General features: G+C 46.6%; 1 protein-coding gene and 1 long non-coding RNA gene across 4 annotated transcripts; both read right to left on the bottom strand.

Moving 5' to 3' along the window:
* Positions 1-45,247: 45,247 nt before the first annotated feature.
* stxbp4 (syntaxin binding protein 4) lies at positions 45,248-194,918 on the bottom strand. 3 transcript variants are annotated; one of them, XR_013574566.1, is made up of 23 exons: positions 188,342-188,457; positions 182,240-182,313; positions 180,256-180,351; positions 177,729-177,798; positions 175,076-175,150; positions 163,765-163,850; positions 161,663-161,792; positions 160,819-160,951; positions 154,021-154,127; positions 152,546-152,774; positions 151,443-151,521; positions 146,215-146,312; positions 134,298-134,394; positions 130,907-131,031; positions 128,765-128,854; positions 116,315-116,380; positions 104,021-104,197; positions 102,368-102,484; positions 100,804-100,853; positions 96,539-96,687; positions 72,326-72,383; positions 47,891-48,515; positions 45,248-47,475 (listed from the first exon to the last, which is right to left on the bottom strand). XR_013574566.1 is itself a non-coding variant. In XM_078535805.1 (23 exons), the coding sequence occupies exons 2-23, from the start codon at positions 191,782-191,784 to the stop codon at positions 48,401-48,403; spliced, it is 2,244 nt and encodes a 747-aa protein (XP_078391931.1). In that variant the 5' UTR covers positions 191,785-191,826; positions 194,827-194,918; the 3' UTR covers positions 47,705-48,400. The 3 variants fall into 3 exon arrangements, 2 of the variants coding, with proteins under 2 accessions (XP_078391931.1, XP_078391930.1); XM_078535805.1 differs by lacking the exons at positions 45,248-47,475; positions 188,342-188,457 and adding exons at positions 191,762-191,826; positions 194,827-194,918 and having other exon boundaries at positions 47,705-48,515; XM_078535804.1 differs by lacking the exon at positions 45,248-47,475 and having other exon boundaries at positions 47,705-48,515.
* Positions 194,919-202,033: 7,115 nt separating this feature from the next.
* On the bottom strand, positions 202,034-208,849 carry LOC144674467 (uncharacterized). The gene is made up of 3 exons (XR_013574565.1): positions 208,756-208,849; positions 207,058-207,153; positions 202,034-203,916 (listed from the first exon to the last, which is right to left on the bottom strand). It is a non-coding gene; the product is annotated as an uncharacterized LOC144674467 (long non-coding RNA).
* Between the last annotated feature and the right edge of the window lie 239 nt (positions 208,850-209,088).

The following is a 209,088-nucleotide window of genomic DNA, read 5'->3' as shown; positions in this document are numbered from 1 at the left end:
CCCCCCTCTCCCTCCTCCTCCCCTCTCTCTTCCCTCTGTTTCCCTCTGTCTCCCCCTCCCTCCCCCCTCTCCCTCCTCCCCTCTCCCTCTCCCTCTCTCTCCCCCTCTCCCTCGCCCCCCCAGTATGAGCCCGTTTACCTTCTTCCTCTCGCAGCGGCAGTTTCACTGGGTTTTCCAGGAGAGATTTCAGAACTCCGTGTGTTGGAGGCAGAAAACGGGAATTTAAAGAGATCGGCCGGGACATTTTTATATATAGAGATATATATATATAAAAAAAACCTTATCCAGAATGCACGAAATAAAATGTATTTTTAAAAAAAAAAATAATGAAAAGGTTCAATAAAACTGCAAACGGAAAGAAAATAAACAGGAGGTATATAAAAGTGCTGAGTCTCCGAGGTTGACTCAATCTGATGGTTTCTTCAATCCGCTTCCATTCGCTCCCCTCCCACCCTGTCCCCCCCCAAAAAATAAACCTGACGTCAAGGATCTGGGAGAATAATATTTTGCTCTTCTCTCCCTCTGTACTAATCGTCTCTGCCAGCCAGTGAGCACATTGACGCCTTCTCTCTCTCTCTCTCTCTCTTTCTTTCTCTTTCTCTCTCTCTCTCTGTCACTCTGGGACTGCAGGGGATCTGAAGCCAAGTCATATGAAGAAGGCGGAGTTGACCCACTTTTGGCCAATCGCCTTTGCAATGTTTGCTGTAAACTTCTTAACCCTCCCCTTCTGCTCCAGCTCACATTGGTTATCATGTGCAGATCCCTTGTCTGTTTGCACCACTTCCAAAAAAGAAAACTGCTTAAAACACACATACAAAAAGCAGATTTTATTTGCCAAACAAAAAAAGAGAGGAGAAAAATATATCCCCGAGAGACAGACAGGTTCCCTCGCACGTAAACCGGGTTCGATTTCATCCTTGTGAAACCAACCAGCCTCTGAGTAAATTAAATCACAGTCTTTTTCTGACTGTCACACTTTAAAAAAATATTTCGCATTTGGGCTGATTTTAAAAGTCTGCAACACAGACAAAAAACAGCGAGAGGGTTTCAGGTATTTCCAGATGAGGAACCGTCAGGATTGCACCTGGCCTCAGTACCTTTTGGGGCTAGTGGGGGGCTGGGGGGTGGGGGGGTGGAGGAGGAAGTCCATGAGGGTCTCTTCCTCCCCCGCCAATCCCGGCACCCTTACACCTGTACAGACAGGTGAGGTGAGGACAGAGCCAGGCTGAAACATGATGTTGTTTCCCCACCCCACCCCTATAAAGCACCCTGCCCACAATCAGTGTCCAAGACACCAACTTGAGGAACTACCTTTGGAATTGTATACCTCAGCAAGGAGTTCATGCCTTCAGGAAAACAGGGGAGGAGGCCAGTATTTTAAAACGACGGGTTATTTTAGGATGGTATTTGAGTTTGGGTGTCTGGCTGTATGGGTGTGATGAGTTTTGTGTCTGTGCTTTTGTCACCTGTTTACTCAGCTCAGGTGTGCATCTGTGGGCAGGTGACAGGGACCAGCCTCAGGTGCTTTCCCCATTGGGAAAACTCAGAGGGAGGTGGGGCCCAGAGTTCTGGTGTGCATCTCCGAGTGGTTTCTGTGGAAGGGTGGCCCAACAAGCTGGGGGAATTAGAGTGAAAAATTCCATCAGAGAATCAGGCTTAATTTAAAAATCACGGCTTCGGGATTCTAGTGACCTACCATCTTCTACATATTCTCTGCTGGGATGTCTCAATTCTGGGTATCTGAGATTTTAATCGCTCCACCTTTGGTAGCCTTGCCTTCAGTTGCCTGGGTCCTAAGCTCTGGAATTTCCTCCTCCACCCCCTCTGCTTCTTTCTCCTCCTCCAAGATACCTTTAAAATTTACCTTTTTGACCAACTTTAAGTCACCTAATCCAAATGGCTCAGTGCAAAATTTTGTCCGATAAAGTCCCTGTGAAGCATTTTGCAACATCTTACTATATTTAAGGCTCTATATAAATGAAAGCTGTTGCTGATAGACATGTTGAGAGAGTGAAGTTGAAAAACAAGGCACGTAAAGGGACAGAAGATTCACTGTGAAATGAGAGGCCATTCAGTCCATCAAACTCATCCTACCATTGAAAACTCTGGTTTCCCATCACAGCTTCTGATTCCGCAATGATTTGAGTTTCTGCCCCCTCCCTTACCTGAAGGCCATGCCAGATAAAGATCACTCTTTTTGTAAAGAAGTGCTTCCTGGCAGCAGTCTTAATACTTACCCTTCAGCATATTCCCTTTGTTTTACAGTCACAGCTTCTCTCGTGCTCAGAATTAACCTTTTTCGGTTCACATAATATCTTATACATCTCCGCGAGCTACCCTCTCATTGTTTTATTTCAATGTGGGTAAGAGTCTCATCTCTTCTAACCTTTTCCTGTAAGTCAGTCTTACAGGGGTCAACCTTAAGGCCCTTCTATCCACCAGTTCCACAGATCAGATATATCCTTTGTGCTGAGTTGACCAGAACAAAGCACAGTGTCCCAGCCAATATTGATCCCTCACCTTATCTAGCCATTATCTCAATGCTGTTTCTGTGACATTGCTCAGCTCAAACTGGCTGCCACATTTTCTACATTACGACAGTGACTACACTTCACAAGTACTTAATTGTCTGTGAGGCACTTAGGGGCATTCTGTCTCTTCTTTCAGTGTTTGAGGTGTAGTTGGCTAGAGTTGGATGCAGCTTCAGAATGATACTCTTATTGATTTGGTGAAATGATTGCTCCATTTGGCTACGTGGTGAGTGTTCTGTCAATCCCTCATCTCTCTCCTGATGGTTCAACATCATTCACTGACTAATTATGCCCATGGTTTTTCTTCCAAAGTAAGACTTGCATCTTTCTGTCATTCAGTTACATTTTTCTGTGGTTTTGCCCACTTGTAAATGTTGTCTTTGGCCTCCTGTAATTTCTTAGCTGCCCTGCATATTAACTTATGCCTTCTTTCCCCTACCCTCTGGAATTTAATATAATTTGCAGTTTTAAATCCCGGAGCTGGGTTTTTATTTGCCAATGGGGGCAGGAATGGTTGTGGGTCCAATTTGAAAATTGCATTGCTGGAGGGTGGTACTGGATCCCACTGTCTCCAGAAACATAATTTTGAAGGGGCCCAGAGGAGGGAGGGAATAGGAAACCAGCTCGTCGCCAATTAACGGTCTCTTAAGTTCCTTAAGGAGGTTGTTAAGGCAGCCATCCAGGGCAGAATGGGGTTTTCAATAATTTTTCTGGACAAAGCTGAACAGTCTGGTACATGTTAGTCCCCAATATGGCTGCTGCCTTCCTTTCCAATATGGCGCCAGGCTGACAGCTCCCACCTCCTCTAGGCGCTTGGCACCTCTCACTGAGTACTGGGCTCACCTGCTACCCAATCAGCCCACTTACATTTAAAAATAGCCTAGCGAGTGTGACACACTTCAGGTGTGGTGTCGGGACCCAGAATTCATTAAGATATCAGGTCCCTGATCCTGCTTTGGAAACGCAGTTCCAAGTCTTTAATGAAAGCAGGAACTCTGCATAATGCAGCAAATTTAACAACTGTGGGACATCCCGAAGCGCTTTATATACTTTTGAAGTGTAGTCACTGTTGTGATAGAGGGAATGTAACTGTCCATTTGCACAGAGCAAACTCCCACAAACAGCAATGTGATAATTATCAGGTAATCTCTTTTAGTGGTGTTGGTTGAGGGATAAATGTTGGATTACATAGGATATTTGGAACAGAAACAAGGCAATTGTCCCAACTAGTCCATACCGATGTTTCTGCTACACTCGCACCTCCTCCCATCTTTCCTCATCTAAATCTACTATCATAACCTTCTATTTCCTTCCCCTTCATTTGCTTTTCTAGCTTCCCCTTAAATGTATCTCTACTATTTGCTTCAATCATTCCCCGCGGTAGCAAATTCCACATTCTCACCACTCTGTGGGTAAAGAAGTTTCTCCTGAATTCCCTATTGGATTTCTAGGTAACTATCTTATATTGACGGCCTCTAGTTATGTTCTTCCCCAAGAGGAAACATTCTCTCTGTATCCACTCTATCAAAACCTCTCATCATTTTAAGGAATTTGTTAGGTCACCCCTCAGCCTGTTCATTCAAGAGAAAAGAGACCCAGCCTGTTAATCCTTTCCATTTACCAGAACACCAGCATTAACTTCCTACGTCTTCTTAAAAAGTGTCCTGGGATCTTACAAATTCACCCAAGGGGGCAGATAGGGCCTCAACTTAACATCCCATCCAAAACACGGCACCTCGGTACAAGGACCAGGGTTGAAGGTTTTGGGAAAGAGTTACAAGGGATATGTGAGGAAGAAAGTTTTTTTTTAACGCAGCGAGTGTCAATAATCTGGAACTCACTGCCTACCAGGATAGTGAAAGCAGGGACGATCTATGATTTCAAAAGGATATTGCATACGCACTTTGAGGAAATAAATTTACAGGGGCTGTGGGGGCAAAGCGGGGGAATGGAACTGAATGGAACAGAGAGCTGGCATGGACTCGACAGGCCAAATGGTCTCCTTCTGTGCCGTACATAAATATAAGATGTTGTTGTAATGACTATGACTCAATGACTTGCTGACAGCGCAGGTACTGGGAGTGTTGGCCTAGATTATTCACTCATGTCTTTTGAGTGGTGGAGAACCTTTTAACTCGGAAGCGAGAATGTTACATACTGAGCTGCATGACTGGCAGCAAGTTTACTGTTTCTAATATTTCATGTAGATTAGAAGCTGCAGAGATCCCGACTCTGATTGCTGGGGCACAGTATTCAGTCGGGTAGGAGCAATTGGCTGCAAATTTGCTTTTTTTCGCAAGCAAGTAAATTTAAAATGCAAATTTGCATCCTTGTACAGCAATGCTTACTTTTTAAAATCCTTTCACGGGATGTGGGTGTCGCTGGCTGGGCCAGCATTTATTGCCCATCCCTAATTGCCCTTGAGAAGGTGGTGGTGAGCTGCCTTCTTGAACCGCTGCAGTCCATGTGGTGTAGGTACATCCACTGTGCTGTTAGGGAGGGAGTTCCAGGATTTTGACCAAGCGACAGTGAAGGAACGGTGATATATTTCCAAGTCAGGATGGTGAGTGACTTGGAGGGGAACTTCCAGGTTCCCATGTGTCTGTTGCCTTTGTCCTTCTAGATGGTAGAGGTTGTGGGTTTGGAAGGTTCTGTTGAAGGAGCCTCAGTGAATTCCTACAGTGCATCTTGTAGATGGTACACACTGCTGCTACTGTGCATCGGTGGTGGAGGGAGTGAATGTTTGTGGATATAGTGCCAATCAAGCGGACTGCTTTTTACTAGATGGTATTGAGCTTCTTAAATGTTGTGGGAGCTGCACTCATCCAGGCAAGTGGGGATTATTCCATCACACTCCTGACTTGTGCCTTGTAGATGGTGGACAGGCTTTGGGAAGTCAGGAGGTGAGTTACTCGCCACAGGATTCCCAGCCTCTGACCTGCTCTTGTAGCCACAGTATTTATATGGTTAGTCCAGTTCAGTTTCTGGTCAATGGTAACTCCCAGGATGTTGATTGTGGGGGATTCAGCGATGTCAATGTCATTGAATGTCAAGGGGCGATGGTTAGATTCTCTTTTGTTGGAGATGGTCATTGTCTGGTACATCTGTGGTGCAAATGTTATTTGCCATTTGTCAGCCCAAGCCTGGATATTGTCCAGGTCTTGCTGCATATGGACATGGACTGCTTCAGTAACTGAGCAGTTGCGAATGGTGCTGAACATTGTGCAATTATCAGTGAACATCCCCACTTCTGACCTTATGTTGTAAGGAAGGTCACTGATGAAGCAGCAGAAGATGGCTGGGCCTAGGACACTACCCTGAGGAACTCCTGCAGTGATGTCCTGGAACTGAGATGACTGACCTCCAACAACCACAACCATCTTTCTTTCTGCTAGATATGACTCCAACCAGTGGAGAGTTTTCCCCTGATTCCCATTGACTCCAGTATTGCTTGGGCTCCTTGATGCCACACTTGGTCAAATGCTGCCTTGATGTCAAGGACAGTCACTCTCACCTCACCTCGGGAGTTCAGCTCTTTTGCCCATTTTTGGAGCAAGGCTGTAATGGGGTCAGGAGCTGAGGAGCCCTGGTGGACCCCAAACTAAGCGTCAGTGAGCAGGTTATTGCTGAGTAAGAGCTGCTTGATAATACTGTCCATGACACCTTCCATCACTTTGCTGATGATCGAGAGTAGACTGATGGGGCGGTAATTGGTTAGGTTGGATTTGTTCTGCTTTTTGTGGACAGGAGTACCTGGGCAATTTTCCACATAGCTGGGTAGATGCCAGTGTTATAGCTAGACTGGATCAGCTTGGCTAGGGGCGCGGCAAGTTCTGGAGCACAAGTCTTCAGTACTATTGCCAGAATATTTCAGGGCCCATAGTCTTTGCAGTATCCAGTGCCTTCAGCCGTTTCTTGATATCACCTGGAGTGAATTGAATTGGCTGAAAACTGGCATCTGTGAAGCTGGGGACCTCTGGAGGAGGCTGAGATGGATCATCCACTCGGCACTTCTGGCTGAAGATTGTTGCGAATGCTTCAGCCTTATCTTTTGCACTGATGTGCTGGGCTTCTCCATCATTGAGGATGGGGATATTTGTGGAGCCTCCTCCTCCAGTGAGTTGTTTAATTGTCCACCGCCATTCACAACTGGATGTGGCTGAACTGCAGAGCTTATATCTGATCCGTTGGTTGTGGGATCGCTTAGCTCTGTCTATCACTTGCTGCTTATGCTGTTTGACATGCAAGTAGTCCTGTGTTGTAGCTTCACCAAGTTGGCACCTCATTTTTAGTTATGCCTGGTGCTGCTCCTGGCATGCCCTCCTGCACTCTTCATTGAACCAGGGTTGATCCCCGGCTTGATGGTAATGATAGAGTGGAGGGATATGCCGGGCCATGAGGTTACGGACTGTGGTTGTACGTGATCCTGCTTCTATTCCTCATTGCAAAGGTTTTAACAAGTTGAATTCCTCAGTCTGGAGGTTTGGGGTTGTTGCTTGCACAGCTATTTGTGGATGAATCCTAAATCCATGCCCATTTCATGCCTGCAGGAGTATCAACTAATTACGACAGGTCTTAGAGTTGATCAACTGCATCGGATTCTGAAATGTCATCTATTTTGCATGCAATGACTTACTAAAGGGGGATACTGAAAGGACCTGCGATCATGCCAAAAATAATCATTTTAGAAAGTTAAGAATTTAGTACCAACAAGATCACCTGTGTCCATCATTTAAGGAAACATATAGAGTGAACATCTGTAACTGCTTGAGGAGTGCATTGTTCCAGTAGTATGGAAATAAGAAACATTTCATGAAAAGTTGCAGGTCCAGATTGGATCAACATCATGCCGAAGTAGTACTGAGTTCAGCCTTTGGGGGAAGCACTGAGTTCAACCAGAGGGAGATTCAGTGAGTGGTAACAGCCAATGGAAGAAATAATGACTACACCCAGTGCAGAATGGGGTGGAAAAGGAGCGGCTTTCACAAGGTAAAGGGTGTTGTGAAATAAGTGCATTTTTCAGCCCCCCCTCACCCCCACACACACACCGCACCCCCCCCCACCACATAGAAAAGTTTAGTGATTTTATTTTAAACTGAAATTTCCATCATTTACAGACAGTAGAATTTAGGATTAGATTGAGATTGTTGTAAGGGGTTAGGTTCAGGAGCAGGTTGTGGGTTTGGTTTAGCGTGAGGCTCAGTTAGGTTCAGAGTTAGATGAAGGGTTCGATTTAGGGATAAATCGGTTTTAGGATTGGATTGAGGGTTGGGATCATAATTAATTAAAACTAAAGACAAGAGGGAGACAGTGGCATGGTGATAATGTCACAGGGCTAGTAATCCGGAGCCCAGGCTAATGCCCCGGTGATGTGGATTCAATTCAACTTTGGCAGCAGGTGGGATTGAAACTCGATGGTAAAAATCTGAAAGTGAGTCTCAGTAATGGTGACCGTGAAACTATCATTGATTGTTGTAAAAACCCATCTGGTTCACTGGCCCAATAGGAAGGAAATCTGCCATCCTCACCTCCACAGTGATGTGGTTGACTCTTAACTGCCCTCTGAAATGGCCAAGCAAGCCACTCCCTTCAAGGGCAATTGGGGATGGGCAACAAATGCCGGCCCTACCAGCCCAGAGACTCCCACATCCAAAGAAAGAATAAATAAAAAAGAAGCAAACAGTATTATCCTTTCTCAAAGCGGGGCCCATGAGAATCTCCCAGGATCGTTTCATGGCTTGGAAGATTCAAATCCTGCACGTTTTGATCCTTCAAAGTTTGTCTTCTTATAATAGGGATGATAATGTGGGAAATAAGCATTGCTGCAAGGCTGATATTTATTGCCCCTCCCTGTAGTGCTTTGAGAGGGATGGGAAGCCTTCTGCTTTAATCAGTTGTTTGCTAGCCCGTTTCAGAGGGCAGTTAGGAAACAATCACCTGATTACTGGAGTCACATACAGGCCAGAGGATGAAATGCTCCCTCCCCTAACAGATATAAGAGAGCCTGTTGGGTTTTTGTGATAATTTGACACTTGTGCAATGCCATTAGTTGTAAAATGCTTTGGGACATCCAGAGGTTGTGAAAGGCGCTATATAATGCAAGTTCTTTGTTTTAGTAGTCAGCAGAGTTTTGCATCAGTTCTGATGTTTGCTGTTGCCACCAGTGTCCCCTACTCAGCCCATCTGAATCTGGTTCTACACAGACGGCGACTGAAGCCAAAAGGACTTTATCGAATGGGGATAAATAACAATTGCAGGAACACAGGGGAGATATAGAAGTTCAGATCGTGAGATAGAGAGGAAAGGTTTAAACAGGCAGAAAGAACTTCAGAAGATAGAGAGCAAAATAGGCTCAGAGACAGGAAGGACAAAAAAGAGAGATGTTTAGACAGAGAGAAGTTCAACCAAAAGGAGAGGTCAGACACACAGTTAAAAGGAAGTTTGAATAATCAGGGATGGGGAGAAAGAGACATAACAATGATAGATCACTCAGCCTTGAAAGAGAAGGTTAAGAGAAGAGAACTGCAGATGCACACGAAACAGAAGATTAATTTTTGTTATTTATGGTCACAGATGAAAATGTCATATGAGTGAGCTGCCCATGCTTAAAAAAAAACATGAAAATAAAATAAATCAGCTCCAGAGTTTCAGGATTTTGCTGCAGCAAAGTTTAATAGCAGCTCCTCTTGTCGGTACATTTAATATGCTACCACTTCTCCAGCTAATGCCCACTGTTCTCTCTCTCAATCAATTCCTTATCTGTAGTAATTATGGTTTTATTTAGTGTGCATTGTACCTTTAAGAATAATACTGGTTAAGGAAGATCACATGACCTGTAGTAACCAATAGGAGAGCAGTGTGGGCTACCTCAACAGTCAGTGTGGAGATAGAGTTGGAGTTGGAAGCACATGTGTAGTTGCTGCTGAGTACATTGTAAATAAACTTAATTTTTTCCACCCAAGAAGTGTCTGCAGATCAACTCCATCACTATTAGCACAACTTGGCCATCTTACAACATTATCCCTCTTCAGTGCTGGGGGAGCACTGCACCGTTGGGGGGAAACCATCTTCCAGATGAGATGTTAAACCAAGGCCCCATCTGCCTGCTCGGGTGGATATAAATGATCCCATGGCACTATTTTTGAAGAAGAGCAGAGGAGTTATCCCCAATGGAAAACACAGATTATCTGCTGATTTCACATTGCTGTTTGTGGGAGTTTGCTGAGTGTATATCGCCTGCCGCATTCCCTGCATTACAACAGTGACTACACTTCAAAAGTACTTCATTGGCTGTAAAGCGCTTTGAGCTGTCCAATGCTCCTGAAAAGTGCTATATTAATGCAAGTCTTCCTCTTTTTAATACCTGGACCTATACCTTTCTAAAAGCTTATCATGCAGAGCTTTCTTGAAAGATTTCGGGAAGGCTCATTTGGCATAACTCATAAAGTTTTCCAGTGTTCACCTGGAACTTCACTTCCCCAGAAAATTCAAGGAAGGATCTCTTCTCCTGAAATCACGGTGACTGGCACTTATAAACATCACGTTTGTTCCTGAAGAACGATGCCAATGTTTTGCCAATCATTGATGTAGAATTGTTGGCTGTTTGAGTTTTGTTGCCATTTTGTATTCATTCAGGAGATGTGGGCCTCACTGGTGAGGTCAGCATTTATTGCCCATTCCTAACAGCCCTTTGAGAGGTTGTGATGAGCTGCTTTCCTCACAAATGAGTGGCTTGTTAGATCATTTTAGATGGTAGTTAAGAGTCAACCACCTCATGGTGAATCTGGAGTCAGATACTGTATAGGCCAGACCGGGTAAGGGTGACAGAGTTCCTTTTCTAAAGGACGCTAGTGAACCGGATGGGTTTTTATGACAATCTGGTAGTATCATGGTTGCCATTACTGAGACTACCTTTTTATTCCAGATTTTTTCATTAATTGAATTTAAATTACCTGCTGCCATGATTTGAACTCCTGATTTCCAATTCATTAATTCAAGCCTCTGGATTACTATAGTCTAGTAACAGAATTCTAAAAATAGCTTCTGTCCAAGCCAGTGACACCTTCCCCGTACTCACCAAATCTCTCCTAAAAACTTGCAGCACTTTGTAGGTTTAATTTCTACATCAGAGACAGAAAAGAGCTCAGAGAGCACAACTGTGGCTCAGTAGATAGAACTCTTTCCTGTGTTACAAGTTTATAGGTTCAATCCCCAAACCAATGACTTGAGTACAAAATGTAGCCTGATACCTTCCAGAGACCAGGTGCTGTCTTTCAGAGGGGACATTAAAACAAGTCCCAGCACGTCCTCTCAGGTGGATGCACTATTTTGAAGGAGAACATGGCAGTTCTCCACAGTGCTCTAGCCAATATTTATCCCCCATCGCCAACATCACTAAAACAGATCATCACATTGTTGTTTGTGGGACCCTGCTGTGGGCAAATCAGCTGTCATGTTTCTTGCATTACAACAGTGACAGCATTGCACTGGCTATGAAGTGTTTTTGGGTATCCTAAGGTCATGGGAAGTGCTACATAAATGCAATCAATTAACCTTTTCTATAAAATGCTCATCCCAGACAATTTATTGCTTTTGATCTTTTAAGGCCTGTGTAGGGCTTCATTGCAAATGGCTTCAAATTCATTTGTTCAGTTGTAGATCCCCTGGGATGCCTGTTATCGTATCAGTGCCTCCTCTATATTCTACACGCTGCAAGTCTCACCCCAGGATGAGAGCACGTCATCGAGGCTGGTGCTCCACTGCAGTACTGAGGGAGTGCGGTACTGTCAGAAGTCTCATCTTCCAAGAGAGGTGTGGCCCTATCCACCTCTTCAGATGGATGTGAAAAATCCCACAGCAATATTGGAAGAAGAGTTCCCGGTGTCCTGGAGTCAATATTCCTTCATTAACAAATAGATTAACTGATCATTCTGTATCACATTGTCCATGGTTTGACTGGCTGCAAAGTGAATGCATGAGTATGTGGTGAGGATGTGAAAAGTATTAAGCAAATGCAAGTTCTTTCTTTCTTAATTCTAGAAATAAATCATTTAGGATTTTAAGCACTTTTAGTTCACCATCAGTTTTGCCATTATTTACATCCTTAGGGAATCTCTGATGTCCTTTGATAAGCCTTTTGCTGATACTTTCTGTTGTGTTTGGCATCTACAGACCTGCTTAGATCCAGTTCCCTCTTTGTCCTTCTTCCTATCTTTTTTCCATCATTCTACGAGAAGATTGTGTTATCTTTTTTCCTCTACAGGATGAAGTGTTCGTTTTTTTCATTTAGATTGTTTAATCAGACAATGACAGGCCAAATGACCTCCTTCTGTGCAGTAACCAGTCTACGGTTCTATATTCTATTATGGTTCTTGCTAATTGTATTTAGTCTGTTTGCCCATTTATCTTTGAGGTTTAAGCGTCAGCACCTCCTACTCAATCTGTCTTACCTCATTTCCGGAAAATGCTCAGTTTAAAGTTGTATACTTTTTTGCCATGACAGGTCAAGATGTGAGTTATACCTCTGATAGAATTTCTTAATGTACTGAGTTAGATAAGGGTCAAGCATTCCAATTACCAGCTCAGCCTCTAGACTGCATGGACATGCCTAGTGTATTTTGGATGGTAAAATGGAGGATTAGACATGTTCAGACACCAGAAATCAAAAGACTCTCTCTTCCTCAGATATATATGTCTATATAATCTATCTTTCCTTCCTTCTCTCTTTATCTACCTCACTCTTTCATATCTCTCATGTTCTCTCTCTCAATATACTATGTACATGTTTATCTCTTTTTCCATTTATCTCTTTAGCTTTCTTTATCTCACTATCTTGCCCTTTATATTTTCCCCTCCCTCTTTACCTCTCTTTGTGTTAATATCACTCTGCCTTTCTCTGTATATGTGTCTCTCTCTGTGTGCTGTTGAGAGAAGGAAATTGAGAAGATGACTCTGAGATTCTTAAAATTAATTCAGGTCCTGACTGGTTTGTTGAAGGGAACGGACTGAGAAACAATTTAAAAGCGTGTGTGGTAGGTCCATGCATGTCACATTGCAAATGTTGCTGAGTCTCCTCTGTAACTCAGTGACTCACTGAAGATATTCATAAGAAATTGTGTTGCTTATTTCAAGAGTATGGTACAATATTGAGACAGGGACAGATGTAAACAGACCTTGCTGGTCTGAACGGAATCAAACTCTTACAATTGAGTTTTTCCGATTTCTTCGGGAATATTTTAGGGTTTAAAAGATATAGACAAAGGTGTGAGGTTGCCTAAATGCACACATTTCAACCACTGATTTCCAGTCAGAAATCTCCCAGCGCGGTATCACCTGTAAAGATTCAACACTTTAATATTACCCTGACTGCTCAGTGGATCTAAAGGTCAGTTTGATGGGGACAGTGTAGAGGGAGCTTTACTCTGTATCTAACCCCGTGCTGTACCTGTCCTGGGAGTGTTTGATGGGGACAGTGTAGAGGAGCTTTACTCTGTATCTAACCCCGTGCTGTACCTGTCCTGGGAGTGTTTGATGGGGACAGTGTAGAGGGAGCTTTACTCTGTATCTAACCCCGTGCTGTACCTGCCCTGGGAGTGTTTGATGGGGACAGTGTAGAGGAGCTTTACTCTGTATCTAAACCCGTGCTGTACCTGCCCTGGGAGTGTTTGATGGGGACAGTGTAGAGGAGCTTTATTCTGTATCTAACCCCGTGCTGTACCTGCCCTGGGAGTGTTTGATGGGGACAGTGTAGAGGAGCTTTACTCTGTATCTAACCCCGTGCTGTACCTGCCCTGGGAATGTTTGATGGGGACAGTGTAGAGGAGCTTTACTCTGTATCTAACCCCGTGCTGTACCTGTCCTGGGAGTGTTTGATGGGGACAGTGTAGAGGGAGCTTTACTCTGTATCTAACCCCGTGCTGTACCTGTCCTGGGAGTGTTTGATGGGAATTGTGTAGAGGGAGCTTTACTCTGTATCTAACCCCATGCTGTACCTGTCCTGGGAGTGTTTGATGGGGACAGTGTAGAGGGAGCTTTACTCTGTATCTAACCCCGTGCTGTACCTGTCCTGGGAGTGTTTGATGGGGACAGTGTAGAGGGAGCTTTACTCTGTATCTAACCCCGTGCTGTACCTGTCCTGGGAGTGTTTGATGGGGACAGTGTAGAGGGAGCTTTACTCTGTATCTAACCCCGTGCTGTACCTGTCCTGGGAGTGTTTGATGGGGACAGTGTAGAGGGAGCTTTACTCTGTATCTAACCCTATGCTGTATCTTCTCTGGGAATGGCTACTTCTGATGCAGATTGTTTACAATGTATAGTGTTCCATCCCCTGCAGAAATGACCTCAATTTGATGGGCAGGAAGTCCATTAAAATGAGTGGAATCATAAGTGAACAGAGAGTTTGGACCAATCAGGGAAGATTGAACAGGCTGGGGCTTCTTTTTCTGGAAAAGAGCTTGAGGGACGATCTGATAAATGCCTTCAAGATTATTGAAAGGGTTCGATTGGGCTGATGCACAGAAGGTGTTTCCAGTTTATGAGCAAGTCTGGAACTCGGGGGCCATAAATGTAAGGTATTCACTAACAAATCCAACAGGAAATTCAGGAGAAACTTCACTGCTCAGAGAATGGATAGAATGTAGAACTTGCTGCCAAAGGCAGTAGTCGAGGTGACCAGCAGAGATGCATTTAAGGAAGAAGCTGGGGGGAGAAGAGAGTAGAAGGAAATGCAGGTGGGGCACGATGGAGAGGGTTGGGAGGAGGCTCCTGCAGCACAAACACCCGGACAGTCCAGCTGGGCCAGATTTGTGCTGTGAATACTGTGGAATACTTTGTGTAAAAAAAAAAATGTGGAGGGAACTTAACAGAGGACAGGAGTCCCTTAAGAAAATGAGAGTGTAAACAAGAACGTGACAAGCCACCCTGAGTGAAGTTCGAGGGCTGAATCTTACCGGTTATGTGGTTTCCCTTTCGTGGAAGACTGCTCTTTGATGTTCCACACTGTGATTTAGTTACAGAATGTGAGCCCCTGCCTGCTGTCAAGAGGCCAAGTCCAGGAATAGATTTGGCCTGAGTTTGTGTGTTGCCTGACAGGAGCTGCCTTTAGTATCCTGATGAAAATTCCACGTTTTCCAGTCTTTTCTCCTCTTCATTAACATACAGCTGGACCGTTAAATGAAACATGAGGTTGATTGGAAAAAGCAGACGGCTGGAACATTTAAGGAGATATTAGGACAAATGACCAAAAATTTGGTCAGCCAAAGAGGTAGATTTTAAGGAGTGGCTTAATGGACATGAGAGAGCTAGAGGTGGAGAAGTTTAGGGAGGGGGTTCCAGAGCTTAGGGCCCAGGCAGCCTAAGGCAAGGCCACCAAAGGTGGGGCAATTAAAATCGGGGATGTGGAAGAGGCCAGAATTGGAACAGCGCAGGTATTTTGGAGAGTTGTAAGGCTGGAGGAGGTTGCAGAGATCGGAAGGGGGAAGTTATGGAGGGATGAGAATTTTAAAATTGAGCCATTGCTGGACTGGGAGCCAAGGAACATATACCTGGGGGTAAATGTGCACAGTCCATGTTCAAATACAGCAAGACCTGGACAATATTCAGGCTGGGCTGACAAGTGGCCAGTAAAATTCACGCCACACAAGGGCCAGGCAATGACCATCTCCAACCAGAGAGAATCCAACCATTGCCCCTTGACATTCAATGGCATTCAAAGGCACCTACCTCATTCAAAGGCACTCAGTGCCTGATCAAAGGATCCAACATCGGGGAGGGGGTGGCCTTCTGAGAACCACCCTCTTGCCCTTGCTTCTGACTGGTCTCTCCACCCTTCCCCTACAATCCCCACCTGTGACATCCTCTCGCCATCACTCATTTCTGCCTGGGTCCATGGTGATCCCAGGCCTCTGGTTGGTGCAGCAGCAACTGCCACCCTGGTGGTGCTACCAATCAATGAAGAGCTACCGGCCTCTGATTGGCTGGTAGCTCCCAGGTTGGGGCGGGGGTGGGGTTGTGCGGGACTTCTACCCGCGGGGTCCTTGATCCCAGGGAAGGCTTGTCGCTGCCCAGTTAAGTGCCTGACTGACATTGAATGTGGTGGGCCTTCCCCAAAGGAGACCATGTGGGGCTCCTGCCAGTTCGTGAGCAAGCGGGCGAGACCCCTGCCACCTCCTTTAAATACTGCCTATTGTGTCAAATTTGGGGCACCGCATCTAGGTAGAACATGAAGGGTTTAGGGAGGCTGAGGTAAAGATTTACAAGAATGGTTGCAGGGATGAGGGACTGTAGTTAGTTATGTGGATAAATTGGAGAAGATGATATTGTTGTCCTTATGAGAAGAGAAGGCTGAGAGGAGATTTGATAAGTGTTCAAAATCTTGAGGGGCCTGGACAGAGTAGATGAAGTGGAACTTCCCATTAATGGAAGGGTCTAAAACCAGAGGACACTGATTTAAGGTGAAAGGCAAAGGAACCAATAGTGACATGAAGAAAAACTTATTTACACAGCGAGCGGTTAGGATCTGGAGTGCACTACCTGAACATGTGGTGGAGGCAGGTTCAATCGTGGCTTTCAAAAGGGAATTGGATAAACACCCGAAGAGAAAAGAAATACAGGACAGTGGGGAAAACGCGGGGTGTGGGACTAGCTAAGTTATTCGTGGGGAGAGCCAGCATGAACATTACGAGCTGAATGGCCTCCCTCTGTGCTGTAACCATTCTGTGATTCTTGTCAAACCCAGAGGCATGGATGATGGTTTCAACAGCAGATGGAATTCGAGGAAGGGAAATCATCGAAGAAGCAGATGGATGCTGTGGTGGGAGTAACTGTGGAGCCTTTCTGGATGGATAAACCAACACGGTTTGAACAACCAACCATTTTATGAACCAAAGGCAGCTAAAGCAGATTAACCAGTTATCAGCTGATTGCTGTTCTTGGAATCTCGCTGTTGTACAATTTGTTTGTTTATTGCGATTTATTTGTTAGGCATTGTAAAGTGTTGGTTAAATCTGAGCTTTCACACTATAATACCTGTACCCCTATCCTGAACTAAAAAGCAATTCCATAAGGAGATATAAAAAAAAAAGCAGGATGAATGTTTCTCTGAGGTAACTGAGTTGATTCGAATCTCTCTGGTGTCGATTGTAAATTCTGAGGTGGGATACAAGCCTTTGGGGTCGGCTGATTATTTTCTCCTGTTGCGATTGTCGGCTCATTGTCCAATCAGCCTCACCGGCTGAGTGATCGCTATTAAAAGGTACTTACCCCTCCCGTTCACTGGATGCGCTGGTTATTTATGTTGACCCAGATGTAAGATTAATCATTGCAAGAGCCGGCCGAGTGGAACTTCAATGATCATTTTATTTTTATTTTTATTTTTGTTTGCAGCTCTTCGAAGCTGAGGAACAGGACAGAACAGAACTGCGAGGCTCAGACCGGAACAACCAGTGCTCAGAGACAGAGTGAAATGTGGGGAATCAGGACGGTGGGGTGTTGGGAATCAGGACGGTGGGGTGTTGGGAATCAGGACGGTGGGGTGTTGGGCCTCAGCTGTGTTCTTTCCGACAACCTCGTCCATTTCCCAGTGTTCCATTGGCATTTCACTCGGCTGCAGGAAGCCTTCGACCCGCCTGAATTTAAATCCCAGTTTCCTGGTTTTCTTCTCAAATTTATGGATCCCAGTTTCCGCCTTCCTTCCATGTTCTTCTTTCAATTGTTATTTGGCCCCGTTGTGAATCGTGTGATAACTCTTTGTGGAAATACGTCTGTGCAAGCCTTCGGGGGGGGGAGGTGGTGCTGTAGTGGTAATATCACTGGACTAGAATCCAGAGGCCCGGGCTAATCCCCTGGGGACATTCTCTCCGGGTTCACATCACACTGCGGCAGCTGGTGGAATTTAAGTTCGATTCATAAATCTGGAGTTATAAAGCCAGCCTCGGTATTGGGGACAATGGCAGCTATAATCATTTGTTGTGAAAACCTATCTGGTTCACTAATGCCCTTTAGGGAAGGAAATCTGCCGTCCTTATTTGGCCTGGTCTGGCCTACATGGGACTCCAGACCCACAGCGATGAGGCTGACTCTCAACTGCCCTCTGAAATGGCCTAGCAAGCCACTCAGTCCAAGGGCAATTAGGGATGGGCAACAAATGCTGGCTCACATCCCAGGAAAGAATAAAGCAAAAAGAAAAGTACTAGCACTGCGCTAACTGGCACCTCCCAAACCCATGGCTTTCACCATCTTGAAGGACAAAGGCAGGAGGGGAGGAGATGTCACCTCCAAATTCCCCGTCAAGTCACATTCCATCCCAAGTTGGGCATAGAATGGCCATTCCTTCATGGTCACTGAAACACCCTACATCGTGGCATTGTGGGCGCACTTTCCCCACACAGACTGCAGCCGCTCAGAAGAACAATGACCATCACACTCTCAAGGGCATCTGAGGACGGGCAATAAATGTCCACCCATATCCCCAGAAAGAATTAAAAAAAGACTCCGGCTTCATGGAGGATAAAACGAGGTCAGTGACATATTCTCAGGATTCGAACCACACATTCACAACTCTGAAATATTGGAAGATGAGGAGGCGATTCAGCCCCTCAAGTCTGTAGAGCCATTTGAATCTGATCTTGGAGGAGCTGTATCTTAACCTCATCTACCCACCTTGGCACCTTGTGCTGAATCTTTATATTGTAGGCGTGCCCGAGACTCCACTCCACCCCGCATCGTGCTCCCACAGGACCGGGTGTCACACACAGGGTTACAGGCAGACACTCAAACACTTTGTCGGAGATTGTATGGCTGAGAGCAACAAAGTGGGGTTACTGTGAGCCAACATCCCTCATGCAAATTCCCTTCTGAGCTGCCGCGGGTTCCGGCTTCTTCTTCTGCAGTTTATCTTGAGAGGTAAAGTCAATTTATAAATGATTGAAGTTTCAACACAGAAAGCAGCCGTTTAGTTTATTATCCCTATGCCGGACTGGTCCACCCCAGAATGCCTATCACTACCTCAGGATGTCCCTGATTTTAATTACCCCCCAGTAGGAGGCCGTGCCTTCAGCTGCCTCTGCCCTAAGCTTTGGAATTCCCTCCCTAAAACTCTCAGCCTCTCCCTCCTCCTTTAAGGTGTTTCCTAGAACCTGCCCCTTTAATCAAGTTTTTTGTCATTTTTCCTAATATCTCCTTACATGTCTTGATAATGCTCCTGTGCAGCACCTTAGGGTATCTTACTATGTTAAAGGCACTATACAAGTGCAAGTTGTTGTCATTGTAATGCCTGTTGTAATTAAGCAAAGGCAGCAGTCAGAATGCACAGACGATTCCAACAACAATGTGATAATGACTGTGGGTAAACTAGTCTCTGAGTGATGTTGGTCGAGGGATAAATATTAACCAGGGCTCTCTTGCTCTTCTTTGAAGTAATGATGTGAAATCTTTTACATCCAGCTGAGGCGGCACACAGATCGTCAGTTTTATGTCTTATTTGAAAGACGGCACCTTCAACAGAGTAGCAGTGCTGCAGTGGGAGTGTATGCCTAGGTTAAGGCTCAAGTCCTGTGGGGTGAGGTTGAACCCGCAACCTTCTGACTCAGAAGCTGGAGGGCTCCCCACTGAAGGATAATTGGGGTTTAAACAGTTTATTCCCTCTTTAAGTGTTGTGGTTCACTCACCTTTCATAGCCACTTGTATATCCTGTATTCCAACAGCCCGTTGTTTGAAAATATTTTGCTCTAACCCTTCCCACAGCTGCAGCCTATTCTCCCAACCTGTTCCAGATTGTGCGATGGCCCCAGGAGCTGATCCGTTCTCTATTCCGCTCATTTCCCAGTCTCTGCGGCAGGGGAGTTGACTAGTGAGATGTAAATGAGGCCCAAGAGTTAAGACAGCGCCCGGGGGTTCAATTCCACAGCGGCGGCTGTGTTTCACTACACACCAAGGTACCCCAAAAGGCCCAATAGTGTCTCCCCTCTTCCTGGTGGAGAGACGCACTTACCCCATTTACAGGGACTATCCTGGCAGCTGCTTTGCCCTGTACCCAGTGGATTTGGTACTGAAAGTGATGTCACGCTATCTCGGATGCATTTCGCCAAAGAAAAGGGGAGGTCATGTGGAGAGGTGGAGTTGGGGGGCAGTCAGGGGTGAATCATGAAGTGTAAACTTACCAGAATTCCCCCAAACTCCTGGTTCAAAAACATTTCAGCAGAGAGACCTATTGGAGGAAACTAATTATTCATTTCCCTTCCAGTTTGCCACCTTGTATTCCCCCAGGGGGGGTGGGGCACTGGCTCTATACCAGTGCTGGTATCTGGGTACTTTGTCCAATTGGCCATTCATCATGAGTGAAGCCAAGGTGTTGTTCAAGTAACAGGTGTATCATAACCAAATTTGATGCTGTGCTCACCCAAGCTCCAGTTTTAGCCAGTCTGACCGGGCGGGTTTTGGGGTATACAGGGGCAGGCTGGGCTCAGGTGCACATTTTATACCCCCACCCCCCTCACCCGTTGAAGTCAAAGGAGTGAAACATTGTCCCTCGGTCAAAGTCCTGGCACAGCAGCATACCACATAGATTGCAGTGGTTCAAAAAGGCAGTTCACCACCACCTTCTCAAGGATGGTTAAGAAAACTCTCTCACTTGCCATCAGGCCTATTGGAAGGATTTACAGGCTAATAATCAGCCCCATAATCGCAGCTTCTGTGGCCAGACTTGAAGCTAGAACTCAGGGCTCAGAGGGAGGGACACTATTATTGTGCCACAACACCTCCACTTCAGGGACAATTAAGGATGGACAATAATGGCTAGCCTTGATAACAAGGCCCACATCCAATTAACAAATTAAAAGACTACCGGGCATTGATCTAAAACCCATCCCCGGTTAATGAGCCAGAAGGCAAACCCTGTACAACAATCTGCGGGGGAAACCCCTCACTGGCTTTCCTTCTCCTTCCATCCAACCTTCTGCTTCCCAACCCTGTCGATGCCGAGGTTAATGGAGGGATTCTCAACCCCACCTCCCCCTCCACTCCACCACGGTTGACACTGGAGCTGTGAGGTTAAGGACCGTACGGAGCTGGGAAAAAATCACAGCAGCCAGCGCGAGACATTGATTTCTAAAATCCTATCATAGTGGAGTCACATCCATCAGCAGAGAGTGTAGCCCAGGAGACGTAAGGTTATTGTTATCTGAATTTATGAGAGTGTAAATAACTGAGTCTCCAAGAATGCAGCTGTACAAGGCTGGATAGGTTGAGCAGTAGCTCCTGCCAGTTCTGGGCTAATATCCTAGTCCCTATATTTTTCTGAGTTTGGTCTAGACTTTTATTAATAACAGATTTTCAATCCTTTGATTTTTTTTTCAAAAAATTTTGTTTTGAACCCGGGCAGAATATCATTGCCAATATCGAGGGTTTGTTTGTTCCTCCGAATATTCTCCAGCCGTCCTCCTAACAGTGCCTACAACCTTCACCCAGCACCACGTGGCACCACACCTCACCTGGCACCTCACCTGGCACCTCATCTCACCTGGCACCTCACCTGGCACCTCACCTCACCTGGCACCTCGTGGTACCTCACCTCACCTGGCACCTCGTGGTACCTCACCTCAGCTGGCATCTTGTGTTACCTCACCTCACCTGGCACCTTGTGGTACCTCACCTCACCTGGCACCTCGTGGTACCTCACCTCACCTGGCACCTCACCTCACCTGGCATCTCGTGGTACCTCACCTCACCTGGCACCTCGTGGTACCTCACCTCAGCTGGCATCTTGTGTTACCTCACCTCACCTGGCACCTCGTGGTACCTCACCTCACCTGGCACCTCGTGGTACCTCACCTCACCTGGCACCTCACCTCACCTGGCATCTCGTGGTACCTCACCTCACCTGGCACCTCGTGGTACCTCACCTCAGCTGGCATCTTGTGTTACCTCACCTCACCTGGCACCTCGTGGTATCTCACCTCACCTGGCATCTCGTGTTACCTCACCTAACCTGGCACCTCGTGGTACCTCACCTCAGCTGGCATCTTGTGTTACCTCACCTCACCTGGCACCTCGTGGTACCTCGCCTCACCTGGCATCTCGTGTTACCTCACCTCACCTGGTACCTCGTGGTACCTCACCTCAGCTGGCATCTTGTGTTACCTCACCTCACCTGGCACCTCGTGGTACCTCGCCTCACCTGGCATCTCGTGTTACCTCACCTCACCTGGTACCTCGTGGTACCTCACCTCAGCTGGCATCTTGTGTTACCTCACCTCACCTGGCACCTCGTGGTATCTCACCTCAGCTGGCATCTTGTGGTACCTCACCTCACCTGGCACCTCACCTGGCACCTTGTGGTACCTCACCTCACCTGGCACCTTGTGGCACCTCACATCACCTGGCACCTCACCTGGCACCTCGTGATACCTCACCTCACCTGGCATCTCGTGGTACCTCACCTCACCTGGCACCTCGTGGTACCTCACCTCACCTGGCACCTCGTGGTACCTCACCTCAGCTGGCATCTTGTGGTACCTCACCTCACCTGGCACCTTGTGGTACCTCACTTCACCTGGCACCTCATGGTACCTCACCTCACCTGGCACCTCGTGGTACCTCACCTCACACCTCGTGGTACCTCACCTCAGCTGGCATCTCGTGGTACCTCACCTCACCTGGCACCTCGTGGTATCTCACCTCACCTGGCACCTCGTGGTACCTCACCTCAGCTGGCATCTTGTGGTAATCCACCTCACCTGGCACCTTGTGGTACCTCACCTCACCTGGCACCTCACCTGGCACCTTGTGGCACCTCACCTCACCTGGCACCTCACCTGGCACCTCATGGTACCTCACTTCACCTGGCACCTCTTGGTACCCCACCTCACCTCACCTGGCATCTCGTGTTACCTCACCTCACCTCACCTGGCACCTCGTGGTACCCCACCTCACCTCACCTGGCACCTCGTGGTACCTCACCTCATCTGCTGCAAGGAACCAAACTCTAAAGGAGCTTGGACCAGCGTTGGAGATTCGACACCACAGTTTCAACACCGGCCCACCTGCCTCCTGAGAGGGGCCTCCAGCTGGACTTTTCCCTAATGACCTTCTGCAGCCTATTTAACCATGGGAGCCACCTCGATTCAGTCGGTGCTCCGAATCTGTGAGTGCACACGCCTCCCTGTCAGTGAGGAGGGCTCTCGTAGGTTCTTTCTCATATGGAGGGGCACTGGGATCTTGGCTGTCCTGGTCCCGGGCGAAATGCACCAAGTTGTTGCCCTCGCAAAAAGTGGCATCCGTGACCTCGTGGATGCATTTGTGGGTGGAGGCTAGAGAGATCCCTCAGAGGTCACCTGCGGAGCTCTGAAAAGCGCCACTGGTGTAGAAATTGAGCACCGTGGTCACTTTCACAGCCACTGGCAGAGGATGCCCTCCATGTCCCCGTGGTGCCAAATCCTGCAGCAGGTGGTAGACGTGACTGACCAGTTCCCTAGACATGTGCAGTCTTCGGCGACACTGGTTCATGGTCATTCGCAGGAATGTAAAGTGGTGTCTATAAACCCTGGCTGTGGTTAGGTGCTGACCAGTGACAGCTTGCTGTGGCTCTTCGGCGGTGTGAGCGGGAGCCCCAGCTGCCCCTTCCCCCTGAGGTTGCTGCTCCTGCCTCAGCGCAGCCAGGAGCCTCAGTCACTCTCTCCTCATCATCTTCACTCTCTGTCGGCCATCAGGTATACAGCTAGTTCACCAGGCTCCATGATCCTGATGTACTCCTCCTGCAGGATGAAAGAGAGAGACCTGTAGGTTACCTTGGGTACACTGAGAACCTCTCTTGGTTAAGTTTGAAGGCCCCTTAACGCATCCCGGAGAGTGCTGGCCAGCACTTGGATGGCCAGAGTTTAGTGAGCTGTATGGCTGCCCGAAACCCCACCCACCTCCGCCCCATTCCACCCAACCGATTGGCGGCAGCTTTGCCCATTGGACTGCAGGCTGTGCTCTCAGCTCAGGCACAGGCATTCTCCTAACCCGCACTGCAAGGTTGCCCTGTTAGCTTCAGCCATGATGGATACTGGTCTAAGCCGGGATGCTGACATTGCCAAGGGGCTGTGAACACCTCCAGCAGTGACTGCCCCATGGCCAGATTTAGCCAGGAGATTGTACAATGTGTGCAGTCGTCCAGCTGTTCTACTGTCCACTAAAATGCTCAGGACTTTGCAGTCTGTGCCGGGGGTGGGGGTGAGGGGGTGGGGGTGAAAATCTTTGGAGCACTTGGTGACACTTTGGTGTCTCTACATTGCTTGAGTGGGCAGATAAGCTAGAGACCCGACTCCAATCATATCAATGTGGCTGTACCTGAACTGCCTCAGCTGCAGAGGGATGGTCACTTTACACAAGGTGGCCCTAATGCCTGGCCACTCCCCTCCCCCATCCTAGCCCCCACCCCAAATGCATATGGGCAATATTCAACAGCTGGGCTGCCTTTAACCCCGACCCACCCCACAGGTCACCTCAATGGCTGGGCTGCCCTTAACCCCGACCCCTCAACGCCCCTCAAAGCTTAAAGTCCATCAGGTGACCCTGGCGAGTGCTGCACAGTGTTACTATGTGCTCATGTACTCACCTCTGAGTTAAGTGCAGGCCACCAAGTGCAGGCCTTTTCTGTTGTGTTCTTTCCCGCCGACGTGGACAGTCCAGTGGGGGTGGGGGGAACGACTCTGGTGGGCTGGCCTGATGATGATATGCTGCTGTATTACAATGAGGTTCCTGGCGTCCGATGGAGGGAAGACGCTGCCCACCATCGGCAGGCTGAGTGGACAATCACGTTTCACACCAGAATGGCGCCATTCTGTTCGCTCACGGCGCCAGTCATGCCCAATGCCAGCGGGCATGGAAAACCCCGCCCTATTTCTGTGGTATGTTTCCAATTTGCATCAGATCTGCAATGAGCTAGCTGATTGGCAGAGCAGGCCCGAGGGGCTGAATGGCCTCTTCCTGCTCCTACGTGTCCACTCTGCTCAATGAATGGAGCACATATTTCAGGATTCATTCAGGTTCATTCTGGCTTCTGTTTCAGTGATGAATTAAATGCAGTAACCTGACATTTTTCTCTCTGCCATCGCTGGATCTGCTGGACATTTCCAGGATCTCATTTCTGTACGTTAGGCCCTGGATTTCTTCAAACTTACTACCACCGAAACTTGGCAGGAATTCCACCTGCACCCACAGGGCGAATGGACTGGCAGAAGTTCCAAGGAAACTCGATGCTCGTCTGGCCAGTTACTCCAATGTAATATTCCTCAAAGACTTTCTCTCCCCAAGACACCCCCTGCGATTTGTCCTGCTCTCCTCTCAAGAGAAAGACTTTTTCAGTAACAATCAACTCCACTACAGTGTCCTGATTGTAGGCATCACTGGCAAGGTTGGCATATATCGCTCATCCCTAGTTGCCCCATAAGAAGGGGAGGTGGGCGTTTCTCTGGAACCTCTGCAGTCTATGTGGTGAAGGTGCTTCCATGGTCAGTAATGAGTTCCAGGATTTTGATCCAGCAGTGATGAAGGAGTGCCTGATATGTGCCCAAATCAGGTTGAGACGTGACTTGGAGGGGAACATAGAGGCGACGATGGTCCCATGCACCTGCAGCCCTTGTCCTTCTAGGTGGTGGAGGTTACGAGTTTGAGTGGTGCTATCAAAGGAGCCTTGTTCAGTTGCAGCAATGCATCAGTGTAGGTAGTATATAATTCTATTGACCAAATCACCTCTTTAACCAAGATTTTGGTCACCCCTCCTTTCCCTTGCATTTCTCTCCTATCACACATTTATGAAGCATTTCTTGGGACATTTCTGCATATAAAATATTTAAATAGAAGTGTTTTTTTCCCTTTTCACCACCTGCCGGTCTCCCAGTTGTTCTCCTGCTAGCTCGTCTTCTCCCATGGACTCTGTCTGTTCAGGTGCAGTCTCAGGACTGAGTGTTGGGATGTGACAGCTTGCTCAGCTGCCTTTTCCCTTCGCCTTCTCCTTGCCTTCCTTTCTCATGGGGTCAGCACCAGGTTTCTTGGTGGTGGGAGGGCAGTTGGTCTCCTTTGAGCTGGTTCCATTCACCGCTCTTTCCTTCTGTGCTACCTTGACCTTTGCTGCTCCCTGTGCATTGCTGAGGCTGCATTTTGGGCAGGCCTTGTATGGACAGCTGGCCTAGGCACACAGGTCGCTGTTCTTACCCTCCCTGCAGCCTGGCTTGCAGTTCCTGCAAAAGCTGGGAGGAGGGTGAAGGATGGTTCCATCCATTTCCAATGTCACCTTAACCTGCCACTTACTGGTCCAGATGTCAAACAGATCGTGGACTTCGCTGCTGACACCAGGCACCTTGACGTGCCAGGAGAGGAACACAGCCAGGTCCGGGACATGGACATGAGAGCTACACAAACTGATGGTCACAAGGCGGTTCTGTTGTGACGGCCGCACGAGGAGCGATTCCACAGAGAGGGTCAACCGTGACATCTCTTTTCCTTTCTCCTTAAACGACCGCAGCAACTTCATGGATCCTGTGACATTTTTGAATTTGGCTGCAAAATATCGGTTGCTGGGGAAATCCTGCAGGAGATCTTCATGGCTCAAAATCCACACCAGTCGAATAGGATCCTCTTATTGAGAAGCTGTGTGACCTTGTATTCAGTCCATGGGTGTACCTTCTTCTGACTTCTTCACTGTCACCCTGATCGTGTTACACCCCCCGGCTTGGAGCTCAGGTGTTGATTGCAGCTAAAACTGAGTGTTGACCCTTCACTATATTGGAGTTAATAAGCCTGAGCCAGTACGATGATTGACCAATCACTGGAGAGAGCTTAAACAGTGATGGGCATTGGGCTGAAGCCAGCATTGAGATCCACAAGGGAAAAAACTAAAAGATTCTCAATTTGGACCAATGAATGCCATTCTTAAACCTAACCAAGAGGCTGAAGTGTTATTTGATCGATTTCTCTTTCAAGCTCTACACTGTCAGGCATCAGATCCCAGCAGGGGCCCAGAATCCAATTCTCTCTCCTTCCTTCTCTTTACCAATGCAATGGGCAATGCTGATTGGTTTGGGACTCTGCCTGGGCACTCAGAACTCTCTAGATCTTGTTATTATTCATCTCCTTCATGTTTAGTCCTGTTTTTTGTTTTATGATATGTGCTGCAGTTAATTCAATGCTGCCCATTCTAATTCACTGTTTGTGTTTCTAGGCAACTGCTCAGGCAGTTGCCTGTGACCTGCTTGCTCATTTCTGTCTTCACCCCCATCAGTGATTTCTCTGCTCTCATCCTATTCTGAGAACAGATCCAAAATGACTGTAAAATATGCCTCCCTCTCACATGACCCAAAGGACACTTTGAGGAGGCGGTGCCTCATATATTTTTCCCTGTCCTCTCCTGAAACACTGACTCACACTGTAACACTTGCTGTCAAGGGGTATGGGTATGGCTAGATCTCAATGTGCAGGTGGAGGTACAATGTAAATAGGTTAGACTTCATCAGTGGATAACTCTCCCCGCTCGGAGTCAAAAGGTTTTAGGTTCAAGACCCACTCTAGAGACTTGTCTATAAAACCTAAGCTGTCACTCCAGCGTAGTACCGGGAGTGACACATTGTTGGCGGTGCTGTTTTTCAGACAAGATGTGAAGCAAGTTCCTGTCTGCCCTCTCAGGTAGACTTTAAAGACCCCATGACATTATTTCAAAGAAAAGCAAGTGAATACTCCCTGATGTCCCAGCCAACATTTATCACTGAAACAAATTTTCTGGCCATAATCACGTAGTTGTTTGTGGGAGCTTGCTGTACACAAATTTGCTGCCGCATTTCCCTACATTACAGCAGTGACTACACTTCAAAAAGTATTTGATTGTTGGTAAAGTGCTTTGGGACGTCCTGAGGTCACGAGGGTGTGATATAAATGCAAACTCATTCTTTTAAAGTTCCTGGATTTGCAAAGTTTGAAGGTTTTGCCCAACCCAACAGCCTTTCAGACACGTTAAACGAGGAAGAATGGAGTTGGGGAGCTGTCCGATTCATGCCTGGTTATAATGCATGACCCTCCTTCCCCCTCCCACCTTCAGTCTGTATCTAGGATTAGACAGTGTGTTGATGAAGACATTCAGAACAGGAAGGTTCCCCGGGGCTAGAACATGCTTCAGTTTTCATTCTGGATTTCTGTTGATTTTTATTTGTTCTCAGTGCTGGGCAGGCCAGTGTTTCTGTCCTATCCACAGTGCTCTGCTTTCTTCTTGACAATGGCAAATGATTTGATACAACTGAGTGGTTTGCTAGACTATTCCGGGTAAGGACAATGGGTCTCCTTCCCTCAAGAATATCAGTCAACCAGGTGGTTTTTGCAGCAATCCGACAGATTCATGGGGTACTGAGGTCAGATTTTTATTTCCGGGTTAGTTATGCTGAATTCAAATTCACAAACCACCCACTGTGAGATTTGAACTCACAGCCTGTTAGACTTGGTCTAGGCCGCTCTGGATTACAGATCCAGTGGCATCACCAGTGCGCTACTGTTCCCCACGACATAGCTATTTCCGGAAAGGCCAGCATTTATTTCCCATCCCTAAGTGCTCCCTGGAAAGGTAACGGCGGTGTGCCTTACTCTCGGGCTCCCACAGCGCTGTGAACTCGGACGTTCCAGGAAGTTGACCCAGTGACAGTGGAGGGATAGCGATATCGTTCCAATTCAGGAAGGAGTATGGCCCGGAGGGGAACTCGCAGCTGGGGGTTCCCATGCGCTTGCTGCTCCTGTTCTTCTCGGTGGTGGAGGTTACGAGTTTGGGCCATGCAGCCGATGAAACTCAGGTGAGTTGCTGCAGTGCATTTGTAGATAGAAAGAGCTGCAGTCGATCCCGATCAGGAAATCTCCTGCTCGGTGATTTATTTTCCTGATTAAAAAGGCTCAGCATGCTTTATAAGCAATTTTAATTGTTAATTTGGTTTGATTCCTCAGTCATTATTGTCCTGATGCCTCAGTTGTTAACTGTGGTGCCCCATGTGTCATCGAGTCACAGCACAGTAATGCCCTGGCCTCAGTTCATTCTCTTGATTGACATGAAAACCAGAGACTGGCTCTAGGGACCTTCCTGTTCTGAATGGCTTCGTTAACACACTGTCTAATCCTAGATACAGACTGAAGGGGGGGAGGAGGGGGAAGGACGGAGATGCATCACAACAATCCTAATCCTGAGCTCACACGTTGAAAAATTAATAGTGACAGAATGTGGGCAGAAATAGACAAGACCCATTTCGGAGAGAACTGGGCTCTGCCACTTAAATCTAGAGAGCGGTGGAAGAATACTTGAGGGAGAGGAAAATAAATGCAGGTTAAAACACTTCAGCAGTGATAATGTGATTTTGAGAGTGTTTTGTGTGTGTGGGTAGAGAAGGCTTGTGTGTAAAGCTCTCTCACTCTACACTACTGACAGTTCTGGACGCCTCCATGTTTGCTGCCATTTTCAGCGAGGAACCCTGCAGTTTGGAATTAAAGGGACAGCGTCCTTACACCGGGAGACGAGCAAACCTTTCTCTTCCTAGAAATCAGCGGATTAACCGGAAGTTTCCCCGCGTCTGAGTTTCTGGTGGGGAGCCTCCCTCACCGGTGGCCCTGGTGAGCAGGATTTGGTGGGTGTCCTGGCTGTGATTGACCAATAGGTGGAGCCGGTGGCACAGTTGCCCTGGATCGTGTCAAACACTTGCCACGGTTGCCGTGGTGATAACCATGCCCTGCTCTTTGGGTGGTGGTGAGTTACGGTTCACTCAGGGAGTGCAGGTTGCTGTGGCAACACGCACGTTGCACTCTGGAGCTATGGATAGCAATGGTCGAGGCTCCAACATTCTTCCCCTCACGTGGCTGACCACAAAGGTCACCCACTCTTCCCACCCGCCATTGGTGTGTGTTGGGAGGATTCGCAGGTTGAAACTCAACCTGTTTGGCCGTTTGTGCATTACGGACACGCCTTCCTTGGCCATCAAGTCCCGTAGCGGGAATCACACTCGGAGCTACTGACCCAGAGGCAGGGTTACTACTCACTGCACCACAGGACCTCCGTACTGCTCCTTTACCCCATCCAAATAAAATAGAAATACCACTTTCTAAATGAAGAACCAGTCCCCCACCCCTCTCCATTAAACTAAAGAAGAGTGCCTGGTAGACTATGTTTGTTCATTCAAAGCCTCTCCCCAGTGTCCAATAGGCTGTAATCCAGGGAATGTGGCAGCCAGTTGGTTCCCAGCAAAGATTCCACTAACAACAATGTGATAATGACCAGATAGTCTGACTCAGGGATAGATATTGGTCCAGGGCACTGGGGAGAACTCCCCGGCTCTTCTTCAAAGTTGAGTGATGGTGGGATCTCCTGCGACCACCTGAGAGAGCAGACCTGACCCCCCCCCGTTTAACGTCTCAACCAAAAGACAGCACCACTGGCAGTGCGGCACTCCCTTTGTACTGCACTGGAAGTGACAGCCTGAATTAGATGCTCAGGTGGGAGGAGGACACAGTGACCACAGATTTAAGGTAATTTGCCAAAAGAACGAGAGGTAACATGAGGATTCTTTTTTTCTGCAGTTGGTTGTTGGGGTTTGGAATGCATCACCTGAAAGGGCAGTGGAAGCGGATTCAATAATGACTTTCAAAAGGGAATTGGATAAATACTTAAAAAGAAATGCTGATCTAACGCGGAAAGAGCAGACAAGTGGGACTAACTGGACACCCTTCAAAGAGCCAGCACAGGCTTGATGGGCCGAAGGACCTCCTTCTGTGTGTTTTTGTAACATTCTATCATTCTAAATCCCTGGAATGGGACTAAAACCCAAGACTTTCTGATTCAGAGGCTAGAGCCAAGGCTGATACTTGTATTTAATATCACAATCCAGTGAAATGTAGAGGTTTCGATCTGAACCTCTTCACAGAGCCCCTGGCCCTGCAGAGACAGGCACAGTGCAGCCTTACTGTGTCTCTATGGGCAGCATGTGTACCTCTGAGTCACAAGGTTCTGGGCAGACAGTGCCTTGCTGTAATGTCCCATCGAATGACAGTGCAGTATTCCCTCAGCACTGCCAGGCTTGATTTCAATGCTCATGTCCTGGAGTGGGTCTCAGGTGAACATAAAAGATCCTGCGGTGATATCTTCGAGAAGCGCACCGAAATTGAAACCATGCGCAAATCATCCCAAAACTATCCCGAATCAAAGTGGGAAGAGGTATTTGCTGAGTTTGAACTCCTCTTTTCCCAACTATCCTACCACAAAGCAGCATCCACTGAGGACGCTGAATCCTTGAAAGTGCTCCTAGCTGATCTACTGCACATATAGTACAGGATGCCAAACAACCCGCCTGACTTTCATATGCAATACCAATGCCTTACAGTGTTGTGAGGCCTTAAAAGCAACCTGGGCATACACATCAGTAAACCTGACAAATGGACAGGAATAGTCATCCTTAACAAGCATGACCAAATCAACAAAATCCACGTCATTCTTAACGACGGGTCCAAATTTGTACTCATTGCACCTGCCGCTCAACATGATTGGACAGCCTTGCTTGAAAGCTAAAAAAAACGCTTGTTGGACTTGTGTAAGAGCAATGAGTGACCGTGTGATATATATCAGAGGGTTCGTCCTCATGGCTTGCTGCGCCCACGTATTTACGGGCTGCCCAAGACACACAAAAGTGATGTCCCTCTACACCCTATCTTACCCATGACCGGTTCTGCACAACGTGAATTGGCCAAATGGTTGGGCCAATTGTTACAACCAGTTTTGAGCAAGTTTTCCAGATACAAGGTGAAGGATTCCTTCACATTTGCGAAGACCATACAGGACTTGCATATCGATAGCAATGCTGTGTCCATGTGCTCATTTGACATTGCTAGCCTATTCACCAATGTCCCACTTAAGGAAGCCATAGATATTTGCGCTGCGGCACTATAACATGGTGATCTAGACCCACCACCATTGTGTGAATCAGTATTCATTAAACTTATGAACTCGGCAACTCACACAGATGAGTTCATTTTCATGACACTATGTATGCCCAATGAGATGGTGTTGCCATGGGATCCCCTCTAGGCCCAGCTCTCGCAAATATCTTTGTTGGGTTCCATGAAAAACGTGTCTTCGATGAAATGACACCTAAACTCCTACCCCTCGCATATTTACGATATGTGGATGAGATGTTTGTTATGTTTAAATCCACAGCTGCATGTAAGAATTTCCTTACATGTCTGAATGGGCTCCATCCTGTGCTCAAATTCACCTTTGAAATGGGGCAGTCAAATTAACTCCCCTTCCTTGATGTACCAGTTGAGAAATCTGTCAGGGGGTTCTCTACCACGGTCTACCACAAACCTACCTTCATTGGTCAATAAATGCATTGGGCCTCTTACAGTTCCACATGCTACAAGATTGGCCTTATCGTCAATCTTCTAAATAGGGCCCGAGCCATTTGTTCACCATGTAAGCTTGATGCTGAAATAGGGGCATCAAAGGCGTCCTGCAGGATAATGGCTACCCTGATCAGATCATTTCACACTGTATATCACACAAACTCATGAACAGGCCTAAGGCCGTCACTTTCAGCCCTGAAAAGTGCCCAGTCTACCTCAGATTACCCAGGAAGGGCAAAGTATCTCAAAAATTTGAGCAATGGGTGAAGCTAGCTGTTTCACGCTGCTACTATGCAGTAGCAACACGAGTGGTATTCACCATTAACAGGATGCTGCGTCAAGCTAAGCAGACATTCTGCCTATCACACAAATGAGTAATGTGGTGTATGAATTTCAGTGTCAGTGTGATGTTAGGTATGTAGACTGTAGTTCCAAAGACTGGCGGATCATATCAAACAGCATGTCCCTTCCGCTGTTGGCAATGGGCAGGGTATAGACTGTACCCAACCAGCCTGTGCTCAAAACACAGTGTCCAACGTTAGATCTGATTCTGCGATTGGACAACATTTGCTAAATAATCCTCACTGAGCTAAGAATTCCGCTGACAACGAATTTACGATTGTCAGTCGGACTCACAATGTGGTGCTTTTGCGTGTACTGGAAGCTACATATATTAATACACGGGGCCCTGTTCTTTGCAGACAGAAAGAACATGTACACACATTACCTGTTTCAGCTAAACAAAATAAATGACAGCCACTTGCTGACTCATTCCTCAGGGTAATGCCTTGACCAATCAGAGTCAAGCTACCTGGTTTAAATTTCAAACAATGCTTGGCAGTTAACTGTTAGACACCATCACCTGATGCATCCTCCATGGCAATGCCTCTACCAATTAACGTCCACTTGCCAACCAATCAGCACTATCTTCTCATACAGTGTAAATTGTTGTTTTCTCCTTGTATTTTTTATTCATTCATAGGACATGGGCACCACTGGCCAGCATTTATTGCCCATCCCTAATTGCCTTTGTCAGAGAGCATTTAAGAGTCAACCACATTGCTGTGGGTCTGGAGTCACATTTAGGCCAGACCCAGTAATGACAGCAGATTTCCTTTCCTAAACAGGCAACAATGGTTTCATGGTCATCATTAGACTTTTAATTTCAGATTTTTATTGAATTCAAATTCCACCACCTGCCATGGCAGGATTTGAACCCTGGTCCCCAGAGAGCTTTACCCTGGGTCTCTGGATTACTAGTCCAGCGACAATACCACTACGCCATCGCCTCCCCCTGAATTGATATTCTTGCAAAAGTGTCCTGATGAGTGCAAGACGAAAAACTTCGACATGTCTCTTTTTTCAGCCAAACTCAGGAAATATTCTTCCTGGCTTTATATTTACCCTCTTTGGGCTGTGCCTAGAACTTGTTCTTTTAACCTGTTTTAGCACTTGCTTCTGAAGCCAGTGCAGCCAGCAGTAACCTGCTGTGTGAAGCTACCAGCTAGTGAAAGGGTTTGGTTAATGAGCTGGGAACAGGATGGTTGTAAAGGCTGTAATTCCTGCCATTCTGCAGCTTTGGTGGAATCTCAGGAAACCGTGAACCTTTTGTTTTAACATCCCACCGGGTTTATACGAACATGGCCCCAGGTTAGATTCTAAGGCTCATTTGCTCCCTTGATTAACACTGACTTTAGATCTAAATCCAAGGATTATTGTGCCACTTCTCTGCCATATAAACACATCAAAAAGAATTCCAAATGGCTGGGAGTCAAACCAGATTAGCTGCACCATTTGTACAGGATAGGAACAGACGTTTGGTTTAATCTTCCTTTCAATCGGCTACTCCAGCTAAAAGCTATCAGAAATAAATTTAGGACAATTAGATTTTACTGATAATGCTGTCCGAATCTCCCGTCCGTTTAACAACAACTTGTATGTATGTAGCGCCTTTAAAATAGTAAAATATTCCAAGGCATTTCACAGGAGTGTTATCAAAGAAAGTTTGATGCTGATATATCAGGACAAGTGATAAAAACTTGGACAAAGAGGTGGGTTTTAATGAGTTCTTAAAGGAGGAATAAAAGGAAGAGAGGCAGAAAGCAATTCCAGAACTTTGCGCCCAGACAGTTAGCTGAAGGCGTGTTGCGTACACTGAGGGTGTAGTGACAGAAATAGGGAATGAGGAGAGAGGTCAGACATGTCGTAGAGCGGTAGGACTTGAGGAGGTGACAGAGGTAGGAAGGTCAGGGCCATGGGAGGCTTTGATAACAAGGATGAACATTTTGAAATTAAGGTGCCTTCAGACTGGGGGACATTGTAGATCAGTGAGCACAAGGGTGATGGGCGAATGGGGCTTGATGCAAGTCAGGATAGGGGCTGCAGAGTTTTAGTTGAGCTCAAGGTTACGGAGGGTGAAAGACAGGAGGCTGGCCAGTCTGACAACGCCTCTATTTCAAAATGCTCATCCTTGTGATCATATCTTATCATGGCCTCACTCTCCTGACTATCTCTGCAAGCTCTTCCATGTGGTCTGACCTGTTGTGCGTGACTGATTTTCATCGCTCCACCATCGGCAGTCACGCCTTCGGCCGCCGAGAAGAGCATTGAAATAGTCAAGGATGGAGGTAACAAAGCCTGGCTGAGGATTCCTGCAGCAGGTGAGCTAAGGAGAGGCGGCTTTGGTGATGGAGCAGATATGCAGTTGGAAGCTTAACCTGGGGTCAGATGGGATGGCAAGGTTACAAACAGTTTGGTTCAGCCTGAGTCGGTTTCCAGAGAGATGGCTGGAGTCAGTGACTAGGGATGGAGTTTGTGGCAGGAACCAAAGGCTTTGGTCTTCCCAATATTTAATTTGAGGAAATTTCAGCTCATCCAACACTGGGTGTTGTGACAGATCAGAGGCAATGAAGGCGTCCATAGCGATAGTGTTTAGTGCAGTGTGTCATCAACATACATGTGGAACCTGATATCTTTTCAGATGATGACATGGTATTTAGATGTGAGTAGTTTTGAGGCACCAGGGTGGGAAGGTTATGTCATAAGGAGCTGACAATCACCTCACCTTCTGCCAATGTTGGAAAGCATTCATAACACTGGCTGGAGCAGGTTTAGTGCAGCGGTTATATTACTGAACTTGCAAACCTGCGATCTGGACTCATAATCCAGCATTTCAATTCAGTTAAATTCAGACCGATTCTTCCTTCTCTTACACTGACAGCTGTGTCCTTTGCTACTTGGTCAGCAGTGTGAGGTGATGCATTTTGGAAGGACTAACACAGCAAGGGAATACACAATGAATGGTAGGACCCTGGGAAGTACAGAGGATCAGAGGGATCTTGGTGTACATGTCCATAGATCCTAGAAGGCAGCAGCACAAGGTCGATAAGGTGATTAATGAAGGCATGTGGGATATTTGCTTTTATTAGCCGAGGTATAGAATATAAGAGCAGGGAGGTTATGTTGGAGCTGTATAAAATGCTAGTTAGGCCACAGCTGGAGCACTGTGTGCAGTTCTGGTCACCACACTATAGGAAGGATGTGATTGCACTGGAGAGGGTGCAGAGGAGATTCACCAGGATGTTGCCTGGGCTGGAGCGTTTCAGCTATGAAGAGAGACTGGATAGGCTAGGGTTGTTTTCCTTAGAGCCAAGAAGGCTGGGGGGGGAAACCTTATAGAGGTATACAAAATTATGAGGGGCATAGATAGGAAGAAACTTTTTCCTTAGCGGAGATGTCAATAACCAGGGGACATAGGCTTAAGGTAAGGGGCAGGGGGTTTGGAGGGGATTTGAGGAAAAATTCTTTCACCCAGAGGGTGGTTGGAATCTGGAACACACTGACTGAGGGGGTGGTAGAGGCAGGAACCCTCACAACATTTAAGAAGTATTTGGATGAGCACTTGAAACATCGTAGCATACAGGGCTAAGGTCCAAGTGCTGGAAAATGGGATTAGAATAGATAGGAGCTTGATGGGCAGCATGGACACAATGGGCCGAAGGGCTTGTTTCTGTGCTGTATAACTCTATCACTCCAGGAGTAGTGGTGATACTGAGCCACTGTTTATGATGGACATTGAAATCTCCCAGCCAGAGTACATTCTGTGCCCCCACTCTCCTCAGTGCCTCTTCCAAGGGCTGGTAGGTGGTAATCAGCAGGAAGTTTCCTTGCCCATGTTGGACCAGATGCCATGAGACTTGATGACACTCATAATCTATGTTGAAAATATCCAGGGAAGGTCCCTGCCAAATATATGCCTCTGGTGAACAAAACAAACCCAAGGATGGTGATGGTGGATTGGAACATTAGCTGGTATGTATGATTCTGTGAGTATGACTATGTCAGGCTATTACTTAACTAGTCTGGGACAGCTCTTCCAATTTTGGTTCAAGCCCCCAGATATCAACGAAAAAGATTTTCCAGGATCAACTGGTTGAGGTATTCCTCTATCATGTCTGAATCCAATGGCTTGGTCGATGCCAGGTGATCTGTCTAGTTTTATTATTAATGTACTTTGTTGGAGGATTTTGGTACAATTAAGTAGCTTGCTAGGTCATTTCAGAGGGCAGTTAAGAGCCAACCACATTACTGTGGGCCTGGAGTCACATACAGGACAGACCGGGTGAGAACAGCACGTTTCATTCCCGATAGGTCATGAGTGAACCAAATAGTTCCTTATGAAAATCTGATCGCTTCATGGTCACATGGTCCAGACAGTATTGGCAGGAGTGACCACTGCACAGTCCTGTATAGACTAAGGACAGGCTCCATCGTGTTGTGTGACACAGCCAGCATGCTAAATGAGATAGATTCTGAACGGACTAAGCAGCTCAAAATTGGCATTCCATAGGTGGGGCTGTGGGTCATCAGCAGCAGCAGAATCATGTTACACATTCTATAACATCTTCACCCTGCATCTTCTTCACTCTACCATTACCGTCAAGTCAGGGGATCAATCTCGGTTCAGTGAAGATTGCAGAACAACATGTCAGGAACAACACCCAGCATAGCTGAAAATCAGATGTCAACTTGGTGAAGCTACAACACATGCTAAATATGCATGCTAAACAGCCGAAGCAGCATGTGACAGACAGAGCTAAGCGATTCCACAGCTAACAGATCAGATCTAAGCTCTGCCACATCCAGTCATGGTGGTGAACATTTAAACAACTCACTGGAGGAGGAGGCTCCACAAATATCCCCATCCTCAATGATGGGGGAGCCCAGCACATCAGTGCAAAAGACAAGGCTGAAGCATTTGTAACCATCTTCAGCTAGAAGTGCCAGCATCACAGATACCAGTCTTCAGTCAGTTTGACTCACTCCATCTGATATCAAAATATGATTGAACACACTGGATATAACAAAGGCTATGAGCCCTGACAATATTCCAGCAACAGTACTGAAGACTTGTGCTCCAGAACTTGCCGCGCCCCTAGCCAAGCTGTTCCAGTACAGCTACAGCACTGACATCTACCCGGCTATGTGGGAAATTGCCCAGGTATGTCCTGTCCACAAAAAGCAGGACAAATCCAACCCAACCAATTACCGCCTCATCAGTCTACTCTCGATCATCAGCAAAGTGATGGAAGATGTTGTCATCAGTGCTATCAAGTGGCACTTACTCAGCAATAACCTACTCACTGATAGGTTCCACCAGAGCTACTCAACTCTTGACTTCATTACAGCCTTCATCCAAACATGGACAAAACAGCTGAACTCCAGAGGTGAGGTGAGAGTGACAGCCCTTGACACCTAGGCAGCATTTGACCGAGTGTGGCATTAAGGATCCCTTGCAAAACTGGAATCAATGGGAATCGGGCGGAAAACTCTCCACTGGTTGGAGTCATACCCAGCACAAAGGAAGATAGTTGTGGTTGTTGGAGGTCAATCATCTCAGTCCCAGGACATTGCTGCAGGAGTTCCTCAGGGTAGTGTCCTCAACCCAACCATCTTCAGCTGCTTCATCAATGACCTTCCATCCATCATAAGGTCAGAAGTGGGGATGTTCACTGATGATTGCACAATGTTCAGCACCATTCGCGACTCCTCAGAAACTGAAGCAGTCCATGTTCATATGCAGCAAGACCTGGACAACATTCAGTTTTAAGCTGATAAGTGGCAAATAACATTCGTGCCACACAAATGCCAGACAATGACCATCTCCAACAAACACCCTCTCCTTCACATTCAATGGCATTACCATCACTGCATTCCCTACCATTAACATGCCAAGAGTTACCATTGACTGCAAACTTAATTGGACTAGCCTTAGAAATACTATGGCTACAAGAGCAGGACAGAGGCTGGGAATTCTTGGAGAATGACTCACCTCCAGACTCCCCAAATTCTGTCCACCATCTACAAAGTACAAGTCAGGAGTGTGATGGAACATTTTCCACTTGCCTGGATGAGTGCAGCTCCCACAACACTTAAAGGAAGTCAACACCATCCAGGACAAAGCAGCCCGCTTGATTGGCACCCCATCTACAACATCCACTCCCTCCACCACTGACACACAGTAGCAGCAGTGTGTACCATCCACAAGATACACTCCAACAACTCACCAAGGCTCCTTTGATAGCCTCGCCCGAACTCCCAACCCTTACATAAGACCATAAGGCCATAAGACATAGGAGCAGAAATTAGGCCATTTGGCCCATCGAGTCTGCTCCACCATTCAATCACGGCTGATAAGTTTCTCACCCCCATTCTCCCGCCTTCTCCCCGTAACCTTTGATCCCCTTACCAATCAAGAACCTATCTATCTCCGTCTTAAATACACTCAATGACCTGGCCTCCACAGCCTTCTGTGGCAATGAATTCCATAGATTCACCACTCTCTGGCTTAAAAAAGTTTCTCCTCATTTCTATTCTAAAAGGTCTTCCCTCAGGTCCCAGTCTAGAAGGACAAGGGCAGCAGATAGATGGGAACACCACCTCCTGCAATATCCCCTCCAAGTCACACACCATCCTGACTTGGAAATATATCGGCCGTTCCTTCACTGTCGCTGGGTCAAAATCCTGGAACTCCCTCCCTAACAGCGCTGTGGGTGTACCTACACCACATGGACTGCAGCGGTTCAAGGAGGCAGCTCACCTCCACCTTCTCAAGGGGCAACTAGGGAAGGACAATAAATGCTGCCTTGCCACCGACATTCACATCGCATGAATGAATATAAGAAAAATTCCCTGTGTGGGTCAGTATTACACCAGGGGGTGGATTTTATGGGTGGGGTGGATTATCCACACCTGCCCCCACCCCGAACGAAAAGTCGGTTGGGACCTTGCTGACCTGAAATCCGATTGCCCCGCAGTGATAATCCGCTAGGGGTGACTTTAATTGGGTCAGAGTGGAACTTACGCCCGTCAGGTACAGCAGGTCTCCAGCCAACCTGATTGGCCGGCAACTCTGTAGTCCCAGCAGCGCCAGAAGAGAGTAGTGGCCACTGCTGGGACTGCAGCCAGCCCCAGCAAAGAGGAGCAATGTCTCCCAGACTTCTGGGGATTTTGGGTGGATACGGTAGGGAGACTCCAGCGAGGGGGAGGAGTGTGGGCTGTGGGCTCAGATTAGAGAGGCCTGGGGGAGGGGGAGGCGGAGGGGGAGGGACAAAAGTGGGCTGCTACCTTGGGGGGGTGCCTTTGATGGGCACAGGGGACACCCCCTCCTCGAGAAGGTACCCCCTTTTCTGCTTGCCTGGAGCCTGGGCAGAGACAGCGGCCACCACATTCTCCCACAGTCCAAAACGTTATGGCCAGGGTGGGATGAAGCCCTTAAGTGAACAGTTAACTGACGGCCTGGGGGAGGTGGGCTGGGAGTCATCTTTGGATTTTGTAGGAAGGTAGTGGACTGGTAACCTGCTTTATTATAACCCCTGTCTTCAAATACACCAGCAGGAGGCCATAAAATTCACTCCTAGGGCCCGTGTGAGTCAGTGTTACACTGGGGCCTGTGTGAGTTACACTGGGGTCTGTGTGAGTCAGTGTTACACTGGGGTCCGTGTGAGTCAGTGTTACACTGGGGCCCGTGTGAGTCAGTGTTACACTGGGGTCCGTGTGAGTCAGTGTTACACTGGGGTCTGTGTGAGTCAGTGTTACACTGGGGTCTGTGTGAGTCAGTGTTACACTGGGGTCTGTGTGAGTCAGTGTTACACTGGGGTCTGTGTGTGTCAGTGTTACACTGGGGTCTGTGTGAGTCACTGTTACACTGGGGTCTGTGTCAGTCAGTGTTACACTGGGGTCTGTGTGAGTCAGTGTTACACTGGGGTCTGTGTGAGTCACTGTTACACTGGGGTCTGTGTGTGTCAGTGTTACACTGGGGTCTGTGTGTGTCAGTGTTACACTGGGGTCTGTGTGAGTTCAGTGTTACACTGGGGTCTGTGTGTGTCAGTGTTACACTGGGGTCTGTGTGAGTTACACTGGGGTCTGTGTGTGTCAGTGTTACACTGGGGCCTGTGTGAGTCAGTGTTACACTGGGGTCTGTGTGAGTCAGTGTTACACTGGGGCCTGTGTGAGTCAGTGTTACACTGGGGTCTGTGTGAGTCAGTGTTACACTGGGGTCTGTGTGAGTCAGTGTTACACTGGGGTCTGTGTGTGTCAGTGTTACACTGGGGTCTGTGTGAGTTCAGTGTTACACTGGGGTCTGTGTGTGTCAGTGTTACACTGGGGTCTGTGTGTGTCAGTGTTACACTGGGGTCTGCGTGAGTCAGTGTTACACTGGGGTCCGTGTGAGTCAGTGTTACACTGGGGTCCGTGTGAGTCAGTGTTACACTGGGGTCCGTGTGAGTCAGTGTTACACTGGGGTCTGTGTGAGTCAGTGTTACACTGGGGCCCGTGTGAGTCAGTGTTACACTGGGGTCCGTGTGAGTCAGTGTTACACTGGGGTCCGTGTGAGTCAGTGTTACACTGGGGTCCGTGTGAGTCAGTGTTACACTGGGGTCCGTGTGAGTCAGTGTTACACTGGGGTCCGTGTGAGTCAGTGTTACACTGGGGTCCGTGTGAGTCAGTGTTACACTGGGGTCTGTGTGAGTCAGTGTTACACTGGGGCCCGTGTGAGTCAGTGTTACACTGGGGTCCGTGTGAGTCAGTGTTACACTGGGGTCCGTGTGAGTCAGTGTTACACTGGGGTCCGTGTGAGTCAGTGTTACACTGGGGTCCGTGTGAGTCAGTGTTACACTGGGGTCCGTGTGAGTCAGTGTTACACTGGGGCCCGTGTGAGTCAGTGTTACACTGGGGTCTGTGTGAGTCAGTGTTACACTGGGGTCCGTGTGAGTCAGTGTTACACTGGGGTCTGTGTGAGTCAGTGTTACACTGGGGCCTGTGTCAGTCAGTGTTACACTGGGGTCCGTGTGAGTCAGTGTTACACTGGGGTCTGTGTGTGTCAGTGTTACACCGGGGTCTGCGTGAGTGTGTGAGTCAGTGTTACACTGGGGCCCGTGTGAGTCAGTGTTACACTGGGGTCTGTGTGAGTCAGTGTTACACTGGGGTCCGTGTGAGTCAGTGTTACACTGGGGCCCGTGTGAGTCAGTGTTACACTGGGGTCCGTGTGAGTCAGTGTTACACTGGGGTCTGTGTGAGTCAGTGTTACACTGGGGTCTGTGTGAGTCAGTGTTACACTGGGGTCTGTGTGAGTCAGTGTTACACTGGGGTCTGTGTGTGTCAGTGTTACACTGGGGTCTGTGTGAGTCACTGTTACACTGGGGTCTGTGTCAGTCAGTGTTACACTGGGGTCTGTGTGAGTCAGTGTTACACTGGGGTCTGTGTGAGTCACTGTTACACTGGGGTCTGTGTGTGTCAGTGTTACACTGGGGTCTGTGTGTGTCAGTGTTACACTGGGGTCTGTGTGAGTTCAGTGTTACACTGGGGTCTGTGTGTGTCAGTGTTACACTGGGGTCTGTGTGAGTTACACTGGGGTCTGTGTGTGTCAGTGTTACACTGGGGCCTGTGTGAGTCAGTGTTACACTGGGGTCTGTGTGAGTCAGTGTTACACTGGGGCCTGTGTGAGTCAGTGTTACACTGGGGTCTGTGTGAGTCAGTGTTACACTGGGGTCTGTGTGAGTCAGTGTTACACTGGGGTCTGTGTGTGTCAGTGTTACACTGGGGTCTGTGTGAGTTCAGTGTTACACTGGGGTCTGTGTGTGTCAGTGTTACACTGGGGTCTGTGTGTGTCAGTGTTACACTGGGGTCTGCGTGAGTCAGTGTTACACTGGGGTCTGTGTGAGTCAGTGTTACACTGGGGTCTGTGTGAGTTCAGTGTTACACTGGGGTCTGTGTGTGTCAGTGTTACACTGGGGTCTGTGTGTGTCAGTGTTACACTGGGGTCTGTGTGAGTCAGTGTTACACTGGGGTCTGTGTGAGTTCAGTGTTACACTGGGGTCTGTGTGAGTCAGTGTTACACTGGGGTCTGTGTGAGTTCAGTGTTACACTGGGGTCTGTGTGTGTCAGTGTTACACTGGGGTCTGTGTGTGTCAGTGTTACACTGGGGTCTGTGTGTGTCAGTGTCACACTGGGGTCTGCGTGAGTCAGTGTTACACTGGGGTCTGTGTCAGTCAGTGTTACACTGGGGCCTGTGTGAGTCAGTGTTACACTGGGGTCTGTGTGAGTCAGTGTTACACTGTGGTCTGTGTGAGTCAGTGTTACACTGGGGTCTGTGTGAGTCAGTGTTACACTGGGGTCTGTGTGAGTCACTGTTACACCGGGGTCTGTGTGAGTCAGTGTTACACCGGGGCCTGTGTGAGTCAGTGTTACACCGGGGTCTGTGTGAGTCAGTGTTACACCGGGGTCTGTGTGAGTCAGTGTTACACTGGGGCCTGTGTGAGTCAGTGTTACACTGGGGTCCGTGTGAGTCAGTGTTACACTGGGGTCCGTGTGAGTCAGTGTTACACTGGGGTCCGTGTGAGTCAGTGTTACACTGGGGTCCGTGTGAGTCAGTGTTACACTGGGGTCCGTGTGAGTCAGTGTTACACTGGGGTCCGTGTGAGTCAGTGTTACACTGGGGTCCGTGTGAGTCAGTGTTACACTGGGGTCTGTGTGAGTCAGTGTTACACTGGGGTCTGTGTGAGTTACACTGGGGTCTGTGTGAGTCAGTGTTACACTGGGGCCTGTGTGAGTCAGTGTTACACCGGGGTCTGTGTGAGTCAGTGTTACACTGGGGCCTGTGTGAGTCAGTGTTACACTGGGGTCTGTGTGAGTCAGTGTTACACTGGGGTCTGTGTGTGTCAGTGTTACACTGGGGTCTGTGTGTGTCAGTGTTACACTGGGGTCTGTGTGAGTCAGTGTTACACTGGGGTCTGTGTGAGTTCAGTGTTACACTGGGGTCTGTGTGTGTCAGTGTTACACTGGGGTCTGTGTGAGTCAGTGTTACACTGGGGTCTGTGTGTGTCAGTGTTACACCGGGGCCTGTGTGAGTCAGTGTTACACTGGGGTCTGTGTGAGTCAGTGTTACACTGGGGTCTGTGTGTGTCAGTGTTACACCGGGGCCTGTGTGAGTCAGTGTTACACCGGGGCCTGTGTGGGCCAATAATAAAATGTCCGAAGATGCTTCACAGGAGCGTTATATAAAATTCAACGCCAAATCACAGAAGGAGATGTTAGGTCAGGTGACCAAATGCTTGGAGAGAGAGGGAGATTTTGGAGTGTCTCAAAGGAGAGAGTGAGTAAACAAGTGGACGGGTTTAGCTAGGGAGTTCCAGAGCTGAGGGCCCTCTAGGCAGCTGAAGGTGCTGTTGCCACTGGTGGAGCGAAACCAGAAAATCTACCCTAAAGGTTAATCAAACAGTTATGAAGTTATTCTGGGATTTGGGTTGAAGTAAATGAAAGCAGGGGCAGGCAAGGAGGCTGCTGTGCTGTTGTTTGATATTGCGTCCATCATGTCTACAGCTGCTGAGGGTGGAATTGTGCTGGGGTTCAATTGCTCGAGCGATTCTGCAGGGTGGGCCCTTGGAGCTTTGCCCAGGGAAGTGTTCCGGTTTTTTACATGGGGTGGAGGGTGAAGGGCTGACAATGTCGGGTCACGTTCAGAGCTGCTTGGAATGCTGTTCGCTTCCTCATGAGGTTGCCTTGTTTGCACAGCTTCCTTTGTATGTTGAGGAGTGACTCTATCTCACCGGGTGCCTGTTCTGATACTGGTTAACAGTGTAACAGCGGTGAAGGAGTGTCTTTGGTGACACTGCAAACACCTCAGACCCTGCTCCTCACTGATTGACACATTCACTGGCAACAGAGGGAACCCATCACTTTAACAGAGTGAACATAAGGTTGATAGTGCAAAGGGATCACACTTTCAATGCTCAGGTTTGTGCTCAGTTTGCAGAGGGGCACTTGAGGGGAGCAATGCTAAAATTGGCTTCAGTGCCTTGTAGTAAGGATGGGAAGATCAGGCCAGGGGTTCCTGCACTAATCCTGACCCAATGACATCTGCTGAAAAGTGGGCGGTGTTTATGCTGGGTGAGGCTGGGATGGCTCACTTAGTTGAATAGCGTGTCAAAACTCATTGGTATGCAGCTCCCCCCTTTCATCTGGATGGTTTCCTTTGCTATGAAGGTGAGGAGCTTGGAGCCGCTCTCTCTTTTTGAAAGGTAGTTGGCTTTAACTCTCTGTCAGATGCACAAATGCCACTGATGAGTGTAGCTGAAATGAGCCACTGGAAATGTCAGTCCGTTTGAAAAGGGCAGAAATGCCCTGTTACAGACTCAACAGCAGACACTCAGCTATTACCTTCACATCACAATTCAAACATCAAGGTCTTGCAGACTACATCTGGCTCAGAGAAAGAAGATGCTTTTATACAGCATCTTTCAGGACCTTTCAAGACGTTGCAATGCATTTTACAATCAAGGAGGTATTTTTTGAAACAAAAACAGAAAATGCTGGAAAAACTCAGCAGGTCCAACAGCATCTATGGAGAAAAAAAAAACAGAGTTAACTTTTCAAGTCCTTAAGACTCTTCTTCACACACTTTTGAAGTGTGGTCATTATTGTAGGGAATGTGCCAGCCAATTAGTGTACAGCAAGCTCCACAAACAGCAATATAGTAATGTCCAGATTATCTGTTTTAGTGATGTTGTTTGAAAGATAAATATTGGCCGGGACATTGCAGGGAGCTCACCAGCTCTTCACATAGGGATCTCCTATATCCTCCAGTAAAGGGGGACAGGGCTTCACTTTATTGGCTCATCCAAGAAGACAATCCCTCCAATAGTGCAGCACTCCTTCAGTACTGTTCGGGTTGGGATGGGGGGTCGCATGAGGCTGGATCTCCAAAAATCGATATCACACAGGATGAATTTTATTGTGCACCCATCTCCAAAAAGTACTTCACACTCCACAAACAGAATTATTTCTTTTATTAGGGATTAGATAGGGAGGGTTTGAGAAAAAGAGTCCATTAAGGTATACATTTGGAGGAAAGGAACATTTTTCTTCCATTACCAGTATCAAACACTCCCAGGGCAGGTACAGAATGATTTAGAATTGATATAAAATACAGCTCCCTTTAACACTTGTCAAGTCCCGAGACAGGTACAGCACGGGGTTAGATACAGAGTAAAGCTCCCTCTACACTGTCCCCATCAAACACTCCCAGGACAGGTACAGCACGGGGTTAGATACAGAGTAAAGCTCCCTCTACACTGTCCCCATCAAACACTCCCACGACAGGTACAGCACGGGGTTAGATACAGAGTAAAGCTCCCTCTACACTGTCCCCATCAAACACTCCCAGGACAGGTACAGCTCGGGGTTAGATACAGAGTAAAGCTCCCTCTACACTGTCCCCATCAAACACTCCCAGGACAGGTACAGCACGGGGTTAGATACAGAGTAAAGCTCCCTCTACACAGTCCCCATCAAACACTCCCAGGACAGGTACAGCACGGGGTTAGAGACAGAGTAAAGCTTTCTCTACACTGTCCCCATCAAACACTCCCAGGACAGGTACAGCACGGGGTTAGACACAGAGTAAAGCTCCCTCTACACTGACCCCATCAAACACTCCCAGGGCAGGTACAGCACGGGGTTAGATACAGAGTAAAGCTCCCTCTACACTGTCCCCATCAAACACTCCCAGGACAGGTACAGCACGGGGTTAGATACAGAGTAAAACTTTCTCTACACTGTCCCCATCAAACACTCCCAGGACAGGTACAGCACGGGGTTAGATACAGAGTAAAGCTTTCCCTACACTGTCCCCATCAAACACTCCCAGGACAGGTACAGCACGGGGTTAGATACAGAGTAAAGCTCCCTCTACATTGTACCCATCAAACACTCCCAGGGCAGGTAAGCACGGGGTTAGATACAGAGTAAAGCTCCCTCTACACTGTCCCCATCAAACACTCCCAGGGCAGGTACAGCACAGGGTTAGATACAGATTAAATCCCCCTCTACACTGTCCCTGTCAAACACTCCCAGGACAGGTACAGCACGAGGTTAGATACAGAGTAAAGCTCCCTCTACACTGTCCCCATCAAAGATTCACAGGGTAGGTACAGCATGGGATTATATACAGAGTAAAGCTCCCTCTACACTATCCCCATCAAACACTCCCAGGACAGGTACAGCACGGGGTTAGATACAGAGTAAAGCTCCCTCTACACTGTCCCCATCAAACACTCACAGGGCAGGTACAGCACGGCATTATATACAGAGTAAAGCTCCCTCTACACTGTCCCCATCAAACACTCCCAGGACAGGTACAGCACGGGGTTAGATACAGAGTAAAGCTCCCTCTACACTGTCCCCATCAAACACTCACAGGGCAGGTACAGCACGGCATTATATACAGAGTAAAGCTCCCTCTACACTGTCCCCATCAAACACTCCCAGGGCAGGTACAGCAAGAGGTTAGATACAGAGTAAAGCACCCTGTACACTGTCGTATCAAACACTCCCAGGGCAGGTACAGCATGGGGTTGGATACAGAGTAAAGCTCCCTCTACACTATCCCATCAAACACTCACAGGGCAGGTACAGCACGGGGTTATATACAGAGTAAAGCTTCCTCTGCACAGCCCCCATCAAACACTCACAGGACAGGTACAGCACGGGGTTAGATACAGAGTAAAGCTCCCTCTACTCTGTTCCCATCAAACACTCCCAGGGCAGGTACAGCATGGGGTTGGATACAGAGTAAAGCTCCCTCTACACTATCCCATCAAACACTCACAGGGCAGGTACAGCACGGGGTTATATACAGAGTAAAGCTTCCTCTGCACAGCCCCCATCAAACACTCACAGGACAGGTACAGCACGGGGTTAGATACAGAGTAAAGCTCCCTCTACTCTGTTCCCATCAAACACTTCCAGGGCAGGTACAGCACGGGGTTAGATACAGAGTAAAGCTCCCTCTACGCTGTTCCCATCAAACATTCCCAGGACAGGTACAGCACGGGGTTAGATATAGAGTAAAGCTCCCTCTACACCGTCCCCATCAAACACTCCCAGGACAGGTACAGCACGGGGTTAGATACAGAGTAAAGCTCGTTCTACACCGTGCCCATCAAACACTCCCAGGGCAGGTACAGCACGGGGTTAGATACAGAGTAAAGCTCCCTCTACACTGTCCCCATCAAACACTTCCAGGGCAGGTACAGCACGAGGTTAGATACAGAGTAAAGCTCCCTCTACGCTGTTCCCATCAAACATTCCCAGGACAGGTACAGCACGGGGTTAGATATAGAGTAAAGCTCCCTCTACACCGTCCCCATCAAACACTCCCAGGACAGGTACAGCACGGGGTTAGATACAGAGTAAAGCTCGTTCTACACCGTCCCCATCAAACACTCCCAGGACAGGTACAGCACGGGGTTAGATACAGAGTAAAGCTCCCTCTACACTGTCCCCATCAAACATTCCCAGGACAGGTACAGCACGGGGTTAGATACAGAGTAAAGCTCCCTCTACACTGTCCCCATCAAACACTCCCAGGACAGGTACAGCACGGGGTTAGATACAGAGTAAAGCTCCCTCTACACTGTCCCCATCAAACACTCCCAGGACAGGTACAGCATGGGGTTAGATGACTGTCCCAGTTAAATGCCTTATTTTTAACTGTAGAAGGAACCCTGCTGCAACATTGCTACATTATCCAGATTTGAACAGCACTGGTTTGGACATTAGGAGCTAAAAAATGTAATGCAAGGTAATGGGCAAATTTTATTCTTGCATTATGGAGTTGTGTCAATGAGAAACTGGGCTGTGGCTGCACAAACTCACTTATCGCAGTCTCATTACTGGCCTGAATTAGAACTGAACTCGTGGTGTCAGATCAGCATTCTAACCAATAGCAGTAGATGCCCAATAATTCGAGCCCTATTTTGCTTATAAAAGACTGAAAACATCGACAGCATTTTTCAGTTGATGCTCTTTGAGGAATTTTGAGGAACAGGACCTTGCTGGTGGGTGGTGAGTTGCTGGGGTCAGTTTTGGTGAAACAATCGATTCTCATTCTCGCCGTCTGTGTTCTCAGAGCCTCCTTGTCTCTGTCAGCTGCGGAATTCTGGAAGGTCTTGAGGATCAGCATTGCCGCTTCTCTCTCCATAAGGCAGGCTCAATGCACTGGTCACAGGGTGGATCCATGAGGTCATCTGAGTCACATGGCTGAAGAAAGGAAGATCAGAAACTCCGTGCACTTTCTACTTTCACAACAATGTTCAAAATGATAACATAAATCAGGAATGTACATTGCACCGAGCCATGGATCCACAGGACTAGGAGCAAGGAATCAATACGACACCAGAACAGGCATCTGTAATGCACACTGGGGCCAGGGACCTATTGGACACAGTGGGAGCCAAGCACAGAGGGAACTGGGGATGGACAAGGCGCAGAGATAGTCAGGAACTGACAGGACAGAGTGTTTTAGAAATCAATGGGACAGAGAGACAGCTAGGTATCTATTAGAGAGAGAGAGAGAGAGCCAGGGATTGACTGGGCAGTGAGACGGAGCCAGGGATCAAATGGGCAGAGAGAGGAAGCCCGGGATTGATTGGCCACATGGTATTAACAGCTGGGGGAGTACATTTCACCCAGATAATTGAAGCTCTAAAGTCACATCTCTGCAATAACCAATTGGTTCTTAAATAATCTATGCCTCCACTATCCTAGTGAAACTGATAGGTTTACAGGAAACCTTTGAAAGCAGGGAGGGGGAATTGATGAGAGACACTGAGGGACAGAGTTCCAGAGACCAGGTAGCTGATGATGATGGATCAGAGATTAAGAAAATTACTGGCTCCAGAGAATTGAGAACTCTCCATGGTGATGTACAGTCGGACGAGTTAGCGGAGTGGTGGGGCGGGCACAGAGCGAGAGGGCAAATTGATTAGAAAGAAGATTTCAAAAGAGCTGACTACATTCACAAGCTTGTCAAAACATGTTCATTTTGTTACACACATGTATAAAAATAAAACACAACGTAATTAATGTTGGGGGATGGGGAATGAAGCATTTTCAGGAATCTGAAATGTCGGCATGTCTTTTTTTGTTGCAGGTACTGACAGGTATCATGGGAGCTAATTCCCCAAAATGGATGTGGGGATTGAGATTAATCCATTCCACGTGATTAACCCATACCTCTTCACTGCGCTGCAGGCAACACATTCATTTCAAGCTGCCTATTGTTTTACATGATTTCTGTGTGCAACCAGCTGTCCCTGCCTAGACTGTTCATTGGCTGGACATGAGCAGGGGCTGTGATGACAAGTGGTTAGCACTATTTAAAAGGAGCCTGCGCCTCTTAAAGATGAGGTGCATTGTGGCTGCAAGGAACGATGGGAATTTTTTGAGAAGTGAACCAAGGTTATTTTTATTTGAGGCTGAACGTGCGAAAGAGCAAACACCAAGGTCTCCAGACAACTCATTAGAGGTCTTCGTGCAAGACCCTGAGAGAAAGAGAGACATCCTGTATCCTCATGAGATGGGCAGGAGACCCTTGAGATAGATGCTCAGGGGGTAGTAGGAAGAAGTAGCAGCAGGAGTCAGTGCCAGGTGTGTTGCTCCAAGAACATGGATTCAGTGCAGAAAAAAATTTGATGATCTGACACGAGTTGCCAAGGTAAGTGAGTTTATCTTCAAATACCATATCCTACTAACTGAACCACTAACCTCATCCACTGCTCAATTCACTACGCACTCATCACCCACCTAACAACAATCACTATCAGCACTTCCTCCCACCCTCACTTAGCACTGCTACAAGCCTTACACCCACAACTATTCAACCATGTCAGCCACATCCAATGCTATCCTTGTCCTGTTTTGAGGTTGCAGTTGTGGCTGTAGCAGCTGGCAGATTTCTGTCTCAATCTCTTTTGTGAAGTCAGGACTTCTCAAGCATTGGACCCCACGAAAGCTGAGGTGCAAGAATTGTTCTCTGAAGATCTTTGGCTGATATGGTCTCCTGGCAGATGGTTATGCTCTGTGTGACCTCTCTTCATTCTCCCAAATGTATTATTATGAACAATGTATAATTTAAAGTTTAATTTTTATATATATATTTATGTGCTAAGAAAGATAAAAATGGTTTCAGTTTCACTTAGGTTTTATTTATGAACCTTGGTGCCTGGGTATCTGAATAGACTTGTCATTGAAAGGTTTCAGATCTTTTGGGTTTGTTTGTATATAGACAGTTTTAATGAGGTTTGAAAGAGATGGGTTAAAAGGTAATGGATGTTCAGTGGTTTGGGAAACAAAAAAAAGTTGAAAAAGCTTTACTGTTTCTTAGCGATAGTGATCCAGTGACAGAGACAGAAAAAAGACAGGAGTGGAGAGAGAGAGAGAAAGAGAGTTCAGTGCGTGCGTGTTGGAGAGAGAAGACAGGGATTTGAAGTCCTCTGAGAAGAAAAGCTGCTGCAAGGCTAGTGGGACAATAGTTAACTGAATAACCAGGTATGGGACTCAGTAAAGTGGTCAGTTTAGTGGAGGTGCTATTGGAAGACTGAGTTTGGGAAACTAATTTTTCTGCTCTGCAGTTGAAGAAACAGTGAATTTAGAGTGTGGTTTTTAGGTGTCTTGGGGAGCGATGCGAGTTGGGTAAGAAGCATCAAGTGAATGCTCAGGAATTCACCAGAAGAAAAATGTTTGCAACTGTGCCAGTCCCAAGTGAGAAGCCTTTGTGTCGAGTTAGTGGTAACTCTTCACTGGTTTATGTGTCTGTAAAGATATTGCTGAGGTAAAAGAATAGTAAGAATTTGAATCATCTTTTTGAGTTTTAATTGAGATCTTTCCAATCTTTTTGTCTGGTGCAATACAGTTCACTTATCTTGTTTTAATAAATATTTTATTCTTTGTATTAAAAGTTCATCAGCAGACTCCTATGAATTTGTTCAGTAACTTATCTCCACGGTTTCTAAAAAGATAGTTAAGGTCTTTTGTTTATTTGTTCATGGGATGTGGGCGTCGCTGGCTAGGCCAGCATGTATTGCCCATTCCTAATTGCCCTTGAGAAGGTGGCTGTGATCTATCAACCCAGGTTTCACTCTGGGGTCTGACTTGTCCTGTATTAACAGCAACTGGGATCGTAACAATGCTCATTCCCAGAGGAAGTCCAGCAGGCTTGGGTTGTCATGGACATTCCAGAGGGGAATCTACAGTTGTCAGTGCAGTGTTCCCATGCAAATAGAGTCATTGAATTTATAGAACAGAAGGTACCTGTGTCATCTGATTTGGCCTACTGTACCTTTGAAGGAGCTATCCAATTGGATCCACTCCCTGCTTGTTCCCATAGCCCTGCAAGTTTCTGCTTTTCAATTATTCATCCAGTTCCCTTTTGAAAGTAATTATACAAGCTATGTCTACCACCTTTTCAGCTGGTGCATTCCAGGTTATAACAAATCGAAAACATTTTCCGTATTTTCTCCTGGATCTTTTGCCAATCACCTAAATCTGTTGTCTCTGGTTATCTGCCCTTCTGCCAATGGAAGTAGTTTCTCCTTATTTACTCTATCAAAACCCTTCATGATTTTGAACACCTCTATTAAATCTCCCCTTAACCTCCTCTGCTCTAAGGAGAACAATACCAGCTTCTCCAGTCTCTCTACATTAACTAAGTCCCGCAGCCCTTGTATCATTCTGGTAAATCTCCTCTGCACCCTCTCCAAGTCTGTGGCGTCCTCCCCAAAGGGTAGTGCCCAGAATTGGACACAACGGGCAGAATTTTAACACCCCAAAATGGCGGGTTTATGTCAGACGGGTGGTAAATTGTTGACAGTGTGAATCCCAACCCTAACCTGTCCCCTTTTAGATTTAAAAGGGGTGTCATGAAGCTATTAATGTATGCAATATTATGGGAAATTAGTTTTTTTAAATAGAGGTTTAGTCTGTGGGTGTGTCTGTGTGTGTTTTAACTGGATTAAAGCCAGCTAGTCTGGGTGCTTTGACATAAAGTAGTTCTGAGATGTAAACAGAGAGGTAGAGGTACATTTTCATTTTATTGAATAGACAATTCAAAGACTGGGGGTGAAATTTTGCACTGAGCTAGGAGTGACCAAGCAATATGTTTATATTACTAATAACAATGGTACTATGAAAGGGGTTTTATTGTCAGAAGAGGTGGAGTTCAAAGGGCCTGGTGATACAATGAGAATTTACATTCAAAGAGAAGTGCTGGGTATAACAGAAGGGAGTTTTGTGTGTGCAGGGCAGAGGCAATGTAACATCAAAGCAGCTGTAAGCCTACAACTGTCTGCAAAGGAATCAAAGTGAAAGGAAGCTCATTTTCAATTTGTAAGGTGAAAATGCTTTGCCTGATGTCTGCTTAAAGTCTACGGGTTGTTGTTGCCCTAGTGGAGATTAGTTTGGGAATTTGTTAAAAAGTTATGATAGGAATAATTTGTAGCCATGTGGATATGTTTAACTTGTGTAAATTAATAAATGTCTCATGTAGTTTGATATAAAAACCTCTCGAGAACTGGTGGTCTGATTCCTGAATTTAGAGCTGCATCTCAAACATACCACTTAAAAAAGGTCTAACAGGATCTGTGGAGAGAAAAACAGAGCTAACGTTTTAAGACCGTCTGACTCTTCTTCAGAACTATATGGACGTGAGACGCTAACTCTGTTTTTCTCTCCACAGATGCTGTTAAACCTGCTGAGATTTTCCAGCACTTTCTGTTTATGTTTCAGATTTCCAGCATCTGCAGTATTTTGCTTTTATACCACTTGAAAATATAGGTTATGATAGTTGTTAAACATTTCCCTCTGGGATTTTAAATAACAGCCTTTACCAACTGCTGTGTCATAGCAGAGGTGGGCGGTCAATCCGCTCCCAGAGCCAATTTAAATATTATAATGAAGCTGCACGCCTTATTTTTATTCACCATTTGCAATTCGACCCTTGCTGGCAGAGTTTCCGTATTTTGGGAACCCCACCTGAGGGTCTGCTGGATCAGGAAGTAAGGGCTTTTCCACTTGCCAGCTGGATCCAGAATTCCGGCCTTGCCAACCCTCCACAATCGGACACTCTCCCAACCTTCCAATCTCCCCACTAGGCCTTCCCCTCCCCCGCTTCTCTGATACCCTGCCCCCTCCCCACACCGAGACTCCGGGGATCAGATCCTCCTGTGCTGCACCTCACCCCCACCCCAGATCGCCCTCCCCTCCCACCACTGAGTACAACTGCCTCCCGCCCTGGGTTGGGGCATGAATCTGGCTCTGTGTCCTCCTCCAGACCACGTCCTGCCTGACTGGAAGTCAAGCCTGTCAGTTAGGCCGGCTTCTGGTTGGTGATGTCGCACACACACTGCGGAGTTAAAAATCGACATTGTGCAGTGGAACTCCAACTTCTGGGTTTCCCATGCTCTACTAGACACTCCCCAACTCCAAATGGGTTTATGGGTTTATAAAGGTAAAATTCCACCCCGCACCGCACCCCCCCACCACCCAGCCTTAAGAAGTTATTTATCAAGGTCCATCAGAACTTATTTGCTTTCATACTCTATGACTCAATTTATCAACTGATAAGACTGCCATCTTTACTGATTTATGTATGTCAATATTAAGGTCTCTCTGTTCCTTTGCCCCTTTAATGTGTCTATATTTGTAATTGGAGGCTGTTTAATCACAAAACAAGGCGAGAATTTTTGCCTAATGTCCTGGTCACAAATAAACGTCAAATGACCAAAATAGTTTTTTTTATTAAATTCAAAGGATCTTTTGTCTGAAGAGAATATTTGTCCCGACTACAAGAAAATATTGATTCAAAACTTGAGTCAAATCAGAAGTTCTGTCAGTGCCTTGTGATGAACATTATAGAGAGGGCACTGCAACAGGGGGAGGGGACATGCAGCTCTCTCAATGCACAAGAGCCTCACTGCCAGCTGGAGTGTGCTCACACTGAATTACTGGGGGAGAGTGGATTAGACATTGCATTGGTTTTGAGAGTCTGTTATATTAGTGACATGTTTATTGTTCAATTTTAATTCTATACAGAAAAGATGTGGTGAAGGAAATAAGTCAGCTTGTTACAGTAAGAAACATGGAATATACCACAGTGTTACAGTGAGGGGTGTGGGATATATCAGAGTGTTACAGTGAGGGGTGTGGGATATATCAGAGTGTTACAGTGAGGGGTGTGGGGTATATCAGAGTGTTACAGTGAGGGGTGTGGGATATATCAGAGTGTTACAGTGAGGGGTGCGGGATATATCAGAGTGTTACAGTGAGGGGTGTGGGGTACATCAGAGTGTTACAGTGAGGGGTGTGGGATATATCAGAGTGTTACAGTGAGGTGTGTGGGGTATATCAGAGTGTTACAGTGAGGGGTGTGGGGTATATCAGAGTGTTACAGTGAGGGGTGTGGGATATATCAGAGTGTTACAGTGAGGGGTGTGGGGTATATCAGAGTGTTACAGTGAGGGGTGTGGGGTATATCAGAGTGTTACAGTGAGGAGTGTGGGGTATATCAGAGTGTTACAGTGAGGGGTGTGGGGTATATCACAGTGTTACAGTGAGGGGTGTGGGGTATATCAGAGTGTTACAGTGAGGGGTGTGGGATATATCAGAGTGTTACAGTGAGGGGTGTGGGGTATATCAGAGTGTTACAGTGATGGGTGTGGGGTATATCAGAGTGTTACAGTGAGGGGTGTGGGATATATCAGAGTGTTACAGTGAGGGGTGTGGGATATATCAGAGTGTTATAGTGAGGGGTGTGGGGTATATCAGAGTGTTACAGTGAGGGGTGTGGGGTATATCAGAGTGTTACAGTGAGGAGTGTGGGGTATATCAGAGTGTTACAGTGAGGGGTGTGGGGTATATCAGAATGTTACAGTGAGGGGTGTGGGGTATATCAGAGTGTTACAGTGAGGGGTGTGGGGTGTATCAGAGTGTTACAGTGAGGAGTGTGGGATATATCAGACAATGTTACAGTGAGGGATGTGGAATATATCAGAGAATGTTACAGTGAGGGATGTGGGAAATATCACAGAATGTTACATTGAGGGGTGTGGGATATATCAGAGAATGTTACAGTGAGAAGTGTGGGGTATATCAGAGTGTTACAGTGAGGGGTGTGGGGTATATCAGAGTGTTACAGTGAGGGGTGTGGGATATATCAGAAAATGTTACAGTGAGGAGTGTGGGGTATATCAGAGTGTTACAGTGAGGAGTATGGGGTATATCAGAGTGTTACAGTGAGGGGTGTGGGATATATCAGAGTGTTACAGTGAGGAGTGTGGGATATATCAGAGAATGTTACACTGAGGAGTGTGGGGTATATCAGAGAATGTTACACTGAGGAGTGTGGGGTATATCAGAGAATGTTACAGTGAGGGGTGTGGGATATATCAGAGAATATTACAGTGAGGGGTGTGGGATATATCAGAGAATGTTACAGTGAGGAGTGTGGGATATATCACAGAATGTTACATTGAGGGGTGTGGGATATATCAGAGAATGTTACAGTGAGGAGTGTGGGATATATCAGAGAATGTTACAGTGAGGAGTGTGGGGTATATCAGAATGTTACAGTGAGGGGTGTGGGGTATATCAGAGTGTTACAGTGAGGGGTGTGGGGTATATCAGAGTGTTACAGTGAGGAGTGTGGGGTATATCAGAGTGTTACAGTGAGGGGTGTGGGATATATCAGAGAATGTTACACTGAGGAGTGTGGGGTATATCAGAGAATGTTACAGTGAGGGGTGTGGGATATATCAGAGTGTTACAGTGAGGGGTGTGGGGTATATCAGAGTGTTACAGTGAGGGGTGTGGGGTATATCAGAGTGTTACAGTGAGGAGTGTGGGATATATCAGAGTGTTGCATTGAGGGGTGTGGGATATATCAGAGAATGTTACAGTGAGGAGTGTGGGGTATATCAGAGTGTTACAGTGAGGAGTGTGGGGTATATCAGAGAATGTTACAGTGAGGAGTGTGGGGTATATCTGAGAATGTTACAGTGAGGGATGTGGGATATATCAGAGTGTTACAGTGAGGGGTGTGGGATATATCAGAGAATATTACAGTGAGGAGTGTGGGGTATATCTGAGAATGTTACAGTGAGGGATGTGGGATATATCAGAGTGTTACAGTGAGGGGTGTGGGATATATCAGAGAATATTACAGTGAGGAGTGTGGGGTATATCAGAGAATGTTACAGTGAGGAGTGTGGGGTATATCTGAGAATGTTACAGTGAGGGATGTGGGATATATCAGAATGTTACAGTGAGGGGTGTGGGGTATATCAGAGAATATTACAGTGAGGAGTGTGGGGTATATCAGAGAATGTTACAGTGAGGGGTGTGTGATATATCAGAGAATGTTACAGTGAGGGGTGTGGGATATATCAGAGTGTTACAGTGAGGGGTGTGGGATATATCAGAGAATGTTACAATGAGGGGTGTGGGATATATCACAGAATGTTACAGTGAGGGGTGTGGGATATATCAGAGAATGTTACAGTGAGGGGTGTGGGATATATCAGAGAATGTTACAGTGAGGAGTGTGGGGTATATCAGAGAATGTTACAGTGAGGGGTGTGGGATATATCAGAGAATGTTACAGTGAGGGGTGTGGGATATATCAGAGAATGTTACAGTGAGGGGTGTGGAATATATCAGAGAATGTTACAGTGAGGGATGTGGGATATATCAGAGAATGTTACAGTGAGGGGTGTGGGATATATCAGAGTGTTACAGTGAGGGGTGTGGGATATATCAGAGTGATACAGTGAGGGGTGTGGGATATATCAGAGTGTTACAGTGAGGGGTGTGGGGTATATCAGAGAATGTTACAGTGAGAGGTGTGGGATATATCAGAGTGTTACAGTGAGGGGTGTGGGGTATATCAGAGAATGTTACAGTGAGGGGTGTGGGATATATCAGAGAATGTTACAGTGAGGGGTGTGGGATATATCACAGAATGTTACAGTGAGGGGTGTGGGATATATCAGAGAATGTTACAGTGAGGGGTGTGGGATATATCACAGAATGTTACAGTGAGGGGTGTGGGATATATCAGAGAATGTTACAGTGAGGGGTGTGGGATATATCAGAGAATGTTACAGTGAGGGGTGTGGGATATATCAGAGTGATACAGTGAGGGGTGTGGGATATATCAGAGTGTTACAGTGAGGGGTGTGGGGTATATCAGAGAATGTTACAGTGAGAGGTGTGGGATATATCAGAGTGTTACAGTGAGGGATGTGGGATATATCAGAGAATGTTACGGTGAGGGGTGTGGGATATATCAGAGTGTTACAGTGAGGGGTGTGGGATATATCAGAGTGATACAGTGAGGGGTGTGGGATATATCAGAGTGTTACAGTGAGGGGTGTGGGGTATATCAGAGAATGTTACAGTGAGAGGTGTGGGATATATCAGAGTGTTACGGTGAGGGGTGTGGGGTATATCAGAGAATGTTACAGTGAGGGGTGTGGGATATATCAGTGTTACAGTGAGGGGTGTGGGATATATCAGTGTGTTACAGTGAGGGGTGTGGGATATATCAGAGAGAATGTTACAGTGAAGAGTGTGGGATATATCAGAGATTGTTACCATGAGGGGTGTGTGATATGTCTGTGACTGATATATTTTTTCCTTTTCTTAATGGCTATTTTTCATGTTTGATCTTAGGCAGTTAATATCAGCAGGCTATTCGCCTATGGAGGTTGTCATAACTGAGCCTGTTCCTGTTCTGCTATATTTTTTTTATTATTCGTTCATAGGATGTGGGTGTTGCTGACTAGACCAGCATTTCTAGACCAGCATTTACTACCCATCCCTATTTGCCCTTGTTCAGAGAGCATTTTAAGAGTCAACCACATTGTTGTGGGTCTGGAGTCACATGCAGGCCAGACCAGGTAAGGACAGCAGATTTCCTCCCCTAAAGGATATTAGTGAACCAGATGGGCTTTTATGACAATCGACAATTCCAGATTTTTATTGAATTCAAATTTCACCATCTGCCATGGCGAGATTCAAATCCCAATCCCCAGAGCATTATGCTGGGTCTCTGGAATCCCAGTCCAGTGACAGTACCGCTACGCTCATCCACATGTACACAACCATGTGCAGACGAGGGTCACTGGAGACTGATTGGAGTAGAATCTGGCCGTCACAATGCAGATGTTACACCACTCACTACGCAAACCAGAGAACGTTCAGTGTGGCACCTGTCACTGAAATGCTCCATAACAAGGCCCCTCAGTCCCCACTGTTACACAGGCGGAGAGAGACATGACAGCTCACTGACAGATCCCCTCCAGACACGCAATGAAAAATCAAAACCAGAATCCATCCTGCGTGACATTACACGGTCACCCTGTTTTGTCACGGTTCTTCAAAACAGGAAATTCATGAGCGCCCAAAATAAACACAAACACAGACACAGACGGTGTCCCTGAACTTCAGATGCAACAGCTGCATACAGCAAGCATTTATCCACCTTACTTTGCTGCTTTTCCCCAACGGAAAGAAATTCATAATCTTTTTTCAATGTAATCTGCTGCATTTCTTTTCACTGGAGCCTGACTTGTGACGATGGATTTGCCTTCCTGTGTGTGAGTGACATCCTGCTCGAGTGGGTGGGACGGGGAGTGGGGGTGCTCTCAGTGTCAATGGGTCTGTGTTTCACTCAATACTCTCACTAACAAAATCCATACATTTTACATCCTAATACACCAAGCCAATTCACAGGAGCATTGTCAAATAAAATCCGACACTGAGCCACAGAAAGAGATATTAGGACAGATGACAATAAAGATGACAAAATTGCCATTGCTGAGACGTGGTTACAGGGTGACCAGGACTGGGAACTGAATAATCAAAGATATTTGTCATTTAGGAAGGAAAGACAGAGGGGAAAAGGAGGCGGGGCAGCGCTGTTAATAAGGGATGAGATTAGTACATTGGTGAGAGAGGACCTTAGACTGAAGGATCAAGATGTAGAATCAGTTTGGATGGAGCTAAGAAACAGCAAGGGGCAGTAAACATTGGTGGGAGTTATTTACAGGCCGCCAAACTGTAGTGGTAATGTTGGGAACGGTATAAATCAGGAAAGTAGAGCTGTAAGTAACGTGGGTAACACAGTAATAATGGGCGAATTCAATTTACATCTGGACTGGGGAAATCTAATCAGCACTAATGCTGAGGAAGATGAATTCCTCGAATGTGTACGAGATGGGTTTCTGGTGCAGCATGTTGAGGAACCAACTAGGGATCAGGCTATTTTAGATTTAGTATTACGTAATGAAAAAGGGCTAATTAATAACCTTGCTATAAAGGAGCCATTAGGAAATAGTGAGCATAATATGATAGAGATTGACATTAAGTTTGAAAATGCTATAGTTCATTCTGAAACAGGGTCCTAAATCTGAACAAACAAAATTATGAAGGTATGAGCGGCAAGTTGGCTATGGTGGATTGGGAGAATACATTTAAAGATTTAACGGTAGACAGGCAATGGCTAGTATTTAAAGAAGTATTACATGGTCTACAATAAATATACATTCCTCTAAGACACAGGAACCCAACAAAAAAGGTGAATCAACTGTGGCTAACAAAAGGAGCTAAAGATTGCAGTAGATCAAAAGAAGTGGCTTATAAGGATGGCAGAAAAAATGGTAAACCCGAGGATTGGGAGCAAGTCAGAATCCAGCAAAGCAGGACCCAGAAACTGAGAAAGAAAGGGAAAAGAGAATATGGATACAAGCGAGCGAGTGACATTAAAGTCGGACTTTAAATGTCACTTTAGGTACGTGAAAAGGAAAAGATTAGCAAGGACCAATGTGGGTCGACTAAAGGTGGAGACAGGAGAATTTATAATAGAGAATAGGGAAATGGCGGAGGAACTAAACAATTACATTGGGTGGAATTTTCCATGCCCACTGGTGTCGGGTGTGATTGGTGCTGTGAGCGGACAATGTGGTGCAATCGGTTTTACAACGGCAGGAAACCAGTTCTCGATCGTCCGTTCAGCCCGCCAAAGGAGGGCCGCGTTTCCAGCCATTGGACATTGGGAACCTCATTGTAATACATCAGCATATCATTATCAAGCCAGCCCACTGGAATCATTCCCCCACCTGCTGGATCATCCGTCCACGTCAGCAGGAAAGCATGCCGACGTGTTTCACAACAGCACATAAGCAACGTGCACTTGGAGGCCTGAACTTTGAAGGGAACTCGGGTGAGTACACAGTAACATTGTGCAGCGCTCACCAGGGTCGCCTGTTGGACTCCAAGCTTGAGGGGCGCAAGAGGGTTGGGATTAAGGGCAGTTGTGCTCCTGAGGTGACTTTTGAGGGGAGGGCAAGCACAGCCCAGCCCTTGAGGTGATGTGAGGGGGGGGGCCGGACACTCTCGGAATCACCTGGATGGATGGGCCCGGAGTGTGGACCTGCTGATCCTCCTCCCTATGGGTGCCAGGTTGACTCTCCGAGGAGCTGGGGTAGCCGGAGTGAGATCGAGCTGCCCAGCACCCCTTTCGCATACACACTGCTGGGGGCCAACTATGGCATCAGCGACGGAGCAGAGCCTGCACAGCAGTGCAGGAGTGACGTCCTGGGCCAATGTCTCCATGCCGGCCGCCATCCTACCAGTGTTGACCTCGGTGCGTTGGCATGAGGCGCTATCACTTTAGAGTGAAGGTGGACAGACTCCTCGTGCAGCGGACATCCCTTCCTGATCTTCCCGAACTTTCCCGTGCAGCTCCAGCAACTGTGACATAACAGAGTCCAGAGACTTGTCATCTGACTTGGACTCAGCAAAATTCTGGCCTCCAGCAATCCTCTGAGTGCCAGAAACCTGGGAAGTCCCTGCCTCCGCCTGCTGTGGATAGGACAGTGTAATGTGCTCACCAGATTGTAATCCCTGGGGCTATTCTAAAGCTAGGTTCCACTGAGGTGTGTGTCTCTGCGCTGGTGGGGGGTGTGGGTGAACGCTGTGATGGGACTTCAGGGAGGGTGCCTCCAGATTCCTCTTCAGAGATTTCTTCGGGGCTTGATTGGAGGCCCTGGGTTGTGGACTCCATTGGCTGTTTGGCAGATGTGCCTGAGAAAGCAAGGGGAGATAATTAGTGCATGGCAGTGGCCTGTGAAACAGGACACATCACTCACAGCATGGTGTCTGATGGATGTTGCACTGTTGGATCCTCACTTGGTAGAGCAGCGCCGACCTCACCGTCAGCACAGGAACGGTCCAGATCCTCGCCGGCCAGCTGGATGGCTCTGTTTCAAAGCCTGTGAGGATCTTGATTTTGGGCATTCCGCCACTGGTCTGCGACCTCTCCCTCTTGTTGTGAGCCAGCTTGTCCTACATGAATAGACAAGGAGAAAGTGTAAGCAGGATGCCTGCCAGGCCAGATGATAAGTATGCCTGGCCTGTGTGGGTGGTAAGTGGTCCCATGGATGGGAAGAGGACAATGACAATAAGTGTTAGAGAGTGAATGGTTATGTCCCTTGAACTGGTAGTAAGTGAGGGCCCTGTGGCTGTGTGCTGGGTTTGTGAGTGTGTGAGTTGAGAGTGATGAGAAGAGTGACTTACCCTGGTGGAACGGAGCAGATCATTCATCCCCTCGTGGCACTGGGTGGCTGTCCACTTTTCAAGGGCATTGGTGCTGACCACCACCTCCCAAACCGGGTTAGTGCTTTTGCTGTCCATCCTGTGGCCAGAGCAGGGGTAGAGGACATCCCGACGGGCCTCCACGGCATCAAAAAAGGCACTCAAGGGATGTGTCGCTGAACCTGGAGGCTGCAGTCTTCAGGGCCATGTCTTCTGTGCAGCAGGGGTGGTCTGGAAGCACTGAGGTGTGTACTTGTGGCTAGACTTTAAATATGGCACCTGGCGTGATACAGCGGTGGGGTGATGGTGGGCGGGCGAATGACAGCCCACCCACCATGGAAACAGCATATTTCCCGGGGATACATAAATACCATGGCAGGTTTGGGACAATACGGCATGAAAACTGCCATCATGGCCGGCGGGTGGGACTGAAAGAAATTACTATTAATAATGAAGTAGTACTCAAAAATTTAATTGGATTAAAGATTGATAAATCCCTTGGACCTGATGATCTACATCCCAGAGTTTTGAAGGAGGTGGTTACAGAGACTGTGAATATCTTTCAAAATTCTAGATTCTGGAAAGGTTCCTGCAGACTGGAATGTAGCAAATTTAACCCCAATATTTAAGAAGGGAGGGAGAGATGTTAGTTTGATGTCAGTAGTAGGGGAAATGTTAGAATCTATTATAAAGGATGTGATAACTGGGCACTTGAAAAATAATATGATTGGGCAGAGTCAACATGGATTTACGAAGGGGCAATCATGTTTGATAAACCTTATGGAGGTTTTTGAGAATGTTACTTGTAGCATAGATAAAGGAGAACCAGTGGATGTGGTGCATTTGGATTTGGATTTTCAGAAGGCTTTTGATAAGTTCCCATACAGGAGATTAGTAAACAAAATTAGAGCAATTGGGATTGGGGGTAATATACTGCTATGGATTGAGAATTGGTTAACAGATAGAAAGCAGAGAGTAGGAATAAACGGGCCATTCTCAGGCTGGCAGGCTGTTACTAGTGGGATAATGCAAGGATCAGTGCTTGAGCCACAACTGTTCACAATCTATATAACTGATTCAGACGTGGGGACCAAATGTAACATTTCCAAACTTGCTGATGAAACAAACTAGGTGGGAATGTGAGTTGTGAGGAGGCTTCAAGGGGATTTGGACAGGCTAAGTGAGTGGGTAAGAACATGGCAAATGGAATATAATGTGGATAAGTGTGAAGTTATCCACTTTGGTAGAAAAAACAGAAAGGCAGAGTATTTCTTAAATGGTGAGAGGTTGGGAAGTGCTGATGCCCAAGGTGACCTGGGTGTCCTTGTTCATGAGTCACTGAAAGTTAGCAGGCAGGTGCACCAAGAAACTAGGAAGGCGAATGGTATATTGGACTTCATCACAAGGGGATTTGAGTACAGGAATAAATGTCTTGCTGTAACTGTATAGTGTCTTGGTGAGACTGTATCTGGAGTATTGTGTACAGTTTTGGTCTCTTTATCTAAGGAAGGATATACTTGTAATAGAGGGAGTGCAATGGAGGGTCACCAGACTAATCCCTGGAATGGTGGGGTTACCTTATGAGGATAGACGGAGGAAACTGGGCCTGTATTTTGAAGAATGAGGGGTGATCTCATTGAAACTTGCAGAATTTTTACAGGGGTGACAGGGTAGATGTGGATAGGATGTTTCCCCTGGCTGGTGAATCTAGAACCAGGCCACACAGTCTCAGAATAAAGGGCAGGCCATTTAAGACTGAGATGAGGAGGGATTTCTTCACTTAGAGGGTGGTGACTCTTTGGAATTCTCTACCCCAGAGAGCTGTGGAAGCTCAATCATTCAGCATGTTCAAGACAGAAATCAATAGATTTCTGCATACTAATGACATCATTGGGATATAGGGATAGTGGGGAAAAATGGCATAAGAGATGTTAGATGATCAGCCATGATATGTTAGAATGGCGGAGTGGGCTCAATGGGCCGAATAACCTACTCCTGCTTCTATTTCCTATGTTCCTAAATCTCGGCAAAGAGGTAGGTTTTAACAAGTGTCTTAAAGGAGAGAAAGGGAGAGAGGTTTAGAGAGGAATTCCAGCACTTAGGCCTAGGAAGCTGAAGGCTCAATCGTAATGGTGGAGCAACTAAAAAGGCCAGAATTGGAGGACACAGCTATTGCTTAGGGTTGTAGGACCGGAGGAGGTTACAGAGATGGGGAGGGCTGAGGCCATGGAGGGATTTGAACACGCTTTTTAAAGTTTAATATTTGAGGTGTTGTTGCACTGGGAGCCAATGTATGTCAGCAAACACAGGGCAGATGGGTGAATGGGATTGGGTGTGACTTAAGAGTACAGTTTTAGATGAGCTGAAGAATATGGAGGGGTGTAAATGGGACGCTGGCCAGAAGTGCGTTGCAATAGATAAGTCCGGAGGTAGCAAAAGCAGGAAGGTTTCAGCAGCAGATGAGCTCAGGAGGGATAGGGTAAGGCAAAGCTATGGAGATGGAAGTAGGGAATTAGAAACTCAGCTCAGGGTCAAATTGGGCCCCAAGGTTACGAATAGTCTGATTCAGCCTTAGATATTGGCGATGGAGAGAGTTGGAGTTGGATAGAAAGTTTTGATGGGGAACAAAGACAATGGCTTTGGTCTTTGCAATGTTTAATTGGCAAAAATGTCTTCTCATGCAGTCCTGAATGTTGGACAAGCAGCACAGCAAATCAGAGGTAATGAAAGGGTTGATGAGGCCCTGGACTCTGTCCCAGTGGATCAATGGATCTATCCTGGCTGTAATGGAGCTTAGGTTTAATCCTTGGCTTGTGCCATTACTGATCTCAGTCAGGGTGGTGACGAGGGCACTACAGTAAAATATAACATCCCCACCAATTTGTGGGAAGCTCTTGCTCAGGATCATCCAAACTGGAGAAGCATCCGTGAAGGTCCAGCCATTTTGAATGTCTCTAACAGGCCCAAATGGAGGCCAAGCACAAACAGCGGAAAGAACGTACCAAAATCCAAATATCCCACCCAGCCGCCTCATCAACCACTACCTGCCCCGCCTGTGGCAGTGCGTGTGACCCAGCTTTGGACTTTTTAGTTGCCTCAATACCCACAACCCCAGAGTGGAAGAAATTCATCCTTGGTCCTGAGGGGCTGCCTAAGAAGCAGAGGAAGAAGAAGAAAAGGGAGAAGAAAAGGAAGGAGAAAAGGAAGGAGAAGAGGAGGAAGAGCACCCCTGAAATGTGACCTGGGGAAGATCCAACTGAGAAAAATGGACAAAAAAGTAACTTGAAAAAGCAAGGAAATTTGGTCTCAGAAAGCAGGCTCCACTGTTCTAGAGTTTCCCAGTTGTTAACTGAACATGTGTGGGACTGGAACATTCCTCTCCGTTACTATTTCTTTTTCTGTCTGCGGTTGGACTCTTGGCCTCTCCTGCCGGGTGAATTTTCCGATGATTTCGAATGTTTTCCTTCACACACACTGTGTTGAATGGGAGGAGTGATGTACAGAGTAGTGCTGATAGCCAGAAAACTGCCTGCTGCATTCATCTCTATGCACCAGTAAGAATACAAGACCCACCTCTTCAGTTCCCTCCCTCCCTCTCTCTTTTTTCCTTCCTCCTTCTCTAACCCTACAGGCAATGCTCTCTTGTCTCCCAGAGGCTGTACATGCACCTCGTCATCTCTCTGGTGTTCCTAGAATGGGCTGTTCACCTAGGTCAATGCTCAATAAAAATTGCTGACAAGCCACAGGTGGCATAGTTTTAGCCCACATGCAGCAATTATAGCCAAAAAGAACAACTTCAGGCAAAAGAATTTGTCTTTTTACTTAACCCACATCTACCACCATTCAATAACCAAGGGAGTAAAGCAATCAAGAGCACACGCTCTTTGGATTACCTCTTGTTTTATCAACAAACACGCAAAAAAAGGTTACCGTTCACACGAGCACACCGTGCAAACATAAACATTGAGATTACAGGCACAAGGATCAGTGTCAATTCTACATAAAGGTAATTAGCCACATCTAGATTCATAAGGAGCCAAGTGTGGCTTGTAACTAATATACTGTGCAGCACTGGCCCAGGCAGCACTCAGACACACTGTCACTTGTCTAAGGAGGGGAGGGGAGGGGAAGCTAAGTGGGGATCCTTTGGCGTTCGCTTGACACCATGATGTTAGAGCAGTGGTGTAACTCTTTTTAGAGTCAAAACAATTAACTAAATTAACAATAACAAGGGATAAATCAAGCACAGCCCCTAATTCAGGTCAGCTGTAAAACCAAGGACAAAGTTTAAAGGAAACTTACAAACATTAAACCAAAATGTGATTAAAGGGGTCAACAAAACACCCCAGTCCCCGCGGCGCCCACCGGGCACGGAAGGCCTCGATGGTGCAGAGCAGTGGTGTAGTGGGACTGGAGTTGGGGGCATAATGATCGAACTCATAGAAACTTACAGCACAGGAGGCCATTCCGCCCATCATGACTGTGCTGGCTCATTGAAAGAGCTATCCAATTAGATCACTTCCCACCAAACCCCACTCTTTCCCCAGTGTTCTGTAAAATTCTGCTTTTTCAAATATTTATCTAATTTCCTTTTGGAAGTTATAATTAATCTGCTTCCAGCGCCCTGTCAGGCAGTGCATTCCTTCACAACAACTTGCTGCGTAAAAATATTTCTCCTCGTCTTCCCATCTGTCCTTGTCGCCAATTATTTTTAATCTGTGTTCTCTGATTATCAACAATCCTTCCAGGTGGAAGCAGTTTCTGTTCATTTACTCATTCGATGCCCCTCATAATTTTGAATAACTCCATTAATCTCACCTTAACCTTCTTTGCTTCAATGAGAACAATCCAACCGTCTCCAGTCTCTCCACATGTCCTCAGTCCCTTGTCCTCAGTACTAGTCTGATAAATCTCCTCTGCACCTTCTCCAAGACCCCCTCATCCTAATTTGGGGGAGGCGGCGGCATTAGTGGTATTGTCACTGGGCTAGTAATCCAGAGACCCAGAGTAATGCTCTTAGGGACCAGGGTTTGAATCCTGGCAGGGCAGATGGTGGATTGAAAGTTTAATGATGGACCATGAAACCATGTTCGTATAAACCCGGTGGGATGTTAAAACAAAAGGTTCACGGTTTCCTGAGATTCCACCAAAGCTGCAGAATGGCAGGAATTACAGCCTTTACAACCATCCTGTTCCCAGCTCATTAACCAAACCCTTTCACCAGCTGGTAGCTTCACACAGCAGGTTACTGCTGGCTGCACTAGCTTCAGAAGCAAGTGCTAAAACAAGTTAAAAGAACAAGTTCTAGGCACAGCCCAAAGAGGGTAAATATAAAGCCAGGAAGAATATTTCTTGATTTTGCTGAAAAAAGAGACATGTCGAAGTTTTTCATCTTGCACTCATCAGGACACTTTTGCAAGATTACCAATTCAGGGGGAGGCGATGGCGTAGTGGTATTGTCACTGGACTAGTAATCCAGAGACCCAGGGTAAAGCTCTGGGTTCAAATGGGTGGAATTTGAATTAGATAAAAATCTGAAATTAAAAGTCTAATGATGACTATGAAACCATTGTCGATTGTTGTAAAAACCCATCTGGTTCACTAATGTCCTTTTAGGGAAGGAAATCTGCCATCCTTACCTGTTCTGGCCTGAATGTGACTCCAGACCCACAGCAATTTGGTTGACTCTTACAAAATGCCTTCTGAACAAGGGCAGTTAGGGATGGGCAATAAGTGCTGGCCTAGCCAGCGATGTCCACATCCCATGAATGAATAAAAAAAAATTGCTCTGACTGTCATCTGCATTTTCTTGAGCCACCTGAACTTCACTATTAGTAAAGCGTGCTGAGGGGAAATGCAGTTTTACCCTTTTTTGTTGCCATTAAAAAACGATTAGTTTTGTGGATGGGGTCATTGTATAACTTAGCTGCAGCTACTGACAGCTTAAAGCCCTTGAAGTATGTCTTAATCTGCCATTGCTGCAACTACGTTTTCATATACCTTAGGATTTCCCCCGTAATGTAAAAGAGAAAAAGACTTACGCAACCTCAAGGTGTCCCAAAGCACTTTACATCCAATGAAGTACTTTTGTAGTGTCGTCACTGTTGCAATCTAGGTAGCACACCAGCCAATTTATGCACAGCAAGATCCCAAAATACCAAATGACCAGATATTGTTTTAATGTTGTTGACTGAGGTATAAATAATGGCCTCAGGACACCAGCCATTCTTCGAAATAGACCCATGGGATCTTTGACATCTACCTGAGGGGGCAGATAGGCCCTTGGTCATTTGAAAGAGTGTACCTACGCCTGTGCAGCACCCCCTCAGTACTGACACTTGGGAGTGTTAGCCTAGATTGTTGTGCTCGAGACTCTGCAGTGAGACTTGAACCCACAACCTACCGACGAAGCAGCCAGAGTGTTACCCATGGAGCCCCGGCTGTGATAGTTGTACATGATGGAATGTTGAGTGCACCTGCAGTTTGAGTTATAACATATCTCTGTCCCACTACATTTACAGTGTATTTATTTTCATGGGTCAAAGGCCTGTAATCTGGGTCTCAGTTGTCAACGTCTGATAGCTTCCAAGGTTGAATTAGTCAGTTATAAAACTGGAGGACTGTCCTTGAAGCTGGTTTTAGTAACTCCATTGCAGCTGCTGGCACCTCAGTCACGTGGCACCAAACTCGCAGTAACTTGATACAGCACCTAGCAGTTCATCTGACACACTGAGTTGGCTTCCACTTGGCCCAGATGGTAAGTTAATCAGCTCCTGACAGTTCAGTAACTCAATCAAAACAAGAAGGACTCTTGCTGGGCCCAGCGGGTAACCAACGCAGCTACTGCCAGCCAGGCACTATCCAGATGGGCCCCCTCGAGCCCTGGCTGTAACTCAGTGTAACACCTACAATCAGGGATGTAACTGGGGCTTTAGGTTGGGGAGGATACCAAAGAGGAAAGGAAGAACATCAGGTACGAAGTTAAATAAATCGCTGGGAACTACTCTGTGCCTGCGCATTGTCGGGAATACCTCACAGCCAGACCGAAGCAGTTGCTCATTGTGCGATTTATTGGTAGTTTTGTTGTGGACCTCAGATCCCATTCAGCCAATTTATTTATTCTGTCCAAATATGTAAAGAATAATTACTTTTATATTCCATATTTTGATAGAATACATAGAGAGAAAGTCAGTGTTCAGATTTAAGATATTAAGTAATTAAAACAGAGGGGCGATGAGGAGAATTCTCTTTATGTAGCGAGTTGTTGTGATCTGGAATGTTCTGCCTGAAAAGGTGATGGAAGCAGACTCAATAATAATTTTCAAAAGGAGGGTTGAATAAATACTTGTAAAGGAAAAATATTGCAGTGCTATGGGGAAAGAGCAGGGGAGCTGGGGTTAATTGAATAGCATTTTCAAAGAGGTGCCACAGACACAATGGGCTGAATGGCCTCATTCAGTACTGTACAATTTTATATTTCTAATGGTTAAGTGTTTTCACTGAAAGTCGTCATTTTCTGGCATTGAATGATCTGCACTTTCCCTTCTTTCACATTTCAATAATTTCTTTTAACAATTTCCCCAGCATTGTTTGTTTTAAATAGTTTAATCTGATTTTCTGCTCTTTCTGTTCCATACTCTGACTGGCAATATGGATAGGCAGGCAACCACAACCTTGCTTCATCTGTCCCCCATATTCTCATTTCCTCCATTATCTCTTTCTCTCCCCACTTTTTTTTCTCTCTCTTTCTCTCCACACTTTCTCTTCCTTCTCTTCTTCCTTTCTCTCTCGTTTTAACTCTCAATCAACAAGCGGCAGCACAGGTAACTTGGTCACATATCTCGCTGTTATTTGTGGGACCTTGGCCTTCAGATTTAGAAGCTGGGTAGTATGGGTCCTCTGGCCCAATTTTGCTCCTGAATAATTTTGGAAAATTACAGTCTCCACTGTAATCTCCACTGCTTCCTCCCCAGCTTCCCTCAGATGTAAATCATCAGGTCCTGGTGATTTGACCAACTTATGTTTGAGGAAGCTCTTTGGTACAAGGCAGTCCACTTGATCAACATCCATGCCCAGGCCTTGAAACTCAATATCCGTCCCCCTTCGCCTCTCTGACTGCAGTAAGTACTATCTACAGGATGCACTGATGCAACTCACCAAGCTTACTTCAATGGCACCTCCCGGCTCCACAGACTCCACCATTGAGAAGGATAAAAGCAGCAACATTGTGGGAACACGTTGGACTTCCCCTCTCAATCACAAAGCCACCCTGACTTAGAAATGTATCATCAACCCGAGGTCAAGTCCCTGGAATTCCCCAACCGGCACTTCCATGGGATCACCATTAACACAAGGACTGCAGCTGCCTCAAGAAGGCAGCCTCCCACCAACTTGTCAGTCCCAACAATGGATGGGGCAACAAACGTGGCCTTGCCATCACCATCCGCACCATGAGAACAAGTAAATAAAAAGTACAATCTCTCTCTGTAATATCCTCCAACAACTATTCTCCACCCACTCTGTGCAATCTAAATACCCACCTCCTCTGAGACAAAGTATTTATTTTGTGTCTTTGCCACTCCTTCCCTCATTCACTGCAGCAATCCTTCCTTATCCTCTTATTATTAATATGGCCTTTATGATTTCCACAACGTTTTTCATAGCCTTTCTGTAGTTCTCCTGTATATTCCTCATGTTTGTCCTGATTTATTTTATGAATATCTGCAATACCCTGGCACTAACCAGGATATTAACGAGCACCCTGGCACTAACCAGGATATTAACGAGCACCCTGGCACTAACCAGGATATTAACGAGCACCCTGACATTAACCAGGATATTAACGAGCACCCTGGCACTAACCAGGGTATTACCGAGCACCCAGGCACTAACCAGGTTGTTACCAAGCACCTTGGAATTAACCAGGGTATGATCAAGCACCCTGGCACTAACCAGGATGTTACCGAGCACCTGGCACTAACCAGGGTATTACCGACCGCCCTGGCGCTAACCAGGGTATTACCGAGCACCCTGGCATTAACCAGGGTATTACCGAGCACCCTGGCATTAACCAGGGTATTACCGAGCACCCTGGCGCTAACCAGGGTATTACCGAGCACCCTGGCACTAACCAGGGTATTACCGAGCACCCTGGCACTAACCAGGGTATTACCGAGCACCCTGGCACTAACCAGGGTGTTACTGAGCACCCTGGCACTAACCAGGGTGTTACCGAGCACCCTGGCATTAACCAGGGTGTTACCGAGCACCCTGACACTAACCAGGGTGTTACCGAGCAGGCCTGGTTCTTCCTTCTTTCCTTCCCAAGAATCCACAGTTTAGCTATAGCAGTCTTTCCAAGGCTAGGAGTTTGGTCTGGAGGTGGAACAGACTGGGAATCAAGATTGGAAGCAGAGGTCTGGAGCCAGGTCAGGTGGCAGCAGAGTTATAGGCTGCTTGAGATCATCCAAAGCCTTGCTGCCCGTACCCTAACTCACAGCAAGTCTCATCACAATCTGTGCTCATTGACCTACACTTGCTCCCTATCTGGCAACACCTCAATGTAAAAATTCTCATCCTCATGTTTAAATTCCTTGAGGGCCTCACCCCTCCCTATACCCACAACCTCTGCTAACTCTACAACCCTCCGAGGTTTCTGCGCTCCTCCAATCCTGGCCTCTTGCACATTGCCGACTTCAGTTGGTTCACTGTTGGCGGCTGTGCCTGGGCCCTAAGCTCTGGAATTTCCTACCTAAACCTGTCCACCTCTCTGCCTCTCCCAGGTCTAATAAGATGCTCCTTAATATATTGAGTGGGCAATGGTGTGATATATAGAGGATTGGGCAATGGTGTGATATATAGAGGAGGGAGTAAAGGTGTGATATATAGAGGAGAGGGTAATGGTGTAATATATAGAGGGGGTAATGGTGTGATATATAGAGGAGAGGGTAATGGTGTAATATATAGAGGAGGGGGTAATGGTGTGATATATAGAGGAGTGGGCAATGGTGTGATATATAGAGGAGAGGGTAATGGTGTATTATATAGAGGAGGGAGTAAAGGTGTGGTATATAGAGGAGGAGGTATGGTATTAATGTCCTAATATCTTCTTACGTGACTTGGTATCAAATAATACTTGATAATACTTGTATCAAGCATCTTGGGATGTGGTACTAAGCTAAAGGTGTTGTATTAATGCAAGAATCACCTAACATCTGGCTGGCACCTCCTAGCTGGAGTATGGCAGGGTTTAGAGAGGCTGTAATGTAAATTCAGTTCTTACCTATCCATGGCTCAGCACAAATGAACTTCAAACAAATCACACTGCTTTGCACTGGCATTTCTGTTACATTGCATTCCACAGTGTTACCTATTCATAGCTAATTGTTGCAGCTTGCCCACACACACTCTGAAGCACTTACTTGATAAAATATTTAATCCCATCTGCTGTGTAAGCTTCTTCCCATCCGTAGGGCAGACCTGTAGTGAGAAGGAAGAGTAATCATTCGCTGGGTACTCAGTGGAAGACATCACCAACAATGGCATTTCATCTGTTTAACAGGAGATCTTCCAGAGACCATTGCCACAGAATAAAATCAAATTTCTACGAGATTTGAAGGGTAACTCTGGTGGTGAAGTGATATACAGCAGGGGACAATAGTGTGATATATAGAGTGGACAATGGTGTGATACATAAAGGAGGGGGCAAAAGTGTGATATATAGAAGGGGTAATGGTGTGATATACAGAGGAGGGGGTAATGGTGTGATATACAGAGGAGGGGGTAATGGTGTGATATACAGAGGAAGGGGTAATGGTATGATATATAGAGGAGGGGGTAATGGTGTGATATATAGAGGGGGTAATGGTGTGGTATATAAAGGGGGCAATAGTGTGATATATAGAGGGGTTAATGGAGTGATATGCAGAGGAAGGGGTAATGGTATGATATGTAAAGGAGTGGGCAGTAGTGTGATATATAGAGGAGGGGGTAATGTGTGATATAAAAAGGAGGGGCAATAGTGTGATATATAAAGGAGTGGGCAGTAGTGTGATATATAGAGGGGTTAATGGAGTGATATGCAGAGGAAGGGGTAATGGTATGATATGTAAAGGAGTGGGCAGTAGTGTGATATATAGAGGAGGGGGTAATGTGTGATATATAAAGGAGGGGCAATAGTGTGATATATAAAGGAGTGGGCAGTAGTGTGATATATAGAGGGGTTAATGGTGTGATATGCAGAGGAGGGGGTAATGGTGTGATATAGAGAGGAAGGGGTAATGGTGTGATATATAGAGGAGGGGGTAATGATGTGATATATAGAGGAGGGGGTAATGATGTGATATATAGAGGAAGGGTTAATGGTATTGTCAGGGGGCTAACATCTCACACTCCATATTTTTTATAAAATATCCTCATGGCTAATTTCTAAAATTTTAGAAACTGGACAATGACTTCATAAAATAGCTGAAGCTATGTCTATCTGTGACTCTGAACAAAAGTGGCTATTTGGCAGTATCGAAGAAATTTGTACCTCGCTATCTCTGAAGAGACCCCAATGACCTCCAGTGGGCTGCAGAGATGAAATTGAAAGGGAACTAAACTGAGGCCATCTACATTTCATAAGCCAGGCCTGGCCAACTGGAGCCCAGTGGTCTGCTAGGACAAAGGACCCTGCAACCTCCCTTTAAGACTGAATGGTTGGAACAGTAACAGTGTCTCAGGGTCCCGGCCAAAGGGCTACCTGCCCTTTGTCAAAGCCAAAGTGGAAAGGTGGGAGTCATGTGACGTGTCCCGTATCTGGTGAAACCAGTAAGATTGCCCTGTGGAGCTGCAAAGCTCGGTCTGCCATCTTTCCTTCCAGCTAGCAGCAGCGCAGAAAAGGGGCTTTCTCCAGGTTTGAATGCCTCGCCCCCATCTACACTATTTCAAGTGGAACCTCTATACCATCGCCCACAAGGTGGATTCATTTCTGTGTGCCTATCTCATCACAAAGTCAGCTCTACTGAAAAAGTCAATTATCCAGCATCAGTTTCAGCCCTCCGACCTCTGTGAAGGAATACACCATTGGACTTGGATTCTGGGCTCTGGACTCATGTGAAACAAGAATTATTTTCTCTGTGGTCTTTGCTCGGTAAACCTTTCTTTCTCTATCCCTCATTTATTGTATGAATGCACAGGGGATATGTTGCAACCCTCCTCCCACGTTTGAGTGAGTGCAAATAAACGAACCCTATTTTGAGTTTGCTGTGGGAAACTGGGATAGAAAGTGGATCATACCAACACTGAGAGGTTGGGAAATACCCCACCGCTTATAAAGGGGGAAAAGCAAGTCACAAACACCTTTCTAGTTACGAATGGGTGATGAGAGGAGAAATCGGGGCTATTTAAATTACCCCCCCCCCGGCTTCCTGTCTGTTACAGTGTGATATACAAAGGAGGAGGCAATGAATGGTGTAATGTCATCAAAATCAGGCCTCATGCCCCACTTGCAATAAACCGAAGAGCTGCGCCCATTAATTAAGCTTCCTGATAAAATACTCCAGTCAGGACCTGATCAATCAGCAGCTACAAGTCCATTGCCAGCCTGACGGTAACTATGGTCGAGGTGGGGTATTAGGGATAGACTTCTGCTCCTCCCAGCTCCATAGAAATTAAACTATTAGAGAATTTTATTCACTCTTTTTGAACCACCTCCAACCTCCCCTTTAAGGAGCACTGGTACGGGGCTCATGAATGAGCATGCAGTGTGGTTTTGGCTCCCTTTGCTAATTAATTTTGATCAAGAGCCTATAACTGGTGTCTTGGAATGTTTTCCAAGGGTAAAGGGGCTATATAAATGCAGGCTGCTGCTGCAAGGACCCCAATTTGCATATGCAGATACCTAATATCTGTTTCAGACAAGTGCCTGGGGGCTACAAGATGCCGGTTTCTAACTGGACGACAGACAGGCTTCTAGCTGCAATCGGATGTAGAAGATCATAACTGGCTATTTGCCTCCCCCGCCCTCCCCAGCATTCATGTAATGGCCACCACATCACCCCCATGAAGGGAAGGAGAACAATGTTGAAATCCCCCCTTCCACCTTTGTCATTTCCAGCGATGGTTTGTCCTGCTCTATAGAAGGAAATGTTCAACATGAACAGTAATTAAAATCTAGAGTAAAACATCATTAACAGGCATTTCAGGGGGGGGTTGGTGGTTTAGGATCTGATTGACAATAACACAGTCCGACAGAAAAATCTTCTGTGATATTTGCAGAATTAGTCCATTAACAGGAAGGGCACTGAAACAAACTGTTAAATGTCAGAAGCTGCAGGAAGCCCCAAGCAGTAAAACAACTAAGCCAAAACTGACAGAAAGCTGGAAGGGCTGACATCAGGTCAATGTGGCTCTCAACCAGCACCATAAGAGGCCAGCATTGGATCTGTTCCCACGTCAAACATTTAACTTTACCCAACATTATTTTCACACTGGTTTTCTCACCTTGCTCCTCATCCACATTTAACTCTGTAACTGCCTCCAGCCTACAATCCTCCGGCCTGCAGAGAATTCCAGAGCTAAGGGCCCCAGCCAGCTGATAACCCCGAGCTGTACCTGTCCTGGGAGTGTTTAATGGGGACAGTGTAGAGGGAGCTTTACTCTGTATCTAACCCCATGCTGTACCTGTCCTGGGAGTGTTTGATGGGGACAGTGTAGAGGGAGCTTTACTCTGTATCTAACCTCATGCTGTACCTGTCCTGGGAGTGTTTGATGGGGACAGTGTAGTGGGAGCTTTACTCTGTATCTAACCCCGTGCTGTACCTGTCCTGGGAGTGTTTGATGGGGACAGTGTAGAGGGAGCTCTACTCTGTATCTAACCCCGTGCTGTACCTGTCCTGGGAGTGTTTGATGGGGACAGTGTAGAGGGAGCTTTACTCTGTATCTAACCCCGTGCTGTACCTGTCGTGGGAGTGTTTGATGGGGACAGTGTAGAGGGAGCTTTACTCTGTATCTAACCCCGTGCTGTACCTGTCCTGGGAGTGTTTGATGGGGACAGTGTAGAGGGAGCTTTACTCTGTATCTAACCCCGTGCTGTACCTGCCCTGGGAGTGTTTGATGGCGACAGTGTAGAGGGAGCTTTACTCTGTATCTAACCCTGAGCTGTACCTGCCCTGGGAGTGTTTGATGGGGACAGTGTCAGTGGGAGCTTTACTCTGTATCTAACCCCGTGCTGTACCTGTCCTGGGTGTGTTTGATGGGACAGTGCAGAGGGAGCTTTACTCTGCATCTAACCCCGTGCTGTACCTGTCCTGGGAGTGTTTGATGGGGACAGAACAGAGGGAGCTTTACTCTGTGTCTAACCCCATGCTGTACCTGTCCTGGGAGTGTTAGTTGGGGACAGTGTAGAGGGAGCTTTACTCTTTATCCAACCCTGTGCTGTTTCTGCCTTGCAAGTGTTTGATGGGGACAATGTAGAGGGAGCTTTTTCAATTTATCTAACCCCATGCTGTACTTGCTTTGGGAGTACTTGATGAGACACTGTAGAGGGAGCTTTACTCTGTATCTAACCCCGAGCTGTACCTGCCCTGGGAGTGTTTGATGGGAATTGTGTAGAGGGAGCTTTACTCTGTATCTAACCCCGAGCTGTCCCTGCCCTGGGAGTGTTTGATGGGAATTGTGTAGAGGGAGCTTTACTCTGTATCTAACCCCGAGCTGTACCTGCCCTGGCAGTGTTTGATGGGGACAATGTAGAGGGAGCTTTTTCAATTGATCTAACCCTGTGCTGTACCTGCTTTGGGAGTGTTTGATGGGGCAGTGTAGAGGGAGCTTTACTCTGTATCGAACCCTGTGCTGTACCTGTGCTGCGACTGTTTGACAGGACAGTGTCAATGGAACTATAGTCTGCATCTAACCTGTATTCCATTTAACCATGATGTGCTTAACAATTATGCAACAGGTACAAAAGTGAAAGGCATTCTCAGCGTTGACATCCCAGACCTTGAATATAAATATCATTCTCAAATCCCCCAGTGTAACTGATACACATGACATGTAATGTCAGAGAGGAAAAGCTGGTTCATCTACGCTGTCCAAAGCCAAGAATGATCCTCATGCATCACAGTTAATACACTCCCTACCCATTAGGTGCTGTTTAATCTCCTGAGAGAGCTGACAAAACAGATGAAAAAACCCAAGGCCAATGGAAATCTGATTCTGCAGAGAGTCTTATTCCAAATGACAGTCACTGAAAAAAGGTTAAAGAGAGGGAGGACTGAATGCAGTATAAATTGGCCACATAATCCAGCATAAAGACAGTATTGTGAGTGTTTCTTGGTTGCCAGATCATCTTAACCTCACTTTTTTTTTATCCATTCATGGGATGGGGGTGTCATTGGCTAGTTCAGCATTTATTGCCCACTTGTTCAGAGGACATTTAAGAGGCAACCACATTACTGTGGGTATGGAGTCACATGTAGACCAGACCAGGTGAGGACGGTAGATTTCCTTAGTGAACCAGATGGGTTTTTACAACAATCGACAATGGTTTCATGGTCATCACCAGACTTTTTTATTGAATTCAGATTTCACCATCTGCCATGGTGGGATTTGAACTGGGCTCCCCAGAGCACTCCCCTGGGTCTCTGGAATACCAGTCCAGTGACAATACCACCACAGTGACAATACCACCACAGTGACAATACCACCACAGTGACAATACCGCCACAGTGACAATACCACCACAGTGACAATACCGCCACAGTGACAATACCACCACAGTGACAATACCGCCACAGTGACAATACCAGTCCAGTGACAATACCGCCACAGTAACAATACCACCACAGTGACAATACCGCCACAGTGACAATACCACCACAGTGACAATACCGCCACAGTGACAATACCAGTCCAGTGACAATACCGCCACAGTAACAATACCACCACAGTAACAATACCACCACAGTGACAATACCGCCACAGTAACAATACCGCCACAGTGACAATACCAGTCCAGTGACAATACCGCCACAGTGACAATACCAGTCCAGTGACAATACCGCCACAGTAACAATACCACCACAGTGACAATACCGCCACAGTGACAATACCGCCACAGTGACAATACCAGTCCAGTGACAATACCGCCACAGTAACAATACCACCACAGTAACAATACCACCACAGTAACAATACCGCCACAGTGACAATACCGCCACAGTAACAATACCACCACAGTGACAATACCACGATGCCACTGCCTCACCCACTAAGAGTGAAAGGCAAGGTGCTCTTCCTGTTACTCCCAGAGACGCCAAGCTACGATGTTTTCTGAGTTATTGTGCGGAGAGAATTTGCAAGAGATGCCTGTATGGCAAATAACAGAGATTGGCTCAGTCTGCTCAATAGTCTGCAGGCTCCAGTGGTTGGTGAGGTAGCAGGGGTGGAGGAGCTGAAGGGAGGTAACAACCTAAACAGAGTTCAACATGAAAGTGCCAGGAGTTATTATTCCATGGCTGTTGTTGGGTCACTGGTTTCACTCTCTCTGATCTGAGGGACAAGCTTGGTGGTCAGCTCATGGGCACTGGAATGTTGTTTTTTCACACACCCTTGTTCTCCTCTTATAAAGGCACTGACTGTTTGCTGTGGTACAGCATCACAGGACTTACCACAGCCTCAGAGCCTGTCCTCAGCCATTTTCACAGAATCACAGAATTGTTACAGTGCAGAAAGAGGCCATTCTGCCCATTGTGTCTGCACCGGCTCTCCAAACGAGCATTTCACATAGTGCCATTTTCCTGCCTTCTCCCCGTAATCCTGTACATTGTTTCTTTTCAAATAACAGTCTAGTACAGTACTGGTCTCCTTATTTAAAGAAAGATGTAAATGCGTTAGATGCAGTTCAGAGAAGGTTTACTGGACTAATACCAGGAATGGGTGGGTTGTCTTATGAGGAAAGGCTGGACAGGCTAGGCTTGTATCCACTGGAGTTTAGAAGAGTAAGAGGTGACTTAATTGAAACCTTTAAGATCCTGAGGGGTCTTGACAGGGTGGATGTGGAGAGGATGTTTCCTCCTGTGGGAGAATCTAGAACTAGGGGTCACTGTTTAAAAATAAGGGGTCGCTCATTTAAGATGGAGATGAGGAGATATTTTTCTTTCAGAGGGTTCTGAATCTTTGGAAATCTCTTCCTCAAAAGACAGTGGAAGCAGAGTCTTTTGAATATTTTAAAGGCAGAGCTAGATAGATTCTTGATTAACAAGGGGGTGAAAGGTTATTGGGCGTAGGCAGGAATGTGGGGTTGAGGTTACGTTATCAGCCATGATCTTATTGAATGGCAGAGCGGGCTTGAGGGGCCGAGTGGCCTACTCCTGCTGCTAATTTGTATGTTCGTATGTTCCCTTTTGAATACCTTGAATGAATCTGCCTCCACCACATTCTCAGGCAGCACATCCTGACCTTACCCAATTGTTGCATGAAAATGTTTTTGCTCTTTTGCCAATTACTTTAAATCTCTGCCCTCTCGTTCGCGTCCTTTTGAACTTCTACACAGTTTGCAATGCTTCCAAGTTTCGTATCATCTGCAAATTTTGAAATTTGTGCCCTGTACACCAAGGTCTAGGTCATTATCAGGGAGAACAAGGGTCTCAACACTGACCCCTGGGAAACTCCACTGCAAACATCCATTAACCACTGCTACGTTTCCTGTCGCTCAGCCAATTTTGTATCCATGTTGCTACTGTCCCTTTTATTCCATGAGCTATGACCTTTCTCATATGTCCGTTGTGCAGCACTGTGTCAAACACCTTTTGGAAGTCCATGTACACCACGTCAACACTGGTCCTGGAACTCTATCAACTTTAAGTACAGAGAGCCTATCCAATTTATCCTTATCAATTTTAAATCCTTCTAGTATATTAATTATCTCCTCTTTCACCACGGCCTGGGTCAAGCATCTTCTTCCTTGGTAAAGACAGATGCAAAGTGTTCATTTAACACCTCAGCTATTACCCCTGCCTTCATGCGTAAATCCCCTTTTTGGTCCCTAATTGACCCCACTCCTCCTTCTAACATGTTTTTACTATTTATGTGCCTATAGAAGACTTTGGGGTTATATTTTATGTTCGCTGCCAGTCTCTTTTCATACTCTCTCTTTGCTTCTCTTGTTTGCTTTTCAACTTCCCCTCTGAACCTTCTATATTCAGTCTTGTTCTCAGTTGTATTATCCACCCAACAGCTGTACTGAGCATGCTTTTTCTTCTTCATCTCATTCTATCTCTTTTGTCATTCAGTGAGCTCTGGAATTATTTGCCCTACCTTTCCCCTCTAAGGAAATATACCTTGACTGTACCCGAACAACTCTTCTTTGAAGATAGCCCATCGTTCAGCTACTGCTTTTCCAACCAACATTTGACTCCAATTTATTCAGACCAGATCCGTTCTTACCTCACTGGCTTTCCCCCAGTTAATTATCCTTACTCTAGATTGTTCTTTGTACTTTTCCATAGTCAGCCTAAGCCTCATAAAAATCATACAATGATCACTGTTCCCTAAATGTTCTCCTACTGACACTTGTTCCACTTGGCCTCCTGACTCCCAAGAACCAGATGTAGCAGTGTCTCCCTGTCTCATTGGGCAGGAAACATACTGCTGTAGAAAAATTTTCCTGAACACAATCTAGGAAGTCCTGCCCTTTACACTGCTACTATCCCAGTCTATATTTGGGTAATTAAAGTTCTCCATTATAGCTACTCTATAATTCTTGCACCTCTCTGTAATTTCCATGCAAATTTGTTCTTCTACATCCTTTCCACTAGTTGATGGCCTATAGACTACACACATTTTCATATGCATTTCATAACAGCAACATTTCGCATTTATATAGCACTTTAATGTAGTAAAGGCATTGTAAGGTGTTTCGCCAGGAGTGTAACCAGACAAAATTTGACATGTAAACCATGTATGGACAGCTGACAGAAAGCTTGGTCAAAGAGGTAGGTTTTAAGGACAGAGAGAAGTGGAGTGGGGCGCAGGTATTAGGGAGAGAATTCCAGAGCCTAAGGCACATAGGTCGTAATGGTGAGGGATGTCAGGGTGAATTCACAAAAGGCCAGTCATGAACAAAAGGAGAGCTTGAGGGAGTGCTTGTAGGGATAGAAAAGGTTGTAGAGGGGTGAAGCTATGGAGGGATTTAAACACAAGGCTGAGAACTTTTAAATTGGAGACTTCAGGGAACTAGAAGCCAATGTGTAGGTCAGTGAGGGATGGATAGGAATTGGTGCAGGATCGGGTAGAGGCATCAGAGCTTTGGATGAGTTGTGGTTCAGATAGTATGAAGGATGGGAAGCTACATGCAAGGGATCTAGACACAAGGGAAGGTGGAGACAAGGAAACTGGAATACTGGAGGAGAGAAGAGGCTTGGATGAGCGTTTCAACAACAGGTGAGCTGAAGCAGCAGTGGAGGAGGGCAATGTTATGGAGTAGACAGTCTTTGTCATGAAGAGGGTATGGGGCTAGAAACACATCTTGGTGTCAATTAGGATGTCTGGTTACAAACAGCCTAGAGAGGACATGGAATTGATGACAAGGATACTGAATTTGTGATGGGAGCTGAAGACGAATGTTCTGTTTTTCTGAAAATTTTTACCGGAGGAATTGCCACTCATCCAAGATGAGATGCTAGACAAGCAGTCCATCCACCAACTGAGGAGGCTGAGAGGTTGAGAGAGGTGATGGAGTTGTACGAATGGGTGTTGCCAGCATACACATGGAAGCTGACCCTATGTCTGGGGATGATGTTGCCAAGGTTGGGAAGAGAATCCATTGTTAAAGATTCTTTGGCTACAATCAGCATAGCTGAGAGTGTAAATAAATGAGGGTAATTCCACTGAGCTGGACAACAGTGAGGAATGGTATTGTCAACTGTGTCAAGGGCTGCAAGCGTTCATGAGATTAAGAGAGATAGTGCACCACAATCACAGGGGACATCATTCTTTTACTTAGTTATGATTGTTTCATTGCTGTGTTGGGCAGAAATCTGATTGGAGAGGTTCAAACAGGGAGCTGCGGGAAAGATGGGAATGGATCTGGGAGGCAACAACATGTTTAAAGATATTGGCGAGGGAAGTGAGATTGGGGGATAGCTGCAAAGGGTAGAGGGGTCAAGGCTGGGGATCTTGAGTGGGGGTGGGGTGATGGTGATGGTTTTGTAAGGAAAAGAGTACAGTACCTGAGCCAAGAAAACCATCTATAATGTTGTGGTGTTCTAATATCCAAGGAGATTTACCAGAATGGTATCGGGGATGAGGGACATAGAGAGATTAGAGAAATTGGGAATGTTCTCCTTATAGCAGAGAGGTTTAAGGGGTGATTTAATTGAGTTATGCAAAGTTATGAGAGGTTTTGATAGACTGGATAGAGAGAAACTATTTCCACTGTCAGTAACCAGGGAACACAGACTTAAGATAATTAAGATAATTAGCAAAAGAACCGGGGATGACATGAGAATGTATTTTACACAGGGAGTTATGATCTGGAATACACTGCCTGAAAAGATGGTGGAAGCAAGTTCAATAGTAACATTCAAAAGGGAATTGGATGAATACTCAAAAAGAAGAACATTGCAGGGCTATGGGGAAAGAGTCTGGGGCTTCAGGAGTGGGTCTAATTGAATAACTCTGTCAAAGGGCTAACAGGGGCACAATGGGCAGAATGGTCTCCTATGCTGTATCGTTTTATGAAATTCATTTTACATCATAATCCTTGTCTGGATTCACGCTCAGATCTATAGGATGAAAGATTAGAGCCAACCCACTGCGTCGCTGTCAGGAACAGGACTTCCTGTAAATCTCTGGTGCCCTCTCAGTGGGTGATTCTTTAATGCTGTGAAGTCTGTGTCAACACCTTTTGTCTTCTCCATTTCTATTCTGCAGAGACCCCGCTGAGTCTGACGTGTGCAGTAAGTAATAGGAGGTACGACTGGATTTAGTGTTCCAGTATGAAAGTTCACATTAGTGGCATTCACACCAGGGAGTAATCTACCCAAGGATTATGTGTAGCACAGTAATCTGCTGCAACATTTCCTTAAAAAGCATTATGTAACACACAGACAACTCTGGTAGAGCACCACTCTGTACAATCATAACTTAATAGCTGTTACTTTTAAATAGAAAAGAATAATTACATGAGTAATACCCAAGAGGCTGGAGCAAGATAAGAGAGGTTTGCTTTTAATTAAAAGCAAGCAGTATCAAACGTGAAGCCATTTTAAAATCTAAAACGATAGTTTCCCTACAAAAATGAAACCCCATCACTGTAAGGCTGACCCTTACAACAGTGCTGGCCAGTCGGTGTCTGACTGAGTGCCTGCTGGTGCAATCATATTTGTTGTGCTAGAGTCAAACCCCACAATAGGCAATAGGAACTACTCTGAGGTTAGGGGACAGTACATGATAAACAGAGTGTGCATGAGAACGCAGAGTTGGACTGGAACCAGTTGAAGTCACAGAGCTCAACAATAAAGACGAGGCTCCCCTCTGCCACCACTTTACTGCCAAATCCTGGCTCCCGCAATTGCTCCATGGATAAACAGGCTGGTACATAAAGAAAGAGAGGCTTGCATTTAATTTGTGCCTTTCACAACCTCAGGATGTCTCAAGGTGCTTTACAGCCAATGAAGTATAGTCACTGTTGTAACATGGCTGCAAATTTGAGCACAGCAAGATCTCACAAATAGCAATATGGTAAGTTGATCACCTGCTTTTAGGTGTTGTTTCAGGGATAAATATTGACCAGGACACCGGGTAGAACTCACCTGTTCTTTGAAATAATGCTGTAGGAACTTTTATCTCCACCTGACAGGGCACACAGGGCCCTGGTCTAGCAGGCCAGAAGGGTCCCCAGTTTGATTGGTTGTTTGTGCTGAGTTAGCTCATCTCAGCCAGGGTGCCAAGTGGGGAACTACTACTGATGTCAGTCCTCCTGGGCTAGAGAGGGATAAAAATCAGCCTAAGTCTGATCCAGATCCAGTGGCTCCTCTTAAGGAGTACACACAGGGTTGGGTGGGAGTGGAAATCAGCCTTGGCTTGTGATGTTCTCTATAATAGGATGTTTCACTGATATTCACCATCCTGGTTCAATCATGGAGAATGGACGGTGGAACATCACCTCAGCAGGAGTGTTTCACTATGGATGCATCATAGCCAAGTTTGCTGCTATCATTCCCTAACATCTGTACACAGCTACTCCCAGTACCCAGCACAATGCAGTGATCAGGACTGGAATGTTGGCTGGTTTCCACTGAGCCACTGGCGAAACCCAAGTCCATCTACAAGATGCACTACAGCAATTCACCAAGGCTTCTTAGGCAGCACCTCCCAAACCTGCAGCCACTACCACCTAGAAGGACAAGGGCAGCAGATAGATGGGAACACCACCACCTGCAAGTTCCCCTCCAAGTCACCCACCATCCTAACTTGGAAATACATCGCCGTTCCTTCACTGTTGCTGGGTCAAATCTTGGAACTCTCTTCCTAACAGCACCGTGGATGTCTCTATACCACATGCATAAAATCAGCTGAACAAGAAGGTGGCTCACCACCACTTTCTCAAGGGCAATTAGGGATGGGTGGCCATGCTGGCCTCGCCAGCGACACCCACAGCCTAAGAATGAACTTTTTAAAAATTGTAATTTCAGATCCCATCAAAATTTTAGCACTTCGAGGCTTTTACTATAAGTAATGCAACAGCAAGAACAGGCTACGAAATGTAGTCATCGTCTTTACAGCACAGAAGGAGGCCATTCAGCTCATCGAGTCCATGCCAACTCTCTGCAGAGCAATGCAGTCAATCCCACATCCCGCTCTTTCCTCTATCCACATAGCCCTGCAAGTTCATTTCCCGCAAGTGCCTGTCCAATTTCCTTTTGAAATCATTGTCTCAACTTCCGCCACTCTCGTAGGCAGCCAGTTGCAGGTCATCACTTGTAATTTCCATAAGGCATGTGGTCAGCTTCAGGCGTATAATTATCCTACCACAGGATAGCCTCAAGTTCCTGGGTGTTCTTAATCAAATATGTGGAGAATAGAAATTAGATCCTGTTGTTGCATCGCTTTTTTTGAAAGGAAGACTGATTGATATTTATAACATGCCTCTCATGAACTCAGGATACCCCCAAGTAATTTACAGCCAGTGAAGTACTTTTGAAATATTGTAATGTGGGAATGTAATGTAGGCAGCATAACACAAGGAAAGCTTGAGTTTGATCTGCCAACTGCTGAGAGTCCAACTGTCTGAGTTAAAAACTGGACCAGTCCCAGTGCACCAATGGTTGACTCCTCACAGGTACCCCTGGCAGTTAACTGTGTGCAGGAGACAGTGTTCCAGGGACTGTTCAGTCTCAGGAAGAGTTCCAAATGGGGGAGCAGTGCTTCACTGATTGTCTGGAGGAGACAGTCTCACAGGCGGTAGTAGTAGTGCAGGGGACTTCACAGAAACTGGGAGAGTGTGCCGGGGACTGGGCAATGTATGGTATTTCACCTGTGCAATTGTGTGCAGAAATTTTGAATTTATACAGGAAGTGTGCAGCTGCAGCAGCTCCTGAGTTCCTGGCAAGAAACGTGGTCTGCTGTAAGCACCAGCAATTCTTGTTGTGTTGCTTATTGCCATGTAGGGAGTGAGCCCAATCATACTCTGATGTTGCACAAGGTGTGCATTTATATGCAAGAAAGCAAATACTTCACATTTAATCTTCACTCCCTCATTCTAATAATTAATGACTATTCCGATTACAGTGTCCTCTCTGCATTCAAAGCTTGGTTAAGGACAGACAGTAAGAGACCCTCACAATATGAAAGGAAGCTAAAAGAAGAAGTTGCGTCTTTCACAAGTGCAATCACTTGTATTGTAGGAAACATAGCAGGCAATTAGTGCACTGCAAGCTCTCACAAACTGTAATGTGATAATGGCCAGACCATCTGTTTTAGGTATTGGTTGAGGATAAATATTGGCCCCTAGACAATGAACAGAATTCCCATGATCTTCTTTGAAAATTTAGCTCTTTGACAGGGCAGAGGGGACATTCATTTAAAAGCTGATTTGAAAGGCAGCAACTCAAACAATCCAGCTTTCCCTCAGTACTGACCCTCCGACAGTGCAGCACTCCCTCAGTACTGACCCTCCAACAGTGCAGTACTCCCTCAGTACTGACCCTCTGACAGTGCAGCACTCCCTCAGTACAATCCCTCTGATAGTGCAGCACTCCCTCAGTACCAACCGTCCGACAGTGCAGCACTCCCTCAGTACTGACCCTCTGACAGTGCAGCACTCCCTCAGTACCAACCCTCCGACAGTGCAGAACTCCCTCAGTACTGTCCCTCTGAAAGTGCAGCACTCCCTCAGAACTGACCTTCTGAAAGTGCAGCACTCCCTCACTACCAAACCTCTGACAGTGCAGCACTCCCTCACTACCAAACCTCTGACAGTGCAGCACGCCCTCAGTACTGACCCTCTGACAGTGCAGCACTCCCTCAGTACTGACCCTCTGACAGTGCAGCATTCCCTCAGTACTGACCCTCCGACAGTGCGGCACTCCCTCAGTACTGACCCTCCGACAGTGCAGCACTCCCTCAGTACTGACCCTCTGACAGTGCAGCACTCCCTCAGTACTGACCCTCTGACAGTGCAGCATTCCCTCAGTACTGACCCTCTGACAGTGCAGCATTCCCGCAGTACTGACCCTCTGACAGTGCAGCATTCCCTCAGTACTGACTCTCTGACAGTGCAGCATTCCCTCAGTACTGACCCTCCGACAGTGCAGCACTCCCTCAGTACCAACCCACTGACAGTGCAGCACTCCCTCAGAACTGACCCTCCGACAATGTAGCACTCCCTCAGTTCCATGATTACTGTGATAAATTTTGAACACAGCTAGGGGCAGGCAATCGGACAGGAAGCTGATTAAAGCGTACTGATTGAAGTGGTCGTTGCCAATTCTCGGCTGGAACAAGCTCAGCACCAGCCAATATTATTTAGTGACAGGGCAAAACTGCTGTGACATCAGCTCATTGCTCCAGTGATCCATCTAACACAGTCTACAGCCATGGTCTCAACCTCTACATCTCGCAGCCTCAGGAATGGCTACACAGGAGAGTGCTGACCAGGGCTGGGATCTACACAGGAGAGTGCTGACCGGGGCTGGGGGCTACAGAGGAGAGTGTTGACCAGGGCTGGGGGCTACAGAGGAGAGTGCTGACCGGGGCTGGGATCTACACAGGAGAGTCCTGACTGGGGCTGGGGTCTACTCAGGAGAGTGCTGACCAGGGCTGGGATCCACACAGGAGAGTGCTGACCGGGGCTGGGATCTACACAGGAGAGTGCTGACCGGGGCTGGGATCTACACAGGAGAGTGCTGACCGGGGCTGGGATCTACACAGGAGAGTGCTGACCGGGGCTGGGATCTACACAGGAGAGTGCTGACCGGGGCTGGGATCTACACAGGAGAGTGCTGACCGGGGCTGGGATCTACTCAGGACAGTGCTGACCGGGGCTGGGATCTACAGAGGAGAGTGCTGACCGGTGCTGGGATCTACACAGGAGAGTGCTGACCGGGGCTGGGATCTACTCAGGACAGTGCTGACCGGGGCTGGGATCTACACAGGAGAGTGCTGACCAGGGCTGGGATCTACACAGGAGAGTGCTGACCGGGGCTGGGATCTACACAGGAGAGTGCTGACCGGGGCTGGGATCTACTCAGGAGAGTGCTGACCGGGGCTGGGATCTACTCAGGAGAGTGCTGACCGGTGCTGGGATCTACACAGGAGAGTGCTGACCAGGGCTGGGATCTACACAGGAGAGTGCCGACCAGGGCTGGGATCTACACAGGAGAGTGCTGACCGGGGCTGGGATCTACACAGGAGAGTGCTGACCAGGGCTGGGATCTACACAGGAGAGTGCTGACCGAGGCTGGGATCTACACAGGAGAGTGCTGACCGGGGCTGGGATCTACACAGGAGAGTGCTGACCGGGGCTGGGGTCTACACAGGAGAGTGCTGACTGATTTGCAGAGGGGCTTACAAGGGTATGTCCTTTCCACAAAGTTGGGAGGGGCACAGATGCAGGTGGGGAATAGGTGGATGGAGAACAGGGTTGGGGCGGACTGCTGTTGGATCACTCACATCTCCTATTGGTTGGCATTGGTAGCGAGTGACTTAACAGTCAATAGTGTGAGGTTGGGCAAGAGTGACAGATAAAGAAAATTCAGGGAATATAAAAATAACAGATCTGTTTTTAGTTTGCAGATGGCACATTTTACCGATGGTTAAACGGGATGTTTTTTAGGTTTGTCTATCAGGGGAGTGAGTAGTCTACTCCCTGTTTCTCCTCCTGGTTTACAGGCTGAGTCTCCATGTTGTCACCTCAGTCTGCATGCCATTATACCCTGTGTATCACTGAGACACAGCAGGAGTTACACAGTATGCTGTTCCTGTAGTGCATGCCTGGGCTGTCTGCACATCATTAGCTCACTGTCCTTGGCAACTGCCATGGATTTTTTTTTTCAAAGACGCAAACACGGCCTGAACACGCTCTGTGGCACACTCTGCAATTAACCCTTTGCCGGAAATCAGTTCAGTCTGACCCCACAAGGGACAGTGAATCAGATAACATCTCACAGCCAATTCACCTCCTGTCCTGCAGACCACAACAGCTACTTGCATTTATATAGCACCTTTAACATTGTAAAATGTCCCAAAGTTTCACAGACAAACTTTGACAAAGGAGCAGAGAGAAGGAGAGTCGGCCTCTTGAAAACCTGCGGTTTTAACTTCACCATTGATGGCCGCACCTTCAGATGCCTAGGCCTCAAGCTCTGGAATTCCCTCCCTAAGCCTCTCTGCCACCCCACCTCACTTTGCTCCTTTAAGACACACCTTAAAAACTACCCCTGGGGCTAAGCATTTTGATCATGTGACCTAATATCTTCTTAAATGGCTTGGTGTCAAATTTTGTTTTCCAACATGCCTGTGAAGCACCTTGGGACCCTTCCTTATATTAAAGGTGCTATATAAATATAAGTTGTTGTAGTAGGGGCTTGAAGGTATTGCAGGGTTAGGGAGGGGTGAGGTCATGAAGGGATTTGAAAACAAGGGGGTGAATTTTAAACTGGAGGCGTTGCCAGACCAGGAGCCAGTGCATGTCAGCAGGCACGGTGGGTGACAGGGGAACAGGACTTGGGGCAGGATCTTTAGGTCAGTGAGCAGGGTGGTGGGGTGGTGTCAGGCGGAACTCCCGACGTCACCGCGCCTCATTTCCATTTTCAGGTCGGTGGGGGCGCAGCCGAATCAGCTGTGCGCCCGCCGACCTGTCAACGGCCTATTGAGGCCATTGACAAAGTATTTAGCGTAATTAATGGACCTGCCCGTCCAACCTTAAGGCTGGTGGGCAGGCCGGGAGCCCTGGCGGGCTTCAGAAAAAGCATCAAACCTCATCCACAGGCGGGATGAGGTTTCATGAGGGTTTTTAAATTTTTAGTAAAGGTTTGACTGAAACTGATGGACCTGTCCCAACTCCTGTGACAGTATCACATGAGGGGACATGTCAGGGAAATTTTTTATTTGTCTCTATAACATTTTTAAATTTGGCACCGATCTCCCTGAGGCTGCACTTAGCCTCAGGGAGATGAGTCACTCTTTCGTGCGCAAGCGTGAAAGAGCGCACTCTCGGCTGAAGGAATCCCCGCCCCCCTGCCCGCACAGGGTGAGCATAGCGCGTCCTGGCGGGCGTCATGCTGGGCGGGCCTTAATTGGCCCATCCACGTAAAATGGCGGCGCTGATCGCAGGCGCGCCTGCCCATGTCCGCTCCTGTACTTCCCCCACAACCGGGGGAAAACTCTTCCCTTGGTGAGAGTTACGTCACGGGCAACAGACCTTTCTGAACTCATGTTTATTGCTAACTCACCTGGATAGCTGCAGGCTACAACAACAATTAGCATTTATATAGCACCTTCAACACAGCAAAACATTCCAACATCCTTCATAGGGGCATTATGAAACAAGATTTGACAAGCTTAATCTTCCAATAGTTCCTGTACTACATGTCTTCTTCAGATTGAGATGATACTGGTCTCCCATCGTCACTCTGGCAGCTCTGCTGAGCCACCCCACAGCTTCTGATTGACCTTGTAAGGGGTGGAACGACTGTTGCAGGAGTGATAACCATGGCTCAGTGGATAGCACTCTTTCCTCTCGGTCAGAAAGTTGTGTGCTCAAGACCCAGTGCCAGTCTGACACTGCCAGCGTAGTACTGAGGGAGTGTGGCACTGTCGGAGGGTCAGTACTGAGGGAGTGCTGCACTGTCGGAGGGTCAGTACTGAGGGAGTGCTGCACTGCCAGAGGGTCAGTACTGAGGGAGTGTGGCACTGTCGGAGGGTCAGTACTGAGGGAGTGCTGCACTGTCGGAGGGTCAGTACTGAGGGAGTGCTGCACTGTCGGAGGGTCAGTGCTGAGGGAGTGCTGCACTGTCGGAGGGTCAGTGCTGAGGGAGTGTTGCATTGTCGGAGGGTCAGTACTGAGGGAGTGCTGCACTGTCAGAGGGTCAGTGCTGAGGGAATGTGGCACTTTCGGAGGGTCAGTACTGAGGGAGTGCTGCACTGTCAGAGGGTCAGTACTGAGGGAGTGCTGCACTGTTGGAGGGTCAGTACTGAGGGAGCGCTGCACTGTCGGAGGGTCAGTACTGAGGGAGAGCTGCACTGTTGGAGGGTCAGTACTGAGGGAGTGCTGCACTGTCGGAGGGTCAGTGCTGAGGGAGCGCTGCACTGTCGGAGGGTTTGTGATTTTGGTTAAGATATATATGTTGGCTAAGGGCACCAGGGAGAACGTCTCTGCTTTTCTTTGAACAGAGCTGAGGGATTTTTAATTCCACTCATGAGGGCAGACAGAGCCTCAGGTTAACGTCTCATCCAAAAGACAGTGCCTCCGACAGTGCCTCCCTCCCTCAGTACTGCACCCGGGTGTCAACATAAGTTCAGTGTCTATGTCGCTGGATTGAGACTTGACCCCATGCCCTTTTGATTGAGTGGCAGGAATGTTACCCACCGAGCCAGGGTTGATAACAGGGATACAGGTAGGAGTTAGCGTGTGTAGAACAGGGCATTTACTCCTCAGAGGTAACAGGGAGGAGAATTTAGAGGTGCACATTAAATGGTACTTGTAAAATTAAAAGTCAGAAGAAAGGTGCTGATGGAGAAGGGATTGGACCTGAAAGTAGGATCAGGCCACAAGATCTTCTTGTGTCCTGTCCTGAAGTTTGAGCAAGGTGTCAGAATAGCTTTCTTAGAAACAGGAACAATACGTCAATTTGACTCTCACCCGAACCACTGGTTTGTGGGCTCAAGGATCACTCCAGAGATTTCAGCACAGCTTGGCCCGACACTGCAGTGCAGTACCGAGGGGGCACTGCAGTGCCTGGCAATCCATCCTTCAGGCGAGATGTTAAATCTGTCTGTTCAGGTGGTGTTAAATTATGCAGAGGCGTCAACGGTCCCTCTCCCAACCATCACAGAAAAACTGAACATTCACCTCACCGCTGTTTGAGAGATGCTGCTGTAAATAAAATGGCGGCAGCTTTTGCCAACATAACAATGTTGATTGTGCTGCAAAAAATAATTAAACGTAACTAATTGCTTATAGTGAATAAAAATTCAAGTCCTCCTATTAAATCAATATACTATAAAAATACTGTTCTCTCTGGGCTGCGGACCCCAGCAGTATACTGTATTTGGGACTGAGCTGTGAACAGCTTATCCTGTAAACTGCAGTTCCTGTTACACTGCTGCAGTTTTATTCCTCACACTCCACATGCCACACTAAGCTGACAGGCGTTTTCCCTGGAGGATACTCTTCTCTGGTAAAAGCTAATTGCTCTATGTTCCAAGTAGTGGGGTCGAGGCATCTGTCTGTGACTATAACTGAGGGAACTGTCAGATGAGCAAACAATTCTGCTCTAATCAAATTTCTCCTTCCACCCCTCTGCAGTCACGTTTTCTGAGCTGCATTTACCACATGTGGTCTGTTATCTTGTGGTTTGAAATGTGTTTCTGTCGTGCTCACGATCAGGTTCGGACCTAAAGGAAAGGGCAGTGTGGAAGGGAATGCTATTTGTTCACAAAAAAAAAACCTTATATTTCTGCCCGCGCCTTTGGTCAACGGTCCTAAATCCTGTTAGTCTTTCAAAAACCCTATAGTGCTCTCTCTCTCTCTCCCTCCTAAGTTCTTTATCACTTGTTTTATCCTGCTCTCAAGTGTCCTGTACTGCCTGATCTGGAATTTCTCTCTCTTAAATCCCCTACTGCTCAGACCCTCACTCTTTGTTAAAAACAAAAAACTGCGGATGCTGGAAATCCAAAACAAAAACAGAATTACCTGGAAAAACTCAGCAGGTCTGGCAGCATCGGCGGAGAAGAAAAGAGTTGACGTTTCGAGTCCTCATGACCCGTTAGGGCGGAGAAGAATAAAGTTGACGTTTCGAGTCCTCATGACCCGTTAGGGCGGAGTAGAATAAAGTTGTTAAACCCTTAAAGGGTCATGAGGACTCGAAATGTCAACTTTATTCTTCTCCGCCGATGCTGCCAGACCTGCTGAGTTTTTCCAGGTAATTCCCTCACTCTTTGTGATGTTTATTGCACTAAACCTTGGTATTCAAATGCCACTTGTTGTTTTCGTTCCCAGAGGCTTCTGTGCTTCCTTGAAACCTGGCAATTCTCTCTCTCTCTCTCTCTTCATGTCCCACCCTCGTTGTCTGAGCATTGCTGATCATGGCTCTTCCCACATTTCTACCGCAAGGTATCACAATGGGGCAAGTCGAAGGGGCAGACCCCAAGAACTACCTCAGCCGGTTCGGGGATTGAATAATGTCAGCGTTATTGAGCATCCCCCAGGTAGAGCTGAGTTAGTTTGAAGGTAGTTCTGAAGTTAGGCTCAGCACTGTGTTCAATGGAGGAGAGTTCCAGGCTCCAAATCAATTATATCAAGATAGACCAGCAGTGAAAACTAAAAAGCACCCAGGAAAATAATTTTTTAAAAAAAAGTCAACACTATCATTCGGAATACATAATTTTTCAATAGATATTGGAGGAATGAAAAGTACTTTGCCTTTAGACTGAGGAACATTGGGACATTCAGCCCCTCCAGGCTGTTCTGTCACTCAATCAGATCACGGCTAACCTGTACCTTAACTGCATTTATTTGCCTTTGCTCCATATGCCTTGATGCCCTTACCCTACAAAAATCTATCATCCACCACAACAAATTGCATTTATATATCACCTTTAACATAGCAAAATGTCCCAAGGTTCTTCACAGGCATCAGGGTATCAAATAAAATTTGACCCTGGGTCACGCAAGGAGATATTAAAACAGATGATCAAAAAGGGAGGTTTTAGGGAATGTCTCCAAGAAGGAGAGTTGGTATTGAGGCGGACAGGTGTAGTCATGGATATGTTGACACAAAACTTTGGTTTTGTTGCAAGTTGGATGATGATTATTTGCTGTTCAGGTGACAAGTCCAAGTGTGAAGCCCAGATGTGAGGTGCAGACATGAGGCCCAGGCATGAGGCCCAGGTGTGAGGTCCAAGCATGAGGCCCAGGCGCGAGATCCAGGTGTGAGGCCTAGGTGTGAAGCCCAGGTGTGAGGCCCAGGTGTGAGGCCCAGGCATGAGGTCTAGGTGTGAGGCCTAGGTGTGAGGCCTAGGTGTGAAGCCCAGGTGTGAGGCCTAGGTGTGAAGCCCAGGTGTGAGGCCTAGGTGTGAAGCCCAGGTGTGAGGCCTAGGTGTGAAGCCCAGGTGTGAGGCCCAGGTGTGAGGCCCAGGCATGAGGCCCAGGTGTGAGCTGCCCGATGAACAAATCTGTATAAAATAATTTGCCAGCAATCTTGCTGGGACTCGTTTAATTTTACATTTAAGGGAAGACCTGAGATTGTTCTGCTCCAGCAGCATTTGGAGGAATTCTTTCTGGTGAGCCGCAGCACCTGGGATCTGGTAGCTATGCTGCTCTAGGCTGTAGGGAGATTGTTTTGAAAAAGGGACAGCTCAATCCTCTTAGCAATTGGAGCTGGATGGGAGGAATGGTGGGCAGGAGGACATGTCTCCCACATTGATCTGCAAAAACAGGGTCAGGTGCTGACTGCAAGAATAACAAGGCAAAGGTTGATGTGCGCAACATCATAATCTTTAAAAAAAATTGCACTCCTAACCCTGGCAGCTAGATATACGAAGAGTCTCTCTCTGACAGGTAGACATCATCTTGCTTTAAAGCAAGACTCATTTCACCCTCTTCTAGTGTTACTTGTTCTTTCCCAGAGCCTTGAAATAGGAAATTCTTAACTCTTATATTCAAGTTCTTTATCTGAGAATGGTGAATGTGGAGCTCATGACCACTGGGAGTGGTTGAGGTGAATAGGTTTAATGGATAGAATTTAGCTAGCATGATAAACTAGACAAAGGGATCTGATGATGGAAATGGAGTGGGAGGAGGCTCACGTGGAGCGGACCGATCTGATTTTGTGTTGTAGGTTCCATGTAAGGGTGACATGGTGGGGCAGTGGTTAGCGCTGCTGCCCCCAGCTCCAGGGACCCGGGTTCGATCCTGACCTTGGGTGTGTGGAGTTTGCATGTTGTCCCTGTGTCTGGGTGCCCAGGTTTCCTTCCCGCCGTCCAATAACATGCTGGTTAGGCGGACTGGCTATGGTAAATTATCTCCCAGTGTGTGTCCTGGGTCTAACCTGCCTGGTACCCATTGCTTGTTGGGATAGGCTCCGACTCCCCGCAGCCCTGAGTTGGATTTCATGCAAAGAATAATAACTCATTTTTAATTCTATGTCATTAAGAATTTTTTTTCAAGTGCAGTGCCGGTAAATATCAATTTGGTTCTCAATCTTAATTGAGTCGCCACATCAAACTGGACTGCGTGGTTTAAGTTGAGGGGGTGGTCATCTTAGACCCACCAGTGACAATGCGTTGGGGGGTTGCATGCACTGCACTGTTGTGAGCAAGTCCCTTCCCCTCTCCAGTCCACACAGCAATTCAGCAGAGAATACCCCGGCTCCCAGGACTTGGGCTCCTGTGTTTGTTTATAATCCTACGCTCAAATCTTTGACAGAACTTCATAAAAAAGCACGGTTAGAACAAATATTGTACAAAGTGTCGCAGAGTTTCAGCCAGTATGCAGAAAGCTCAGAGAGTGTCTGGCTGCAATTTTAAGTGACCTGTACACTGCCCTCAGCCATTATTAGAAGATGTTCCTGCCAGAGCTGGCAAGAGGCACTATATATTAATGCCTGGTGTATACAACCTTGACAGAGAGAAAAAGTGACACCTGCTTAAAGTTAACTGTTCACTCTCAGCAGAAATATCTTTAACTTTAAAAACAGCATCCTGAACAGGAATTTTATTTTACAGTGAAACAGAACACACTTCAATCTCAACTCATCAGACTTTAAGAAGATCTATTTTGGGGATCAGAGGGCACTATCTGTTAGCAGAGTGGGGGCAGTGGATTAGATGGTGGGAAGAGTTAAAATACACTGAAGGAGTAAAGCTGAGAGGGTTAAATATGGAATCAGACTGGAGTAGGAAGGTTACAAATGAACAGATAGAAGTCAGGAGTTTCTCACTTTGAACAGTCATCCCACCTGCACTGCAATGGGTCCCTGAGGAACTGGACAATCCCACTCAGAGGTCCTGATTACTACATCCATTAACCCTGTAATATCTGAAATCCACCACAGTGTCGGTTTGGACATGGACAAAGTGTCCAAAGTAAAGCTGATTTGATTTTTTTGGTTTTGATCTAAGGGTATTGGTTTGACACCAATCTCTGTTTATCTTTGCACACAGAATTGTCCTGCATCGGATGCCAAATAAAACAGCAACAAATGGATTTGGAGGTAGTGCCGACAAAATGGTGTCTCCATTACCAGGTGAACTGGAGCATTTATATTCCTGTGTGTGGCCAAGGGCAGAGGGATAGATCTGAGGCTGCACTTACATTGAATTTTACAGCAGACACAGGCCATTCGGCCCAGCTGGTCCATGCTGGTGTTTCTGCTCCAAATGAGCCTCCTCCCACCCTTTCTCATCTAAATCTATCAGCATAACCCTCTATTCTCTTCTCCTTCATCTGCTTATCTAGCTTCCTTTTAAAGGTATCTATGCTATTCTGCCCATGCACTCCCTGTGGTAGTGAGTTCCACATTCTCACCACGTTGGGTAAAGACGCTCCTACTGAACTCCTGATTGGATTTCTTGCTGACTGTCTTATATTTAAGGACCTCTAGTAATGCTCTTCCCCAAAAATGGAAACACTCTGTATCCACTCTATCAAAACCTTTCATCATTTTAAAGACTTGTATTAGACCGGCCTTCAGACTTTTCCTTTTAAGGGAAAGTAGATCCAGCCTATTCACCCTTTCCTGGTAGGTATAACCTCTGTATATAATACATATCTATAATAGAAATAAAATAATATATTAATGACTATTTTACATTTGTGACCCTTAGTTTTAGGCTCTTGCATTTAATACTAACTTAATCTAGCACTTTATAAGGTAAGGGTGTGATGGATGGAGCAGGATTAGAACTGGCTTCACCACCTCATTACTTACAGTCTGCTTCGATGATGGCACGGACAGATTTGGCCAACTCTCGGGCGTCGGTTGAAATTGAGGCCGGAGTTCTGGGTCCGCCTCGGCCAAGTCGGTCGAGGAAATTTTGAGACAAAGCTGGTCCTGAAAATCTTCTGGCTCCGGTCCCACTGAACGTGAGGAGGAAACGGAAAGGGAACCAGCATTAATTTCTGTATGGTAACACACCGCCTGCAACTACATCACCCGCCACCATCCTGTAAAAAAAAATAAACCAGGCCGGGGATTTATGAGTTCAATAAAAAAATGTAGCAGAACAAGAAGGACTTTCAAACAAAATAAAAAACAAAATACTGCGCAGATGCTGGAAATCGGAAATAAGATTCGAAGATGCTGGAAATGCTCAGCAGGTCAGGCAGCATATGTGGAGATGAAGGTAATTAATGTTTCAGATCCATGACCTTTCATCAGGACTGGAAGATGTTAGATATTTAACAGTTTTAAGCAAGTACAGAGGGAGCAGAAGTGGGCCAGGAAAAGAATAAATGGGAGGGTCTGTGACATAGTGAAAGGGCAGGAGTGATTAAATGATAAAAGGGATGATGGTGAATAGCAACAGAGGGTGGTTCTGATGAATGGTCATCAAGCTGAAAACTTTAAGTTGCTCCCTTTCTTGTTAACTATGAACTCAGAATTATATTGCTGATGTCTAAAATTTGAGATTAACAGTGAGTATAGGAAGGAAAACTACAGAACCATAAAACAAATGTATATCAGGTGTTTTGGTTGTATGTGGATTCTCATTACATGCTCTGTTTTTTTTTCCATGGATATTATCTTGGAATAAGTGACCACTCCAGTAAGTGGGGCTTGTGTCCCCTGTGATCTGGAGTCCACATTTTCCCCCTATTTGCATTTATATAGCACCTTTATTGTAGTAAAATGTCCTAAGGTGCTTCACACGAGTGTAATCAAAAACTAATTTTGATGCTGAGCCACATAAGGAGATATTAGGACAGGTGACTAAATGCTTGATCAAAAGAGGTAGGCTTAATCACGCATCTTAAAGGAGGAAAGAGAGGTGGAGCGTTTTAGGGAGGAAATTCCAGCCATCAGGGCCCAGGCAGCTAAAGACACAGCCACCAATGGTAGCGTGGTGAGAATCGGAGATGTGCCAGAAGCCAGAGGTGTTGGAGTGCAGAGACCTGGGAGACTTGTAATATCTAGTTTAGCAATACCTAGGAAAGACAGACTTGCTCTAGAGGGGGTGCGATGAAGACTCACTAGACTGGTTCCTGAGATGAGGAGATTGTCCTGTGAGGAGAGATTGAGTAGACTAGGTCTATGAGAGGTGATCTAATTGTAACACTCAAAACTCTTAAGGCACTTGACAGGGTAGATGCTGAGAAAATTCTGGAATTAGGCATCACGGTCTCAGGATACTTAGGACTGAGATGAGGAGAAATTTCTTCACTTAAAGGGTTATGAATCTGGGGAATTTTCCACACCAGAGGGAGTGCCATAATGAGGGAGTGCTGCACTGTTGGTGTGCCGTTTTTTGGAGGAGACATTAACCCAAGATTCTGCCTTCCCTCTCAAATGGATGGAAAAGATCCTATGGCTACTATTCTAAAAATAAGCAGGGGATCTATGCTCAGTGTCTGTGAGCCAATATTTAACCCTCAGCAAACATCATTAAAAACAGATTATCTGGCCTTTATCACATTACTGTTTGTGGAATCTTGCTGTGTCCAAATTGGCTGCCATGTTTCTTACGTTACAACAGTAAAGACACTTTAAATGTGCTTCATTGGCTCTAAAGAGCTTTTGGACGTCCTGAAGTTAAAGAAGGTGCAGTAAAAACACAACTCCCCTTTTTCTACTTTCTTGCTGCTTTGATGGAGAGCTAGGAAGCAACATCTGCTCCCAGTGCCTGGACACAACTACTTATTTTGCCCCTGTTAATTCCCTCCCCACTCCATCTTTGTCACTGGGTGCTGACTTTTGTTGGGAATTAATTTGCACAGGTGATGTGGGCTGAGTACAGGTAGCCTGGCATTGGTTGAGGTTTGAATCTGTGATCTTGACAGGGACACGTTGGTATGATCTTCTGCCATTGGCAGCACCTGTGCCAGCATCTAGTGATGCAGAGGTTACTGCACTCTGCTCCCAGATGGTGTTCAGAACCTGAATGTTAGACAGCGCTCCAAATGTAAGCACTCCAAGACAAATACCAGAGGCAGGCTCAAGCAGTATTCTGTCTACTCCCTAGCCAACATAAGGAGCCATCATATACTCTAAACAAGCAGTCATATGTGTGAGAGAGCTTGGCACACACAGGCAGTCATACCAGAGCTTCAATCGCCAGCTCAAAATATCCATTTGTGGAGGAGCTCATTAAACATTCAACATAAAATGTTAATCGGATGGAACTCAACAAATTCCCACTTCCCAGAGTTAATTAATGATTTATGATCAGAATGATAGAACATCAGCATTTGCCTCTGCGCATGACAATATGGAGTGACCAGCTCTAGATCGCTAGTACAGAAACTGATCCTAAATCCATCAGACTACAGCTTTCAGACAGTCTCTAAGTGACAGCTTGAAGCAGAATAACAAGGGAGAACTGCATGCCCCTTCAACACAAGTAAAACCAAAAGGCAACTCAGTGGTGGAGGCTTCCTCTTTAAGGTTACTATGGTAGATCTGATTGTGTTAGTGTGCAGCATTGTCAACTAAAACAAATTGGGAATCCCTGATGAAAAAAACAGGTCATTTGGCGTGCTGTCATAGTAAACAATTCAATCAGAGGAACAATGATGGTTTAAATTGGACACTAATTAACGCAATGTTAGAGATTTCCCAAAAGGATGGATCAGATTTTGTGCATTATCATTCAGTATTCTCCTCAGTTTTCTAACTTTCCTTTCCAGAGTCAACTGCAGGAGAGTCAGAGGCATTGGGCACCTTGCCCATTCTTTATGTGTGAGTTTACCAATGAGTGTAGGGGAACTATGGAGCCAAGGGGGGGTCATCAAACAGACTTTCCAATGGACAATTGTTAGATAGTATCCAGGAGCAGGAATCCCCGCCTAACCGTCTCTCCCTATCCCAGGGACGCTGAGGCTGAATGAGATCATCTGATTCAGCAGAGTCCCGTGCTTGAACCTGGTGGATCTGGTCTGAACGGCTCAGTTAATGTGTTGCTTTTACCACTGAACCATTAAGGAACTCTTGATACAAGAAGCAGGGAGTAGGTCACTGGGAATTACAAGCTGAAGTTGGTGTTTAAGATTTTACTGAGAGGCAATCTAACAAATCAAGAGGTACACATGGAAGAAACAAAGAGCTTGCATTTTTATAGCGCCTTTCTCAACCTCAGGACATCCCAAAGCGCTTCACAGATAATAAAGTACTTCTGAAGTGTAGTCATTGTTGTAATGTAGGGAAGGCAGTAGCACAGCAAGCTCCCACCAACAGCAATGTGATAATGACCAGATAATCTGCTTTAGTGATCTCAGTTGAGGGATGATTGGTGAGGACACCGAGGAGACCTCTCCTGCCCTTCTTCCAGTGCGACGGGCTCTTTCACATTCACCTGAGGCAGACAGAGCCCTGATTTAATACTGCAACTGAAAGATGACACTTCCAACTGTGCAGCACTCCCTCAGTACTGTACTGGAGTGTCAGCCTGGAAAACCTGCTCAGGTTTCTGGACAGGAGCTTGAACCCAGGACCTTCTGCTTCAGAGGTGAGAGTGCTACCCACTGAGCCACAGCTGACACACAGTCACATAAAAAGCAGAGTACATGACCGACCGAAAGAGGTTTTTGTTGAAACTTAGAATAAAAATCATGAAGTATTTTGGTTTCTGAGTATTTTAAGTGCCATGTTATTTTTTTGTCTGCAATCATTAAGTTGGATTTGCACTGTGTGACATTAGTAACTGGCACATTAATGAGTTTGTACGAGGTTTCTGTGGCTGCAATTTTGATGAAAGTGCTAATACAAACTGAACCATTTCAGCCCACTTCTCCCTCATTTCCTTCTGGGCAAATCGTCAAACTGACAGCCTGTGCCAACAGGGAAATGCACTGGAAGCTAGGCTGCGCTTAAACCACGTCTGAACTGAATTCTGCCCGTCTCTCCTTCCTGACTCCTTATGGATCTGGATTTCCACTCATCCCTCCTACTGAAGATTGCAGGGCTTGATTATCAAAGTGTTGGCCGTGTTCCCATTTCAGTACACTGTTAACTTTGGTCACATTATTGTGTTTACATACCTGACATTAGTTAGAGCAGCTGGAGACTCTGCCAGGACCTCATGCACCACCTGGAGATAAATGCAGAAGCATATGTTCGATCAGCATTAGGATGGTACCACATCATACTGGAAGGGGACGATGTCACATTGAGTTACACAGAATTTACAGCACTGAAACATTCAGCCTAACTACTCCTTATTTGTAACAAAAAGAAAAATAGCTGGAAAAACTCAGTAGGTCCGACAGATTCTGCGGAGAAGAACACAGTTAACGTTTCGAGTCCGTATGACTCCTTATTTGTGCTCATGGTGCACTCGAGCCTCCCCCCACCCTACTTCATCTCACCCCCTCAACATGTCCTTCTTCTGAATCACAGAATAGTTTCAGCACAGAAGGGGCCATTCGACCCATCTTGTCCATGCCGGCGCGCTACAGAAGCTACTCAGCTAATCTCAATCCCCCCCAATTCCCTTTTGAAAGCCGCAATTTAAACCTGCCTCCCCCACACTCTCAGGCAGCGCATTCCAGATCCTAACCACTCACTGCATGAAGAAGTTTCTCCTCATATCGCTGTTGCTTCTTTTGCCCATTACCTTAAATCGGTATCCTCTGGTTCTCGATCCTTCGGCCGGTGGGAACAGTTTCTCTCCTTCTACTTTGCCCTGAACCTTCATGATTTAAATACCCCCATCAAATCTCCTCTTAACCTTCTCTTCTCCAAGGAAGAGCCCCATCTTCTCCAATCCGTGCAACCGAAGTCCCTCATTCCTGGAATCATTCTCGTAATTTTTTTCTATGCTCTCTCTAATGTCTCTCTGTAGCACGCTACCCAGAATTAGACACAAGACTCCAGCAATACTACAGTGTTAGGTGGAAATCTATTCACATCTCCGAGCCTGTCAAAATCAAGCAGATTTCACCGGGGGGGCGCTGGTGGCAGTGAAGAGCTGGGAGAGGGAGGCTGTGAAGGGCCAGAGACAGATCGGGGTGTGGGGGCAGTGAGTGGCCAGAGAGGTGCCAGTAAAGGGCCAGGCAAGGGAGGGGCCAGTGAAGAGCCAGGTTTGAGAAAGGCGGCAGAAAATTAGAAGAAAATAAGTTTTTAAAATTATTTTTTTAAAATAAAAAGACCTCAATGGTGAATAAGATTCTTGAAAATGCATGGACATACTGGGACATTCCCACTGTAACTTCACATAATAGGTTGGCATATTCCCTGGTCTGTGCATAAAGATATCCCTGGCTTGTATATTAGGATATCCCTGGTTTGTATATTAGGATATCCATGGCTTGTATATTAGGATATCCCTGGTTTGTATATAAGGATATCCCTGGTTTGTATATTAGGATATCCCTGGTTTGTATATTAGGATATTCCTGGTTTGTATATAAGGATATCCCTGGTTTGTATATGAGGATATCCTTGGTTTGTATGTAAGGATATCCCTGGTTTGTATATAAGGATATCCCTGGTTTGTATATAAGGATATCCTTGGTTTGTATATAAGGATATCCCTGGTTTGTATATTAGGATATCTATGGTTTGTATATAAGGATATCCCTGGCTTGTATATACATACTGTACCTCCACAAACTGTAGCAGTTTCTCAGTGGACACTTCGAAGGTTTTCTTCGCAATCTCGGACTTCCGTAACTGACAATCGAGAACAGCAATTCGCTTCCTGAGGTCCTGGGTATCATCCTGGGAGAAAGGCACATGTTAAAACTATCACCTTCCGTCCTGTTCTTACAGGTAACAGTCAATGTTTCATATTCATGTGTAAAGTCCACACTTTATATTGTGTACTTACCTAATTTTGGAAATCCCTGTTCTTGGAAGCACTAACCTATGGCTGGGCTGTATTTGTGTGGGCCCATCAACCACTTAATAACCATTCTTCATGTCTAAACCCAACCAGTGAGTATTGGTGCCTTGGAGGGGGTGGTGGGGGACTGGGGGAAGGACAGGGATAAAAGGGCAAAATCATGATTGAGTGAAATCTATTCAGAAACTCTTTCCAGAAACTGCCTCTCTTTCCTCCCCCTCTAACCCAGGAATGTTGTGTAGCCCTTTGTACCAGTGAACTGGTGCACCTGGCTCAGTGTGTATGTCTTCACACTGCCGTCAGCTACTGACCATTTTATTAAATGGCAATCGCCAGAAGTGTAATGAAAGAGAAAATTTGACACTGACGTGGCTCCAACATCCTACTCCTGGTGGAAAGTCTGCTTGGAAGGAGCAGCTGATTGCATAATCAGGCGCGGAAGTTAATGTCGTGGATTGGCTGGGTCACTGAAACTGGGAGACCGGATACCCAGCTCCAGGCCGGAATTCCCGCCCGGCACCTCCATCATGTTGGGGTCTGCGCTGGGAGGTGGTGAATTGTATTGTTCCCCATGCAGAACGGGGAAGCAGTGCCTCCTGGTCTGAAGCACTGTTTATCCAACACCAGTTTGGAGGGGGCCGTACCCGAGCCGGGGCCAAACACTTTGCTCCAAAAAAAATCCTGGAAATGTGGACATCAGTAAAGAGGGATTATGATGCCTAGAAACTCAGCAGGTTCACTAGTGCCCTTAAGGGAAGGAATCCTGCTACCCAGACCTAGTCCGGGCCTGTACGTGACTCCAGTCTCACACCGGCCTGTTTGACATTTAACCGCCCTGTGAAAGGCACCAGTGAGCCACTCAGTTGTGTCAAACTTCCAGCTCCTAATGGCAGGTCCGCAGCTGGACTACAGCACTTCAAGAGCATTGGCCCAACCTCTTCCATACTCTCCGGGGGCGGGGGGTAAATGTGAATAAACGCTGGCCCTGCCTGTGGCAGCCACAGGGATTTAAATAAAACAAGACCCTGGCTTGCAATTTATGGAGAACATGAATTTAAAACTGTATCACATTTGACCCATGAGGGCCCCATTCGAGGAGAACACAAAGGTTTGGACACTCCTTTAAATGACAGAAAATAAAGCGACAAGCCCATTTGTGATTAGTTTGGAAAGCTGAATAGGGAGTGACCCAGTTAGACTGTTGCAAAGCTCACTTGCCCTTGTGTTAATAACTCACTCAAGTGATAGAGCCGTCACATTGAGTCTCTTGCTTGAATTCCTCTGAATAGCCGTGTAATACTCTGACAGGCTCTGACCTACTTTGCTGCAATGGGTGAGCACTTAACATAGACAGAACATGGCATGATGACCACTGCGTTGCTACGGTAACAAGGGATGACACCGAGTCTTGCCTTGGTCTGCCCGTGCTGATCCGCCAGCTGAGCTTTGAGCTCTGTAATCTCAGCCTCCAGCAGCCGGACCACCTCCTCATAGTCCATCTCCATGCCCTGTGCCTGCCGCTGTGCTGCCTCAGCAAGGTGGATTCTGCTTCGGAGGGCACGGCACTCTTCAACAGCACTCTTAGCTTCCTGGGACAAAGGAAGAGAAAAGTTGGGCATAAGATGAAATAACTGTTGGCAATTGAAATGGAAGAAGCACAGACTCACAGACACACACACGCACACACACAGGCATTGACTGACACAGACACACACACACAGGTGCACACACACACACACACACAGGCACTGACTGACACAAACACACGCACAGACACTGACTGACACACACACACATACACTCAGGCACTGACTGACACACACACACACACACACACAGGCACTGACTGACACACACACACACACACACACAGGCACTGACTGACGTGCACACACACACACACACCACACACATACACACACACCATACACACACACAGGCATTGACTGACTGACACATACACAGGCACTGACTGACACACACAGGCACTGACTGACTGAAGCACACACACAGGCATTGACTGACTGAAACACACACACACAGGCAATGACTGACACAGACATACACACACACGTGCACTGACTGACACAGACACATACACACACACATACACACACAGGCACTGACTGATACACACACACACAGGCACTGGCTGACAGACACACACACACACACATACACACAGGCACTGACTGATGCGCACGCACACATACACACCACACACACACAGGCATTGACTGACTGACACATACACAGGCACTGACTGACACACACACAGGCATAGACTGACTGAAGCGCACACACAGGCATTGACTGACTGAAACACAGGCACTAACTGACTGAAACACACACACACACACACACACATGCATTGGTTGACTGACACACACACATGCAGAGGCACTTACTTACATACATACATGCACTGACTGTCACGCACACAGAGGCACTGACACACACACACAGACACTGACTGACAAACCAAACCAAACACACACACACACACACACGGTCAAATCCTCCTTAGGTAAGGAGATCAAATACAAAAGCAGCCCTCGGGTTTGGCCCCACCAAGGCCCTATTATTGCAATCACACTTATTCAGTCTTATAGTCCAACCCTTTGTGATAAAGGCTAACAGGCCATTTGCTTGCTCTATTTGCATGTTGACTTGTTCTCCATGAATAAAGATTCTCAAATCGCTCTAACTGCTAATCTTCTTTTAAAAGGTGAGAGGCTAAGAAATGTTGATATTCAGAGGGATTTTGGGTCCTTGCACATGTATCACAGAGGTTAACATGCAAGTTAGCATCAGTGCGTGTGTGTTTGTGTGTGTGTGCACGTGTGCACACAGAAAATATTAGCATGTATAGAGGATTAGTTAAAGAGCAGATAACACAGAATAGGAATAAACAGGACATTATCAGATTGGAAAGGGGACATTATCAGGCTCTGACCAGTGGAGTGCCACAAGGATCAGTGCTGGGGTCTCAGCTATTTACAATCTATATTAATGACTTAGATGAAGGGCCGAGTATAACGTATCTAAGTTTGGGGATGATACAAAGCTAGAGAGAAATGTAAGCTGTGAGGAAGACACAAAGACTGGAATCATTTGCCCTCACTGGTGGCGAGCTTGGAGGTGGGAAGGGCATTTACTTAGGCAGGATGGTGGCATACTGGAGCCCTGCTACCTTCCAGTCTCCGCCAGGATTAAGTTCTGGGTGGGAAGACCCATGGTCGACCTGACAGCCTTGCTGCCAATTGAAGTCCTTAAGTGGCCAATTAATGACATCATTATTAACCTATAGCTGCAGGCGGCCCTGTCGCCATGGGGCTTGCACAACAGGTGCGGCTAGTTTGTCACGTCTGGAGTAGGGGTGTCCCTTGGTCAGCCAGGGACTGGACATCAGGACGGGGCGGGGTCCACTTAGAACTACTCCCCTGTCCTTGCTGCCAACACCCCTGTCCCCACACCCCATCTCCACATTACTTACCTGTGGCCTGGGTTGCTCCATGATCCTGGGACTCTGGTGCCTGTTCCACCAGCAGCAGCCACGGCCTCCCAAGTGGCGCTGCTGAGCACAAGGGCCTCCGGCCTCTGATTGGCTGGCAGCTCTGGGTAGGTGAGACTTTCGCACTCCCCCACCCCGGCCACCTAAGTCCAGAGTAAGGCCCACCCCTGGCCTTGCCACTGCCTACTTGGCGTGTAATTGGGGCGGGTCTTCCCGGAAAGAGGCAGGGTGGGATTTTCCGGTCCTGCCAGAGGCAGGCATCATCCGTGGGTGGGTGTCCGCTCTCCAGATTTTCCTGTCCCAGCTGCCAATGGTGCCCACCGCTGGTGGGGATGGAAAATCCCGCCTGTGGTGTGGGCTTCTCGCTGGCTCTCCAGCCGGCAGGCCAGACCCCCGACACCCCAACAAGATTCCACCCAAAGAGTCTGCAAAGACAGACAGGTGGGTTAAGTGAGTGGGCAAGATGTAGACAGACGGAGTATAATGTGAGGTTATTCACTTTGGTAGGAACATAGAAAAATTGAACATCTTTTTAAATGGTGAGAAACTCTTAAATGTTGCTGTTCAGAGGGATTTGGGTGTCTTTGTACATGAAACATAAACAATTAAAGTGTAGGTACCGCAAGTAATTAGGAAGGCAAATGGCACGTTGGTCATTATTCCAATGGGTTAGGAGTACAGGAGTAAGGAAGTCTTGCTGCACAGCTTTGATGAGACGGGGAGGGGGGAAAGGGAGTTGTACTCCATGATTATGTCTGAATAAACCACTCCTATAATTCCTTAGTTCCCTAGTTCCTTATAACAAATGTCCTTTAATGAAATAACATCTTACAGCATCTTACAGAAGCTCCATCACCTTCATCAGTGAAACTGAAATGCACATCATCTGAATCTGTGATAAAATCAGTGTAGCAGGCCCTGTGTGAGTGTACATGGAGCTTGTAGACTCTCTTTGGAAAGCTAAACATTCCACATTAACCACAGTGAAGTACTGGTTACATTAGCTACACTCGCGGTTCACTCATTTCCTAGAATAGCTATTTGTGGTGTGTGTTTAAATTGGAAAGCCATCTGACAAAAACAAGCCTCATGTTTAGTGGAGGGCGTGGGGATGCTCTACAAAATCTTGCAGATTCCTGTTGTCAGGTCCCTCTGCCCCTGGAGAGGAAGGGAAACTGGAGCACAAACTGAACTTTCACCTTGGTCCTTCAGCCAGTCTGGATCATGGCATTGGAGACCAGCAGCCCAGCTGGGACACATCACTGGAGACCAGCAGCCCAGTTGGAACACATCACTGGAGACCAGCAGCCCAGTTGGGACACAGCACTGGAGACCAGCAGCCCAGTTGGAACACATCACTGGAGACCAGCAGCCCAGTTGGAACACATCACTGGAGGCTAGCAGCCCAGCTGGGACACAGCACTGGAGACCAGCAGCCCAGCTGGAACACATCACTGGAGACCAGCAGCCCAGTTGGAACACATCACTGGAGGCTAGCAGCCCAGCTGGGACACATCACTGGAGGCCAGCAGCCCAGCTGGGACACATCACTGGAGACCAGCAGCCCAGCTGGGACACATCACTGGAGACCAGCAGCCCAGTTGGGACACAACACTGGAGACCAGCAGCTCAGCTGGAACACATCACTGGAGACCAGCAGCCCAGCTGGGACACATCACTGGAGACCAGCAGCCCAGTTGGAACACATCACTGGAGAGCAGCAGTTTAGCTGGAACACAGCCTCTGAAGACCAGCAGCACTTCATCCACAAGCTGCTGATGTAAACTGTTTGGGAAAAATGGCACAAAGGTGATTGCTAATTTGGATAATAAATGTGGATAAATAGGAAGTCGACAATTCTGGTGAAGCAGCTTCTGATCAGCTCTGACCTTGGAGTGTGAGCTGATGGACGGAGCAATTGGCTAGAACTCCATCACTAATGACCATTCGCCTCGGACAGTAGCAGTTCCCTTTTTTAAAATTAAATATTTAGGGCTCAGTTAAATAATAATAGCCAGCAATTTCACCCTCCCCACCCCCCCCATGAATATTTTCTGGCTGGGAGAGAAACCCAGATGCAACCGGGTTTCAGTCGTGGTTTCATTCGATGAACTGGCTGCTCTGTGGCCTCTGCGGGGATTATGTACTCCGGGCAGGTTGGCTGGTTCTGACCAGGTTATCGGTTCGAGAGTCAGGGTTATGCAGTCCAACTGTGCTGCATTGTAACCCTGCTTGAAGGCTGCTAAAACGAGGGCTTTAAATACCCCCATAGCTGCCGCCTGATAAAACTGGATGGCCAGGATTTTCTGGTGGTCAGGTGGGCTCGGGGGGTGGGGCAGGCCCCAGAGCGGTGGGGGAGCCGGCCGCGATTTCACACTGTCTGGCCAATTAACGGTCAGCCAGTGTGAAACGCGCGCTGCAGCGCTCAGCACTGCCGAGGTGGGGGGGGGCGGGAGGAGCGGGTGCACGCGGGTGCAACGCGGTAAAAGCTCCCTGAGGCACAGAAGCTGCCTGAGGGAGCTGAAGATTTTTAAAATAAAAAAATAAAGATATTAAAAATAATGAAAACATGTCCCCTCAGGTGACTCTGTCAGACGAGCGGGGACGTGTAAAATGTGAGCGCAAAAAGTTTTCTTTTTTTTTAAATCGCTGGTCGAAACCTCATCCCGCCCGTGGGTGAGGTTTCACCAAAAATGCAAAGTCCGCTTGGCCTTTTCGCCCGCTCGCCAACTGAAGGGTTGGATGGGCAGCGAAAGTTTGAATCGATTACTTCAATAAGGGCCTTAATAGGACGCTTAATTGTCAGCGGGCGCTGCTGCTGACTTCCATGCATGCCCGCCGGCTGCAAGATCGCGCGGTGACGTCGGGACACTCACCCGAGGTCAGCGAGCGTCATTTTATACTCGTTCAGGTCGGGCACACGCCCGCCCGATGAGTGCAATATTCTGCCCTGTGTATAGTGGCAGCAGCATAAACAGCTAACAAAGATATTAAGAAGATGTTTGTAGCCTCGGTACAACATGACACTGATATAGTTTATAGGTTGTATGGGAAGGATTGTGGGGAGTATGTGGCGGGGAGGGGGCTGGGGGGATGGGTAGCCTGGGCTGGGTTGCATCGACCTGAAAAGTTAACTCTTGTTTCTCTCTCTCTGCAGTTGCTGTCTGACCTGCTGAGTATTTCTGACACTTTCTGTTTATATTTCAGATTTCTGGCATCTGCAGTATCCTATTTTTGTCTGGGTTCCCTCCATTTTTTCTATTTCACCATTTTCCTGTTTCATATTTGTTAAAACGCACTGGGGCAGGATCTTGACTTTTTTCAATGATAGAGAGTCAGTAGCCTGCTGTACATAGAAATCCTACATCTCAGAAGGAGGCCATTTGGCCCATTATGTCTGTGCTGGCTGTTGAAAGTGTCATCCAGTTAGTCCTGGTTTCCCTGCTCTTTGTCCATAGCCTGGACTGTACAGGCAACAAAATGGGGACGGATGTAAAACAGGCTGGCAACTCACCTTTACGTTTTACACTATTGCACAAAGTCAACTTCTACCCCATTGATTGAAGAGATGAGGCTGCCACTGAAGGCCATCAGCTGGGCCTGATGATACCTGGAGGCAAAGGCCAACATGACCAGTGTAGGGGTAAAGACCCCATCATTTCAACATGAGCATCCCACGGAAGCTTTTTTGCTTAAGATTAACACAAGATTTGATAGAGGTGTTCCCAATCATGAATGGTTTTGATAGAGTAAATAAGGAGAAGCTGTTTCCACTGGCAAAAGGGTCAGTAACCAGAGGGCGCAGATTTACGATGATTGGCAAAAGAACCAGAGGCAGCATGAGGAAACAATTTTTTTTATGCAGTGATCTATGTTCTGGAACGTTGCCTGAAAGGATGGTAGAGGCAGCTTCAATAGTAATTTTCAGAGGAGAATTGGATAAATACTTGAAGAGAAAAAGTAGTGGGAATGGGATTAATAGAATGCTCTACCAAAGAGTCAGCACAGGCCCAATGGGCCAAATGGCCTCCTTCTGTGCTGTGTCAATCAATGATTCTAAATGGATACACTGGTGAGAGAGTGATGGATGAGGCAAGTCCTTCAGGAAGAATTGGGTGCCACAAGCCAGGAGCAAATGGCTGAAGCAGGAGCCATTAGGGAGAAGCTGAGGCCAATGGGAGAAGCCAGAAGCCAATGAGAGAAGTCGGGAGCCAATGGGAGAAGCCAGGAGTCAATGGGAAAAGCCAGGAGTCAATGGGCGAAGCTGAGAGCCAATGGGAAAGCTAGGAGCCAATGGGAAAGCTAGGAGCCAATGGGAGAATCTGGGAGTCAATGGGAAGAATCCTGGAGCCAATGTGAGAACCTGGGATCCAATGGGAGAAGCTGGGATCCAATGGGAGAAAGCTGGGAACCAATGGGAGAAAGCTGGGATCCAATGGGAGAAAGCTGGGAACCAATGGGAGAAAGCTGGGAACCAATGGGAGAAGCTGGGAACCAATGGGAGAAGCTGGGATCCAATGGGAGAAAGCTGGGAACCAATGGAAGAAGCTGGGATCCAATGGGAGAAAGCTGGGAACCAATGGGAGAAGCTGGGAACCAATGGGAGAAGCTGGGATCCAATGGGAGAAGCTGGGAACCAATTGGAGAAGCTTGGATCCAATGGGAGAAGCTGGGAACCAATGGGAGAAGCTGGGAACAAGCAGAAGCAGAAGAGGATAAGAGTGACAAGTCGTGAAGGTAGGAGAAAAAGTAAGATTTGCATTTATAAAGTACCTTTCATAGCCTCAGGACATTCCCAAGAGCTTTATAGTCAATAAGGAGTAGGCATTGTTGTAATGTGAAAAAACACAGCAAGCTCCCACAAACAGCAATGTGATAATGACTAGATAATCTGTTTTAGTGATGTTGATTGAGGGATAAATATTGGTCCTAGGACATGTGGTTATCACCCAGTATTTGAGTTTGACATGTACAGGGAGCCAGTCTAACGCTTGATTCTGGAAAGCAGCCTACGCATGTATTTCGTGCTGGCTTGAAACTCCTGATCATGTTGTACTGCTTAATCTTAATTATTTTCAGATCTCCTGTGCAGCTAGCTATGGGTGCAGCAGAGGTCTGGGTACAAGAGCTATGAAGTACTACCCATCAGAAAAGACTGAGCAGGCTGAGGCACAGGCTGAGGGGATGACCTGATAGAGATCACAGGTTTGCTGAAGGGAAGTTGTTTCTGCTTGTAACATAGTCTTAAAACTAGAGGTCATAAATGTATGATAATCACCAATAAATACAATCAAGAATTAAGGAGAAATGTCTTTACCCAACGAGTGGCGAGAATGTGAAACTCGCATGAGGGAGAAAGAAAGAAAAGGTTATGTTGATGAAGTTAGATGAAGTCAGGGTGAGAGGAGGCTCATGTGGAGCGTGGACCTGTTGGGCTGGATGGCCTGTTCCTGGGCTCAATGTAATTCTATGCAAAGTCACTGCCCTGTTACCCCTTGGTCAGCAGCGGAAGTGATATTGTGGTGTGCGGCAGGCAAGGGCAGCCTAACAGCGCTCTAGCAGAGCGACGCAAGAGCTGTTCCCCCAAGGTTTACTGCAAGAAACCAGAACCTCAAGATCGAACAACAGGAAGCAGCTTCACACGCTCGCTGCTTTTCCGATGAGAGGAAATTCCATTTTGCATTCCTGATGTATTAAAGGCCAACTGGAGTACAATAAACCTCCTCCTCCCGTTAACAATAACACCTAGGTTTATAGATTGTTTTTCTTAACTCTAATTATTTTTAAACAATGTCTTGCGGGTTGGAGTTCTTTAATACGGAGCTACCCACAGCCCCCAGTTCACATCTGCTTTGTTTTACTATCAATTCACATGCTTCAGTTATATGAACATGAAAAAACAGCCTTTCCCCGCAGGGATTCAGTTCTGCCTGTTTACTCTGCCAACAACTGTGATGTTTTATGCTTGAGAACATTCTCTTGCAGTGAAGCTAACTGACCCTGTAAGCACAGAATTCCCATGTACTATACACGCGATACAGAGACGCAATAAACACAGTGCAAGACATCTTTCCTGCATTTCATGAACACCGTTTGGATTATCTACAAGATAATAGACAGGCCAGGCCAGGCTGTGTTATACAAATGGTACTGCACTGGGAATAGTAGCATAGTGGTTATGTTACGGAGCTCGTAATCTGGAGAGCTGGACTAATGGTCAGGAGACATGAGTTCAAATTTCACCACGGCAGATGGGGCAATTTAAATTTAGTAAATAAATAAACCTGGAATAAAAAAGTGAGTCTCAGTCTGGTGATCATGAAACGATCATTAATCGTTGTAAAAACCCATCTGGGTCACTCATGCCCTTTAGGGAGGGAAACCTGCCATCCTTACCCGGTCTGGCCTACATGTGACTCCAGACCCACAGCGATGTGGTTGACTCTTAGCTGCCCTCTGAAGCGGCCGAGCGAGACACTCAGTTGCATTCAAGAAGGTGGCTCACCAGCACCACCTTCTCAAGGGCAGTTAGGGATGAGCAACAAACGCTGGCCTTGCCAGCAACACTCACATTCCATGAATGAATAAAAGTAAAATGCAGGATAATGTACTGGACTGTATTACAACATAGGTTAACTTGTTACATTCAGGATAATGGCCTGTAATGTGCTGTACAAAGAATAATACAGTGCAATATACACATGGTGGTGCAGAGGTGAAGTGTATTATCTAGATGATAACACAGAAGCTAAAGAGTGTAAAATCTGCAGCATAGCACATGGCCTAGGTAGTGTTATACATAGGATATTGTTTAGGTTCATGTGTGTTAATATATAGGTTATTATATAGACTGGAGTGTGCTACATATAGGATACTGCATAGGTTAGGTTGTGTTATATAAAGGATAGTGCATAAGTTAGATTGTGTTATATGGCTCAGGTTAGTATGTGTTATACATAGGATATTCTATAGGTTAGTGTGTCTTATATACAGGATCTTGTATAGGTTACAGTGTGCTATTCATAGGATATTGTATATGTTTGTGTGTTCCACATTGGACAGTGCGTAAGTTAAATTGCCCAAAGGGTATATTTCACATAGTATTTTTTTAAAAATCATTCAGGCGATGTGGGTAGGGGTATAGTGGCAAGGCCAATATTTAATGCCCATCCCTAATTGCCCTTAACTGAGTGGCTTGCTAGGCCATTTTTAGAACAGTTAAGATTCAACCACATTGCTGTGTGTCTGGAGTCACAGGTTGACCAGACCAGGAGAGGGTAGCAGATTTCTTTCCCTGAAGGACATTAGAAAATCGGATTAGTTTTAATGACAATACATGACTGAAACTGCTTTTTATTCCCAGATTGATTTATTTAACTAAATTTAAATTCCCCAGCTATCATGGTGGGATTTGAACACATTTTCTGGATCATTCACCCAGGCCTCCAGGATTACTAGCCCATTAAAATAACCACTGTGCTATAGTTCCCTGTGTATTATATACAGAATATTCTTTAGGTGAAAGTGTGTTATATGCAGGTTATTATATAGGTGAGAGCGTGTGATATACAGGGTATTGTATATGTGAGAGTGTGTTATATACAGGGTATTGTATAGGTGAGAGTGTGTTATATACAGGATATTGCATATGTGAGAGTGTGTAATATACAGGATATTGCATATGTGAGAGTGTGTTATATACAGGGTATTGTATAGGTGAGAGTGTGTTATATACAGGGTATTGTATAGGTGAGAGTGTGTTATATACAGGGTATTGTATATGTGAGAGTGTGTAATATACAGGATATTGCATATGTGAGAGTGTGTTATATACAGGGTATTGTATAGGGGAGAGTGTGTTATGTACATGGTATTGTATAGGTGAAAGTGTATTATATACAGGGTATTGTATAGGTGAGAGTGTGTTATATACATGGTATTGTATAGGTGAGAGTGTATTATATACAGGGTATTGTATAGGTGAGAGTGTGTTATATACAGGGTATTGTATAGGTGAGAGTGTGTTATATACAGGGTATTGTATAGGTGAGAGTGTGTTATATACAGGGTATTGTATAGGTGAGAGTGTGTTATATACAGGGTATTGTATAGGTGAGAGTGTGTTATATACAGGGTATTGTATAGGTGAGAGTGTGTTATATACAGGGTATTGTATAGGTGAGAGTGTGTTATATACAGGGTATTGTATAGGTGAGAGTGTGTTATATATAGGGTATTGTATAGGTGAGAGTGTGTTATATACAGGGTATTGTATAGGTGAGAGTGTGTTATATACAGGGTATTGTATAGGTGAGAGTGTGTTATATACAGGATATTGTATATGCGAATGTGTGTCATATACAGGGTATTATATAGGTGAGAGTGTGTTATATACAGGATATTCTTTAAGTGAGAGTGTGTTATATGCAGCATATTGTATAGGTGAGAGTGTGTTATATACAGGATATTGTATATGCGAATGTGTGTTATATACAGGGTATTATATAGGTGAGAGTGTGTTATATACAGGATATTCTTTAAGTGAGAGTGTGTTATATGCAGCATATTGTATAGGTGAGAGTGTGTTATATACAGCATATTGTATAGGTGATAGATGGATTCAATCGACCATGTGCTGTTTTGAGCACAATGGTTAATGCGTTTTGCCTAATGCATCCCTGCATTATTTCAACACAAGTGTCGGTTTAAGATGAAAAATAGTCTGGTTATTAAATAGGACAATTGATATGCTGTTAGGAGGAGGCTCGTGTGGAGCATAAATGTTGGCTAGTTGGGCTGAATGGATTGTTTCTATGTTGCAGGTACCATCAATTCTGTGAACAGCCCACCCACCATTGGAGAAAACCTGCAGAGCCCATCGAAGGCTATTGTCTGTGCAGGATGAAACTGTCCCCTCTCAGCTGCATGTAGTGGATCCCATGGCCACTATTACGAAGAGGAGAAAGTCCTGACCTATAGTAATTCCTCAACCAACATCATTAAAAAACAGATTATTCCATCATTTTCACCTAGCTGTTTGTGGGAGCTTGCTGTGCACCAAATGGCTGCTGCTTTCCCTACATTACAACAGTGATTACATTTAAAAAGTACTTTATTGGCTGTAAAGTGTTTTGGTACATGCTGAGGTCATGAAAGGTGCCACAGGAATGCAAGTCTTTCTTTTTTTTTCACACAACCAACAGTATCCATTCCACATGCTACAAAAGCCAATGGGAGGTCCTTGTTTTTACCCCAGTGTGGCAGTATACACTGCCAGTGTGGATGGCTGAGCAAGCTGTGCTATTATTACTGTGCATCTGCAACAAGAATCTCAAAAACATTCCAGTCAATCTTCCTTTGAAAATGCCCAGGATGATTTGACAGGATGTGTCTCTAATAGGAGCATTACTGTCGCTTTCTGATCTATGCTCCACTATCCTACTGAAATTCCAGCAATTTCAACACATGTCTGTAGAGGGACCCAGCTTCCCTCTCGCCCACTGATGCACCCTAGAAAGTATGCACTGCGCACGCCTTATTCACGCCCTGTGCCTAGTAAGCCCTCTTACTCTATCCTCCTTGCTTCAATTAGCCTCCTCCCCCGCCAGTCTATTCAGGAACGACCCTGGCTCTGTCAACCTTTATTGCTCAATCATATTAAACTTCATAGAAGGATGTAAGGAGTATCCATCTGTAATGCCGCTGACAATGCCCACAGCATCAATTCCAGGGGTTTTGCTACAGAGTCTGGTGATGCGGTAGGTCCTGGATAATAGGCAGAATTAGAACAAATGAAATTCAATACAGTAAGTTCTCACATGGTGAAATACTAAATCTATACTGGAAACTGTAAAATCTGCACGGTTATGGGGAAAGAGCAGTGGAATGGAACCAATTGGATAGCTATTTCAAAGAGTCTGTACAGATATGATGAGCTGCATGGCTATGGTCCCAAGGTCTTTATCTTTATGTTAGTGACGAACCTCAACCCCTACAGAATAGACTGCAGGAAAAATAGATCAAAGTGAATGGGCTGACTGGCAACTGCAGAACCAGAGAACCCCAGTCACCTACTTAATATCTAACCTGGATATACATGGCCAAGTGGGACAAGGCACACTGTGTCCCCCAGGGCCACCCAGCAGACGATCCTGTAGCAGCTTATGTATAGAACGGGTTTGTAGACCCTCACCTGTTTGACTTTCTGCAGCTCTTCACTCAGTTGCTTCCTGCTTTTCTCGGACTCCGCCAAATCGTCCTGAGCAAAATGCAAGATGACAGGTTAGTAGGGGAAAGGTCAGTAAAACCCCCTTTTACATTTCATCTTTTTATTGGTAACTTTTCCAAGGTAGCTCAGTTATCCTCATTTTTCAGTTTAACTGGTCCTGTAAGTAAACAACTGCAAAATGGCTCTGAGGAAGAGTCATACAGACTCGAAACGTTAACTCTGTCTTTCTCTCCACAGACGCTGTCAGACCTACTGAGTTTTTCCAGCAATGTTTTGTTTTTGTTTCAGATTTCCAGCATCCGCAGTATTTTGCTTTTATGTTGTAATTGCAAATGACTATTACGTCGGGGCCTCAGGTTGGTCTATTTAAAGTGTCAGCATTGACACTCAGCTCTGAGTCAAAGGTTGTGGGTTCAATCTAGCCCCAATCTAGAGGCGGGAGCACAAAAATCTCAGCTGACCCTCTCAGTGCAGGACTGAAGGAGTGCTGCATTGTCAGAGCATTGTCTTTCAGATGTGATGTTAAATTATGGCCTCATCTGCCCTCTCCAGTAAATGTAAAAGACCCCATGGCACTATTGGTTGTAAAACAGTTTGGGATGTCCTGATGTTGTGGATGTTCTACTTAAAAACAAGTTCTTTCTTACCTGGACTCATATCTCTGCTTTCAATGAGACAGAGTTAATCTACTCCCCAAGCCTTTGCTGGTTAAACAACCACCAGAGTGGTAAAGGCAGCATAGGCAGAATGAGCATTGCACTATTCAAAGGATTTTCCCACATTTTAGATCCCATCCCAACTGGACTGCCCTGTCTGACTCTCTTCCCCCTTTCCCTAGAGGCATTGCCACAGCTGTCCCCCAGGTCCCCTCTCCCAACGCCCCCCCAGGGGAATCAATCGTATGAGATGCTCTGCAGCATTGGGCATTTCTATTCTAACGTTCAGTGTTGGAAAAGCTGAAAATAAACAAGGATAAAGGGCTGTGGAAAGGTTATAAATGCTTAGAGCAGGAAATTAATTACGCAGAGAACCTGCATCCACTACAGGAACATTTTGGGCCATTCAGCCCTTCAAGCGTGTTCTGCCATTCTATTCAATCATGGCTGATCTGTATCTTAACTCCATTTACCTGCTTTTGCTTCCTATCCCTCTGTTTCCTTACCGAATAAAGCTGATTTTGGTCTTGTCAATTTCAGTTGTCCCCTAGCATCTACAGCTTTTTGAGGAAGAGTTGCAGGTTTCCATTAGCCTTTTGGTGAAGAAATGCTCCCTGACATCATTCCAGAATGGCCCAGCTCTAATATTAAGATTACATTCCCTTGTTTTGGGCTTCCCCAGTGAAGGAAACAGTTACCTACTGTTCAAACCCCTTCTGTGCTAAAGGAAATGGCAACTCCCTAAGTGAAACTTTAATGGCACCTCCAACAGTGCAGACTTCCCTTGGGAGTGTGTGTGAGTGAGACAAAGAGTAGAGTGGGAGAAAGAGAGAGTGAGAGTGAGTGAAGAGAAAGTGAGAGTAAGAATGGGAGATGACAGACAGGACAAGAGAGCTACATTAAGAAAGTGTGAGAGAGAGAGTAAAAGGAAGTGAGTGAACAAGAATGAGAGAACAAGAGAGAGACAGTAAGAGTGAGACACAGAACACAAGAGAGAGTACGGGAGCGAGCAAGAGGGAGTAAGGGTGACAAATAGCGATTGAGAGAGAGAGCATGCAAGAGAGATAGAGACAGACAGACAGAGAGAAAGTGAGAATGAGACAGGCAGAGGAACATAGAGCCAGACAGAGCACAAGAGAGTGAGAGAGAGAGAAAGACAGATTCAGAGAGAGAGAGAAATGTAAGGGCAAGACAAGATTGGGCTGAGGTTCTTCAGTCAACCAAGCTCTCAACATTCACTGTCTAGCTTATTAGATGCAATTAGATGCTGGAATATCATTGCTGGGCACTCAGTTAAAAATCACTCTGTTTAACTATGGGCCCACAGAAAATAAATAATGTTGTTGCAATACATTTCCTTGCTGGTGTTGGGGCTGCAGTGAAACTGTACATCAACCATTCAGAAACAGAGCGTTAGAGGTGGTCTAAGTGCAAAGCATGCTGCAACCAACAAGCTAAGATTTTAAAATATCAATGTTTGTTGCAGTTTCCAGAGATAGAAAATAGGATTTAGGAGCAGGAATAGGCCATTTAGCTCTTTGAGCCTGCTCTGCCATTCAATAAGATCATGGCTGATCTGGTTGTGGTCTCAGATCCACTTTCTGGTCTGACCCATAAGCCTTGACTCTCTTGTCTATTGAAAATATGTCTAACTCTACCTTGAATAAATTCAACGACCATTTGCCTTCCTAATCACTTGCTTTACCTGCAAACTAACTTTTTGTGGTTCATATACCAGGACATCCAGGTTCCTACTTACCACCGATCTCTTTCCATTTAAATGGTAAACTGCTTTTCCATTATTCCTGCCAAAGTGACAGGATCACATTTTCCCACACTATGCTCCATCTGCCAAACTTTTGCCCACTTGCCCAACCTGTCCACATCTCCCTGTAGACCATTCCAGCTCCCCTCGACAACCCACCCTCCCACCCATCCTGATGAATTCGGCAAATTTAGCCACCATACACTCAGTCCCCTCATCCAAATCACCAACATGGACTGCAAACAGTTGAGGGTGTTATGAATCTTTGGAATTTTCTACCCCAGAGAACTGTGGAGAGCTCAGTTGTTGAGTATATTTAACCTCTGCCGTTGAAGGTGGGTGGACGTAATGTTTTCGTCCCCGTTAGTCTTTAAACAATATATCTCAGAAACTAATGGATGAATTTCAACAAAACGTGGTACACAGATAGGGTATGGCCCAAGGAAATACCGATTAGTACTTGGAAAAGATGCGGATTCGGATCCTGGAATTTTTAAAAAGAATCGGTTCACATTGGGAGATAGGACGAATTGACTATTTTTTTGAATGTCGTCGATTGTTTTCAAATGTGTGGATTGTCTCAGGTGCTGTGGTGGAATGTGTCACAGCCGTCAAAATGTGAGCAGAGTTTTCAGAGCAGATTGTTGGATGTGGATTGGCCTGGAGCCTCCTCAGTGAGATGTAAGTTCTTAACAAAAATATTTCTCTTTTCAGCTTTGTAGTTACACAGCATCATCCAGACGGTGAAAGCCTCAAGGAAGAGCTGTGTAGTTGCAATGACGTTAAGCTAAGACAGCTTGGCAGAGATATTTGCTCTACAGAGTGCCCTCTTCACTTGTCAAGGCTGAAATCAATACATTTTTGGACAAAAAGGGGAATTAAGGGATGGTGTGGAAAAGTGGAGCTTCTGCTCCTATTTCTTAAGTTTTTATAAGCACAATCAGGGTTAAAACACACAGACAGAAGGAGAGGTGGAACATATGCACTGTAACATCAACACATGAACTAGAACACACACTCAGTTCCCCGCTTGAATATCAAAGCCAGTGTCATCACAGACCCTACATATATATGTAGGTAGCCTGATTTTTCTGTTACTATTCTAAATACATAGTTGCTCTCCATCACACTGTGCATCTGGGAATCAGTATTAAATGCAGCTTTCAGACTGAGTGGGGTTAGGGTGGGAGTAGGGGGACGGAGGCACTGTAGGCCAGAGGGGAGAAGTAAGGCAGGATTGGTGAGGAGTGGCTACAGCAGTTGAAAGCACAGTTGCCAATGATGAATCAAAGTCAGGAATAAAAAGAGAAAGTGCTGGAAATACTCAACAGGTCTGGCAACATCCGTGAAGAGAGAAACAGAGTTCAAGTTTCAGGTTGCTGCATGACCTGCTGAGTATTTCCAGCATTTTCTGTTTTTATTTCAGATTTCCAGCATCCGCAGTATTTTGCTTTTTAATTAAAATCAGGGGTTGTCAAGAGGCCAGCATTGGAGGACCACAGAGATCGGGAAAGATTACAGGGCTGGAGGAGATGACAGAGCTAGGGGAGGGTGAGGCCAAGGAAGGATATCCAAACAAGGATGAGAATTTTAAAATCAAGATGTTGCTGGACTGGGAGTCAATGTAGTTCAGGGTGATGGGTGAATGGGACTTGGGATGGGATTTAATGACCTTCCCCGAGGTGAGTTTGGAGTTGGGGGTGGGGGGGGTGCATTTAATTGGGCTAGAGAGTGTGTGGTGGGAACTCCGCCACCCTCCCGCCTTTGCCCAATTAAGTCTGGGCAGGAAGGCTCGTGTATTGACTTCCCACTCTGCTATCAATTGGGGGCCTTAAGTGAGTGTTTAATGCCCACCTGAGGGTCTCATCCCACTGCTGCTGGTATTCAACAAGCAGCTACTCAGAGAGCCTGAAAAGCAAACCCTGTCACATTTGCTTGTGAACTCCCAGGGAAGTCCCTCGTTGTCAGACACTCAGTGCCTGATCAGGGACCCAGCATCTGGAATGGGGTGGGCCTGCTGAAAGACACCACCCCCCCGACCTTTCTTCCGACACCCCTCTGCCCCCTCTAGCCAGTAAGCCCTTCCCCGCGCCACCCATCCCGCTCGCACTCACCTGTAACCTGGGTCCCTCGCTGATCCTGGGTCTCCGGTAGGTACATTACTGGCAGCTGTGACCGCTTGCAATGGAGAGCTGCAGGCCTCTGATTGGCTGGCAACTCTCGAGGTGGGGGGAGGGTGGGATTTCCAGCCCTGGCCGCCACTTCCCAGTTAGGTACCTGATCGGCTCTTAATATGAGGGCCTTCCCCAAAGGAGGCAATGAGGGACTCTCACAGGGAGACTCCTGTTACCTGGATTGAATTCCATCCTTGGTGTGAGTTAGAACTTGGGAAAGGAGTTTTGAAAAGCTCTGGTTACCCATCTTCTATTCTAGCTGCTGCCTGATCCCACATTTAAATAGATTATAACATCAATATCAGACTTTGTACGTCAATTGGAAGACAGAAGCTGGTGGTTTATTAACAGTTGAAGCCCTGCTAAGCCAAGGGTGTGAGGTGAGGAGGGTTACACTATTTGTCCAGTGCAACAACAAACCACAGAGCATAAATCACAAGTCAGAAATCTTGCTAATTAGCTGATAATGGAAGTTAAGACACCACACTAGCAAACTATTAATGGAAGTTATCACCCTCTGTATCTTCCTCGATTCTTCACCAAAAGGCCCATCCTGATAGCCTTCACTGCCTTCTTACACCCTAACTGCACCATCCTTGTTAAACCTCTCTCTCCAGCCCACCCCAACCCTCACCTCCAACAACAAGTGCAAGGGGCTCAAGGGCTTTGTTTTAATCAGCCGCTTCTCTATGCCCTACAACCCTAACACCCTTTTTCCCACTGGACCATTCCTCCCCTGGCCGGCTTCCCCACTCTAGCCCTGAACGCATGGCCAAGGTTTTTGGCTTGGCGCGCAGGCACCTCCTGACATGCCTGCGTGTGAAATAGCTCGCAATGACCTCGGGCCAACGACCCTTGTGCACTTGCGCGATATTTCGGTCGGCGAGAATGCGCAAAAGTCAGCAGCACGCCCACCGACAATTAAAAGGCCTAGTAAGGCCCTTAAGCAGCTAATGAAGCAGAATGTTTTGCTTCCCATCCAATCTTCCAGTTGGCGGGCGGGAGAATAGACCAGGCGGCCTTTGCATTTTTAGCGAAGCCTCATCCAGGGGTGGGATGAGGTTTCTGACAATGAATAAAAAAAACATAAAACTTTTTTAAACTCAGGTTTAACATGTCCCTCTTCATGTGACCCTGTTGAGGTGTCAGCTGTGGCTCAGTCCATAGCACCCTCGCCTTTGAATCAGAAGGTTGTGGGTTCATGTGCCACTCCCGGAAACCAAGAACTGTGATTGTACTCAAAAGAGTTGCAATCTGTGACTGTTGATAACTCGAAAGAATTTCATGTGACCGAGTCACGTGTGGGGACAGGTTTGTATTAATTGTAGATTCTTCTTTTTTCATTTTAGAAATCTTCAGCTCCCTGAGGCAGCTCTGTGCCTTCAGGGAGCTCTCAGTGAGTGCACCTCGCATGTGCAGACTTCAGCGCTCGCGTTCCTCCCGCCCCCCCATCACAGCAGCGCTGAGGCTCTCAGCGCATGTTTCACGCTGTTAACTGACCAGCCAGCATGAAATCGCGGTCAGAACCTGATCACAGCCGTTTCGCAGCTGCTCCCGAGCCCGCCCACCACGCTCGCCCGACGAGGGGCGAGTCCTGCCCCATGTCTTTCTCCAGCTTCTCCCATTTCCCCTGCTGCCCCCTCTGTGCCCATCCTGTTTATTAGGCTCGCCACCTGTCCCCTCATCCTCGTTCTCATTAAACAGGTCAACAACTAAATTCCATTCCTGGTCCCCATGCTGGCTTCCTGTGAAAGCGATACCCGCTCCTCAGGTACTGTCCTCCTCCCTTTCACCGCTGCTGTTGTTATCCCCTTGCCCAAAACAACCAACATTCCTTGAACACTGCCATTTCCAACCTCCCTTTCCTCTCCAAAGTCCTTGAGTGTGCTGTCACCTCATGAAACTGTCCCCTCTACGGCTCTCCCTGTTTGAATGTCTCAGATCAGCTTCTTCTCCCTGCACAGCATGGCAGGGCCTAAATCCAAACATTACAACTGATAATCGACTGTCTCTCCCACTGCCTCAGTCCATCTGAAACCTTCATCCATGCCTTTGTCACATCCAAACTCCCACTATTTCAACATTTTCCTGGCCAGTCTCCTATCTCCACCATCTGTAAATTCAGCCCATCCAAAACTTTACTGCTCTGCATCAAGTGCTCCTCACCCAGTCACCTTTGTTCTTACTGACCTACATTGGGTTTCAACCCCTCCAAACGACTCAGGTTTAAAATTCCCATCTTCACATTTAAAGCCCTTCGTATCCTAGTGGTTCTGCGGCTTACCGTACCGGACTAGCAAGCACCAAGATGTTGTCTTTCCCTGGCAAATTGCAAAACTGTGTTCAATAAATCTGCTAACTTATGAGCCCGCACCGGGAAAAATAACTGAAAGCTGCTAATTTTCGGTAAAAAAAAAGCCAATGGATTCGCCAGTCTGGCCTACGGGTGACTCCAGTCTCACAACCATGGAATCACAGGACACAGAAGGAGGCCATTCAGCCCATCATGACTCTTTGAAAAAAATATCCAATTAGTCCACTCCCCTGCTCTTCTCCTCATAACCCTGAAAATCTTCTCCTTTCAAGTATATGTCCAATTTATTTTGAAAGTTACCACTTAACCTGCTTCCACCGCTCTACTCAACATGCCCTGCTGCCTTCAACCCTTTGTTACGTGCACCCCCAGGACTCTCAGTTCCTGCACCCCTTTTAAAATTATAACTTTTAGTTTCTATTGCCTCTCCTCATTCTTCCAACCAAAACGCATCATTATGGTGATTGGCTGTTAATGAGCTCAGTTAACAAAGGCTGGGAAATAAATGTGACCTTGTCCATGTCACCTGCTTATCCTGGGAACAAATACCTTAAAAACATTAACACAATGTTGGTTTTCACAGTGGACCCAGGGGCTTTTCACTGGGTTTAATTGGAGGAAGAGGAAAGGAAGGCTTTTCCTTACATCTTGTTCCCTCGGTGTGATCCAAAATAGATCAGGTTGAGACCAGAATGAATGCTGATCCTGTGAGGGAGGGATCGTGTTTGCTGATCTCCAATCCTTTCTCTCAACATCGCTGCAGCTTAAATCCTGACAACTGGAGTGCAACCCATGTTCCTGTCTAAATGGCTTGGGAGAGCTGGAATTTCCTGACTGACTCTGGGCCCACACTATGTATCAGTGAGGGTACCAGCAGATTCTTATTCTCGGCACTCAGTTCTGCTTCAATAGAGGGGGAAACTGTTCCGTTTCGCAATCAAGCCGGCCTCAGATCCTGGATCAGCAGCATATGGCTGGAAGCCCGATTGGAAGGAAATATCCCAGCAGTTGGTGCAGTCACTCTGACAGCTCCACACTCACTTCAGTCTTTCAAACACCCTCACAAAATGGCACTTCGAGTCCTGATCCACCAAGGCCTCAAATTCAAAATTCTCATCCATGTGTTCAAATCCCTTCATGGCCGCAATTTTCCTTTATCTCTGCAGCCTCCTCCAGCCCTAGTGACCCTCCACAAGCCTTGCGCTTCTCCAGTTCCGGCCTCTTCACATCCTTCACATCACCACTGGTGGCCATGCCTTCATCACCTGGCCCCCAAGCCCTGGAATTCCCTCCTCAAACTTCTTCACCCCTCTGGCCTCATTTAAGATGCTCCTTAAAACCTACCTCCTTGACCAAGCTTTTTATCACCTATCCTAATATGTCTCCTTTTGTGGCTTAGAACACAAGAACATAAGAACTAGGAACAGGAGTGGGCAATTCAGCCCCTCGAGCCTGCCCCGTCATTCAATACGATCATGGCTGATCTCATTTCGGCCTCAACTCCAATTTCCTGCCCTCTCCCCATAACCTTTCAACCCATTACTAATTAAAAATGTCTATCTCCTCCTTAAATTTATTCAGCGTCCTGGCATCCACTGCAATCTGAGGTAACGAATTCCTCAGATTCACGACCCTTTGAGAAAAGTAATTCCTCCTCATCTCTGATTTAAATCTACCACCCCTTAGCCTAAAACTATGGCCTCTCGTTCTAGAATGCCCCACAAGGGGAAACATCCGCTCCATGTCTACTTTGTCTATCCCCTTTAGCATCTTAAATACCTCAATTAGATCTCCTCTCATCCTTCTAAACTCTAGCGAGTATCTGCTCAATCTCTCCTTATAAGACAAGCCCCGCATCTCTGGAATCAATCTAGTGAACCTCCTCTGAACCGCCTCCAATGCAACTACATCCTTCCTCAAGTAAGGGGACCAAAACTGTGCACAGTACTCCAGGTGTGGTCTCACCAATGTCTTGTACAGTTGCAACAACATTTCCCTATTTTTATACTCTATTCTTTTAGCAATAAATGCCAAAATTCCATTTGCCTTCCTTATTACCTGCTGTACCTGCAGACTAGCTTTCAGCGATTCATGCACGAGGACACCCAGATCCCTCTGCACTGAAGAATTCTGAAGTTTCTCTCCATTTAAATAATAAGTCGCCTTTTTATTCTTCCGACCAAAATGGATAACCTCACACTTATCCACGTTAAACTCCATCTGCCAAATTTTGGCCCATTCATCTAACCTGTCCATATCCATTTGTAAATTTCTTATTTCTTCATTGCAACTTACTTTCCCACCTATCTTGGTGTCATCTGCAAATTTAGTTATAGCACCTTCTATCCCTGAATCTAAGTCATTAATATAGATTGTAAATAGCTGGGGCCCAAGGACCGAACCCTGTGGCACCCCACTAGTTACAGCTTGCCAATTATTGCCTGATTACGTTCCTGTGAAGTGCCTTGGGACGTTTTTAATAAGGTAAAGGTGATATATAAATGAAAGTTGTTGTTGTCTAGGACAGAATCTCCACATATCTGAATTGTAAATAAATCACTAAGTGGCTAATCCCTCTCCCCAGTACTCCTGTCACGGGAGAGGGCTTCACTGCCTCAGACTGGGGATTCCAACCAGCTGAACACCTTTTAAAAACATGGGTCTCATTGCCCTGGATGCACTTGAAACCAGCCAGTCTCATAGCCCAGGACTGCAATTATAAGTGAATACATACCATCAGGGCCTCTGTTTAAAAGGGCAGTTTATCATTGCGACCCTCAATTAATGAGAAGCCCTTACCATCTGGGAAGGAAAAGAGGAACTAATATTCCCTGTAATAACTGAGAGGGTTAATGAGGGCGTTGTGTATGATGTGTTTATGCACTTTCAAAAGGTGTTTGGCCACATACCAGGTTTAGTAGCAAAATTAAATCCTTAAGTGAAAAGGAAGCTTGAACACAAAATTGGCTAAGGGGCTGTCAGGAAGGGCAGAATCTTGCCCTTGTGGGGCAGGCTCCACAGGGGCAGTTGGGAATTAGGGCCCGCCCAGTGTGAAATGCGAGGGGCAGCGCTGAGATGGGCGGGGGCAGGAGGGCAAGCGGGGCGAGCGCAAACTTTGCACATTCGCGTGAGTGCGTGTTTGATAATCTCCCTGAGGCACAGAGCTGTCTCGCGGAGATGAAGCATTTCCAAATAAATAAATAAATAATGTAATAAAACATGTCCCCTCATGTGACTCTGTCACATGAGCAGACACATGTTATTAATTAAGTTTTAAAATTTTTATTTTATTTTTATTTGCTTTAGGAAACCTCATCCTGCCCACTAGACTGTTTTTTAAAAGAGGGAGTGAAATGTGTCACCTAACCAGGTGACGTTTAGAAACAGTGGCCAGGATTTTTCAGTTGGTGTGCGGGGGCGGGTCCGACACACTGGCGTGTAAAATGACACATTGGGTGTGCTTCCCGATGTCATTGAGCTGTCTCGTGTTGTTTCGTTTGGTGAGCGTGCGCTGGAGTCGGCTGCGCGGCGCCGATAACTGATGGGCCTATTAAGGCCATTAATGAATGAATTAATGTCATTATTTATGCTGCCCGTCCAACCTTAAGGTTGGTGGGCAGGCGAAAAGGCCAAGCGGCCTTCATGTTTTTTAGGAAACCTTATCCTGCTTAAAAAATATTTAAATGAAAAATAAAAACATGTCCCATCTCATGTGACAGTCACATGAGGGGGCATGTCTCATTAAATTTTTAATGTCTGTAAAAATGTTTTTACAAACTGCTTCAATCTGCCTGAGGCAGCTCCGTGCCTCAGGGAGACTAAAGTGCTTTTTTGCGTGCATGTGCAAAAGAGCGCTGGCCCTGACTCTCCCTCCTCCCCCACCCGCACAGGTAGCGCTGAGCGCTACCGCTCGCGTATTACCCTGGGCAGGCCTTAATTGGCCCGCCCACATAAAATGGCGGCGCAGAGCCGATCGCGGGCGGCAGTTGGCTCCGTGGCTGTCCTCGCCCTCTCCCGCCAAGCCTGCCAAACGTGGCAAAAATTCAGGCCAGTGTGTTTATTTTTCCCAAAGGTTACTGGTAAAATGGGTACTATGCTAAATTTTTATGTTCAGAAAGGTAAAGTGGAAAGACATAGTGAAACAATGGGTATTTGTATTCAAAGTGGAAAATATGTATAAAGGAGCAAAGGTTGTGTGTAAGGGGAGGCACTTTTAAGATCTAACATGTGTGAAATGCCTTCAGCATCTATGGTTCAAGCTGCTGTTTTCAAAGAACTGAAGTTAAGGAAACTCACTTTGAATTTGACTGGTTCAGGGTGTCATGTTTCTTTGCCTGGGTCTTTTAAAATCTTGTGTGTCTTACTGTTGCCTTAATGAAAGTGTAACTGGGAGTCAGATTAAGTAGGGGATTTAGAAGTTATTGTAGTAATAATTTGTAAACATATGTATGTGCTTAAAAATTATTTTTCTTATTAATAAAGGTGTAATCTAGGTTTGTAAAAACCAATAAGACTCGGTGGTCTTATTACTACTGAATTCAAAGCCTGCATCTCGAAACATGCACATTACAAAAATTAGTTGTGGTTGTTGTTTCAAGTTTCCCTTTGGGATTTGAACAACTCAGCATTTACCATCGGCTGTGCCATAACGGGGACAGAAAGCAGAGGGTAGTGGTGAACGGTCGTTTTTCAGACTGGAGGGGAGTATACAGCAGTGTTTCCCAGGGATCAGTATTAGAATCACTGCTCTTTTTGATATATATTAATGACCTGGACTTGGGTATATAATTTATACTAAAATTTCTGGGACATTGGTTAGGGATCAGCTGGACTATTGTGTTCAAATCTGGTTACATTTTAGGAAGGATGTCGAGGCATTGGAGATGGTACAGTGGGAATTTACTGGAATGCCATCAGGGATGAGGCATTTCAGTTATGTGGAAGACTGGAGAGGCTGGGATTGTTCTGCTTAGAGTCGAGATGGTTAAGATTTGATAGAGACGTTCAAAATCATTTTGATAGGGTAAATCAGGAGAAACTGCTTCTTGTGGCAGATGGGTCAGTAACCGGAGGACACAAAATTAAAGTAATTGGCAAAACAATCAGTCGTGACAAGAGGAAACATTTTTTATACAACAAGTTGTTATGATCTGAAAGGCGCTGCCTGAAAGGGTGGTAGAAGCTGATTCAATAGTAACATGCAAAAGGAAATAGGATAAATACTGGAAGGGAAAGAATTCACAGGGCTATGAAGAAAGAGCAGGTGAGTGGGACTAAAGGGAGAGCTCTACCAAAGACAATAGGCATGATGGGCTGAATGGCCTCCTTTTGTGCTATATCATCCTATGAATCCTCATCAAGGGGCCACATTTTTAAATAAATACAAGGTTTATAAAATAAATCATAATTCACGATATGTGACTTTTACACATGAACTGTGGGAGTTTTGCCCTCTCTCGTAGGGGAACGTGATCATTATTCCAAGCTGCAGTAACCTTCCCTCACCTTTACTCTCTTTAACTCTTTTAATGCCCCATTCCTCTCTCGGGTAATTCTTTCCAGATCTTCCTTATTTACCGAACTGGACGATGTAATCTGCAAAATTCAGAAGGTATTCAGTCTCAATAGCAGCAAGTTTTCTCACACAATGTGCAACACTATTTTATATTTAGAATAAATATAGATAAAACAACTCAACGAAAGCAGCCAGGACAAGAAAACTGGATAACTGGACACTGGTCATTCAGTTCTGGGCCTTGGGACTCCCTTCAATCTGTGTGTTGTAAGTGTGTTTTTGGAATGGCATTGTGGCATCTCAAACTAATTCCTCGTGGGACAAACAGCTGGTATTGCATTATCGTTTGAACGCACAATTAACAACTAACTTGCTGGATGGAGTTTTTTGAGGAGGTAACAGAGAAGGTTGATAAGTGAAACGCTGTTGACATGGTATATATGGATTTTCAAAAGGCATTTGATACAGTGCCACACAACAGACTTGTGAGCAAAATTCCAGCTCATGGAATAAAAGGGAAAGTAGGCACTTGGATAAGAAATTGGCTGAGTGACAAGAAACAAAGAGTAGTCATAAATGGTTGTTTTTCAGATTGGAGGAAGGTTTGTAGCAGAGTTCCCCAGGAGTCAACTGTTGGGACCCTTGCTCTTCCAGATATATATTAATGACCTAGACCGTGGTGTACAGGGCATGATTTCAAAATTTGCAGTTATACAAAAATTGGAAACATTGTTAACGGTGATGAGCATAGTCTTGAACTTCAAAAGGACATAAACATGTTGGTGGATTGGGCAGACAAGTGGTAGATGAAGTTCAATGCAGAGAGGTGTGAGGTGATCCATTTTGGCAGGAAGAATATGGGGAGATAGTACAAAATGGAGGGAGAGCCTCTATAGGAGGTGTAGGAACATAGGGACCTCGGTGTATATATACATAGTTCGGTGAAGAAGGCAGGGCATGTTGAGAGAGCTGTTGATAAACCATATAGTATCTTAGGCTTTATTAATAGGGGCATTGAGTGCAAGAGTAAGGAGGTCATGTTGAACTTGTATTTGGGCCTCATCTGGAATACTGCATCCAGTTCTGGGCGCCATACTTGAGGAAGGATGTGAAGGCATTGGAGAGAGTACAGAGGAGATTCACAAGAATAATTCCTGGGATAAAGAACTGTATCTATGAGGATAGATTGGAGAGGGTGAGACTGTTTTCCTTGGAGAAAAGAAGGCTGAAAGGGGACTTGATCAAGGTATTCAAGATCCTGAGGGGTATGGACAGGGTAAATAGTGAGAAACTGTTCACACTCAAGGGAGCATCAAGAACTAGAGGGCACAGATTCAAACTAATTGGCAAAAGGAGTAACAGTGATGTGAGGGAAATGTTTTTCACCCAGAGGGTGGTCGGAGTCTGGAATGAACTTCCTGAAAGGGTGGTGGAGGCAGGTTTGATCGAGGTATTCAGAAGGGAATTGGATTGCTACCTGAGAAGAAAGAATGTGCAAGGTTACGGGGATAGGGCAGGGGAGTGGATGGGCTGAATAGGTGATCACAGAATCACAGAATCTTTACAGTGCAGCAGGTGACTGGTGTGAGAAATGGAAAGGTCCCACTGGTGAATTTGGGGTGGCTGTTCCCAGGTTTGGGATAAAGTTCTCATTGAGCAGAGTTTGAGGAGGTGGCTGGGTAGCTGATCAGTGAAAGGACTTGATGTGTGATTGGTCACAGAACAATGTTGTAGGAGCTTCAATACATACTCAGAAATGACTTACCGGCTGGAATCTAATTAAGGGGTTTATAGAATAGAGAATAACAGATTCCCGGGAGTGAGTTACAGACTGGAATCTAATTGAGGGGTTCGGGTGGATTATATACAGAATAACAGATACCGGGGAGTGAGTTACAGACTGGAATCTAATCGAGGGGTTCGGGGGGTTTATATATAGAATAACAGATACCCGGGAGTGAGTTACAGACTGGAATCTAATCGAGGGGTTTGGGGAGTTTATTTATAGAATAACAGATATCCAGAAGCGAGTTACAGGCTGGTTGCTATTCTCAAAGTTTTCTCTAGTTTGGTAAGTACATTGAAATCAGGCAAATGTGAGCAGGAGATGTGCGCTGCCAGTGGTTCCTCACCTGTGCAGTATGTGTTGTCTCACAGAGATTGGCCTCTTCACTGGAAGTAAATATTGCTACTCCTGGTTCAGATCCAGCTTCACCCAGCTGTAATCGGAACAAGTCTCTGGCAGCCTGTACAAAGTCTGGGGAGGGGGAGAGGGAGGTGATATGGTACAGTGTGAGCAGAGGTTAGTGAACAGAACATGTATCCGACTGAATCGTGCTGGAAAAATGAAGATGTGTTAATGATGCACACAGTTATCAACATGTGAGTGAGCCGCCTGGTCTGGGATTTCGAGATACACTGTAAAATGTGATTCTCCAGAGCTCACTGGGTTTTACACATTGATTATCTATTAAAACCACCGCCGTAAATTAGAGCTTAGAATTAAAAGCTTGAGTACCCTTTGAACATTAAAACAGTGCCAAATATCCTTTCTGGCCCAGAAAGGGAACAGGTTAAATGGTTACATTTGATTCTTTCAGGTAGTGAATTGTCAGAGATTTTAAAGATGTCAAATTTTCAATTTCATTCCTTTCTTTCTCTTTGTTTTTTTTCTCTCCTTTAACCCAATCTTCCTTTCCCTCTCTTTCTGTACCTTTCATTCACTCTATTTCCTTCTCCATTGTTCCTCTCTGTTTTGTTGCTTAAATCTCATGGGTTAAAGGGATGGTCCTTCTGTTCACTCAGGACCCCGACGTCCTGTCGCCTTTGCCATGCCGTTTGCCGTTGCCAGCTCACTCTCCTAGCATGTTGCCACACAAAAACATTTCAGCTAAAAGGTGCAGGAGAAAGTCCAAATAACAGCGCACGTCACAGGCTGCCCCTCCAGCAACAGTCAGGTCATTATTTCTCCACAATTTTCCCTCTTCCTCTTCTGAAGATGTGGATTCAGGCTGAAGGTTCCAGAGACGGCGTTACCTCACAAAATTCAATGCTTTAGCCGCTCTTTAAGTACATGCACTTGACCACGAGCAACGATTAAAAGCGAGTGGATGAGTGTGGAAGCAGAGTATTTCACTGCTGATCCCAGCCTTCCCGATATTGACGTTCCTATTGGATATTGATTGGGATCCCTGATCACCTTCTCCTGGAGCAAGGGGCACAACAGAGATTGTAGCAACCCTCTATTGCCCTGGCTGAGTCCAGCTTTGAACCATTATTGATTTGAGTCACTTTTTACAATGAAAAAGGTTGTGTGGAAGATTATTGCTTTTATAGAAGACTGATGTCCTGCCAGTAAGGTTAATCTGTAGACGTATGCTCTGACAATTCTTGTCCGAGTCTCACTAACATAGGCGAAGATAAATGTTGATACAAGATGAACTTCACATGAACTTTAAAAAAATTAAATTAAACCAGATGTAGCCATTTCATAAAATTCTACAGCAGAGAAGGAGATCATTTAGCCCATCATGTCAATGCCAACTCTATGAAGGAGTTATCCAATTAGTTCTAGTCCCCTGCTCTTTTCCATAGTCTTGCAATGCTTTTCCCCCTTCAAATATTTTTCCTATACTCTTCTGAAAGTTTCTATTGAATCTGTTTTCAATTGCATAAAAGGAACAAAAACAGAAAATGCTGGAAAAAGCTCAGCAGATCCAGCAGCATCTGTGGAGAGGGAAACAGGGTTAACAGCAAAAAACTGCGGATGCTGGAAATCCAAAATAAAAACATGAGGACTCGAGATGTCAACTGTGCTCTCCTCCGCCGATGCTGCCAGACCTGCTGAGTTTTTCCAGGTATTTCTGTTTCTGTTTTTAAACAGAGTTAACGTTTTGATTCCGTAGGAATAAAAGGTTTATTTATATATATATATATAGTCTTTAGTATTTGTGCTATTGTATCTATCCAAAGAAGGAAACCTTAAAAAAAAGTTCAACACAAATACAGAAGGTAATGTTACTTTGTGTCAGCATCACTTCATAAAGGAGTTAGTGAGAATGGAAAAAAAGTCCCTGAAAACCAAAAAGTAGCCCCAAAAATCAAAACGTAGCCCTCAAGAAAATCTCATGCAAAGCCTCTGAAGAAGAAATGATTCTGACCACTACTCTGCTCTGAAGAGAGCAATTCCAGTTTCTCTTGTCTCTCCTTATAACTAAAACTGCTTATCCTACTATTTCCTCCTTAGACTTATTCTAACTCTATTGCTTTGAGCTCCCAATTCCTTTGCTTCACTGAATGGATTAAAACAGAAAGATTCACCCTGTGATGTGTCAGTGTTGTACAATAATAAACACCTCTCCCCCTGCTGTTCACTTCCCAGCTCAGCTCTGCTGCAGTAGACCCCACGCTGAGGTGATCTCGTTCAGAAGGATGATTGTGTTGCAGTGTGAGGCCACAGACTTCACTCACAACCCTGTGATGTGTGTTTTCAGCAGCTCATTAGAAATAATGGGCCTCCCATTATTATTTTTTCAATTGCATTAAGGTGCAGAGGATGTGAACTTTAAAATTGCATCAGTCATGATTGTGTATTTTTTGTTCTGTGGCTGGCAGCCAGGCAGGGGCAGAGAGAGGACGATAGGAGGCTCGCTGCAGTGGCTAAGAGGAGGATTGTTGTTGCCGGATCACCCAGAACGTGCTCAGCGTGCAAGATTGTCTCCGCACTCGTCTTCCGCTGCTGCGTCACTTCTGCACAAGGAACAAGTGAAGCTCGAATTCAGAAACTCTCATTTGTCTTTGAACTCTGATTCCTAGTATAATCACTTCTGTTTCAATGACGCCTCAATTTTAAAATTCTCAGCCCTGTTTTCAAATCCCTCCATCATCTTGCCTCTTCCAGCCCTACAACTCTCTCAGATGACTAAGCTTCTCCAATCCTGGGTTCTTGCACATTCCCAATTTTAATCGCCCCATCATTGGCGGCCATGCCTTCAGCTGCCAGGGCTCTAGGCTCTGGAATTTCCTCCCTAAATATCTCCGCCTCTCTTTCTTCCTTTAAGATGCTCCTTAAAACCTACCTCTTTGACCAAACTTTTGATCACACGTCCTAATATCTCCTTATATGGCTGACAGTCAAATTTTTGTTTGATAACGCTCCTGTGAAGCATCTTGGAACTTTTTACTACCTTAAAGGCCCTATATAAATACAAGTTGCTGTTGTTGTCGTAAGGATTCCCCATCTCGGCAGCAGTGTCATCAAGAGACTTAGAGCAAGTTTTGCCTTTCTACCGTGCGGGAGTGAGCGGAAAGGTGGTCAACATCTCACCCCAGGTTCTGCGCTCTCTCTTTCTCTCCCAATCAATTAAGGGGATATGGATTGGATATTAAGGGGATATTGGATTGTCCGGTTGCCAATGACTGGCATGGGGTGGGGGTGGGGTTTGAAATGCCCTTCAAAATAAGAGCTGGAGGGTACGAGGAGGAGAATCATGGGGATGAGATTTAGTCATGAAGAACACTGACCTCCATAGGCCACTGTTCCCATGCAGTCCACCTGAAGTTGCTGCCGGAGGGTTTGCTGCTGCTCCTCAGTTGGATTGATACCAAGATATTTCAGTGCCTGGAAAGGAAGAGAGAAACAGATCCGATTCCACACTTGGAAAGCATGAGTACAAGTTCAACAAGTCTTGAGTTTCAATGTAATTGACTTAACTAATCTCCACACTGCCAAGTCCCCCCCACCCTTCAAACTGGCCCCTCACATACACTAACTGGTCTGCCCACAAGCTTGCTGTTCTTATTTAACCTTGAGCTAAACTGAGTTTTGGGCCCCACATATTTTCATTGCCAACAGTCCTGCTCTCTGGTGCTTTTCTCCCTAATTTCCTCCTCCTCCTCTCTACAAGGCACAAGTCAGGAGTGTGATGGAATACCTTCCACTTCCCCGGACGAGTGCAGCTCCAACAACACACAAGATATTTGACAACATCCAGGAGAAAGCAGCCCACTTGATTGCCACCCGATCCACAAACATTCACTCCCTCCACCACTGACGCACAGTAGCAGCAGTGTGTGCACCATCTACAAGATGCACTGCAGGAATTCACCAAGGCTCCTTCGACAGCACCTTCCAAACCGACGACCACTACCATCTAGAAGGACAAGGGCAGCAGACACATGGGAACACCACCACCTGGAAATTCCCCTCCAAGTCATTCACCATCCTGAATTGGAAATATATCACCGTTCCTTCACTGTTGCTGGGTCAAAATCCTGGAACTCCCTCCCTAACAGCACTGTGGGTGTACCTACACCACATGGACTGCAGCGGTTCAAGAAGGCAGCTCACCACCACCTTCTCCAGGGAAATTAGGGATGGGCAATAAATGCTGGTCTAGCCAGCGACGCCCACATCCCATGAATGAATAAAGAAAAATCGTAGAATGCCTACAGTACAGGATGCTGCCATTCAGCCTGTTGTGTCTGTACTAGCTCTCAGCAAGAGCAACTCACTTAGTGCCGTTCCCCTGCCTCTTCCCTGTAGCCCTGTAATTTTTTTTCAGATAATGATCCAATTCCCCTTGGAATGTCTCAATTGAATCTGCCTCCACCACACTCTCAGGCAGTGCATTCCAGATCCTAACCACTCGCTGCATAACAAAGCTTTTCCTCATGTCGCCATTGCTTCTTTTGCCACTTATCTGTATCCTCTGATTCTTGATCCTTCCACCAATGGGGACAGTTTCTCTCTATCTCCTCTGTCCAGAACCCTCTATTTGAATACCTCTATCAAATCTCCTCTTAACCCTCTCTTCTCTAAGGAGAACAGCCTGAATTTCTTTGATCTACCTACATAACTGAAGTTCTTCTTTCATGGAACCATTCTCATGAATCTTGTCTGCACCCTCTCTAACGCTGTCACATCTTTCCTAAGGTATGGTGCTCAGAACTGGATGCAATACTCCAGTTGAGACTGAACTGGTGTCTTATCCCATCTCTTTAACAAAGCTTTCTGTCACACTCTTAACCTCAGCTTTCCTTGCACCTGCCCATGTGGTGCCTTGGGATGCTGCTTTAGGCTAAGAGCAGAATATAAACTGGTGGCGACTGAGGCACTGACTGGACATTAGACAATGGATAGTTATTAAAAGAAATTGATCTACAAACTAGATGTAATTGGTAAGGTCTGTGTGGCCTTTCTTAAGGTAATTTTCATAAGGCGGTGCACAATGAGTTCAGTCGATGGTCGCATTGATTTAAAAAGTGGATAAAAAAGGTGTTGGGGAAAATCTAGAACCTTGCAGCCTGTAGGAGGAAAGGTGAATGCACCTTAAGGATGCTGTGGAAAGAAAGCACAAAGTTTTATTTCACAACCTCAGGACAAGCTAAAGTGCTTTACAGCCAATGAAGTACTTCTGAGTTGTAGTCACTGTTGTAATGTAGGAAATGTTGTATTGCTGCACATTCTTATAAAATCCAGCATTTCATTGGTGTTATTGCAGTGCTCTCTCAGGGACAAGGGGTTTCCCGTTTTTTTGTGTGGTGAGGGAGCCAGGTGAATGGGCTTGTAGGGAAGAGAAGCTGCAGCCTCCCATTTGAGCACCTCTCAAATCTCCTCTCAACCTTCTCCTCTGTAAGGCAGAGCTCCAGCTTTTCCAATCTATCCACGTTAACCGAGGACCCTCACTTCACTTCTGGCACCATTTTTGTAAATCTTTTCTACACGTTCTCTAATGTCCAGGATCGGGCAGAAGGCTCCAGCAATACTACAGCACGAGGTAGCAATCTATTCACGTTACCTCGCCTGCCAAAATCAAGCAGACTTTACCCAGCAACAAAAGAAATAAAATAGCAAATTCACTAGGTAGAGAGAGTGCGCAGGTTTCTCTGCGCTCAGCAGTAAATAGCAAGTAACCAACTTAGGTTATTTGAGAACTAAACTGAGGACTAAACTGCCACGTTCAAACCTGCAGCTGACCGGGGCAGAGCTGATATCAGGTAACATATTTCCCATCCTGCTGTCTTATCCCCCACTGCCAAGACTTCTCAGCAGTGCTCACTGTGAATGAGGGGTGTGTCGGTGCCTGAAAGAATTAAGGGAGCTTTTACTTTCATTAGCGATATAATAATAGCCTGGCCACGTAAATCAAGTGATGATTTTCTCTCATTAGCTCAGTTAAATGGCCCAAATGACTCGGTGATGTTATTGTAACATCAGAAGTGGAGTGAGCTACATTGTTCTTTTATCCCCCTGAAAGGATTGAACAAAAGTTTTTTCGTTATTTACCAATACGACCCAATATTCAAAGCTGGTATTTATACACCAGCAAATGGTACTTGGGTCAGAAAGATTCTGCTCTTTCTGTAGCCATTTCCCTTGTGCTCAGTCAGTCTTTCTCTTACACCCTTTCTCACATTATGTCCTCATTGCGCTTTCTGCATCTTATCCTTCTTCTAACGCTTTCGCCCTCACTTCTTCTCTATGTCGTGCATTGTCTCTCTAATGCCCCAATACACGTCCCTTTACTGAAGCACTCAGTTCCTATCTCCCACCTCCTATAAAGACAGGCAGGTGGGAGGGTGGGAGATTTGCGTACCATCAGCAGCAAACATTTATGGGCTCAGAGCCAGATTTCCAGGATTAGGTGGGGAAAGGATGACCAAGAGTTACTGAAAGACTCTTGGGTGAGAAAGCAGCTGGCAGTCTGGGGTGGGAAACACATGCCAAGTAGCTCACAGGCAGCGTTTTCATGCCGATTCCACTCCCCTCTGTTTTGAGATAAAAACTGGCAGTGCCCCTGACTCTGCCCTTTAACTCTGCTCCAAGTTCCATTGCTGAATGGTGAGGAGTTTGGAGCTCTGGAGGAAGCAGTGATTTCGGGGTTTCATGTACCGAAACCCTATCAGAAAGGTACTAAAAATACTTCCAACAGCTAATGAAATATTGTTCTCTATCGCGGGGGTGAAACAGGGCTGAAAGTTACATAAAGCTCTGGTTTGACTGTATCTGTAAATTGCTGCATTTGCACTTCAGAAAGGAGACATTTGCCTTGGAGAGGTTGCCATGCTGATTCACCAGAATACCAGAGCTAAAGGGATTAAATTATGAGCACAGGTGAGGTAGACTAGGCTTACATTCCCTTGGGTATCAAAGATTAATGGAGTAATGGTGCAAAACCGAGAGATATTTCAACAGAATTTCAGGATCACAACTTTTAAATATAATTCATCATTTCAACATACTATTAAAATGACAAGATCAGCAAGGCTGTGTCATCATGTAGAATCCACTGAAACAGAAACCGTTGCATAAAGAGTAGGGCAGTGGGATTGGTTTCCAATCTCGCCAAAAGTAAGAACTTGCATTTCTATAGCGCCTTTCACAACCTCAATGTTCCCAAGTGCTTCAGAGCCAATGAAGTACTTTTGAAGTGTAGTCACTGTTGTAATGTAGGAAACACAGCAGCCAATTTGCACACTGCAAGCTCCCACAGACTGTAATGTGATAATAACCCAGATCATTTGGGCTTTTTTAGGGGTTGATTGAGGGTTAACTATTGGTCCAGGACACCAGGGAGAACTTTCGCTCTTCCTTGAAATAGTATCAGCAACAATTTTTTTATTAATTCAAGGGATGTGGGCTTCGCTGGCTGGGCCAGCATTTATTGCCCATCCCTAATTGCCCTTGAGAAGGTGGTGGTGAGCTGCCTTCTTGAACCGCTGCAGTCAATGTGGTGTAGGTACACCCACAGTGCTGTTAGGAAGGGAGTTCCAGGATTTTGGCCCAGCGACAGTGAAGGAATGACAATATATTTCCAAGTCAGGATGGTGAGTGACTTGGAGGGGAACTTCCAGGTGGTGGTATTCCCATGTGTCTGCTGCCCTTGTCCTTCTAGCTGGTAGTGGTCATGGGTTCGGAAGGTGCTGTCTAAGGAGCCTTGGTGGATTCCTGCAGTGTATCTTGTAGATGGTACACACTGCTGCTACTGTGCGTCGGTGGTGGAGGGAGTGAATGTTTGTGGATGGGGTGCCAATCAAGTGAACTGCTTTGGCCTGGCTGGTGTCAAGCTTCTTCAGTGGTGTTAGAGCTGCACTCATCCAGGCAAGTGGAGAGTATTCCATCACACTCCTGACTTGTGCCTTGTAGATGGTGGACAGGCTTTGGAGAATCAGGAGTGAGTTACTCGCCACACAATTCCTAGCTTCTGGCCTGCTCTTGTAGCCACAGTATTTATATGGCTAGTCCAGTTCAGTTTCTGGTCAATGGTAACCCCCAGGGTGTTGATAGTTGGGGATTCAGTGATGGTAATGCCATTGAACATCAAGGGGTGATGGTTGGATTCTCTCTTGTTGGAGATGGTCATTGCCTGACACTTGTGTGGCGCGAATGTTACTTGCCACTTGTTAGTCCAAGCCTGGATATTGTCCAGGTCTTGCTGCATATGAACATGGACTGCTTCAGTATCTGAGGAGTCGCAAATGGTGCTGAACATTGTGCAATCATCAGTGAACATCCCCACTTCTGATTTTATGATGGAAGGAAGGTCATTGATGAAGCAGCTGAAGGTGGTTGGGCCTAGGACACTAACCTGAGGAACTCCTGCAATGATGTCCTGGAGCTGAGATGACTGACCTCCAACAATCACAACCAACTTCCTTTGTGCTAAGTATGACTCCAATCAGCGGAGAGTTTTCCCCCTGATTCCCATTGGTTCCAACTTTGCTAAGGCTTCTTGATGCCACACTCGGTCAAATTCTGCCTTGATGTCAAGGGCAGTCACTCTTAACTCATCTCGGGAGTTCAGCTCTTTTGCCCATGTTTGAACCAAGGCTGTAATGAAGTCAGGAGCTGAATGGCCCTGACGGAACCAAAACTGGGCATCAGTGACGTTATTGCTAAGCAAGTGCCGCTTGATAACACTGTTGATGACCCCTTCCATTACTTTACTGATGATCGAAAGTAGACTGATCGGGCGGTAATTGGGCGGGTTGGATTTGTCCTGCTTTTTGTGTACAGGACATACCTGGGCAATTTTCCACATAGCTGGGTAGATGCCTGTGTTGTAGCTGTACTGGAACAGCTTGGCTAGGGGCGCGGCAAGTGCTGGACCACAAGTCTTCAGTGCTTCCACTCAGCACTTCTGGCTGAAGATTGTTGCGAATGCTTCAGCCTTATCTTTTGCACTGATGTGCTAGGCTCCCCCATCATTGAGGATGGGAATACTTGTGGAGCCTCCTCCTCCAGTGAGTTGTTTAATTGTCCACCACCATTCACGACTGGATGTGGCAGGACTACAGAGCTTAGATCTGATCTGATGGTTGAGGGATCACTTAGCTCTGTCTATCACTTGCTGCTTATGATGTTTGGCACGCAAGTAGTCCTGTTTTATAGCTTCCCCAGGTTGACACCTCATTTTTAGGTATGCCTGGTGCTGCTCCTGGCATGCCTTCCTGCACTCTTCATTGAACCAGGGTTGATCCCCTGGCTTGATGGTAATGGTAGAATGGGGGATATGCCGGGCCATGAGGTTACAGATTGTATTCGAGTACAATTCTGCTGCTGCTGATGGCCCACAGCGCCTCATGGATGCCCAGTCTTGAGTTGCTATATCTGTTTGAAATCTATCCCATTTAGTATGGTGGTAGTGCCACACAGCACGATGGAGGGTATCCTCAATGTGAAGACCGGACTTCATCTCCACAATGACTGTGCAGTGGTCACTCCTACTGATACTATCACGGACAGATGCATCTGTGGCAGGCAACTTAGATTGATATGATGCCTTTAATGTAATAAAATGTCCCAAGGTGCTTCCCAGGAGTGTTGAGAAACAAATTATAATACCGAGTCACATTAGAAGATGACCCAAAGCTTAGACAAAGAGGTAAGTTTTAAGGAGTGTCTTAAAGGAGAAAAATGAGGTAGTGAGGCTGAGAGGTGTTTGGAGGGAATTCCAGAGCTTTGGGCCCTGGCAACTGAAGGCACAGTCACCAATGGTGGAGGGATTAAAATCTGGAATGCACAAAAGGCCAGAATTATAGGAGCGCAGATATCTTGGAGGGTTGTGGGACTGGAGGAGATTACAGTGATAGAGAGGGGCAAGGCCAAGGAGGGATTTGAAAACAAGAACCAGAGTTTTAAAACGAGATGTGGGAAATTTGACATCTGCCTGAGAAGGTAGACAGAGCCTCGGGTGAAACATCTCATTTTGAAAGCTCCCTAGAAACTTTGCTGCTGTACAAGTTGCACATTTTCCACCTCCCCTAATTGGGCAGTGTCTGTGGAGCAGGAACGCCTGTGGTTTACCAGCAGAGCTGGGCCTTGTCAAACTCCACAAGGCGATCAAAAACAGGGTCACATGCACTTTCTAATAATCCGATGAGACATCAAACCTCTGAGCTTTCTCAGTTGGGCACAAAAGATTGTATAGTCACTATTCCAAAGAAGAGCAGGGGCATTCTACCAGGTGTTCTGGTCAGTCTTTATCCCTCGTTATCAATTAAACAGATTGTCTGGTCATTTATATTGTTAGAATTACATCTCTCAAGACTGAACTTTTCTTTTGCAAAATGGAAGGATTTGGCACAATCTGGGCATGTGGACGCTAACCTGGGATTTTTTTTTTAAAAAGATCATAAATTCACCTTGGCACTGTCAACAAGCAGGCCCCTTCCAAGAAATCACCTGACCTTTATGGTATTTGAGGAAGATCTGGTTGTTTGTTTTGAACAGCAACCACTTTAATTGATGAGGAAAAAGACTGAAAAGTGACGGTTGGTAACTTGCTGGAAATCACATGGGAGACAGGAAAGAAACTGAAGATGTTGTGAAGCTGCTGTTTCTGAAGGCAGTCTTGTTAGGGAATAAGCTGAGGAAGGAAGGCTACCCTAACTGGCTCTCTCTCTCTCTTTCTCTGCCTTGCCTAAAATTGTGTGTGGCTATCAACCTGTAGCCAGAGAACCCTCATCTGATTGTAACAGGTCAACATTTGGACCTGCAAAGCTGAGACCAGTTGGTGAGAACTTTGAGACGTCCACCAGGACCAGCAGCCCATCTTCACACAAGGGGACTCCAGACCGACAGCGTCAAGACCCTGGGAACTTTATCCTTTATTTTATAATGCCCATCCTCTAAAGCCCATCTCTGCAGCGAGACTCCATCTGTTTGTCCTTTGTTTGTCTGTGTGCGCGCGTGTGCGTGTGTGTGTGTGTTTGCATGCTCTGGGTGAATTCTTTAGGAAGAGATAGATAGTTATACTTTCCGATTACAACTGTGCATTGACCAGTATTTGCAACTTGTTAAAAAGAAGTTTCATTTTATAATAAACAATCGTTCTGAGTTTATTGATAGATGCCTAGTTGAAGACTCGTTTATTCTGGGCACCAGTAGGGGGAATAGGTGATTGTCTATTTTGGTGAGAAAATGGAACTTTTAAATTAATGGTACTGCCTGCGTAGTAGCGGAGCTAGATCAAACACGCACTCCTCCCATCCCAGTCGTAAAAATATCCTGCTCTTTGTGGGAGCTTGCGTGCAAATTGGCTGCCACGTTTTGTGCATTACAACAATGACCACACTTCCAATGGTAATTCATTGGTTGGACATCTGGAGGCTGTGTTAGTGGAATATAGATTGATGGGCAGAATTTCCCAAAGTGGATAACTTCACATTTCTCCATATATTCCATCTGCCATGTTCTTGCCTACACACCTAACCTGTCTAAATATTTTGCAACCTCTTTGCATCCTTCACACAGCTTATTTTTCCACCTAACTTTGTATCCTCAACAACTTGGATTGCACTCAGTCCTTTCATCTAAGTCACTGAGATATATTGAAAATGACTGAGTGTATCTCTGATTGATCTAAGGTGATAGGAAAATGCCAGAAGTTCTGAGGCTGTGCCTCCATTGCCAGAGAACTAACAGCCTTGTAGTAAAGATACATCTGATCAACAAAAGCTGGATATTAAATCAGCTCCAGCATGCTGAAGGAAAAGAAATATTAAATTTACCCACTGTAAAAAGACCACACTGTAAAAGATAGATTGCCATAGCAACTTGACCATAGCAACAAGAGCTCAATCCAGGATAACCGGAGATGTTTGCACACCTGCCTACTTAATGTGGTTATAGCACAGATACTTGTATCAATTGTGAATTGTACTTGGAGGAACTTATTGCTGACAAGCCACCATCCCGAGGGCGTAGTTAATAATTTGAGCTAAGCAGAAGTTAGAAGAGAGAGACATGTCGGCACATGACTGCTGCAACTTCACCTTTCACCTCCAGGAATCATCCTCATTGTTTACTACCTCATAGCTTCGTACCTACGTTGGCTTACAGCCTGCCTGTGAAGCAGGCAACCTGGCTACAAGAAAATGCATATCCATCAAAATACATTGCATCTTCCTGACACGACTGAACCAACCTTGAGTATATTTTCATTATGGGGCTTAGTTTAATGGATATATTTGATTTGTACAAGGTTATGCATTGCAAGAATTCAGCAGGTATTGTTCTTAATGCAATTCTAAATCATGCAAAAACCCAAGATGTTGTTTGTTCTAGGTAAGGTGAGAGTGACTGCCCTTGACATCAAGGGAGCATTTGACTGAGTCAAGGAGTCCTAGCAAAATTGAAGTCAATGGGAATCAGGGGGGAAACTCCCCACTGGATGGAGTCATACCGAGCACAAAGGAAGATGGTTGAGGTTGTTGCAGGTCAATTATCTCAGTCCCAGGTCATCACTGCAGGAATTATATTCTTATTTGTGGGGGGCAGGCAGGAAAGAGGAGCTAAGGCCATAATCCCATCAGCCATGAACTTACTGAATGGTGGAGCACGCTCAAGGGACCAAATAGCTTACTCCTGCTCTTACTTCTTATGTTCCTCAGGGTAGTGTGCTAGGCCCAACCATCTTCAGCTGTTTTATCAATGGCCTTGCCTGCATCATAAGGTCAGAAGTGGGGATGTTTGCTGATGATTGTACAATGTTCAGCACCATTCACAACTCCTCAGGTACTGAAGCAGCCCATGTCCATATGCAGCAAGACCTGGACAACATCCAGGCTTGGACTGATAAGTGGCAAGTAATATTCGTGCCACACAAGAGGCAGGTAATAACCAACTTCAACAAGAGAGAATCTAGCCATTACCCCTTGACATTCAATGGCATTACCATCACTGAATCCTCCACTATCAACACCCTGGGGGTTACCATTGATCAGAAATTGAACTGGACTAGCCATATAAATACTGTGGCTATAGAAGCAGGTCAGAGTCTAGGAATCCTGCGGTGAGTAACTCACCTCCTGACTCCCTAAAGCCTGTCCACCATCTACAAGGCACAAGTCAGGAGTTTGATGGAATACTCTCCATTTTCTTGGATGAGTCCAACACCAATCAAGAAGCTTGAAACAATCCAAGACAAAGCAGCCTCGTTGATCATCATCCCATCCAGCACCTTGAACATTCACTCCTTCCACCACTGACACACAGTAGCAGCAGTGTGTACCGACTACATGATGCACTGCAGGAACTCACTTCAGAAGACTCCTTCAAAAGCATCTTCCAAACCCGCGACCTCTACCATCCATAAGGACAAGGGCAGCAGATAGATGGGAACACCACCACCTGGAAGTTCCCCTCCAAGTCACTTACCATCCTGACTTGGAAATATATCGCCGTTCCTTCACTGTCGCTGGGTCAAAATCCTGGAACTCCCTCCCTAACAGCACTGTGGGTGTGCCTACACCTCATGGACTGCATCGGTTCAAGAAGGCACCTCACTATCACCTTCTCAAGAGGCAATTAGGGATGGGCAATAAATGCTGACCTTGCCAGTGACCCCACATCCCATGAAAGAATAAAAAAAAGTCATATTTTCCTGTATATAATAAATAATTTGTTTACAGTTTGTGTCTGAAGTTTCTTAAGGAAGTAAAGACCATTAAATTAAATGTTTTAAAAATTAAACCATGTGGAAATAATTCCAAAATTCAAGTGTAAAATGACATTGTACCTTTTGGCTTCTTATGCTCAACAATCAAAACAATCAGTAACATAGAAACAAAGGCATTGAGCTGGCAGAGAGGGGCTCAGCACAGTGCCCGCTGCTGGAGCAGTGAAGAGTTCAGGCTGCCTTGTTACTTTCTCACTTCATCTGGATGTAGTTTGTGAGCTCACTGGCTGGAAGCAGCTGAGGACAGGGCTGTAAAACGCTTTAGTGGTTTTAAAGGCTTCAAACCAAGGAGAAACAACACACTCACAAAATCCAATATATTTATAACACTTGGTACACACACCAGTTGCAATTTAATGCAGGCAAATGTGAAGTGATTCTCTTTGGTAGGAACAACATGGAGAGGCAATATAATCTAAATGGTGGCTGTTTGGCAGGTGTAAGAGCAAGAGGGGCAGGACGAGTTGATATGGTGGTTGAGAATCTGTGTGAGATACTTGACTTTGTAAATCGGGGCATTGATGAGGAAGTCATACTAAAACTGGGGGAGACAGTGGTGTAGTGGTAATGTCACTGGGCTAGTAATCCAATGGGTTCAAATCCCATCACGGCAGCTGGTGGAATTTAAATTCAACTAATAAAAATATACATCTGGAATTGAAAGCTAGTCTCAATCATGGTGAGCATGAAACCATCATTGATTGTTGTAAAAACCCAACTGATTCACTAGTGTCCTTTAGGAAAGAAAATCCGACATCCTTACCTGGTCTGGCCTACACGTAACTCCAGAACCACAGCAATGTGTTTGACTCTTATCTGTCCTCTGAAGTAACTGAGCAAGCTACTCAGCTCAAGGGCAATCTGGGGTGGGCAACAAAGGCTGGACTTGCCAGTGACATCCACATCCCGTGACAGAATAAAGAAAAACCTTCACAAATCACCGATTGATTAGGCCTCATCTGGAGTAGTGTATCCAATCCCGGACACCACAACTCAGAGGGGGGGTGTCCAGACCTTCCAGAAGGTTGACCAGAACAGTACCAGAGATGAGAGGTTCTGGTTAGGCAGAGAGATTGGAGAAGCTGGGGTTGTTCTCCTTTGAGCAGAGAAGGTTAAGGGGAGAATTAATTGAGGCTTTGAAAATTATGAGGGGTTTTGGTACCGCAAGTAGGGATAAATCACTTCCCTTGGCAATTGGGTCAGTAGCCAGAAGTCAAAGGTTGACAATAATTGGCAAGGGAACGAGAGGCAAAATTAGGAGAAATTTCTTCAAGCGGAGGTTAGTTAAGATCTGGAACACACTATCAGAAAGTGAATCAGATTCCATAGGAGCTTTCAAAAGGGGATTGGGCATTGGGATTGGAGAGGATTAATGTGTAAGATCATGGTGAGAAAGCTGGGGTGTGTGACTAATTTGGACATTTGGCAGCACAAGCACAATGGGCTGAATAGCCTGTAGCCTAATGATCAAAACTTACCATTTCCAACTTCTCCACTTTCAGACGAAAGCTGTGATTGAGGGACAATGACCTCCCTCGGGCAGCAGGGCTCTGTGGCCAGGCCGGAGTCACATTAACTGTAGGAAAGTTAGCGAAGCTTTGAGTTACGTTTTGTTTTATTTATGCTGTATTCCAGTGCAATTCTGACTGTCACTGTTTTAATCTCATATTCCTCCAAAGATCCATGAGGTCACTGCCAAACCTCTGCAGGAAGCGGGGGGGTGCAGGGGTTCTGTAAAACAGATTTTCTGTAAATCATTACACTCCAGTTTGTGGGATCTTGCTGTGCGCAAATTTGTTGCTACATTTCCTTTATTGGCTACACTTCAAAGTCATTTAGCTACAAATAACTTTGACATGAGTGAGGTTGTGAAAAGAACTCTATAATAAAAATATTAATAGCTCCTTCCATATTCCATCCAATAGCCTTATCAAATATCACAGGATCAATGCTTCACACAAACCGGTACACCACACTCTGCACTGACTGGTACACTCCAAACTGACTGGTACACTCCACACTGACTGGTACGCTAAACACTGCATTGTCTAGTGCACTCCACACTACAGTCACCGGTACACTCCGCAGTGACCGGTACATTCCACACCACACTGACCAGTACGCTACACTTCACACTGACTGGTACACTCCACCCTGACTGGTACACTACCCAGTGCACTGACGGTACACTGTGCCCCACACTGACCAGTACACTCCACACCACACTGACCAGTGCACTCCACACCACACTGACCAGTACACTCCACACCACACTGACCAGTACATTCCACACCATACTGACCAGTACACTCCACATCACACTGACCAGTACACTCCACATCACACTGACCGGTACACCCCACACCGCACTGACCAGTACACTTCATAATGACTGGTACACTCCACACTGACCGGTACACTCCACACCACACTGACCAGTACACTCCACATCACACTGACCAGTACACTCCACATCACACTGACTGTACGCTACACAGTGTGGAGTGTACCGGTCAGTGTGAAGAGTACTGGTCAGTGCAGTGTGGAGTGTATCAGTCAGTGCACTATTGAGTGTACCAGTCAGCTTGGTGTGGAGTGTACCGGTCAGTGTGGAGTGTACCAGTCATTATGAAGTGTACTGGTCAGTGCGTGTGGGGTGTACCCGTCAGTCTGGAATGTACCAGTCAGTGTAATGGGGAGTGTATGAGTCAATGTGGAGTGTACTTGTCAGTGTGATAAGGAGTGTCCAGGCAGTACACTTCACACTGATTGGTACACTCCACACCATGCTGACCGGTACAGTACACACCACACTAACCAGTACACTCCACACAGATTGGTACGGTCCACACCATACTGACCAGTACATTCCACCCCACACTGACCTATACACTTCACACTGACTGATACACTCCACACCACACTGACTTAATACTGCACTGACCGGTACATTTCACACTGACCACACACTCCATACTGAGCAGTATACTCCACACTGCACATACCGGCACACTTCTCACTGACCAGTACACTCCACACTGACTGTTACTCTCAACACCACATGGACCAGTACACTCCACACTGACCAGTACACTCCATACCACATTGACTGGTGCGGTCCACATCACACTGACTGGTACACTCCACATCACACTGACTGGTACACTCCACACCACACTGACTGGTATACTCCACTCCACACTGACTGGTACACTCCACACCACATTGACTGGTACACTCCTAACCACACTAACCGGTACACTCCACTCATACCAGTACATTCCCCAATGCACTGACCAGTACACTCCACACTGACCGGTGCATTCCACACCTCTCTGACTGGTACACTTCTAACCACACTGACCGGTACACTCAACACTGCACTGACCAGTACAATCCACACTGACCGGTGTACTCCCCGCTGCACTGGCTGGTGCACTTCACACTGACCAGTACACTTCACACCACACTGACCGGTACACTCCACAGTGACCGGTACACTCTGCACTGGACGTGTGTCATTAGCACTAACTTGAGAAACTTGTGCTAGATGCTGAAACCTACAAACCTATTCTCAGCTCAAAGCTTTCTTCATTCCTCCCCCTCCCATCGCCTTTTAATAAATTGGTGGAATAAGCTGCACACAGATGGTGGGTACAAACACCTGCCGGCTACACCAAATTGAACGGATGGTGGGGGTGTGGGGGAGGGACGCCTCCGCATTTCTCACTCCCACTTCTGACCTGAAAATGCACAGTTGCCAAGGCAACTCGATGCACTGTGAAACGTGGAAGGTTTCTCATTACCTGCAGACTGCGTGATCTATTGATCAGAGCTATCCTGACAAAGGGAAATATGAGAGAGCAGTTCCTTTGTTGTGATGTACTGCAGCCTCTGCACAAAACTCGTTCAAAAACATGGAATTAGTTCATTCATTCAGCTCTTTTCACCAAAAAGAAAAACATATAATCCATTTCCTTTCATTGCTGAGGGGCCGGGAGACACTGCCTGTCATATCAAGATCATTATTCAGATGGTTATATTTTTGCCTTGGTGTTGAAGGAGATTTGCAATAAGTGACGAGGGCTTTTGATGCAAAACGTTTGCTAATACCACACTCAAAGCATAGATTTTTCAAGAGAGATAGAAAACACTCGAGTTAGGAGAGTCAGCATTGATTCTAACTTCAAGCAGAGAGACAGAATGTCAAACATCCAAAACAGTCACCCTCTACACTGTCCCCATCAAACACTCCCAGGACAGGTACAGCACGGGGTTAGATACAGAGTAAAGCTCCCTCTACACTGTCCCCATCAAACACTCCCAGGACAGGTACAGCACGGGGTTAGATACAGAGTAAAGCTCCCTCTACACTGTCCCCATCAAACACTCCCAGGACAGGTACAGCACGGGGTTAGATACAGAGTAAAGCTCCCTCTACACTGTCCCATCAAACACTCCCAGGACAGATACAGCACGGGGTTAGATACAGAGTAAAGCTCCCTCTACACTGTCCCCATCAAACACTCCCAGGACTGATACAGCACGGGGTTAGATACAGAGTAAAGCTCCCTCTACACTCTACCCATCAAACACTCCCAGGACAGGTAAGGCACGGGTTTAGATACAGAGTAAAGCTCCCTCTACACTGTCCTCATCAAACATTCCCAGGACAGGTACAGCACAGGGTTAGATACAGTGTAATGCTCTCTCTACACTGTCCTCATCAAACACTCCCAGGACAGGTACAGCACGGGGTTAGATACAGAGTAAAGCTCCCTCTACACTGTCCCCATCAAACACTCCCAGGACAGGTACAGCACGGGGTTAGATACAGAGTAAAGCTCCCTCTACACCGTCCCCATCAAACACTCCCAGGACAGGTACAGCACGGGGTTAGATACAGAGTAAAGCTCCCTCTACACCGTCCCCATAAAACACTCCCAGGACAGGTACAGCACGGGGTTAGATACAGAGTAAAGCTCCCTCTACACTGTCCCCATCAAACACTCCCAGGACAGGTACAGCACGGGGTTAGATACAGAGTAAAGCTCCCTCTACACTGTCCCCATCAAACACTCCCACGACAGGTACAGCATGGGGTTAGATACAGAGTAAAGCTCCCTCTACACCGTCCCCATCAAACACTCCCAGGACAGGTACAGCATGGGGTTAGATACAGAGTAAAGCTCCCTCTACACTGTCCCCATCAAACACTCCCAGGACAGGTACAGCATGGGGTTAGATACAGAGTAAAGCTCCCTCTACACCGTCCCCATCAAACACTCCCAGGACACGTACAGCACAGGGTTAGATACAGAGTAAAGCTCCCTCTTCTCTGCTCAGTAACCCATTTTTTGCTGACACTCTGTTTCCTCGCTGACTGACAATTCTTGCCTCTTTTATTGAACCTGTGAGAGACCAGTTGTCCCATTAGGGAATGTTTGAAGCTAGAGTGAAGGTAATGTAAATCATGTAGTGCTAAAGGTGTCACTAAGTTTGACTTTTCAAACCCTGCAGATTGAGATAAAAAGAAAGACTTGTATTTGTCTATGTTCTCTTGTGATCACAGGACATCCCAAAGCACTTTACAGCCAAGGGGGTACTTTAAAAGCTAGTCACTGTTGTGATGTAGGAAACACAGTAGTAAATCTCTACACAGCAAGATCCCACAAAGAGCAATGTGATCATGAGCAGATAATCTATTTTAGCGATGTTGATTGAGGGACACATATTGGCCAGGACACAGGGAGAACACCAATGTTCTTCTTCAAAATAGTGCAGTGGGATCTTTAATTTCCACTGGAGAGGACAGGCTGATTCAGACGCAGGAGTTTTTCTTAATCATTCATGAGATGTGAGTGCGCTGGCAAGGCCAGCATTTATCACCCACCTACATTTGGACAAGGACTGCTTCAGTATCTGAGGAGTCAGTAGCGGTGCTGAACATTGTGCAATCATCAGCGAACACCCCCACTTCTGACTTTATGATGGAAGGAAGGTCATTGATGAAGCAGCTGAAGGTGGTTGGGGCGAGGACACTACCCCGGGGCAGTGATGTCCTGGAACTGAGGTGATTGACCTCCAACAATCTCAGCTCTGGAGTTGCCCTTTTGTCCAAGTTGAGACCGAGGCTGTAAAGAGGTCAGAAGCTGATTGGCCGTTGCGGAACCCAAACTGAGTGTCAGTGAGCAGGTTACTGCTGCGTTAATGCTGCTTGATCCCACTGTTGACAACACGTTCCATCACAGGGCTACCCTCTCAATCAAAACTGACACTTTTGGACGGAAGGGGGAAGACTGGGGTAGAAAGGGGGGGGGAACTGAGAGAGATTGGAGGAAGAATAGGGAGATTGGGAGAATGGGGAGATTGGGGGAACTTGGTGGGGGTAGAATAGGGAGATTGGGAGAACTGGGGGAGACTGGGGGGATCTTGATAGGGGGAGAATGGGGAGATTGGGGGAACTTGGTGCGGGTAGAATAGGGAGATTGGGAGAACTGGGGGAGACTGGGGGGATCTTGATAGGGGGAGAATGAGGAGATTGGGGGAACTGGGGGAAGTGAGAAGTTTCTAAAGCCAGTTTTCCATTGCCCAGTTTGCCCAGGGAGAGGACAATGCTCCTTTCAGAAGGGACTGAACTGCTTTGTGAACATCAATTATGTTCCCACAGGGATTTGGGATAAAGTGTAGGCACAGCAATCTTTACCTGTACAAGCTGACTCAGGTGAACTGTTGATCGGTGAGCTCCCAGGTGACTGATCACTCTTTTTACAACCTGACTTGCCCTGTAAAAGGAAACCATGTACAAACATGATGATAATACAGACCCAGTGCCGCACATGTTAACACCCCAGCCTGTGGCTGGAATTTTCTGGCCCCTCCCACTGACAAGATCTTCTGGTTTGCTAAAGGCAACAGACGTTTAAATGGCCTGTCGCATTTTCCAGCCCTTTAACTCTCAACGATTCACCTGTCCCCACCTCTCCAACTTTATAACCCACTTCCACATTCTTTCACCAATAACTCGCCGCAACACTGACCGTACCCTCTCCGCACCCAGGATACCCCCCCGGCACCGACTGTACCCACTCCACACCCAGGTCTCCCCCGGCACCGACTGTACCCTCTCCGCACCCTGGTCACCCCCCAGCACTGACTGTACTCTCTCCACACCCAGGATACCCCCCCCAGCACTGACTGTACCCTCTCCGCACCCAGGATACCCCCCCGGCACCGACTGTACCCTCTCCACACCCAGGTCTCCCCCGGCACCGACTGTACCCTCTCCACACCCTGGTCTCCCCCGGCACCGACTGTACCCTCTCCACACCCAGGATACCCCCCCAGCACTGACTGTACCCTCTCCGCACCCTGGTCACCCCCCAGCACTGACTGTACCCTCTCCACACCCAGGTCTCCCCCGGCACCGACTGTACCCTCTCCACACCCTGGTCTCCCCCAGCACCGACTGTACCCTCTCCACACCCAGGATACCCCCCCAGCACTGACTGTACCCTCTCCGCACCCTGGTCACCCCCCAGCACTGACTGTACCCTCTCCGCACCCAGGATACCCCCCCAGCACTGACTGTACCCTCTCCACACCCAGGATACCCCCCCCAGCACTGACTGTACCCTCTCCACACCCAGGATACCCCCGGCACTGACTGTACCCTCTCCACACCCAGGATACCCCCGGCACTGACTGTACCCTCTCCACACCCAGGATACCCCCGGCACTGACTGTACCCTCTCCACACCCAGGATACCCCCAGCACTGACTGTACCCTCTCTATGTCCTGGTCCTGACCTGATTTGTTCTTGCTGAAGCTATGTTGTCAGTCTCAGGGTGCAGGTTGGATGCCATCATTGGATGGAGGCTATTAGGTGGTGAGAGGAAGCTGAACCCTGAAGGCTTCTTGACATTTCCGGTGCCAGTGGGAGATGAGGGTGATAAAGTACTGGGATTCGGGTGGTTACTGTTGGAGTTAGGGTGAGAACTCCTGCGCACAAACGCAATTTCCACTGTCCCCTCTGACCTGAAACAGATGCATGAAGATCCACACTTAAAAAAAACATTCAAATGTGCTTACCTGTAGCAATGAGCATGGTTTAAATCTCTCTACAAACAAGCCTGGTAATATTTATAGCCATCCATCCAAAATATCAGCACAGAATCAGCCATGATCTTTCTGAATGGGGCTGAATGGCCTTCTCCTGCTGCTAACTCATATGTTCACAATGTGACATCCTCCGAAGGGGAATCAGACACAGATTCCAAATGGGAAAATATAAAAGGAATGTGGAAATGGCAAAGAAACAGGAGCAGGAGGCCACTCGGCCCCTCAAACCAGCTCAGTCGTTGAAAAAGCCGACGGTTTACCTGTACATCAAATCCATTTAACTACCTGTAAAATGTCCCATGCTGCTTCACAGGAACATCATCAAACAGTGTCTGACAGCAAAGCCACACAATGTGATACCAGGACAGGTAATCAAAAGCTTGGTCCAGGAGGAAGGTTTAAACAGCGTCTTAAAGGAGAGGGAGGGAGAGAGACGAGGGCTGTGGCAGCTGAATGCAGGGGGCTCACTGATGGTGCAGTAATTAAAACGGGGGGTTCTCAAGAGGCCGGAATTAGAGGAGTGCAGAGATCTTGGGGGGTTGACTCTTAACTGCCCTCAGAAACGGCTGAGCATGCCATCAGTTCAAGGGCAATTAGGGACGGGCAACAAATGCCGGCTTTGCCAGTGACGCCCACGTCCCGTGAAAGAGTCTATGTATGGTGGGGCTGGAGGAGGTTACAGGGGTGGGGAGGTGGGTGGGGAGGAGGATCTGAAAACAAGGATGGGAGTTTTAAAATTGAGGTGTTGCTTAACCGGGAACCAATGAGGATTAGTGAGTGTAGGGGTGGTAGGTGAACAGGAATTGGTGTGGGTTAGGACCCAGTGTTTTAAGATGGTCACTAACAAATCCACTCAACAATGCAGGAGAAGCTTCTTTAACGGAGAGCGGCTAAATTGTAGAATTGACCACCACAAAGAACAGTTTAAGGCAAATGGCAGAAGTGCATTTTAGGAAAAGCTAGATAAGCACGTGAGGGTGGAAGGAATATAAGGATATGTTGATATGGTAAGATGAAGTAGAGCGGGAAGAACATTAGCATGGACCAGTTGGGCCGAATGGCCTAGTTCTGTGCTGTAAAGTCTATGTAAACAGTGCAGTGTTTATATGTGTTATCTCAACAATACTGCGTGGCCCAGCCCGTGTCATATTGCAGTACACACCTCAGTTTCAGCCTGGTCAGAATGCTCCTGGCCTCTTCATGTGTAACCGAAATCAGGGACTCCTTGTTTATGGACACCAGTTGGTCGCCAGGTTGTAATCTTCCATCCTGTGGGTAACACAAATGACATATTATGGGATGTGGAGTGAGAGGGAGCCAGGGAGCAGATACAGGACCAGGAGAAGGTGCTGTGGGGGGGCAGTGAGCAGATACAGGGCCAGGAGAGGGTGCTGTGGGGGGGCAGTGAGCAGATACAGGGCCAGGAGAGGGTGCTGGGGGGCAGTGAGCAGATACAGGACCAGGAGAGGGTGCTGGGTGGCAGGGAGCAGATACAGGACCATGAGAAGGTGCTGGGGGGCAGTGAGCAGATACAGGACCAGGAGAGGGTGCTGGGGGGGCAGTGAGCAGATACAGGGCCAGGAGAGGGTGCTGGGTGGCAGGGAGCAGATACAGGTCCATGAGAAGGTGCTGGGGGGCAGTGAGCAGATACAGGACCAGGATAAGGTGCTGGGGGTGGGGGGGGCAGTGAGCAGATACAGGACCAGGAGAAGGTGCTGGGAGTGCAGTGAGCAGATACAGGATCAGGAGAAGGTGCTGGAGGCAGTGAGCAGATACAGGGCCAGGAGAGGGTGCTGGGGGGCAGTGAGCAGATACAGGACCAGGAGAGGGTGCTGGGTGGCAGGGAGCAGATACAGGACCATGAGAAGGTGCTGGGGGGCAGTGAGCAGATACAGGACCAGGAGAAGGTGCTGTGGGGGGGGCAGTGAGCAGATACAGGGCCAGGAGAGGGTGCTGGGGGTAGTGAGCGAATACAGGGGGAGGAGGAGGTGCTGGGAGCAGTGAGCAGATACAGGATCAGGAGAGGGTGACTTGGGCAATGAGCACATACAAGGGTAGGAGAGGGTGCTGGGGGCAGTGAGCGGATACAGGGTAGGAAAGAGTGCTGCGGGGTAGTGAGCGGATACAGGTTAGGAGAGGGTGCTGGGGGCAGTGAGCGGATACAGGGTTAGGAGAGGGTGCTGCGGGGTAGTGAGCGGATACAGGTTAGGAGAGGGTGCTGCAGGGTAGTGAGTGGATACAGGTTAGGAGAGGGTGCTGCGGGGTAGTGAGCAGATACAGGTTAGGAGATGGTGCTGGGGGCGGTGAGCGGATACAGGTTAGGAGATGGTGCTGGGGGCAGTGAGCGGATACAGGTTAGGAGAGGGTGCTGCAGGGTAGTGAGCGGATACAGGTTAGGAGAGGGTGCTGCAGGGTAGTGAGCGGATACAGGTTAGGAGAGGGTGCTGGGGGCAGTGAGCGGATACAGGTTAGGAGATGGTGCTGGGGGCAGTGAGTGGATACAGGTTAGGGGATGGTGCTGGGGGCAGTGAGCGGATACAGGTTAGGAGATGGTGCTGGGAGCAGTGAGCGGATACAGTTAGGAGAGGGTGCTGTGGGGTAGTGAGCGGATACAGGTTAGGAGATGGTGCTGGGGGCAGTGAGTGGATACAGGTTAGGAGAGGGTGCTGCGGGGCAGTGAGCGGATACAGGTTAGGAGATGGTGCTGGGGGCAGTGAGTGGATACAGTTAGGAGAGGGTGCTGCGGGGTAGTGAGTGGATACAGGTTAGGAGAGGGTGCTGCGGGGCAGTGAGCGGATACAGGTTAGGAGATGGTGCTGGGGGCAGTGCGTGGATACAGTTAGGAGAGGGTGCTGCGGGGTAGTGAGTGGATACAGGTTAGGAGATGGTGCTGGGGGCAGTGAGCGGATACAGGTTAGGAGAGGGTGCTGCGGGGTAGTGAGCGGATACAGGTTAGGAGAGGGTGCTGGGGGCAGTGAGCGGATACAGGTTAGGAGAGGGTGCTGCAGGGTAGTGAGTGGATACAGGAGTAGGAGAGGGTGCTGCAGGGTAGTGAGCGGATACAGGAGTAGGAGAGGGTGCTGCGGGGTAGTGAGCGGATACAGGTTAGGAGACTGTGCTGCAGGGTAGTGAGCGGATACAGGAATGGGAACAGTAAATTTTTTTTTCATTTGTTCATGGGATGTGGGCATCCCTGGCTAGGCCAACATTTATTGCCCATCCCTAATTGCCCTTGTTCAGTGGGGCATCTAAGAGTCAACCACGTGACTGTGGGTCTGGAGTCACATGTAGGCTAGACCAGGTAAGGAGGGCAGATTTCCTTCCCTAAAGGGCATTAGTGAACCAGATGAATTTTTATGACAATTGACAATGGTTTCATGGTCATCACTAGATTTTTAACTCCAGATTTTTATTGAATTCAAATTCCACCATCTGCCCTGGTGGGAATCAAACCCGGGTCCCCAGAGCATTCCCCTCTGTCCCTGGATTACTAGCCCAGTCACAATGCCACTATGTCACCGCCTCCCCTAAACAGGGACGAAAGCAGATCCTTCCTTTCCCCGTTACTTTCCTCAGGATGAGGATGAGCATTGAGTGTGACAGGATTGGCCAACTCCACACACCCCCCCCTATATTTTCAAAGTGCAGTATCAATGCTTTGAAATGCAGAGGTGGACGAGTGGGTCAGTCATGACAACATCAGCTTTGTGCATATGGCTTGTGGGCATCTTAAAATGGTTAATTCTCATACAGACCCTTCAGCAAATCACACAGGATCAGACTGAGGCGTCAGTCTCACAGAAACGATCCCAGTGATACCATTCAGAGCGATTTATATGCAGGATTAGCTCCATAAACCTGCCAGATATATACCTGCCAAGGTTAATGCATTATAACAGCTGGATTCTCTCAATGTCTCTCTCTCTCTCTCCTGCACAAAATTTCCCTCCAGTTTCTCCTTGTCACCTTGAAAGTGCCAACTCTCACTGTGTCCTGCTCCAAGGCCAAAGACCCGCCCTCTAATGTACCAGGCACGGAGACAACCTTCGCGTGACTGTTTGTATGTCAGGCTGCATTACAGCCAAGGTCGCACCCACCCGCGCCCAGTCTCCACGGACGAGAGTCGGGGGAGGGGGGAGGTCAATGGTCAAAGTTCATGCAGCGCATGGGCTGACCTGTCCTCTCGCTAGCCTGGGGAATAGAGAGGCCAGTCATCATTCACCAACAGTAGACGCAATTTTCAAATTAATTATTAAACCTGAATGATCCTCCATGTAGGTTTTGATCAAATAAGCCTGCAGGACGGCAGCAACGGTGAGGGGGAGGTAACAGGGCTGCTTTCACTGAATGGTCCGTAGCATGTCTCCAGCTACTGCTGGACATACCAAAGTGGAAAGCTGCAGGGTGGAGGAATACAGGGTTAGAGGAAACTTTAATTGATGTCACTTTTGCTCTGAGGGTCCGGGTTTTTCAAAAGAAAGGCAGGGTTGCATTTCTATAGCATCTTTCACATCCTCAGGACCTATCAAAGCGGTTCACAGCCACTAAGCTGTAGTGATGGGGGCTGTACTGCACCGGAGTGTTAGCGCAGGATTTTGTGCTCAGGAATCTGGTGTGTAACGTGGGAAATGCAGCAGCCCATTTGCACACAGTGAGATCCCACAAACAGCACTGCGATAATGATCAGACAACCTGTTTTACAGAGGCTGCCTGAGGGATAAATACTGTCCGGGGCACCGGGGAGAAGTCCTCCTGTCCCTTTTTTTTTGAAAGCAGCCAAAGGAGCTTTTACACCCACATCAGACATACAGAACCTCTTCTGTCTTGTGTCTCATCCCCAATAAACTGCAGCCCTGGCAGTGCAGCGCTCCCTCAGTACTGCACTGGGAGTGTCGGAGTAGGTTTTGCGCTCAGGTCTCTGGAGTGGGGCTTGAACCCAAAACTGACTCAAAGGCGAGAATCTTAACAACTGAAGCACAGCTGATACATAAAAGCCTCCCTCCACTCTCACCCAGTAAAGGCTTTAAAATAGTGGGGTTGTTCCATCTTGTTCAAGGAAGTGGAGCAGGGAATAACTCATGAGAGGAGTCACTGAATAGACCGCTCATACAGCATTTTATTATATAGGATTTGGACCCTTAGCCAGTGTTTGGGACGCACACTCTGTTCTGAATACAAATCCAGTGGTCCTGGATTATAGTGGAACTGGAGCCTAAAGCAGAGTAACACTGCCCTCCAATGTTAACACCAAGCAACAACATTGCAAACAAAATAAACTGCACATGCTTCAGGACACCGAGAGAGAGAGAACGAAAGACTTGCATTTCCATAGCGCCTTCCCCAGCCTCAGGACATCCCAAAGTGCTTTATTGCCAACGATGTACTTTTGAAGTGTAGTCACTGTGTAATGTAAACATGGCAATAAATTTGCTCCCAGCAAACTCCCAGCAACAGCATTCACAACCACCTGCATTTATATAGTGTCTTTAATGTAGGAAAACGATAAACTGGATAAATGTCCAGATAATTTGTATTATATTGGTTGATGGATAAATATTAGTTAGGACACTAGTGTTATGAATGTAAGGTTTTAGAAGATGATTATGTTTTGGACTGTCTCTTTAATTTAAGGTAAAATGCAGTAGTGAAGAGTCATGTGACCTGCTCTGTGTGTGTGTGTGTGTGTGTGTGTGTGTGTGTGAGAGACAGAGAGAGAGAGACAAAGGCAATAGCTGGACTGGTCAGTAAAGAGGAGAAAGTTGCGATCTACCAGGCTGAACGTGGGAGGGAGGACGGTCTTGAGTGAAAGAGACGCATTCTGAGCTAATCTGAAGACCCGGGAAGATTCACCCTGGTGTGGCTGGGAGAAGGAATGGCTACAGTGGATCTTATTGTTGGTAGTCAAATAAGGGATTCTCTGAAAATTGAGGGAAGTACCATTACTTGATGTTGCAATTCAGAGAAACAGGGAGTCATGAATCCAATGGAAGCTAGGAGTGGCTGTTTCCTATAAAGACTCTAATCTGTGGAAAGCGCCTTGTAATGTATATGTATGTGGCGTGGTGTTATTGGCTGCAGTAAAACATTAGTAAGGGTTATCTATTCTGTAGTTTAGAGTATTAGTTGTCAACTAGATAATGTTTCTGCTGAAGGGTCATGAGGACTCGAAACGTCAACTGTTTTCTTCTCCGCCGATGCTGCCAGACCTGCTGAGTTTTTCCAGGTAATTTTGTTTTTGTTTTGGATTTCCAGCATCCGCAGTAGTTTTTTGTTTTTTAGTTTTTTGTTTTTATCTCAATGTTTATTAAATGTTGCTTTTAGTTTGTTTGTTACAGTAGAAGTCTTAAAACTTGAAACCTTGTTGTGCAATTCATTTAGGTTAGTCACTGAGAATTCAAATCTTTTGTTTGAAGTTATCATTCACGAAGGCGATCGTAACACTAGGGGAAAATATCCTGCTCTTATGCAAAATAATGCTGTGGGAAATTTTATGTCCATCTGAGAAAGCTTTGTCATATGAGGAGAGATTGAGCAGTTTAGGCTTATACTCACTAGAGTTTAGAAGGATGAGAGGAGATCTAATTGAGGTATATAAGATGCTAAAGGAGATAGACAAAGTAGACGTGGAGTGGATGTTTCCCCTTGTGGGGCATTCTAGAACGAGAGGCCATATTTTTAGGCTAAGGGGTGGTAGATTTAAATCAGAGATGAGGAGGAATTACTTTTCTCAAAGGGTCATGAATCTGAGGAATTCGTTACCTCAGAGCGCAGGGGATGCCGGGACGCTGAATAAATTTAAGGAGGAGATAGACAGATTTTTAATTAGTATTGGGTTGAAAAGTTATGGGGAGAGGGTGGGAAATTGGAGTTGAGGCCGAAATGAGATCAGCCATGATCGTATTGAATGACGGGGCAGGCTCGAGGGGCTGAATTGCCTACTCCTGCTCCTAGTTCTTATGTTCTTTGGTTTGGCATTTAATCTAAAAGCTAGCACCTGTAACAGTGCTGCACTGCAATTCAGTCCTGCAACTCTAACATGCACTCTCAGTACTGACCCTCCGACAATGCAGCACTCCCTCAGTACTGACTCTCCGACAGTGCAGCATCCCCATAGTACTGACCCTGACAGTGCAGTGCTCCCTCAGTACTGACCCTATGAGAGTGCAGCGCTCCCTCAGTACTGACCCTCTGACAGTGCAGCACTCCCTCAGTACTGACTCTCCGACAGTGCAGCGTTCCCTCAGTACTGACCCTCCGACAGTGCGGCACTCCCTCAGTACTGACCCTCTGACAGTGCGGCGCTCCCTCAGTACTGACCCTCCGACCGTGCAGCACTCCCTCAGTACTGACCCTCCGACAGTGCAGCGCTCCCTCAGTACTGATCCTCCGACAGTGCGGCGCTCCCTCAGTACTGACCCTCCGACAGTGCAGCGCTCCCTCAGTACTGACCCTCCGACAGTGCGGCGCTCCCACAGTACTGACCCTCCGACAGAGATCGCCGCTCTCCTCCAATTCTGGCCTCTTGACGATTTTCATTGCTCTGCCATTGGTGGCCATGCCTTTAGCCAGCAAAGCTTTAAGATCTGGAATTCCTTCTCTAAACCTCTTTCTTTAAGATGCTCCTTAAAGCCTCTTTCTTGACTTAAGTTTTTGATCACCTGCTCTTACAGCGCCTTATGGTGGCTTGGTAACACTCCTGTGAAGCACTTTGGGATGTGGACCTTTTAAAGGTGCTATACAAATGCAATTTGTTGTTGTTGTTGTTGTTATTCTGGAATGTTTGAGAAGATATCAGTTAGTTTTCTAGGCCAAACTCAATTTAAATGCTGATCATAAAGTAAAAATAAACAAAAACGACCACTGCAGAGCTTATTCCTGTTAATTCAAACTCTGCCAACCTGACTGTTCCAAGGCTGGACATTCACGCGCTCTTTACCGAATAATGCCTGCATGCACTGACCTTATGGCAGTCACCTCCTGGTATCACTTCCTGAACACACACTATTGGTCCCTCAGGCTTGTTGGTCCCGCCCATGATGTTCAAGCCTAGGCTCGTCACTTTGGGAATGGAGATCAGCTGAATCGGAGAGTTGCTGAATGAGGAAGGGAAATCACACTGGAGATCAAGCTGCCTTTCAGTAACCAGGCTATAGTTCCGTGTTATCACGAGAGATGCAAGCATTCCTTTCCCTTCTTACCCCAATGCCTTGTTTCCCATTGCCCCCTTGTGTTCTATTAAGTTAAGGATAGTAGATAGTGGACAGAGGTTCTCTTACTGGACTGATGATCCAGAGAAGATTATAAGAGTCATACGGACTCGAAACGTTAACTCTGTCTCTCTCTCCACAGATGCTGTCAGACCTGCTGAGTTTTTCCAGCATTTTCTGTTTTTTTAATCTAGGGGACTGTACAGGACATTGGTGAGGCCAGACCTGGGCTACAATTTTGCTTTCTTTCCTTAAGGAGGGATATACTTGCATTCGAAGCAGTTTAGAGAAGGTTCACAAGGCTGATTGCTGAGATGATGGGGTTGCGTTATGTGCCAGTGGGTGAGGGAGGTCGAGCCAGCAATACTGCTCTGTGTTTCCAGCTATGAGTTAAAGGTGGAGCTGAGCCACTCCTCGGGCAATCAGCAAATAGCACAGTTCGATTTACAGTGCTGACACAGAGCAGCGTATTGTTGCCTGAAGTGACAGACAGTGCGAAATAGGAAACCTGATCCCGAGAGCCAGGCCATCAGATTCCCTAGAGGAGATGATAGCTCCTCTAGCTCAGAGCTTGCTCGGTGCTGAGGAGATGATTACCTTATAGTTGTTGCCGGGGTGGTTGTAGTGACGACTCCGCTGTTGTTAGCAACAATATCCTTCGGGCTTAAGAGCTGTGGACTCAGGGAGCTGGATGAGGATGTGGATGACGTGCTCTCCAGGTGTTTACCTGAATACGACAATGAGGATATCATTTAAAGGCTTTCTGCTTTGAAGATTTATGTTTTAAGCTTTGTTAGTTGTCCTGACCTTAGCCTCACAATTCCTTGCCCTTGTTTGTAAATCTGTCCAGCGGTCTCACTACACGCTCTGCCTGCAAACTCCTCCACTCCTGAATCCCAAACCACACATGCCCCTCCTCTGACGCTGTCCTGTATCATCTTCCTCATTAACCATCAGCAGTAAAACTCCAGCCATCATGTCCTGCACTCTGAATCTCTCTCCCCGAACCCTTTCTCCTTTTCTTCCTATTTTTGAAGTCTTTCTCAGCACCCGTCACCTCCCTCTGACCCTCTGCATGTCCTGCTCAGAGGGCCTTCTACCTATTCTGAAGACACTCTCGATGTTTGCTATCCAAAAGCATATATCACAAATGTAAAATGGTGAAATTGTCCATTTTGGCAGGAAGAATTAAAACGAAGCTTATTATCTAAATGGTGAGAGATTGCAGAGCTCTGAGATGAGAAGGATCTGAGTGTCCCAGAGCATGAATCACAAAAAGCTAGTAAGCAGGGACAGCAAGTAATTAGGAAAGCTAATAGAATGTTATTGTTTATTGCGAGGGGAATTGAATATAAAAGTAGGGAGGTTATGCTTGAGTTGTACAAGACACTGGTGAGACCACATCTGGAGTATTGTATACAGTACTGGTCTCCTTATTTAAGGAAGGATGTAAATGCATTAGAAGAAGTTCAGAGACGATTTACTAGACTAATACCTGGAATGGGTGGGTTGTCTAATGAGGAAAGGTTGTACAGGTTAGGTTTGTATCCACTGGAGTTTAGAAGAGTAAGAGGCAACTTGATTGAAACATATAAAATCCTGAGGGGTCTTGACAGGGTGGATATGGAGAGGATGTTTCCTCTTGCGGGAGAATTTAGAATTAAGGGTCACTGTTAAAAAAATAAGGGATCGCCCACTTAAGGCAGACATTAGGAGAATTTTTTTTCTTTGAGTGTTGTGAATCTTTGGGACTTTCTTCCTGAAAAGGTGGTGGAAGCAGAGTCTTTGAATATATTTAAGGCAGAGGTAGATAGATTCTTGATAAGCAAGGGGTGAAAGGTTACTGGGGATAGGTGGGAATGTATAGTTCAGGTTAAAATCAGATCAGCCATGATCTTATTGAATGGCAGGGCAAGCTCGAGGGGCCGAGTGGCCTACTCCTGCTCCTAGTTCGTACGTTCATATGTGAATGTCAGTTGTTGTCTGAGACAAGAGTTGGGAAAGTCACCCCGGACTGCTCACTCACTCTTCATTATAGTCAAACTTATCGAGGAATCAGGCAATATCACATTCATAACATCACCCGTTTTACTCTAGAACAGCCAGCTAAGATGCACAGACTGAGCTAGAACAGGCAGCAACACTGTACACTGCCTCACTAATCTAGAACAGATCTGGACCCGTTATACAGCACAGAGTTACAGTGTTTTAGAACAGCTAACTTCTCGACGCATTGCACCAATCTAGAACAGTCAGCCACACTACGCTTTATAATACTGATCTTGACTAGCCTCCTATGCTGGAGAATATTAAACGATTCTAGAACAAGATCTGATCCTGTGTAGAACTGCACTGCTCCAGAACAGACATTCCATAACAGACATTACATCCAAACGGCCCTAGAAGATTGGAATATACTGGAAGAAACTAGTAGTTCCTTGAACATAGTCCCAACCACAGTCTGTTTCTTGCACCTTCAATTGCTTCCATTACCAAGCATTTATCTGTTTCCCTTCACTGCTCCCTGTATTCACCAGTCTGCACTGTGCTGGATGTTGGTTCAATCTTTCAGGTTCTCCCTCCGTACTACCAAGCTATTTAAGACAAATCAAAGAGGGCTTTCTATCTATGATGGTCTAATCTAATGCAGCTTCCCTCAGTGAGACCCCTTTAGTATTTATTGCCCCTGTGGCTCTCACCAGCGGTATGGGGAATAGGTGAACTGCGTGCTGATCCAGCATTACTGTGGGAGCCGTATTTCTCCATCAGTTCTGCAAACTCCTTCCTGAAAGGACAAGGCAACAATTAAGCTGAAAATATTTGTTTTGTTTCCCTCCACTACCTTGAACTTGCCCCGAGATCCGATGATCTTCTCATTTTTATTTTTGTTTAACGCCACTCACTGATGCACTCTGAGGGGATAGACTGGGGTTTCTCATAGTCTGTTAACAATCCTGCTCTCAACTGGCCCCACGTCAGTTCCCCCTGGTATCTGCCCAAACAACTAATGAGTTCTGATGAAAGGTCATTGACCTGAAATGTTAACTCTGTTTCTCTCTCCACAGTCGCCAAAGTATTTCCAGCGATTTCTACTTTTCTTATACTCAGTTTTCTTGTGCAAGTCTAGACTGTGAGGTCAGTCCTCCATGAAGGGCATCACCACCCAGCCTGATTCTGACACCACATATCCGGGCAGTTCACAGCAGGTGTTGACAGAACAGCAACAAGGAGCAGGTGCTGTGGCTGAATCTTCCCCTTCTAAGCCTAGGCTCATTGTAGAGGCCTAGCCTCCACTCTGCATGAGGCCAGGGATTGAATCCACGACCTTTCTGGTTGAGTACCACACGATGTATTTACCAAGTGTGTCCGACTGGTCAGTGTGATATGTCCAGCGTTTGGGTGGTGAAAGTTAGCATGTTTCTGCTTGCGTGTGTGCTAATTTGCTTCTCATTTTCAGCCCATTCTGCTGGCTAGCAGCAATGTGAAAGAGAGAGCCAAATATGTAAGTCTCTCCCTGTCAGCGCCCAGCCTCTTCATTGGCAAGTCCTCAGCTGTGCCTCTTTGTGGCGACACACCAAAACTGGGTACCTCATAGCCACAGGCTAAAAGCTTTGGAGGAACTCGAAAAAGGTTTGCACCCCCCCACCCCCCAACCCCAGACATGCAATATGCAGGCCCACCAGCAGGTAGACAGGCCCTAACACTCCTGAACCAAACTCCCAACAATGGATGAATAGTTCCACTGCCTTGTGGATACCTCAGGAGAGCTGAAGGTTAAGGGAGTAAACCCTGACAAAAAATCTGGAGTGGAGCTCAAAGCTGCTCAATGTGATCTCCTGTTTCTCTGACAACATGATGGGTAAGGTCAGCTTTGACAGGGTAACACTGGAGCCTTTTGAGATTCAGAGTGGGGTCAAACAGGGTTGTGTTCTGGCACTGACACTCTTTGGTGAATTCTTCTCTTTGCAGCTGTCATTTGCCCTCAGGTCACCTTCGGAAGGGGTCTCCCTACATACCAGAATTAACCGAAAGCTGTTTGCCTTGCTTGCCTGAGATCCAAGACAAAACTGTGCTAAGTCCTCATCAGAGAGCCGCTCTACACTGACCATGTCGCACTAACATTCCATATTGGCAAACACCTTCAGCGGCAAATGAACAGACTCTCTCACATTTGGAAAGAATTTGATTTGACCATCATCATCAAGAAGGCAAATGTCATGGTTTAGAATGTTGCTATATTGCCACCTATCAGCCTTGACAATGTGACGCTGGAGGTTGTTGTGATAGCTTCACATATCCAGGCTCCACAATCACCAGCAATCTGTCACTTGATGTTGAAATCAAGACTCACATCGCAGCTGTTCTGTTCAAGCTAAGTAAGAGGATGAGGAATAACAGCAACCTGACTGAGATCACCAAACTGCGAGTCTACCAAGCCTGTGTCCTCACCACACTCCTCTACAATGGTGAGACCTGGGCAACGTGTGCTAGGCAGGAGAAAAGGCTGAACAGTTTCCACCTTTGCTGTCTCAGACAGATCCTCCACATCTCTTGGCAAAACAAGGCAGCCAAGTCAGAGGTCCTGGAGGTCCATGCTAATTCTGTCAGCACCTTCCTGGCCCACTGTCTTCCTCTGCAGCTAAAGCAGCAGAGACGTCCATGCCAGAGTGGGGCTCCTGGGCCACACCAGGCGATGTTTAACACAGAGTTGACAACCAAAGAACAAACCATTGTCTTACAAGAAGGAAGGTTGTCACTTATTTACCAAGCTAATAGTCAAGGGGACCTGCCTTAGCCTCAACAAAGCCAGGACTGGCTGCTGAAAGGGTTTACAGTTAATATGCTTTGGACAGATTTATAAAGCTATTTCATAAAAGCATGCAAACCATCAAATTAATTTCCCTTTGCTTTTCATTCTCCATTTTCCACTTTAATCCCATAAATCAAGAAGTAATCCTACAATGGTAGAACAATGAGTAAAGTAAAGTAGTTGTAGGGGATTCTATAATTAGGGGAATTGATAGCATCCTTTGTAAGCAGGATCGAGAGTCCCGCATGGTATGTTGCCTGCCCGGTGCCAGGGTGAGGGACATCTCTGACCGGCTTGAAAGGATATTGGAGAGGGAGGGGGAGGATCCAGTTGTTGTGGTCCACGTCGGTACAAATAACATAGGTAAGACTAGGAAAGAGGACCTGTTTGGGGATTATCAGGAACTAGGAACTAAATTAAAGAACAGGTCCTCAAGGGTTATAATCTCCGGATGACTACCCGAACCACGTGCAAATTGGCATAGGGACGTGAGAATAAGGGAAGTAAACATGTGGCTAAAGGAGTGGTGCGGGAAAGAGGGGTTCCATTTCGTGGGGCACTGGCATCAGTATTGGAACAGGAGGGATCTGTACCGTTGGGATGGTCTCCACCTGAACCGATCTGGGGCCAATGTTCCAGCGAAAAGGGTAAATAGGGTGGTCAACAGGACTTTAAACTAGAAAGTGGGGGGGGAGGGAAGGGTAAAACTCCAAGAAGTATGACTAATGGGAAACAAAGCAGCAGGTTAGCGTGTGGGGGGTGGATTCAACTTCATGGAAAATTATGAAAAAACTGAAAAGAAAGGTGAGCCCAAGAGAGGTTATTAAAGTCTCCAGAACACAAAATAGGACAGAGTGTTTGGAAAGGGCTAGGAATCTAACTTCAAGCGCATCAGATAAAGGGACGACAATGAGAAAGGGGACGGGAAATACAGGACTGAAGGTGTTGTATCTGAATGCACGCAGTATACGAAATAAGGTAAATGAGCTTGTGGCGCAGATTGAAATTGGCAGGTATGATGTGGTGGGCATCACGGAGACATGCCTGCAAGGGGATCAGGACTGGGAGCTAAATATCCAAGGATATACATCCTATCAAAAAGATAGGCAGGTTGGCAGAGGGGGTGGGGTTGCTTTGTTAGTAAGAAATGAAATTAAATCGATAGCAAGAAATGACATGGGGTCAGATGATGTAGAATCTGTGTAGGTAGAGTTGAGGAACTGCAAAGGTAAAAAAACCATAATGGGAGTTATGTACAGGCCTCCGAACAGTAGTCAGGATGTGGGGCACAAGATACACCAGGAGATAGAAAAGGCGTATAAGAAAGGCAAGGTTACAGTGATCATGGGGGATTTCAATATGCAGGTAGACTGGGAAAATCAGGTTGGTATTGGATCCCAAGAAAAGGAATTTGTAGAATGTCTACGAGATGGCTTTTTGGAGCAGCTTGTGGTGGAGCCCACTAGGGAACAGGCAATTCTAGATTTAGTGATGTGTAATGAGGCAGATTTGATAAGGGAGCTTAAGGTGAAGGAACCCTTAGGAGGAAGTGACCATAATATGATAGAATTTACCCTGCAATTTGAGAGGAAAAAGCTGGAATCAGATGTAACGGTTTTACAGTTGAATAAAGGCAACTACAGAGGCATGAGGGAGAAGCTGGCCAGAATTGACTGGGAGATGAGCCTAGCAGGAAAGACAGTGGAACAGCAATGGCAGGAGTTTCTGGGAGTAATTTGGGAGACACAGCAAAAATTCATCCCTAGGAAGAAGAAGCATACTAAAGGGAGGATGAGGCAACCATGGCTGACAAGGGAAGTCAGGGACAGCATAAAAGCTAAAGAGAAAGCATACAATGCGGCGAAGAGCAGTGGGAAACCAGGGGATTGGGAAGCCTACAAAGACCAACAGAGGACAACTAAAAAAAAAAGGAGGGAGAAGATTAAATATGAGGGTAAACTAACCAGTAATATAAAAGAAGATTGCAAGAGTTATTTTAGATATATAAAGGGTAAGAGAGAGGCAAAAGTGGACATTGGGCCGCTGGAAAATGACGCTGGAGAAGTAGTAGTGGGGAACAAAGAAACGGCGGAGGAACTGAATAGGTACTTTGCATCAGTCTTCACAGTGGAAGACACAAGTAACATCCCCAAAGTTCAAGAGAGTCGGGGGGCAGAGGTGAGTATGGTGGCCATTACCAAGGAGAAGGTGCTAGGAAAACTGAAAGGTCTGAAGATGGATAAATCACCTGGGCCAGATGATTACACCCCAGAATTCTGAAGGAGATAGCTGAGATAGTGGAGGCGTTAGTGGTGATCTTTCAGGAATCACTGGAGTCAGGGAGGGTCCCAGAGGACTGGAAAATCGCTAATGTAACCCCCCTGTTTAAGAAGGGAGTGAGGCAAAAGACAGGAAATTACAGGCCGATTAGCCTGACCTTGGTCGTTGGTAAGATTTTAGAGTCCATTATTAAGGATGAGATTTCAGAATACTTGGAAGTGCATGATAAAATAGGGCAAAGTCAGCATGGTTTCATCAAGGGGACAAATCTATTTGAATTCTTTGAGGAGGTAACGAGTAGGTTAGACAAAGGAGAGTCAATGGATGTTATCTACTTGGACTTCCAGAAGGCCTTTGACAAGGTGCCGCACAGGAGGCTGCTCAGTAAGATAAGAGCCCATGGAGTTAGAGGCAAGGTACTAGCATGGATAGAAGATTGGCTGTCTGGCAGGATGCAGAGAGTGGGGATAAGGGGGTCCTTCTCAGGATGGCGGCCAGTGACTAGTGGAGTTCCGCAGGGGTCAGTGTTGGGACCACAACTTTTCACTTTATACATTAATGATCTAGATGAAGGAACTGAGGGCATCCTGACTAAGTTTGCAGATGATACAAAGATAGGTGGAGGGACAGGTAGTATTGAGGAGGCGGGGAGGCTGCAGAAGGATTTGAACAGGTTAGGAGAATGGGCAAAGAAGTGGCAGATGGAATATAACGTGGAGAAGTGTGACGTCATGCACTTTGGTAGGAAGAATAGAGGCATAGACTATGTTCTAAATGGGGAAAGAATTCAGAAATCTGGAGTGCAAAGGGACTTGGGAGTCCTAGTCCAGGATTCTCTTAAGATTAACTTGCAGGTTGAGTTGGTAGTTAGGAAGGCAAATGCAATGTTGGCATTTATTTCAAGAGGACTAGAATATAAAAGCAGGGATGTGCTGCTGAGGCTTTATAAGGCTCTGGTCAGACCACATTTAGAATATTGTGAGCAATTTTGGGCCCCGTATCTCAGGAAGGATGTGCTGGCCCTGGAGAGGGTCCAGAGGAGGTTCACGAGAACGATCCCAGGAATGAAAGGCTTAACATATGAGGAACGTTTGAGGACTGTGGGTCTACACTCGATGGAGTTTAGAAGGATGAGGGGGGATCTGAATGAAACTTACAGAATACTGAAAGGCCTGGATAGAGTGGACGTGGAGAAGATGTTTCCATTAGTAGGAGAGACTAGGACCCGAGGGCACAGCCTCAGAGTAAAGGGAAGACCTTTTAGAACAGAGATGAGGAGAAACTTCTTTAGCCAGAGAGTGGTGAATCTATGGAATTCATTGCCACAGAAGGCTGTGGAGGCCAGGTCATTGAGTGTATTTAAGACCGAGATAGATAGATTCTTGATTGGTAAGGGGATCAAAGGTTACGGGGAGAAGGCAGGAGAATGGGGTTGAGAAATTTATCAGCCATGATTGAATGGCGGAGCAGACTCAATGGGCCGAATGGCCTAATTTCTGCTCCTATGTCTTATGGTCTAATCCCACTTTTCGAGAGGCTGCCTGAGATAAACCAGCCTTTCCCTGTTAATGCTGGGCTATTAGGGATCAGCGTTCACATAAGCCAATCGAGATGTTAGGCTTGATTAAACATTAGGATTGCTCTCCCAAAGTTGATCAGCATTTTGCCAGGTAACGTAGAGACACAGCCTGGAAATTGAGGATAGCTGTTGGAGCCACAGATACTGTTCACTGTGCTACACATGTTGGGTGGTGATTTTATTTTTTGAAGCTTTACCGTTAATGCAAAGTGTCGGAACTGACCTCTGCTTTCAGATTTAAAATTGACTAATTTCACCCAAACGTTCCTTATTACAGTCACCCAGTAACAGGTTATTGGAACTCTGTAATAGCGTGTCTTTGTCACTGCCAAGCACTGCAACACAACTCAATGGCTGTTATTCAATGACCATGACACCTCCTTCTGTCTGGGCCCTTCCTTTGGTTCCACCAGTCGCAGCCAGCAAGTTTTCAGCAGCAAACGCCTGAACTGAGGGGATTGAGCTTGGGCTGGGGGGGAGCATGAGGAACAGCAGTTTAACCTTCAAAGAGAAGGGTCTGTGAGCTGTCCGGTATTTAAGAGGCAGAGCCCAGGCCCTGTGAAGAGAAGGGCAGTGAGTGGGCCTCACACTAGAGGCTCACCGACAGTAGCAACAAAATGTTCATTTGACGCAAGTTGCACTGAGAGGACCTGATAAGACAAGATAAACAGTGGTTCAGACAGAGTGAGAAAGAAAAACGGTAACAGTACAGAACTGAAAACTTTAGATGTAGAATTGGATCAGGTTTTCTGTAGCATTGTGCCTTCTGCTTATTAAACAGAATTACATAGCATTTACAGCGCAGACACAGGCCATTTGGCCCAACAGATCCATGTTGATGCCCACACAAGTCTTTCCCTTTCATCTCATTCCCATTAACATATCCTTCTATTGCTTCCTCCTTCATTGTTTACCCAGCTTCCCTGTAAATGTATCCACACTATTCAACTCAGCCACTCCCCATGATAGCGAGTTCCACATTCTCACCACTCTCTGGTTAAGGCAGTCTCTTCTGAATGCTTTAAAGGATCTGTTAGTGACTATCTTAAAATTAAGGCTACCTAGTTCTGGACTCCCCCACAATTGGAAACATTATCTTAATAAAAACAAAAAACTGCGGATGCTGGAAATCCAAAACAAAAACAGAATTACCTGGAAAAACTCAGCAGGTCTGGCAGCATCGGCGGAGAAGAATAAAGTTGACGTTTCGAGTCCTCATGACCCTTCAACAGAACACAAGTTCTCACCAGACCTGCTGAGTTTTTCCAGGTAATTCTGTTTTTGTTTAACATTATCTTAATGTCTACCCTATCAAAGTCCTTTCAGGATTTCAATGACCTCTATCAGGTCACACCCTCAGCCTTCCCCTTTCTCAAGGAAAGAACCCTAGTCTTATTTAATCTTTCCTGATAGGTATAGCTCCTCAGTTCTATTTCACTGTATGAAGTTTGTACCATGGCCATTGATGTGAAAATATGAAGACACATATTCATGGACCCACTGAGCAGAACACGCTTTCAGCTTACAACAGGGGAGTATTAAATAAAATCAGAATCTCTCAACAATGCCTGTACCAGCCTGTGTGATACTCAGATACACAGCTCAGCAAAACTCCAGCTTTGAGTAAATTGACCTCAGCTGACATGAGGAGATGGGGAACAATTCACTCGCCTCTGGGTCAGCAGGTTCAAGTTTCACTCCAGAGACTTGAGCACAATAATGTAGGCTGCCACTCCTAATGCACTACCAAGGGAGTGCAACACTGTCACAGGTGCCGTCTTTTGAATGAGATGTTAAACTGAGGTCCTGTCTGCCCTCGCAGGTGGAGATAGAAGATCCCACAGAACTATGTGGAAGAATAATGCAGGAATTCTCCCCGATATCCTGGCCTATATTTATCCCTTAACCATTGTCATAAAGAAAAGGAAAATGTGCAAATGTGGAAATCTGAAATAAAGGCTCTGATGAAAGGTCATCAGCCTGAAACATTAGCTTTGTTCCTCTCCTCAGAGAGAGAGACTGCCTGGTTTGTTCTGTGACTCCAGCAGTTTCTGTTGTGATTTCGGATTTCCAGCATGCACAGTATTATCTAACAGTTTATCTAATCACTTTAGTAGGATATATATTTGCTCGCTGCTCTTGATTAGATTGTGCCCGAGTCGATGATTAAACAAGTCGTGGGACAGAGATTTGCAGACGGGCTATTTTTATCCAGAGTTTACAGAAATCCTCATCCCAATTTAATCCTGATCCAGTCTAACACGCCTGAATGAAAAGGTTACAGGTTTGTCAGGATCAAGTGGGACTCCAGTAATAAGGAAGCTCACTGGGAGGTTTGGCTGGTGTGAGGTGAAAGCAGTATGGCAGCTCACTGGGAACTCTGCACAAATATGTCTGATGATCTTTCTGTGGGGGTAGGCCAACCGAACAGTGATGGAGTTGGAATCCCGTTTGGTTAATGAAGACTCCAGGGTGATCTGGGGTTGGGACCTTGTTTACCACATTGACTCTCTGGACCAATGGGATGCCAGCCAAAACTGCAAAGCCGAACACCCATTCATCCTGAAGGGTATCATCAGTTGAGAAGTGCATCTAAGTCTTGGCCCAGGCAAACATGGCATCAGTCACCTGTTGGGTGCACTTGTGGGCAGCGGGTTGTGAGGTTTTATAAATATCACCTGCTGATTCCTAAAAGGAGTTAGAGATAAAGAACTAGAAGACTGTGGTGACTTTGACAGCCACTGGCCATGGGTTTCCACCTGGCCCACTTGGTAGCAAGTCTTCTTCCAGGAGGATGCAAATGCCAGCAACATCCTAACATAAAGCTCTGAGCCTCCTGGGGCACTGATGCTCAGCCATATCCAGGAAACTTATCCCCTGCCCATAAAGCCTACAGGGGTATTGCATCTTGTGAGCTGGAGCTCAGTGCTCATCCCTCTCTCCTGTGAGGTGATAGGTGGTTGGGAGAAGCCAGCTGCCGCTCTGATGGTGTTGCTGTTCATCTGAGGTCAATGGTGGAGCTGCATAAATGGCTCCCAGGCTAAAGTGAAACTGGGAATTGTAGATCAAACAATGTGTTCTCGAAAGTAGTAGAATTGACCTCCACATTAGTGAAAGCACGCTCTTAGAACAAGTCCCGTGATCAAAAGCTTTCACCTGGGCAAGGAAGTAGGTGTGAGATCTCAATATTTGTAACAATTCCCACCTGTCCCCTGTTCAGGCCCCTCAAATCCCACTGTCTCCTCACCTTCATTTCCCAAGTGAGTTTTATGAAGCCTGGGAAATCTCTGCATATGCCAGTAAAGCCAGAAATCAGGGCTAAAGCTGCTTCAGAGCACTTTATCCATTTAAATTGCCATTCCGCCTGTCTCAGGATTCTATAACCAGGATAGCCAGGTGATGAAGGATAAAACTGGAATCTAATCTTCATACTTCACTGACAAGCTTTTATTTGCAAAACATCTCCAACCCTGTAGCCAGAGTTTCAGCCTCTTCTATACACAAGAGCACAGGGAAATCCCCAATTAATGCTCATTTTATGAATATAATTAACCGCCAATTTTTAGATGATTAACATGGGGGTTTCCTGGGCACTCTGGGTCACACTGAGGTTAAAGACGGAAGTCAGATTCCTGGCCCATCAGCAATTTCAGCCCTTTTAACCTTCCACCTGCTCACAAACCCACTCACCTTGTCAGCTTAAACGTCAGCACACCAACCTCCGTACCAGGAGGTTGTAGGTTCAAGTCTCACTCCAGAGGCTTGAACATAAATAATCCAGGCTGGCACTCCCAATGCAGCCTCGAGGGAGTGCTGCACTGTCAGAGGTGCTGTCTTTCAGAGGAAATATCAAACCAAGGCCCCCTCTGCTCTCTCAGGTGGATATAAAAGATCCCATGGTTACTATTTTGAAGAAGGGCAGGGAGGATTCTTGCTGATATCCTGCCAATATTTATTCCTCAAACAAACCATTGTTCATTGTTGCAAAAACCCATCTGGTTCACTAATGTCCTTTAGGGAGGGAAATCTGCCGTCCTTACCTGGCCTGGCCTACATGTGACTCCAGACCCACAGCAATGGGGTTGACTCTTAAATGCCCTCTGAACAAGGGCATCAAATGCTGGCCTGGCCAGTGACGCCCACATCCCATGAATGAAAAAAAAATCAGATTATCTAGTCATTATCCTATTACTGTTTGTGGGATCTTGCTGTGTGCAAACTGGCTGCTGCATTGCAACAGTGACTACCCTTCAACGTTACTTCATTGGCTCTAAAGCTCTTTGGGATATCCTGAGATTATGAAAGGCGCTATAGAAATGCATGACTTTTTCTTTAAGCAAGCACGGCGAGAATTTTTTTTTCTGTTTATTCACTGTTCTCACTTTACTGACAGAAACAAAGCAGTGGGACCAACACTGTGAGCAGAGGGAGAGGAGCCCTTCGATACTGTTCCAACGTTCAGTTCAGTCACATCTCTCTGTGCTTCAATTTCATTTATCCACCTTTGAGTCCACTCCCTGCTGCCCCTTACACTTAACTAGTTATGATGGATAAATCATCATCCTGTTCCTGTTAGAGTTGGTTGAGGGAGGAATGTTGGCTGTGGCAGTGGGATAACTCCCTGTTCTTTGAAAAGTGCTACAGGATCTCTTACACCCAGCAGAGCAGGCAGACCTATCCTCCAAAGGGCAGAATGATTATGCTGTAGGACATAGCAAGCCTCTCTTCCCACTACAACACCACTGTTAAATCGGATTTAAATCGTATTACTGAGCTTCAGCTTAGAAGGAATGGAATAAAGACAGAAAGCAAAGCTTTAACGCAGTAATCAGCTTAACTGGTAAACTGATTTCTAATTAATTAATTATTAAGGTACAGACTGGGGCTGCAACCAAGGTTCGTCCTGTTGCGTATGGTTTATAGTTAGATCCTCTGTCAACCAGCTGAGGTGCTGAGTGACCTAACAACAGGGTTCCTTGCCCTCCTCACCGACAGGAAGTGAAGAGCAGTTGGATTTAAAAATGGCAACATATCTCACACAATACTTACCTTGTACACCTCTGATCATACACGTCACAAATTCCCGGTATTAAAACATCAGGTGGGATGGACAGAAGCTTCCCTTCATTAAGATAAAAGCAAAAAAACTGCGGATGCTGGAAATCCAAAACAAAAATAAAAATACCTGGAAAAACTCAGCAGGTCTGGCAGCATCGGCGGAGAGGAACACAGTTAATGTTTCGAGTCCGTATACGTTAGCTGTGCTCCTCTCCGCAGATGCTGCCAGACCTGCTGAGTTTTTCCAGGTATCTTTATTTTTATTTTTGCTTCCCTTCCTTACCTGGCTTCATCGTCTCGCGCAATCAGCAAGGACATGTGGCTAGACGCCGAAGCCATGCGGAGGACATCGACAGCCCTGTAACAGATCAGAACACAGCTCACTGTAAGGAGACCTCGAAAAGTTGCTAGTCTTAGAGAGTCTGTTTAGATGGGTAGGGTTAGAATCGGCAATATCTCAGCAGTTTCATTAAGGCAGGTTTTCTAAGTTTGGCTGGTGGGATTGGGATGAAGGACCATACGATGCTGACATTCTAGCTGCTGCTATTTCTACTGGAATGAAATAAAATAGGAATCCAAGACTTATAGTTCACAAGATGATATGTGAATGAGGAAGTTCCATTAGCTCATTTTAACTCAACCATGTGGGAAAACAGTGACTCTAACACAGCACCAACTGTCTCTAAGTAACTTCAAATATTGGTCACACTCTGCATGAAGAAAACCTTCCTGACATCAGTCCAATCCTCTCGTTATCATACTGATGACCAGAGTTTAACACAGCCGGGGCATAACTTGCTGCCCTTTGTATTCCAGCCTCCTTGATCCCACCATCAAGCTGAGGCCGGCCTCTTCCACACAGAGGGGAAGGGAAAACAGGAGAGAAAGCCATCGTGCCTCATGCCTCTCCCAATGGCAATGTACACTCACCGCACTGCAGGGGCCTGGATGACAGGCGGCCTGACCACTATCTCGGTTGGATGGGCACCATACAGTTGGAGGTCAAGAGGGATCAGATGAGGACAGCTTAAGAATCTGCCACAAGTCCTCCACAGTAGAATAGCCAGCTGGCACTATTGAGGATCGCATTTAAACAGTGTTTTAACCAATTTCACAGGGAAGGAAAAGTTGGGGGTGGGGGGTGGGGTTGGGGTTTGTGGGGGGAGGGGGGGGAGGAAAGAACAAAAGGGAAGGTCTGTGATAGGTTGAAGCAGGACAGATTCAATGACAAAAGAAATGAAGGTGCAAGGCAAAAGGAGATGGGAATTGCATAGGATATACGGCACAGAAACTGGCCATTCGGCCCAGCCAGTCCATTCTGGGATTTATGCTCCACTCAAGTCTTCTCCCATTTTTCCCCATCTAAATCTACCATCGTAACTCTCTATTCCCTTCTCCCTCTACCACCCAGAAAGACAAGGGCAGTGGATACATGGGAACACATCACCTACAGGTTCCCCTCTAAGTCACACACCTTCCTGACTTTACAAAGGATTACATAGGATATACAGCACAGAAACAGGCCATTTGGCCCAACCAGTCCATGCTGATATTTATGCTCTAGTCAAGCCTCCTCCCAACTTTCCCATCTAAATCTATCATCATAACCCTCTATTTCCTTCCCCCTCATATGCTTGCCTAGTTTCCCCTTAAATGTATCTCTACTATTCACTTCAGCCACTCCCTGTGGTAGCGAGTTCCACATTCTCACCACTCTGTGGGTAAAGAAGTTTCTCCTGAATTCCCTATTGGATTGCTAGGTGACTATCTTATATTGACGGCCTCTAGTGATGTTCTTCCCCAAGAGGAAACATTCTGTCTGCATCCACTCTATCAAAATCTCTCATCATTTTAAAGATCTGTATTAGGTCATCCCTCAGCCTTCTTTTATCAAGAGCCCCAGCCTGTCAGTCCTCTCCTGATGTGTGTACCCTCATGCTTCTGGAATCATCCTTGTAAATCTCTGCACCCATTCCAGTGCCTCTATGTCCTTTTCATGATATAGCAAACAGAACTGCACACCGTAATCTAAGGGAGGAATTTTACATCCCTGTCATGGTGGGGGTGGGCCAGAAAAAGCAGCAAGCTGTATAAAACTCCACTGACTTTGGAGGGACTGGAAGATCCCACCAGTGGGAGGGACAGTAACATTTCGCCCTAAGTGTGCTCTAACCAAGCTTTGATGTAGATTGTGCAATAAATTCTGTAACTTTCAGCTCTATCCCACTAGAAATAAAGCCTGGAGCTTGATTTGCTTTTTCTGTGGCTAACCTGTGGCACAACCTTTAGTGATTGGATTTTAATGGTATTCGTTTTGCTTCATACATCATCGCTTTGGTCATTTACTCTCTCCTGCTTTCCACCCCATCACAGACCTTCCCTTTTGTTCTCCCCCCGCTCCCCCCCACAGCAACCCCTTCCCTCCCTCTGTACTTGCTTAAAACCTGTTACCTTTCTAGCTTTTTCCAGTTCTGATGATCGATCACTGACCTGAAACGTTAACTCTGTTTCTCTCTTCACAGATGCTGCCAGACCTGCTGAATATTTCCAGCACTTTCTGTTCTACTTTCAGTTTTGCAGTATTTTGCTATTGTAACAACAACCCTATATTGGGTTGGGCTATTTATCAGGCGTCATGGCCACTTACTGCAAACATTTGCATTTCTATAGCGCCTTTAATGAAGTAAGCCATCCCAAGGTGCTTCACAGGAACATTATCACACAAAATTTGACACCAAGCCACAAAAGGAGATATTAGGACAGGTGACCAAAAGCTTGGTCAAAGGGGTAATTTTTAAGACTATCTCAAAGGAGGAAAGGGAGGTCGAGAGGCAGAGAAGTTTAGGGAAGGAGTTCCAGAGTTTAAGGCACAGGAAGCTGAACGCATGGTGGAATAGAGAACATTACTGGACACTGTTCAGCTCTAGGTTATATACCTCTCATTTGTAACTCCCGCCAGATCCTCTCCATTCACTTCCAGAATTAAGTCACCAGCCTGCAAGCGACCTGAAACAGAAGCATGAATTGGAGCCGGGGTATGACTGACAACAGCTTTCCTCCATGTTACTATGAGTTTTACAGCAGTCCCAACCCATCTCCTATCGGAACTGGTGCAGTTCAGCTGGCCAGTTTTGTCCTGTCCTCAAGGCAGAACTCATCCACACCCAGAACGAGAATGTTGTTGTTGATCCTCACTGACCCGAAAGGAAAACACTCCCTTGCCATAAGGCAGAACCAAACCACCCTCAACAGGCTTAGGTCCGAACTCAACATTGTCAATTCAGAAGGCAGGCTTGGGCCCGACACCTTCAAACCTTGAGCCAGACCCCAGCACAGGACACCTGCACCTCATCAGTCACGCTTCCTCATGGTTGGAACAGCAGGGATGACACACATTGGATGATGGGTACAATATACTTCATTACCCTGGCAGGGTCACAGTGTTCTCAGTGGCTAACCTTTCCTCTGTGCTTTCAAACACCATTGAAGGTATGAGCTTGAGTTGAGCTACCTCATCAGACACACAGATGGGTGTCAGTGCTAATGGAGAGTTCTCAGCTTCTAAGTGAGCTCCAGCAACATAAAAAGGAATAGCTAAGTGAGTGAGAAGCATCTACCTCCCTGATATAATGGGACAATTCAGTAGGACACACTGTCTCTTTAAGCTTGAAAGTCAATGTACTCTGAAATCTATAACACCAGCGAATCACTTCATTCTCCTTCAGCTCCAACAAGTGACTTATAATGTGTCAGCTTCTTACACAAGCAGGCCATTCAGCCCAACAGGTCTATGCCAGTGTTTAAACACAACACGAGCCTCTGGCTGCTCTACTTCATTTCACCCTGTCGACATATCCTTCTGTTCCTCTCTCCCTCGTGTGTTTATCCAGCTTCCCCTTGAATCCTTCAATGCTATTCACCTCAACCACTCCACATGGTAGCAAGAGCCCCACAATCTCACCACTCGGTACATCTTGACTTTCCAATGGACATTCTCACTGTGTGGCGTGTTACTGGGGCATGCGGACTGGGAGGCTGGACTTCCTGTGGATGCTGAGTCAGGTCTCAGTCAGTGCTGACGTGGGAAGCTACCACCTGTCTTTTATGTATCTGGGTTAGGGTTCCTGCTCCTAATCGCTGGCCAGTGACCACTGTTGGAAACTGCTTGTGCATCTGGATATCAGATGAGGAGGGGTTTCCAACAGTCCATTCTGCTGATGTGGGTTAGTTTTCATCACTGGCCTCCATTAACCATCCCTCACAATTTAAAATATTTAAAACTGCACCCAGATAAGATGAGAGACCCTGTGGATTTGTTGCCTTTGTGGCACTGAGAAAAAATTGGGATGGGAAATATGTCCCCAGGCCCCTGAACCAGAGGGTTTTGCCTGTCTCTGCCAATGAAGAATGGCACTGAGGAAAAAGTGACTTCAGTTATGTGGAGAGAGTGGAGAAGCTGTGATCGTTCTCCTTCGAGTTGAGAAGGTTAAGGGAAGATGTGATAGAGGTGTTCAAAATCATGAGGTGTTTTGAGAGAGTAAATAGTGATAAACGGTTCCGACTGGCAGGAGGGTTGACAACCGGGAACACAGAGTTAAGGAATTGGCAAAAAAAACAGCAGGGAGATGGAGAAAGATTATTTTGCGCAGTGAGTTAGGAATGTGGCAGTGGAATGCACTACCTGAAAGGGCGGTGGAAGCCGATTCAATCATAACATCCAAAAGAGAATTGGATAAATACTTAAATATGAGAAATTTGCAGAGCTATAGGAAGGAAGACCAGGGTGGAGTGGGACTAATCAGATGCCTCTTTGAAAGAACCAGCACAGGTATGATGGGATGAATGGCCTCTTTCTATGCTGTATGATTCATTAATTATGGTGCCTTCAGTAGAGTGGCCACTGACCAAAAGATGCCCTGCATGGAGAGCTGGATGGTGCCAGCATGGCTGTTGGGATTCAGGGATTCACGCAAGTGAGACATCATTTCATGTCAGATAGACTTCAATAACTGAGCAAGTCTGCACATGCTGAAGTCTCTCCACTGGAGCACAGGAATTTGAAGAATTACATCTTCATATTGCCACAGAAAAGCACCATCACAGGAAGGAGCGTGTGGCAGTAACCCTGCAATCAGTGAATAGCGACCTACAATGCCCCGCTGCAGCCGACAATGCCTTGATCGAAATGGAATGTACTCCCACCTGAAGACTAACAACAGATGAGCCGTGGATGTGAATCATCAGCAACAACGCAAAGTCAAAGATGAAGAGGAGTTAATGTTGCAATACCAGAGGAATGAAATTACCCCTTTATAGCAGACAGCACCTCTAACTACACTAACTGACACTTGAATATGCTCCATTACAGATAAGTACTGCAGAGGTTTGAAAAGTTGTTTCTGAATTTATACCAAGTAAAATATTTCGAGGGTGAGTTTGTTGCCTCAAACACTTTGTACCTACCATCACTTGCGGCTATTCCTGTCTCCAAAATACGCTTGACGTAGATTCCATATTCCTCGCCTGTTTGTTCTTTAAACCCACCGATAATTGTAATACCTAAAACAGAGAAAGAATTATTTTTTATTCTGCTGAGGTGATGCTGCTGAAAACTTCATTTGTTACCTCCAAACTCAACTACCCTATTGCTCTCCTGGCTGGCCTCTCACCTACTACACCCTGTAAATGTGAGCTCATCCAGAACTCTAATGTCTGTATCCTGACACACACCAAGTCTCATTCTCCCATCACCCCTATGCTCGCCGAGCTACACTGGCTTCTGCCCAACAATCCCTCAAACTCAAATTCTCAGCCTAGTGTTCTAATCTCTTCATCGCCTCACCCTCTCTCTATCTCTGTTACCTCTTCCAGTCCCACAGTCCTCCAAGATCTCTGCGTTCCTCCATCTCCGCTCTCTTGAGCATCCCCAATTTCAATCGTACCACCCTTGGTGGCCTTGCCAGCAGTTGCTTGGACTCCGAGCGCTGGAATTTCCTTCCTAAACCTCTCCACTGCTCTTCCCCTCCCTCCTCATTTAAGACACTCCCTAAAACCTACCTCTTTGACCAAGCTTTTGGTCACCTGTCTTAATATCGCCTTACATAAATCTGTGACAGTTCTGGTCTAATTACATTCCCGTGAAATCCCTTGGGACATTTCATTATGTTAAAGGTGCTATATAAATACAGGCTGTTGAACTGGGGATTGAGTACAATGTCTTGGGTGGGACAATATAGGAAATGGCTGTGGACCTCGTTCAGATGTGCTCACTTGCTGAATGGATTTAAAGCAGTGCTGGACTTTCTAAGTTATACTTAAAGCCACATGTAACTGACTGCCAGCACTGGTTATAGACTCCAAGATGTGAATAAACATTATTTTCCCTCTATAATTCTCAATCGCCTCTTCCAGGATGAATGCCTTAATGGAGGTAAACCCAGTCCAAGAACAAGATTTTTGGCTGCAGCCACCATGTTCTGTAACCTCTCTCCACAGCTGTCTCTTCAGCATTAGCTACACTAGTGTCCGCCGTGGTTCAGCGGCTATCATGCATGCCTGAGTCAGATGGCTGTGAGTTCAAGTCCCACTCCAGAGACTTCAGCATTCAACTAGGCTCACATTCCCAGTACAGAACTGAGGGAGTGCTGCTGTTAGAGAATTCAACATCGTCTTTTGGGTGAAATGTTGCTTTCCCAGATGGATAAAATCCTGAGCGGCCTTGACAGGGTCAATGTGGAGAGGATGTTTCCTCTTGTGGGAGAATCTAGTACAAGAGGCCACTGTTTAAAAATAAAGTGTTGCACATTTTTAGACATTTTTTTAGTCTTTGAAATTCTCTTCCTCAAAAGCACTGGAAGCAGGGTCTTTGAATATTTTTAAGGCAGAAGTAGATAGATTCTTGATAAACAAGAGGGTGAAAGGCTATCGGGGGTAGGCGGGAATGTGGAGCTGAGGTTACATTCAGATCAGCCATGATATCATTGAATAGCGGAGCAGGCTTGAAGGGCCGAGTGGCCTACTCCTGCTGCTAATTTATATATTCATATGATGTAAGAGATCCCATGGCACTATTGGAAGAAAAGCAAGGGAGTTCTCCCTGGTGTCCTGGCCAATATTTAACTCTCAGCAATATCATTAAAATCAGATTATCTGATCATTACCTTACTTTTGTTTGTGGGAGGTTGCTGTACATAATTTGGCTGCTGTGTTTTCTACATTGCAAATGTGACTGCATTTCAAAAAGAGGTCATTGGCTGTAAAACACTTTGGGACATCCAGAAGCTGTGAAAGGTGCTATATAAATGCAAGTTCTTTATTTTACTCTGGAAGCAAACTGGATTACATTTGAGCATTTGTAGAAAGGGATTGGTTGCAGTAGATTTAACCGTGCCTCAATTACTGGGAATCCTGGGCTGAACCAGGTGCCCGAGATGGAGGTTACACTTACCCAGGCCATTCTCACAGTCAGAGAACACAACACGATGAATGACTCGATTGATTCCATAGGGACCCATAATAGTCCTAAAAGAAAGTAACACTACCAGTTACAAATAATGTCAAAAAAAAACCTACAAGATAATCTATAAAAAGTTCCGATACTTTCACAGCGACAAGAAGCTCAACACCATCCAGGACAAAGCAGCCTGCTTGATTGGCACCCATTCCACCATCTTAGATATTCACTCCCTCCAGCACTGATGCAGCAGCGTGTATCGTCTACAAGATGCACTTCAACAACTTACCAAGGCTTCTTTGACAGCACCTTCCAAATTCACAACCTCTACAATCTGGAAGGGCAAGGGCAGCAGGCACATGGGAACACCGCCACCTGCAAGTTCTCCTTTGAGCCACTCGCCATCCTGACTGGGAAATATATCAGCCGTTCCTTCATTTTTATCCTGGAACTCCCTCCGCTCTGTGAGAGTTACTGTCACCACATGGACTGCAGTGGTGTAAGAAGGTCCACCACCACCTTCCTCACTAGGGAGGGGCAATAAATGCCAGCCTTTCCAGGGATGCCCGCACCCACAGAATAAATAAAAAAATTGCTTTCCTCACCTTTTGCCTTACACTGCATCCCCTGGCTGAGCCATTCTGGATGGCTATTGGTGTAGAGCCAAATGCAACTGGCTTCCCTTTTGGGGCTAAAGGGGCAACCTCCAGTCAGAACTCCTCCTACAACAACCCCATTGCATTTTACTGCTGTCCCCTCTATTCCATCCCGCTCCAGTTTTCTTTCCTTCCACTCCTGAATCCAGCCACTAATCCCAGGGTCCTCCAGCTGCCAGGATGACAGGAGTGAACCCAGATTGGTACAAACCCCCTCTTGCAGGTCACACCAGGAGCTGACAACAGCCAGGTCAACACATCAGTCTGAAGCCTGTAAAACTGGAGGCTAGCACGTGAAGCAGAATCCGGCATCGGATTGGGGGGGGGGGGAACTTGAAAAGTTCAATTTACCGTAATCGTACACAGAAATGGTGATGCTTAAATGCAAGTCCAAAGTGCAGACAGCAATCAGCCACAGCCCCTCCACACACTGAACAGATCAAACCATTGTAGTTCAGTGTTTAATTGCAGGGTTGGCCAATTTTGTCATTTGATGTCAGTGTTACCAACTAACTTGTTGCCACAATTGTACTGCCACAAGATAGGAGTCGATGGGGAATGTCATCCATCCAAAACAATCTCAGAGTAGCCCTGTGACAGCAGTCAGCCTTATCGAAAAATGGGTTTGTGTCTCCAGTACCTAAACCATTAGTCCATTCCTTGTCTTTCTCACGCTGCGTGTGAAGATTTTCAATTGAGTGACTCCCTTGAGGGCCACTCTGCTCCCAAACAGCCTTGCTAACCTTGGCTCAAACTGGACTAGTAGTCCTGTTTAAATTGGATTCTTTCACTCTCTGTAGAGAGGTGATGGCTTCCCAATAGTATTTTCTTGCTGGAGAGGGGGAACAGCACTCAACTGCAACTTGCTCAACATCTGATCTGATTTCCATAGCTTGTTTTTCCTGGAACAGATCACCAGCCTGGGGCCTGAGGCTACAGCTTGAGGGCTGCCACTCTGCATCAAGCTTGGCTGACCAGGAGGCTCTCCCACTCTTACCACCTGCCATAGGCATATTGGAAGGATTTGCAGGTTGATACTCAACCTGTTTGGCTGAGTTATGAACACACCTTCCATGGCCATCAAGTCCTGGAATGGGACTTGAACCCAGGGCTCCTGGCCCAGAGGCAGGGATACTACCCACTGCGCCACAAGACCTCCCCTTTCTCTCTGCCCACCCGCTCAATTCCTTTAATTCTCTTAAACACCACCATCAAATCACCCCTTAACCTTCCTTACTCAAGGGAATACGGGTCCAGTGGATGTAACCTGTCCTCATGACCTTCAAATCTCGGTATCATTGTTAAATAACAGAATGTTGCTGCACTGAAATCCTAAATTAAAAGACACTTGCTACTGGATTTGGAGAAATTGATGAGAATCTGAATTATTTAAAATACAAGTTCCGATTATGGCAATGATATGGCAATGGGGATCAAAATAGTGAGGCTATTGGACATACAGGGCAAGTCCATCAGCAAATGGGCTCTGCTTCTAAATAAGGGTCTTCACCCAAAACATTAACCTCTTTTCAGAAGCTGACAGGTAGTGTATTACCATTCTTTAAATGATCATATGACAGTGGCTTTCTCTAAACTCCCATCCTGTAGATTTCACAACACATTGAAGTTCATCAGTATGTAAAACAGAAACTGCCCTGAAGCAGTCTATTCTTGTTAGGGGAGCCTTGTGTTTTTCTATACTCCTGTAAACTGATCAAATAACTGGAGAAGGTAAAGGGGTAAATAGGGGGCAGGTTGGGCCTCCGGCTGCTGATACCCCATCAATTTGTCCGCTCTCAATAAAGCAGCCTCGTCCCCATGTAGCTCCCAGCTCCCCACTGACACCGAATCCGGAGAGGGAGATTTACTGAGGGTAAAGCAGAGCTGAGTTTCAAAAGGTGACATAAACCATCCACAGATGCAGCTGGAATATTCTACAGGCAACTTCGAAATCTCGGTGAAAACAAAACAACAGTTACTGCAACTTTCTTTGCCCAGGTTGATGAACATTTTAACTCTTTTTCTCCCCCAAAACTTTTCCTCGCGGTAGTTCTGTAGATCCGGTTTCTATTGGTTGGGACAGAGCACACCCGGTGTGTTTCTGAGCCCTCGCCTGAGTTCCTCTCCAATGTTTAATGTGACCAGTTAAAACTGCCGCCTGCTCGATCCTTCACACACACACACACACAGAGAAACACACAGACCTGAGAGAGAGAGGTACAGATAGAGAGAGAGACAGATACACAGAGAGAGACGCACACAGATCTGAGAGAGGCAGATACACAGAGATCTGAGAGGCAGATACACAGAGATCTGAGAGGGGCAGATACACAGAGATCTGAGAGGCAGATACACAGAGATCTGAGAGGGGCAGATACACAGAGATCTGAGAGACAGACAGATACACAGAGATCTGAGAGACAGACAGATACACAGAGATCTGAGAGACAGACAGATACACAGAGACCTGAGAGAGACAGATACACAGAGACCTGAGAGAGACAGGTACACAGAGACCTGAGAGAGACAGATACACAGAGACCTGAGAGAGACAGATACACAGACCTGAGAGAGACAGGTACACAGAGACCTGAGAGAGACAGATACACAGAGACCTGAGAGAGACAGATACACAGAGACCTGAGAGAGACAGATACACAGAGAGAGAGAGACAGATACACAGACCTGAGAGAGACAGATACACAGAGAGAGAGAGACAGATACACAGAGAGAGAGAGACAGATACACAGACCTGAGAGAGACAGATACACAGAGAGAGAGAGACAGATACACAGACCTGAGAGAGACAGGTACACAGAGACCTGAGAGAGACAGATACACAGACCTGAGAGAGACAGATACACAGAGACCTGAGAGAGACAGATACACAGAGACCTGAGAGAGACAGATACACAGACCTGAGAGAGACAGATACACAGAGACCTGAGAGAGACAGATACACAGAGACCTGAGAGAGACAGATACACAGAGACCTGAGAGAGACAGATACACAGACCTGAGAGAGACAGATACACAGACCTGAGAGAGACAGATACACAGAGACCTGAGAGAGACAGATACACAGAGACCTGAGAGAGACAGATACACAGACCTGAGAGAGACAGGTACACAGACCTGAGAGAGACAGATACACAGAGACCTGAGAGAGACAGATACACAGAGACCTGAGAGAGACAGATACACAGAGACCTGAGAGAGACAGATACACAGAGACCTGAGAGAGACAGATACACAGACCTGAGAGAGACAGATACACAGAGACCTGAGAGAGACAGATACACAGACCTGAGAGAGACAGGTACACAGACCTGAGAGAGACAGGTACACAGACCTGAGAGAGACAGGTACACAGACCTGAGAGAGACAGATACACAGAGATCTGAGAGAGACAGATACACAGAGACCTGAGAGAGACAGATACACAGAGACCTGAGAGAGACAGATACACAGACCTGAGAGAGACAGATACACAGACCTGAGAGAGACAGATACACAGAGACCTGAGAGAGACAGATACACAGAGACCTGAGAGAGACAGATACACAGACCTGAGAGAGACAGGTACACAGACCTGAGAGAGACAGATACACAGAGACCTGAGAGAGACAGATACACAGAGACCTGAGAGAGACAGATACACAGAGACCTGAGAGAGACAGATACACAGAGACCTGAGAGAGACAGATACACAGACCTGAGAGAGACAGATACACAGAGACCTGAGAGAGACAGATACACAGACCTGAGAGAGACAGGTACACAGACCTGAGAGAGACAGGTACACAGACCTGAGAGAGACAGGTACACAGACCTGAGAGAGACAGATACACAGAGATCTGAGAGAGACAGATACACAGAGACCTGAGAGAGACAGATACACAGAGACCTGAGAGAGACAGATACACAGACCTGAGAGAGACAGATACACAGAGACCTGAGAGAGACAGATACACAGAGACCTGAGAGAGACAGATACACAGACCTGAGAGAGACAGGTACACAGACCTGAGAGAGACAGGTACACAGACCTGAGAGAGACAGGTACACAGACCTGAGAGAGACAGATACACAGAGACCTGAGAGAGACAGATACACAGAGACCTGAGAGAGACAGATACACAGAGACCTGAGAGAGACAGATACACAGACCTGAGAGAGACAGATACACAGACTTGAGAGAGACAGATACACAGAGACCTGAGAGAGGCAGATACACAGAGACCTGAGAGAGACAGATACACAGAGACCTGAGAGAGACAGATACACAGAGACCTGAGAGAGACAGATACACAGACCTGAGAGAGATAGATACACAGAGACCTGAGAGAGACAGATACACAGAGACCTGAGAGAGACAGATACACAGAGACCTGAGAGAGACAGATACACAGACCTGAGAGAGACAGATACACAGAGAGAGAGACAGATACACAGAGACCTGAGAGAGACAGATACACAGACCTGAGAGAGACAGATACACAGACTTGAGAGAGACAGATACACAGACCTGAGAGAGACAGGTACACAGAGACCTGAGAGAGGCAGATACACAGAGACCTGAGAGAGACAGGTACACAGAGACCTGAGAGAGACAGATACACAGACCTGAGAGAGACAGGTACACAGAGACCTGAGAGAGGCAGATACACAGTGACCTGAGAGAGACAGGTACACAGAGACCTGAGAGAGGCAGATACACAGAGACCTGAGAGAGACAGGTACACAGAGACCTGAGAGAGACAGATACACAGACCTGAGAGAGACAGGTACACAGAGACCTGAGACAGGCAGATACACAGAGACCTGAGAGAGACAGATACACATAGATCTGAGAGAGACAGATACAGTCCGGGCAGATAGACAGATACACAGACCTGAGAGAGGCAGATACACAGAGACCTGAGAGAGACAGGTACACAGAGACCTGAGAGAGACAGATACACAGACCTGAGATAGACAGATACACAGACCTGAGAGAGACAGATACACAGACCTGAGAGAGACAGATACACAGAGACCTGAGAGAGACAGATACACAGAGACCTGAGAGAGACAGATACACAGAGAGAGAGAGACAGATACACAGAGACCTGAGAGAGACAGATACACAGACCTGAGAGAGACAGATACACAGAGACCTGAGAGAGACAGATACACAGAGACCTGAGAGAGACAGATACACAGAGAGAGAGAGACAGATACACAGAGACCTGAGAGAGACAGATACACAGAGAGAGAGAGACAGGTACACAGAGACCTGAGAGAGACAGATACACAGAGAGAGAGAGACAGATACACAGAGACCTGAGAGAGACAGATACACAGAGACCTGAGAGAGACAGATACAGTCCGGGCAGATAGACAGACAGAGAGCTCAGAGGGACAGATACACACACATCTCACAGACTCACACACGTACCAGTACAACAGGGACAAGCCATCAAAGCGCTCGGGCTCCGCTTCCTCGGACTGTGGCAATAAGGACATGATGGACTGACCGCTGACAGACACTCCGCAGGGGAATGAAAATCGCCTTCCTGGAGATCCGGTGTCTCAGAGCCCGGCTACTGTCTCCTGCATGGCAGCGCTGAGGGCTGTGGAGAAGGAGATTACCAGGGCAAAAGAGAAACTTGGCTGGAGATGGGGAGGGACGCGACCCCTGACGACACCCGCAGAGTAAGTTCAGCATCAGACGTGTCCCTGATCCAACCCAATCCCTTTCTCTTCCTGACTCACCTCCACTGCCAGGCGAGGAGCCAGTGAGTGAAGGGGGTGAGCTCTCTCACTGTCCTGAGATACTCTGCCCCCAACTCAGGCAGCTGAAAGAAAGAACCTGCATTTATGTAGCGCTTTTCACAACCTGGGGACACTCCAAAGCATTGGACAGCCAATGAAGTACTTTTGAAGTGTAGTCACTGTTGTAAGGCAGGAAAGGTGGCAGCCCAGTTGCGCACAGCAAGATCCCACAAACACCAATGTGATAAATAATCATCTGTTTTAATGAAATACTGCGGATGCTGGGAATTTGAAATAAAGACCTGCTGGGGATATTCAGCATTCTGACAGCATCTGTGATACACACAGACAGGTCGATAAGATCTTACTGAAGTGTATCAGATCCTGAGGGGACTTGACAGGGTGGATGCTGCGAGGATGTTTCCCCTTGTGGGAGAGACTAGGACCAGGGGACACAGTTTAAAAAATAGGGGTCTCCCATTTAAGACGGAGATGAGGAGAATTTTTTTCTCTCAGGAGGATGTTAGTCTGTGGATTCTCTTCCCCAGAGATTGGGTCATTGAATATATTCATGGCTGAGTTAGATAAAGATAAAGATAGACAAAGGAGTCAATCCTTTTCGAAGGAGTCAAGGTGGTCCAAAACAAAAACAGAATTACCTGGGAAAAACTCAGCAGGTCTGGCAGCATCAGCGGAGAAGAAAAAAGTTGACGTTTCGAGTCCTCATGACCCTTGAAGGGTCATGAGGACTCGAAACATCAACTTTTTTCTTCTCCGCTGATGCTGCCAGACCTGCTGAGTTTTTCCAGGTAATTCTGTTTTTGTTTTGGATTTCCAGCATCCGCAGTTTTTTGTTTTTATTTTTGAGTCAAGGTGGTCGGCAGGAGATTAGTTGAGGCCGCAATCAGATCAGCCATATCAGATCGTATCTAATGATGGAGCAGGCTTGAGGGGCCGAATGGCCTACTCCTGCTACAGGTACACACAGAGACCTCAAAGAGGCAGATACAAAGAGACAGACAGATATATCTACATCTACATGCACTAGTATAACAGGAACAAGCCATCAAAGCACTGGGGCTCTACTTCCTCACACTGTGGCAATAAGGACATGGTAGACTGCCTGCTCAATGCAGATACTGCCTGACCTGCTGAGTATTTCCAGCATTTTCTGATTTTATTTGTTTTAATGATGTTGATTGATGGATAAGTTCCTATGTTCAATATTGGCCAAGGACAGGGTCATGCCGGCTTTATTAGGCTCTGTATCTGAAATTTGAAAGGATTTGAACTGTTTCATATTTAATAATTTGCCAAATCCTTTCCTTGAACTCCACATGAATCTAGTTACAGGATTTAATATTTTTCCAGACACTGGTCTGTCAGTGTAAAGTGAGGGTAATCGCTCATTGGGTACTACACAGTAAGTGATTGTCAGCTAACATCAATCCGATTCTGTACTTGATAAAATAACAACGTGACTTCCACATACAGCACACCGGGGAAGGATGCACTCCTGCCTGGTGCTGTGTGTCTTAGTGCACTCTCCCACAGTATATAACGAGGACTCACAATTGTACACTATCACAATCTCAGGACATTGTGAAATTCTTATAAATTGATTTTGAGATGCAGTCACTGTTCGGTGGGCTAGCAATACAGTCTGTAAGAGAAAGCACAACTCAGTCCTGTCTGGTACACTATGGTTAGTGTGTGTCTTTCAGCATCAGCTTGTGCACAGAGAAAAGGGAACAGTGTATTCCTGTCTGGTGCTAAATGATTGTCTTCAGGGGAGATCAGCTGAAAATTGCATTGGAACATAAAACACAGCACTGCTGGGGCAGGAATCCATTTGTCCGCCTCTCCACACTTTACAAACTCCCACTGTCTCCCTCACTGTGAGCCTTGTAGTAATGGCCCCAGAACACCCCACTCTCCTAACAGGAATCCCTCCAGCCTTTTTATAAACACGGATATTGTTTCCTGCACCTTTATTTCTGGTACTCCTCTCTCACAATTCTACCACCATTTTCACTGAACAGAAGTTCCCCAAATTCCTTCTTCTTTGAAATGAGTCCCTCAGTTTTGGAACTCTCGTTCTGCAGAAGAAAGCTCATCCATCCAAATTTCCCACATCCGTGAAAACCTTAAAGACCTTCAACAAGATCCCAGCCAACATGCTTCCCCATTCCAGTCTGTAAAATCCAAGGGGAGAACCATCTCTTTTTATAACGCCGAAAAACGTTGGCCTTCCAGTGAGGGGAAAAAATGGGGGAAGAGCAATTCAAAGTAAAAGATGTAAAGGGGAAACAGCTGAGTCTTCTATGGAGAGAATTTTTACACTGCAGAGTCAGTTAACCTAAAACAATAAGTCCAGGCCTCAACCAGGAGAGTAAGACCTACATGGGTGGAAAGCGAAGCCGGGAAAGGCATAATGGAGAAACAGTAACATACAGGATGTACTGCTGCACGCACATGTCTGGTTTTACACGTTTAGCCAGCTTCGTAATCAGATCGTATCTTCTAGATGTTGCCACAAGAACTTGTATTTATATAGCACCCGCAACATAGTAAAATGTTCTAAGGTGCTTCATAGGTACAATAGCATTGTGGTTATGTTAATGGAATAGGAATCCTGAGAGACTCCTGGACTAATGTTCAGAGTTCAGGTCTCAGCACAGCAGCTGGGAAATTCATTAATTAAATCTGGAATTGAAAACTAATCTTAGTAATGGTGACCATGAAACTACCAGATTGTTGTAAAAACCCATCTGGTTCACTAATGTCCTTTAGGGAAGGAAATCTACCGTCCTTACCTTGTTTGGTCAACATGTCACTCCAAACCCACAGCAATGTGGTTGACTCAGTTACATTCGAGAAGGCAGCTCACCACCACCTTCTCAAGGGCAATGGGGGATGGACAGTACATGCTGGTCTTACCAATGACACCCAGGTCCTGTAAAGGGATTAAACAAACAGGCACTATACTACTGAATCTCACAAAAGAATATAAGACACGGTGTAAAGACCTACAGTGTAAAGTCTTTCCATCATCTCTCATGAAAACACCCAGCCTCTGGAGGGAGCTGATCTCAGCACTCACCTTTGTTGAGGCCTGGCTAGCATCAAGGTGGAAATCGCCTCCTCCAGCCAATCAATTCCAAGATCCTACAAAAGAAACAAATTTGAACGTCTAGCAATACAGTGACACTTCCTGTACCCCATCACAGCCAACACAAGGAGAGTGCAGAGGTTGGAGCAGGGAGTCTGGAATATACCTTTGCTTCTCCCACCTTACGAGAATAATCCCTGTCTCTTTATATATTTATTCATGATATATTAAAAATCTTGCTTCTGTGCACACTTCCTATCAGCTTTTCCATTATAAATTCCTATGTCCACCTCTATAATGGAACATTCCAATGTAAACTTGTCACACTCACCATCCTGCCAGTTGTGGCGCTGTAGCACCTGTTTTGCTTTTCACAGCTTCTCAGCCAGCACTGTAGAGAAATTACTATCCTCCAACAAAATCCACTTTTCTACTTCCCCAGATAGGTGCAAGCTTTACTTATAACTATAAATAATATAATATAAGGTATAAATTAGAGAGCAGAATGTTGACTAATTTCTTATCTGTTAGTTTAGGAATCGTGAGATGGTAAAAGACCATCTAGTTCACCTTCTACCATCCTAGTAGTCACACAATACAATAAAGGTGCTGTTGGCTTTACAATGGGGATTAAATCTGAGGAATGGTTCAATTTCTCCACCCTCAAATCCTGCTTTACCTGAAGGTCACACTCAGCCTTCACTATGAAATGCTGTATTATGAGAAAGGGCTTATTAAGAAACCCAAGTGAAGACCTATTGTAGGAAGCTGAAAAGAGCAGCAGGGTAGACAAGGGAAAGATAAACAAAAACAAAAATAGCTGGAAAAACTCAGCAGGTCTGACAGCATCTGCAGAGAGGAAGACAGTTAACATTTCAAGTCTGTATGACTCTTCATCATCCCCTATGTGTGACACACTCTATCTTGCATGTTAGCCTGTGAATAACATTTAAGGGTAAACCACATTTCTGTTGGTCTGGAGTCACATGTAGGCCAGCAGATTTCCTTCCCTAAAGGGGTATTAGTGAGCCAAATGGGTTTTTATGACAATCAGCAATGATTTTGTGGTCACCATCAGACTTTTAATTCCAGATTTTTATTGAATTCCGTAATCTGCTATAGTGGGATTTGAACCCAGGTCCCCAGAGCATTACCCTGGGTATCTGGATCACCAGTGACAATACTACTATGCCACTGCCTCCCCCTATATCCTGTGTGTGACACACTCTATTCTGTGTGTGACATGTTCTATCCTGTGTTATAAGAACAAAAATGCTGGAAAAACTCAGCAGCTGTCCGCTCTGAAGGAGGCATACGGACTCAAAATGTTAACTCTCTCTCCACAGACGGTCAGGTGAGTTTTTCCAGCATTTTTTGTTATTGTTGCAGATTTCCAACGTCCACAGTATTTTGCCTCTATCCTGTGTTCTCCTGTGTGACACACTCTATCCTGTGTGTTAGCCTATGTGTGACACACTCTATCCTGTGTGTGACACACTCTATTCTGTGTGTGACACACTCTACCCTGTGTGTTAGCTTGTGTCTGGCACACTCTATTTTGTGTGTTATCCTGTGTGTGAGACACACTCTGTGTGCTATCCTGTGTGTGACACTCCAGACTCCACTACACAGTATACCAACAGTACACTAGGCACATTTGGCAATGTAACTTTCTGACAGGAAGGGAAAGTCCAGGTTAACTTCTTACTGTGAAGTTGTGACAGGGTAATTGTGTGTATAGTCCTTTAAGCTCCTACCAGGAGTGTGAAATCCATATCTGGGTACAGTCCTGAAGTGGTTAGAGAACCAACAATTCAAATCCCACCTTGGTTAGTTTGATCATTCAAATTCAGTTTTTTGAAAAGTCAGGAAATAAAAAGATGTCCTGAATAAAAGTAACCACCAAGTTGTTGGATTATTGTATTAGGTCCATTAAGGAAGGAAACTTGCTGTCCATACCCAATCTGATCCAATATGAGAGTTCAGTCCCACACCAACCTGATTTAACTCTTCACTGCCCTCAGAAGTGGCTGGACAATGGAAACCAGCAGGTCCCAGCTGGACAATGGGAACCAGCAAGTCCCAGCTGGACAATGGGAACCAGCAGGTCCCAGCTGGACAATGGGAACCAGCAGGTCCCAGCTGGACAATGGGAACCAGCAGGTCCCAGCTGGACAATGAAGGAACCAGCAGGTCCCAGCTGGACAATGAAGGAACCAGCAGGTCCCAGCTAGACAATGAAGGAACCAGCAGGTCCCAGCTGGACAATGGGAACCAGCAGGTCCCAGCTGGACAATGAAGGAACCAGCAGGTCCCAGCTGGACAATGAAGGAACCAGCAGGTCCCAGCTGGACAATGAAGGAACCAGCAGGTCCCAGCTGGACAATGGGAACCAGCAGGTCCCAGCTAGACAATGAAGGAACCAGCAGGTCCCAGCTGGACAATGAAGGAACCAGCAGGTCCCAGCTGGACAATGGGAACCAGCAGGTCCCAGCTAGACAATGAAGGAACCAGCAGGTCCCAGCTAGACAATGAAGGAACCAGCAGGTCCCAGCTGGACAATGGGAACCAGCAGGTCCCAGCTGGACAATGAAGGAACCAGCAGGTCCCAGCTAGACAATGAAGGAACCTGCAGGTCCCAGCCGGACAATGAAGGAACCAGCAGGTCCCAGCCGGACAATGAAGGAACCAGCAGGTCCCAGCCGGACAATGGGAACCAGCAGGTCCCAGCTGGACAATGGGAACCAGCAGGTCCCAGCTGGACAATGGGAACCAGCAGGTCCCAGCTGGACAATGGGAACCAGCAGGTCCCAGCTGGACAATGGGAACCAGCAGGTCCCAGCTGGACAACGGGGGAACCATAGAACCATAGAAAAGTTACAGCACAGAAGGAGGCCATTCGGCCCATCTTGTCCATGCCAGCCCGAGGACACCCAGCTGGGCAATGGGGAAACCCCAGTAGGTTTCTCCCAGGTTTTTCAGGGTGTTTTACCCGGATCTCCCGCTCTCCTGTCACTTTAACTCGGTTTGCTGTCAGGTTTTGGTCCTTTGCCCACCTGCGGCCTGTCACTGGGCTCCGGGCCTCGGCCTCTGGTAGTTCCCGCTCCCCACGCGGCGCCGCCGAGTCCCGGAGACCCACTCCCTCCCAGTGCGCAGGCGCTGCCGCGTGGCCCTCTGGGAATTGTAGTCCCCACGCCCAGCCCACACACATGCGCAGATCCGAGATAGACCGGAAATGACGTTTTAACTGGGACCAGGCGATTAGGGGCAAGTGGACAGTGAGGGAGGGGGCAGTGTGGACAGTGGGGGCAGCGAGCGGACTCTGAGGGAGGGGGCAGCGAGCGGACACTGAGGGAGGGGGCAGCAAGCAGACACTGAGGGAGGGGGCAGCGAGCGGACACTGAGGGAGGGGGCAGCAGGAGGACACTGAGGGAGGGGGCAGCAGGAGGACACTAAGGGAGGGGGCAGCAAGCGGACAGTGGGGGAGGGGGCAGCAGGAGGACACTAAGGGAGGGGGCAGCAAGCGGACACTGAGGGAGGGGGCAGCAAGCGGACACTGAGGGAGGGGGCAGCAGGAGGACACTAAGGGAGGGGGCAGCAAGCGGACACTGAGGGAGGGGGCAGCAGGAGGACACTAAGGGAGGGGGCAGCAAGGGGACTCTGAGGGAGGGGGCAGCAAGCGGACACTGAGGGAGGGGGCAGCAGGAGGACACTAAGGGAGGGGGCAGCAAGCGGACACTGAGGGAGGGGGCAGCAGGAGGACACTAAGGGAGGGGGCAGCAAGGGGACTCTGAGGGAGGGGGCAGCAGGAGGACACTAAGGGAGGGGGCAGCAAGGGGACTCTGAGGGAGGGGGCAGCAGGAGGACACTAAGGGAGGGGGCAGCAAGGGGACTCTGAGGGAGGGGGCAGCAGGAGGACACTGAGGGAGGGGGCAGCAGGAGGACACTAAGGGAGGGGGCAGCAAGCGGACACTGGCTGACAAAAATCAGGTAGGGTGGGGAGCGGGGCAAAAGAGCCCTGTTTTCCAGCACTCAGTATCTACCCCCCGAACAATGAAAGACAGATGGACATTACATTTCTATTTGAAACTTTTTGTTGACACAAGTGGTAATATTAAAATTGGAAACTAGACAGGAGATCCTATCCAATTTTATTTAACGATCATTTTAAAAAATAATTACAGAAGCCATTAACTTAATCTTAGGTCAACCATCCAGAAACATCAGTCACCTAATTTCAACATTTAATGGTTTCTTATAGTGCTTTTGCCCCACTCTTCTCCATATCACAATATCTATTCCTTACTGTGTGAAAATATTATCAAAAAGAACTTTTCTTTCTTCCATTTAAAGTAATAACTTGCATTTATACAGCACCTTTCACAACATCAGGATGTCCCAACATTTCACAGTCAACTGAAGTACTCTTCGATGTGTAGTCACTGTTGTAATGTAGAAAACACAGCCAGCAATTTGCACAGCAAGATCCCACAAACAGTTATTTGCTAATGACAGGGTAATCTGTTTTAGTGATTTTAATTGAGGGATAAATATTGGTCAGGGCACCAGGAAGAAACACCCTGCTCTTCAAATAGTACCATGGGATTTATTTTACATCCATGTATTTTGCCTCATGCTGCCCATTTGTATTATGACTGCCAGTTTTTTTTAATCCCAGTTCTTTTCAGAGGAAGCTTTGTTTGGGTCTGGGTTTGTATCTGTTGCTGCTGAAGTTGGGCCTTTGAATTTCTTTGTGTGATGTGAGGGAATCTAGAACCAGGGGACACAGTTTAAAATTAGGGCTCCCCTATTTATGACAGAGACGAGAGGAATTTCTTTACTGAGGGTTGTTTTTGGAATTCTCTTCCACAGAGAGCAGTGAAGGCTGGTCATTGTCTATCTCAGCCTTGAATACATTCAGATATTTGATCCATAAGGGGTGTCAAGGGTAATGAGGGACAGGCAGGAAAGTGGAGTTCAGCCCACAATCAGATCAGGCATGATCTTATTGAATGCCAGCGCAGGCTTGAGGGGCCAAATGGCCTATTCCTGCTCCTATTTCTTTTGATCTCATGACCTGAAACAGCAAATCTTGTTGAACAGCTCATTCGAATTGGGGAATCTCCATCAGTGCAGCACTCACTCAGTACTGTCCTGGACTGTCAGTCCGGGTGATGTGCTTATGTCAAGGACTGGGACTTGAACCCATTAACCTTCTGACTCAGAGGCAAGAATGCAGCCAATAAAATCTATATGTTCTTCCTTTTAGGAACACAGAAACAATAAATGACCATTTAATTGCCATTTGCAGAAGAGAATTCCAAACTCCTCCTCCTCCCCCCGGCGTGTAGAAGTGTTTCCTAATTTCACTCCCAAAAGGCTTGCCTCCAACTTCTTGACTGTGCCCTCAATACTAGACTCCCAATCAGTGGGAAGAATTGCCCTCCAACTGCTCTCTGTTTTTTTTTAATTCATTCATGGGATGTGGGTGTCGCTGACCGGGCCAGCATTTATTGCCCATCCCTAATTACCTCTTGAGAAGGTGGTGGTGAGCCGCCTTCCTGAGCCGCTGCAGTCCATGTGGTGTAGGTACACCCACAGTGCTGTTAGGGAAGGAGTTCCAGGATTTTGACCCAGCGACAGTGAAGGAATGGCCGATATATTTCCAAGTCAGGATGGTGAGTGACTTGGAGGGGCACTTCCAGGTGGTTGTGTTCCCATCTATCTGCTGCCCTTGTCCTTCTAGGTGGTGGCGGTTTTGGGTTTGGAAGGTGCTGCCTAAGGAGCCTTGGTGAGTTTCTGCAGTGCATCTTGTAGATGGTACACACTGCTGCCACTATGCATCGGTGGTGGAGGGAGTGAATGCATGTGGATGTGGTACTAATCAAGCAGGCTGCTTTGTCCTGGATGGTGTGAAGCTTCTTGGGTGTTGTTGGAGCTGCACTCATCCAGGCAAGTGGCGAGTGTTTGATCACACTCCTGACTTGTGCCTTGTGGATGGTGGACAGGCTTTGGGGAGTCAGGAGGTGAGTTACTCGCCGCAGGATTCCTAGCCTCTGATCTGCTCTGTAACCACAGTATTTATATGGCTAATCCAGTTCAGTTTCGGGTCAATGGTTACCCCTAGGATATTGATAGTGGGGGATTCAGGGTAATGCCATTGAATGTCAAGGGACATTGGTTAGACTCTCTTTTGTTGGAGATAGTCATTGCCTGGCACTTGTGTGGCACGAGTGTTACTTGCCACTTGTCAGCCCAAGCCTGGATATTGTCCAGGTCTTGTTGCATTTGAACTTGGACTGCTTTAATATCTTAGGAGTTGCGAATGGTGCTGAACATTGTGCAATCATCAGTGAACGTCCCCATTTCTGACCTTATGATGGAGGGAAGGTCATTGATGAAGCAGCTGAAGATGGTTGGGCCGAGGACACTACCCTGAGGAACTCCTGCAGTGATTTCCTGGAGATGAGATGACTGACCTCCAACAACCACAACCATCTTCCTGTGTGCTGCGTATGACTCCAACCAGCGGATTCCCCTTGATTTCCATTGACACCAGTTTTGCTAGGGTTCCTTGATGCCACACTCGGTCAAATTTTGCCTAATGTCAGGGGCAACCACTCTCACCTCACCTCGGGAGTTCAGCTCTTTTGTCCATGTTTGAACCAAGGCTATAATGAGGTCAGGAGCTGAGTGGCCCTGGTGGAACCCAAACTGGGCATCATTGAGCAGGTTATTGCTAAGCAAGTGCCGTTTGATAGCACTGTTGATGACTCCTCCCATTACTTTACTGATGATGGAGAGTAGACTGATGGGGCGGTAATTGGCCGGGTTGGATTTGGCCTGCTTTTTGTGTACAGGACATACCTGGGTAATTTTCCACATAGCCGGGTAGATGCCAGTGTTGTAGCTGCACTGGAACAGCTTGGCTTGGGGCGCGGCAAGTTCTGGACCACAAGTCTTCAGTACTATTGCTGGAATATTGTCAGGGCTCATAGCCTTTGCAGTATCCAGTGCCTTCAACTGTTTCTTGATATCACGTGGAGTGAATCGAATTGGCTGAAAACTGGCATCTGTGATGCTGGGGACCTCTGGAGGAGGCCGAGATGGATCATCCACTCGGCACTTCTGGCTGAAGATTGTTGCGAATGCTTCAGCCTTATCTTTTGCACTGATGTGCTGGGCTCCCCCATCATTGAGGATGGGGATATTTGTGGAGTCTCCTCCTCCAGTGAGTTAATTGTCCAACACCATTCATGACTGGATGTGGCAGGGCTGCAGAGCTTAGATCTGATCCGTTGAATATGGAATTGCTTAGTTCTGTCTATTACTTGCTGCTTATGCTGTTTGGCATGAAAGTAGTCCTGTGTTGTAGCTTCACCAGTTTGACACCACTACTGCCCTCCTGGCATGCCCTCCTGCACTCTTCATTGAACAAGGGTCCCCTGGCTTGATGGTAATGGTAAAGTGGGGGATATGCCGGGCCATGAGGTTACAGATTGTGTTCGAGTATAATTCTGTTGCTGCTGATGGCCCACAGCGCCTCATGGATGCCCAGTCTTGAGTTGCTAGATCTGTTTGAAACCTATCCCATTTAGCACGGTGGTAATGCCACACAACACGATGGAGGGTATCCTCAATGTGAAGACGGGACTTCATCTCCACAATTACCGCGCAGTGGTCACTCCTACCGATACTGTCTTGGACAGGTGCATCTGTGGCAGGCTGGTGAGGATGAGGTCAAGTATGTTTTTCCCTCTAGTTGGTTCCCTCACCACCAGCTGCAGACCTGGTCTAGCAGCTATGTCATTTATGACTTGGCCAGCTCGGTCTGTGGTGGTGCTACCGAGCTATTCTTGGTGATGGATATTGAAGTCCCCCACCCAGCATACATTCTGTGCCCTTGCCACCCTCAGTGCTTCCTCCAAGTGGTGTTCAACATGGAGGAGCACTGATTCATCAGGTTAGGGGGTGGTGTGGTGCTGTACGTGATAATCAGCAGGAGGTTACCTTGACCATGTTTGACCTGATGCTATGAGACTTGATGGGGTCTGGAGTCAATGTTGAGGACTCCCAGGGCAACTCCCTCCCGACTGTATACCACTGTGCTGCCACCTCTGCTGGGTCTGTCCTGCCTAGGAATGGTGTCCGGAAAATTATCTGTAAGGTATGATTTTATGAGTATGACTATGTCAGGCTGTTGCTTGACTAGTCTGGGACACAGCTCTCCCAATTTTGGCACAAGTCCCCAGGAGGACTTTGGTAGGTTGACAGGGCTGAGTTTGCCGTTGTTGCTTCCAGTGTCTAGGTCGATGCCAGGTGGTCCGTCCAGTTTCATTCCTTACTGATTTTCTAGTGTTTGATGGAAGTTTCAGAGGGAACCACATTGTCATGGAACTGGAGTCACATGTTGGCTAGACCAGGTAGGGACGGCAGATTTCCTTCCCTAAAGGCATTAGTGAACCAGATGGGTTTTTATGATTTTTTTTAATGACTTTTATTGAATCCAAATTCCCCCATTCGTGGTGGGATTTTAATCCAGGTCCCAAGAGCATTACCCTGGATCTCTGTATTACTAGCCCAGTGACATGCAAACCTGTACCCACCAAGGCCTCCAGTGAACAGAATGGGACAAAGGAGGGCAGAGCGAGGGATAAGGGGAAGGAAAGGAGTGAGGCAGCAGATGGCACTGTCCCCCGAACCTCCCACTCCTCAGCAGATCGAATCAATGTGCCAGAAACCAGCAGAGGACCAACTGGAGGACAGGCAGCTGGTGCAGACGACCAGAAAGAAGAAGGGGCCAAGAAGGGTCCAAGCCACCTACCAGAGAGCAGCAGGTGGTGTCTCCCATCCAGCATGGACCACAGGGGCTGCTGCTCTTCAGACAAAGAACAACAAGGGTAGCACCTACAGAAGAAGCGACAAAGCTCTAGGGAGCTAGAGGAGAAGAAACCCGAGCTCCAAAACATTAGAGACAATGGAGAGGCCAGCGTACCTCAACTTCAACCTCAAAGTGAAGAGGCCAGCGCACCCCAGCTCCGGGAAGCTGGGAGCAGTGAAGCGCTCAGTGCACCCCAGCTCTGGGAAGCCAGGAGCAGCAACGCCCCAGAGGGGGAATGGATCGGAGAGACTTCTCCAGAGAACAATCCAAACCTCGCGCCTTGCACAAATCCTCCAATGTCACCTGGGTGGAACATTTCTAATGGGGCGGACCAGGATGGTTTCCTCAGCCCATTATAAGTGAGACAATTGGTGAACACTATGGGTATGCAGGAGCAGACTAAAGGACTGGAACTGTCATGGACAACAGGTCTGGTAAGCGACAAAATGCTTTTAAATGGGGATAAAGATTGTGTCCATTAACGTGTGTAGCATTAAATCTACTACGCGATGTGTTGCGACCTTGGGTTACCTTGCCCAGGTCAAAGCTGACCTGTTTCTGCAGGAGTGTGCGATACCGCACCTCAGCTCCTACAGGCTATGGTCGCGATGGTGGCCCCATGGGCCATCGATTTGGTTAGGAGGAAATTACTCCCATTCCTCCGGCCTGGGTATTCTGCTGCGGGGAGGCAACCTCACCGTCTCTGAGGTTAAGGAGGCAGTGGGCGGGTGCTTCCTCATCGCAGACGTATTGTACAAGAATGCTCCACTCCGGCTAATTCACGTGTACACCCCGGCACAAAATAGCGAGCGGCCGGACGTCCTTCAGCAGCTCCCACTGCTGCTGGCGACTTCCAGGCCGGTCATTCTGGGCGGTGACTTCAACTGCATCATTGATGGAGCTGGACGATCCGGCAGGGCCGACAACAGACTGGACGCCATGTCCAGACTTCGACTGGAAACAGTAAAAGATGCTAAGTTGTACGATGTCTTCAGCAACCCTGCAGCTGGAGCGCAGCGTAGATAGACCTGGTCACGGCCAGACCATTCCCGGATAGACTTCCTGTTTGTTCACAGTCAGATCCACTGACGTCAAGCCAGTGTTCTTCTCTGAGAAAGGTCGCTGTCTAAGGCCTTTCTGCCATTGTGCACCGAGGGACTGGGAATTGTATAGACCCCTCGGGCTGGATGACTTACATTGAATGTCTACAGTAAATATTACATGTATCACAATTGGATTGAAGCACCTCAGAGTGCAACATGTACTATGTAGAAAATTTGAATATCATTGCACTGTCTCTGATGGCCATTGAAATGTTTTGTAATGGTTTTTTTTAGATATTTTATGAATAAAGTATATTTTTGCAAAGAAAAGCACAGAACAGGAATGAACCAGGGCCCCTGTCAATCTTAGAGGCTCAATGCCTCAGGTGATAACCTCACTGAACTATCAGCAGAGTCCTGAAAAAAACAACGGTGTTAAAACACTGAGACAGAACATGAAGTACGAGAGACTTCATACATTCATTGTTACAAATACTCCAACCCTTTTCAAAATGTTTCTTTCAATTTCAAATCACCACTTCACGTCATTCCTTATATAATTCCCTACATTGAAACAGCACACACTAATTGTACAGCACTTCAGGATGTACCAAGGTCATGGAAGTCTCATAAAAAAAACCTTTTTTCACTTGGATGTTAGGGAGCTCGGTGTCAATGGCATCATGCAGTCCCTGAATTTTGCCACCCAGGCAGAACTGTACCCCAGTGAGAGTCAGTGTGTGTGGAACTGTATCCCAGTGAGAGTCAGTGTGTGTGGAACTGTACCCCAGTGAAAGTCAGTGTGTGTGGAACTGTACCCCAGTGAGAGTCAGTGTGTGTGGAACTGTATCCCAGTGAGAGTCAGTGTGTGGGGAACTGTACCCCAGTGAGAGTAAGTGTGTGTGGAACTGTACCCCAGTGAGAGTCAGTGTGTGTGGAACTGTACCCCAGTGAGAGTCAGTGTGTGGGGAACTGTACCCCAGTGAGTGTCAGTGTGTGTGGAACTGTACCCCAATGAGAGTCAGTACGTGTGGAACTGTACCCCAGTGAGAGTCAGTACGTGTGGAACTGTACCCCAGTGAGAGTCAGTGTGTGTGGAACTGTACCCCAGTGAGAGTCAGTGTGTGTGGAACTGTACCCCAGTGAGAGTCAGTGTGTGTGGAACTGTATCCCAGTGAGTGTCAGTGTGTGTGGAACTGTACCCCAGTGAGAGTCAGTGTGTGTGGAATTGTACCCCAGTGAGTGTCAGTGTGTGTGGAATTGTATCCCAGTGAGTGTCAGTGTGTGTAGGACTGTACCCCAGTGAGAGTCAGTGTGTGTGGGGCTGTACCCCAGTGAGAGTCAGTGTGTGTGGAACTGTACCCCAGTGAGAGTCAGTGTGTGTGGAACTGTACCCCAGTGAGAGTCAGTGTGTGGGGAACTGTACCCCAGTGAGAGTCAGTATGTGTGGAACTGTACCCCAGTGAGAGTCAGTGTGTGTGTGGAACTGTACCCCAGTGAGAGTCAGTGTGAGTGTGGAACTGTACCCCAGTGAGAGTCAGTGTGTGTGTGGAACTGTAACCCAGTGAGAGTCAGTGTGTGTGTGGAACTGTACCCCAGTGAGAGTCAGTGTGGGTGTGGAACTGTACCCCAGTGAGAGTAAAATAATTCACCCAAATTTTATTTCTTTAATTTTTTTCAGGCTATAACTTCATCTGTAACACATCCTTTTCTCCTGTTTTCCGTTGATTTCGTCCCCTTCCCCCCTCCCACACCCTGATCCTAAAAGACATGGTTACAAAATATTTCTTTATTTAAGGAGTTGGGATTTGTCGTTGTGTTTCTTTAGGAAGAAGCTGAAGGGTTATGGAACCCACCTCTAAGAGATTAATAAAATGTAGTTTTCCAAGGGGAACATTGGCGATGGGATGGGGAGCAATTTTTCTACCTACGAGATATGTTACATGATTGTGAATCTTGGCATTCAGCGGAGGAAGTGCCGTGTCTCCCACTGATGACTGAATGTGTTCCTGATCACAACCCTGTTAGTGTAAAGAGTGACTGTAGTCGGGAGCTTCAGTCTAGGCCTGTGTAGACGCACTATCGGTGAACTCTGGGCTTCAGCACGTGCTGCAGTGTCAATCTGTATCTCCCGGCTCAACGTCACTGTGCATCTTCAAGGCAGAACTGCCTCCATTTTCTCAAATGTCCTTTGGATCTGATTCAACCACAGTCCCTGTTAGCTGTGCAAAAGGGATGAAGACAATATTATTTCATTGATTCTTCCACTCCAACTTGCTGCCACATCCATTACCCTGCTAGCTGAGCAGAATGGACTCATATTCTCTGGAGCTTAGAAGAATGAGAGGTGATTTCACTCAAACATAGAAAATTCTAAGAGGCCTTGGCAGGGTAAATGCTGAGGGGTTGTTTTACTGTTTGGAGAGTTTAGAACTGAGGTCATAGTCCCAGGATAAGAGGACAACTGTTTAGGACTGAGATGAGGATAATTTCCTTCACTGAAAGGATTGTGAATCTTTGGAATTCTCCAACCCGGAGAGCCGTGGATGCTCAGATGAAGACTATATTCAAGACAGAGGTCGATAGGTTTTGGGCACTAAGGCAATCGAGGGATATAGGGTGCAGGCGGGAAAATGGAGTTGAGACCTGGGTTCAGCCATGATCTTATTGACTGGTGGAGCAGCCTCGTGGGGACAAATGTCCACTCCTGCTTCTTATGTACCAAACAACAAACAGAACTTAGATTTCAGGTGGTAATCTGGCCCCTTCACAAGTTAGTGGGGTGGTGAAAAAGGCATATGGGACACTTGCCTTTATCAATCGAGGCATAGATTACAAAAGTAGGGAGGTCATGTTGGAGTTGTACAGACCCTTAATGAGGCCACAGCTGGAGTACTGTGTGCAGTTCTGGTCACCTCATTATAGGAAGGATGTGATTGCACTGGAGGGGGTGCAGAGGAGATTCACCAGGATGTTGCCTGGGATGAAACATTTAAGTTATGAAGGGAGGTTGGATAGACTTGGGTTGTTTTCGTTGGAGCAGTGAAGACCGAGGGGCGACCTGATCGAGATGTACAAGATTATAAGGGGCATGGACAGGGTGGATAGGGAGCAGCTGTTCCCCTTAGTTGAAGGATCAGTCACAAGGGGGCATAAGCTCAAGGTGAGGGGCAGGAGGTTTAGGGGGGATGTGAGGAAAAACTTTTTTACCCAGAGGGTGGGGACGGTCTGGAATGCGCTGCCTGGGAGGGTGGTGGAGGCGGGTTGCCTCACATCCTTTAAAAAGTACCTGGATGAGCACTAGGCACGTCATAACATTCAAGGCTATGGGCCAAGTGCTGGTAAATGGGATTAGGTAGGTAGGTCAGGTGTTTCTCACGTGTCGGTGCAGACTCGATGGGCTTCTTCTGCGCTGTGAGATTCTGTGATTCTAAAACGCGTGCCATAGTTTTACAGGCACTGACCTTTCACCTCTAGGCTCTGAACCTCTTCTCTCCAGCAATCTCATTTAATATCTGGCTATAATTGTATAATATTTGGAATAATGTTAACTTATTTACCTAGCAACCATCTTTCATAATTCCTTTCAAACACTTCTAAGATCCTTAGCAAGACTCCCTGACTCTTTAAACAGCAAGTGCAATCATAATCTTTTTCAAAAGGAGAGACTTACCGTCAGGGGATCCTAATGAAGATCCACATCCTCAGGGCCAAGACATTCCTGATGTACGGGCACATTGATGTATTGATGAGCTGTGGCTCCACGGAGAGGCAGAGCCTCAGGCCCAGAGAGGCCCAGGCCCAGAGAGGCCCAGGCCCAGAGAGGCCCAGGCCCAGAGAGGCCCACACCAAAGCTCAGGCCTTGTGAGGCCCAGGCCCTGTGAGGCCCAGGCCCTGTGAGGCCCAGGCCCAGAGAGGCCCAGGCCCAGAGAGGCCCAGGCCCAGAGAGGCCCAGGCCCAGAGAAGCCCAGGCCCAGAGAAGCCCAGGCCCAGAGAAGCCCAGGCCCAGAGAAGCCCAGGCCCAGAGAGGTGCAGGCCCATTGTTGGACAGATTCTGAGCCCCAGAGCCAATAATTGCCGCTAAATTCAACCTGAACCCACCCTTTGTAAGCTGGAGAGTGAATTAAATACTGGGAGAGGAACGTGCAGGAGAGATCGGAGAGGGCAGCCTGCGGGAGTGGCCCCAGATATTCTGATATCCTCCCCAGCTGTATAATATGGATAGGTTTGAGGTGGTGCACTTTGGCAGGGAGACTAGTGAGGTCTCACACAGCCTGAATGGGCTAGAGGAGCAGAGGGACCTCGAGGTCGATACACATTCATAAATCAAAGTGATGCAGGTTAGTAAAAGGCATCAAAATACGACCCAAACATTGGGGTTCACTTCAAGAGGAAAAGAGTTGAAAAACAGAGAAATAATGTTCAACTCGTATATAAACCCTCATGGCCTCGCCCAGTGCCCCCCCCCCCCCAGCCCCTCCCCCGTTCTGAGCTCCAGATTATAAAGACGATATAAGGATACTGAAAAAGGAGCAAAAACAATTTGCAAGGATGATACCACAACTGAGGGGATCTACTTACCAGGAATATCTGGAGCTGGACTGGTTGGGATTGAGCTCTCTCGCAAAGGGAAGGCTGTGGGGGGAGGGAACCTGAGCGAGGTGTTTAAGATATTGAAAGGTTTTGATAAAGCAAATGTAGAGAAAATGTTTCCAGTTGATGGGGAGACCAAAACTAGGGGCCATGAATATAAGGCAGTCACAATAAATCCATCTGGGAATTCAGGAGAAATGTCTTTACCCAGAGAGTGGTGAGAATGTGGAAGTCAGGATGACAGTGAGTGGTTGAGGTGGAGAGCGGACTTACATTTAAGTGGAGACTAGATAAACACACGAGGGAGAGAAGAGTAGGAGGATATGTTGACAGGGTGAGATGGAGAGGGATGGAAGGAGGTTCATGTGGAGCATAAACACCAGGGCGCTGTTGGATCAAAACCTCTTTTCTGTGCTGGAGCCGAAAGGGCCTCACTTCCCTCGGCAGCTTCCACTCGCCATAGAGCTCAGGAGTTCACCGTGTTGGATGTCTATCGGCGTTTGATGGCATATGGTGCACCCTACCCTGCGCAGCACACTCTACCAGGCACAGCGCGCTGTATGCAGCACAGCACGTCATACACTGAACCCACCCAGGTTCTCTGGGCACAACGCAGCCCCAATCGACACACCGCAGCCCTGGTGCACCATGCACAGCCCCAGCACACACTGCCCCCAGCATAAACCTCACCCCCCAGCCCTTACCGGCACACTGCCTGTGCCAAACAGGGAACTCTGGCACAGAACTGAAACTGAACAACAACTACTTACCAACAAGTGCTGTGAAGGGGTCAGGGTTACTCTGCATTCCTGCTGCAGTGAATTCTGCTGTTATTTAAAGCAACATCCAAATCCTCATAAATAGCCCTGCAATCAAAGGAGCAAATGCAGGGAATTAACTGGAAGGAACAGGTACCCAGGAGTGAGTTATAGACTGGAATCTAATCGAGGGGTTCAGGGGTTTATATATAGAATAACAGATACCCGGGAGTGAGTTATAGACTGGAATCTAATTGAGGGGTTCAGGGTGGTTTATATATAGAATAACAGATACCCGGGAGTGAGTTACAGACTGGAATCTAATCGAGGGGTTCAGGGTGGTTTATATATAGAATAACAGATACCTGGGAGTGAGTTACAGACTGGAATTTAATCGAGGGGTTCAGGGGGTTTATATATAAAATAATAGATACCTGGGAGTGAGTTACAGATTGGAATTTAATCGAGGGGTTCAGGGGGTTTATATATAAAATAATAGATACCCGGGAGTGAGTTACAGACTGGAATCTAATCGAGGGGTTCAGGGTGGTTTATATATAGAATAACAGATACCCGGGAGTGAGTTACAGACTGGAATCTAATCGAGGGGTTCAGGGTGGTTTATATATAGAATAACAGATACCCGGGAGTGAGTTACAGACTGGAATCTAATCGAGGGGTTCAGGGTGGTTTATATATAGAATAACAGATACCTGGGAGTGAGTTACAGACTGGAATTTAATCGAGGGGTTCAGGGGGTTTATATATAAAATAATAGATACCCGGGAGTGAGTTACAGACTGGAATCTAATTGAGGGGTTCAGGGGGTTTATATATAGAACAGATACTCGGGAGTGAATTACAGACTGGAATCTAATTGAGGGGTTCAGGGGGTTTATATATAGAATAACAGATACCCGGGAGTGAGTTACAGACTGGAATCTAATCGAGGGGTTCAGGGAGTTTATATATAGAACAGATACCCGGGAGTGAGTTACAGACTGGAATCTAATTGAGGGGTTCAGGGGGTTTTATATATAGAATAATAGATACCCGGGAGTGAGTTACAGACTGGAATCTAATCGAGGGGTTCAGGGAGTTTATATATAGAAGAACAGATACCCGGGAGTGAGTTACAGACTGGAATCTAATTGAGGGGTTCGGGGGGTTTTATATATAGAATAATAGATACCCGGGAGTGAGTTACAGACTGGAATCTAATCGAGGGGTTCGGGGGGGTTTTATATATAGAATAACAGATACCCAGGAGTGAGTTACAGACTGGAATCAAATTGAGCGGTTTGAGGTCGTTTATATATTGAATAACAGATACCCGGGATTGAGTTACAAACTGGAATCTAATTGAGAGGTTCAGGGGGTTTATATGTAGAAGAACACATACCCAGGAGTGCTGCACTGTCGGAGGGTCAGTACTGAGGGAGTGCCGTACTGTCGGAGGGTCAGTACTGAGGGAGTGCTGCACTGTCGGAGGGTCAGTACTGAGGGAGTGCTGCACTGTCGGAGGGTCAGTGGTGAGCCACTCCATTGTATCAGATCCTTTATCAGTGATATTAGGCTCTGAGCCATCAGCACGCTCTCTAGGGAGAGGTACAAATTCCTGCTTTGCCAGTGACATCTACACCCCAAGAATGAATGTTTTATTTTAAAAAGTGCCCTCTCCCTGAAGGGGTGACCGAATTGGAGACTCACTCTGTGTCATGGTTGGTGTTGGTGAGTGGGTCAAACTCCAGAGTGACCAGCTCAGCCCCCACACTCTTCGAAACTCTCGGCCGGTTTGTACCTGGAACAGAAAGGAGTGACTCAAACAGATCAGTCTGGCTCGGTAACTGTGGGGTGCAGGGAGGGAGCTTTGTTTTACAACATCCTATTGTCACTACAGGGAGCAGTAAGGTGATGTTTCTGAAAGCCTCGTTCAGCCTCAGAACCACAGTACCCGGAGTCGGGGGAGGGTGAGGACTGCGCCCTGGCACTCACATCATTACCAGCGCTGGCCTGACCTTCTCCTGGAGGATTCCTCACCAG

This window comes from Cetorhinus maximus, unplaced genomic scaffold (genome assembly GCF_964194155.1).
Source record: "Cetorhinus maximus unplaced genomic scaffold, sCetMax3.hap1.1 HAP1_SCAFFOLD_666, whole genome shotgun sequence".
NCBI classification, from domain to species: Eukaryota; Metazoa; Chordata; class Chondrichthyes; order Lamniformes; family Cetorhinidae; genus Cetorhinus; species Cetorhinus maximus.
The sequence above is the reverse complement of the archived record's forward strand: the minus strand, read 5'-3'. Positions and strand labels throughout refer to the sequence as shown.

Coding starts and splice junctions, on each gene's coding strand:
- stxbp4 (XM_078535804.1), bottom strand. CDS start 188,409: ATGTCCTTATTGCCACAGTCCGAGGAAGCGGAGCCCGAGCGCTTTGAT. Junction 182,314..188,341: donor GGCTTGTCCCTGTTGTACTG/GTACGTGTGTGA, acceptor ACTTTCTTTTAG/GACTATTATGGGTCCCTATG. Junction 163,851..175,075: donor GCGCGAGACGATGAAGCCAG/GTAAGGAAGGGA, acceptor TTGTCCTTTCAG/GAAGGAGTTTGCAGAACTGA.